This window comes from Crinia signifera, chromosome 2 (assembly GCF_055691185.1).
Source record: "Crinia signifera chromosome 2, ASM5569118v1, whole genome shotgun sequence".
Lineage (NCBI taxonomy): Eukaryota > Metazoa > Chordata > Amphibia > Anura > Myobatrachidae > Crinia > Crinia signifera.
In genome coordinates, this window is record NC_139218.1 from 47,074,179 (window position 1) to 47,362,536 (window position 288,358).

At 43.9% G+C, this 288,358-nt stretch overlaps 2 protein-coding genes and 1 pseudogene across 7 annotated transcripts; 1 reads left to right on the forward strand and 2 right to left on the reverse strand.

The window, feature by feature from the left end:
• Window positions 1–2,143: 2,143 nt before the first annotated feature.
• On the forward strand, window positions 2,144–96,170 carry COL8A1 (collagen type VIII alpha 1 chain). 2 transcript variants are annotated; one of them, XM_083171966.1, is made up of 5 exons: window positions 2,144–2,307; window positions 51,147–51,285; window positions 52,999–53,076; window positions 86,363–86,660; window positions 92,315–96,170. In XM_083171966.1, the coding sequence occupies exons 4-5, from the start codon at window positions 86,366–86,368 to the stop codon at window positions 94,225–94,227; spliced, it is 2,208 nt and encodes a 735-aa protein (XP_083028092.1). In that variant the 5' UTR covers window positions 2,144–2,307; window positions 51,147–51,285; window positions 52,999–53,076; window positions 86,363–86,365; the 3' UTR covers window positions 94,228–96,170. The 2 variants fall into 2 exon arrangements, with proteins under 2 accessions (XP_083028092.1, XP_083028093.1); XM_083171967.1 differs by having other exon boundaries at window positions 51,178–51,285.
• On the reverse strand, window positions 47,802–47,937 carry LOC146060851 (U2 spliceosomal RNA; annotated as a pseudogene).
• Window positions 96,171–107,820: 11,650 nt separating the features above from the next.
• Window positions 107,821–228,253, reverse strand: ST3GAL6 (ST3 beta-galactoside alpha-2,3-sialyltransferase 6). 5 transcript variants are annotated; one of them, XM_083171971.1, is made up of 12 exons: window positions 228,092–228,253; window positions 191,705–191,828; window positions 175,741–175,840; window positions 173,915–173,989; window positions 170,458–170,523; window positions 158,977–159,077; window positions 131,786–131,849; window positions 129,602–129,697; window positions 125,851–126,037; window positions 114,464–114,601; window positions 111,963–112,115; window positions 107,821–108,798 (listed from the first exon to the last, which is right to left on the reverse strand). In XM_083171971.1, exons 2-12 carry the CDS (start codon window positions 191,712–191,714, stop codon window positions 108,718–108,720), a joined length of 1,071 nt encoding a protein of 356 aa, XP_083028097.1. In that variant the 5' UTR covers window positions 191,715–191,828; window positions 228,092–228,253; the 3' UTR covers window positions 107,821–108,717. The 5 variants fall into 5 exon arrangements, with proteins under 5 accessions (XP_083028097.1, XP_083028098.1, XP_083028099.1 ...); XM_083171972.1 differs by lacking the exon at window positions 228,092–228,253 and adding an exon at window positions 227,955–228,089; XM_083171973.1 differs by lacking the exon at window positions 228,092–228,253 and adding an exon at window positions 197,585–197,668.
• Between the last annotated feature and the right edge of the window lie 60,105 nt (window positions 228,254–288,358).

Sequence of the window (288,358 nt, forward strand, 5' to 3'; positions counted from 1 at the left end):
CACTGTTAAATGGGTGCCGGATGACTGACAGACAGTCGGGATTCCGATAATAATTACACAGACGTCGGATTCCAGACTTTTAAAACCCTGACACTCAGGATCCCGACGGCCACCGGCTACTCTCCCTTGTGGGGGTCCACGACCACCATAGAGAGAGAATAGAATAGGTGGCGAGCGTAGCAAGCCACTGTGCCCGTAGCGAGCCCGCAAGGGGCTTCGTTGTACCCCCCCGCCAGAGGCGTAACTCTGGGAGACAATGGAGTCATCTGCCGCCGGGCTCCTGCTCCCAAGGGGGCACCTCTCCTCTCCTTTCAGTTTGAATCAGTTCATTGAAAGCCATCAATATCACTTCTGTGGCTGACTCATCCACATAATGGCCCTTATTCTGGTCTGTGCGGCCGGAGCCGCATACGTTGCTCCGGCCGCACAAACCAAACCCCGCCTACAAGACGGATCGCCACGGCCGTCCGTACGCGGACGGCTGGCGATCCGCATGAAAATGGTGGGGCGTACGCCTCCACCATGGTGGGAGCTGCCCCCTGCATTCGATGGTCGACGACCATCGAAGGCAGGGCCGCACGCTCCCCCCGCTCACGCAAGCTTAGACCACACGGACAATCGTCCGTGTGAAAGCTTGTATTTGGGCGGAGAGCTGACATCCGGCGATGTCAGCTTTCCGCCCCCATCACTGGCGTCATAGCCTCATTACCATGCATACGCCCCGCGTTTGCATGGGAACGCCCATGAAACGCGGGGCGTATACATAGGTAAATGAGGCTATCAAGCCCCTCACGCCCCTATACGCCCCCTTTGCGGCGTATAATTTTTGTGTGCGGCGAATTCGCCTGCACATGCGCAGAGTGACCTCAGCGCATGTGCAGAGTGAAAACATCGGCGGTACGGCCGCACGCGATTAGAATAAGGGCCAATATCATTTTTGCAAGTGTCACAACCTGTATTCCTGTATTAGAACCCATGACCTGTCTTACTGGAGACAGACACCTTACTGATTGAGCTTTATGGGGGGCACAAATATTTATCTTGCCTCCGGGCAATTGGGGCGAACTTACGCCACTGCCCCCCGCTGTCTGAGTCCGGGCAGTTGGGGTTCCAACATCGGGCTAATGACTGTCGGAAGAACTCGGCAGTGACTTTCTCCGGCTCCAGGGCTGATTAAACTTGGATAAGCCCTATTTGGCAAAACCAGATATTTTTCCCCCGTGTTTTTTCCCCCGTGATGTATCTATAATGTGAGGAGTATATGCAGTTCACATGGTTTCTCAAGCTGCAGAATCCGCACCCTCGAGAGATTCTCTATCTGTGGCACTCTCTTCTTCCACCCAGTGCCACCATGTTTCCAGCAGTGTGTTCGGAAAGATGGCGCACACAGTGGCTTCACTGCTTCCTGCCAATGCCCCGACATTCTGAATGCATAGCCCAAAATCCGGCCCCATGGGGTTGGGGTGTGGCATCGCCTTACAGACACAACTACTACTGGCATAAGCATGGGGGGGGGAGCCCTGCGACACGGTGACGGGGGCCTACTGCACTCTTGCCACCTCAGACCGTATTATATTACTCCCATGCCCCCAATTAAACGTGCAGTGGTTTCCGCAGCAGACCATTCAGTCCTACTACGTTTATTCACCTAATGTCAGCAAATCGTCCACAAAAACTCATATTTCTTGCAACACCTAATTTAGGCCATCACTCTGCCAATTAAATGTTTAATTTCACTAAATGTGACAATAACATGTAGAAGGTAATGTGCTAAAAACCTGTGCCCTATTATTACTATCCCTTATACAGCGCCAAACTCCTATTACTCAGCACTGCACAGAGACTATGTAATCACTAACACCGGTCCCTGCCCCTAATGCTGCCAGCAGTAGCCCTACAGAACTGTATACTGTACAGGCAGCTACTGTTCTTTCCTGAGCTAGGTCCATTCAGTCCAAGAAGTCTGTCCATTTGGTCATCATAAGTATTTGCTGACTGTTGGGATGGCAGAATGTTCCACAGAGCTTGGATGCATATTACATACACTCTGTTCCAGTTGCACATTCTTTCACATATAACTTTCCCTTCTCAATCTGCTCCCTGGTAAACACAGACTGCAGAGAGCAGGGTGCACAGACTGAGCAGTGCATTCCCAGCCCACCTACTACAGGGGGAACACTCCTCCCACCGGCAGATAAAAAGCCTGGTGAATGGTAACTGCTGCTGGTCAGAGCACTTCCAATCCCAGTCCCTCACTGTCACATGTCTGCATTACACCTTTCCCTGGGAGCTGGCATAATAACCAAGGTAAGAGCATGGCATGTTTTACTTTATAACAAGTATGCCACCTGCTGCACACATAAGTCTGGTCAGTTTGGGGAGTGGGGCAATAATACCCACCTATGATATAGATAGATAGATAGATAGATAGATAGATAGATAGATAGATAGATAGATAGATAATCAGCTCATAGTAATTGTGTGTTATATTGCTTTCCTGCCATCATCAGTACCAGTGCCCAGCCTGAGATATGGATGTATGTGGTTTGCTGGTGAAGGTGGATGTGGCACACTAGCTCTGGCTCTGCAGTGAGGTGATGCCAGGTCCTACAGTTGCAGCAGCAGCCAGTGCCACTCTCTACAGGGACTGGCAGCAGGTGCACCTTGTAGATCCTGGACACTGGGCAGTAGTAATGCCGGTGGATGTGCAGCTACAGTCACTGTGGCTCGGAGCAGGTGGACAGTTTATTCAGATTTTTAATCCATTTACAGGCTAGTTTAGCAACTAATCTGCCATACAAAATGTGCGGCACTGGGTTGTACAGGAAAGCAGTATATTTCAATTTAAAAAATCAGTGTATGTGTGGCTGTAGATGTTAATTAAAATAATTAGTAGAATTAAGTTTGCAAACACTGGAAGGTAACAAGCGTAATATGGAATTAAAGGACATGAGTCGTTTACATAATGCTTGTTATTGCTATTTTATAAAAATTCGTTATTTTGTAATTTCATATAATTATTTTATGATCACTTATATCAGGGCAATAGCTGCAATGTTTGTATATATGCTTGTAATTACGATAAATACATGTATCTCTCCCAATTCTATATTGTGAGGCAATACGAATGTGTAATACAGAACCTCACTAGAACAGGTGTATACAATGCACATACTCCTGAGAGTTCTTGCAGAGAGTGATTTCCTATTTAAAATGAAAAGCCCTTTAGGAAATGGGAATTCTATTCTCATCACACTTAGAGAATTATTTTCAATAGTTGATAAATGTGTTATTAATTACCCTAATATGTATTTTATTTTAATGGTATCTAACAAGTGTTGGAGTGTTCTGCAACTAGACCATGTTTAGTTTATATGCTCGGATACATCTATTGGTTGTAGAGGCTGGTGTCACATGTTGCTGTGGAGCGAATGATAATCCTGTATGACTGCTTTGAATGATGATGTGGCCCAACGCACTGGTTCATACATTATTATAGGATGTACCATGAACATGTAAATAATTTCAAAGAATCTGTGGTAATAATCTGTCCTCATTGGTCTATATTTTCCCCACCTATTGGCTACCATACCTGTAACTTACTCCTTAATGGTGCAGATGTATTAAGCCTTAACAAGAGATAAATGCAAGGGTGATAAAGAGAGATAAACGTCCAGCCAATCACCTGCTAACTGCCATGTTACAGGCTGTGTTTGAAAAAAGTCAGTAAGGAGCTGATTGGCTGGACATTTATCTCTCCTTATCACACTTGAATTTATCTCTTGTTAAGGCCCCAATGTGCGCTACCGTAATCCTTGTACAGCTAAGGTAGCCATCAGAATGTGGCTGTTGTAGACCACGACAGTTTTCAGGCCCTGGAAATGAATCAAAGCAAAAGGGCAATGGTTCCCAAACTTTCTTGTATCAGTATAGCATCAGCATTTTTTTTTTTGCAGGATCTCGAGAATAAAGTTTTTTTTTGTAAATTTTGAAAAAAATATTAAGTCATTTGTGCCTAGCTCTCATCCTTAGGGTCAGTTATGTGGTGGTGTACAGTTGTTGTTGTTATTATTATTATTAACAACAGTTATTTATGTTGCGCACACATGTCCTGCAGAACTGTATAGAGAATATTTAAACATTCATTCAGACCCTGCGCCAGTGGAGTTTACAATCAAAATTCAATACCACATGTAATCGCGCACAAATTCTAGAATGAATGTTGGGAGTTAATTTTGTTGGGAGCCAATTAACCTACCAGTATATTTTTGGATTGTGGGAGGAAACCAGAGTAAACCCATGCAAGCACAGTGAGAATATACAAACTCCACACAGATAGGGCCATGATGTGTATCAAACCCATGACCTCAGTGTTGTGAGGCAGTAATGCTAACCATTACACCATCCGTGCAGCACCTAATTGCCCACGTGTTTTATGATTGGCAGCCACTAGCACTGGTTTTGCCTAAACCTGATTTGCTCCTCGACCACCAACTCGAGGCACTCCTGGAAGAGCATCCTGGCACCCCAGGGTGCATAGGCATATAGTTTGGGAACCACTGCAGAAGGGTAATTTATCATTGACCAAGCAAAATAATGGGCACCATGTAAATGTGGTGGATTCTATGGGTCGGATGTAACAAAGTCCAAACTCGGCGGCCGTGTGGGAGATCGGCCAAATTCGGATGTATTTTTTAAAAGGGACAATTATTTAAAATGCATGAAAATAATTGCCCCTTAAAAAAAACCATGTCTTCGTCTGTCCAGCATACCGCATGGACGAATTACATCCGGTATCATGTTCCAGCCCATTTCTTATGGCTTACCTGCTCTGTCCCACATATATAGTGGGCGTTATTCTTTTTTTCCTCTCTGTATTCAAAACTTCTTTACATTACGGTAAAAGTATTCAAAACAGGAGCTTAAAATGTACGTCATAAGTTTTTTGTACTTGTACATTTTTATACACCAGCCGCCTTCATAGCACGTTGACAATTCTAATTAATGTCATAAATGTTCAAAACGGTTTCTGAGTGCATTAGAACTTCCAGGACCCTTAATCTTCTGCTTTACATATTGCAAACACTACAGTGTATTACATAGTAAGATTTAAGTATTTGTGGTCGGTTTTCTCTTTGCAGGTGCATTTGGTTAATTAACTAACTGGTTTACTTTTTCCTTCTTACGTTTGCTCAAAAATATTTGCCCCACTCAAAGTGATCACAAAGTTGTAGATTGTTTTTCATATATATGCTCATGAAGGTAAAATATACTGTGAAAAACCACATCCTCTCTAACAAACCTTATCTAAACCTAATGTGGGGTACACACCAGGACGACCTGCTCACGATGCACATTGTGAGCTGGTCGTCAGTGTTTCTTCCAACCCGCTCACCATGACGCGGGGGGCACGACCCGCTCGCGATGTGCACCGTGAGTGGGTCCGATCCTATGGCGACCCGCACCCGGGTGTATGGTCGTGTCCAGATCCTACCTGCTGCAGGTAGGATCTGAATAACGACCGACCCGCGGGACCGCGCATCGGAACGGTATCGGTCCACACCAGGACAGAAAAGGGCCCAATCACCGCACAATCTACATCCAATCAGTCGTAATTGGATCTAGATTGATGGGATCGGACCCTTGTCGTCCTGGTGTGTACCCAGCATAACTACCATTGTAACACCCTCTGCGGGATCTTATGCTACTTTGTGAAACTCTGGCATGCTGTACATTATTATTGTACAGTATGATTACTTAACAATGTCAAATGAAAGGATCTTACAAAAAAAAAATAATAATTTTGAAATGAAAGGAAGAAAAATGTGGTTTTTTTTTGTTTCTTTTGATGTTATCAGATTGCGCTTTAATTTCTTATATAAACACTCATGTTTTTCTTACCAGTCTCTGGAGTTCTGGCAGTACGTTTGGTCATACCTCTGGTTTTTATTACTTCTTTACATTTCTATAGAGCTTTTTAATATATAATAACCAGGCTCTTGACATAAAAGCAAAATCCATAACAACATTTAGCTTTGGGGCTCCGCCGCATTAAATATATCCCACAAAAGAATAATACATAGGAAATTTGCTACAATATCTGTTCTACAGAACTCCTGAATTGCACTGGATGGTAAATGAGGCTTCAGCTGCTAGAACAAATCCCTGTCTACCATCGCATCTGTTATTGATGTTCTGCTGAATTGAAATATTGCCACTTAAATAGGGAACAGACGACTTTCACTGTTAAACTTTTTTAGTTGTTAGGTACAAAACAAAAAGTTTATAGGAGCAAATGTTTTTCTAGGTGCTCAGCATGTCCCCCCCCCCCCCCCCCCCCATTGGTAATAAAATAGTAAATTATCTTCTCAGTGTATTTGCAATATTATAATGTGGATGTTACATTTTATTGGGCTATGCCACCGAGTTTATATTCTACGCGCAAGTAATAAATTAATATGTGATCTTAATCCCACATACAAGGTTTTTTTTAAAATAGCAACTATTGTAGCTTTTAAGCATGTATTAGAATGGTAGCTATGCTATTATAAATTCTGGAGGGAAAACTGATATGGCTGCCAGACACATACACTCAAGCTCTCAACAGGTCATTTCAGACTGAGCTCAGAGGAGTGTTCCAAAGTGTCACTGAACATTACATCATGCAAACCTTCCAACAATCTGTAATGTGACGTAGGCAGCCGCGTACACCTGAATAGTTGGCATGGTCTCATTAGGAGGGGTTGGACCTGTTGACCCCGGGAGTTTCCATCAGTCTGAGGGGCATGCCCAGCAATACCAGAGACGCTGAGTTGCCCCCAGTCCCTTGCTACTATGCAGAGCAGTGGTGAGTGTTCTATCCTTAATTTTACCTCTCCACAGGGTATGCAGGTGGAACAGTACCCAAAATCTATCCTTGACAGTATTAGCCCTGCTCTAGTAATACCTATTTTCCTCTGAAACAAAAATAAAATAAATAAGAAATAAATAAGTTTAGTGATTACAAATCAAGTTATTCAGTGTTGGGGCAGTTTAGTAGAAACATAGCAACTACTTTCCCTTTTTAACTCTAGAATCTGTCTTGGACATACTGTTCTAGAGCATGTTCTCTAATCTAGGTTTCCTCATCCCTTAATATAGCAATAGAATTTAAATTAAAATATCCTTCCTAAGACGGTATTCATATGTTATATTGTTACTAGTTAAAAGCCTGTCAAAACGTATGTACTTTCACTTTTGAGCTGTGACAGTTTTTATCACACAAATTCTCCACTCCACCCCTAGTCCCTATTTGCTCCTACTTCCAATCTATGTCTTCGCAGCTCCCTCTTTCCATATACAGCAAGTTTGAAACAGGTCAGTGTCCCTGCAAAAATTGCTTTTACTTTCTGTTATGACATCTTTTAGCACACAAAGGAGTAATTTGGTCCGTCTAGTGGCCTCTGGCGGTACTTAGCTTAATAGAGATGAGGAATAGTTATTCATGTTGTACAGAGAGCAAGAACATTACTCATTAACAAAATCATTCAGTGTGTGGTCTGGATGTATTTGACCATTGGACTAGATGACGATGATTATGATTAGTTATATTGGGGTGTATTCTAGTTCATTCTTTCTGACAAAATCCTTCTTAGATGGACAAAACCATGTGCACTGCAGGGGGGCAGATTTAACATGTGCAGAGAGAATTAGATTTGGGTGAGTTATTTTGTTTCTGTGCAGGGAAAATACTGACTGCATGATTTTACACTTCAATATAGATCTCACTTTGAAGAAAAACCCCACCCAAATCTAATTCTCTCTGCACAAGTTACATCTGCCCCACCCGCAGTGCACATGGTTTTGTCCATCTAAGAAGGATTTTGTCAGAAAGAATGAACTAGAATAAACCCCATTGTTATATATTGTAGAGGGGATAATATATAGGACCTTATTAATTCTTAGATAAATGATTTGAAACTTGGCTTTTTCCTGCATCTCTGACTTATCTGTTTGTCTTTATCATTTGCATTTAAAAGCCCATTGATATTTCAGAGACATGTACTGTAGGTTGTTGTTTTTTTGTTATAGTAATGCTTATATCAGTGCAAACATCATTGTCTCTAATGGTTTTACATATCATTTTCCACTTTGAGAATGCTGCTTGCTAAGTTGTACTGTTACGGCCGCTGTACATGGGCCAACAATAGCACATTTTTGATACTGTGCACTACAGAACGCTTGACTCCTGTTTTAGCCATTTTAAGCCAAAAATCTGTAGCACATATCAGACCACTTCAGAAGTAGCACTATGTGCTGCCAGGGAGAAGGAACACGTTCTGACTGTAGTCAGGCCCAGATTTGTGGAAAGGCCATATAGGCCTAGAGTGGCAGAAATGCAAGGGTGTCAAACTGCCATTAGGAAAATACATTTTAGACATGGATCTGATCGTAGGGATCTGTGGGATTGCTTAATCAGTATGTTGTTTCATTATGATGACCGGAAAAAAAATCCGTTCTGCTACTGAGCAGGGGTGGGGCTGTAATGGCATGGATTACATCACTACGGGGAGGATGTACCAAGCACCGGCGGTGCATCCCACCGCCCATCGTCACAATGCTCATCCCATATGTAATGGCATATGCGATGAACAACACAATGGGCAGCTCTCCCGATAAGAGCTGTCCTTTGCGGTCCCCGCGGCTGCCTGTACTTCCTGGTTTCTTACCTGGAAGTCCTTCTTTGCATGCACAGAGACTCTGAAGGCCGTGGAGCATGCTGGGAGGGATCCCTCACATAGCAGCGCTGCGGAGAGGAGCCCATAGGCTTCTCTTCTAGTTGGCTTAACCCATTGCAGTTAAGCCCTGCTGGAAGGGGCTTTAGTTCTTTCGAAAATTAGGTAAAAACCCAGAAAACAGGGTTTTTAGCACATTTTCTTTCTTTAGTACATCCCACCCAATATATATCTCTACTTCCCAGATGATTCCAAAGAGTTTGTGGAGAGGAGGCAGATGTTTAATATGGATTCATTCTGTGGGTATGCAAGCTTTACAGGAGTGCGGGCCGAGGGGTCCCACACCACACGCTGTACACCCATGCAAATCACTTACCTCTCTCTGTCAGCACTACAGGTATAACCGAGAACATGGTGCAAGCATGCGCATGTGCACTGACAATCCCCGGAGATCCTATGGAGATCGGTATATATGCAGTGAGAGAAGGGGGACCCTCACAGAAGCTGCACTCTGGCTCTCTCCTCTCTTTATCCGCAGCTGTCCCTCATAGATCCTATGAGCTAATTTATAATGATTGTGCATGAGCATGCCATTGCCCACAATATATGGGGAGTTCTGCATGATGTGGGAGGGTCTTAGTGATAAGTGAGGTAGTCTATGACTATTAGGGAGGTCTTAGGATATCGAAGGGTCTTACTAAAATGTAATGACAATGGGGAGGTTTAAGCGGTATATGGGGGTGATTGGAGCTAGAGAGGAGCACGTACAGACAGTATGGGATGAGTGATGGGGGGGGGGGGGCAAGGTGTTATTGGATATCTAAAAAAAAATGCATATGCACTAGGTCAAAACTAACATAGTAAAACATGTATGCATATCTGTGCCTACTTACATGCATTATTTTTTGCAGGTAATGCAAAATAATTCTGGTTGTCTCTACATTATTGCTAGCTATTAGAGGTGGTCCATAGAGGTTGCCATCAAGATACAGAATAGTCAAACAATATATTATTATAATTGATCGACTGATTTTAATTAATCAGATGTCACAAAGGGTCCACATCGCTGACGCTGTACAGTGATGCCACGGCACATAGAACTTCACTTAAGCCTACAGTAATTATTTATTTGCTGGGTATTTCCTGAAAACAACCATTTCCAGGGGGGGGGGGGAGGGGGCAGAAGATCCAGTTCTGTGAATGAGCAATGACATCCAAAGCTGTTGAAAGCAATAGCTGCAGGTGCGGGACCAATCAGTACAACGGACCGTTCATACATTGCCCTGCATATCAGCATTGTCTCTTGTAGATAGCAGTGCCGATAATGTCAGTGGTGCAAAGTGCCAGTCATATAGTGGGTACATCTAAAATATTAGGCAGGAGCTCCATAGTGTGTTTATCAAAGGTGTAAAAGGTTTATTCAATAAAAACCGTAGTGATTTTAGCATAAACCTCTGTGTATCCTACACAGGTCGAAGGAACAGTTACACTCTCTCCAGGTGTCTCCGAGGGGAGCTGCCAGTCTGACCTAAGTGCTGACAACGATCCAAACATTGGGACTATCAGTTCCTAATTGAGGACACTCTTAAGGACTTGCGCACATTTTTCTTTGTTTACATATAGATATATATATATATTTATATATATTTGTGCTGTTTGAAGAGCTTCACACATCTCAATAGGATAGCATATGTCCACACCCCCCTTCCCCCCCCCCCACGGGAAGGCTGGGGGTCAAGTCGGAGGTTGCGAACAGGCAGCACGTCCAACCTCGGGATTGGGTAAAATCGGCCCAAATCAGACTAGGGTGTGGGGTCCTTTATGCTTTTCGGTGAAACTTTGGAACTTTAGTAAGGTGGACTGTCCTGCATGACCACAGCCATGAAGGTCTTCTGTGCTCACACGACTGCTCTGTCACTAGCACACTGTGAGAACATAAAAGAGAGCGAGCGTCGACTAGACGCGAGAGAAAATAAACTACTAGGATGGGCTCCATTACCATTGTAATCCCATAGGCAGTGGGGAACAGTAGGGAAAGTGGGAAGATAACAAAGGGGGAGGGCAGGAGAAGAAATAGGTAAAGTGACCCCTCCCCAGGGCGTATCACCATACTTAAGGAAGGCCAGGTATAGGGGGAGGGTCATTAGGAGCAGAATACCTGAGAAGTGTTTGTGTGAAGAGTGAAGCGCCAGAGAAGAGAAAAGAAAGCCATGGACCGTCCAAAGAGATCCAAGGAGACCCCAGCGCGGTACCGGGGACCAATACAGCAGCAGAAAGGGAGAAAGAAGGCACCTGCAGGAGGTCGGAGATCGGTGACCAGAGGACCAGAACCAGCAATGGAGGAGGCCGGCCGAGTGAGGGAGGAAGGACACATCCAGCGACAGGAGGAGGACTGCTTACTACAGCGGGGTGAGCCAGCGATGATCGGGACCCTAACTCAGGATCCGGTAATCAGCCACCCAGGGCTGCACTCACAGCCAGAGCGCAGCCCGCCCCCCCTCTTTCCGACGCCCAGTAGCAGCATCCAGGATAGCGGCTTCTCCGCATCCAATGCGCCCGTCGGTCCCCGGCTCCCGCCTACCTCCTCACAGCCGCAGCCCGGACACCGCCGCCAATACACGGCGCTAGGCACTCACGCCGAGGCAGCGCCGCCCGGTCACGGACAGTTCTCACCAGCGCCGCCCAGCCAACCCCAGCACCAGGCGCTTCACTCCCGCGACGGGGCAGCATCACCCGCCCACATCCACCCGCCGGCACCGGAACCCTCGTGCGGGTCAGCCCCGGCCCGCCAAACCCAGTTCTCTGCGCTCAACCCCAGCGACGGGTCAGCGCCACCTGCCCGCAGCACACAATCCCCCAACCTCTTCTCCTCATGGGACCCCACACCCGCTAGTATCCTCACCACGCAGGCCCCCCAAAATGGCACCCAGCCGCCCCCCATGCAATTTCAATACCTCAACCAGGGCGGACACGCAGCAGCAGGCCAGAAGGGAGGGGGTGGGGGAAGGAGCCAGCACTTCCCCTCTACTACAGAGCCCACCCCTCCCCCCAGCAGAGAACCCCTGCCAAGCAGCTTCATTAACCAAGTGCAGCAAGGGTCGCTGCAGACATCTGTTGCCCCCAGCAATTACCCTCAGTTAGGCACCCCACCACCTAATGCACAGCAGAGGTCACTGCAGCCAGATTCTGCCCAGTTCAGGCAGCCCACACCCAATCAGACCACCCAGCCAGAGCACAGCAACATGGCGGGGCCCATGCATAGCGCCCCAGTGCAAGCAGCCCCCGCAGCACCCAGCCAATATGCCACTTACGGTCATCCACCCCAACCTGCCCACATACCTCAGCACGCACCTGCAGTAGGGCACTTGCCAAACACTGCCACACACGAATGGCCAAGGCCGGCTCCGCAGGCACAACCTGGGCACATGGCATCCGGGCATAACCAATATATGCAGCCCACACCAGCAACACAAACGCATGCACCCCAGGAAGCTCACAGTCACAGCGCTGCAAGTGGCTGGCCCCAGCATGCACCATCTCAATTTGCGCAAAGGTACACACCATATCCAATTCCTGCCATAACATCCTACACACAGCAGGGGCCAATGCACTTTACCCAGCACGTGCCACAGCAGTACCCTTTTCCTACCAACCAGGGAGCATATACACCAATGGCAACCCACCACGAACCACGCTCCAGCTACCCCCATCAGCCCCACAGTGCGCACCCGGGACAATGGCAATATCCTCAACCATGGCAACCTTACCAGGCGAGGCAACCCCCACCGCTACAACAGTGGACGCAGCAGGCAGCTGTACCCAGTGAATACCCACATCAGAGGGACAAAACAACCGAAAATGTCCCACCACAGGGTCTTCCAAGCAATACAACAAGCACGCCCCCGGCAGACGGACAAGAAGGTTCGGGAGCAATAGTGCAGCAAAGGGAGGAGGAGCCACAAGCGAGCAATCAGGACGGCAATGCAAGCGGGACAGACGAGAGCAGTGGTGAGTCAAACATAGGGTCTGCGGACTCTGACTCTGACGCAGGGGACAGTGATAGTGATGCTGACAAAGCTAACCCGGGCCAGGCAAAACTTTTTAGAATGCTTAGGCAGTTTAAGAAAGGGGAAAAGGGCAACCAGAAGAAGAGCAAGAAGAGGAAGAGCAAGGAGCTGGAGAAAGTGGAATCACTGACATGCGCATCCACAACTATTGACAGGGGTGTGCGTAGTGCGGTGGAAAAGGATATAAAGACTGGGAAATACGTGGATATCTTTGCCATGACGAAAGAAGCTAGAAAAGCAAGCGGGCGGGCAGCTAGCAAAGGCCCAGGGGCGGAGGCAGAATATAGAACATACAACAAATGGTTAAGCGGGATGTATAAATTTGCAGCATGTTACCTTAAGACCAGGCCTGGAGAAAGCATGAATGTGTTAAAATACATGAACATGATACACGACATGGTGGAGAACAGTAAAGCAAACATCTGGCGGGAGTATGATGAAGCTTTTCGTAGGAAACACAGCGGGCGGAAAGTGCTAACGTTAGGGGCAAAGGATGTGGAAATATGGCTGGATGTAACGCAGCCCAAAGAAGAACAGCCCAGTGGGCAGGGGAGTGGGGCGGGGAGGCCTAGCTCACAGGGAAGGCTGGGAGGAAAGTGCTTCGCATACAACAGCACACAGTGCACCAGAGGTGAGGAATGCAGATTCAGACACGCATGCACACATTGCAGCAAAGGACACCCAGCAATGGAGTGCAACAAAAAAACATGGGGATTCACAGGAGCCAAGACAGAGGGAGGTCAACAGGATAAGTAGGGCCGCGGCTCCAATACAATTGGGAGAATGCAATATGGTCTAAGGGGTAACACAATAAGGGAAGCTTTCAGGGAGGCGGCACCACAGGCACAACTGCTAGGAACCAGTCCACCTCATCCAGGGCAGATTATCACCAAGTCACTTCACAGGCATGCACCTCGGCATAACCGGGTTGTAACCTAGCAGGCAGAGGGGGGAAGTTTTAACCAGACAACCTTAAAACTAGGTAACCGGGAACATAACCATTAGATAGAACAAGCGGAGTACAAATGGCGGAGTAGAGCCAGGAGGTTGGCGTAGGGTCACGGGAATGTGGCGGGCTGCGGTTCTAGGAACCTAGCATTGGCGGAAGTACTGCGGGCCAGCCAAAATGGCGCCAGGAAGCGGAGGCACCCCCCAGCTAAGGGGGTGAAGAGCTCCAAGGCCTGGCGTCGGGGGGCAACGTGAAGGGTGACCCCGGGCGGTTACAGGTTTTAAGTTGCGAGAAGGGGTCCCTGGCCCCCCAGGCGGCTTGATTCAGTTACGATACAGGGCTGGTGGACCGCAGTGCTTAGCTTCGCCACAGAAGCAAGTAACAGTATATATTTGTAAGCAAATTAATAAATGTGACCACTAATTCGCCAAAAGTACATGACTCCGTTTGTTTATTTCAGGTACCAGGGGAGGGGGAGAAGGGGGGATTTCATTTGTTAGGGGTAAAATGGTGGGAGCATCAGACGATCAGAGGTTTAAAGAGAGCGAGCGTCGACTAGACGCGAGAGAAAATAAACTACTAGGATGGGCTCCATTACCATTGTAATCCCATAGGCAGTGGGGAACAGTAGGGAAAGTGGGAAGATAACAAAGGGGGAGGGCAGGAGAAGAAATAGGTAAAGTGACCCCTCCCCAGGGCGTATCACCATACTTAAGGAAGGCCAGGTATAGGGGGAGGGTCATTAGGAGCAGAATACCTGAGAAGTGTTTGTCCCACCCGCCCACCCCAAGAGGAAGGAAGAACGAACAACAAGCAGAATTATGATGCAATGGAACATATATTAACAGAGGCGGAAGTACTGCGGGCCAGCCAAAATGGCGCCAGGAAGCGGAGGCACCCCCCAGCTAAGGGGGTGAAGAGCTCCAAGGCCTGGCGTCGGGGGGCAACGTGAAGGGTGACCCCGGGCGGTTACAGGTTTTAAGTTGCGAGAAGGGGTCCCTGGCCCCCCGGGCGGCTTGATTCAGTTACGATACAGGGCTGGTGGACCGCAGTGCTTAGCTTCGCCACAGAAGCAAGTAACAGTATATATTTGTAAGCAAATTAATAAATGTGACCACTAATTCGCCAAAAGTACATGACTCCGTTTGTTTATTTCAGGTACCAGGGGAGGGGGAGAAGGGGGGATTTCATTTGTTAGGGGTAAAATGGTGGGAGCATCAGACGATCAGAGGTTTACTCCTCTGTGTGCTCACTCTCCAGTGTGTGTACATTCTATCTCCAATCTGCTACCTGAACCTGTGCTTCTGTTTCTTGGAACTGTGTATCGCCTTCTAGCCAGATACCTGCCACTCTCTCCCATTCTTATTGCTATTGCCAGCATTATGCATACCCAGCCTGTGCTCAACTTACTGTCCCTAGTTTCTGCTCAGCTGTCTATCTCTGCTATATTCCTCTGGCTCCAGTCTGGTTCGTCTATTGTTTACTTTGGTTTTAGTTGGTTCCAGCCTACTGTTTCCTGTGGTTAGTCCGGTTCAAGTTTGCTGTCTCTTCTGGTTCCAGTCCGGTTCAATTTTGTTCCTTACTCCAGTTCCAGTCCGGTTTAAGTTTGCTGTCTCTTCTGGTTCCAGTCCAGTTCAAGTTTGCTGTCTTTTCTGGGTCCATTTGCTCTTTCCTCCAGTTCCAGTCCGGTTCAAGTTTGCTGTCTCTTCTGGTTCTAGTCCAGTTCAAGTTTGTTCCTTCCTCCAGTTCCAGTCTGGTTCAAGTTTGCTACCTCCTCTGGTATAAGCTCAGTTCAAGCTTGCCATCTGCTCCAGTCCCAGTTTGGTCCCAGTTTGGTTAAAGCCTACTATCTCCTTCAGTTCTAGTCGGGTTCCAGTCCCATCAAGGTCTGCTAGTCTTAATTCTAGTTCCACTTTGCTTTTCTTCAAGTTTGTGTTGTTTATTCCAGTATTTCATCCTGAGTCCTCAGTTTAATTCTGGGTTACTGGGTACTGGATCTACTGTATGTCCCAGGGATGAGGGCTCCAGGCACCCAGCTCAAGTATTTGGGTTGTGCTATTATCAGTGGATTCTAAGCAGGCTATTGATTATGTTTTACACCCTGTTTTGCTCCAGAAGCATTGATTCCAGCTTAAGGTACTGGCTGGGGCTGAGTTGTTCTCAATTGGTTCCAGGAGCAGGATCGGGGTATTCCAGTGGTCATCGACCTCTCCAATAAGAGTAGGTGGCTTCCCATACTTATTGATCATTAATGAATTAACATCTAATATGTTCAGCACACTTCCAGTATCACTCGTCGGTCCAGTCTACGGGTCCTGACTCGGATCATAATAATTCCAGGTCCATGACAGCATATACATCAATATTGCACCAGGATAGAACAGTGGTACAGTATATGCATCTGGTGTACGCAAGGAAATGTGGCTTGGCAGTGTTAGTCATTTGCCAAAGTTACAGTACACAATTCACATACAATAAAATGAGGTATTATATACTGTCTGTGTCTGAACCGTGTTACTAACGAATACAAATGTGCAGTGTAAAATACAATTATATACAAAAGGAAATATAGCATCAAAGTACTAATTAAAATATGTAAATAGGCTCTGTCTTCCCCTTTAAACAAACCCTAAATGGTATCCTGATTATCTGCCACAGAACAATGTGCAAATGCCATATAAATAAAGTGAATAGATTGCAGCAGTCCCACTCATAAAAGAATAGTAATAGTTTCTGTGGGAGGGATCAGGATTCACTTAACCAATCAGCCGATCATTATCATCCGTGTATAATTTGCACCAGAAGTCGAGCACCCCTCCCGCATCTTTCTTGTGGTCGGCGTGAAATGCATTTTGTCATAATCAAGGCCTTCCTGTACCTGCCAAATCCTGCACACCCACTCCCTCCCCCATTTTTGGGTCTGATTCGGCGGCGCACGCATTGCTGATACTGATCTACATATTCAAATTCTATCAGATATACTGCACATTGGTAAATGACTGCTTTGTTTTCATTGTTTACAATTACCGTTTGATGCTCTTTTTAACGGAATATTTAAAAAAATCCTTTGATACTGTACTTTTTTTTTTTGCCTGTTAACCACATGTTAAATTGGATTCAAAACTCGTATTGTATGTTATTTTTAGAACTGTCCCCATAGACTGTTTAAAAAAACACACAGCATACAGTACAACAAGCAGACCGGAGCAAAAAATGGGGAAAAGGCTTCATTAAAGCCGTGTGCGTCTAGTTTGTGCATGTTGTAGCCCTACAAGACAGTATTGTCTTCTTTTTCTGTGGTCCTTTTAGGGAAAAAGATGCCGAAAGCCCTTCCTTGTGCACAGACTATTGTATAAGCTGGTATAAAAAAAACTTAATTTGTTTTATTTAAAGTAGTTATAGTTGGAGTTATGAATCATTTCTCCAATATATCTGCAGGATTTGATCTGAGAAAAGTTAAACATCTCTGATCCCTGATAAACCTGTTCTGGACGAAGGATATATAACACAGTGCTCCCAAATATGGGAGTCTACATATTTCTGCAATTTTCATACGGCACAGCAACATTCTTTGGAACTATCCCAAAAATGATTTCATATTTATTTTTCAGTTCCGGTTGTTAAATGTGATGTAGATTCTTTATTTCCTCACAGACTCAAAAAAGTTCAATATATATATATATTGGGGGGCGGCACTCAAAATAACTCAGTCAAAGTAGTCAAAGAGTCAAGTCATGAAGAAAACAAGTGTGTTAGCTGGAATCTGGAATCTGTATTGTAATCTTGGGAAGGCACCTATCTTTGCTACTATACCGGAGTGCCAGCATATTGGAATACTATATATATATATATATATATATATATATATATATATATATATATATATATATATATATATATATATATATATATAGTGCTTGCAAGGAAAGCAGCACTCCAGGACTTGTGCAAAAGTGAAAAGTTTATTGCGTCAACGGCGTTTCGGGCCTCAGCCCGTCATCAGGGCTGAGGCCGAAACGCCGTTGACGCAATAAACTTTCCACTTTTGCACAAATCCTGGAGTGACGCTTTCCATGCAAGCACTACATTCGGTATACCTCAGTATACAGGAGCAGGCACCCAGGCAAGCTGACGTACCCTACAATTGGAAACAGTGAGTGCCGGCCCACCGCAACGTGTGTGTGTGTATATATATATATATATATATATATATATATATATGTATATATATTTATATATATATGTGTATATATATATATATATATATATATATATATATATATATATATATATATACAGTATATATATATAGAAACAGGTGAGTCCTGGCACTCTTAAAATCCCTCAGTCTGTAGTGTTGAGCTCTGGTGCCATCAGTGGGTTAAACAACCCCATGTAATGTAGCAAAGAAACCGCAGCACTCTCCAGACTTGTGTAGCAGTAAAAGCCAACTTTATTCCATTCCATATATATATACATGGAGATAGAAGTGGCACTCTCAGACACTTAATTCAGTGTGAATTGCTACGTTTCGGCACGTCACGGTTTAGTCCAATAAACCAAAATGTAGAATTCACACTGAATTAAGTGTCTTTCTTTATACAAATCCTGAGAGTGCCACTTCTATCTCCATGTATATCCATTTCAGCGTTGAAAGTATTGGGCAAGGAAATATACGTTACTAAGGCAAGAGTGCCAGTCCACTGGAGTTGATGTATATATTACTAGTAAGACCGCTCCAAGCAAATGCTTCGAAAGCTAGTTTGTTACCTTGTGATTCCCTTGTGTTTGTGCATGTGTGAGAGAGAAAAATATGTAGTTTCACTCACTGCCAAAAGATGGCAGTGTTTCGGAGACACACAGACACTAGACCTATATATAGATGATTAGCACATTTTTTTGTTGTTGTCATGTTTCCATACTAATGGTGGGAATTCAATTGTTTCTCTCCGCAGCTGACAGCAGATGGCGCTTGATGGAGCAGTTCAATTGTTAAAGACACATTTCAGCTTGCAGACCCTGTTCTGGCAAGCGGAAATGTACAAAAAGTGACCTGTTTGGGTGTCCAAACCGCACTTTATGGGTCATGCCCACTCTGCACCTTTAAGTTGGTAAACCGGGCCAGTTTGGACAGGACATGCTGAAAAATCCCCAACAATTAAATATCCCGCCCCCCCCCCCCGAACTCTAAGCACTTCAGACTATAGATCGGGGTGCGATAAACTATTGAAACTCCCCCTTTAAATCACCTGCATAGGTGAGAGAACATCTCTGTGAAACAGTGGCGTAAGTTTGTCCCAGTTGCCCGGAGGCAGGATAAATATTGGTGCCCCCAAATACCTCAATCAGTACGGTGTCTGTCACCTGTAAGACAGGTGACGGGTCTAAAAGAGGGTGTGACACTTGCAAAAATGATGTTTGGAGGGGGAGTCAGCCACAGAAGTGATATCAATAGCTTTCAATTAACTAATTCAGACTTTCAGGTCATGGGAGGTGCCCCCTTGGGAGCAGGAGCCCGGTGGCAGATGACTCCATTGCCTCCCAGAGTTACACCTCTGCTGTGAAACATGAAGTGTACTTTCACTAAAAGACATACAAAAAGAAGGACAGGAAATGAATAATGCACTTGATAATAGCATAGTACAGTAAAAGCCATTAAGTTGTGCAAATGTTAACATCGCATTCAGTATTGCTTGGCAAGCACATTTTTTACATTACAATTATACTTTTTTATTACATTCTCTTCTTCTTCCTTTCTTTTTTTACTTTAATTTTCCATATTTCTAAATTGCCAAAATTATGTACTTAACTATTTACATAAGGTGCCAGTGAACACAAGGTACAGGAGAAATAGTTCTAGTTTATGGCTCTGGAGAAGAGTTTGCCAACCATGAAATTCCATCTTGGAATTTGTACAAGTTGTGAAGCCCCGTCCATGTAAAATTCAGGAAAGTAGATTGTAGTAGAATTTAATACGAGTGAATTGAAAGAACAAAAATGTACTCTTTAACCCGCTTGGAAGTTGTTACTTGCATTACTATTCTGTGCCATGGTAATATTCGGCGGGGGTCAAGTTGATTAAATCGATGAAATGTTAAATTGCATTGTTCCATCGTAGTTTACGGCTGATGCGCAATGCACATGTCTATAGAAATAGTAGCTTCAATTTGCACATTTTAGTGGAACTGCCAACTGAAATGGGTAGATGTAGGGTCAATGTAGAGACAAAGTAGGGTGCCATTGCCAGCTTTTTAACACTGTCACATTACAGAATCACCCTTACGTGACTCAACCTCTTGGTGTCACATGTTAGATCCAAGTCAGACTGTCCCTTTACAGACCTAGGACATGGTACTTCTTGTTCTTCTTGGTTCCTTATCCGGTGAGCTGAAAACTCATGACATAGACCCTCCTGTTTCACATCAGGCTTGCATATCTAAGCTGTACTCTGTTATTTGCACCAGAGTATTGAGTAACAATTGGGCAGATGTATTAAGCCCGGCAAAGTGATAAATGTATGATAAAGAGGTGATAAAGTGGAAGGGGATAACGTACCAGCCAATCAACTCCTAACAGCTGGCTGGTGGGTTATCACCTTCCCCTTTATCAGGCTTAATACATCTGCCCCTATAAACTTTCTGTCTCATTTTCCAACACTAGGCTTAAGGTGCCCATACACTAGTAAGATTTATCTTCAGATCTGGCTGGTTGGAACAAAAACATGGTTATGGATGAGTGACAGTTTGGCAGTTTTCCAGCATTTCCAAGCAAACAGTCAACTGTCATTTGCTCTCATCCATAACCATGTTTTTGTTCCAACCAGACAGATCTGCAGATAAATCTGCGTGTGTATGGGCACCTTTAGTGATAGTGCTTGGGATAGCAAGAGTAACCCAAAGTACTCTTTGGGGTACTCCTTGATTGCATTTTACACCTTTACTGTAATCTTTCTTAGAATTGTTAATCTCTCAACTACATCAATTTACTTTTGGAGTCTCATTGTTCTTATTTAAAATTGTAAATTAGTAATCATGAAGTTAATAGTATTTAAACCTGATTTTAGGTGACATTCCCCATTATAAGGACTGTTTTGCATATTTGGGGACAGTTGGGGAATATGTCCCACTGAGTGATTCCCAATGGTATTGAAGGGAAGTTTTTATGGGCGGGAAGCCCCATCTAGCACGGCCACGCCCCCATCTTATGCATAAGCTCGGTGCACAGTGTTTGTCCCATAGTAAAGATCAGTATTGTTGTTACTAGTAATCATTATATCACTGCATACAATTGTGTCCTTTTGATTAACACACCTGACAATGGAGGTTATTCTGATCGTAGCGGCCAAACGTGCGTACGTTCGCTATTAACGTACGCTCTCCGTACGCGGCCGTTGGGGTTAAGTCCACCCACAACTCAGCCGCATACGTACGGCCAGAAACATCGGCAAAGGGGAGTGGCGTACAATTGAGCGTACGCCAACGTACACGGACGGGCCAGCCCTTACACTCCGACAACTGGCGTACAATTGAGCGTACACCACCATTTACGGACGTCTCTCGGCCGTCTTCCCACCGACTTCTTGCGGCTATCTGAGCGTACGCCAGCTTGCACGGACGGGTCCCTATTGTTTTCAATAGAAAAGTCAGCTTATGTCACCGCTCGTGAGAGTGAGCGTACGTCCGTGTACGCTGACATACCCTTCACATATATGGACCTGCAAATCTTGCCTTTCAACTCTAATTATGAAAATTAATTAATTGATTGAATTAATTAATGTGCAAAATAGTGGCCATGGGCTTAAAACATTGCTGAAACATCCTTTGTAGGTGTTAGATGTGGTTTATGTTATTGTATCATAAATACAAAACCTATGTTTGTATTAGAGTGAACACGTTGACACATGTCGACTTGTGTCGATTGAGTGTGCTACTGTGTAAAGTCTATGAAAGCACGTAGTGAATGTGTCTAACTGTTTAACAAATACCTACCTTAGCATATATAAGCAGGTCTTACAAAGATTCTTACCTTAAATTAAACAAACCTTTAAATGTAGAGAAGTATAGAAAGATAAGCTTCCAATGTGTTTGAGTGCTGTGTGTGGCTTGCAGGTAGTGAAATCATGGTTTGGACTTAATAGACTGCAGCATTGCTTATTACATTCAGGTGTATGTGTTTAAATAGTAATCAGCGTAAATTAGCAAACCCAGGCGCACGCTGGCATGCGGTATCTGTAGGGGTGGTTTGAGATGGCGGTTGGCGGCCGCCTGTTTTGTGTCCGAAATGAACGGTGCTTTAGTCGATCGTGCGGTAGTAGCACCGCTCATTTTTGGTGCACACCCCCGTGTACGCCCATATTTACGCCCATTTTCCCTCATTATTTCGGCCGCTCCCCTCATCACGCCCCTATGCCGCCCCCAATGCCCGTACACTCGCGTATAGGTTTTTTCGCACGTAGAGACCCGTCCGTAAGCATTGTGGAGTGTTCGCGCCTGCGCATTAGCGAATGTACGCATGCGCAGATCATAAAAAATCCCGGGACGTACGCGTACGGCCCGGCCGCACCAACCAGAATAAGGCCCAATATGACAACACAAGGGTGAAACCTTTCATCTAGGTGTATGCCAGTTTCTCTACCATGCTTGAAACACATTAGTGGTATCTTCAGACTTTTCCCAGACTGGCCAGGCTTTTCTCTCCATTACCTTCTATAATATTTAAATGCGATTGCAGCATCAAGCCTTGGAAAGTGGGACAGAGTAATTCTGTGTATGTGTGTGCCATTCCCCTCCATTACTCTGTATATCAGTGCTCTTCACAGTGTAGGAGGGCCTGAGTGGTTATGTGGATGTGCGTCATTCCCCTTCATTACTCTGTAAAGCAGTGCTCCTCTCAGTATGGGTGGGATGTATTAATATACATCGCCGCCCTTCGCCTGACAGCCGCCGCGATGCTGCCGCATATGTACTAACATATGCGGCCAGCATCGGGTTGCGGTGACGGAGACCCCCGCGATACCTGTGATGTGTTCTGCGCGGGTCTCCGTCACATTGCGGCAGCTGCCAGTGTCCCCCTGCGTCTCCTCCTCCCCCCTGCAACCGGATGTCCTCCCGGCTGTGACACCTGCTGGGGGAGGAGGAGATCAAAGGAGGACGGGAGGGGGGGGGGGGGGGCGCGCGGACGGCAGGCAGCGATAGAAGCCCATAGGCCAGGCGGAGACGGGGCGGATGGCTAATGGTACATAGGAAAATGTGGTAAAACCCCCAATTTACAGCATTTTCCCTTTAGTACATCCTGCCGTGAGGGAGGTGGGACTGAGTTATTTTGTGTATCATGTGTCATTCCCCTCCATTACTCTGTATATCAGTGCTCCTCACAGTGTACGTAGAAGGGCCTGAGTGATTATGTGTATGTGCAACATTCCCCTCCATTATGTTTTATAGCAGTGCTCTTCATAGTGTAGGTAGGGTGGACTGAGTTATTATGTGTATGTATGTGTCATTCCCCTCCATTACTCTGTATAGCCATGCTCCTCACAGTGTAGGTAGGGGGGACTGAGTAATTATGTGTGTGTGTCATTCTCCTCCATTACTCTGTATAGCCATGCTCCTCACTGTGTAGGTAGGGGGACTGAGTGATTATGTGTATGTGCATCATTCCCCTCCATTACGTTGTATAGCAGTGCTCTTCATAGTGTAGGTAGGGTGGACTGTGTTATTATGTGTATGCCCCTCACAGTGTAGGTAGGGTGGGGGGGACTGAGTGATTATGTGTATGTGTGTGTCATTCCCCTCCATTACTCTGTATAGCCATGCTCCTCATAGAGTAGGTAGGGGGGACGACGACTGAGCGATTATGTGTATGTGTGTGTCATTCTCCTCCATTACTCTGTATAGCCATGCTCCTCATAGAGTAGGTAGGGGGGGGGGACGACTGAGTGATTATGTGTATGTGTGTGTCATTCCCCTCCATTACTCTGTATAGCCATGCTCCTCATAGAGTAGGTAGGGGGGACGACGACTGAGCGATTATGTGTATGTGTGTGTCATTCTCCTCCATTACTCTGTATAGCCATGCATAGGGGGGGACTGAGTGATCAAGAGAGATATTCAATTATTAGGTGGCATTTTCTTTTTCAATTTTCACAGCCTGTTCTAACCACTTGGATGGGTGCCTGTTTTTGGTGATAGATTATTTAAGTGACTGGTGCTATTGACCAAAGCCTCTTTGTTTCCAGTCTTCCCACCATCTCTTCCCTTTGAGCATGTTTGGTTTGGTGGTATAGTGTTGGCTATTTTGTGGCAGGAAAGAAAAGCAGGTCACGAGTCCAGGTGCATTATTTAGTTTAGGTATGCTCCCTTTGTTGACTGGTAGATGGCTGTACCCAGAAATGGTCATTACTTTGCCTCTCTAGTTCTGGCTGCAGTGATAAAGTACGCCACAGCCCCTGTGCGAGTACACTCAGGGTATTGCATTCATTGTAGTGGTTTCCAGAATATATTGGACAAGTGCAGTAATAAATAATTGCTCAACAAAGACTCTGTGTGTGGTTTGTGTGCAATTCGGGACCATTGTGTCCAGTTTCTCTCCTTTACATGAACACATTACAGGTATAATATTGCATCCAGAAGGCTTCATATCATGTCTGGGAGGTACAGTATACGCATTAGAACTACTGTCACATCTTGGGAAGCTGTTCAACTCTAAATCGTTATTGTTTAACTCTGCTTTGAAGCAAACTAATAAATTAATATAATGCATGACTTGTGTTGAAGACTTTTGGAATAGTTACTAACCTCCCTGACCTTAGTAAATAACATATGTAACCTTAAGGCCAATCCTCATAAAAGTTTCACTTGATAACGCCCTCGTCAAAGCCCCATTTTCAGAGGTGCAGAATTTGAAACTCTGGTGTGGTCTTCCAGCAGATGTACTGTCTGGGGAGTCAATTTCCTCTGGAATTTTGCAGCTAAGCTTCTACATCTGCCGTGTGTGAATTTGGAACCTATTTGACCACAAGTCTACAGATACTAGTATGTGAGAAATGAAAGTATTGTCCTAGAGCACGACTCAGATGCCAAGCTCGAACTGCTCTTTTCCTTACGCTAAAAAAAAAAAAGAATTTGACTGTCTGTCTAGGATTGTGTTTGCTTAACATTAAAAATAGGTTATTATATGGTCCTCTAGTAATTGCTAAAGTTTGCATTAACATCATGTAAAAATCATTACTACTTCTCTACATTCCATTATAATAAACCAATTTCAATTTAAAAATAAACATGCAAAACCTACAATTATTGGTATATAATAGTAGTCCAGTGACAAGATGGGTTGGGCAGATTTTGTTGACATGCGAATGTTGACATGATCGTAATGTTGATGAGTAGCATGTGGACAACCAGCATTTCAATATTGATGACATGTTCGAATGATTACAATTTCCACAAAATGTTTCAACAATGTTGCCATCATAACTGTTGACTTTATGGTGTCAACGTAACTGTCAACATTTTGAATGCCATTTGCATTGTGTAAGAAGATTCCCTTTGCTGGCACAAGTTCAGTTATTACTGGTGCATCCAAATAAATTAATTTTCCTGTCTATGACTATAGAATTCCTCAAAATATGACCTACTGTATTCCGGCCGCAATTTCTGGATTTCTTTATTATTTTAAAAAAAATGTAGCCAAGTATTTTTCCAGAAGTTTGATCTATGATTGAGTGTTTACTCATTATGGGGGTTATTTTGGTTCACTCCTAAAAAAATCATTCTTAGATGGACAAAACCATGTGCACTGCAGGGGGGGCATATGTAAAATGGGATGCAGTTAAGATCCCGGCGGTCGGGATCCCGGCGTTCAGAATCCCGATGCCGGAATCCCGACCGCCGAAATGCCGACACTTTCTCCCTCCTGGGGTGTCCACGACACCCCTGGAGGGAGAATAAAATAGCGCGCCGAGCGTAGCGAGGCACCGGGCCCGCTGCGTGGCGAGCGCAGCGAGCCCGCAAGGGGGGGCGATCCACGTCCCCCCCTTGTCGGCATTTCGGCTGTCGGGATTCCGGCGTCGGGATTCTGAACGCCGGGATCCCGACCGCCGGGATTACATATCGGATCCATGTAAAATGTGCAGAGAGAATTAGATTTGGGTGAGTTATTTTGATATTGTGCAGGGAAAATACTGACTGCTTTATTTTTACACTGAAATATAGATTTCACTTTGAAGTAAAACCCCACCCAAATCTAATTCTTTCTGCACAAGTTACATCTGCCCCACTTGCACTACACATGGTTTTGTCCATCTCAGAAGGATTTTGTCAGAAAGAGTGAACCAAAATAACCCCCTATGTGAGGGAGACGTATATGTTTGTCACTTCAAAAAGTGTTCCTTAGCCAGTCAGTCATGTGATGACAGAGGAACGAAGTCTGTTTGAGTTTATGTTATGATTGTTCTATGCTCTCTATGTTATGTCATGTGACTTTGATTGGTCCAATAATCTTATGGCGGCAAATCATTAATGGCAACCAGAATCAAGACAAAAGGGCACAATTATTTTTTTTTTTACAGGAAGCTAAAGCGATTTAAATAAAAGTAAAAACAAACAATTCAAATATTCAAATCATTTTAGTGAGAATCGCCGCTTTCATTTGCCATACAGTGTTATTTAGTCTTCATCTATGACAGGATTTGTAAAATCTTACAACACAATTTTTTTTTCTTTTCATGTCGTTGATCCAACATTTGTTGCTTTTATTGGACACAAATAAGTTAACCTCTGAAGCTGGGCAAATATGTTAAAATCCAATGCTAAACTTTTTTAATTTTTAATTGACCAAAATCAATCAATTAATAATATGTCCAGGAATTGTGGAGAATTTTAATCTGTAAAGCGCAGCTCCATTCGTAAAGCGCAACGGAATATGCTGTGCTATATAAGAAACTGTAAATAAATAATTCTGCCCTATAAATCTGCCCTAGTGTATACTAGGGCAGATTTATTTAGCTGCGAGGTTCAGACTTTGAATATGTGGCTGAAACATATTGGGTGTGATATGTCGACATTCATCATGTGTAGACACTGGTGATATTTTCCCTGGTTGCCCAGTGACAATTCAGTTGACCTGACAGCTGCAGGGGCTCCACAGCGACTATCAGGTCCCAGTGGTCATGTGACAGTCACGTCTGGGTAGTGCCTCCGATACTCCAGCATTCCAGTGAGTATTCTTCCCCTAAACCTCCCGCCAGTGCCTACCCACTAGTAATCCACTAGGGTTAGGGACTCAAGTACCCTAAACGTATCCCTCAAACATTGTCGACTGCTATTATGTTGACACTGTTAAAATGGCTGCATCCCAACACACTGAATTTTTATGGGAGGGAAACTTTCCTTGTATTTTGCTCCCACCTCTATGTAAAAATATATAACGTATACTATATATGCAACTGACCTTAAATACAGGTGAATTTCCATTCAGGAAAGGATGTTTGAGTGCTAGTGCGGATCAGGCCCTTGTGTGTGTGTGTGTGTGTGTTTGTGTGTGCGTGTTTGTGTGTGTGTGTGTTTGTGTGTGTGTGTATCCATTCACTAACATCATGCAACTTTTTCTAGTTTATAATTATATACAGTATGTCCGGGGCACAATTGCAGCCTTCATCACAACTCTCGAAACCATAGCCACTTCTCCAAGTGCGAGGGGCCACAGGTGAGTGGCCATTGGAGTGCAACCCAATCCCTGTAATCCTAGATTACCCTGTGGAAGCATAGGTTACCCTGTGGAAGTGCTTTGTTAATGCGTTATTACAGTCATACTTGCCAACTTTTGGAGTCTTCCGACCGACTGATTGAGGGGGAGGTTCAGACGCAGTGGCGAGTATCTGTAATGAGTGAATACTGTGCCATTTCAACAAGCCCCTAAGCCCAGAAGAACTCAATCTCTGCCACAGGAAATGGTGCAGCAGCCATTTTCCCAGTGATTTGTGCTTGAGCAGTTAAAAAGATGTCAGGAAATTGGACAACACGCCATCGCACTACAAACCTGCACATGTACAGTGCACTCACTGTCTGCTCACTACTGTCTAAAGAGGAGAATGGACAGGTGGAGATGCACACTGGTCCCCTCCTCTTTTAATATGCCCCTGTACTGATTGGAGGGGTGTGGGCAAGATGCTACTATTTGCGCCATTAAAACCACACTGCTCCGCGCATAATGCTGTGATTCAGCTGAAGCCTAACTGGACTGTAACAGGTCATTCTCCCGTCAGCAAAGTTCAGTGAAGATGTTTCCTTGTGACTATGGGCTATCCAAAGTTGGACATATGTGTGACTCTGCCAGGTGTATTATTTGCACCAAGTATAAATTGTGTACATGTACCCAGATGATTATAATGATGACTAGCAAACCAAGCCTGCACATAGGGGTAGGCATAATACAGTGATGCATTATGAGCGGCGAAACGCGTGTATTTTGGTGCACCGATTGTGGAAACATACATGTCTGAAATGCATTTAGCTCTGCATCAGGGACAATGGGCGGGATGTACTATACTGAAAATACGGTAAAAACCCTGTTATTTGGATTTTTACCGCATTTTCATATGCATTAAAGCCCCACCGCCGGATCTTCGCCGCAGGCGGTTATGCCTCTATCTGGCATAACCCCATAGAAGTCAATAGGCCTCTTCGCTTCCCTCGCCGCCCCGCGTGACCCCCTCACCTGTGTCCGGGCAGTCTCCTGCTGTGCTGCCTGGACCAGTGTCCTCCTCTCCCTTGCACCTCTTCCGGGTGCAGGGAGGAGGAGGCGGAGCCATCTGAGCAGGAGGCTGCCGGGCACAGCAGGAGGGGGAGAGCCTCGTGACCCGCTCACCCCACCGCCTGCAGCTTTGCAAAGGGCAGATCTTATCACCAGATCTGCCCTTTGCGATACTAATCCCATATCTTAGTACATATGCGTTTAGTAGGATTTGCGATGTGTGGCGGGATGTATGTGAGGAGAAAAGATGCTTTTTTCTCCTGATGATCGCAGTTAAGATAATGTTCTCCTAAGCCAGTTATTGCAGGAGTAAGGCTGAGAGATCTGTAACCTCAGAATGCACTGAGACTAAACGGTTGTCTCGTGTTAAAAGGGTTGTGTTCTGCAGCACTTTGGCAATGTACAAGAGAATAAAATCACACGTATTCCCCAAGTTTGGCAGGTTCTAAAGACATTGTAGCCCCACGTTCCAAAGGGTGGGTCCTGTTTCAGTGAAAGGTCTTTGCTAAATCTTATTAACAAAATAGATGTACTTGGTTGTGGTTTTGGCACATCCTACTTAAAAGCTGACATTAAAAGCAGGATTAAGGAAGAAATGTAAACCATTTTTGTATGAACATAGATGACTGTGGAATGTAGAACTGAGCCAGTTATAATACGGACACTTACTATGTTTTAAAATGACCAGTTTCAATGGATGACTTTGATAAAGCCTTGTATTTGAGGAATGCATAATGATAAAAGATATTGTTACATTAAGAAACTCAAAAACTATAATTACTAACTGCTTACAGCATATTTTGATTCAGAATGACATTGTAAAATATAAATATATTTCTTAATGGTTTTTCTTAAAAAAGGTTTGGTGCTCTGGACTTCTTCATATGTGTGTGCTGACATAATGGAAAGTATGCCACAAATATAGCATTTACTTTTGACTCATATGTAACTAATCATGTAGACGTAACAGCAATAAGGAGTGACATACAAACTATAAGCCCTGTATCCTTGTCATCCATGAAGGCTTGCATTGTATTAGCAGCCTGCACAATTGTATACAAAACGCAGTACCACATAAGCAACCATTCACACCTACAGTATAGATCACTTTTTCCTCTAGTGTCACATCAGTAGCTTCAAAAAACTTTATGTATAACTAAACCCATTACATTAACTCAGTCAATTAAACTGCTTTTCAAATTGAGTTGTATGCATAGTTAACTTCTTTCTGACTGGGCAACAAGGTGGGTAAGTACGGAAGACATGGCACAGTGTGTAGTGCAAGGGGTGTGGTGGCTATTGCATGGTAAAGTAATGGCAGGCCATGATGATGCCATGCAGCCTGAATTGCATCATAGAGCTGTCCATTTAGCAAGTGGGCGGCACTAGTTTGCCATGAGGGGGCTCTAGGAGACTTGGCCCACTGTTCCTAGCATCGGGCATGCGGATTTGGGAGACTCCCGGACAACCAATATCATACCTCCCAACATGACCCTCTCCATGAGGGAGAACATGCTCTGTTCCTGGCCTTCCCTGGTAATGTATGAATGCCATCACCTGTGGGGAGCTAGGTAATTGATAAGAAAGGTGTTTCACCACAGGTGATGGCAATCATACATTAAGAGAGAAGTCCAGAAACAGAGCAATGTGTCCCTCCTGGATAGGGTCATGTTGGGAGGTATGCAATATGATAATACACTCCCAGTGGAACCAGAGATGTAATTAGGCCAATATGATTATGAATTAACACCCCTAAAGAAAAACAATTAGCAAGCATGCGTATCAACAGGTTGTACAAAACTAGTGACAGATGGAAATTGCATACTGTAGCTTTTGACAATGTCTCATTTTATGTTATGTAAACCAAGCATCGATAAATGTAAATAATACAGAGTTCAGGATCCAACAAGATCTGAATTTCACTAGAAACAGACGGTTGCATGCTGTCAAATTTCACACTTAAATATGATGTATATTTGTATATTATGTATACAGAATGTATTTTTGTAAAATTAGAAAGTTTATTTGTAACAAAAAAAACACTAGCTTTTATTTAAAAAATGCAATTCTGATAGTTTTCATCAACTTGTAAATGTGCACCATTAAACTACCAATTGTGGCTCAACTATTATTCATTACAATGGGCAGGATCGTATTTTGCCATCCGTATCGTATCCGGCCACTCACCGTCTGCAATGTCCTTTGCAATACTTGGACTTCCGGGTATAGGACCCGGAGTTCTATCAATGTTGATGTTGCCTATTAATCCACTGGAAACTATTGGCAGTATATAGACACTAGGGGATTTATGAGAATTGGATGAGAGAAGATACACCCTGTAAAGGGTGCATTGTTCGTAGAAGAGCAGAGCACACCAATGGTAGCATACAGTATGCACTGCCTTGCTCCAGCAGACATGGGCCCTTATTCTGGTTGGTGCGGATATGTCCGCGTGCGTTCGTTCCGCCGATGTTTTGTGTTTGCGCATGTGCAGAGGCATATTTGCGCATGTGCGAAAGGGACATACGTCCAAATTCCGCATGAATTGTTTACACTACGAACAGGGGGAGGAGAGGGGCGTGAAGGGCTGTTTGGCCTCATTAACATATGCATACGCCCCGCGATTCATGGGCGTTCCCATGAAAACGCTGGGCGTACGTATGGTAATGCGGCCGTGACGCACGTGTAGGGGGCGGACATATGACATTGCCGGATGTTAGCTGCCCGCCCAGATCCCTGCTTTTGCACGGAGAAATGCCCGAGTGGTCTGAGCTAGCGGGAGCTGCCTGACCACTCGGTCCTGCATTCGATGGTCTGCGACCATCGAATGATGGGGGAGGTTCCCAGAGATGGAGGAGGTGTATACATGAGAAATCCACTCGTGCTCTGTGCGGTCAGCGGCTTACCGCATTCGGACGGAGTGAGCGATCCGTACAGAAGGCAGGGTTTAGGACGCACGGTCCTGGCCGCATATTCGGCTCCGGTCGCACAGACCAGAATAAGGCCCATGGTGATGAGGATCAGTGGTTGTTAAGGCCAAACACTAGAATTGGGAAGAAACACAATCTAGGCGACTGTCAAAGTGGCAGGATTGCTGGTGTTAGTTGAAGTGGTTAGAAGACCAGAAACTGCTAATCTCCACCCACAACAGTTTCTAGGGTATGAAGATAATGTTAGGAAACAAGAAGCTCAGTAATCTGGGGGATTGCTTTGTTTCCCTGCATAACATTCACACTTGTTCTAGGAACAGATTTCATTCTAAACATTTGTTGTCAACTTTTAAGGCCCCCATACACTAATCCGAGGTATTACATGCAGCCTCGCATGCGATACCTCGGCAACTGCCTGCTGGGGATCCACCGGGCTCTCTGGCAGCTAGACCAAATTGTATGTGGTCCTTTACCATACGATGTATCATATGCGACCCCCAGCAAGTGCTGCCGGATCCAACAAATGTTATGTGAAACACAAGCAATCTCCGCATCTTAACGGGATACGGTCATTAGGTCTACACCAACTAGGCGGTATTTCATGCCATACCATCCACTATGGCATGGTGGGAGAATAAAATAGTGTGCCCGAAGCATGGTGAGCGAAGCAAGCGATGCGAAGGAATGCTGTGTACTTCAAACTGTGTCCATGTCGACTGTGTTGACATTCAGGTAAAAAAACAGCGAAAACCCCCATGTCGACCTTTTGACTGTCAACATTGCCCATGTCGACCTAATGCTTGTGTCGACCCTAGACTCATGTCGACTTAGACACATGTTGACCTTTCTGCCTGTCGACCTAGTGGTGTCGACCCAATGTTTGTCGACCTAGTTGGTGTAGACCTAACAACCCACACCCATCTTAACCAATGAATCAGGTTAAAAGGGCACACATTATATAACTGTATGGCCAACTTGAGCCTTTTTCTGCAAAATATAATGAACTTTATATTTTTTGCATTCTTAACTTGCATTTTTGTCATTTTGTCAGTATTGAAACAGTACTGTGTAAAGGTGGCCATGCCCTACTGTGAGAAGCCATCCGATTCTCCTTGAGCCACCGGGGACCTTCCCGAGTGGCAGATACCACTGCCAGGAAAGGGTCGGAGTCGAAGATCGGATGCGCAGGCATCTGACAAATTGTATGTGGCCCTTTATATGATACGATGTATCATATGCAACCCCCAGCAAGCGCTGCCGTATCCAACAACTCTTATATGCAGCACAAGCGATCTCCGTATCTTATCCAATGTGCACAGGACCGCACATTGGGATGGGATGGGATGTGAAACACTTGGAAGTGCCGCACAAATACACAGACTGGCCCGGCCGTTGGGAGGGAGGGCCGTTGATGTTACCAGCGGCCCCGATATCCCTAAGGCCCTTTCAGCGTAAGTATTGACTTACGCTGTGCTGCACAATGGGTGGGGAACAGGGGCGGATTGGAAACAAAATCCGGCCGGGGAAAGGTCCTTAAGCAGCCCACGGGGAGGGGGGGGGGGGGGGTTTCACGGTAATGAGCGCGGGGGTCATGGTAATGAGCGAGTGGTAATAAACGGGGGGTGTTACGTAATGAGCGGGGGTGGGCGGTGGTCATGGTAATGAGTGGGGGGAGGCTTGGTCACGGTAATTAGCCAGCCGGGAGGGGGGCTCACTTACTTGCTATGGTGAGACGCTGCTTGAGGCCACACACGCCGAAGCCGCTCAGTTCGGCCGCAGGCACTAACCGCTGTGGTAGTCCGAGGCCCGTGGCCCAGCCAGGGGAAAGTGGCGGCCCATACAAGGAAAAAGCTGCCAAATCAGTACCGGCCCACCGGGAAATGGCCCGGTCTCCCGGTGGGCCAATCCGCCCCTGGTGGGGAATCCATTCAATGGTGAGTGGAGTTCTTAATCTTTGCACCGATGTGAAAGGGGGGGGGGGGGAACTGATCACAGGGCTGCAAAACGTTGCAGCAATGCAATCAGGTCTGAATCAGCCCAATGTTAACAATATCTATGCTTAGGCACAGGCTGCATAAATAAACTGACTGATGTGAAAATTACCGTTAATGACCTGTGCTCAAGCATGGATATGCATAAAATCTGGTATGTTAGGGTGCTTGAGGACTGAGTTTGGGACACACAGTCTCTTAAGATAGTCTATGTTTTATTAATCTAGAGGACAATATTAATATTTGCAGTTATTTTCTTCTGTTTCACATCTGTAAAGTTCTGTAATGGTGCCAACATTGTCATCACATACTTTGTGCATTAGGATGGGAATGCATAAATTGGAAGGGCAAAATCACTATAGCTATACAGTGGCGGCTACTGCCTCCGGCCGCAGCACCGACCAAAGATTGCAGGTGAGAGCCAGCCAGCACATATCAACATACATGTAAAGTTTTATGTATGATATGTGTTTCCTGCCTTACACAGGGATTATCAGCCACCACCACAGCACTAAACACCGGCTTACAGCGCTCAGCCTGTCTATAGCCAATAAGCCTGCACACTGACTCCCATTGGCTAGTTTCACAGGAAGTGGCACTACAGACCATGGGCAGCAGCCGCCGCTGTAGCCATACAAATTTGTGACTATTGTCTGACACCCTGTAACACACAGTAGGTTTATTCTGATCTGAAACCAAAGCAAAAATTGCAAGGAACTTTGAATCTGGAATAATTAATGTTGCATTGCAAGGGTTGCATATACATTTATATTTTTCTGTGTTGGGTAAATACCATCTGATTTTGCATATAGTTTGGGCAAATGGGCAATTCTCCCGCACTATAATTCAGCTGCTCAGACCATTATGGCTGCCCACTTAAAGAGAGACGGGCTGTCTCATAGGGGTCCAATGTGAATTATGCTTTTTGTGCTGAATCATGTAATTATGGCATTGTCCCCACTATTAAATGCATGATGCCTGCTTTCTCCATGCTGCCACAAGACCCGCACAGCCACCACGCCCCCTGTGTGCGGACTGTACCGCCCCTTCCCGATAGAGAGAGCAGCACAGTCAGTATATATGGTTATAAGATGTAGCAATTACCTTGATGATTAGCAGTGAAGCAAAATCATAAAATGTAATTCGTATTATGCATTGTTATACCTTTCTCCTTTTATACTGAAGCGATATATTGGAATATGTACAAGATGAAAGTCTCTGTCTGTGATCCCTGACACATGGGTTTTATCAGTATTCTTACATAATCCTCCTTAATTCATGTATGTCACAGTTGTCCCTGTTTTATTTCACTGTCTATGTTTCATATATAGTAAACCTTTCCATCTGTAACAATGTACTTTGTATTAATACCCTGTAACTGTTCTTTTATGTATTCGCTGTACCTAGAAATGAATTACTCAATGTCTGTGTTAAAAAACATGTCTGCACAAAGGACCTGATTCTGTTTCACATGCAAAAGCAAATCCTCTCTCTAATGGGCAAAACCATGTGCACTGCAAGGGGTGGGGGGCAGATGCAACATGTGCACAGAGAGAGTTTGATTTAAAAATAAAGCAGCCAGTATTTACCCTGCACAGAAACAAAATAACACCCAAATCTATCTCTCTCTCTCTGCACGTGTTACATCTGCGCCACCTGCAGTGCACATGGTTTTGTCCATTAGAGAATTTGCTTTTGCGAGTGAACCAGAATCAGCCCCAAAATGTTTTCTATTCATGTCCACAATTGGCAATGAGATTTTTCGGGAACGTTGAGGCAGATGCAGAGTTGGACGCTATGGGGAATTTCTTCCAGTTGGCCAATGTTTGCAGAAGCCGCACTGCGCATGTTCAGATCTGTGTGTGTTTCGGATCCGCAGTGCGCTTGTTCTGATCTGTGTGTGTGTTTTGGATCTACAGTGCTCATGTACAGATCTGTGTGTTTAGGATCCACAGTTCGCATGTACAGATCTGTGTGTGTTGAGGATCTGCAGTGCGCATGTTCAGCTCTGTGTGTGTTTATGATCCAAAGATTGCATGTACAGATCTGTGTGTGTTTAGGATTTACAATTCGCATGTACAGATCTGTGTGTGTTTAGGATCCACGGTTCGCATGTACAGATCTGTGTGTGTTTATGATCCAAAGATTGCATGTACAGATCTGTGTGTGTTTAGGATCTGCAGTGCGCATGTTCAGCTCTGTGTGTGTTTATGATCCAAAGATTGCATGTACAGATATGTGTGTGTTTAGGATTCACAATTCGCATGTACAGATTTGTGTGTGTTTAGGATCCACAGTTCGCATGTACAGATCTGTGTGTGTAGGATCTGCAGTGTGCATGTTCAGATCTGTGTGTGTTTTGGATCAGCAATGCGCATGTTCAGATCTGTGTGTGTTTAGGATCCGCAGTGCGCATGTACAGATCTGTGTGTGTGTTTAGGAACTGCAGTGCGCATGTTCAGATCTGTGTGTTTTGGATCCACAGTGTGCATATACAGTTCTCTGTGTGATTTTAGGATCTGCAGTGCGCATGTTCAGCTCTGTGTGTGTTTTGGATCTGCAGTGCGCATGTACAGATCTGTGTGTGTGTTTAGGATCTGTAGTGCGCATGTACAGATCTGTGTGTGTTTAGAATCCACAGTTTGCATATACAGATATGTGTGTGTTTAGGATCTGTAGTGCGCATGCACAGATCTGTGTGTGTGTTTAGGATCTGCAGTGCGCATGTACAGATCTGTATGTGTTTACGATCCACATTGCGCATGTACAGATCTTTTTGGTGTGTTTAGGATTCACAGTGCGCATCTGTGTGTGCTTAGGATCCACAGTGCACATGTACAGATCTGTGTGTGTTTAGGATCCACAGTGAGCATGTTCAGATCTGTGTGTGTTGAGGATCCACAGTGCACATGTACAAATCTGGGTTTACAATTGCACTCGCAGTTCCCCTAAAGCAACAGCATGTGTCATGATGCTGGCATTTGGTAGCGGGGACCAGCAGCATTCCAGAAAATGGGGGTTTTCTGGACCTGCCGAAACCAGTGCCTTTACTGGCACTGACAGGGTGTATTCAGTATACATCATGAGTAACATCAAGGTTGTTCAGATGTCTAATGGTCACGCAGAGAGATCCGATGCTGCAGTGGTATCTCTTGATGCAGTAGTGGATCACACAAGCCGAAACTAGACACCTGTACAAAATACCCTTTGTGTATTTAGTACAGGCACATCTTGCAAAGGGTGCAGAGGCTATAGTGTCCATCCTTGAATCAGCCCTAATATTTAACCTCATCAGCTTCTCTACTCCACTTGAAATTTTTATCAATTGGCATAAACTTTAATTTATTAGTTTGTTTATTAGTTCATTAGTTAACATAATTACGTAACCTGCGCTGGTTATCAGGGATTTTCCTTTGACCTGCTGAGGCAGGGGAAAAATTTATCCCCAAGAACTCCTGGCTTCTAGGCCAATTGGATAGCCCCGAAGTATCATTTACCTTGCGGTACTCTACTGTAGCTAACTGAATTCTGGTCTTTTTGTTTAAACTTAACTGGCTAATGTTATCTGAAATATTCTGATCATAAATAAATGGTATAAAATAGTTTAAATAGTTTCCACTGGAAGGACTTATGTGGGGTACACACCATGAAGATATGGCCCAAAATGAGCCAATTTAGATACAATCTCGACTGATTGTATGTAAATCGGCCATGTTTTGGGCCATTTCGCTGCCCTTTTGATGCTATCCCGTTCCGATGCGCGGCCCCATGGGTCGTTAGGTCTTTTCTTGCTTCTTAATCTGGCCATCTGTGGTGATGGGTTGCAAGTGGTGATCTATATACTAATTTCCTATGGTCTGTCCAATTTTTAACACGTGCAATGGCTCCCACTGCAGCAATAGGCAGACCTTAGAACAGGGATGGGAAACCTTCGGCCCTCCAGTTTTTGTTGAACTACACATCCCAGCATGCTCTGCAACAGTTTTAGCATGGCCAAATAGCAAAAATGTAGCAGTGCATGGTATGGGATTTGTAGTTCATTAACAGCTGGAGGGCTGAAGGTTCCCCATCCCTGCCTTAGAAGATGGAGGAGGACCACTCTGAGCAGGTACAGGGAAAAGGGTTGGGACAGGGTGGACCGGGATGCACTGGTCTGTTTTAATGGCCTATAGAATAAAAGTCCATCCATCAGCTGTACCGTAGCTAAGATGACACAATTTAGAGCATATCACGTCATTGGCCACTGGGACCACCCAGTGACCAGCTCCAGGACTCTTGCCCTCTTTTCCGGAAGGGTGGGAGAGCAACACTTTTTTGAGGAACCTCCTTCTGGACAGTAGGCTAGTATGAGTGAGAGTATCCATATATGGAGATTGACTTTCATATATTAGGGCCATGAGTTAGCTGGTCACTCATAGGGATTACATCTGTTCTGCTAAGTAGTGCGAGATCATTAAATGAGGCAATAAAACACAACTGTTGCTCTCTAGAACCATTGTCTGCACAGATAGCCTCTATGTGAATACTAAACGGGACAGTCTGAAACCTTTAATAATAACAGGAAAAATGTCAAACATTCTCTATTTCCTCTTACATTTGAGTTTTTCAGAAACTTAGGTATTGCCATTGGAATGCTGGTAGCTTGCAGAAATAATGCTACCTTCTTATTCTGGCAGCTCATCATTGCTAGATTTGTTTTCATGAGAAACATAATACTAAGGGGATTTTGTCAAGTTTTTCCTGGCATATGGTCAGCATGAAGCCTCTACGTGCCCAGATCAGTCTCCGAACAATACCCCAGAAATGCAATAACGACTGTACTAGAAGGAGACTTCACGCCACTTATAAGTCCGAAATGAGGCATATTACAAAACATTCCTCACTTTACATTTATGATGCTTGAGCCATAAAACTTCATAACATGGAGAAACAAAAAGACTTGGCTTGTAGAGAGTCTAGCGGCGATTTATTGCATTTTACCGCTTAAAACAAGTTTTGGTACGCTTGCATTGTGGTACAATGTTGCTGGTGGTTGAAAGACGCATTGGGGGAATTTACTAAAATGTGTATTCTACTTCACATGTGGTGTTGCTATGGGCAACCAATGAGAATCTACTTATTTATTTAGCACCCTCTTGAAGATAGTAGACAGGATTGGTTACCCATAGCAACATAACATGTGAAGTAGAATACACATCTTAGTAAATTTCCCCCATTACCTTTTATGCAGTGACCAGATGCATCTAGCTCAGTGCTTCCAAAACTGTGTTTTCAGGCACCCTGGTGTGCCGGGGTGCCTCGGGTTGATGGTCCAGGACCAATTAAAATTATTTAGGGTTCAAGTGATAGGCAAAACCAGTGCCAGTGGCTGCCACCGCATAACTAAACCTAAGGATTATAGTAAAGACACCATTGTATTTCATGTCACAGAAATGCGCATGGGCAAACTTGACCATTGCGGCAGGGGCCGAATTCGGTTCACTATGTGTGAAGCAGAATCGGCCCCAATGTGCGGCTACCTGGATGAACTACTGTCATGGAGTTATCTGGGCAGCTTTAGGACATGTTCAAAGGTTGTCAACCCTTTGAGGGCCAACGTCTCTGTAAGAGATGTTCAAAATATCTGGTAAATATGCCAGCGTCGCTCACATTCGTTATATAAATTCAAATAAAAATCACTACAATCACTTTCTAAGCTCTGGACCCCCAATGCCATGACCCATGTCCCCCCCCCCCCCAACTATCCAGCAGTAGTCCAAGGTACCACTATACATTCCCTTTAGCCTAGTAGGCACCAGATTCCACATGTAATAGATGTTTTCGGTGGTGTCCTTCACCAAAGATGCGAAAGAAACTTTTGAGATCCTTACTCACAGGGTAGATCAAATGACCTCCTCTGTACGGCTCCCCAACCCACACCCAACTGAAACTCATAAGAGCATAGTTAAAGGATTTCATTACATACACAATGTATCGGGTATTGAATATTAATACAGTCTGACATTTTATTCGGTGTAAATCTGAACTAGCACCACCACCGCATACAACTACGTTTGTGACTGTGTGTTCTGCACAGACATTAGGTTGGAAGCATGGAATGTGGATGCACACGCATGATTGTTCCAGTTCATAGCACTGTTCTCCAATAAGCAGAGTTGTCATAATAAAGTCTTACTTATGCTGGTGGAATGTTGGTAGATGACGTTTTGCTCCTCCAGGTGCATGACTTGGCCAACTAGGACAATGTCTCCCAGGCTTAGTTAATTTTCGGTTCAAGGCTTCCCATTAAAAAATAAATAAAAAAAAAGATTACTTCATTTATGTCAGTATGCTTCATTATTGGATCCTTATCCCCATTTTTTTTTTGTGTTTAAGTAATCCCAATTATTCATTTTTGTGGCTTAATCCCATTTAATCCCCTGGTTGGACAATCTGTGTTTCCATGCTAGAATGGAAATTGGAAGAGAATATTTTTGTTTGGAATACAAGAGGTTTGAACCACTCCAGTTATTGGAAGTACAGCCCAGTGTATACTGGAAAGCCCCGTGCCAACTCCGTAGAGCTTAGACCCAAATGTCGTATTACAAAGCAGGATAATAGCAGCACCCATATCTGCATAGAACAGACTGTTGACATTTTAGAAGTGGAGATGCTAGATAAATGTTAGGTAGAAACTCATTGGTTGCTATAGGCAACATCTCCAATTAACAAACTGGACACTTTAGTAAATGTACTCCTGTGCATATTAAGTGCGGACTTTGCTGTAGGTGTTGGCAGCCTGATAGAGGGCATGGCAACTGCAAAGGCCACAATCATGTCACTGTTCTATTGAGTGTACAATTCAGAAGAAATTGCATGATAGGGCCCCTTGGACCACTCACTTGTGGTCTGAAAAAGGACAGGGGGGGGGTCAAGTGGCTGGCGGGGGATGCAAACTACTGGGTACTGGTACAGTGGACATTTCCACTTTTCTGAAGGGCCAGGGGCACCACACGATTTTCCGGCCATTCCGGTAGAGTAGGCAAGCATGCTGTGTATCAGTACCAGAAGGGATAGGTGCCTGCGGCTGTGCTTTATTATGTAGACTGTATTTTATTCTGTTTTTGACAAATTCATTTCTATCCCTTGCTAACAAAATCCTGGGCATTCCTTTGCCTGGAACCTTCGTGTTTTTGGAGACATTAATTCCTGGCAGCGCCAAGACCTGACACTTCCCCAAGCTGCGTTGCCAATCTTCCAGGGGGAAGACTGGCTCAGAACCGGCCTGCCACTTGTTTTGTCTGGGAGGATTACAAAGATATTTCTGTTTTAACTCACAGTCAAATAGACAAATGGTTCCTTGACGTTTTAATTAGAGGGAGTAAAGTAAATTTATGTGGAGATGACAGTTGTACTGGAAGTCTCCTGATAGATCACATTGTACTAACTGAAAAGATATTCATCATACTTGCTGGTTATAGTTACAATCTCTGTGTAATGATATATCTAAAGATGCACAAACTGCTGAGTGGAAGTTGGGATTTTTTTGAATGCAAAGCAATGAAGTTATTTGTTTCTTACTATACTTTTACTGTGATTCCATTCATTCTGCCTTGAAGTCATTCGGTATTAATCATTTTTAAGTGAAATAAAGTTCTGCTACATTTTATTTCTATGTGCAGTCAATGACGACACAGGTGAGTTATTATAGGCGGTGATACTGATTGACCCGCAAAGCTGTGAAATGTTCTACTTTGTGGGTCCTCTAAACGCTGCCCGGGGCCACGCTTCCCTGGGGCAAAATCTTCTCTCTGGTGTCTGGTGGACGTGGAGGGCAGCTAACACCCGCTGACATCAGCTGCCTGCCCCCCGCACCCGCATCATAGGCAAATGTCCATGGGAACGCACATGACATGTTGGGTGTTCCCATGGGCGCGACCAAGGCCCGCCACCCCAAGAGTCCCACCCGTACTGCTGTGCGCGATCGGTCGACGAATAATCAATTTGTCGTGGCTGTTTGTACAATGCATCTGTGCATGCGCAAAAATGTTTTTGCGCAAAACATCACTCCCCTGTGCGAACATGCAGGGGAGCCATCAGACCAGAATGAGGGCCATAATGTGGGGGCAGTTGTGTGGTATGTTTATATGCTGGTTCAATCTGATTTAAGCATTAGGTGATCCCTTATGACACTATCAAATCAATGACCAACAACTGCATTCATATACTATAACTGTTACCTTATTTACTAACACTCCATTTAGGAACAAGATTGTTCTCTGAGCCAAGACAGCCAATCAGCAACTAGATTGCAACTGCATACCTTCCAACATGACCCATTGCATTCGGTACACCATGCTCTGCTCCTGGACTTCCCTGGTAATGTAGGATTGCCAGCACCTGTGTGGAACTAGGTAATTGACGAGAAGGGTGTTTCAACGGGTTGGGATCATTTGGTCTATTGCATTATGGTCGAAAGTCATTAGGTCGAATCCATTAGGTCGACATGCTAAAAGGTCGACATGACTCTAGGTCGACATGGGAAAAGGTCAACATGATTCTAGGTCGAAAGGTCATTAGTTCGACAGGTCATTAGTTCGACAATGTCATTAGTTCGACATTGTCTATGTCGACATTCACAAGGTCGACATGGGGTTTTTCACTGTTTTTTTACCTGAATGTCAACACAGTCGACATGGACACAGTTTAAAGTGCACTGCATCCCCTCGCATCGCTCGCTGCGCTCGCTATGCGTCTGGCACGGTGCCTCGCTACGCTCGGCACACTATTTTATTCTCCCACCACGCCCTAGTGGATGGTAGGGCATGAAATACCGCCTGTCGGCAAATGTTGGCTCAAAAAACAGTGAAAAACTCCATGTCGACCTTGTGAAAGTCGACATAGACAATGTCGAACTAATGACCTTGTCGAACTAATGACCTGTCGAACTAATGACCTTTCGAACTAGAATCATGTCGACCTTTTCCCATGTCGACCTAGAGTCATGTCGACCTTTTAGCATGTCGACCTAATGGATTCGACCTAATGACTGTCGACCATAATGCAGTAGACCAAATGACAGCATCCCGTTTCAACACAGGTGATGACAATCATACATTACCAGGGACGTCCAGGAACAGAGCATTGTGCACCGAATGCAATGGGTCATGTTGGAGGGTATGCGACTGTCTGGATAGTGAAATCAGTAGTCTTATTGGTTGCTATTGTTTAGTGAAAAAAAATTGGCATACAGTTGTAGTTGGTGTAGAAATCACATTTGGTCCTTTCACATGCGATGTATCACATGTGATCCGTTTACCACTGCCGGGAGGGGGGTCCAACCTCCAGATCCCATCCAATGCGCGCATTGGATCGGATGTCAAACACCTCCAATTTGGGCCAATTTCTTGGGTCGATCTGTAAGAATCAAGTCAAATCGGCCCAAATCGGACTAGTGTGTGGTTGCCTTTAGAATGTAAATCACTGGCGGTCTGATGCTACCTTGCTTCCATCGTCGCAGATCTGTGCTGCACAAGTGTCTGTGAAAAGTATGGACGCAACTACTTCGTGCTAGGCATCGCTGGTCCATGGAGCCCTGAATAAGGCCCTAAATGTAATGTTAGTATGGGCTGGAATAAAGTTTACTTCTGGGGGAAGTGACCAGTGGGGCCCCTACCAATAAAATTGCAATATAATATGCTGGTGCACGCAATGTCGATGCAGGTGACTGGACCAAGTTAAGTAATTTCTGCAATGTACTCGTCCTGTGGTTTTTAATCTACCCTATATTCACAGTAAGGAGTATTGAGAAGCTTCTGCTACACATATGTTCCTGAAGTGCGCCGGAAATATACCTCTCCCCCCCACCCTACACTACAAAGTCAGCCTAAACAGTGGTGCGTCACCCCTGCCAATAGAATCGGGTTATTTATTAGAGCTTTAACGAGGCAAAATACACCTGGGGAGCTCTCCGACAAGGATTACACTTGTGGACTTTACTAGCTGGCAGACTGAGTCAACAGAAGTACTGTAAATGAGATAAGGGTGTCATTGTCTTCTGCTGCCCACTGCTGTAGTGTCTACGTTCCTAAGGTCCAACGAAACCCATTATAAAAACATTTCTGGGGAAAAAATCTAGACCTGGATCAGGCATGTTTTTCCCATCTTCAGCAGGCTAAGCCTCTGGCCAAATTGCCTACCTCATTACTGGTGAAAACACCATTTATTTTTGAAAGCCGAAAATTGCTTTTCTCTTCTCCCAAACACTTTAATCTGTTTTCTTACATCCACTTCAAACCTTGTTTATGAACATGTAAAATCAAGACAAGTCAGATTTGGATTAATGGTCGGAACAGCCAGAGAGAAATCTAGCCTGGTAATTAGAGACAGAATCTAACTGATTAGCTTGTCTCGGATTATTGTCGCTTGCTTTTCTGCATTTTTATTCTTCCGCGGTCTTCAAGTATTTGGTGATATTCCTGAACATCTGCAAACCTGATGTCAGCTGTCAGTGCCAAGTTGGTTTTCAGCCAGTCTGGTCCCAGTCTTTGCCAAAATAAATTAAAGTCCAATATTACTTCAGAGCTTACATGGCCGATAGATAACTAAATGACTCACTTATTTTTCAGGTATTTTTTGTCTAGATCTTCAGGGGAAATAAACACTGGAGGATCTACAGCATTCAGGCATCTGAGTGGATCATGTGCACATTCCTGACTTAAAATAAAAACTCTGAGTGATATAACTAGGACATTTGGTAGGCAATCTGTGACTCCCTAGCAGTTGTTCACCTCTAGCTCCCAGAAGCCTTTGCTCAGGACCAGAATCCAGTGAAGTTGTCCCTGTTCATAAATTGTCAGGTTTGGGGTCTTTTGGGAGTCAGTAATGAATGAGTGAATTATTGAGCTAGCAAAGTGAAATTATTATAGTCTTCTGACAAAACACATTACTGCTCATTCAGCTGCTCTTTTGTAAAATGTTAGGAGGAAAATGTAATGGAGATTATAGACTTGATTTGTACATTTTCTGCTGATCCTGACAATCTCTTTCCCTGGTTCTGTTTTTCTTCTCTACTACCTCTCTTTAACCACTAATTCTACATTTACTCATTAAGGGGTCCATTTACTAAGCCTTGGAGAGAGATAAAGTAAATGGAAATAAAGTACCAGTCAATCAGCTGCCATGTTACAGTCTGTGTTTGAAAAATAACAGTTAGGAGCTGGTTGGCTGGTACTTTATCGTCATCCTCTTTATCTCCAGCTAAGGCATACCTCCTAACTTTCACAACTTGTAAGTCGGGAACTGCTGCGCCAAAAGTGTGGCCGACTTGAAAAAGGGATGGGGCTTTAGGCAGAGAGGCGTGGCCTCTCGGCACAACTCCCGTTTTTGACAATTTGGGGTATGCCCAGGCCGACCTGAAAAAGGGATGAGGTTTCGAGATGGGTGGGCAGGGGTTTGGGCAAAGGGGCGTGGCCTCTTGGCATGACTCCTGTTTTTGACAATTTGGGGTATGCCTAGCGCTCCCTGAGGTTCTGGGCAGCCTCCGCACCTCCCTCCCTGCATGTGCAGATACTGCGCGAGTGCACACAGCATCTGTTTAGCTGACAACGATTGCTCTGCAGTAATTGCTGCTCTCCCTAACTGTTCCACTACCCCCCCCCCCCCCCCCAGCGGGACACTGTGACCCATGGGTGGTACAGCGGGACAGTCTGCAATTAGTGGGACCTGGCCCGCTGTAATCGGGCAGTTGGGAGGTATGAGCTAAGGCTTAGTATATACACCACTTTAACCTTTTTCTTTTACACAATTGTGCACTTTACTGTAGACTAAAGGCGCGTACACACGGGGCAACTTCAAGGCTATTTCTAAGCAATCTGACTACATCTCTTCGAAATTAAGCACACATCTTGTGTGTGCTGAGAGATCTGTGCTTGAGCACATGGCTCAGCATGGGGAACCCTTCGCCCCGTGTATGCGGGCCTTAACCATTCCAATACATTTGTCGTGTGTACCTGCTCACCAGTCAATGAAATCAAATAATAAATAAATTAAATAAATGGAGGTGGGGTTCTAACAATTGATCTAACAATATAATTATAATGTTATTTTTTTTATTCTAGAATATATGCTCAGCAGCATTTGATGAATTGATGAGATGTATCTATCAATGGAAGAAAATCTATGGAATAGATAGTTATATCCTGTAGGCCATATTGACAAAGTAAAGGGGTGTACACACAGAGACCCTTATTCTGATTGAGTCAGATGGCTCCGAATGCGGCCGGCCGGCCGATGGTTGGTGTTTGCGCATGTGCAGAGGCGTATCTGCGCATGTGCGAACGCCTCACACGTTCGAACACGGCGCGAGGTACGGAACCATCCGAGCAGGGGGTGGAGAGGGACGTGAAGGGTTGATTTTGCTCATTGCCATATGCATTTCATGGGCGTTCCCATGAGAAAGCTGGGCGTACGTATGGTAATCCGGCCGTGAGTCACGTGTGGGGGGCGGACATATGACATAGCCGGATGCCAGCTGCCCGCCCATATCCCTGCTTTAGCACGGAGAAATGCCTGAGTGGTCTGGAGCACTCGGTGCTGCCTGACCACTCGGTCCAGCATTCGATGGTCGGCGACTATCGACTGATGGGGGAGGTTCCCACAGATGGAGGAGGTGTTCACATGAAAAATTCACTCGCGGTCCGTTCGGTCAGTGTCTTACTGCATTCGAACGGTGTGAGCAATCCGTACGGAAGGCGGAGTTAAGAACACTTGGTTCCTCTCCAAAAATACGCATCCGTGCGATTCAACTAGAATAAGGGCCAGAGCGATCCTTTGAAGCGATTTTGACTACATAGACAACATCGCTTAGAAGGTTAGTAAAAATCGCTGACAAGGTTAGACAAATTGCCCTATGGGCGATAGCAATGCGCGGCCCCGCATAAGTGAATATCGTTTAGTAAATATAGTTGTCATGCTAGGAAATTTTGGCTAGATCGCTGGCTGTCTAGTCAAAATCACTGATGTTCACTGCTGGGGGCGATATTCACTAAGCAATCTGCAAGTATCAACCCAGAATGTTAATTCTAGTATAGTATAGACAAAATCGCTTAGTCAAAAATTGCTGGTACATATAGTCAAATTCGCTTAAGGTGCCCATACACGGTGAGCTGATCGGCCCGTTGTGGGCTGAATCGCATCCCATTGTAACACATGCGATTTGCGTGCAATGCGATGTATGGGCACCATTAGTCACAATCGCTCACCAGCAAAAATCTCACCCCTGAGTTTGAAGAAACTCAGGAGCCCGAGGTGTGCTCCCTACCACCAGTGCTGTGCCTAAACACGTGCAAAGGGGGCCGTGCAATCGAATTGGGCCATCTCCCGAAGGAGACGGGGCCCCGTTTTTCCCCTAACCCCTCTCAACCATAAGGCCGAAGAGGGGAAAATAGGGAACGGTGGGTCCTCTTCGCCGAAGCTTAGAGAGACCCTCATTCCTCAACCCCCGGAAGGGTTAGGACGTTGGGTCCTCCGCACCCGAAGGTTTGGAGAGACCCTCAGTAGACTTCCCTCCGCCTTGCGGCTCGGGGTCGTCCTCGGGGGGCACGAAGCTCTCCCCAAAAGGCGAGAGTTTCGGCACATTGGGGAAATGGAAGGCCCGAAAGGGTCGACCACACTACCCAAAAAAACGTGACAAACTACAAAAAAACAAGGAACGTGAAAAGTGACAAACGTGAGAGGGGAAGAGAAATAAATAATAAAGATACCTCATCCAGAAGGCCGGGGTGGGGGTGTGAAAAATTGTCCTACCTCATCCAAAAGGACGAGGTAAGGACGTGATGCGTCGCCTGAAGGGGAAGTGCGCAGTGCAAGTGCTTACTAGTGCATGGTGATTTTGGGATCACCCGTGCATGTTCGGCACCCCCAAGTTTCCGTGGGGGCACAGTGCAGCCTCGGACTCCAAGCAACCGACCGATCAGCGTCCGACCAAGGTTTCTCCGTTCCCATCGTAGGGCATTTTCCAGCCCCCGGCATGGGAATGGGTACTCCAATGGGCTTTTCGACTGACTCCCTTAGGGGCTGCGACCCCCTCGGAAGAGCAATCTACTCAGTCTCAGTGTTTCTCCGATCCAAAGGTTAAGGTACTAAGCTGGGCCTTTCGCGGTCTCCCCATCAGAGGCTACGAACCTCTGGAACAGGAGCCATCTACTCAGTCCCAGCCTTTCTCCGCTCCTTGGGAATGGATACTAGACTGAGCCTTTCGCTGTCTCATCCTTCGGGGGCTACGAACCCCGTCAAGAGAGTCAAACTACTAGGCCCAGTGTTTCTCCCCCCCTCTTACCAGTGGATTTACGGAAACAACACCTCCTACCAAAGGCAGAGGTGAAGGTACTCAGCCAGACTTTTCACCACTCCCAGGCAAAAAAGAGGGGTCCCACACCCTCTGCCCATCAGAGCAGCTACTCAGTCCAGCCTTTCTCTATTCTCTGCCAGAGGCCAGTCCATATCCACTGATAAGAACAGATACTACACTTGATCTTAGCCAAAAGGCAGAGAAGCGATAATTCGGCCTGGTAATCTCACCCCTGCTCTATAGTAACTATATATATATATATGGAAGAACTGATATATGTGAGAAAAAAATCAGAATAAACCACCCTAAATGTACTCTCTTTTGTCATGAAGCGATCCTATAGGTCGTTTCCTAATTGGGATGTAAAGGGAACACTGTCAGGTTCTGTAGATTCAAACTTACTTGCTAACAAAGAGAAAATGTGCAGTATCCTATGGTAACTTAGAGAAAACAATAAACAGTCAATTGTTTACATGCAAATTAGGCAATGAAAGTAAATGTTTGATTGGCATTTGCTCCTTTTATTTAGTGAATAACCCTCCAAGGGCATTCTTCAGTTTGCTTGGGAAACATTCACATTTCACCTGGAGAACCAGCTTCTAATTCCCGACGTTTACAGTGTCAGATTTAAGCACTCTATCGGGCTGCTGAGGTAAATAATTACCTAATTCCCTGGGAAATAAAAGGCGTTATTGTTTCATAAGCAGCTACTGTGATAGATTTACAGATATTTTAAGAGCATTAGTTTATGTGGAAGTGGATTTCAAGAAAGTGGGTAGAGGCAATAATTCAACACAGGCTTTAAAGTGGAACGATCTTGCAAGTAAAGATTGCAGGCGGCGTGTCTCCTCGCTCGTATACAGTAGTTTTGGTTTCTATTGTCAGAGTTTGGAATGGGTGGTTTCAGTTACATTGAATTGTTGCTATTTATTTTATGTACATAATATAAAATATTTTTTTCTGTGTTATGTTCGCATATATGTCTGTATATACACGTATGTGAAGGTGCATTTGTTATCTCTGTATCTTTCATTCCGTAATGAGCTGACTGTGGGGGTGATTTAGTAATGGGCAGGTGGGCTGAATTCTGGCCTGTTTCGATGGTGGGGGGGGTCGATGCCTGCTGAGTGGGCGGATGACGTCACATGACAACAGCGCCCGCCCCCTCTTCGGCGGACTCCAATGGAAATAAAAGTCAGTTTAGACTTAAGCTGGCCATACTTTAGAAAGATCGATCTTAAGATCGATTGCGCTCATGATTGTGTACAATTTCCCTTGAAATCCCCGGCAGTCCTTGGTGGTTTTTGGACACACAATCTACACACAATCCATCATACAATCAGTCATACAATCCATCTGCTGCATGATTGTGCACACAAGATGTGCACACAATCTGCATACAATCCATCATACAATCAGTCATACAATCCATCTTATGATTGATTGTATGATTTGTGTACACAAGATGTGCACACAATCTGCATACAATCCATCTTACAATCAATTGAGATTCTATGATTGGGTACAATATCTTTCTGATGTATGGCCACCTTTAACTTTTATTTCCGATGGAGAGATAAATCATTCGATGGTCGGCGGCCGTCACATTTATCCCATGCTACCGAGGGGATACGGTGGCTGGGGGGGAGGCGGTCATTCGGCCAGGCAGCGTTAAGCCGCTTGCTCAGCGGAGAATGAACGCTGCCTAGCGAGCGGTACTGAATCAGGCCCAGTGTGTCGTTAAATTCTCTTTTCCTTTTGTCCTTTAGGTCTGAGGTTTTCCAAGGGTGAGAATAGGGCGACTTCCAATCGGATGCATTTAGTAAACTGAGTGGAATATAATTTTTTCCTAATTTGCATAATCATCCATCACGTTCTGCACACCCCAATATTTATATGTGTGGATTTGTTTATATGGTTAAACTAAATAGACATTTTACATATGCTGCATTTGTGGGCCAAAGTCTCTTTATTTCCTACCTTCCCAGCGTCCACATCCTTTTTGTTTTGGCCCTGGTTTGGTTGGTGTTTTATCGTTCGCTATATAGTGATATGAAAGAAAGGACGGTCATTAGTCTGGGTGAAACAGTTTAAACTATCTAGTTGACAGGGGGCATGATATTCAACCTACATTCTGGGTACATTCTGGGTAATCAAGGTAGAGAGCTGAAAGGGTACCTCTGTGTTCTGATTTCTGTTTGACCACCTTAGGCGGTAACTGTCTACAATAGCAATGTTGTTAGTTTTTATTGTGCATTATTGGATAGTTCTAAAGCTGGCCATTCTTTTTTGCTGCTGTGCCCTTCTACCTAATTATCTATTGAAACAGTTCTCATTCATTTGTGTTTTTGTGGCTTTCATTATTAGTATGATGCTGTGTATTTTAAGTGCACAGAAAGGACGCCCCAAAGCTGATAGAAGTTACTGAAGGTCAGCTAACTGGATAGAGCGGGATCTACCACTAGATAAGTCCTGACTGCAATGCATCATGGGCTATCATTATATACTATCCCAGAACAATGGCGCCAACAATATTAGCTTGACAATATTATTTGTGTGATATTCATTATTATGCTTGTTAGTTGATTTCATGGTGGTTTATTGATTACAGGACACTGATATAATGGACTGAAATATATCCATCTAAGAAATATTTATATGAATTTCCCCTGTAATCCACTACGTTTGTATCCTTATTGGCAGTGGGTTTCTGAAAAAATTATAAGGAATGCAAATGCAAAAACCTGTACTTCCTTTACTGTTCGCATTGGCCACATTTACATTGCCAGGTTCTATCTCAGGAGTGTTCCTCGGGATACCAGTCCTTAGATTATATATGTGCACAGAAAGACTCAGCAGGAATGAGGAAACCTGGAGCCCACTGTACTCCAATAGCTCTTTCTATGGAACATCACAGACGGTGTAGTGGTTAGCGCTGAGGTCATGGGTTTGATTCCCACCATGGCCCTAACTATGCGGAGTTTGTATATTATCCCCGTGCTTGCGTGGGTTTCCTCCGGTTTCCTCCCACAATCCAAAATTATACTGGTAGGTCAATTGCTTCCAACAAAAATTAACCCTTGAATGTCTGTGTGTGTGTATATGTGGTAGGGAATATAGATTGTAAGCTCCACTGGGGCAGGGCCTGATGTGAATGTTCAAATATTCTCTGTAATGTGCTACGGAATATGTGTGCGCTATATAAGAAACTGTTAATAAATAAATAAAGAGCCTGGTTCTACCATCAGAAGATGGCTTTAGCAATCAGAGACAAGCTCCAAAAACTCTAGGCTTTTGTGGCATGATTTATACAGTAGACTGGTCTTGATGTCCCTTTGTAAATCCTTCCCCTTAGTGTATAACATGTAAGGTAAAATATTGTATTATTATTAATCTGCCCTTTTCCCTTTTATTGCAGCATAAACATTGGTCTTCTGTACGTCTTACAGGTCTGCATCATAAGGATACAAGGCTATCTGCTACACAAACTTGAACCATCGCTGTGTACTGTGGACAATGAGCAGCTGTGATTAGGCACCTGAAGGCCAAATGAAAAGGTAATATATGTACAATGCATATGGAGCTGTGGAGTAACACAGTCTGTGGGACAGATGTCCATCAGGGAATGATTGTATCTGACAACACTTGGATCGAGCACCAGACTACTGACTGGGGCCAGCCCAGAGTGTAGCTTCAATGTGTTTCCCATTATTTTAATAATTGTTTGAGGTCGTAAGCAAACCTGGGTCATCTGTTACTAGACGGCACTATGCAAGGACGGGGATTTTTGCAGCCCTGGATCAATTGGTCAATTATTGTTAATCAACATGCACTGGGTCGACATGGATAATATGTCAACACAAGCAAAACATCGACATGAGTTTTTTCAATTTTTTTTTTACTTTCCAAATCATAGTACCATCGAGGTGGACTATGATTTGGAAAGTAACTAAGCACAGTGGTACACAAATTGGGGGTCCATTTACTAAAATTTACAAATTGACACAAAACAAAAATTGGAAAAATTCAGTAGACCTTTCCATGTATTTAACATTTCCGAATCGACCTTTTTTGTCATGTTGACCTTTTGATGTCGACCTAGATACTGTCAACCTAATTACTGTAGACCCTATGATTGACACCTCTTCAGCCCACATTGATACAATGAACCATAGGTGCTGATTCTGTGGGTGCTCAATGGCCCGAGCACCCACGGAAATTGATGAGCACCCACGGGTCCTAGTCCTGCTGCTGGGCTGCCATATTAACTTGCTAATTTGCAGCTGCAGTACCCGCATCGCCGGACCTGCCACCTGGCAATAGTATGCCAGGATGGCGGGAAGAGTGTCTTCCATCCACGGAGTAATATGCGGTTGTGGGCCGGCCAGCATGTGCATGCTCTGGGCATGCTGTGCGGCTGAGTAGGGCGTGCTGTGCGACTAAGTAGCATTTATGTACCTGCACTGGGGGGGGGGGGGGGCATTTATGTATTTGGCACTGTGGGAGCATTTATGTATTTGGCATTGTGGGGGCATTTGTGTACTTGGCACTGTGGGGGCATTTATGTATGTGGCCGTAATGTGTAAAAAGGGGGACTCTGCTGCTGTAATGTGTAAAAAAGGGAACTCTGCTGCCGCAATTTGAATATTGGAGAATATAACTGTGGTGTGTAATATAAATTGGTATTATTTTGAGACCCCGCCCCTTCCCCATGAAGCCACTTCCCTATATTTTTGGCTTGAGCACCCACCAGCAAAAACATAAATCGGCACCTATGCACTGAACATCATTTTACTGGGCGAGACAGTTCTACCAGGCAATTTGTTCAGTGTGAAAGGGTTGACCCAGGTCTTAACTCCTGGGTCACCAACCCTGCTTTTAAACAGGGTCAGCAACCAGGATTTGCAACCCGGGTTGACCCTTTCACACTGAGGAAATGCCCGTGTAATTCAGCAAATTACCGGGTTGACATTTTTAATCTAGTAATTTGCTGCTCTTTGTGAAAGGGGATCAGACTGCACCTGCCAAAATGACCCGGGTAATTGCCGGGTCACAGGTCTGAAAGGGGTATAAGGTGTGTTGACTGGTGCGCATAAAACAGCTGTTACACTATAAAGGGAGGGTATGGAGACATCTAGAGAGTGGAGAAATTGCCCTTTCATTTTATTGACTGTACTTGCTTGTCTACTTGTCCGCTCTTTAGAAGGTTTGATACATCTCCATATGCACAGTATTAGTGATGGCCTACATTAACATCTTCTTTATTGCAGGTGCTGACTGGAAAACAGCGAAATCTACATTTATATGAACAGTAAAAACCACGTGATTCAGCATCAACAAGCTTTAATGTAAGTCGTGGAACTGTCTTTATAATGACACTAGTTGTCAGCTCATATGGGACACTGCAGTGACATTAATCTTCTAGGGCCCAGGTTCTCAAACTCGGTCCTCAGGACACAGTGCATGTTTTCCATGTCTCAACACAGATTCAAGTAAAATAATTAGTTCCACCTATGGATATTTTAAAATGTGTCAGTGAGTAATGAATGCACCTGGGCACCTGCCGGGTGACCTGGAAACATGAACGTCCTTCATTACATTGTTCTAATGTGTACTGCAGCAATGATATGTTGGACCATCAGCCACCATTTTGTGTGGAAAGGGACAATGGCGTAACTAGATATGTGTAGGCCCCATAGCAAAAGTTTGTAAGAGCCCCTTTGTGCCACCCAATGGTGAAAAATATATATGACACTTTTAACTTTGACAGGGAAGTTGGGCCCCTTTCATTTCTGGGCCCCATAGCAGAACATCCATTCGCATGCGTGTGGGGAAAATCGGCGTGCGGGCGGCGTTTAGTTGGTTTGCAAAGCTGCGAAATTCCCCATTTCTCTGCAGAAAATATACTAAGAATTGAAAAAACTATTAGGGGGTATTCAATCTGGAATTCCGACTTAAGGAACATCCTGACAGTTTCATCCGATACAACAGTAACTCGACAGCTAGAATTCAATGTTCCGGCTGTCGAGTGTCGGAAAGCCCGTGGATCGCCGAAAACTGCCGGAAATTGGTGATTTCCACCATTTCCAACAAAACAGATACGACTTTTTAAAAAGTCAGATCTGACACCCTTCAATGCTGTCGTTAACTGCAGCACTGAATAGGTGAGTGAGATATTTTCCCTGTCGATAAATACCTGCAGATTGAGTACCCCCCTAAGTTTAAGAAACGTAATATTACACATTATAAGATGAGCTGTTGGTTAGTTTTAAAATAGAGTAACACTGGCAGAAAGTTTATGGGGCAGATTTATTAAGCTTGGAGAAGAGATAAACTGGAGATAAAGTGGAGAAAAGGTAAAAGGAGATAAAACACCAGCCAATCAGCTGTGTTTGAAAAAGACAGTTGGGAGTTGATTTGGCTGGTGCTTTATCTCCTTTTACCTTTTCTCCACTTTATCACCAGTTTATCTCTTCTCTAAGCTTAATAAATCTGCCCCATATATCTGCCTGTACAGCTGGGGACAGTTATTAGTCTGGGCTATGAGCTCAGCACAGGAAAAAGACAAATAAACATGCCCAGAAAACTGGACATGTGATAGTAGATCAGGCTGCAGAGTCAGAAAACCACAGAGATGTTGAATGTTTCTTGTTTTTTTTTTCCTTTGGCTATTTAGCTGGACATGCAGTATATGCCTCAACCTATCAACTCTGTTAATGAGCAATAACAGATACTTAAACACTAATTATATCATTATATTCTAAGAAGAAGAAAAGCTATTGTGTACACGTTCTTCACTTTTCGTGAATGAATTATGAGAATGTAGAAAACTAATGCACAAATATGGTTTGCCACCAGGGGGAGACTTTGAGTCAGTACATTGTCTACTCTGCAAAAGGATGCAATGATAATAATGCTAGTAATATTACTACTACTACTCTACTACTACTACTACTACTACTACTACTACTACTACTACTAATAATAATAATAATAATAAAAATAATAAATAATAATGTTCATTTATATAGTGCTTTCCTCCCAAAGGGAGTCAAAGCGCTGCACATTTGCAGGAAGTAAATCATAGTACAAAAAAGTTAATCTTCTTTGATGCTCAACAGTATTGATTTATGGGGGGGAACACAAAACATGAAGGGAATATACAGATACAAGATACTACAGACTGTTTTTTCACTCATGGAAGTACCAGGCAAGATACTTTTATGAAGTACTTTTGTAATAAACACGGATATGTAATATGTTGTCCATATTAAAATGCAACGTCCAAATGATTTATTTTTTGGAATGTATCTATAGGCGACCCTTCGAAAGATGGGAGAGGTTCCCACTGGCATGCGAATGGTTGTTACATCCATTCGGCGCCGGAGGAAAGAACCCATCGTGCGAATGGGTGGGCGTACCACCATTCACCGGGCGGGTGGTGGGTGACTCGCAAGGGTGCGTATTCACGCCCGAGTAAGTCAACCAGAATAAAGCCCCTAATGCAACAATGTAAAGTGAGGACGCACATCCTTCCCTACGAGGCCACACCTACTTTCCAGACGCGTGCTTTTAGTGCCTGCACACAATCCCTATTTCATATTCCCATATGTCATGAGGTATGCCTTAAGGCATGTCATTAATTTTTTATACAGTTAATACATATGTTAATAAATATGTGTTCTTGAGACATAAGTTAGTACTGCGGGATCTGTAGATGTTTGGTCATCCAGCCATTCCCAACACAACCTTTCCTCTATGATCAAAGCCATCTGCCCTTGCTGATCTGCCTCAGCACGTCCAGCCATAACAGTCACATCAATATCTCTGAGGAACAAAATTATAAACAGTTACTGCTACAAATTCCTGTATACATTTGTGGCAACATTCCTGGAATGTAAAACAAATATCAAAAGAGCAATAATCATTCTGTTTTTATTGACTGCCCGCAGAATATATTCCATCTGCCATAAACCTCAGGGTATATAAACACGTTATATGCGCACTTGTTCTTTAGCATTCTTAAACTATTAGCAAGCATAGCTAGTTCCCAACTTTGAAACCTAGAAAATAGACCATTAATGTCTCCTCCAAGTGAGTGACGGAGATGGTGTTTCTGTGATTATGTCTGCAGACGATGGTGTAAACTCCAGGAATTTGCACAGTCCCTCCAGTCTTTCAACACACTCTGCAAAGTTTGCTTTTCAAGGGCAAGGTAAATGTTACATTCCTAAATCCTAGACCCATTCCTTCGTTTATTGCTGCGCTTATTTGGGAGTTTTCCCCATGAACAATGGTCCCAATTCTTCAGTGACAAACAGAGAGGTGGGAAGAATAGAAGGGAAAGAAATAAATCCATGAGGCAATATTGCAGATACTTTTATCTATGAAACCTCCTAAATAGGGCTAGTGGGGGTGTTGTCCATATTAACCAATGAGAAACTAGCTATCATTTTATAGTACTAGGTAAATGATAGGTTGAATGTGAGAGGTTGCTATGGGTAACCCCTGTCCTTATTAAATGGTTTGATACATCTCTATAGAGATGTATTGTATTTGATAACATGGGGCACAGCCGGGGCAGAGGCGGAACTACTATTGGTGCAGCAGGTGCATCAGGGCCTAAGGGGCCCACTGCTTTCCTTGTCACCTTCTTCCTGTCACCTATGGTTTTTCCTGTAACACTCTGCCTCTCCCTGTCACCCACTGCCGTGTTGCATATTGTGAACTTATGTTGGGGTGGAGGAGGGGCACCCAAATTATATTTTTGCACCTGGGCTCACCACCCACAAGTTTCAACACTGGCATGGGGCCTAATTATGCTGTATCCAATAACAACCAAGAACAGATTACTTTTTATTTTAATGTAGTTTAAAAAGTGAATGGAAACCTCTGGTTGCAGTGGGTTACAGCATAATCTAGAGTGGTGTCAATTCATTTAGCACAAGGATTGCTTGAGTTATATCGTATATTCATTCAGAAAATAAATACACAGGAAAATGAATAGGACTTTCAGGGGATACCTGCAAATATTTAGGGTGAAACTTAATAGGATGAGATTCAGAAAGTTTAAGAAATATTTGTTAAGAAATCTTCCAGTTTTTTTTTAAAGCGGCAATCATTTACACTTCAAAATCAAACTGGTTTTGTAGTGTAAATGATTGCCGCTTTAAAAAAAAATTAAAAAATCAATATTATAACCTTTGTATAGATTTGAATATATTACATGTTTTATTTTGTTCCTAAGGTACTCTCATTTAGGGGGGTATTTATTATATATCTTCCGGTGGAAATAGTGGCACTCGCCTATTCAATGCTGCCGTTTCCGACAGCACTGAAGGCTTTCAGATTCGTTAGTCGAATCTAAATTGTCGGAAACGGCTGCTAATTGTCGAATTCGTGGCTGATTCCGATAATTTAGCAGCCATTCCCGGCCATTCCCGACAAACCCCGGCCGTTCCGACACTCGACAGTTAAAACATTGAATACCGTCTGTCGAGTTACAGCCATAACAAATCGAAATGGGCAGGAATCCGACTGAAGGGAACATCCCGACAGCCGGATTCGGGATTGAATACCCCACTTAGTATGTTGCATACATAATACTTATATACATAATGCTTTACTAAAATGATTATCAAATACCAAGGCAAGCTGGATATATGTTGAGTGCTTGATTTAAAGACTTCAAAGCCAACAAATTTGTGCATGTAACATTTACTAGTTAAAAGCCCATCAAAATGACGGATTAGTCACTATCAGCTCCTACCGCCAATCTTTGTCTTCACTGCTCTATCTGTCCATATCAAGGAAGTTTGAAACCGATCATTTTGGTTTCACTTTTTGTGAAGGAGTAATTTTGAGTGGCATCTAGTGGTCACTGGCGGTATTTCACCTCAAAAAGTTAATATAGTATATCAAAAGTAGAATACCCTGCAAAGATCTATCTCTTGATAACATTAGCGGCATCATACTCGCCACATACCAAATTTGATAACCAAAAGCACGGAGGGTGAGGGGTTAAAAAGTAGCCAGCGAAGGGCTTCTGAGGAAGCGCAATTGGGCACCTAAGATGACATTACCCCTCCTTCCTTCAGCCGGAAGACAGAGGCCCTTATTCTAGTTCACTCGCAAAGGCAAATTCCTTCTCTAATGGACAAAACCATGTGCACTGCAGGGGGGGGGGGGGCAGATGTAACGTGCAGAGAGAGTTAGATTTGGGTATTATTTTGTTTCTGTGCAGGGAAAATACTGACTGCTTTATTTTTACACTGCAATATAGATCTTACTTTGTAGTAAAACCCCACCCAAATCTAACTCTCTCTGCACATGTAACAGCTGCCCCCCCCCCCCCCCTGCAGTGCACATGGTTTTGTCCATTTAAGAAGGAATTTGCCTTTGCGAGTGAACTAAAATAAGGGCCAGAGAGTGTAGAGAGGAACGATAGAACTCCCAGTCGCCCTGTATGTACCTTATGAACATGTGGCCAAAAACTAGCTCAGCACTAATTTATATACCCAAAAGTATATTGACCCCATTTATTTCTGCGGTTGCAGGAAAATGAACTGTACATTAGCTGAAGCTTGTTACAGACATTTAATAGACTTTCCTTAACCACATTTCTCATTATTTACTGCATCTCTAGAATGTCGGAGAGCCAGAAGAAACATTCTGCTAGCGCGGGGCTAATACAGCTAGATCAGCACTCTAGGCCGGTTCCTGCTGTAATGTTTGCACTTGTTATACATTCCTCTCCCAGGTTTCCGCCTCTATTCGCTGAAGCTGATCAGGAAACCGCTAGTGTCATTTACTTCCACTAACGAGCTGGGTTTGTGCACAGTGGAGAACTGGAATGTTTAGGGAGTGTTTAGGGACTTTCATTTGCGTACATGAATACTTCATTACTGTGATTATAGATCAGATTGATGGGGTTGGCGTGACTGCTCGACAGCTCTGATCTGGGTACCTAATGCGGGCTTGCAGTATAGTGAAACATGAAGATCATTAAGGCCATTTGTAACATTGCTGTGAATTGGTCATTGTAAACATATACCTTCAGGCCCTCGTCTATCCTAGGCCTCACTGAAACTATTGGATTGATAAAGGCCAAGAGGCTTGGAGAAAAACAAAAGTATAAAATCACTTTGAACTATTTTTTGGTGCTGCTCCTGAAGAAGTAGGGCCGGCGCCACCACTAGGCAGCTCTAGGCACTGGAGGGCGGTAGTTCGCCGTTCGCCCCCCGCATGGAGGTGAGCGTAGGTTCTGGAGCGGGCAGCGGTGTCCATGCCGCGAGGGTACCTGTGGCGCTGTGTATAAAGCTGGCGGCGGCGGGGTCCCTGCAGTGAATAGGAAATAACTAGCGTTATGCGGCGGCGCGGGAAGCGCTGCTGGGTTTGAAAACACTTGCCGCATGTGATTAGCTGAGATAGCAGGTAACCCCCCCCCCCCGCATCAGGGTGCCCCCACCCCGACTCGCCTGGGTCGCTCCGGTGCCTTGCACCGGCTCGACGAAGAAGGTGCATAGTGGAATGAGCGGGTCCCCATCAGCACATGAATATCGGAGACGGGAGCCTATCAAACTGGTGTCGGGAGAATGTGGTTTAAAACAAAACTGTATAAGATTCCGGTTAGCTCGGTAAGCTGAGAAGATCGCAGTTTATGGAGCGCCAGAGAGGCCGCACCACCCCACCATCGCCGTTACCCCCCGCATGCCGCTACTGCAGGAGAAGCAGCCGTGAACCATTCAATGGTTGGCGATGTCAGTCTCATGCGACATCAGACGCCCACCCCCAGCAGGTATCGGCCCGCCCGTGTACTCATGCGAACACCCAGCATTTCTATGGGGACGCCCATAAAATGCTGGGCGTTCCCATGACCAGGTGCCGCCCCGTCCTTCCCTCCCCACTGCGACCGGCCCAGCAACTGTGTATCCCGCTGCGGCCGTTCGCAGTTGGGGTTTGCACATGTGCACACCCCAACCATCGGGGCAGCGTCAGAATTTGGATCACTGCGTGTGATCCAGAATTGGCCCAAAGTCCAAATATCTTGCTCACCTATATATATGCACAACAACCTTATAGAGCGGAATTCAGTTCAAAGTGATGTGCCGCCACTGTTGCCCATGTATCAAGCACTTACAGTACTGCCGACATCACAAGCTTTCCCGCACCACTACAGAGGGTGAGATGTGCCAATCCGGATCTACAGATTTCCAGAGTTTGTGAATCGAATTGCTGTAAACTAACCTGTTATACAGTTTTTGAATGGGTGGTCATGTTACGCTTTTGTAGGCGCCTGGCAATTTATTGTATTTAGGGCCTGATTCAGGCAAATTCGGTACTTGTGTAGTTTCACGGCGCCAGACTCTGTGTATAACTGTGCGCGTGCCGCTCTAGCTGTTCTCAGCGCAGCGCATGCCTGCTTTACATATGCCTGCTTTACATATGTAATCTACGTAATCTACGTTATCAGCGTAGCGCCGGGCAGCAGCAGCGCACGCTGCCCAGCACTGACAGGTCACTGTGGTACTTGTAGTTCCACAGTGAAATAGACAGTCCTGCACACCGCTGACAACGGGGGCATGTAAACTGGACACCCCGGCACACTGCTAACGTACGGGGCTTCTAAACTAGACACCCCGGCACACGCTAAAATTTAGACGCTAAAGCGTCTAAATCCAGACTCCCTGGAAACCGATAAGAAGGGGGCATCTAAATTTAGACGCTAAAGCGTCTGAATTTAGTTGGATCTAGGGGTACATAAGGGTGCACTGTGCAAAACACTGTTAAACCTGTTCACAATGACACTAGTCGACGTAACAGCTGTCGACCTTGTTAATTTCACTGTCCACGCCACGAGGGGACGCAGATTACTTCACAGGTATACGCGTCCCCTTGCGGGGCTCGCTGCGCTCGCCATGCTTCGGGCTCGGTGGCTCGCTGCGCTCGCCACACTTTATAAAATCAACTCCACGCCGACGTGGATAGTGGGGGTATGAAAAGTTCGGTCGGACGCGTACCGCGTACCGCGTCCCCTCGCCACGCTTCGGGGTGGCGTGGATAGTGGAAAGTTACATCTGCCCCACCTGCAGTGCACATGGTTTTGTCCATCTAAGAAGGATTTTGTCAGAAAGAGTGAACTAGAATAAGGCCTATAGTGGGATCCAACTCAGTTATATAATGGCCAATAATGGAAAACTTGGCTGACATTACAGCAGGTGAGACCAAAAATGAATAATTGCAAACCCAAAATAACTACACTCTTGGCAACATGTACAAAGAAAATAATTAGGCATGGCGGGAGATGCGATCTAAGGGTGACTGGTGCTAACTGCTACAGCCACAACGAGGACTAAATGCTAAATTGCCAAAACTTCCGTAACCTACGGGAGACTCCCTTCCGCATCTCATCCTGGTGAAGTGTATATATGGAATTGACTGACCTCCGGGAGGGGGCGGTGTAATTTTGTCCGGCCTGCTCCTGTGCAAATATGCAAAAATTTAACTATGAGCGCCTCAAGCCACTACTAACGCGGCCTCACCCTGGTTACTGATCACCTGCAAGGTCACTTGGTGCCTCTCTGGCGATAATCATGCCATCATGGGGATGGACCTATTTTATGTGGATGCCTGTTGCTGCCAATTTTACAACGGCCATTTTGGACTTAACACAAGTTTACATTTTCCCTGAGATTTGGGGTGGAGACAAGACAAGAGCAGTAACTGACACCAGGGAGCCCAGGTGAGTAGCCTGTGTCCTGGGAGAGGGGGAAGCGGTAATCTATGTTCTGTGTGCGACAATGGTCTACGGTACAGAGATAAAGGCTGCACACCACTTGCACATGCCAATGTCATGTATATAATGATTTTACACCACGATGGTAAAATAGAAAATATAATGGAATTACCGTAAGCGTTTGTCCCTCATATCAGCGTCTGACTGACAATATGCAGGTACATTATTAGAAAGTTATTTAATATCGTGTAGGAAGTAGCCAAACACCCTCCCTGCTCTGAGAAGGGTCATATCGGGTTTTGCACAGTTACATTTTTGTCTGAATGGTGTCATGAATAACTTTGTAGTAAAACACACAAACTACACACATGTGACAGAAGTGGCAGCTGCATGAGACAACTCACAAGTCTCTATTTCCCCTCTACATCTATCTATAACCCTTCTGCCACTTCACGTATCCTAATGGTGTTCCACACCCCATCGTCAGGTGCTTCTTCATAGACAGCCTTTAATAAATTCAAAATCCAGTTTGAACTCAATGTTTCCAACACATACTGTTTGACGTTATTTACTACCAAGTAAGGTTCTCATGATACTGACAGAACTTAAGGCTACTACTTCCAGGCTCGGTAACAAATGAGTCCTTTTAACAATTTAGAAGCAGACATGTCCACTTACATCTATCATCCTAGCATGTTAAACAGCCCTTCCACTCATGCCATGTCATGGATTTGGTAGCCCAAGCATTATTCATGTGACTTTTTTCCCATGGAAATGCATTTTGTAAAATCTATGCACAAGTAGCTTTTTCTGATTAAAATGATATGCAGCATGCCTATATTTTGTGTGCAACCTTGGCTGTTTTCCTAGAAAATAAAATGCCACGCTACAGTGTTTTCCTAGAAAATAAAATGCCATGCTACAGTGTTTTCCTAGAAAATAAAATGCCATGCTACAGTGTTCTCCTAGAAAATAAAATGACATGCTACAGTGTTCTCCTAGAAAATAAAATGCCATGCTTTTCCTAGAAAACACTAACATTCAATTTAGTATGCAGAAACAGGCACTGTTGCTCACAGAATATATGCATGCGAATAAGATGCATTTTCCGAAAAAAAAGACACTAAATGGTTATGAAGTTGAATGGGACTTGTCAGCTCACTCACGCCAGGCATCCCCAACTGCATGACTTTGGATGCATGACTGCATTATTGAGGTTAGAGGTATGAGTACACATCTGTATGTACAAAGAATGCAATTTTTTGGAGTTGATAAGGCACACATATAACATAGGCCCTTATTCTGGTTGGTGCGGTAATATCCGCGTGCGTTCGTGCCGCCGATGTTTTGTGTCTGCGCATGTGCAGAGGCGTCTCTGCGCATGTGCGAGCGGGGCGTACGGCCAAATCCCGCATGAAATGTGAACACTCCGACCAGGGGGTGGAGAGGGGTGTGAAAGGCTATTTGGGCTCATTACCATATGCGTACGCCCCGCGTTTCATGGGTGTTCCCATGCATAGCTGGGCGTACGTATGTTAATGCGGCCGTGACGCACGTGTAGGGGGCGGACATATGACATCGCCGGATGTCAGCTGCCCGCCCAGATCCCTGCTTTTGCACGGAAAAATGTCTGTGTGGTCTGAGGTTGCGGGAGCTGGTGGAACACTCGGTCCTGCATTCAATGAAAGATGGGGGAGGTTCCCTGAGATGGAGGAGGCGTATTCCATGAAAAATACACGTGCGGTCCGTTCGGCCAGCTTCTTGCCGCGTACGGATGGAGTTGGCGATCCGTATGGAAGGCGGGGTTTTGCACGCACGGTCCTGGCCGCATATTCGGATCCGGCCGCACCGATCAGAATTAGGGCCATAGTGTTAGGAACAGTCTATAAAAGTTATCCAATGCTAAGAGGCTCATTTTTCATTCAATATCCCCCCCCCCAAAAAAAAAAAAACAATTTTTTTTGAGGGGTAACCACAAATATTTAGTATTACCTTTATGTATGACAAATGGACCTTCATTTCCACCAGCAGCCGTATTTCCCATGGAGTCGTTTTCTAAGAAGAATGCGATGCTGCCAGATTTACCAAGCTCCCGAAGCTGACACCATTGGAAGATGGCTTTAACCCACTGTAAGTGCAGCACAGGATCACCCACTGTTTGTGCTGCGCAGGAACACCCGCAGTATGTGCGGCGCAGGATCACCCACTGTATGTGTGGTGCAGGATCACCCACTGTTTGTGGGGCACAGGAACACCCACAGTATGTGCGGCGCAGGAGCACCCACAGTATGTACGGCGCAGGAGCACCCACAGTATGTGCGGCGCAGGATCACCCACAGTATGTGCAGCGCTGGAACACCCACAGTATGTGCAGCGCAGGAGCACCCACAGTATGTGCGGCGCAGCAGCACCCACTGTATGTGCAGCACAGGAGCACACCCATTGTATGTGTGTTGCACACATACAATGGGTGTGCTCCACACCCACTGGCTTAATTTTACCTTATGTGTTAGAAGCCAAAACAACCATCTTTCTATCTATACTGATAGACTATAAATTCAACAAGATGCAAATACACAAATTGGGTGCGTAACATTGAAACAAAAAGCAGAGCTCAGAGAAGCATAAAATATCCATTAAAAATGCCGGCGTCGCTCACATTTGTTATATAAATTCAAACGAAAAATGTGTAAAAAAAGATTATATTTCCTATATAAGGTTAACATTACAGGTCATTATGATGAATACAAATGTTTGCTTGCCAATTGTCACACCTATTTTGACAAATTCACTTGGCACTCAGAGGGTTAATCACCAAACATCATTGTCTGCCGATCGGTCGATTCCAATGTGAGAGTGGATTAGTTCATCTCCTGTAATTGAATATTGCAGATCTTTATTAACATTATTATTGACTTCAATTCACATTGCAGCATCATGCTCAATTCTCATGTGTTTGTTGGTTTCAGCAATATGTTATTGGAAATGCAATGTGTCCTTATGGAACTTTGTACCAATTAGTTTGAAAAGCCTCTTTTTCTTCTCAGTGCTTTTACAGGACCCAAAGCGTATTTATCGCGCAAGTCAGAAGTATGAAGTCCTCTATGTAACAGCAATGGTCATCTCTTTGGAATGCTGCATCAATGTCTGTTCTTTAACAGGATTCTTCAGTATAAAGTAGAATTTTATTATGATCATGTCACCTGTGCCAAGACAAGATATTCTGGTGCATTAGGCACAGGGCAGGCGACAGGGGGGGTCAAGGGGGACACTTGTACCGGGCCCCAAGCTTGTTCTGATGGGCTGTAAGCATAGCTGCGGCAGTGCAGTGCCTAGAAATGGTTTAAAAAGGCACCCACCTGGATTCCTGTAAGGGTACTTACCCAGACACCCTCCAGTATTAGTGAATATTAATTGTGTCTTTTGTGATAATAAAAAAACATATTCAATAAGCGGTATACTAAAATTGTTCTGCTCAAGGGGGCGTGGTTAGGGCCCCCCAGAAATATCAGTGTACCGGGCCCCAAGATTTCTGTTGGCGGCCCTGCTTAGGCAAGCATGCTAAGCTCCACCAGTCGCCTTCCCTTCCCTGGCCACACGTTACTGCATAAAGATACTGTGCTGCTTTTCCATTGTCAGGTGCTTAGAAGCCAATAAAGCAATAAAAAGCATGAATTTTGTCTTTGGCCGAGGGAGAGCTACAGCAATCCTGTAGTCACAGTTCTCCTGTAGCTGCAAGATAGAAATGTAGATTTGTGCTGTGCCACCATGTCTCTTATCTGTCATAGGTTCCCTCTTGTCGCAAATTTTATGCAAAAAAAAGTACGTTTTCCGAAAATTGCACATTTAATAGGATGCAAATTGAGGTAAAGATCACACATTTTGACCTGTCGTTGTTTTTCTCACACTTCAATCCGCATCCAGATGTTTTCCCATTATAAAGTATACAACTCGCAAATATAAAATAGGGTGCTATTTTTGGTAAACATTACCAAAAATCACCCAAAAAATAGACCAGGTTATGACAGTCGAATTTTACAAAACCGATCTGTGCATGGTTCTGTCCTAAAAAATGCGTAAAAGTCAAATAAAAAAAAATGGCGTGCAGCCTCCCCCCTGAGCATAACCAGCCCCGGCTCATTGAGCCGGACCTGTTTCCAAAAATACGGGGGACAAAAAGTGTAGGGGTCCCCCATATTTCTAAAACCAGCCCTGGACTTTTGGACCGGTCCTGATTCCAAAAATACAGGGGACAAAAAAACTGGGGTCCCCCTTATTTTGGAACCAGCACCGGGCTCCAGCAGCCCGCGGTGCCATGCCACAGCTGGGGGACACTTTCGACTTTTTTACTTTTTGCTTAGCTGTACCATGCGCGCTGTGGTTGGTCAGCCCTGAATGGGGTACCTGGGGGAGTGGGGACCCCCTCAATAAAGGGGTCCCCACCAGGCTTCACTCTTCCAGGGCCCTTTATTGAGGGGGTCGCCACTCCCCCAGGTACCCCGTCCAGGGCTGACCAACCACAGTGCGCATGGTAAAAAGTGTCTCCCAGCTGTGGCATGACACCACGGGCTGTTGGAGCACGGTGCTGGTTCCAAAATAATGGGGACAGGGTACAACCGGGGGACCTAACGTAAAAAGTGTCCCCCTGGTGCTGGTTCCAAAATACAGGGGACCCCCAAGAGTCTGGGGCTGGTTGCAGAAAAAAGGGGGACCCCTACGCTCTTTGTCCCCTGTATTTTTTGAACCAGGTCCAGCTCAATGAGCCCAGGGCTGGATATGCTCAGGGGGGGACTTTTTTTTACAAAATACCGCACACTTTCATGTATAAAAATTGCACATGTTCAAAAATCACACATTTTTTTTACTAAAAATCACACTTTTTTCTTACTAAAAATTGCACTAAATTGCATGCGAATTACGTCTTTGTCTAAAAAATCGCACCCTATTACATTTGAGTTTATTTTAAAAAAAATGTGAGATTTTTTTCGCATGCGATTTAGTGCGATATTAAAACATGACTAAATATCGTGCCCTATTAGGAGCCCAGTATGTCTTGTCATCTGAAAATATTTTAACTTAAATTTACATGAAAGGAATAGGCGGAGGCTTGGCTTGGAATATGTTGTACTATGTTGCCACCTAGTGTCAATTAAGTAAGTTGCAGTATACTTTTCTTATCGTCTGTTTCATCACTGCCAGTTATACAAAGGTATATATATCTTATTGCTTATTTGAAAAAATATATATATTATATATTTTTTTAATAGCAGTATTTTGATGTTTATTTCAAGATTACATAGGGTTTTTTTTAACTATTCTGATCTGGCCCTGATTACAATTTTTACATATACTAAAAGCCAGCAACAATATAGGCTACTAGTTACTAGCTTGTCAAAATAATGGCGCTTCAGGGAGCACATATAATGCCCCCTGTAGTGCCACTTACACATAATACCCCCCTGTTGTGCCACTTACACACATAATGCTCCCTACAAGTGCCACTTACACATAAATTGCCCCTGTAGTGCCACTTTCACATATAATGCCCCCTGTAGTGCCACTTACACATAATACCCCCCTGTTGTGCCACTTACACACATAATGCTCCCTACAAGTGCCACTTACACATAAATTGCCCCTGTAGTGCCACTTTCACATAAAATGCCCCCTGTAGTGCCACTTACACATAATTCCCCCTGAAGGAGCTGTGCACCTAAGGCCCTGGCTGAAGCCCTTGCACCCCTGGGTAGTGGCTGCCGAGTTGATAGCAATCTGTGTAAAATTTGAAGTCGGTTTGTCTTTTACAGGAGGACTACAGGTCCCAGCAAGCCTCCTCCACATTTAGGTCCTACTGTTTAGTCCCCCTTTAAAATAAATATTTTTTAAAAGGACACAAATCCACAGACACTGCTTAATGGCATTTCATATCCAGATTCAGAGTGTTGCAAGCATACAATTTATCAGCGCTGTCTCCTGGTGCATTCTATGCACATTGTGTTGTGACTAGAATGCACCAGGAGACTGTGCTGATTCATTGGGTCCAAAGATGCAAAAAAAGACACCACCTTAATAGCCTCCGCAGGGGGGAAAACAATGTCCGCACTGAAAAAAAAGCAATATGTTAAATTCTAAGCATTATTTGATTTCACCTTGTGCAGTGCTCATCTTATCTGCCAGCTGGTGCCCACAACGCAGTGCTATTCTGTAGAGGTAGGTGGATGGATACAGAAGTAAGCAAGCTTCCTTTGCCGTAGTGCCTGGGCTAAGGATGCTGGACAGCACAAGGGGCAACACTGCAGGGGGATGCCAGCAGTCAGAATACCAATGCCAGCATTTGGCCTGGGAACCGATGGGGAGCACTATCGGTTAGGGAAAGAATGGTTATGACTATCGGTCTGGGAACTGATGATGGGATTCTTCGGCCTGGGAGCCAGGAGTGATGTTAGTGGTCTTGAAAGCATTGATGTTTTACCGGACTGGATCCGGTAAAATAGGATAAAGGAATCTTCACAGGAGCCTCCTCCTTTCTTAAAATGCCCCGACACCCTATAATAACCAATCAAGCAATGAGCGAAAGGCTGCAGAGAATCAGTACTACAAAGCTAATAGCAATTTTGAAATAAGGACAGATGGCATTTTAGTGTATGTATCTGGGGAAATTTAAACTACTGGGCTGTGTCATAGTACATTTATGAGCAAGGATTATATATGCTCTCTTTTTATGATCCGATACTGTATGTGTAGTCCTGTTACAGTTAAGAGGTGAGTTTTGGGGCTGAATTACTGGTTAATAATAGTGGTTTTCAGATTGAGAGTGGTCTCTTGTCTCTTTGGAAGTTCCCACCTCCTCACTCCGTTATTGTTATTGTAGGCTTAATTGTTTTGCAGGAAAGAGTAGAAACAGTAACTGTCTTGCTATAGGTACATGGGTTTAGGCAGATTCTACCCTATTGGAGTAAGCTACAACACTACCACACTGATTCCAGTAGGCCTATGTGTGTGTCATTGGGAGGGGAGTTTAGACACATGAAGTAGTTGGTGATAGGCTGATAGGTGGCCTCCATTTAGGCACTGAGTTGTTGGTAATGGGCTGGCAGTTGGCTTCCCTTTAGGCCCTGAGTTTTGGAGAAGGGCTGGCAGTTGGCATTAATTTAGACACTGAGCTTTGGTGATGGACTGCCAATTGGCTTCCATTTAGGCACTGAGTTGTTGATAATGGGCTGGCAGTTGGCTTCCATTTAGGCACTTAGTTGTTGATAATGGGCTGGCAGTTGGCTTCCATTTAGGCACAGAGTTGTTGGTGATGGGCTGGCAGTTGGCTTCCACTTAGGCACTGAGTTGCTGGTGATGGGCTGGCAGTTGGCTTCCATTTAGGCATTGAGTTGCTGGTGATGGGCTGGCAGTTGGCTTCCATTTAGGCACTGAGTTGTTGGTGAAGGGCTGGCAGTTGGCATTTATTTTGGCACTGAGTAGTTGAGGATGGGCTGGCAGTTAAGTTGGCTTCCATTTAGGCACTGAGTTGTTGATGATGATGTGGCAGTTAAGTTGGCTTCCATTTAGGCACTGAGTTGTTGGTGATGGGCTGGCAGTTGGCTTCCATTTAGGCACTGAGTTGTTGATGATGGGCTGGCAGTTGGCTTCCATTTAGGCACTGAGTTGTTGATGATGGGCTTGCAGTTGACTTCCATTTACGCACTAAGTTGTTAGTGATGGGCTAGCAGTTGGCTTCCATTTAGGCACTGAGTTGTTGGTGAAGGGCTGGCAGTTGGCATTTATTTTGGCACTGAGTTGTTGAGGATGGGCTGGCAGTTAAGTTGGCTTCCATTTAGGCACTGAGTTGTTGATGATGATGTGGCAGTTGGCTTCCATTTAGGCACTGAGTTGTTGATGATGGGCTGGCAGTTGGCTTCCATTTAGGCACTGAGTTGTTGATGATGGGCTTGCAGTTGACTTCCATTTACGCACTGAGTTGTTGGTGATGGGCTGACAGTTGGCTTCCATTTAGCCACTGAGTTGTTGGTAATGAGCTTGCAGTTGGCTTCCATTTAGGCACTGAGTTGTTGATGAAGGGCTGGAAGTTGGCTTCCATTTAGGCACTGAGTTGTTGATGATGCGCTGGCAGTTGGCATCAATTTAGGCACTGAGTTGTTGGTGATGGGCTGGCAGTTGGCTTCCATTTAGGCACTAAGTTGTTGATTGGCTGGTAGTTGGCTTTCATTTAGGCACTGAGTTGTTGCTGATGGGCTGGCAGTTAAGTTGGCTTCCATTTAGGCACTGAGTTGTTGGTGAAGGGCTGGCAGTTAAATTGGCTTCCATTTAGGCACTGAGTTGTTGGTGATGGGTTGGCAGTTGGCTTCGGTACTCTTTACCTAGAAGGGCGCCCATCGCGGGCATCGCAAGCACTAAAAAATCGGGTGCGATGCGACCGACGCGATGCCCGCGATTTCCCATAGGGAACAATGTTAAATGTCTCACTTGACCCGATTTTCCTGTTCAATGCCTCAATTGACCCGATTTTTCCATAGGAAACAATGTTAAATGGGCCACAGAGGCCAAATAGGCACCCTGAAGTGTGAAATGGCCCCCACAATTGTTAACGCCACCCCACGATCAACGTGAACCCGAAGCGTGGCGAGCGCAGCGGTACGCGTCCTACGACCTTTTCATACCCCCACTATCCACGTCGGCGTGGAGTTGAGAATAGAAAGTGTGGCGAGCACAGCGAGCCACCGAGCCCGAAGCGTGACGAGCGCAGCGAGCCCCGCGAGGGGACGCGGATACCTTCACAGGTATCCGCGTCCCCTCGCGGGCTTCACAGCTGTCCGCGTCCCCTCGCCACGCTTCGGGCTCGGTGGCTCGCTGCGCTCGCCACACTTTCTATTCTCAACTCCACGCCGACGTGGATAGTGGGGGTATGAAAAGGTCGTAGGACGCGTACCGCCGCCCCTCGTGGGATCGCTGCGCTCGCCACGCTTCGGGTTCACGTTGATCGTGGGGTGGCGTTAACAATTGTGGGGGCCATTTCACACTTCAGGGTGCCTATTTGGCCTCTGTGGCCTATTTAACATTGTTTCCTATGGAAAAATCGGGTCAATTGGGACATTTAACATTGTTCCCTATGGGAAATCGCGGGCATCGCGTCGGTCGCATCGCACCCAATTTTTTAGTGCATGCGATGCCCGCGATTTTTTACTAACGATGCCCACGATCAAAATCGTGGGCGCCGTTCTAGGTAAAGAGTACCTTGGCTTCCATTTAGCCACTGAGTTGTTGGTGATGAGCTTGCAGTTGGCTTCCATTTAGGCACTGAGTTGTTGATGAAGGGCTGGAAGTTGGCTTCCATTTAGGCATTGAATTGTTGCTGATGGACAGGCAGTTAAATTGGCTTCCATTTAGGCACTGAGTTTTTGATGATGGGCTGGCAGTTGGCTTACATTTAGGCACTGAGTTGTTGATGATGGACTGGCAGTTGGCTTCCATTTAGGCACTGAGTTGTTGAAGAGGGTGTGGTACGGGACTCCGACAGTTGGGATCCCGACAGTCATTATCCTGACTACCCGGAGTCAGACAGCATGGCGAGCGCAAAAAAGCCCCTTGCGGGCACGGTGGCTCGCTACACGAGCCACCTATTCTATTCTCCCTCTATAGGGTTCGTGGACCCCCACAAGGGAAAATAGCGGGAGGCCGTCGGGCACCCGGCTGTCGGCGTTTTGACAGTCGGGATCCCGACGTCGGGTAAACGACTGTCTGGATCCTGACTGTCGGGAACCCGTCCAGCACCCGTTGATGATGGGCTAGCAGTTGGCTTCCATTTAGGCCCTGAGTTGTTGGTGATGGGCTGGCAGTTGGCTTCAATTTAGGCACTGAGTTGTTGGTGAGGGGCTGACAGTTGGCTTCCATTTAGCCACTGAGTTGTTGGTGATGGGCTTGCAGTTGGCTTCCATTTAGGCACTGAGTTGTTGATGATGGACTGGCAGTTGGCTTCCATTTAGGCACTGAGTTGTTGATGATGGGCTGGAAGTTGGCTTCCATTTAGGCACTGAGTTATTGATGATGGACTGGCAGTTGGCTTTCATTTAGGCACTGAGTTGTTGATGATGGGCTGGAAGTTGGCTTCCATTTAGGCACTGAGTTGTTGATGATGGGCTGGCAGTTGGCTTCCATTTAGGCACTGAGTTGTTGATGGGCTGGTAGTTGGCTTCCATTTAGGCACTGAGTTGTTGCTGATGGGCTGGCAGTTGGCATTAATTTAGGCACTGAGTTGTTGGTGATGGGCTGACAGTTGGCTTCCATTTAGGCACTGAGTTGTTGATGGGCTGGTAGTTGGCTTCCATTTAGGCACAGAGTTGTTGGTGATGAGCTGGCAGTTGGCTTCCATATAGGCACTGAGTTGTTGGTAAAGGGCTGGCAGTTGGCTTCCATTTAGGCACTGAGTTGTTGGTGATGGGCTTGCAGTTGGCTTCCATTCAGGCACTGAGTTGTTGGTGATGGGCTGGCAGTTGGCTTCTATTTAGGCACTGAGTTGTTGGTGATGGGCTGGAAGTTGGCTTCCATTTAGGCACTGAGTTGTTGGTGATGGGCTGGCAGTTGGCTTCCATTTAGGCACTGAGTTGTTGGTGATGGGCTGACAGTTGGCTTCCATTTAGGCACTGAGTTGTTGGTGATGGGCTGGCAGTTGGCTTCCATTTAGGCACTGAGTTGTTGATGATGGGCTGGCAGTTAAGTTGGCTTCCATTTAGGCACTGAGTTGTTGGTGATGGGCTGACAGTTGGCTTCCATTTAGGCACTGAGTTGTTGGTGATGGGTTGGTAGTTGGCTTCCATTTAGTTACTGAGTTGTTGGTGATGGGTTGACAGTTGGCTTCCATTTAGGCACTGAGATGTTAGTTATTGGCTGGCAGTTGATAGTTTTAGTAGGATAGCAATACTGAGGGTATGGATGTTCTTTCTTCACCATCATACCTTTCTTCTCTTTTTCAATAAATAAAATAGTGCTGACCCATTTCCCTGGCAGTATATCTCCATGTCTTTGTTGTAGATACCTGTTATAGAACAGTAGGCCGACATCAGACGATGAGAAGCTTAATAAAGTGTCAACACAAGAAACAAAGAGTGACAGAAACAGCTGCTCCTCTTTCATGGAATCCTCAGCTAGCAAAGGATTCAGAATTGTAAAACTGCAGAATTGTATATAAGAAGAGCGTCGATCATTTTACAGTAGTTAGAGGTATTTTAATCACGTTTAGATTAATCTTAGTAAATGTGTGTTTTAGCCCAGGAAGCCCAACATCAATTAACATTCAAAACTTAAAATAAAATAAAAAATGTTAGTAAAAGTATGTTTTCTCCTGGACGCCAGGAGAATTAAGATTGATTTGAATTTGAAATCAATTAAAATTGAACTTTAGTAAATATACCCCTTAGAATGATTGGGAGGGAACAGGGAAATGCACACTGTGTACTTAGAAAGAAGCTAATCTTACAAGCTTCTTGGCTATCAGTTATAAAATATATATGTGTGTTTGTATTGTATATTAATAATTTTCTGCATCTTGTTAACCAAAAGAAAAAGGAGAATGATGGATCATTAATATTTGTAGTTATTAGCAATAATAATAAGCTATCAAATATGGATGGCATCCTTTGGTTTCCTTCAATTATATACATATTTCCAGATAAAAGGAAGAAATAGAGACCAGGGAACCTCAGGACAAGGTGTCATCTTTGGACATGGACATGGTGTCTCAGGACTGGATGTCATCTGTGGTATCTCATGACAGGCTGTCATCTCAGCAGGATCATTGGGAAAGTCTGTCATTTCTGGGACCTCGGGACAGTAATCTGAGAATTATTCTTACAAAGAAATCATCTGAGACTTTAGACCTAACATCTGGTAGTGCAGTCATCTCTGGGACCTCAAGTAAGACTGGTACTCGGCTTACAATATTTGTCTCCAAAACCATGAGCAAGGCAGTGACCAGCAGTGGCTGGATCAATGTCATCACTTGACCTCAAGCTCATTTACTAGCAACAAAATGCTCAGAAGCCAAGGTGAAAAGATTATGGTCAGGCCCATGGACCTGAACTCAAAGGTTACTTACAGTAAGTCCTGGAAGTCAGGAAAGAAAGTTTATCCTTAAGGCCAGACTCTTCAGACTGAGCAGACTTCTTAGGCCAGAGGTTCCCAATCTTTTTCGAATCACGGCACCTAGAGTATCAGAATTTTTTCACAGAACCCCTACAGCAATTTTTTTATTTTTTTTAGATTGGGTTTATATGCGATTCTTAGGGTCAATTATGTGGTTACGGGCAGGATTTGCTTCTGGTTGTACACATTTTGTGATTTGCAGCCACCAGCACTGGTTTTGCTCATAAATAATTAACTATTAATAATGTGAGTTGGTCCTGGACCACCAACCCAGGGCACCCCTAAATGTGTCCCGAGGCACCCCAGGGAGCCCCGGCACACAGTTTGGGAATCACTGCCTTAGGCTATTGGATTGAATAGTCATCAAAGACATTTAAGAGCAAAGCATTGCAGGACCCACAAGACAGGAAACAATGACCTCATCCTCAGGACAGTCAGCAGCGAGGCACCTACAAGACAAGAAGCAGTGGCACACCAACAGGTCAGGAAGCAGTGACCACATCTTCAGACCAGGAAGTAGTGATGTCACCCTCAGGACAGGAAGCAGTCATGCACCAACAGGACAGGAAGTCGTGACCGCACCTTCAGGACAGGAAGCAGTTATGCACAACAAGACAGGAAGCCATGAATGCATCTTCAGGACAGGAAGCAGTTATGCACCAACAGGACAGAAAGTCGTGAACACACATTCAGCACAGTAAGCATTCATGCACCAACTGGACTGGAAGCAGTGACAGCACCTACAGGACAGGAAATAGTTATGCATGACAGGACACCATCAAGAGGAACTAACCCCACTATAATACCAAGTGGCAGTGACCGGACCTTGATGAGAGGTATGGACCTACAGATGTGTCCACATACAAGTTGCATTATACATAACTCATGAGCTGCGTGTGTTTCTGTAGTGTGAGGAGTATTTTATAGGCCTTTTTCCATTAAGTAACATTTCATTTGCTTTTGAAGCTTATGAAGATTAAAATGATATGCAGCATGTCTATATTCGGTGTATGATTGCCGCTGTAGCTGCATAAAGAATTAAACGTTATAGTGTTTTCCTGGAAAACGTAGAAGGGATGCTTAACATGAAAGAAAGCTAGTTGGACTTGGACACATCTGTATGAAAAGGATTCAGCAAATGTACCCAGATGGCAGGAGGCATCACTTCTGTGCCAACTAAGGTAGGTTACATTGAATAACCAAAAATAGAGCGAGCGCACTGAGAGCTGGAGATTGCCATTGGTTTCTAACCCCTATCATGTGGTTTAAATCACTGCAGTTTCCTAGGATCAGTGCAGGCTTCTATATTTTCTTTACAGGTGCCAACTTGCTCTGTCTGCCAGTACACGCTGGCATTTATTTGTCTTAAAGTGCAAGCATGCTAAACATTGGGCATGGCAGGGCTTGCTGCACCCTATAGCCTGCCAGCAAAGGACAATATTTCTATTACATCTGGTGTGTGGGAAATATCCCTATTGCTATACATCCCAAAATTTCCATAGCCAGCAAAGGCATTTATTGTGTGTGCTAAAGGGGTTGTGGCCATTTGCACTCTACACCAACCCTGGCCCACCACCCACTGCTCAAGGGGTGTGTGGAATATCCATGGTGCTGGTTATTCATAGGGGGTCCCCCACTTCCCTAGAGACACCATCCCTATGTAACCCTGCCTAGGGCTGGTTGGCACTATGGCAGTGGAGACCCCCCCCCCTCTCTTACTGTATTGCTACCAGCCCAACTGCAACTGCTGAAGCTTACTTCTGTCTATGGGAATACCAAGGGGACCCCACTAGATTAGGCTTAAAGATCAAAGGTTGCTTAATATTATTATTTTTAATTGCTCAAAATGACACAACCAATGTTCTGCTTTTATGTGAGGTACATGTGGGGGGAAAATCTCATCTCAGCCCCTAATCAAAATATCACTATGAAATGTTTACTTTTTATCATTAAAAATATGGAGATTCCAGAAAAAAAGTGTATTAGCAATCTTGCCTGACTCTGACAGTCATTATACATTCCTGAACTTCATACTTATTTTTTGGTAAAAAAAAGGTGAATTTTTAAATTGAACTTAAAGTATAGTTTAAAAAGCTATGAAAGACAAATAATGGGATTTTGATTGCCTGTATGAGTGTTTAAATGTTTAGCTATCATTATCTCTTTACAAACTAAAATTACCATTAGGTGCAATTTTTCCCACCACGTGTACCCCTTGTGCAATTTTAAACCTAACCAGAAAATTCCTTATAAAAATACCCCCTATAAAACACACTTGCCCCACTAGATTGGTCACTTCTACCCCAGTCAGTCTGTCCCTCCCCTTTAGAATGTAAGCTTTCACGAGCAGGGCCCTCTCTCCTCATGTGCTTTTCTTAGAACATGCAGTATATATGATTAAAACAGGTCTGTGTTTTCCTTCTTCCAAGTAGCCTACACACACACACACACACACACACACACACACACATATATATAAAACACAGAAAAAAAGCACTTACCCTCTCTGTGTAGAAGGAATTGAAGCCAGCACTCAGCGATGTAAGTGAAAAAAACAAAAGAACTTTTATTGCAAACACATCATTGCAAAAAATGACAGCTGTAGAGACCTGACAGCTGTTTCAACTGCTCCCAGGCAGTTTTCATAAGAGGTCATAGATATAAAACGCAAATATTATTGGAGTGCGCACAGGCCATATACATATGGTACCACCCAGAGCCCAATAATTATTACAAACTGAATTAATTCTATAACAATTTTCATGCGTCCATCGCAGAATAACTTCATCGGGGATAAAGCCATTCATGGATCTTTATAATTATAATCCAGACATCAGAACATGCTCTTATAGATGCATACACATTCAAATAGCCTAAAAAGAATCTATCGTATTGAGATGGAAAGTGTATAAACTCAGTTTTTATAAGGATTTGATTGTATATAATAAAGAGAGCTCTTCTATGTTGAGAAAAATATCCCACTATGACCAGAATACTGTGAATAGCAGCCTTCTCATCCACTTGCAGAGAGTGCTCCTGATAAAGTCGTTCCGATGAAACGCGTTGGTTATTTCTGTAAATAAAAGGATTCATATTTTAACGGATTGTGCATTTTATTATGAAAACGTGCTGCGATGGACACATGAAGATTGTTATAGAATTCAGTTTGTAATTAGTTATTTAGCTTTATGAGAAGGTAAATCCAAATTTCCGTAATACTGATGAGATTTCAAACCAACCACTTAGAAATTGTTCCTCTACAGAAAAATACCACAAAACAGTCTAGCATGCATTTCCTCCGGCATAAGGCATAATTAAGGGAAGAATATAATTGTAGTTAGGCCCGGTGTCTTTAAGGCATCCTTACATTGTTTAATGAACGATTAGGACAGAGGGAGTGGAAAGCTTGGAAATAATGTAAGTTTCCGGAATCTGCCTTGGACTACTTGGCCAGGTTTATGGTTCAGTAATGGGGTCAGGCAGATAATGAAACACTTGGAAGCAGATTTCATGTATTTGCAAACCACCCCATCCCAACATCCAGAGCTTTACTGTAACTGAGTACAGGGCTGTGAGCTAATTGTGTTCTGGTTGCTAGAGCTCAGTTATTTGATCAAGGACATCAAGATCTGCGTAAGGAATCCTGAACAAGATGCTGTCAATTATCTTAACTTTGATTTCCAATGCAGAATAGATTTTGCAGAGCTTACTTATAATAATATTTAACCCACATCTTTAAAAAAGTCATTTTTTTCCCCAATTAATGTTCTTTCATTTACACTGATTGAAAATGAAATCCAGGAACCTTATGTTAGAAATGTGATTCTTCTACATACTTTGTCCTCTGTATAGTTCCCTGGATACATGTTGGGGAAATATTATTCCTGGAAAATATTCTGCTTGTATGTTTCATTAATCACACTGTTCGCTACAGCTGCTTCCGAGCAAAGGGATTATTTGGAAGGACCTTTCGGTGAATGTACATTCTTCGCCTTTTAGATCAACCTAATCGCCGGAACTCATTTAGCTTAAAATGCAAACAAATGTCTTGTAGACTATTTTCTAGAAAAAGACATAATGACACGAAGTCTATAAAAACTCTCAATATATAAACCGCATGGCCTTTGAAATTCAGCGTTGTTATCGTTTGTAAGTTCTTATGCGTTGGGGTGAGAACTAATACTGGGCGGCTCGGTTCATTAGTGTAAGACACGACTGAGGCAGAACACATGGCCGTATCTGAATCCTACTCCGAATCAGGCCCTTGAAGTCATTATTATAATTTAGATAAAAATGATTTCATGTAGATTGTGCAGACATTTTGTATTTTATCTTACATTTTGCTACCCACATACATTTTTTTGGGCACACTTCTGTAGTTAATATTTATGGATAGTGTGGGATGTATACAGATGACCAGCAGTGGGGATGCCAGTGGTCAGAATACCGACATCGGCAACCCCATGGAGGGGATCCCAACAAGGGTCAGGTCAGTATACTTATCTTCCGCCCTGCCCCCCCTAAGCCTCTCTCCCCACAGCCTATACCTAACCCTCGCCCCTGCAACCTAACCCTCTCCGATAGTGTCCAGACCTAACCCTCTCTGTTAGTGTCCAACCCTAACCCTCTCTGCTAGTGTCCAACCCTAACCCTCTCTGCTAGTGTCCAACCCTAACCCTCTCTGCTAGTGTCCAACCCTTACCCTCTCCGTTAGTGTCCAACCCTAACCCTCTCCGTTAGTGTCCAACCCTAGCCCTCTCTGCTAGTCTCCAGCCCTAACCCTCTCAGCTAGTGTCCAACCCTAACCCTCTCTGCTAGTGTTCAACATTAACCCTCTCCGCTATTGTCCAACCCTAACCCTCTCCGCTAGTGTCCAACCCTAACCCTCTCCGCTAGTGTCCAACCCTAACCCTCTCCGCTAGTGTCCATCCCTAACCCTCTCCACTAGTGTACAACCCTAACCCTCTCCGCTAGTGTCCAACTGTCCACTAGTGTCCATCCTTAACCCTCTCCGCTAGTGTCCAACCCTAACCCTCTCTGCTAGTGTCCAACACTAACCCTCTCTGCTAGTGTCCTAACCTAACCCTCTCTGCTAGTGTCCTAACCTAACACTCTCTGCTAGTGTCCAACCCTAACCCTCTCCACTAGTGTCCAACCCTAACCCTCTCCGCTAGTGTACAACCCTAACCCTCTCCGCTAGTGTCCAACCCTAACCCTCTCCGCTAGTGTCCAACTGTCCACTAGTGTCCATCCCTAACCCTCTCCGCTAGTGTCCATCCCTAACCCTCTCCGCTAGTGTCCAACCCTAACCCTCTCTTCTAGTGTCCTAACCTAACCCTCTCTGCTAGTGTCCATCCCTAACCCTCTCTGCTAGTGTCCATCCCTAACCCTCTCCGCTAGTGTCCATCCCTAACCCTCTCCACTAGTGTACAACCCTAACCCTCTCCGCTAGTGTACAACCCTAACCCTCTCTGCTAGTGTTCATCCCTAACCCTCTCCGCTAGTGTCCATCCCTAACCCTCTCCGCTAGTGTCCATCCCTAACCCTCTCCGCTAGTGTCCATCCCTAACCCTCTCCGCTAGTGTCCATCCCTAACCCTCTCTGCTAGTGTTCATCCCTAACCCTCTCCACTAGTGTCCATCCCTAACCCTCTCTGCTAGTGTTCATCCCTAACCCTCTCCACTAGTGTCCATCCCTAACCCTCTCCGCTAGTGTCCAACTGTCCACTAGTGTCCATCCCTAACCCTCTCCTCTAGTGTCCAACTGTCTACTAGTGTCCATCCCTAACCCTCTCCACTAGTGTCCATCCCTAACCCTCTCTGCTAGTGTTCATCCCTAACCCTCTCCGCTAGTGTCCATCCCTAACTCTCTCCGCTAGTGTCCATCCCTAACTCTCTCCGCTAGTGTCCATCCCTAACCCTCTCCGCTTGTGTCCATCCCTAACCATCTCTGCTAGTGTCCATCCCTAACCCTCTCCGCTAGTGCTTAACCCTAACCCTCTCTGCTAGTGTCCAACCCTAACCCTCTCTGCTAGTGTCCAACCCTAACCCTCTCCACTATCGTCCAACCCTAACCCTCTCCGCTAGTGTACAACCCTAACCCTCTCCGCTAGTGTCCAACCCTAACCCTCTCCGCTAGTGTCCAACTGTCCACTAGTGTCCATCCCTAACCCTCTCCGCTAGTGTCCATCCCTAACCCTCTCCGCTAGTGTCCAACCCTAACCCTCTCCGCTAGTGTCCAACCCTAACCCTCTCTGCTAGTGTCCAACCCTAACCCTCTCTGCTAGTGTCCAACCCTAACCCTCTCTGCTAGTGTCCATCCCTAACCCTCTCTGCTAGTGTCCATCCCTAACCCTCTCCGCTAGTGTCCATCCCTAACCCTCTCCGCTAGTGTCCATCCCTAACTCTCTCCGCTAGTGTCCATCCCTAACCCTCTCCGCTAGTGTCCATCCCTAACCCTCTCCGCTAGTGTCCATCCCTAAACATCTCCGCTAGTGTCCATCCCTAACCCTCTCCGCTAGTGTCCATCCCTAACCCTCTCCGCTAGTGTCCATCCCTAACCCTCTCCGCTAGTGTCCATCCCTAACCCTCTCCGCTAGTGTCCATCCCTAACCCTCTCCGCTAGTGTCCATCCCTAACCCTCTCCGCTAGTGTCCATCCCTAACCCTCTCCGCTAGTGTCCATACCTAACTCTCTCCGCTAGTGTCCATCCCTAACCCTCTCCGCTAGTGTCCATCCCTAACCCTCTCCGCTAGTGTCCATCCCTAACCCTCTCCGCTAGTGTCCATCCCTAACCCTCTCCGCTAGTGTCCATCCCTAACCCTCTCCGCTAGTGTCCATCCCTAACCCTCTCCGCTAGTGTCCATCCCTAACCCTCTCCGCTAGTGTCCATCCCTAACCCTCTCCGCTTGTGTCCATCCCTAACCCTCTCCGCTAGTGTCCAACTGTCCACTAGTGTCCAACCCTAACCCTCTTCGCTAGTGTCCAACCGTAACCCTCTCTGCTAGTGTCCATCCCCAACCCTCTCCGCTAGTGTCCATCCCTAACCCTCTCCGCTAGTGTCCATCCCTAACCCTCTCCGCTAGTGTCCATTCCTAACCCTCTCCTCTAGTGTCCAACTGTCCACTAGTGTCCAACCCTAACCCTCTTCGCTAGTGTCCAACCGTAACCCTCTCTGCTAGTGTCCATCCCCAACCCTCTCCGCTAGTGTCCACCCCTAACCCTCTCCGCTAGTGTCCATCCCTAACCCTCTCTGCTAGTGTCCATCCCTAACCCTCTCTGCTAGTGTCCATCCCTAACCCTCTCCTCTAGTGTCCAACTGTCCACTAGTGTCCAACCCTAAACCTCTTCGCTAGTGTCCAACCGTAACCCTCTCAACCTGCTGCTTAAACCTAACTCCTCCTTCTGAGTTCCTAACCCCCCGTATGAGGGCCTAACCCCTGCTTCCCCCAGCCTAACTCTACCCCCCCCCCCAGCATAACCTAACACCCCCTAGTGCCTAAACTCCCCCCCCCCCCCACCACCACTTAACGCTACCACTCCCTGCATACTCTCAGGATGCCTGAGGTTGGGGTTCCGGTATTCAGGATGCCGGTGTCGGTAATATGACTGTCAGCATCCCATCCACACCCAGATAATGTTGTACTTATTGTTTATTACAAGCTTTTAAAAACCTATGATAAAATTAAACAATCATTTTCCTACTAATTTGTATATTAATCTCCTATATATTTGGCTACATCTGTCACTCAAAGTGGGTGTCTGTGTCTATAACGCTCTGTTCCTGGACTTTCCTCTTAATGTGTGATTGCCTTCATCTGTGCTGAACACCTTTCTGAGAAATTAACCTGTTTAAAACAGGTGATGGCAATCATACATTAAGGGGAAGTTTAAAACAGGTGATGGCAATCATACATTAAGGGGAAGTCTAGAAACAGAGCATTGTGTCCCTCCTGGAGAGGGTCATGTTGGGAGGTATGTGACAGAGAACCAGCCCAGTGAGCCCACAGACAGTGCCAGACACCCACTGACTTCCCATGTTGCCCAGCACTGCTACTCCACAGCCACCAGGTGAGCGCCCCCCTCCCGCGATTTGCGGCAAAACCTCCCCCCCGCGCGCCCCCCCCCTCCCGCGATTCGCGGCAAAAATACCCGCTCCCCCGCGACCCCCCCTACCGCGATTCGCAGCAAAAACACCCCCGCGACCCCCCCTCCCGCGATTCGCTGCAAAAAGAACCCCCCCACGACCCCTACCGCAATTCGCGGCATAACCACCACCCCGCGACCCCCCCCTTCCGCGAATCGCGGCAAACCCTCCCCGTGACCCCCCCCCCCCCGATTCGCGGAAAAAACACCCGCCCCGCGACCTCCCTCCCGCGATTCGCGGCAAAAAGAACCCCCCCGCGACCCCCCCTTGCACGATTGGCGGCACCCCCCCTGCGACCCCCCTCCCGCGATTCGCGGCACCCCCCCCCCCCGCAATTCGCAGCAGCCCCAGGATTAAATGGCACATGCAAAACACTGACATGGCTATGGTCGACAATGAAAAAGGTTGACATGAGTTTTTGAAGATTTATTTTTAATTTTTTTATTTTTTTCATATTCATTGTCATGTGTCGACATGGACACCAATGAAGTGGCACACTTATGTCAACATTTACATGTGTTGACCTTTCTGTGTTGATTTTTTCTTGTGGCGATTCGCGTCACACCCCCCGCAACCCCCCCTCCCGCGATTCGCGGCACCCCCCGTGACCCCCCACCTCCCGCAATTCGCGGCAACCCCCCACCGGAACCCCTGTGAACCCCGCCCTCCCGCGATTCGCGGCACCCACCCCCGCGACCCCCCCTCCCGCAATTCGCGGCACCCCCCCGTGATTCGCGGCAGCTCCAGAATTAAATTGCACATGGAAAACACTGACATGGCTATGGTCGACAATGAAAAAGGTTGACATGAGTTTTTGAAGTTTTTTTGTCATTTTTTGAATATTTTCATATTCATTCTCATGTGTCGACATGGACACCAATGAAGTGCCACACTTATGTCAATATTTACATGTGTTGACCTTTCTGTGTTGATTTTTTTCTTGTGGCGATTCGCGTCACACCCCCCGCAACCCCCCCTCCGGCGATTCGCGGCACCCCGGCACCCCCCCGCGCCCCCCCCCCTCCCGCAATTCGCGGCAGCCCCCCACCGGAACCCCCATGAACCCCGCTCTCCCGCGATTTGCGGCACCCACCCCCCGCAACCCCCCCCTCCCTCCCGCAAATCGCGGCACCCCCCGGATTCGCGGCAGCCCCAGGATTAAATGGCACATGCAAAACACTGGCACGGCTATGGTCGACAATGAAAAAGGTTGACATGAGTTTTTGAAGATTTATTTCATTTTTTGAATGTTTTCATATTCATTGTCATGTGTCAACATGGACACCAATGAAGTGGCACACTTATGTCAACATTTACGTGTGTTGACCTTTCTGTGTTGATTTTTTCTTGTGGCGATTCGCGTCACACCCCCCCGCAACCCCCCCTCCCGCGATTCGCGGCACCCCCCGTGACCCCCCACCTCCCGCAATTCGCGGCAACCCCCCACCTGAACCCATGTGAACCCCGCCCTCCCGCGATTCGCGGCACCCAACCCCGCGACCCCCCTCCTCCCGCAATTCGCGGCACCCCCCGTGATTCGCGGCAGCTCCAGAATTAAATCGCACATGGAAAACAATGACATGGCTATGGTCGACAATGAAAAAGGTTGACATGAGTTTTTGAATTTTTTTTTTTCATTTTTTGAATATTTTCATATTCATTCTCATGTGTCGACATGGACACCAATGAAGTGCCACACTTATGTCAACATTTACATGTGTTGATCTTTCTGTGTTGATTTTTTCTTGTGGCGATTTGCGTCACACCCCCCCACCCCCCACAACCCCCACTCCCGCGATTCACGGCACACACACACACACCTCCCCCGCGATTCTCGGCACCCCACCCCGTGACCCCCCCTCCCGTGATTCACGGCACACCCCCGCGACCCCCCCTCCCATGATTCGCCGCAACCCCCGCCCCGTAACCCCCCCTCCCGCGATTCGCGGCACCCACCCCCGCGACCCCCCTCCCGCAATTCGCGGCACCCCCCCGCGATTCGCGGCAGCTCCAGAATTAAATTGCACATGGAAAACACTGACATGGCTATGGTCGACAATGAAAAAGGTTGACATGAGTTTTTGAAGGTTTTTTTTCATATTTTTTGAATGTTTTCCTATTCATTCTCATGTGTCGACATGGACACCAATGAAGTGCCACACTTATGTCAACATTTACATGTGTTGACCTTTCTGTGTTGATTTTTTCTTGTGGCGATTCGCGTCACACCCCCCCCCCACCCCGCAACCCCCACTCCCGCGATTCACGGCACACACACACACACCTCCCCCGCGATTCTCGGCACCCCACCCCATGACCCCCCCTCCCGTGATTCACGGCACACCCCCCGCGACCCCCCCTACCATGATTCGCCGCAACCCCCGCCCCCGTAACCCCCCTCCCGCGATTTGCGGCAACCCACCCCGCGACCCCCCTCCCGCGATTCTCTGCAATCCCTCCCCTCCCGCGATTCGCAGCATCCACCCCCCCACAACCCCCCCTCCTGCAATTCGCGGCACCCCCGCGACCCCCCCTCCCGCGATTCGCGGACACCTAAGTTGCAATACAGGGCATCTTTCATACAATTCTAACCATATTTCTCATATACAAACGTTCACAAATTAAGGGGGCGCAGACCCTTACGACGGTGTGAAGAGCGCCCGTAGGGCGCGATGAATCACCTAGTAAAACAATATTTGCTCATAATAAAATGACTGCATCATTGTAATCTGACATTCTGAAAGTAAAATAAACCATGTACATGCTAAACTGGGTACACACTTGCTGGGGGACATTTACTAATATGGGAGTTCTATTTCACATGGGATGTAGCTATGGGCAACCAATCAGAATCTACTTATTTATTTAGCACCTTCTATCTGATTGGTTGCCCATAGCAACATCCTATTTGAAATCCTGTAAAACTCCCATCTTAGTAAATGGACATGTGCCCAGCAAATAACAACAGCTAATATTACAAGGGTGAGAACTGCACTATTACAGATTATAATCTCCGACCAGCGACCAATCGGGAGCCCGCACCCAGCGATTTATCGCTGGTGAACCCTCCAATCGCTGGCAATATGGTCGCTCAGCGACCATATTGCCAGTGATTTTTACCCGTGTGTACACATCTTTAGTGATATCAGATCACTATTGGGAGCAACCATTTAACTTCTTAAGCAGTGTGTGCATTAAATATATATATTTGATATCTAAGTTTTTACGCCTGATCAGCTTTTTGCTTTAGGTGTTTTTTCTGCCTGTGTTTGCAGCCTAGCGAACAGGTAAACGCTGCCCGACTGAATGCGTCCCCCCACCACAGGAATACCTGCATTTGCATGTGAGGTGATGTGTACACTTACACATCCCCTCTCATACACACAGGTGAAAAATCTTTCTTGGCCGGAGATGGATGAATTCGGGTGGTCGGTGACGTCATGTTACGTCAGCTGCCCGCCCCGAGCAGACATTGCTCCAGCCCCTGCCCTCCCCTGACAGAAGGAATACCTCTGCAAGTGGCAGGGCAGTACAGATGGTGTAATGGTTAGCATTACTACCTCACAGCACTGAAGTCATGGGTTCGATTCCTACCATGGCTCTAACTGTGCGGAGTTTGTATATTCTCCCCGTACTTGCGTGAGTTTCCTCCGGTTTCCTTCCACATTCCAAAAATATACTGGTAGGCTAATTGTCTCCCAAAAAAAACAAAACAAAATTAACCCTAGCATGTCTGTGTGTGCGTGTACATGTGGTAGGGAATATAGATTGTAAGCTCCACTGGGGCAGAGACTGATGTGAATGTTCAAATATCCTCTGTAAAGCGCTGCGGAATATGTATGCGCTATATAAAAACCTGTTAATAAATAAATAAGTGTAATACCCGCCAAAGACGTTTGCACAGGGCATTTGCACATGAGCATATTCAAACATGTGCAAACCCCGACCTTCCGGGACGGGAACGAATTCGGACATAAGCGATCAGGTATGAATCGCCCCCAAGTGTGCAAAAACTGCATACAAACTATACCTAATTTATACAGTTGCATTAATATAATGCAGGAACACTTACTGTTCACTTCAATTCTGCACCAGGCCCACAGTGTACAGTACCACCAGGAACCACAGAGGGATAATAGGGCATCAGCACCACTGAGCCACCGGGTGAAGTTAGGGTGCGCATACACTAATGTGATTGGGGCCCTCTTCATCTGATTTCAATGCATTGGGCTGAGAAATCAGATGAAAAGTGCCAAATCACATGTGTTTTATTTTCCAATCGAATGCGCTGCCCAATGCGTAACGGATCAGAGACAGAGATCGCAAGTGGTGCACTGTAGATTTATCAGATCCTGGAGCCTCCGGCAGCCTGGTCTGGGATCGCATATGGTACATTGTATGCAATAGGACCATATACGTTGTGATCCTGGCACCCAGGATACTGCCAGGAGTTCGAGGGAGATTGTATGCAACTTCTTCCCTCTGAGAAGTCACATATAAGTGTATAAGAGCCCTTAGCCTCTCATTTTACTTACCTGCCAAAAATTGTTACAAATAATAGATAGTGTTGTCCTGCTTGCATTATATGCTGTTATCTGTCATTATAGGTTATGGCACTACCACTGGGTCCTGCACAGAAGCTCCCATTATTATCTGTCATCCTCCTTGGTCTGCTGAGTTTTGGCAATGGAGGAGCCTATTATGGCATGAAACAGTTACCTCCGCAGATTCCGCAATACCAGCACATGGGCCAGCAAATGCATCACATGCCAATTGGAAAAGATGGCATGCCTATGGGGCACATAGGAAAGGAGAAAGCGCACATGCCGCATTATGGAAAGGACATCCCACAGATGCCGATGTTTGGCAAGGACATGATTCAAAGAAAAGATGGCAAAGGTAAAGGTAAGTTCTGTCGAGTGAAGAGACAAAGCCGTATGTTAATCGTAGTGTTATTATGATGCCCATACATTGGCTGTAGGATCATATATGATATATTCCATGCAGTCCTTTTACGTGTGGTCTATCGCATGCGATCCCATTCCCCACTGCCGGGAGGCTGTCCGAGTCAGAGGTCGGACATGCAGGCAGGTCCGGTCTGTGAGCAGATGCGCACGAGACCGCACATTGGTTTAGATGTCAAACACCACCGATTTGGCCACTTTTCACCCGGTTCCTCTGCCTGATCCGAATCGGAATCGGGTAAAAAGTGGCCAAATCTGTGTATGACCAGCTTTAGAAGCAGATGTATTTTATTATATCTACAAGTCATGTGTCCACTTTTATCATATGATAACAGATACATCATAGTGACACTACATTGAACCACTAAGTAAACCGAGGAGTTCAAGCTATTCTTCACCTTGGGCAATTATCTATAGCCTTCACGTATTGGGTGGAAACATGGCCAGGAACAGCAACAAATTAGGAATCCAGAATAAAAAGTAATAAAACTTATGGGGCCTACACATGTAGCAATTTAAGGGCATTTTCTATACAATCTCACTAGGACGGATCCGTGCAGGCTTTAAACTAGCCCTGGACTCGAAGAGTCAGTGCTGGTTTTAAAACATGAAGGTGTTCCCTTAATTTTCTGAAACCAGCACCAGGCTCAAGGCCTGGTCCTGGTTCCCAAAATACAAGAGACAAATGACTGGGGTCCCCTGTGTTTTGAGACCCAGCATCGGGCCCAGCAGGGTAATGTCACAGCTGGGGGAAACTACTTATAAAATATTTATATTATCAGGCCAGGCAGGGTTAACTCTGGAGGGGGGGGCCCACTCTAGTGTTCCCGCTAGGCTGTTTTATCGGGGCGCTGTGCCTGCCCGATTTTTATAGGGCAAAATGCGCCCTGCCCCTCTAGTAGCGGCCTGCTAAAACAGCCTGGTGTCGGCCCGACACACTGCACGGGGAAGCCCAGCACCGCCGTAGACGGCAATGCCCGGCACTTCCCCGGCAGCACAGCGACTCCGGCGGGGCTGGGCCCGCCCCCTTTGGTGACGGCTGTGGCTGGGCCCGCTCCCTTTGATGACGGCGGTGGCCGGGCCCACCCCCTTTGATGATGTCGCGGCCTGGGCACGCCCCTTTTCTGACGTCGGCGCCCTGCCCTTACAAAATCCTAGAGGGAACACTACACTCAACAAGGGTCCCTGTCCGGACTGACTGGCCACAGGGATGAATGCTTTGGCCAGGGGAACTAAAAAAAATTATATATATATATATATATATATATATATATATATATAGTTTTCCCTGGCTGTAGCATTACCCTCCTGGCCCAGTGCTGGTCCACAAAATAGGGGGGACTCCTAGTCATTTTGTCCCCCATATTTTGGGAACCAGGAGCAGCCCTTGAGCCTGGTGCTGGTTTTAGAAATCCAGGGGAACCCCAATATTTTAGGCCCCTCAATTTCTGAAACCAGCGCCAGCTTTTTGAGACCGAGGCTGGTTCTAGCTGGGGGGAAGGTCCCATGCCAAATTTTTTTAAATTATTTATTTATTCAGATATTTTACACTGCAGCCTGCACGGATCAGTCAGCATACAGACGCCTGCATACAGACGTATATGGCCGTATATACGGTCACCAAATACGAATACAGCAGCATACAGACGCCTATGCCATCGGGCTAATACGAATCCATAAATACGGCAGATTAGTACATCTGCCCTATTTACGAATCGTATTTTCCTAAAAATACGGCCGATGCCAGTCGTATGGATTCCTACCAGATATCGGCCATATTTTCAAATGTTAGTAAATTTCCCCCAGAATGTCAGAAAGCGTAGATGAACCAGGTGGGGAGGCTGGGTTCCAAATAAAAGGAGGACATTTTAGATAAATAAAGGATAATGCATTATCGATCACACAGCTTGGAGAACATGAAGGTGGAAGTAATAAGAAGGTGCAATGGCAAGCCAGGACAGATAAAATGTCGTGAGAGGAAGAGATTCTTCCTCCATTTTCATCCATTGCTTTAGATCCACAGCCCTAGTCCACTCCAGAATCCTAGTAAGCAAAGGGCCTGATTCACTGTATATGTGCAAAGGTAGATAACAAGTTATCAGGGTGGGTGCACTTGAAGCAGAGCGGTGTAGCCAAGCAGCAGTTACAAAAATAAGGACATTACTCCCTAACAAGGTAAAGAAACAATATAAAAAAAACTGCGCTAAATAGGTGCTAGGACACTCTTATCTGTTCATATAATAAATTTAATGAAATGATAAAAAGTGCAATTAATACATGAAATGCATAAATATAAATGCAATTTAAAAACAGTACTGTGAATACAGAAAAAAATTGATTAAAGAAATGGGTGGCAACAACAGCTGGCATCCATACGGTACTTGTATGAAGTGCCGAATAGCGAGCAGGTGTCCGTTCCTATTTTGCCTCACATCAGTTAACACTGGCGCGCTGTCTGCTTCTCCCCGGCCGGCTGGACAGCACATGCACGGGATCTCGCTACTCACGCGAGATCCCCAGCGCAGCTCAGAGCCAGCAGCAGGGACAGCGCTGTCCCTGCTGTGGGCATAGGGCATCGCCGCCTGCAGCTGTCGAAGTCTAAAGCTGCAGGCGGCGGAACGGTCCGTTCATAAATCAGGCAGGAGGCAGGCGCGCAATACAAAATATTGTGGCTGCGCTATTCCTCCTGCCCCACACCGCAGCACGTAAGACACCCGCTCAGCGGGTGTCATAGATCAGGGGAAGCGCTATCCCCTGCCATAAGGCACGGGGATAGCGTATATTCCCCTGATTGTCAGTTAATAAATCTACCCCTCAGGGCCTTATTCTAGTTCACTCTTTCTGACAAATTCCTTCTTAGATGGACAAAACCATGCACACTGCAGGTGGGGCAGATGTTACTTGTGCAGAGAGAGTTAGATTTGCAGTAAATCAATAAATAAAGCAGTCAGTATTTACCCTGCACAGAAACAAAATAACTCACCCAAATCTAATTCTCTCTGCACATTTTACATCTGCCCCACCTGCAGTGCACATGGTTTTGTACATCTAAGAAGGATTTTGTCAGAAAGAGTGAACTAGAATAAGGCCCACTGTGTGGTTCACTGACTGGGTCCAATTGTGACCCACAGAGTCTCTTTATAGCGGTTTCATGGAGGATGCTTACCTCCTGCTCTTTGTAGCCTAACTTGTATAGTGAGGGTCCACTGATGGAAACCTTATGTCCCCAAATTCTAAGTGGTAGAGGTTGGTTAACACCAGTGTTTGGAGCCCAGCAAGCAGGTTAACTCCCCAATGGCAAAGCACACCCCTTCCCCTGCTGGCCGAGCCCATGTGCAGGGCTGCAGACGGATATGTACGCTTACACATCTGTTCACCATCGGCCTCACAGAGGGGAAATCAGTTAATGGTTACTTACCATCGAAGGATTTCTCCTCCTCTGCCCAGCACTTGCAGCCACCGCGGGACCACTTGGTGGCTGCTCGTATGGACACGATTTCGGGGCGGGAGCTGACATCATGTGCCTGCCCCCGAACAGGCAGGCATATTCCAGCATTTCTATCAGTTTGCCCACCATTTTTGCGGGCACGCCCATGAAACGCCAGGGGTCCACTCACGCCTGTCATTCACTCGGCGTACAGCGAGAAAGGGCTACAGGATACCGTGTGCATGCATAGTTTTTCAGTGTTCGGGCGGGCTGCCAATTTGCAACCCTCTGAACGGATCTGAATTGGGCCCATGATTAGTAAGTAAGTAAGGAAAGTAAGTAAGTAAGGAAGTGTGGAATATGCAGTTTATTGCCTGCAAATACCAAGTCTCTCACTTCTCATTGCAAATGATAAAACCATGGGCCTGATTCAAATGTGCTTGGAGGGAGCATGGACAGCAGTGGCGTATATCTATAATGGGTGCGCAGTGCACACCAGCCCCTTAATCCCAGGAATTTCTGTAATACTTAGCTTCCGGAGTTCAGCAGCGGTGGCAGGACCGCTGCCGAAATCGCCAGAAAAATGGCGCGTCAGACATTTTTCTGGCAATCTGCGAATGCACCGTAGAGTCTGAGCACACTAATAGAGTCCACAATGCTGATCTGCTGCCGGAAAACTACTAGAAAAATTTCCTCCTTTTTCCGGAGGTTCGCGCATGCACAGTAGGGTCTGAGCGCTCTAGTGTTAGACCCTACTGCTCCCGGCAGAGAGTAGGGGGCCCCTGATGCTCATATATGGCAATGCCGAGTAAAGGACACCTGCATGCATTTGCAACACCATCGGAAGACTGACATGTAGTCATGTCATGCAAGCCGGCTGTAGCAGCTCCTTCCAAGAGGCCAGGAAATCTTGGCCTTGGCACTCCTGCAACACAAAGAAGGAATGATTTCAATGATGAATAAAGGCGGTTTTGACCCCCAAACTGCCTCATTTACTAGGGAGGGAGTCTCAAAACCCTCCTTTCAAATAGAAAGACCACTAATAGATTCATAGGGCTCAATCCAACTACCTTTGAAGGGGGCAAGCTTCCGGCGCAGTGGCGGGTAATTGCTGGCAACACAAGTCGCCTTATCTCACACAGCCTCATAGACCGAACATACTTTCTTCTGCTGTTAATTACAGTAGATGGATCCCATAAAACCTGTAGTTGACGTGTCACACATAAGAAATTGCTTGTGTTTGGCCGGCAATCTGTTGTATAGACGGACACTTGGCCTGTAACTATTTCTACGTTAGGACAGCCGAGACATGAAGGTATGGGGGTTCCGTTTGTTTATAAAATGCCAATGGATTACGCATTAAGAAAAATAAAATGGAATTGTATGTAGTTTAGGGATAACAATACACCACAGATAATTTTGAGAGCAATTCTAGGAAAAAAGGCATTATTTTATGAATTTCATAAAAACATATATATATATATATATATATATATAATTTGCTGTGCCACAATACAAGTCCCGGAGCCTGCGACATTTGAGCATCTCTGCACTATAGCTGCGTACATAGGTGCAGCTCCGGCACAGTTAGAGAACAGATTTGAATCAGTACCTTACCAAATATGGCAATTGCAAATTTGCCGGGAAAAAGCTGGAAAAACACTGTAGCGGAAAGCTGTTTAGTAACTTGGGTGATGCAGCCAGCAACCACTAAGGGTGTGAATCAATGGATGGACAATGTTAGGGTCGGCCTGCATTAGATCTACAAGTACAGAAGGTTGACAATGTTAAAGGTCAACAGGTACATAAGGTCAAAAAGGACAAAAGGTTGACATGACAGCGGTCAACGCCGAAATGTTTTGCTGCAAGATTAACCAATTTCCAGTATGCAAAGCATTCCGTCGATTTCCCTCACAGCTACCACTAGCTGAAGCCTGCAGTAGTCTATGGGATACACAGAACTGGCACTTTATATTTATATTGGTGCATTAGTTTTGGTAAAAGACAAATTAAGTTTTGAATTTGTATGGTAATAATTAAAAACAGTATTTGAAAATTCATTTTGCTCAGAGGATGTGTGTTCAATTACAAAGATTGTGAAAATTAGGAGTAAAATGTTGGTTTCAAGGTTTTTTGTGGCTAGCTAATTTTCTTTTTCTTTTAACCAGAGCTTCCATTATCTGGCCGAAGAGGTGATCAAGGCCCATCTGGTGAACCTGGACCTAGAGGACCACCAGGACCTCCTGGACAACCAGGGCAAGGACTGCCAGGGCCAAAGGGAAACCCTGGCCCACCAGGTCCACAAGGATATCCTGGTATTGGCAAGCCAGGAATGCCAGGCATGCCAGGAAAACCAGGAGGAAGTGGAATTCCAGGCACAAAAGGAGAGCATGGACCTAAAGGAGAGTGTGGACAAAATGGTCAGCCAGGACTTCAGGGAGCACCTGGTCCTGCTGGTCTATCTGCTATTGGAAAACCAGGTGAACCAGGTTTACCAGGACTTCCAGGACCGAAAGGTGAACCAGGATTTAAAGGACCACAAGGATATCCTGGAATTGGAGGCCCAAAAGGAGATAAGGGAATTGGAATACCGGGATTACCTGGACTCAAAGGTCCTCCAGGGCTACAGGGACCCCCAGGCCCATCTGGATTACCTGGTATTGGTAAACCTGGTATGAATGGTTTCCCAGGACCAAAAGGACACTTTGGTAATCCTGGGTTACAGGGACAACCAGGGCTAGAAGGACCTGTTGGACCACCTGGGCTACAAGGTCCACCAGGAATTCCAGGTGTTGGAAAACCGGGCCTTGATGGTCTTCCAGGTGAAATTGGAGTACCTGGTGGCAAAGGTGACCAAGGCCTTCCAGGTTTACCTGGAGCTCCTGGGCTTCCAGGAATAGGTAAACCAGGTTTTCCTGGTCTAAAAGGTGATCGAGGCTTTGGTGGCGCACCAGGTCCCATGGGGCCAAAAGGTGAGAAAGGTCACTTAGGTGAACCAGGTATAGGAGGCCAGCCAGGTGAGCCTGGTCCTGCTGGATTGCCTGGTGCTATGGGACCACCAGGTGTTGCAGGATTTCCTGGATCCAAAGGAGATCATGGTATTGCAGGTCCTGAGGGTCCAGCAGGACCCAAAGGTGAACCAGGAATTCAAGGACTTCCAGGTAAACAGGGATTTCCAGGGGAAGTGGGGCCGCAAGGTCTCAGAGGATTACCAGGTCCAATTGGCCCAAAAGGAGAAGGCGGACATAAAGGTTTAACAGGGCCACCAGGTACACCTGGTTTGCCTGGACCTAAAGGAGAGCCTGGAATTCCTGGTGAACTAGGGTTGCAAGGGGTATCTGGAATTCCTGGACTTGCTGGACCAAGTGGTCCTATTGGTCCTCCAGGAATGCCCGGACCAAAGGGGGATCTAGGGTTACCAGGAGAACCTGGCCTACCCGGTGTTGGAAAAAATGGTTTGCCAGGACCACAAGGTCCTCAAGGACAACCTGGAGCAATAGGACCCCCTGGACAGCGTGGCTTGCCAGGTCCTCCTGGGCAACCAGGTGCACCTGGACTTCCTGCAGAAATCCCTCCTACACCACCTGGAATGGGTCAGTATTTACCAAACATAGGACCTGCTATTGATGGAGTGAAAAATCCACATGGTTACACAGGCAAGAAGGGAGGCACAGTTCCCAATCATGAAATGCCAGCATTTACAGCCGAACTCACCACTGCTTATCCACCAGTAGGAGAACCTATAAAGTTTGAAAGATTGCTATATAATGGCAGACAAGGCTACAACCCACTCACTGGCTTATTCACTTGTGAAATTCCTGGAATCTACTACTTTTCCTACCATATCCATTGTAAGGGTGCAAATGTTTGGGTAGCGCTGTACAAGAACAATGAACCATTAATGTACACATATGATGAATATAAAAAAGGCTACCTGGACCAAGCTTCGGGGAGTGCAGTAGTCCCACTGATGTATGGAGATAAAGTATACATTCAGATGCCTTCAGACCAAGCATCTGGACTGTACGCTGGCCAATATGTCCACTCATCATTCTCTGGTTATTTATTATATCCAATGTGAACAGCACTAGTGACAAAAACTTTTAAATTAAATGTTGCTTCTACTTTTTTTTACTATATCAGTAATAACTGCCTTAAAGTCTCTGCTACCAGTGGCACAAGTGATATGTTCCTCACCCAAAGGCAGCCACTAACGTTGAATAGCAGTTGGATCATGGTCCTTTACTACCGCTACATCTTCAATTGTTCTATGCACAGTATATCCAATGGAGAGAACAATCTACTTCCATTGAATTATGGGCTGGTGCTGTCCGCTTTAGTGTCTTGGCACATATTGCACACACCGATTACAGTAATTATAAGTTCGCTACGACACTGTTTCATATACATTACCATTAGAACTACTATATTTTGACTACATAGATTACAGGGAAAGTAACATTTAAGAAACGTAAAAATAAATATAAAACATGTACAAACTCAAAAAATAATAGACCATAGAGGGACCTACAATGACACAAATATATTGCCCACACTTAACATATTTTTAAAGGGCATACCAAACACTTCTATTAATGTAAAACATTTTCACTTGAAATTTGAGCTATCCCTTTATTTTTTCACCAGTAATTGAATAAAGAGTTGGGAAGTAGTGGTTTTGAAAAATAAGCAAACAATTGTCCACAATATATTATCATATGTATCAGTACTGTATGTGTGCTCTGGAATTTTTATTATTTTAGATAATACACACACACGCAACTCCAAACATGTATTACCGATCACTTTCTTGACATGGCTTCTCAGCACTAAACTGGACTTACTGTAGTGTTCAACTGAATCATCACAATAAAAAAAAATCCTTTTTGCTTTCCCTTTGTTTGAATCCACAAAAATATAATTTCTAGGGTATTTCATCATGCCCCAACACTGCTATCTATCACATTCCCCATGAGCGTGCCTTGATTTGACTGTGACCTGCAATGTATGTTTGTACAGAATTTATTTGTACAGATCCGGTATTAGTCTTACTTGTGCAATGAATTTTTAATTATTATTTGATTTAAATTTAAGCTCACATTTTAAACATATTAAAACATATGATAAATTAGATTTAAAATGCACTGCTCAGGAGTTTAGTTTATATATGGCGTGTGTGATATTTTTATGTACTACTTTGTCGCTGCAAATTTCCAAATTTGTTCTGGAAAGATTTACACATTTGCTGTAGAAATGCTGCTAGCAAAGATCACTAACTTGATGCGGACAATGAGTATTCTATGATGTTTTTATACTGCAGTAACCCACCCACCCACCCATCATAATATGCAATAGACATGAACGGAGATTATCTTTGTTTAAACATGGTGTCAGAACTCCTATCTATGCTTCAATAGACAGCTCTATATTTGGATGATATTATGTGAAAGATAAAAAATAAAATTAAAAAAAGGTAAAAAAGCAAAACACAAAAAATTGTGATGCAAATGTTTTTACTTAAGCTTTCATATATAAAAACAATAATTTTTCCAACTATTGATATGATGCTCTAATTTTACAACTCATAGGGTAGTTTTTATTTTATATATAAATATATACATACATACACGAAGTTGGTTTCATGGTATTACTATATCCAATCAATTCTTTCAGTAAATTATTTTTGTTTAAAAAAAAAATAAAAAAAAAAATTGCAATACTTCACAAAGCCTCAACAGACTTCCTAAATAAATGCACAGAACAAATATTAGATACTGTATGTTTAAAATGGTGCTAAACGTATAAAGTGAATTATGTTTAATTTAAACTTAATGTAAAAAATAAAGATGATTTTTTTTTCTTCATGAAATTAAGCTTTCCCTGGCGTGATCAGAGGCAATGAAATAAAATAGTCAATTATAATGTGAGTAAAGCACAAATGGATTTTGAAATGTGGCATAAACATGGGAAGGGAATGCTGTTTTGAATGTAGAACTGAAAATGAATATAGAAAAATGCTCAACATGTTGGCAAACAATAAAGTTTTTTCCCCCAAGCATTTGCCACTGTTTATTCATTTACCAAATCTATTTTCGTTATACCACCTTTTCTGGGAATTTTCATTACTGAAACTCTGCTCAAGAAGAAATATTTATGTTATTTTGTCTTTATGGCCGTATGTAAGTTAAGTTTGGCAATACAGGTTGAGTATCCCGTATCCAAAATGCTCGGGACCAGGAGAATTTTGGATAACGGATTATTCCGTATTTCGGAATATTTTAATATTTCAATTATCTCAGATATTAAATTTGAAAGCCAAGCAATCATTTTCTTGCACATATATAGTGCCAGTTACATATCATGTCACCAGTAGTGCCATTACAAATGTCCCCAGTGAGTTTTTAGCAAAAATTTTTTTTTTTTTTTCACTTTCTGGAATGTATGGTTTTCGGAATAATTCGGATAACGGATACTCGGATACGGGATACTCAACCTGTACCATTAAGTTAACAGCTGAAATGTCAGCAAAATATTGCAAAAGAAAGAGGGAAGAATGAAATACAGTATGATTTTATAAAAGTGCGGATTTTTCAACAAATTTGCAGCAAAATGTAAAGTGTTATTTCTTATTTAAAAAAAAAAAAAGCAGAATCAGTGGGCTTGGCCTTTAAATAAATCTTTATGGCGAAATTGCATTAAAATCCATCTTTTTTTTTCAGCATCCTACCATATTACATTCCCCTATTTTAATTAGAAACCTTAAGCGGAAAAAAAAACAATCACATCTGGAGGAAACCCAGTGGTGATAGTACCCTGCGTTTAAAGGTTACCATACACTACTGCAATTTCTCACAGTGTATGTCCATCCAATCGCATGTGGTCCTTCTGCATGTGATGTATCCCATGAGACCCTGTTTCCCACCACCGGGAGGGGGTCTGAGTCAGAGGTTGAACATGCAGGTGGATCTAACCTCTGATTCCGATGCGCAACGCATTGGATGCAATGTGAAATCGGTCGGAATCGGGTGAAATTGGTCCAAATCTGAGAAGTATATGGGGGCCTTTAAACTTTGTACATTGGAGTGAACATGGATGATTTATGACAGGCTGTGAATCTGTGCACATATGGCACTACAGAAACGCTTGTGGTGCTTATTACATCAGGACATTGCTTGTGCACCACCAGCTCTGTTATGTCACTGGAGTAATAAAATGAATCCAATGTAGCAACAGAATGATAATGACTGTATAATAAATCCTTTTTCCACTCCTATAGTATGTGCATGGCTGTATTTTAACAATTAACAGGTGTATTATCTCCTGATACAATAACAGAAATACAGTAAGTGACTTACTTGTGTATTTTACAGTTTCCAATCTAATATAAAGTGACCTAGAAAGTAGGCGGGGGAGGGCCGTAGGGAGCAGGGTTAGGCGAGAACTAAAGGGGTATAGCTTCAGGGTTGGAATTGACAGGGGCAGTTACATCAAGGTTCACACAATATTTAATCCATCTTAATCGTGGAGGCTTGACCACAAAAACTGTAAAACAGTATGTGCGGCAACGCATACTGTCCAGGTATTGATTAGATGACCTCAGGGCTGTGGGGTAGCAATGCTAAACATTGCACAGCCATGATAGTCTCATAAATGTAGGTGTATTTGATAGGAGAAAGACTCCTTGGGGGAAATTTACTAAAGGAAATTTGTAAAAAATAGGTGTATTTATATCCAGAAATACTTATTTTTGACATTTACTATCCCGAAAATACGGCTATTTGTATTCGTATTGATAGCACATCAATATGACTATGAATTGCCGTATTTTCGGGATAGTTAATGTCAAAAATAAGTGTATTTCTGGATATAAATACACCTATTTTTTTTACAAATTTCCTTTAGTAAATTTCCCTCCTTGTGTTGCCCTCATATACATGTGTTTTTAGGGATGTGAAGAACACCTCGTGTTTTACACATGTTGTATGGATGCTGTGATTTTGATGGACATGTATGGCACTTTAGATCGAATTGGTCCTACTGTATATTGCAATTTACTGTCAGGCTGTAACCAGAAAATTGTGGGATCCATAATGACATTTGTAAGGGGCCCCATGTCCCAATGCTTCTACAGTCACCTTTTTGCAGCAGTTGTTAAAACACAGTGCCTCCACTTCAAATTGTTACATTATGGCCATTATTCAGATCCGATCGTAGTACAAATTTGTTCTCAAAATAGGCAAAATCAGGCTGCACTGCAGATGGGGCAGATGTAACATGTGCAGGAAGAGTTACATTTGGGTGGGGTGTGTTAAAACTGAAATCTAAATTGCAGTGTAAAAATAATGCAGCCAGTATTTACCCTGCACAGAAACAAAATAACTCACACAAATGTAACTCTCTCTGTAGATGTTGCATCTGCCCCACCTGCAGTGCACACGGTTACGCACATTTTGAGAAGAAATTTGTATTGCGATCAGATCTGAATAAGGCCCCATATGCGATCCCTTTTCATCTCCAGGCTGCACTCCCTGCACCTGTAACTATGGTACCTACACTCCTGTATGTATGTAAGACATGTAACTGTGACAGGAAAGGTAAGACCCTCTCAGCTCTGGGCCCCAGGGCAGCTGCAACCCCGGCACCTTTGGTAGAACTGCCTGGACCTGTTATTTATGCCCTTGCAGTGTGGTATGTATGAGCCTGAAGACCTTTTTGTACAATGTAAGGTAAAGGGGTTCTTCCAAATAATCGCATCATCAAGTATTCAGACTAGACTTTATGGTATCTTATACATAAAGTGTTGACTCCAAACTTTTTCCCAATTATCTGTGAAGAAAGCAGAAGCCTGACAACAAGAATGCCAACATCATGTCTACTGACCAGCGTCTACATCCTAAGAGATGGATTCAAAGTTATGTAGAATTCCAAAGAATAATAGGACACCACCTCTCGAGTGTCTCAGCCTGGTTATGGTATAAAGGGTCGACAGTTAATAGTTTGCCAATAGAAAAGAAGAGTACAGGCGCTTGTGGGGTGGGTTGTTGAGCTAGCTGGTCACACTCGGGGAGGGACAGTCCCCGAAAAGGTTTAGGAGATATAGAGTGGTGGTGGAGCGCTTAAATATATCAGATCAATTGAATATCACATAAAATAATTTACTTTAATCTAACATATAATAAGCATATAGTAATTGCAATTTTAAAGTATAATTTAGAAAAAGTATTAAAAATAGTAAAGATAAAAAAATGCACTCAATTATACAATATTGTTGGAAGGACAATGGAAATTATACTTAGGATATGTCCCGCTTGTTCCTAGTGATACTCCCCTCCAGTTGTTATACTTGATCTTCCACGTTAGAGTCCATGTGTGAACTGGTATGGGGGGCATCCATATACCTGGCTGGATGCCTTGTATCTTGCTTCCACTCGTGTGGGATAGGGTAGTCCTGATTCACAGTCAGGATAGGCTCCAAGAATATGCAGGTGGTTGTGTCCCAGAAGGAAATGTTCAGTTAAATGGTATGCAACAAGATGGAAGTTGGTGGAGGGGAGTTGGTCCAAGTGTTGCAGCAAACAGGAGATCCAATGTCCAACAAGAGAGTGTGGCCTGACACGTTTCATCGTCCTCAGACAACTTTATCAAAGGTATATGGACACCCACCATACCATTTAGCACATGAATGTGGGAGATCACGTATAACAACTGGAGAGGAGTATCAATAGGAACAAGCGGGACATATCCAAATTATAATTTCCATTGTCCTTCCAACAATATCGTATAATTGAGTGCATTTTTATTTTTACTATTTTTATTACTTTTTATAAACTATACTTTAAAATTGCAATTACTATATGCTTATTATATGTTAGATTAAAATAAATTATTTTATGTGATACCCAATTGATCAATTTGTTTTTACACTGCAGTTTGCCACTAAATGGCTGACCAGGACAAGGTTGACCTAGAAAAAAGGTAGACATGTGCAAAACGTTGACACAAAAAATACTTGGGTATTTAACTTTCTTGTGTTCAGTTGTAGATTTCAGCATGTGGATCCCAAATTAGTGTACTGCTTTACACGGAAAACTACATTTGGAAGTACAACTCAACCTTAAAAACAATTTTATTAATCTGGGTCACAAATTTAAGGCAAGGACATCCAGGGGTAATATTTTCAGAAATATTACCAGTCCCCTGAGCTGTCCAGGGAGGCAGAGGGGATTAGGAAGGTAAATGCCCGGCTATTAGATTGGTGTAAGAAGGAAGTTTGGGGATTTTTAGAGCATTGGGCAACTTTTTCGGTCAGAGGCCATCTATATAGCCGCAATGGATCACACCTGAACAAGAAGGGGGCTGCTGTGCTGGTTGACAGAATGGTTAGAAGGTTGGAGGAGATTTTAAACTAGGAGCCAGTGGGGAGGGAAAAGCAAGAAACTATGGAAAAGATAGAGAACAGTAAGGTGGGGCAGATGAAGTGTAAAGGGGTGGAGATGGGGGATGGTAAAGAGATTGATTGGAGTAATGAGACATGTGGTACCAATAGGGGCAACAGATGTCTGAGCATATTAAAAGACCATTACATGTCCCAAATAGTCGAGGAACCATCTAGAAGCAAGGCTATACTGGACCTAGTTATAACAAATAATGTAGAGATAATAATCAAAAACTAAAGTAAGGGAACACCTGGGTAACAATTAACATAATATGGTCTCATTTGAAGTAAGCTCCCAAAAGCAACAATGTAAGGGATTAAGTAGGACACTAAACTTTCATTTACTATGCTTAAGCAGTCTCTACAGGACACAGATTGAGATACAATGTTACAAGGAAAAAACACTGAAGAATAGTGGGAGGCCTTTAAAGTGTTGCTGTTAAATATACACAAACTCATTTCCATGGGAAATAAAGGCAAGAGCAGTCATGTTAAACCGATGTGGCTAAATAAGAAGGTAACGGAATAAATGAAAAGGTGCATATAAATTGTATAAGTATGACGGGAAGGAGGATTCATTCTGCTTATACATCGAATGTAAAAAAAATACATGCAAAAAGGCAATCAGAGCTTCTAAAATGGAAAATGAGGGTACTTGTTTCTTAGCACGGCCACACCGATTTCCATCGGGGTGGTCGTGTCGGAAAAATCGCGTTGGTCGCATCGCATGCAATTTGGACGCATGCGATGCAACTGACCCGATTTTTTTATTGAATCAAATGTGAATAGGGTCCCTGGGACCAATTTTACATTGGATTCAATGTAAAATATTCCCTAGACCCCCAATTTTACACCATAAACCCCACCCCACGATTGATGCCAACCGGAAGCGTGGCGAGCGCAGCGAGCCCGCGAGGGGCGGCAGTGCGCGTCCTCCGACCTTTTCATTCCCCTACTATCCACGTCGGCGTGGAGTTGAGAATATAAAGTGTGGCGAGCACAGCGAGCCACCGAGCCCCGCGAGGGGACGCGTATAACTTCACAGGTATACGCTGCGCTCGCCACGCTTCGGGCTCGGTGGCTCGCTGCGCTTGCCACACTTTATATTCTCAACTCCACGCCGACGTGGATAGTAGGGGAATGAAAAGGTCGGAGGACGCGCACCGCCGCCCCTCGCGGGCTTGCTGCGCTCGCCACACTTCGGGTTCACGTCAATTGTGGGGTGACGACGGGGCCATATATAATGTGAAATGGGTCATATTGGCCCATTTCACATTTTTTACTATGTGAGATGGACTTAATCAAGTCCATCTCATGTTGTGCCATTATAATGGCACAAGACCGACGCGATGCTCCCGATTTCAATGTTAAAAAATATTTTAACATTGAAGCCTATGGGGAAATCGTGGGCATTGCGTCGGCCAATGTTAATGGTCGCAACCGACGCGATGCCCGCGATTTTCCCTTTGCCGGCAAAATGGACCTGATTTCAAAGTAAATCGGGTCCATCGCGGGCATCGTGTACCTTAACTTAAAGGTACACGATGCCCGCGATTGTGGCCGTGCTAGGAAACAAGTACCAAAATGAGAAGCAAATTACAAGGGAAAGCAAGACAAACGCGAACGTTTTTTAAGTAGGTCAATGGTAAAAGGATAAAAAAAAAAAACAATTTTAAATGATAGGACCCCTTCAAATGTAGGGTAGGCAGATTAATTATTAATGTTTAGAAAAAAGCTGACAAATTCAATGCCTTCTTTTCTTCGGTATTTACTAGAGGATCAAATGTTGGCATCATTACAAAACAATAGTATTGATAACATCCCGTTACTTAATCCTTGTTTAACTGAGGAAGAAGTCCGTAAAGGTCTATGCAAAATCAAGAAGTATAAATCCCCAGGGCCAAATCGCTTACACCAGGAGTAGCCAACTAAAGTCCTTGAGAGCTACCAACAGTTAACGTTTTCCATCTCTCTTCACAGAATCACAAGTGAAGTAATTAGCTCCACCTGTGGATCTATTAAAATGTGTCAGTCAGTAATGAGTTCACCTGTGTACATGTGAGGTGAGCTGGAAAACGTGAACTGTGGGTAGCTCTCGAGGACTGGAGTTGGCTACCCCTGGATTATACCCTAGGGTTCTAAAGGAGCTGAGCTCAGAAATAGCTAGGCCATTCTACTTAATTTTCACAGATTCAATTTCATCAGGCTGGGTACCAAGGGACTAACGAATAGCACATGTAGTGCCTCTATACATATATATATATATATATATATATATATATATATAGCGTCTCGTGCACGCATGCCCCTGGCAAGAGCCGGCCACTGCAAGGATGGCAGCGGCTCCATCTGTGTGTGTGTGTGTGTGTATATATATATATATATATAAATATTTATTACTGGAGGGTATTTTAAGGCACAGCATTCAGGAGTGCTTGATGTACAATTAAATTATCAGAGGGCACCAGGGGTAGGTCATGCAAACAGAGCTGTGGTCAATTAGGGCTAAAATTTTAAGTGGTGTTCCTCAAGAGTCTGTGCTGGGGACACTTCTTTTTAACACAATTATTAATGACCTAGGCCAGTGGTTCCCAACCTGGGGTACTTTGCAGACCTGTTGGGAGTACTTGAAAATAATATTGATAATGGCGGAAACATAAAAAGAAGTTTCCCGATGGTGGAAAAAATCTCCCATTGCCATTAAGACAAACCACGTTGAGTCATATTTGGTTCCAACGGCAGCATCATTTGCATCTCCTCCTGCTTTGCCTGACCAGCAATCCACTGGGAGCTACCCCGGCTGCCCTCAGACATCAGCGATCTGACACGGGTGGAGGAAACAGTGGCTTTAATTCTACAGGCGTTAGTGGTAACCCCGGACACAGCCAGTGGCCAGACACAGAGGGAACGGATTCCTGACCGTACACTACTCCTCCGTTACTCCTTAACATAAGTACACACATACCACTCACTTCCACTTCACTGAGAAGTTCTGTGGATATTTCAAATTGAGAGGAGGGGGTACTCATAAATGAAAAGCCTAATCAAGGGGTACGGAAGAGAAAAAAGGTTGGGAACCACTGACCTAGGCGATGGCCTTAGTTAGCAAAGTGTCCATTTTTTGCACTAAACTGTGTAAGGTAATTCAATTGGATCAGGATGTAGCCTCTCCAGAAGGACTTAAATATACTGGAGAATTTGGCAGCTAATGGAAGATTAGCTTTAAATTGATAAATGTAAGGTTATTCATTTTGGGAGCAGAAATAAGCGAGCGTTCTATAAATTAAATGAGAAAATATAGGGGAATCATCAATGGAGGAGGATTCGGGGTTACTCATTAACAGTACAGTTAGTGGTACTACCCAATATCAAGGAGCAACAGCAAAGGCAACAAAGGTATTAGTATGCAGAATAGCCATAGAGGCTGGGGAAGACCGTGTAATTTTGCCACTTTATAAAGCAATGGTACAGCCTCATCTAGAATACATTGTACAGTTATGGTCACTACTCCGTAAAAAAGACATTGGGACTTGAAAAGAGAAGAGTAACAAAAGTGATTAAGGGTTTCAAGTCATTGGGTTATGTGGAAAGGCCAGCCAGGTAAGGTGTCTACAAGAGGCGTGTAAGAGGGGATATGATTAATATATACAAATACATAAAGGGTCAATACAGCCAACTTGCTGGAGATCTGTTTAAAAAAGGACCGTGCACAGGACACATGGTCACCCCCTTTTAGAGGAGAGGTAGTTTCTCACCCAACAAAGGAAGTGTTTCTCGACAGTAAGAGCATTCGGTACTTATGTATTATCTGGGCTCCCATGTTAAATGCACCCCATTTTTTCATACCCCTACTATCCAACTAAGCATGGAGTTGATTTTATATAGTGTGGTGAGGGCAGCGAGCCACCGTGCCCGAAGCGTGGCGAGCGGACGCGGTCTCATAAGAAAAACGGGAGCCCAGATATTACATAAGTACCGAGCAGTTAATGCTGCTTTCGCACCACAAAAACCTGCTTAGACCCGGTATTTAAAACGGGTCTTAAAACCGTTCAAAGCAGACTTAATGCCCCTTTCAGACTGCACATAAACCCGGTCTTAAACCGGGTCTAAACCGTTTTACTGGTGTGAAAGCAGAAGGCATCCTTCTCCTCCACCACCACCCCTCCCCCTCCCCCCCCCCCAACCCCCTCCTACCTGGGCAGCGCAGCCAGTTGCGTAAGTTCATGTATGGCTCCCGGACACAAGGTGATTGCTGTGCCCACCCTCACTCCCTCCCCCTCTCCTCCGGGGGCCATGCCATCCTGCCCCGCCTCCTGTCTAGTGACAGGAGCAGCGGGAGGGCGATCGCTTTTTTACAGTTTCCAAATACCGTTTTTTTGGAAACTGTAAAATCACTCTGGACCTTTCAGATCGCACATATTACCCTTTTGAAACTGTAAAAAAACTGCAAAATACCCGGTAATATGTGCGGTCTGAAAGAGGCATAAGATATAGAATACTCTGTCAGAGAAGGTTGTGATGGCAGATTCAATTGATACATTTACAAATGTGTTAGACTATTTTTTTTACAGAAAATAGTATCCAGGAATATAACGATTAATTATTATGTACTATAGTGGACTCAGATTGGACAGCCACCTTGGGTTATCGGGGACTCTATAGTTTATAATGAATAGACGGTAACCTCATCTGGGTCATTTACACCGCAGGAGATCAGTTATAGGTAGAACTTGATGGACTAATGTCTCGTTTCAACCTGACACAGTGCCATTTTTAGTTCCCAACAGGTCAGCAATTTTGCACCAGCTGACTCTTGTGGGGTTTCTCCTTATATTCTTAATGGGGGCCTATTTTGTGCCTCCCATTTTCCACTTCTAGGCATAGTCTAGTCCAGGCATTCCCAACCACGGTCCTCAAGGCACACCAACAGTGAAGGTTTTAGTGATATCCAGGCTTCAGCACAGATGGTTTAATCAGAATCCCTCAGATACTAATTAAGTCACCTGTGCTCAAGCCTGGATATCTACAAAACCTGCACTGTTGGTGTGCCTTGAGGACCGTGGTTGGGAATGCCTGGTCTAGTCCCTTGATGGCTAACCTTGACACTCCAGATGTTGTTGAACTACACATCCCAGCATGCTCTTCATCAGATTAAGCATGGCCAAAATAACAAAACTGAAGCACAGCATGCTGGGATGTGTAGTTGTAAAACATCTGGAGTGTCAGGGTTAGCCATTAAGGGTCTAGTCTAAGCTATACCATAAAAGTCCTAACCGACATACATTTGACTCAAAGCCACCTTATTCTCATGCGTAAATGAAAATATACATAAGTCAAAATCAATGAACCTTTTAATCGAAAGAAAAAAAAGAGCATGTTTTATTTGAAAGGGATGGCACTCAATTGAAATATGATGTAACAGTGTTGCATAATGTGCCATGGAAGACTTCCCCATCTTTGACCACAACCACAGCAGGTTGCATAGACATCTTCTAAGAACAGAGAGTTGGCGGGATCTCCACACCGTCAAGCTGCACGGATCCATTTCCATAGGGTCTTGTTGTGTGTTTCATGAATGACCTCCGGTGAGTTTATGGAGTTGGTTGGAATGGGAGATCCACGAATACTTTTTGATATGGACTTAGTAAAGGCTGCTGTTAGTAAGTGTACATGCAATAATGTTAGAAGGGTAATTAAAACCAAACTTTTGTACGTTTGTAATAAATAGCAAAAAAAAAAAAGGGTACTTATGTAGTATCTGGGCTGCCGATTTCTAAATCGGGTCGGATCGGGAGATCGCATCGCATCGCATGCGACCATGCGATGCGATGCGATGCGATGCGATGACCCGATTTTTCCATAGGAATCAATGTTAAAATGGACTGAGTCCATTTTAACATGGAATTCAATGGGAAAAATGGGTCCTTTTCATACCCCTACTATCCAAGTGGGCATGGAGTTGGATATAAACCTGTGGCGAGCGTAGCGAGCCACCGAGCCCGAAGCGTGGCGAGCGAAGCGAGCCCCGCGAGGGGACGAATACCGTCCCCTCGCGGGGCTCGCTTCGCTCGCCACGCTTCGGGCTCGGTGGCTCGCTACGCTCGCCACAGGTTTATATCCAACTCCATGCCCACTTGGATAGTAGGGGTATGAAAAGGACCCATTTTTCCATAGGAATCATTTTAACATTGATTCCTATGGAAAAATCGGGTCATCGCATCCGATATCGGATGCGATGCCATGCGATGCGATATCGCATCGCATCGCATCTGATTGTATGCCTTAACTTAAGGCATACAATCAAAAAATCGGCAGCCCAGATACTACATAAGTACCAAAAAAAGAAAAAACATGATAAATTACAACATAAAAATTCTGTACAAGCATGAGATATGTAGTAGTTAAAGAGGAAGATGATTGTTAAAAAATAACTCTCCTAATGCAAAGATAAGGTTATTATCACTACAGAAAATGAAAGCCACATCTAACAGAAACACATTACTTAATGTTGTGCGAACAGAGTTGTCTATTCAGTTTAGAAGTCATGCGTGGTTTCAAGTAGGATTCATATTTTTAGAGATAATGGCCGTGAACTCCCACCGATGCATACACATGGGTTGTAGTCAAAATACCAGAACAGAAGACCAACAGTGGGATCTTGATGGTCAGAATTCAGACACATCCCAAGGTAATTACCTGGGGTTTTATTAGGGTTAGACACTAGGAGAGTTAGGCTGTAGGAGGGGGAGGTTAGGATTAGGCTATAAGAGGTGGGCTAGGGTAAAAGCACTTAACAGAGATGCATTGGGATTCTGGCCATCAGGATTCTGATATGTTGGGATTCTGACTATTGAGATCCTGGCTGACGGGATTTTATAACGAACCCAAACACACTCTATAGAAGCAGTTATGTTGTTTGCTACACCAACATAGATGAAAGTAAAGTCTGCCCAATAACTAGAAGTAAGTGACCTCACTGAGGGACTCCTGCCAGAACGAATATGTTCTCACAAAATGTCTGCCTCCGGGGTGTGTGATGGAACAGGTAGCTTTACGTACATGTAGATACCAAGTAAGCTTTTCAGAGGGGAACACAACACTTGTTTTAGCTAGTACATCTAATGTAGATGTCTAGCTATGAACGTGCTCTTAAATCACTGAAGATTTACTACAACATTTTGGGCTGAGATATGGCTTTATTCCTTATTGCCAATTGTGTCAGCAATAAACACACATTCATTTGTTTTTTTATTTTTGAATTTTATTTCAAAAGGGAACCTCAACTCTGAACAATTTAACCTCACTCATTGGCCGTTAGGGCTAATTGGATTGCTGTGGCATCATTATCAAATGCATTGAGTTTTCATTCAAACTTCTCCTTACAATCAACCAAGGTGAAAATCCATTACAGGAGTGACCGTGTTCGATATCCACCGGATCACATGGGTCCTGAGGTACAAAAGCGATCTAGTGGCTCCTAAAGGCTTTGGAGCAGAGATCTCTTTTAAGTACTTAAACCCAATGAAAGTATGGCAGCTATAAAACCACATTCATTGCAGCAGTGTGAAGACCATGTATGCCTACTGGACACATGAATATCAGGCCACAGATCTACCTTATGAACAGAAGACCATATGTCTTCAACAACTCCAGCTTTCAGCTGCATATATTCAGGAAAAATTGTGGTATATAAGAGCATTTAAAATTGACCTATACAACACAAAGAGTTAACCAAATATTATATTAGTCTTTATAACGTAAAAACAGAACATTCGTCACAAACTCCATTCAGACAGAATAATTAACAATTGAACATAAAAAGGAAAAAAAAAATGTCACTCTAGTACAAACTGGTTTTTGAAAGCAGGACAACTCCTATACAAAAAAAAAGAATACATTGTCTTTGTGCTTCATAGTCCAGGACAAAAAGAATCATGGGATCCTTGCACTTTTCCCAGAAAGAGTTTCGGTAGTTCGTTTTTTTAAAGGAGTAATACTCGCCAATGCCATTGGACAAACTTCGTCCTGGACTTGAGTTCTCCCTCAAAAAATATTTCTATATTTCAAAAATTCTTAATACCGTTCACTAAGAAGTGTTTATTGTTGGCGGGATAACATCCCAGTATACAAATTTAATTACGTCAAATTTATGATCGTTTTGTGTTCAACGAGGTCCTTAAGAAACATCTGCTCAGCCGATATATTATGATATTCATTCTGCCAAGAGAAAGAGGAAACAAAAGTTGTAAAACACTAATGGGCGCGTGTGTGTGCCTTATCGCTCCATCAATAATAACACATGCTCTAAAACAATGGTCAATGCGGGATCGCCGGACATGATTTCATTCCTCAGTGGCCAGTTTCTAAAACCATACAAGCTCTGAAATGCAATCAACTGAGTCTCTGAAAGTCCTCATTTGCAAGCAACAGAGGGTGAAATTTAATAGGAGAGATTCAGAAAGTGAGAGATTTGGTAAGAAATCTCCAGGTTTTTTTTTTAAAGCGGCAATCATTTCCACTGCAAAATAAAACTGGTTTTGCAGTGTAAATGATTGCCGCTTTAAAAAAACTGCTGATTTCTTACCAGATCTCTCACTTTCTGGCCAGTATTCACTGCTCCCGATTCACTGTTTTTTTTCGGCGAGTCGGCTGTTTTCACTCCTTGCAGTGAATCTTTTTCACTGAAAATGTGATTCACCCTATTCAATGTTCACTGGTTGCCGAAAGCGAACAGTGAATGCCGGCCAGTTCTCCGTTTCATGCTCGCTGCAATTCGCTGGTTTATTTCAATGGGGTTTTCACTGGGATTCGCCGAGAGTATTGAATGCTAGGATGGCAAAATTGCTTTCTCCCTTTTTGCCATGATTCATCGTTTTGCATCAGACATCTTTTTAAGGTGAACTGGAAAGTGATCTTTTAAAATAAGTTTTTTTTTTTTGGTGTAAAAAAAAAAAAAATCTGAATTTTTTTTCTGTGAAGGAGCATGCTATTTGTATTCATGTGCTTGAAGAACATTAATATATATTTAATTAAAAAAAAAAATACATTTTTATTTTTTTTACACATTCGCCAGCAGGGGGCCGGGAACCGCTCATTAGATATTCCTATTTTCACTGCACACTGGTCCCAGCTTCTTACGAGCGGGACAAGTGGAGCGGCTCCCTACCAATGTTCCCTCTAATTTTACAAAGGCTGTGTGCGGCAAAAGATTTTGGCTGTGCAACTTTGGAAGGGAATTTAAATTTTTGTGCGTCACTTATATATAACTGGAAAATGACGTTCAGCATTTTTGTTAACTTTACTTCAAAATGATATTAAAACATTCAAAACACAGAACACCATGTAGTTAATGGGTGAAACACACATTAATTGAGTCCACAACTGCAAAAAGGGACCACTGCTGCTTTGTGCGCTCTGTTGTAATGTCTGTGCGCACGCTCGTCGAGTTGTGTGTGCGCGCACATGCGCACAGCTTAGAGGGAACACTGCTCCCTACCCCTGTCAGCTATCGGGGGGGGGGGGGGCAGCGTCTGCTGCGTGTGGCAACTTAAGCCCTCCTTCTCCACCACAAAAATTCTGGGGCAGGCAGGGAGGCTTACATCTCCCTGCCTGCCACCGTCCCCCTGCGGCATTCGCTGCAGAGGTTAAAATTTGCCGTCAGCGGCAGCGAGCCCTTGTGTGTGAATAGTGTGACAGGGAGAGCTGGCAGCGAATGCTGCAGCCCTCCAGAACCCTGCGAAGAGGATTTCAAAGAGGATTTGATGCACATGGAGAAAAAAAAAAATCACTGAATACTCCCCATTGTCTCTGATAGTTCTCATTTGCAAGCTACAGAGTCTCTGATAGCTCTCATTGCTGAGATGAGATGTAATGCTTTCCTAACCGACCCTGTGGCTTCATAACAATCTACCCAAGTTACTACCTGCATAGAGTAGGAGGTTGTCACTATTGCCAAGTTGATTGTTCTAACATTTGATTATGTTACTACTCATATAAGCTACAGAGATTTAGAAGTCAAGTAAATTATATTTACTTCCAATTAAGGGGGGTATGCAATGTGCCGCCGCTATTTCCGTCATGGGAAATAGCGGCGGTTCCCTATTCAATGCTGTCATTAACGACAGCATTGATGTGGGATCACAGCAGAACGGGCCCGACTTCAGAAGCTGTCGGGTCCGTTCTGCCGATAACGGCCGTGGATTGTAGTTATCCGGGCCGCAGATCGACAATCCACGGCCGTTTTCGTGGTCACGCCCACTTTGTGCCCATCGGCAGGCGGGACATTGAATCCCGTCTGTCGTTATGCGGTCGATCTGACCGCAAACGTGCCTGGTTCACGGCTGTCTGCGGGGATCGACAGCCGTGATCCCACATTGCATACCCCCCTTAATTTAAAAAGAGTTTCTGCCTACTTTACAGTACATCTCCCCACCTAGAACATTCTGGTAGATTCCCAAATTAATGTGTTATGGTTAAAATCTTTAATAACAGAGTATGGGTTACAGTATTTCAAGAACTAGAACCAATTCTAAAATTATAATATATATATATATATATATATATATATATATATATATATATATATATATACACAGGTTGAGTATCCCGTATCCATTTTGGATAACGGATTCTTCCGTATTTCGGAATATTTTAATATTTCAATGATGTATTTTGAAGTATCTTGCATTTATGCTGTATAAACACATAAAATAAACACATATATATCCTATTACCACATAAAATACACATAAATATATTTTATTTGTTCAAAAAACAAGGTTTCAAAACATGAAACAAAATTTGTGTACTATCTCAGATACTGAATTTGAATGCCAAGCAATCATTGTCAGCACATATTTAGTGCCAGTTACATATGTCCCCAGTGAGTTTTTAGCAAAAAAAAATATTTTTTTCCAATTTCTGAAAAGTATGGTTTTCGGAATAATTCGGATACGGGATACTCAACCTGTATATATATATATATATATATATATATATATATATATATATATATATATATATATATATATATATATATATATATATATATATATATATACATATACACACACACACACACACACATACACACACAACTTTTATATTGCTCTGTTATACTTGTAATGCCTCAAATCAGATGCCAATTAGTGCTGTTCCTGTTAAAACCTCATCTAAAATGATTACATAAATGAGTATTATGGGGGGTATTTAATGTGTGCCGATATGTCGGCAAAATTTATGCTGGATTGGCGATTCTGTGTCAGAGTATTGAATGCAGAAGGTCGACAGTCGGAATCAAACATTGAATACCCTAATAGGGTATAGAGCCAGCCACTGGGCAAACATACCCATTTCATACAGGCAGAACTGCAATCTTTTACCTGTGCCATTACAGACATCGTTTCATTTCCATAATAGTGAAGTGAACTATTCAAGGATGTCAAGTTGTACTTGAATCCCGCTATATGAACTTCATTGCATATGTGAAATGCCAATGCGATGGCAATAATTCCAGTTGTTGGGTGCTTTGGCTTCTGGGGAAAAAAAAGGGAAATAGGCATAAATTAGAAGCAACCCAGATTTCCACAAAATATACAGAATGCAAACTTTTCTCTAGTTGCAATAAAAAATGATCCAGCAGATGGCAGCATTAGTGTGTGCTTAATGTTTTTTTGCAAAAACAAAGGACTAGCCGTTACTCCCAAGTAGTATTTCATTTACTTTAAAAAAGTTACTATCTATAAAAATATTGACATCCAATAACACACAGAGCCAATATTGTGTTTCTATTGATAACCTATAACCTAACTTAAGGCCCCCATGGTATTTCTTGATCCCCCGATGCCTTCGGTCAGGAAATTGTTTTTGTTCGGGATCGGAGAGTAAGGATTTTTAACCTTCAACATTTACAGTCAGGAAAGGTAAAGCAAGGATTTATAACATGAAGAATTTTCAAGGCAGATCACCAATCATCAGAGGTGGTTCCGGCTGGAAAAAGTATTTTCAAAAGTAAAAAAAAAATTACAACTGCAAACAAAAAATTTCAAATAGAAATTCAGACTGTTGGGTAATTATGAAGATTGGATGTTGCCTATAGCAACCACTCAGATTTTACATATTATCTACCAGAAGGTGCTAAATAAATAAGTCGTAGAATCTGAATGGTTGCTATTCTTTAACAGCACTCCCACCTTAGAAATGTATCCCTGTGAGTGGTCAGTAACTTTAATTCTTAGAACTCTAACTCTTCCACCAATATCCTGGATCTGACCCAGGATTTGGAACACAGGAGCAGATCTATTAAGCTTGGTGAAGTGATAAAGTGCTGGTGTGTTGGGCGTCTTTTTTGTGACTTTTTTTATGTGGCTACATTGTGTTTTATTTGCAAAACAGAGCGAAGAGGTTACACACAGCTTCTGCTGATTAAAATGATAGGTGGCGTGTCTATATATTCAGTAACATTTCCCTGTAACATTCCATTTCTTATTCAGATACAGCGGCAGTCACACACTGAATAAAGGCATGTTGCATATCTTTTTAATAAGAAGCTGCTTGTGCATCCTATTGGCTAATAGGACACTAGGTTAATATAAATAAAAAAGGATAGGGATGCTTATGTATATTTGTGTTAACGAAAATTATGCTGGCCAATTCACGGATGATATTGGTCAATTACGGATTATCCAGTATGCAATCATGAAAACAGAAGCTATATTTAATAGTAACCAGACTGCAATTGATCACATTACCAGGCATGTCTGTAAATAAGAGGACGGACAGCTGTGTATATGGTCATCTACTGACCATGGTAAGACTTTGTATTCATGACAGCATCAAGGGGCCAAGCGGTTAAGGGTCATAGGGTCGAGACAGACCTTAGGTCGACAGTCAATAGGTTGAACATTATACTACACTACATGAAATAGTTCAACGTGCATTATGTGAACATGGTCATTAGGTTGACACAAACATAAGGTCGACATTAGGTTTTCATATTTTTTTGTGTCCATGTCGACTTAATTTAAGTTGACTTGGACACTGTATAAATGTACCCGATAGCTTGCCACGGTTGGGGCACATTGCCTCCCTATGCTCGGCACACTTTTTCTCAGTCTATGCCACTTGGATAGTAAAGTATGAAAAACCACGTAAAAAACTCAGGTTGACCTTTCCCATGTGTCAACCTAGTGACTATTGACCTAAAGTGGTCGACCTAATGGCTGTGTACCTACTGCATGTAGACCTAGTGAGCGCATCCCGGGCCAAACAGATGCATTTTCACTAAACTGTACATTGCGAAGTTCCGGGAAAGTTAGTAGCAGCCTATAGAACAGGCATGTCCAACCTGCGGCCCTCCAGCTGTTGTGAAACTACACATCCCGGAAGGCCTTGCCACAGTTTTGATATTAGGGAATGCTAAAACTACGGCAAGGCATGCTGGGATGTGAAGTTTCACAACAGCTGGAGGGCCGCAGGTTGGACATGCCTGCTATAGAACATGAGTGGTCCCCAGATGAAGAGGCCCCACCCTGGTCCATAGTGGAACCTATTTAGGAAGCTCTTAACTCCAGTGCCAACATCTGTGAGAGATGTGCAAAATATCCGCTAAATATGCCAGCGTCGCTCACACTTGTTATATAAATTCAAATAAAAAATGCTGCGTAAAAAATATAATATTTCCTATATAAAAAGGGAAACATTACAGGTCATTATAATGAATAAAAATGTTTGCTTGGCAATTTTCACAACAATGTGGACAAATTCGCTCGGCACTCAAAGGGTTAATATCCAACTTTGAGATTTTTTTTTTCCTTTTCTGGGAAGTGTCCAAAGCCCAAAGATCTTATTTAAAGAAGAAGGACAAGAACGTGAGTGAACTTACTTCTGTCTTTGGAAAGTTTGATGGAAAATTCAATAGATTTTGAGACACTCTGCGAAGGATGACCGGGTTGAGTACTCTCAACTGATGAGGTTCGTAGATTAATTTCAAGGCAGGTTTTCGCCAAAATCCATAAGTGCTCTGCAATGATAGGAAGGTATGAGTGCAAGGAGTACGTGCATTTAGGATGACCTAGAGCAGGAGTGGCCGAACAGGTCCTCGAGATCTACCAACGGTCCACTTTTCCCAAATACCCTAGCTGGTACACAGCTGTAGTCATTACGAACTGTCATATTTTCAAACATGCTGCATTCATTCCTACTATAGATCCACAAGTTGCCTGAAAAACATGAACTGTTGGTAGATCTTGAGAACAGATTTGGCCACCCCTGACCTAGAGGTACAGGTGGTAAACACAAGTAAGGCTTATTTACTAAATAAATGTGAAGTTAGTTGCTGTAAACACATATGAGAGGTAATTGCTGATGGGTTCCAGTCATTTAGCACATATTTTGCACCTAAAATGTTAATTGCTGAGCACTAGATGAGACTTTTAAAGAAATAAACAAAGATCTTACACACAGGTGTTCTGCACATTACATATAAAAGTCTGGACATGCATACAGTCTAGTAGGGCTGTGGGCTGTAATGACCATGGAGGGTATTGAGCAATTATATTTTACTGCACATATACTGTAAGTACCAGTATGGAAATCTGACAACTCTCCAATACAATATAAAAACCTTAGTGTCATAGCCATGGGACCAACTGTGATTTGGCGGTGAGCTGCGTGCTGTGGCGAGATTTTGGTGGTGTCCTCAAATGTTAAAGCGGAAATTATTTAACAGACAAAACCCCAAAATCTTGTCACTGCCTGCTAGGATATTACATTTGGGCCATGGTGTTTTGCATCTGAATCCTGTTGATCGATCTACAGTGTCTCGATCGACATGAAAAAAGTAGACACACAAAAATGTCAACATGAGTTTCTTTACTGTATTTTTGGACTTTTGCATACTTCCACGGGAACTATAATTAAGAAGGCTAAAGTGTGCAAAGCAAGCAAGGTACAAGACCCAAAGCATGGGGAGGGTAAGTGTTACACTAATTGGGGGTTTATGTTGATCGGGTTGATATTGACACCTGACCTTTTGACCATACAACACCTAAATAGTGTCACACAGAGGTGATACCAGAAAAAATACACATCCACCTTATTGTAGGAAGAATGGAAAAAGTTCTACATGAAGGAGATACGGCACCTCCACCTGTGTATTGTGCTTTGTGAATGAAAGGAAGGCGGATATCCTTTCCTTCAGGGGATTGGTTTTCCAGTGATAACACATCTGGATCTGGGTGATTAAAAGCGGTTTTTATTACATATTATGTGAGCGCAATTGTAGAATAAAATACTGCACAGAAGAAACCCTGTATTTCTGGAGAGCAGCTGCTCCTGTACCTGTGAAAACCTTCTTGATATGCTGTTTTTAGTCATTACTCCGTGGGAGTGCAAATCAAGTAAATAAAGCTGTTTCGTTACTAACAAGTCTGCACTATAGTTGCATCTTTTTACGGTTTATAGAAAGGATCCAGAAAACCATCATCTATTAATAGGACATTTAAAGAACAGTTTTTCTTCATGTAAAAACTTTTTCCATTACACGAGGACAAGTCGGACCTGATTTTCCCGGCAGTTCCCTGGGAGGGCTCACACATGATTAGGCACTTGATGTGCCAGTTTTTGCATGCGATTTATAACATGCAACTCCCTGGGAGCTGCAAGCGGAAGGACCGGGAGCTGGGCAGGAGGAGCCGGGAGCCAAGCTAAAAAACAACCACCAATTTGAGTGGCCACAGATTGGCTGAGAGCTGAAAATCAGTGGCTGACTATTCATTTGTATAGGTTTTTTTTTCTGTTTTCAATTCGCCCACCACCCCCACCCTCCTCTCTTTGTCCTCTCGTCAGCTTGCGGTGTTCCCCTACCCGGGTCCAGGCTGCACATAAGAATTATCTTATGTGCAGCCCGTACACCCTCCCGACTCGTGCATCAGGTCAAACACATGAGATTTGGTCCGATATATTGGCCCGATCCGACGGAATCGGGTCAAATCTTCCTAGTGTATGGGGGGGCCTGGAGTGTTTTTTTGTGGTATAGCGACTGTGTGACACAATTCAGGTGTTTTGGGGAGTTTGGTAAAGGCTCCATATTGTGTCAGCACAGGCTGAAAACATCAAAGTTGCGCAGTATTCGATCGATTTGTCTATATTTGACCTTTTGACCCCATCGACCTAAAGTGTGTTGACCTTTTGGAGTTGACCTATTGAATGTTTATCTAGATACGGTCTATCTAATAATCCACACCCGGGCTGCACTCACTGGACAATGACTATAACCTATAAAACAGTGTGGTATGGAAGATCTACAGTAATTATATAGTCATTCGGGCAACCCAACATGGCCAACACATATTAGATTGACATGGTCAAAATGGTCAATATGGAAAAGGTTGTATATCCTCGCTTTTGCTCACCACGCTTCGGACAAAGTTGGTACAGTATTCCCAATTGTGGTCCACGTGGATTGTAAATCAAGCAAATGTTGAAAACTCCCAAAAAACTTGTGTTGCCCATAATTAATTCAACTTATTGATCCTGTCTTCCTTTTGTAATGGTCAGCCGTAAGCACTGTCTACCTTTTATATGACCTTTCACCCATGTTGACCATATGGAATGGGCCTATTGACTGCCTTTCTAAAGATGCCTACACAGTATACAAGATATTTTTAATGACATTTGTGACAATAATATCGCTAATGATATTACCATTGTCTAGTATGCAGGAACATTTTGACTAGCTCATCAGCGACAGCATGCTCCTGGATGCGGGTGCTGAACGATATAGTTCTCAATATCGTACAATGTGTATACACTTTAGCGTTTGTCCAGCAGCATAACCAGTGCTAGGGCAGATTCGTTAATGATATCCTACTGCGTGTACGCAACTTAAGACATTATTTATGATCTGGAACCCCCTGAAAACTGATTTCAATGATTACATTTACGCAAAAGAATGGAATCCACAGCTCTGAATAAAATAGGTATTATTTGTTAGTGTTACTTTTTCTGACCATCACTAAAATACACCATAAAACCAATATAAAGGTGTGTGGGGGGGGGGGGGGGGGGGCTGTGTTGCACTGACACCCCTGGAATACAATACATTACAGAGCCTAGGACTCGCTTTCTGTCGCACCATCGGCTTTCCATTTGAGGAGTCTGATAGTCACCAGCAGGATATACCGTATATACTCGAGTATAAGTCGACCCGAATATAAGCCGAGGCACCTAATTTTACAACAAAAAAACCTGGAAAACGTATTGACTTAAGTGGGACCATCACTCGATAAGCCGAGGGGGGCTTTTTCAGCATAAAAAATGTTCTAAAAAAGTAGGCTTATACTCGAGTATATATGGTAATTAATAAATAACTAGCAATTTAATTGTTATGACCGTGTTTATACAATTAGGTTTTACATTTATAGACAACAATCTCTTGCAATTAAATCTCCAGTAATTGTTATGACCACATTTTATACAATGTCCCATGGCATTAATGTGCAAAGATTATAGGAGGTTCTGTAGCGTGAAGTCACACTAAATATTCTGCTTGTTTGTTCTGTGAGAAATAGTTCCGGCTGATTAAGTGAGATAAGGCAGAGCTGTATGACTGTTTAGTTAATGAGACCATGTTTTGCATACACAAATATACATGATCTTCATGTTAGCAAATGCAAACATATTAATATTTAAACACATTCCTGTCCTGCTTAAGTAAAGGCTATGCGATTTGGGCACGATTTCTCCATATTCCGATGAATCTTGCTGTGAAATCTGCCCGAATCGCATGTGTAGATATCGCGTCCGACCTGATACGCGGTTCCATGCACATCGGATCTGAGTTGGGAGGTTTGCTAAATCTTATGTGTAGACCGGAGCCGGACAGGGGATGCCAGCGACCAGAGAGCCGGGTGGAGGGAGCAAGGGGTGTGGCGGATTCCAGCGAGAGGACCAGGGAACTGGTCAGTAGGAACACACACACACACAAAAACCCCATAAAAATGAATGGGAAGCCACTGATTGGCTGAGACCTCTTTTAGCCAATCAGTGATTTTTTTTTTATGTGCACCCGCTGCTTTGCTTCCCCTGCCAGGCTCCCTGTTCCCTCTGCCGCCTCCCCTACCCGGCCCTCTGGTCACCCGCAACCACCGCATGCTACTGCCCCCTGCTTCCTGGTCCCCTCGCAGTCATCCCCCCCCCCCCCCCCCCCCACTGATGGGACAATCGGGACAGACTTATCCTTAGGACAAGTCGAACTAATGTATGGGGGCCTTAAGAATAGCTACAACATATGATCTGAATGCTTGACCCATTTTTAGGTCGAGTTTATTGATAGTAAGTTACACTATCAAAATAAGCAATCACTGCTAAGATTAGCTCTGGGACATGTAGTTCTCAGCAGGTGACAATGAGTGACCAATCATTTTACTGTATAAACTGCATGTATGCGACTGGTGGGGAAACAAATACAACTACAGACAAGTGGGCATTTAGCTGTGCCACAATAGAGATTGTGCCTAAAAGTCACACTGTGACTAGTAGCAGCCCTGATCACCCATCACAGATTTACTCCTTATATTTAATTTATAAGTCATTACAAGGATTTCATAGAGCTGAACAAAGGGATAAGATGCAGACATACAGTATATCCATCTATAAAAGACTTTCATTGGCTCCAAATGTCCTCAAAATCCCATTCGCCCAAAATACACCCATATGCCTTTCACATGGCCATGTATGCCCTTTACATTCCCATCAGGCTATTCCATATGCCCATCATACCTCCACCTATGCCCCTTACATGCCCATTCCATCATCCCATGAACATTAGACCATAACATGTCCAGCCCAACAAAACTCCCCCACATGCCACAATCACTTACAGCTACTTCTACCCGTTGCTCTTCATAGGGCCTGCAGAGAAAGAGGCCCTGCATTAGCTCCTCCTCTGTGGTGCAGCGTGACCTAACTGCATTCTACTGAGGTCACATGGCACAGAATTCGGCAGCTTCCTACCCATATTATTCACGGCTTCATTAAGAATAAGGAAAACTGGGAGCGGCTACATATGAAACCCAGGTGAAGGCGCACCAGGCGTTGTTGCTCACCACTGGCATTGATTTATCAGAAGCAAAGTTTAGGAGGATCCACCCTTAGATATTTTATTTAGGTGTTACAGTAAATGTAATTTATGTTTTTAAGGAAACATGTGTGCTCAAAGAGCGCTTTAGATTTTTGTGAGACCGCTTTCATTGTGATTGCTGCACTTATGTAAGGCATCTTTACCATACCTCCCAACTGTCACGATTACAGCGGGACAGTCCCGATTTTCGGGTCCTGTCCCGCTGTCCCACCCGCGGCAGGCATTGTCCTGCTGCGGGGGGTGGCCGTTGGGAGACCCCCCAATCTAATAGAATAGACGCTGTGCGCACGCGCACAGCATCTATTCTCGTATGAAAATTAGGTCGCGGCTAATTAGCATAAGCCGCTCCCTCATTTGCATACGTCCCGTCCCCTTTTCGGGCGATCGTGCGGCAAAGCCGCGCGAGTGTCCCTATTTCATCATCACAGAAGTTGGGAGGTATGTCTTTACAACAGGCACCTTTTTATGAGGGTAAAAGTTTAAAATTATTGAAATACCCTCGTCCACAGTGCCAGATGGTCCTCTTTTTCCTGATAAAAATGTTGTGGCTGAAAAACTGACCTCATAAACAACAGAGAGAACTTTAAACCATAAACAAAAAATGAGATTAAGCAAATACATAGAGGCAACACATACAAGTTCATTCTACCCTGAAGAGGTAATGTCAGCATTGATTAGATCGCCAGACGTTTAAAGTCCACACCACAGGGGGTATGCCAACATTAACCATGATGCAGCTGCACAGTGCTAAAAGCTGGATCAGAATTGGATGTGAAAGGATTAAGGACTAGATGCACTAAGTTAAAAAAACAAACAAACCGCTGATGCATGACATTTTTCACACATTTTTCTGTGACATGGCAGTTAGGAGCTGATTGGCTGGTTGTTTATCACTCTCCATTTTATCACTTCTTGAAGCTTAGTGCATCTGGCCCCAATGGGCCCTACACACACAGCAATATTCAACCACTTTGAGTGATTTTACATAATTTCAACAAATCTCTCCTAAAATTGTTGTATATCGCTGTGTGTGTAGAACACACAGCGGTTAAAAAGCGCAGCCCTGAGGGTCTGTATCTGGCAGCAATTAAGAATAGCCCAGTCGGATAATTTCCGAGAAGCCGTGCCGAAGCCACTGGATGCCTCCCTAAATCCGTGCTGATGCCACCCTGAACCTGCCCCACCGCTCCCTTCACTCAGAGGAAGCAGCGGGAGTGAGAGGACGTGCCGCTGAAGACTCCGGACTTGATAAGTAAATTTTTTTTTTTTACCACCAAAGTCATGGTTATTTAAATGTGATGACTTTTTTTGTGATGACTTTTTTTATTCGCCTGAAGTCGCCAAAACACTTTCTGGGAGAGATTTTAAATCTCTCACGCTGAATCTCTTGTACAAATCTCTCTGTGTGTGGGGCCCATAAGTGATGAGCACAGGTGATCCTTAGATGTCCTTTATTTCCATAAAGACTGATGCATTCCAGTCAATCGCTGGGTAAACGTAACAATTAAGAAAATAATAGAACAAATAGAAAAGGCAAAAATGTCTGCGCTAAACACTTTTATAAATGCTCCTGAATCAGCAGTGACAATATGTCTGACTCCGCCTACTACACACCAATAAGCTAAGCTCCCTACTTGCTTGCCATTTCAGGTGCAAGCTGTGACTTTAAATATCCCCAAAGAATACATATCACATGCGTTACATAGATAATTGCTAACACTTTGCAGATTTGTATCCATTTCCCCCAACCCCATCTAGAACTTTCTTTTTAGTTTAGTTAATGTGTTCATACTTCAAATGTTTAGCACCACAAACAAAAATATGCCAATGGCTTTATCGTGATCCTTTATATTTGTTTAGCAAACAATTTGCTTGAAGAGACTGTAAGGTTTGCAGACTGTGATGTAATGACATTCAACCCTTTGCGTGCCAACGTTTATGTGAGCGAAATATCTGCTAAAAATGGCAGCATCGCTGAGTGACTGTTCTTTTAATATAAATAAATACAAATACAGGCAAGCCAATTAATTGAGGTTTATACTGCTTTCACATTGCAGAAACGGGTATTGACCCTGTATTCATAAATGGGACTTTAAAACGGGTCTGAACCTTAAGACCTTTCACATTGCAGGTGAAAACCGTTTTAAAAAGCATTAAATACCATTCACACATTCAACCCGTTTAACCCCCAAGGGACACTTTCAAGCCATAGAAATAGAGCCATTCACACTGCCTAAAAAATGGCATTGAAACGTGTTGAAATACCAGTTAACTTTAACCAGTAAATCAACTCTGGCACTTTCACACTGCAGCCTTAAACGTTTTAAAATGGAAAAAAAACGGCAATATACCGTTTTAAAAGTGCAGTGTGAAAGGGGTATGTTAAATACTCTGGCATGTATTCAATGCTCCTATGTCGCCGTAAATAACGGTGAGTGTGCATGTTTTTTGGAGAATAGTGAACTTTTCTCTCATATTTTGTGCTTCCCTGTATTCAACTCTGTTGCTTCTCCAAAAATATTTTGCGAAGCCCTCAGTTCACCCTGCACTTCTCCTCATGTCTGTTCAATGGGGATTTTAGTGTCTCTCTCAAAAAGTGTATTCAATGCACACATTGCGAGTCCTGCTGGTTTCTTTTTTTTAGAGATGTTCTTCATTTTTCCCTCGGCATCTTTTTTAGGTGAACTGTAGGGTTATCTTTGTTAAATTTTTTTTTGTTTTTTTATGGCTTATAAATTAAAAAAAATGTACTCTAATGTATTTATTGCAAGTGCCATAATGCTGTACTTCTATATTAATTTATTTGGAATTTAATAAGTTATTTCAATGGTAACCAATAAGAAATCATTTTGGAATGCTCCTAGTAATTTCCCATGCTTCCTCTCTTCTTCCTCACCTAACCCCCAAACAGGCTTTTAAACACGCTAACAATTATAAAATAAATTAAATAAAAACACAGGGCAAAGAAACAATGCCAAAAGCACAACACAAGGATAAAGGCCAAACAGAACAAAATACACCCGTCTGCACAAACCCAATTAAAATAGTCACACAGCCATTTGTTGTAAAATAAATACTGAACAAAACATTAACCTTTCTAAACCTTTGTAAAAAAATACAAGTCCACAAATACGAGGAACACGCTGCTGAGATAAACACCCTGCTCAGAAATATCCCAGTCTGACCAGCTCACGTGGAGAGCAGGAGAAAACAGATGTCTCCAGTTACAGCTCTCCCATTTGAACTCGCATAATTATGCTAAGTTCGCAAAAGGGGCCGGCGAGCTGGCCACACGTTGAATACTGAGGAAGTCAGAAATGAGGCGATAAGAAAAAGTGCCGAGCGCTTCAGCGAGATCACAGGGACACAGAACAGTGAGCCAGACTCAAAAAACATTGAATACGCCTAATTGGGTTGAACCTCTCCCTTTACCAGGCAAGATTTTGGAAAACACATAACAGATGGGTATAGACAAGGGGCTGCAGGAACTCCGATGACAAGGCCACAGCATGTGTTCCTATACTTGAAATATCCAGAAACCTGGAGCCTCTTCATACTGAAAATGTAACATCCTCTTGCCAGAAACTCTGTAGTCGGAAAAACCTGCTTACTTCAGAATGAATGTCTGGACCACATTAGTGACCCGCTCATTGTGGACTCTGGTCATATATCGATTCAGCCTCTGTGTCGAGTCAATTGAGTGTAACGCATTAGATTTACAAGAACAAAGCTCCCTGTGAAATATTAACTGCTGTATAATTTTCCCTATACAGCGCTACAGCGTAGAAGTACACAACAGAGCACTTAGTGTCAGGTGACAGATGTGCGCTCACTAATCACCATCCCAAAGGCGGTCTGTGTACTGCAATTGGCACAGCTGCACCACCTCCCTTCATACGTGGACACAAATAACCAACTGACTCATGCAAAGCACCTCATTGTTGCTGGACTTATTTGCTAATGCACTGTGTAAACGACATAAAGAACCTGGCCCGGCTACATGAATAGAAGCTAATTAATGGCAATGAATAATTAGACAACAATTTTTATATATAATATTGATTGGATATTGTCCAAGTGTTTCTTTTGATGCACCCAGTCTGACATCACGACTCACAAAATATGTCCTGACACCAATTTGACTGTACTGCTTTGGGACACGGATGCAGCTAACTGATACTATCATGAACAAGGGAATGGGGAAAATGGGAGGATACCGATGCACTAGTCAGGTGGCACAATAGTAATTAACTGTAATCACTTATAGTATGTTTTTCCACAATATAAACAATAGTAAGCTAAATTGCTGTGCACAGTATTGAGGTGGAGGTGCTCCCCTGAGAGTAAACTAGAACAGTACAAGGACAGACAGAACAGTATTCTCTGGTTTTGGGGCCACAACTTATTCAGAATTTCTTTAAAATTTTACTTTTAATTATATCTTAGATAAAGAATAAAATTAACTTACAGCACATATACAGTGACATACAAATACATGAAACAAAAATTATAATCGCCACTCTTTATAAATATTGGGCGGTTTTGGAGCAACTGACAGATAAATTAACTTTTTGAGTTTTGCGAAAAATATATACTTTTTGGTTAATGTATTACTCCAATATTGCAAATATCCTCCTGTGACTCAATTTCCTTGACTGTGTGTAAAATCAATAATCAGGTTAGTCACAGACAGAATATTGGTGCATACCCTGTGAGTTAGAGCACAGTGGGAGATAGCAGAATATCTCTCCCTGTGTTCAGTGACACTTTTCTATAAACTTTTGTCTCTGACTGCATATACTGTATATTAAAAAGTCAGGTTTGCAAAGGATGAATAGATATTAGTGCATGCACTTTATATTAGAGCACAGTGGGAGATAGCGGAATATCTTCCCCTGTGCTTAGTGACACCCTATAACAGATATTTCTAAACACTGTTTGATTGCAGTGTTAATTGGATAACAATATGGGTTGATTGCAGTGTTAATTGGATAACAATATGGGTAATAGATTAATTATATTGAAAACCTGACACCGACACAAGAATATTGATATATTCAAATTGCTTTCTGGTTATTACCAGTGTATAAGAAAAATGCCGCTGGTATGTCTGCGGTGCCTCTCAGAAAAGTGATAAATGGTGGGAAAACAGCCCCCACCGGTTTTTAGGGACTGCTGCTTCTTGTCTGGGATAACCGTGGTTTTTACAAGTGAGCGAGTACCTGAATAATAGGGTAGAAATTAAGGTATTACTTCTGTCCCTTTCCTAAAAAGGAAATATGCCCTGTTGATACAAGTTCAGTGCAGGGTATTCACCTTGAGCACTTGGGATGAGTGCGTACCAGTGAGAAAAATAATTAGGTGTATAGAATTAATATAGAGAAAATAGCCAAGCCTCTTAAGAGATAAGAGGCTTGGCTATTTTCTCTATATTAATTCTATACACCTAATTATTTTTCTGATTATTGATTTTACATCATGGGTCCTCAAACTGCGGCCCTCCGGATGTTGTGAAACTACAAATCCCAGCATGCCTTCCCACAGTTTTAACACTCCCTTATAGCAAAACTGTGGCAAGGCATGCTGGGATTTGTAGTTTCACAACATCTGGAGGGCCGCAGTTTGAGGACCCGTGCTCTACATTAATACAAAGCCGCAGACATACTATAAATATGGACATCATGCAATTATTAAATGTACCTCCAACACTGTAATGCCTACAATCTTTCCCACCCAACCAGGACAAAAATACTATCGCCACCATGCCAGAACATGATTTCTACATTCAAACAGGACAGATGTACGAAGCTTGAAAAGTGATAAACCACCAGCAGAAATGCACTTAACGCTGGTTAGTACATCTGCCCCTCTATTTTATCACTTTTCAAGGGTTAGTACATCTCCACCATGAACAGAGGTGATTTTATGAATCTACTGCTGGCAGGTAATCCTTGTCATAACTGCATGTGGTACACGTATTAAAGTAGCTCCAAAGCAGATTGTGGGGTAGATGTGATAAGCAGCGATAAGGGAGAAGTGAGCCAGAGGAGAAGTGGTCCATGGCAACCAATCAGAAGTAACTACGCTGGATAAACCCGAATTGTTATTCAGCTTATTAAATCACTTACCACTCTTCTGTGTAAGAGTAGTTCTGACAGCCATTTTACGTCATGTGGCTTGAACATCATAAGCACCACCGTTGTGTTGGGATCATAGTGCAAACTGTCTGAAAAGATGGACTCTGGGTAACAAAGGCGGAAAGTAGTCTTTTGCCCGACGTCCTCTTCATAACCTAGTACAGGACCATCATTCATCCTTATAAAAGAGGGGGAGAAAGCGTAATCTAATTAAAACATAAACCTTTATATCATCGCAATCAAGTCACTTTGCTGTTGCAATTTAAAGCTGCCTTGTAATTTTTGTGTGAGTTTTAAATTGACCACTTACCTGGCACAGGTGCATGGGATGCGACTGCCGCCAGCTGGGCTTTAGCTGACACCCGATGCGACTGCGCCACCCTGCAGTATCCCTCGTCTGTTGTGGACGAGGTCCGGTCTGCTACTACTGTTATTATGGCTCCATGGCAGTGACTGACACATGGTGGTGGCAGCAGCCTTGGTTAGGGCATAAGGTCACTGTGGACATAGTGATGCTAGGGGTTGGGAGGTGCTATTACAATGGTGGTCTATAGAGATGGAGGGTTTTGAGAAAATAGTTAGGTAAGATTTTAAAGTGCATATATTCCCAGCAGGAGAAACAGCACAAAAAAAACCTGATAAACTCATGTCGACATTTTGACTGTCGACCTTGCCATTGTCGACCTAATGCTTGTGTCAACCCTCCAACCATGTCGGCCTTATGCCAAACAAATATGTCTTAGATGAGATCTGAAAACAGGCATACGCTTAAATCTACACCAGTGCTGGTCTGTATATTAGCACTGATATGCAAACCAGACCTGTGCTAGAATCACCACAGCAGACAGCGACACCCCAGGCAGGGAACAGGAACTGCATGAGATTTCAAAGATGGCGGGTGCTAGAATGAACACGGCACTACAATGTTTAGCATTTTATTTGTTGTGCAGTTATTGTTCCCAGTCGATATCCGGTCTAGGTACTGTGTGATAACAGGCTGCGATAACTTCCAAGAGCAGAAATGTCCAAAATCACAATGAAAACCATTTAAAAAAAGGATAAATGAGGACGCCTGGGCCCCACACAGGCCATGCTGACCCAGCAACTGCTGAGAACCGGCACCTGTTCCTAGATCTACATAGAACATTGACAGACTGATAACAGATGGAGACTTCCTAAGTCTGCTAATGCTGGAGAAATCGCTTTAACCTGTTATACAGTACATTCCGAGTAAGTGAAAAGTGTACATTTTACTGAGGTTTCCCATAATTAGCTACTAACTACGATGTCCTCAAATAACACTGAGCGGCGGCAGCCACTACGGTGCATCACATTTGCATTTCAGCTTGTTTGCAGAAGGGTCACTTGATCTCCAAATCAGGCGCCCATTCCATGTACCTGTGAGTCTGTGGTGTAGCAGTAACACGACACGTCTCTGAGAATCTATGCTGTAACTTTGTATCATTGCTATATAGCAGTACAGCTGCTATCTGTAGGAGTAAATACCATTTTAAGTGTTTATTTCCTCTCTCTTTAGCTGCTGTCTCTTTGTAAAAAAGCTACAGTCATTCATATATTTGAAAGGATAAAAAAGGTTGCATTATAAATAGATGCAAAGCTGGAAATGACACAACGTAGAACAATGTTGTGCCCTGCCAACAGCAACAGCCCTGAAAGGGTGACGTACCGTAGGCAGCAGCAAATCCCAAAACGCTTACATTTTAAAGCATTATAAACAAGGCCAACTAGAGGCACAGACAGAGAGAAAAAAAAACTCAGAATATAAATAGAATATCAAAATAACAAAAGTAATGCATTTCATAGAAGCCTAGAATGTAGGTTTTACTTTTTTGGGGGGTAAAGAAAGGAAAAATATTAATATCTTCAAAATCTTGGCAACTTGTTTTCCAGCGGGAACTGGGACTATTCTAGTTTTGTATATTCCCTATGGCTCCCTTTCAGTCATCTCCGTGTCCGTTTCAGAGCATGTAACCATGGTCACAGAATCCTTATTGTTACAAATACTGGCTCATCTTGACCGCTATAAATATAATATGTAAAAGTTCCCTTTATTTTACCGCTCGCCCCCGGCATTGAATACACCCCAGTGTCTGACAGCTATAGTAGTGATTGGGATGAAAGACACCTCCACCTCACCAAAACCTCCTTCCATACGTCTTGGAGGAGAATGGGTCGAACTTCTGTCTCATGCAAAGAGGACTGACTACCCCCCTTCTGGCCATTGGCAACAATGCTTAAATGTGTGATACCTCTCCTGGTAAATGCCCTGGCACCTTCAACTGGGAATCTTTTACTGAAGTGAATAAACAACTGCTGGCTTTCAAGGTGCCTGCATGTTCTTGTACTCTATGGCTACAATATAAGTATTTAATGCTTATCCATTTTCTGACTGTGCTGAGTTGCCCTTTGGCAGGTGCGCCCTGATCACATCATTGCCACCTTGGATACTGAAAGTCGATTTAAAACAGGCAACAATATTCGTTTTACTGTTAATGTGATACGGGCCTATAGTCTTAGCATTCTTCCCTGCTGCCTTTTTGTATAGCAATTGTCTTTCGCCAGCCTTCTGGAAGCAGGCCAATCAGCATTTGGGTTAAGTTATGTTATTGGTCCTGCGAATGCTAATGGTAAATACAGAACACAAAATACAGTGTTTCCTCATCTTTGCTGCCGCAGCTTACGCTACGGAACTTACATAGAGTAACCCGCACCACCCTGGGTCCACGCCACCATCTATTACCTTTAGTAAAGTTGTGGCGAGCGAAGCGAGACACCGAGCCCAAAGCGTGGCGAGCCGCAAGGGGACAATGGTTCTATTCTGGAAGCGGCTAATGTAACTGGCATAAACTGTAGTGGCAAAGATGAGGAAGTACCCAATATACTTATGCAGCCAGTCTATGATTTCCTTATCCTGCTCACATCAGCAGGTTTTAGTGTATGTTTACCTTTAGAACATATCTGGCACACACACACATCGTTTGCAATAAATGATGCATTGTTGTGGTTTATGCCACTGTGCCAGCATGTAATCTCTCCTCCCACCCCCTGAGAGGTTCTCCTGTGAATAAAGGCACCTTTTGTCAAATTGAACACCTTTGTCTAAATGCCGTTCCGTTTTATTGCTGCATGTGCATAAAGCCGCACTGACCAGAGGTCCTGGACCACATCATCCCTCCTACAGCCACACCTGATACTACCCACAACTATTAAAGTGTAAATCTAGCATTGGTTCCCCAATCAGCTGCTTGGGAGACTTCACACAAGATTACCCATTTACCTTCATGCTGTGGTGAGATACTGGGCTGAGCTAGTGACCTATAGTGCTGTCATACTATGCAGTGCTGTACTGAGATACTTCATTAATTCCCATCAGTGCCTAAATCTTTCCCTGATGGACTGGTCACATGTCAGGATAAACCAGAGTGAACTTAAGTGGCACTTTGCTTATTTATTACTAGAGAATGTAAGCTCTCACAAGCAGGGCCCTCTTTCCTCATGTGCTCTTCTTAGAATATATACATCTCTGCCACCCTAATGATTGCTTCAGTGTCCGGTCCCCTGATGCAACTATCCATATTTACCATGGAAGTTGTCTTTTACTGTCATTCGTTATGTGTTTTTGCTCATTTATGTATTGTTAGGCGCGGCAGAACCTTTGTGGCGCCATGTAAATAAATGATACTAATAATATACAAATATAAAAACTAAGCGGTTACTGTACCTGATTACTACATCATATCTATCGATGGTCTTCCCTAAAGTGCTGTTTCGCAGGATGCCTCCATTTCCAACCACCACGCATTTCTTACAGGAAATGCTGCAAAAGGAGTAGACAATTAGTGTTTGCTCTACTGTAATTACATACTTCAGGAGGTACAGGCTCATCCCTCCCTATAGAAGGTACCCTTCACTTATTGCGGGCCATAATCAATAAGCGGTCATCTCTCTAGTGCAGGGGTGGCCAACCGGTCAGAGGTAAAGAGCGAAAAATATCAGTCGTCAAGCCAAAGAGCCAACATCATGCGCGCGCCGAAGGCGCGCGCGCCAAAAAGGGGCGTGATTGGGGGAGTGGTCAGGGGCGTGGTCATATGACACAAGGAGAGTGGCCACATGACAAAACTTTATGCCCCCAGTGCCAGATATGCCCACCACAGTGCCAAACATCATATGCCCCCCACAGTGCCAAACATTACATGCCCCCCACAGTGCCAAACATTACATGCCCCCCACAGTGCCAAACATCACATGCCCCCCACAGTGCCAAACATCACATGCCCCCCCCCAGTGCCAAACATCACATGCCCCCCCCCAGTGCCAAACATCACATGCCCCCCACAGTGCCAAACATCACATGCCCCCCACAGTGCCAAACATCACATGCCCCTCAAAGTGCCAAACATCATATGCCCCCCACAGTGCCAAACATATGCCCCCCACAGTGCCAAACATATGCCCCCCACAGTGCCAAACATATGCCCCCCACAGTGCCAAACATATGCCCCCCACAGTGCCAAACGTCATATGACCCCACAGTTAGGAAGCTGGGCCCTCCAGCACAGGTGTTGCCCACAGTGCAACACCTATGCTGGAGGGCCCAGCTTCCTAACTAAAGGGCCCACCTAGAGGGCCAGGAGGGCCCAACAAACAAATGAGCCACGGGCCAAGAGGGCCCGACTAATGCACACACAGGCCAGAAGGGCCTGAATTTGCCCACGGGCCTAGTGCCCGACACCCGGTGGTCTAGGGTGGATGGAGGGTAGGAGGCCAAAGGCCCCTACCTGGTGTTGGGAGAGGCCGCTGGGGGGAGCTTCGTCAGCTCTTTTGCTTCCCACCCCCGCTGGCCTCTCCGGAAGCCATCTTCTTTTTATCTTGCAGAAGGCGCCGGAGATCTTCTGTCTTGATCCCGGCGTCTTCTGCGGCGCCGGAACTCTTCTCCCCGCCGCCGTCTTCTGCGCCATCCTCCGGCGGCTTCTCGCGTCTTCAGGAGTGCTCCTGCGCTCCGCCGGCGTGGAGAAGACTTTTCGCCCTCCCGCTGGCGTCTGATGTCAGACGCCGGGGGCAGGGCGGAAACGGCGCGGCGAGCGCTGATTGGCTCGCCGCGGTCGTTTCCCAATGGCCGCCGATGCGGCGTTTTGAATTTGGCAGCCGAATTGGCGCCAAATTCAAAACCCCGCTTTGCAGACGGGAGGCTGGAGCCGCAATTTACAGAGCGGCGAGCCGCATGCGGCTCGCGAGCCGCGGGTTGGCCACCGCTGCTCTAGTGCAAGCTAGAGGGCCTTATTTATGTTAGGAGCAAATCAGAAAAAAAGATCAATTAGATCTTGGAGCAAAGCATGCATGTTACGCATGAAGGGAAAATACTGGCTGCTTCTGCATGTAAGAACAAATGATGGGCCTGCCATGCTTAACTGCTATGAGGAATTATGGGCCAGCTTGCTCATCCTTTTGAAAATAACCTGGACTGCAGTGTATCCAGCATAGACACAGGAATAACCCTGGTGATGGCAAGGGTGCAGACAAGAGTACAATTTACTCGGGATCACATAACACGCGTTTAGCTGGCAATCTGCCAGATCAAAATGTTTTGTGTGATAGGGGTGTCAGGTATTAATCATTACAACTATGCTTTCTAAATTGATGAGGGATAGACAAGATGTGGCACTACAGAAACTGCTTCTGTGAGAAGGTAATACATAAACACATAGTAATTAGAGGGTACAAGTATAAAGAAGTGATGAGTAAAGAAACGGACCAGCTGCCTAACCGAACAGTTTTGAGGTAGCATATATAAAATGATCAGTAGAAGCCGCTTGGTTGCCATAGGCAACCCCTCCACTATTTTCACAGCTTTACACATTAACACGATTGGAGAGCTTGCATTTCTCCAGAGACTTGTGGAACTTACTTCTTGATGTCATCTGGGAGGTCACATTTTGGAAGTTTCTTTAGCGCCATATCAAAATACCTGTCTGGTAAAAACACAGATAAAACCATGTGAAACTCCAACACCCAGCAAATAATACAACGTGCAACATTTAGTTTTGTATTTACAACATGTTGAGGGAAAAAAATGACTTATATAGACAATGTGCGGCAGCACTCTGAGATAATCAACAGTATCACATACCTCCCAACAAGACCCTCTCCAGGAGGGACAATGTGTATCAGACGAAGCTATTTCTTCAAAAATGTTTGACCACTTATCTACATGTTCGTTTGTTGACCCTCAGTAATGGGTAATTATATACTAGTAGCGAAGTGCCTCCACCTAAACTTGTTTATAGTGTAGCTTAGGAAATCACTGTTAACTTATTTTAGTAATCAGACTGACTACCCTACCTCTCTCTTCTTTTACAGCTTTATAGGACTTAGATTCCACGGATACGGATGCAGTGTGAAAGTAAGTATGCTGACAAGGTTTAATCATTTAAATTCATATACACATATTCTATAGTCCCTATACACAACATCATATATTCTACAAACACATTAATAGCATTTCAAGGATTCTGATAACATTAGTTTCATATACAATACAATCACCTTCTTACACTCTAATTATACCCTAACTATTCACCTTCCTATTGCAGACACCTAAAGTCCTCTTCCCTTCCTAGTCATTATAACTATAATACCCAATTCCCCATAACATAGCCTTATTCAAGTAAGCTAATATCTTATTCTCTATACCTTATATCTGGCCAGATATATAACACTCTGATACATATATCATTCTGATACACAGTCTTAAGTGTGAGCTCATATGTTGGCGCGCGTTGGGGCCCGTGTCCAGTATTTATAGTGAGCGATTACTCTGATCCAGTTAAATTGTCAATGTAGATAGCTTGGATAGTCCCAGAGTGATCGCCTCTACAGTAAATGGTGTATAGGAGTCTATCCGTGTGGGCGTATAAAATAGTAGGATGTAAAGTTATGCACTACATTAGCTCTCACCGGTTAGTTGTCCAGTCTCTATCCGGGCTGTCTCTATCCGGGCTGTGAGGGGTTAACGGTTAGCTATGCTATCCAGCAGGGTTTCTCAATGCTGCCTCGTGATTGGTACACTCATGTCCGCTAGTAACAGTCACAGTGGCAGAGCAGCGTCTGAGTTACTTTCCTCGCGGCTTGGGCTCAGGGACCACACTCTGGCTTCTAGCTTACAGGTGCACTGTCGGGTCTTTACAGTGGCAGAGCAGCGTCTGAGTTACTTTCCTCCGGCGGCTTGGGCTCTGGGACCACACTCTGGCTTCTAGCTTACAGCTGTCGGGTCTTTATCTGGCTCTGGGGCACGTGAGGTGGCGGCGAAGCTGGACTCCGCTTCCCCCACGATGGGAGGGTAAGCTACCAGCCTCAGGTCTAAGAGGCTCCCAGTCCCTCGCCTATAGGGAAGTTCCGCTAGAGACCTGGCTGCTATCGCCGCTGCCGCTGCTGCAGGTCACTCTCTCCGTGCCACCGCTGCGTTGCCTCTCGTCACTCCCGCTATCACCGCTACCCCGCTGTCCGCTGTCGCTGCTCCAAAAACCCGGTGAGGTGTGTCCAACCACCAACCCTTCTCAGCTGTGTCCAGTATCTTCCCGTGCGACCTTAACGGCATCCTCTCAGCCAGTATCAGCATCATCCCTGACTCGTGCATTAATACACTGTGCAACTAGCTCCAATGTCTATCATCTCGCCCATAAGCACGTTACATATTACATTACATGGCCAACATAATCATACAACACTTTATCTCTATGTAACAATGAGCATATGGTTACATTCTTGGATATAAGGTTACATTCTCTTCCCCTGGTGATTAGGAGAGAGCTTGCTTCCAAATCACCATCTTCATTTATTTATTCTATGCAGATAGGAAAAAAGGCCATGCATAAATGGCTAAAGGGTATATTACGGCGGGTATCACACTAGGTTCTCCCAATTTATCATATGTTAGAATTGAGGGCGGCATGCGCATCCTCTGTGGTCTCATATTTATGGTGGCACTAGCAGGACTACCTTGTTCACCCATATCATCTCTAAATCGTTGTTCTCTGACCACATCGCTACCACCCTCTTCCAAATCTGCATATCCCGAGGTATTCTCCCAGGACTTGTTGACGTTACTGTCAGTATCAGAACTAACCTCGTCTTTATAATAATGTCCAGGACAACATTCATCAAACATTTCTTCCTCTCTTTCCCCATCAACAGCATGAGTCGAATTATTATAATCAGTTAGATGTCTGTCTTGCTTTTCCTGGGTATTCCTCCCCAGGTGAAGCCCTTCCATTCTAACTTCTTTACCAATAGGTAACAGGTGCTGTCTATGGTAAGTTAACATTTTTTCTCCCCCCTCCTCAGGTTTTATCTTATATACTGGCAGATCATATAACTTTTCGACTATTATAAACGGATCTTCTCTCCATCTATTGGAGATTTTCACACCTCTGGGGGTCCCAAATTTCCTCAGCAACACCCTGTCTCCAGGGCTAAGCTCCTGTTCCCTTACTTTACTATCATACATCCTCTTATTTTTTAACCCCAATTTTCTTGCAGTTTCTGAGGCCAATTGGTACGCCTCCTGCAATTCTTCCCTTAACCTCTCTATATACTTGCTGTGTGGTAACGCTGAGCTATTCTTACTTTCTGGTTTTACATTCAGGCTAACATCTATAGGGAGCTTAGCTTCCCTTCCAAACATGAGAAAGTAGGGGGAATATCTAGTCGATTCATTCATAGTGCAATTGTAAGCATGTACTAATCGCTCTACATGTCTCTTCCAATGTTTCTTATCTAGCGGGTTGAGTGTCCCCAGCATATTCAACAAAGTCCTATTAAACCGTTCTGGTTGTGGGTCCCCTTGAGGGTGATATGGGGTAGTCTTGGATTTCACAATCCCACACAATAAACAGATTTCTCTAATCAGTCGGCTTTCGAATTCCCTACCTCGGTCTGAATGTAGTCTATTGGGTCTAAATCTTTCTGGTAAGACCAATTGGTAGCTAGTTTCTCCATTGGTCCTCTCTATCTTTTTATAAAGTACCCCGTCTCTTATCTCTAGCCACTTCTCTTGTCTCTTCAAGAGTTTGGCCTTTTCTAAGAGTGATAGCGAGGTTGTTCTTCCAGGTGAGCGTTTTTTTTCTAGTATTAGATAATATACGTCTCTAATGTTACGGTCAGCCAGTTGCGCCCTCTTCATTTGCACTGGCCGAATCATGGGCAACCCCTCCATCTCTAACCGTCCCAACCAACAATAGGACAGGGGTAAAGCCTTTGGGGTGGCACCTAGGGAGCCTATAGCACCAGTACCACTCAAGTACTCACTCACGAGTAATGTATCCTTTTGATTTCTTATTTGCCGACACATTCCTTTTATATCTCCCATTGGAATCTCCACCCAGTCTTCATCCTCACTTGTCGGCTCTGGACGCCCTGGTATTCTAGACAGTGCATCGGCATCAATATTACTCACTCCCGGTCTGTATTTAATAGAAAAGTTGTACAGTGCTAATGCTGCCAGCCACCTATGTCCGGTCGCGTCTAACTTTGCAGTGGTGAGGATATATGTTAGGGGGTTGTTGTCAGTGTGAATTTCAAATTGCACCCCATATAAATACTCATGGAACTTCTCTACCACACACCATTTTAAAGCTAGAAATTCCAATTTGTGGGTTGGGTAATTCTTTTCACTGCTGGTTAACCCCCTACTGGCGAAAGAAACAGGTCTATTCTTTTTACTGGTTGGGCAAGCCTGGTATAATACTCCCCCTATTCCTTCTTGAGAAGCATCAACATGAAGTATATATGGGTCATTAGGGTTCGCATAAGCGAGCACGGGGGTGTGGGTGAGTTCCTCTTTCAGCCGAATAAAGGATACCTCGCACGGCGGGGTCCACCTTTCCCCAAATAACTCCTCAGGCCTATACAACTTCTGTTCTTTATTGTTATTGTTCCGATTAGGGTTCTTTTTTTTGTTAGGAGGTGGATATCCCTTAGTTAATTCAGTAAGGGGCTTCGCTATTTGCGAATAATTTGGGACGAATCGCCGGTAGTATCCGCAAAACCCCAGAAAAGACCTCAGCTCTTTGAGCTTAGTGGGTCTTGGCCAGGCTCTAACAGCCTCCACCTTTTCCGGATCGGTGGCTATCCCTTCCCGACTCACCACATGACCTAGGTATTTTACCGATGCTTGACACAGAATACATTTATCTATTGATAATTTCAGGCCCCCCTCAATAAGCCGGTCAATCACTTTCAAAAGACGGTCATTGTGCTCTGTTAATGTTTTCCCAAAAACAATTATATCGTCAAGATACACTAGTACCTCCCGATAGTTCATGTCGCCTATAGCCTTCTCCATAGTCCTTTGGAACGTGGCTGGTGCCCCTTTAATCCCCTGAGGCATCTTCAAAAATTCGAAAAAACCCAAAGGACATATGAACGCCGTTTTTTCTTGATCCTCCTTCCTCATAGGGATCTGATAAAACCCATTCCTTAAATCTAGAACAGAAAACCAACCACTCCCTTGCAAACAGTCTAAGGCTTCATCAATCCGAGGCACGGTGTATTGGTCAGGTACGGTGCGAGAATTTAAGGTTCTATAATCTACGCACATCCTTATCTTTCCCGTCTTTTTTCTGGCTACCACTATGGGAGAGGCGTACGGACTTCTGGACTCAACAATCATTTGATTTTCTAATAACCCTTTAAGGTGTAACCTAACGTCTTCGAAATCGGCTGGGGCTATTCTGCGAGAGCGTTCCCTAAATGGACTATCGTTGGTGAGATTTATTTGATGCTCCACCCCTACGGCTACCCCCAGGTCCCACTCCCCTTTTGAGAAACCAGACTCCTTTTCTTTTAATGCTTCTATGAGTTCTTTCTTTTCTTCCCCAGTAATGTCACTTCCGGTGAAGCACGACTCGAATTGGCTTTGCCCTACAGTCACATTGAGTGACCTACCATATTCATAACTATCGTCTCTACAAGTCTGTGTCTCATTACCCTCCTCTGCTAAACACCACTTAGACAATTCCCTATACAATCTGGTATTGGTACCTATAATAATAGGCAGTTCGTTGGCATCTCTTCCCATCTCGGGACATATAAGGGCGACAACAGGGACTGTTAAACCACTCTCTCCGTCTCCTCCCAGCCTTATCTCCACCTCCACATATCCTAAGTATGGGTATTTTTCTACACTTAGTCCCCATATAACTAATCCATTTAAGGGTCTTATAGGAACCTCGGGTATGTACTTCTGATACCATGGCTCAAATATAATGGATACCTGCGATCCACTATCCAACAGTACCATACATCTCACTCCATTTATTTCTGCGGTTACCGATGGTATGGGTCCTAAAAGTCCTTCCGGGATCGAACCATTTCCATTCCACCAAATTTTCCCCATTACCTCTACTTCATTCCTGGGGGGAACTGAGAGGGGCTCACAGTTCTCCCCTACTCGTTTCCCTGATCAGATTCAGGGCTGGCCTGGCCGCCATTATCGTAGTCTGTGGGAGTTGGAAGATTATTCCTGTTCCTGTTAAACTGACCATTGATACACTCAAATGCCCGATGCCCTAGTCTGCCACATTCAAAACATCTCCTATTCACACCTCTATAACCTCTCCCCATGCCTCGGACGGTCAATTCAGAGTCCCGCTTAGCATGGTTATTTTGTACAGTCAATACTTGTTCTATCTTTTTGTTTTGTTCTTCTATTAACTTCAATATTCTATCCTCAAAAGCATCTTTCTCAATGATGGGCTTTACCACTTTCACCTTCTTAACCGTCCTGTCTCTCATTTCTATCAATACTTCTTCCTGTTTAATTTCTTTGAGCAATTCGTTGAACGTGGGTGGAGTATCTCTCAATACTGAACACCTTAATTTCTGTGCTACAAAGTCAGTTGTCTGAGCCCCTCGAAGCAGTTGTCTTATTCTGCTCTTATCTACGTCTCCTCTCTCTATCCCACTCTTTTCAACTATCTTATATAACAGCTTATCTAACCGTATTACATAAGTACTGAGTTTTTCCCCCACTTCTTGAAAAGTATGTTGGAACCTAGCCAGTAGTTCCCCCACGTCTTCTAGTGTCCCATATGCGTAATCTAGAGCCTCTAAATATGTCTCAAGTGTGGCTTGTGGGTTGCTTCTCCTAGCGGCTTGTACTACCCCCATCGCTGGTCCCCTTAGACTTTCGACTATTCTCTGCCGTTTAATCTTATCGGGGCACTGCCATTCTTCTGCCTGCTGTACTGCGGCCTCCTTTCAAGCCTCGTATGTTTCTTCCCCAATAGGAACAGGGCTTATACCAGAGAATAACCTCAGTCTCCTATAACTCCCCTCATAATGCCATCTCTCCAACTGGGAAACTACTCTATCTATGATGGTCTCGAACTGAGCTCCCTTTGTACTAGCTTCAGCGTCTTCAGCGGCATCACCGTCTCTATCTCCCTTATCATTACTGTCTTCTGTAAATACAGGGAAACTTGCCGTCTCTCCGTCATTTATCGGCCATATGACCTGCCATCGTCTCCCTGTCTCCTCATCAGCTACCACCATGGACGGGAGCAAACAGCTATCAAGGTCTTTTTCATTCTCAATGAGGAAAGCGACCACCTTCCCCATGTCTCCTCTCCATCTATCTATAATCTTAGGTCGCACTATCCCATACAACTTATCGATGCACGTGATGACATCTCGATCTGAGAATTCTGTGAAGTTTCCCCCTACAGCTAAACACCTCTTCACGCTCCTCCCCTTCCTGATGCACCATTCATATATATCCTTTTCCGACAAAATACCCCTATGCTCCATCTCGGCAGTGCCTCCACTTGTAACCCTCAGTAATGGGTAATTATATACTAGTAGCGAAGTGCCTCCACCTAAACTTGTTTATAGTGTAGCTTAGGAAATCACTGTTAACTTATTTTAGTAATCAGACTGACTACCCTACCTCTCTCTTCTTTTACAGCTTTATAGGACTTAGATTCCACGGATACGGATGCAGTGTGAAAGTAAGTATGCTGACAAGGTTTAATCATTTAAATTCATATACACATATTCTATAGTCCCTATACACAACATCATATATTCTACAAACACATTAATAGCATTTCAAGGATTCTGATAACATTAGTTTCATATACAATACAATCACCTTCTTACACTCTAATTATACCCTAACTATTCACCTTCCTATTGCAGACACCTAAAGTCCTCTTCCCTTCCTAGTCATTATAACTATAATACCCAATTCCCCATAACATAGCCTTATTCAAGTAAGCTAATATCTTATTCTCTATACCTTATATCTGGCCAGATATATAACACTCTGATACATATATCATTCTGATACACAGTCTTAAGTGTGAGCTCATATGTTGGCGCGCGTTGGGGCCCGTGTCCAGTATTTATAGTGAGCGATTACTCTGATCCAGTTAAATTGTCAATGTAGATAGCTTGGATAGTCCCAGAGTGATCACCTCTACAGTAAATGGTGTATAGGAGTCTATCCGTGTGGGCGTATAAAATAGTAGGATGTAAAGTTATGCACTACATTAGCTCTCACCGGTTAGTTGTCCAGTCTCTATCCGGGCTGTCTCTATCCGGGCTGTGAGGGGTTAACGGTTAGCTATGCTATCCAGCAGGGTTTCTCAATGCTGCCTCGTGATTGGTACACTCATGTCCGCTAGTAACAGTCACAGTGGCAGAGCAGCGTCTGAGTTACTTTCCTCGCGGCTTGGGCTCAGGGACCACACTCTGGCTTCTAGCTTACAGGTGCACTGTCGGGTCTTTACAGTGGCAGAGCAGCGTCTGAGTTACTTTCCTCCGGCGGCTTGGGCTCTGGGACCACACTCTGGCTTCTAGCTTACAGCTGTCGGGTCTTTATCTGGCTCTGGGGCACGTGAGGTGGCGGCGAAGCTGGACTCCGCTTCCCCCACGATGGGAGGGTAAGCTACCAGCCTCAGGTCTAAGCGGCTCCCAGTCCCTCGCCTATAGGGAAGTTCCGCTAGAGACCTGGCTGCTATCGCCGCTGCCGCTGCTGCAGGTCACTCTCTCCGTGCCACCGCTGCGTTGCCTCTCGTCACTCCCGCTATCACCGCTACCCCGCTGTCCGCTGTCGCTGCTCCAAAAACCCGGTGAGGTGTGTCCAACCACCAACCCTTCTCAGCTGTGTCCAGTATCTTCCCGTGCGACCTTAACGGCATCCTCTCAGCCAGTATCAGCATCATCCCTGACTCGTGCATTAATACACTGTGCAACTAGCTCCAATGTCTATCATCTCGCCCATAAGCACGTTACATATTACATTACATGGCCAACATAATCATACAACACTTAATCTCTATGTAACAATGAGCATATGGTTACATTCTTGGATATAAGGTTACACCACCTCACATAGGGCCAGCTGTATCAAACTTCAAAAAGTAAAAAAGTGGAGAATGATAAACAGCCAGCCAATGAGCTCCTGTCATTTTTTAAACCCAGCCTGTAACATGACAGGTAGGAGCTGATTGGCTGGCTACTTATCACTTTCCATTTTATCACTTTTTGAAGCTTGATACATCTGGCCCATTGTCTATACTCAGCCCCAGGGTAGGATTTAAAGAGGGCACCAGAGTAACTTTAACTACTATAGGCTGTGTTGCCTACACTGATATACATACATACATACACATATATATATTTATACTGTATATAGATAAATAGATAGATAGATAGATAGATAGAAAATGCAGGGACCCACCCGGAAATACGACCCAGATATCATGCCAGGGCATTCCTGGTTTGGTCCCTTTCACACCAGAAAAGTCTCTGCATTTTCTAGTGTGGGAAGGAGGCGGAGGCGGGCTGGCGGCAGCGAGTACTCACCCCAGGTTGCTGGCCTACGGTGCAGGACGGGGATCCACAAAGGCGGTGGGGCGCAGATTACAGGTCAGACAGCGGGCGCAGATGATGCAGCTCTCCGGCAGCAATGAGGGCGCCAGAGAGCTGCGTCATCTTCATCCACCGCCTGCCTGGTCATCTGAACCCGCCGCTTGTGTGGATCGGGCAACCTGGGTGAGTACCCCTACCCCTTTCACACTGGCCAGGACCCCGGGGGTTCAATCTGAGAACAACCCTGCTCAATAGCAGGGTTGAAATCCCAGCAAATTTTTCTTTGACAGGATTTTGGCCCAGGAACCTTACACACCAGCGCTAGTCGTGGGTTGTTCCCGGGCCCAACCCGGGAATTTAGGCTGGTGAGAAAGGGGTATAAGTAAGTTTCTAAGATCAATCTTATTCGTTGATAATATGTTGGACATTAGTAGTGACAGGGGTTAGACAGAGATCTGACCCGTGTGTGATAGCTGTTATGTTGCGGAGGGAGACTATTACACCAAACTGCATTTGGCTGAATTTTATCTTATGCAAAGTTTACACTATATTGTTTACATTACTCGTGTGCACTTGGGCTGTAGGTCATAAGCAAATCCCATGACCTGCAACAGCTTTCAACAGAGTGTATATGATCTAACAGAGACAGACAATACGGTTAGGAACACCAATATACGTCAGGTGCGATCTTCACTTTACGGTCAGTGAGTCCCCACCACAGATACGGGTTTACAATTCTGTAAGAAACTGTTTACACCAGCTGACTAGAAAAATGGGATTTCTATACATAGTAAAAGAACTAAGGGCCTTATTCTAGTTCACTCTTTCTGACAAAATCCTTCTTAGATGGACAAAACCATGTGCACTGCAGGTGGGGCAGATGTTACTTGTGCAGAGTTCAGTCCATATTGTGCAAGCCTGGTAAGTGACCACTTCTCTGTATTTCATATGAACCACCCCAAGAACAAGTACAGCTACTTTTAATCACTTGAACCGACTTTAGAAGAGAACAAGATGTAATGTGAAATACTGTATAGGTCCATTTTACTGCTCAGTGTACACAAAGAACACACGCAAGTGTTCCACAATAGTCTCTATTTTCTTAACAGTTTCTTATGTAGCGCACACATATACCGCAGTGCTTTACAGAGAATATTTGAACATTCACATCAGTCCCTGCCCCAGTGGAGCTTACAATCTATGTTCCCTACCACATGTACACACACACACACACACACACACACACACACACACACACACAGATATGCTAGGGTTAATTTGTTGGGAGCCAATTGACCTACCAGTATATCTTTGGATTGTGGGAGGAAACCGGAGTACTCGGAGGAAACCCACGCAAGCACGGCGAGAATATACAAACTCCACACAGTTAGGGCCATGGTGGGAATCAACCCCATGACCTCTGCGCTGTGAAGCAGTAATGCTAACCATTACACCATCCGTACTGCTCTATACCCTTAAGGAATTATCACACTTTTTACATAGATAAGATGAAAGCTACGAGTTAATATTCCTCAGCCACATGCTGCATAATTACTATATTAATGTTTTGTGCTGTATTTTCTGTAGAGCAGTAACATCGGGTATGGATAATAGGACAGTCAATGTCTAGGTCAACATTGACAAAAAGACAACACAAGCAATCAAAATAAAATTGTTCACTTATTTTATTTAAATGTCGACACCAGAGCATGTTGGACCCACAATTATTGTAGCACGTACCCTGGCATGGATTGCTTCCTGTGCCATGCTTCAGGCCTTTACTGTTATTCACTCAAAGGGCTAAAATATAAAAACGTCCCAAAAAAAAATCATGCTGACCTTTTCATGTGTCGACCATTGACATTTCGACATTACGTCAAAGTCGACATAATGCATTTAGACCTTTTGGTGTTGACCCATCATCCAGATCCAGTAAACACTGACTAGGCCAGCGTTGCTGGATGTAAACCCTACAGCTCCGGAACCTCATAGAAATACTACAAGCTCTTTAGTAGTGTGTTATAATCATAGATCTGCGGCTGTTGCATCCTTTTCTTGTGCTTGTTTGAATCATAACAATAAGCCATTGATGTATTTCATCTACTTATGGTTCAATAAGAATGCTCCTGGGTAGGGTAAGCATTAAGCATTGGCGTAGGTTTAGAGGGGCATGTCACTAAGAAAGATAACTGATACCAAACATAATCCGACAACCAAACAGTCCTATCAGTTGACATTTAGAAAAAGCCCTTTCACGTCAGATCTGCTTCATTTTACATTTTAGCGGCTTTTCAGATGACTGGTGTCTCACTCATCAAGTAAATGCATGCACCGCTAGAGGTTTTCCATAAACATCTTCCCGTTTCCCGAGAAGTGCCCGCTGTCTTATTCCGAGCTAAACCCCTGTCAAATAGTTTCTACTAAACATGGCCATATCAAGACATCTAGCCGGGCAACCTCGGAAACTGAATGGATTACGGTGTCCTTTGACCCTAGATTATTCACTGAACCGGTCATATGGTGATCATAGGGCTCTGAAAGAAAGGGAGTTATGCAACAAAGTAGAAAAATGGCTTCCCATGATAGAGTAGGCTGCAGAATTTACATAAATGGGCAAACCTCATGACTAGCCATTACAATGAAATATTACAATATAGGGGCAGGGCCGGATTTCAGGGTCCGGCCTCCCCTAGGCACTCCATATTGCGCCCCCCCCCCCCCCCCCAAAAAAAGAGGCATCTTCCTACCTAAGGATGGGTGGCAGCCTTTGAGCTCTTTTGCATGCCTGCTGCTGCTACACCCCCCCCGGACATGCAGGTGTTTTCTGGAACACGTCAATGCTTTTTCTCTGCCGATGGGCCGCACTTTCCGCCTTGTGCTGGCTATTATTAGCCAATGTAAGGGGGAACTGCGATCATGCGACAAGCTGTGATTGGTGCACCACAGTCCCATCTTTTTCAAAGATGACCCAATCACTGCAAACCACATCATCACCCAGCCCCGTTTGAATCGGCTAATAGCCAGTGCAAGGCTGGAGATGCAGACAGTTGGTGGAGGAGGAGCGATTAACTAATGAAGACATAAAATGCTTGGAAGTCCCAGGAAAGGCTGTGGCTATGTAATAGAACTCAATGGCCACTGCCCACCAGGTGAAGAAAGATGCCGTGGAAGCCCCAGATGGGTGGAGGTAACGCAAAAGAGCTTAAAAGGATGCTGCAAGACAATGCCATGGGGGCAGCGGCCATGCAGGAGTTGTAGCTGCTGTGCCACCATCAATGGATGCCTCGCGCAGTCCCATTTCTCATGGGCCTATTAGTAAATCTGGTAACGAGTAGTGGGAAATCTCAGTGGTGTCACTACAGGTGTGCAGGGATGTGGCCGGCACCCAGGTGTCACCCTTTGGTAGGGTGACACCAAACAGAGCTGCACTCGTGACTACCGGTGGCAGAGGGGACATAGCTACACATGCAGAAGGAGAGCCGCAGAAGCAGAGGTGGTGAATATTACCAAGGGCATTACGTATACGGCACTATGGGGGGCATTATGTATATGGCACTACAGGGAGAATTATGCAATTGGCACTATGGGGGGGGATTGCATATAAGGCACTACAGGAAACAGTACATATTTGGCACTACAGGGGGACAGTATGTATATTTGGCACCACAGGGGGGGAAGTACGTATATGTAACTACGGGGGGAAGTACGTATATGTAACTACGGGGGCAAGTACGTTAATGGCGCTATGGGGGTCAGTGCGCAAATGGCACTACAGGGGAAAGTACGTAAATGCCACTATTAGGGACAGTACATAAATGGCATTATGGGAAGAATGAAGTATATGGCACTATAGGTGGGCATTCTATATTGCACTATGGCTGGGCATTATGTATATTGCACTACGGTGGGCACTGCATAAAATGGCACTACTGGGGGCATTAAGTAAATAGTACTATGGGGGGCATTATGTATACAGCAATACATGGGGCATTGTGTGTGTAGCGCCAGCTGGCATTGCAAGCCAATTGGAGTTTGCCGTTCTGGAGCCAATCAGAAGCGGCAGTGTTAGCTCGGCTTCTGATTGGCTGTCGGACTGGGCTCCGAATGAATGGCAATCTGGAGCGAGTTTTGAAATAGCTGCGCCAGACCAACGAGCAAGTTAGCTCCTGGCTCAGCTTCCCCGCGGTGTTGGCCAAGGGTTCAGCAGTGCCCAGTTTTCCTGGTTTTCTACACAATGGTCATGGATTACCCACTACCTCCGGAGCCGTTGTCGGGCCGGCCGTTTGGAACCGCTCACTGGAGAGGGCCCTAGCGGAAGCTGTGGTCACCAGTTTGCTGAATTTGAGCAGCAGGAAACCACAGTGGCATGAAGGTGAGAGGGCCGGGGCAGAGGGGAGTGATCGGGATATCGGCTGCAGTGGCTCTGATGGTGGGCAGAGGCGGGTGACAGGGCGGGCTGAGCTAGTAACATGCATAAAAACATCCAGGGGTACTAAAAGCAACCACAATCTGTCTTTAATGTCCAAAGTCAGGCCCGGGGGCCAAATGTGGCCCGTGCTCTCATTTCAAGCGGCCCACAGCCTCCAGCTGGAAGCTGGCAGAGCATCAGATGTGAGAAGCACAGCACAGGACACTAAAGGTGGGGCCCGGGAGCGTGCCTTTACCTTGCTGTCTGCTGCGGGGGAGTGGGGGACATACAGTGAAGGAGGGTGAGGCTGGGGGACATACAGTGAATGGAGGCAGTGATGGTCATTCAGAGAAGGGGGAGCAGGGGCAGGCTGGGGGACATACAGTGAATGGGGGCAGAGTGGGGTACATAGTGAATGGGGGTCATACAGTGAATGGGAGTCATACAGTGAAGGAGGGGCAGGCTGGGGAAAATACAGTGAAGGGGCAGGCTGGGGGACATAGAGTGAATGGGGGCAGAGTGGGGGACCATTCTGATGTGATTAATGATTCAAAGAATGTCAGGCTGAATGGTCGGCCCCCACACATTTACACTTAACCAAATCTGGCCCTCGTCGCAAAAAGTTTGGACACCCCTGAACTAGATGGACGCAAGTCTTTGTTCAGCCTCACCTACTATGTAACTATGTATGTAAGGCATGTCATTGCACTGGTGATGCTACTGTGCCGCTGACAGGTGAGCTCATTTTCTTCTCAGTCATTTTAAGCTTTTTATGTTTTGTGCAGTCTGTGAAGAATCCTATTACACATTTCTTTTTCTACTACTGTGTATATTGAGTCTTTTGCTCCAGCAGGGCTATGTCATAGATTGTGAGCTAGCTAGCAGGTCCTTCTTACCGCTTTGCTAGTACCCAGTCTTGTTTTATCACTGGTTTGGTCCCAGTTGTAATTGAATACAGAATAATCATTCACCCCACATCCTGGACAGTAATGTGTACTATTACCTGCAGCTGCCTGATGCACAGGATCATTTGCATTTTTCTGTTTGGTTGCTTAGCTTATAACGTGTAGTAAAGGATCAGTAGCCATTTACGAAGACCGTGGGCAAAACACTTTGAAGGCGCGCCCCAAAACACTGTCCCTATTATTAGTTTATCTGGCTCCTACATTTTCAGCCTGGCTCCTAGATTTTAAAGAAATTTGTCGAGCCCTGATATAAGTGCATTTGCTTTAATGGCATGGTGACATGCAGTGCCCCGGGCATAAAATTATTTGCTTTTTCGCATTACTGAATCTGGCACTATGACTGGATGTGTTAACATTGGCTTTCTAGTCCAATTAATAATACATTAACATTTTAGTTCATGTACTTAACACATTTTACAAGCTGGAACTGCTACCAATTGCCTTTTATCATTTTTCGTTAGTTTGCATGTCACTCCGTTTTCAATTTCCCCCTCATTTTATACCAGTTTTCCGGAAAGACAAATTCTTGACTTTAGTTCCATCTGATATACTGTAGTTTCGGCTACTGGATTGCCTTCGATTACTCTCTATAATGCTGTCATCAACAGACTTTAGATTACACTGGGCTGATTAAACCAACTCATCTCAATTACAAATTACATAACACTACAACCATTGTGCAAGGATGAGGGAACATTCAGTAAAGGAATATCCATGAGAAGTGCCCGCACAATGCAGAATGTTATTTAAAGCGCCCATACACGGTGTGTGTTGCCCGTGCGATGCGCGCAAATCACATTGCACAAACAGTATGTGCAGCGCCTACTTTTTGTATTAGAACGCATCCCATCGAGTACAAAACGTACACTGCTGTAGCACATTGCATGTGTTTTGAACTAGATACGATGCAATCTAGTTCAATACGCACAGAGCACATCGTTCCATATATGGGCGTCATAAGACATGTTCAAAAACTTGATTCACTAGTATAGAGTTGGTCACCAGATTCTAGTTTCCAAACGTTTAAAATATTTCTCGATGCACACTGCTGTAAGCTGTTGCATAAAGATAAGTCATGCATTATATGGTTTTGGGAATTGACAAAGTTATTATTTAATGTGTGCTTACGCAGCAAGACTACCGGAGCACGAGGCCTAGACTCAAAAATAAATTTTTCCACTAACAGCGTGTCTTGAAACCTTGGCCACAGACAAGACCTGGGTTTGTGGCTTCCCTCTGCCGGTGCTTATAGATCTAGGGTAGCCAACCCTAGTCCTCGAGAGCTACCAACAGTGCATGTTTTGCAGGTCTCCTCACAGAATTCCATCTGTGTATCTTTTAAATTGTGTCAGTAATTAATGAGTGCAGCTGTGCAGCAGCTAGGTTGTCTGGAAAATGTGAACTGTTGGTAGCTCTCGAAGGCTAGGGTTGGCTACCACTGTTATAGATCAATGGTTCTCAACCTCGGCCCTCAAGTACCCCAAACAGTTCACGTTTTCTAGGTCACCCAGCAGGTGCACAGGTGCACTCATTACTCACTGACACATTTTAAAAGATCCACAGGTGGAGCTAATTACTTCACTTGTGATTCTGTGTGGAGACCTGGAAACCCTGCACTGTTGGGGGGACTTGAGGACAGAGGTTGAGAACTACTGTGTAGACGACATCAGCTCCAAATGCCACTGAGCTGACTCTCCTTCAAATAAGCCAATGAAAAGACCATCGCTCAGTGTATGATCATGAACAATATCATTTAAAAATGGATATCAATCATTGTCTGTAAATGGCAGAATAATAGTCTGGGCAATAGACAAATGGTCCCCACTGACATACAGTCACTGCTGGGTTCCCGCTGGGTGAAGGAGTGACAGTATGTGCATGACATAGCAGCGGAGGACGGTGCAAAGGAGGGCGACAACTAGACCCCACTGGAGAGGTAAATTGTGTTAAATACCAACAACATATACCGCTGGTATTGAGGCATGTAATTTAATGGGGCCCATATAGTCTTAACCCCTTCACGACATTTGACGTATATATACGTCATGGCCGGGAAGTACTTCCCGACACATGACGTATATATACGTCATGACTTTAAACTGTCACTGCGTCTCGAGACGCAGTGACAGAGGGACGATGTCTGCTGTCCCTGACAGCAGACATGTCCCTGCATGCCCAGGGGGGGCTGCGATGCCGCCCCCCCGTCGGCGATCGCTGTGATTGGCTGTTCAGTGTGAACAGCCATTCACAGCGTTTTCCTGTGTTACCAGCGAATCAGACGCTTGGTAACACAGGTGTCAATCACCGCCGGGCGTCAGGGGGCATGAGGGGGTCATCGGTGACGATGACACCTCACCCCACCCTCACCCCACCTGCCCCCAAGGCTGTGATTGGTCCGTGGGACCCACGGACCAATCACAGCCAAGGCGCGACATTTAAACTACCGGTGACTGCGCTGCAGACGCCATTCCGGTCTGGAGTAGCGTGCAGAGCGGTCACCGTGCCTATCTGCCGTGATACTGACCTGATCCTTGCTCATACTTACCTGATCCTTGCAAATACCTTACCTGATCACTTGATCACTGCTTGTAGCGTGCTGGACGCTTCCTGGATCTGACTTCCTGAGACTTCCTGCTGCTGCTGCAGTGTGATAGAGAGATAGAGAGATAGAGAGAGAGAGATAGAGAGAGATAGAGAGATAGTGACAGAGAGAGCTATATTTTGTGTCTGCTACCCCCCCTTTTTGGGGGTGCAGGGGTTTTTTATATATAAATAACTGTCGCTGCTGCTGCAGTGTCATAGTGATAGATAGTGAGAGATAGTGATAGATAGTGATAGATAGTGAGAGATAGAGAGATTTGTGTCTGCTACCCCCCCTTTTTGGGGGTGCAGGTTTTTTTTCTATATATATAACTGTCAGTGCTGCTGCTGCAGTGTCATAGTGATAGATAGTGATAGATAGTGAGAGATAGAGAGATAGAGAGATAGAGAGAGATAGTGACAGAGAGTGATAGAGAGTGTATATTTTGAGTCTGCTACCCCCCCTTTTTGGGGGTGCAGGTTTTTTTTTATACATATAACTGTCAGTGCTGCTGCTGCAGTGTGATAGATAGTGATAGATAGTGATAGATAGTAAGAGATAGAGAGAGATAGTGACAGAGAGTGTATATTTTGTGTCTGCTACCCCCGCCTTTTGTGCTGATCACTATATCTGAGGTGATCAGCAACTTTTTGGGGGCGCAGAGGTTTTTTTTTTTTATATATACCTGTCAGTTGCTGCCAGTTGCACCAAAGGTTGTGCACCTGCTGCCCCTCACTGGTAATCAGTGTCGCATCACTGATCACCTTTTTTTTTTTTTTGTGGGTGCTGTGTGGTCTTTTTTTAATTTTTTTTTTACACACACTGTGATTTTGTGGGTGTCCTGTGGCCACTGTGCGCTGATCAGTGACGTACATCACTGATCAGCTTTTTCGGCACAGGGTTGATCTATTTTTTTTTTTTTTTATCAAATTCCTGTTGCCTTTGAGCGCTGTTCAGTGACAGACGTTACTGACCAACATCTGTGCTCAATTTTTGGCGCAGGACCTTTTTTTTTGTTTTTTTAACCCCTTCAATTTTTTTTTTTTTAACCCCTTCAATTTTTTTTTTTTTGTATAAAGTATTTTTTTTTTCTGCACTACATACACACAACACACTACATACCCCCCGGGTTGAAATAAAGTTTGTACCCCCCCCCTACACTATACACGTGTTGAAACATTTCACTACCAGTAACACAAAAATAAAAATGTCATCCCAAATGTCATCCCAAATGTCATCCCAGTCATCCAGAAGAATGTATTCAGTGGAGGAGGCATATGCCATGCTTGCTTCTGATTCTGACACAGCCAGTGAGGCAAGCGGGGAATTTGAAGGATTCGTCTTAAGCTCCTCTTCCTCCTCTGGTGATGAGGGACCCCCTCAAAGACGCCCCCGTAGAGCAGCTGAGACCCCCCCCCCCAATAATTGATCTCGTATGGACCCCACCACCAGACAATTTTGAGCCCCAGGTTCCTGAGTTTTTGGCCATGCCAGGAATCCAATTTGATTCCACAGGTCTCAGAGAAATTGACTTTTTCAAATTATTTTTCTCTGATGATTTTATAAATTTAATGGTGGACCAAACTAATTTATATGCCCAGCAGTTTATTGCTCAAAACCCCACGTCATCATTTGCTAGGTGGACCCCTGTAGATGCAGTAGAGATGATGACGTTTTGGGGTCTGGTGTTTCATATGGGCATAGTAAAAAAGCCACAAATTAGGCAATATTGGAGTACAGATGTTCTGTACAGCACCCCATTTTACCGTATGGCCATGACTCGGACTCGTTTTGAGGCAATCCATAAATTTATACATTACACCGATAATGCACAGTGCCCACCCAGAGATGATCCCACCTTTGACAGGCTATTCAAAGTCAGGCCGGTCATTGATCATTTCAGTGCCAAATTTGCAGAGCTGTACATCCCTGATAAATGTATTAGCATCGACGAGTCCCTTATACATTTTAAAGGAAGGGTTAAATTCCGCCAGTACCTTCCCAGTAAGAGGGCAAGGTATGGCATAAAAATGTATAAGCTGTGTGAAAGCACCACAGGGTACACCCACAAGTTTAGGGTATATGAAGGGAAGGATTCAAGAATTGAACCGCCAGAATGCCCCCCCTCCCTCGTAGGTGTTAGTGGCAAAATTGTCTGGGATTTAATGCACCCCTTCCTGGATAAGGGTTATCACCTCTATGTGGATAACTTTTACACCAGCATCCCCCTGTTTAAGGCCCTTGGTTCAAGAGGTACAGCAGCTTGCGGTACTGTGCGCAAGAACCAAAGAGGCCTCCCCAAAACGCACATTGCCCAAGTAATGAGAAGGGGTGAAAGCAGGGGAATATGCACCGAAAATATGTTGTTGGTCAAATATAAGGACAAGAGGGATGTCCTTATACTGACAACAATTCATGGAGACAGTACCACCTCCATCCCTGTACGAGGTACCAGTACCCACACCTCAAAACCAAATTGTATCCTAGATTACAATAAGTACATGGGCGGAGTGGATCTTTCAGATCAGGTACTGAAGCCGTACAGTGCCCTGCAGAAAACAAATATCTGGTACAAGAAGCTGGCTGTGTATATCATCCAGATGGCACTGTATAACGCTTACGTGCTATTCCGTTCTACCGGCCAGAGGGGGACATTTATGCACTTTCAAGAGGAAGTCATAAAGGGCCTAATATTTGGGAACCAGCAGGCAGAGGGCCCCAGTACTTCTAGTACTGGCCCCCGTATTGTACCAGGGCAGCATTTTCCCAACGAAATCCCCTCCACTGCAAGAAAGGGCAGGACACAAAAAAGGTGCAAAGTTTGCTATAAAAAGGGAATAAGAAAGGAAACTATTTTCCACTGTGAAACTTGCCCCGACAAACCCGGCCTATGTATAAAGGAGTGTTTCAAAATATACCACACATCGATGGATTATTAGGTTCATCATTTCACCGTCCATCGGGGGTCTTGCTAATGCCACATAGCACCCACCATTCATTCCACCAGAATCTGAGCTGCAAAATCCAAAAATTACTCCTTCCCTTCTGAGTCCTGCCATGCACCCAACTGGTATTTTTTGTTCTCATGTGAGGCATTGCCGTACTCTGGAGAAATGGGGGCACATATTTTGGGGTGCTTTATCTCCTTCATTCCTTGTGAAAATGAAAAATTTTGAGCCAGAACTGCATTTTTGTGTAAAAAAATGTAATTTTTCATTTTCACAGCCCAGTTGTACCAAAATTGGTGAAACCCCTGGGGGTTTGAAATGTACACTATACCCCTAGATGAATTCCCTGAGGGGTGTACTTTGCAAAATGGGGTCACTTGTGGGGGGGTTCCACTGTATTGGCAATGCAACATAGCACCCACCATTCATTCCACCAAAATCTGTGCTGCCAAATCCAAAAATCACTCCTTCCCTTCTGAGTCCTGCTATGCGCCCCACTGGTATTTTTTGGTCACATGTGAGGCATTGCCGTACTCGGGAGAAATGGGGGCACAGATTTTGGGGTGCTTTGTCTCCTTCATTCCTTGTGAAAATGAAAAATTTTGAGCCAGAAGTACATTTTTGTGTAAAAAAATGTAATTTTTCATTTTCACAGCCCAGTTGTACCAAAATTGGTAAAACCCCTGGGGGTTTGAAATGTACACTATACCCCTAGATGAATTCCCTGAGGGGTGTACTTTGCAAAATGGGGTGACTTGTGGGGGGGTTCCACTGTATTGGTGCAACATAGCACCCACCATTTATTCCACCAAAATCTGTGCTGCAAAATCCAAAAATCACTCCTTCCCTTCTGAGTCCTGCCATGCGCCCAACTGGTATTTTTTGGTCACATGTGAGGCATTGCCGTACTCGGGAGAAATTGGGGCACAGATTTTGGGGTGCTTTGTCTCCTTCATTCCTTGTGAAAATGAAAAATTTTGAGCCAGAACTGCATTTTTGTGTAAAAAAATGTAATTTTTCATTTTCACTGCCCAGTTGTACCAAAATTGGTGAAACCCCTGGGGGTTTGAAATGTACACTATACCCCTAGATGAATTCCCTGAGGGGTGTACTTTGCAAAATGGGGTGACTTGTGGGGGGGTTCCACTGTATTGGTGCTTTGGGAGTCTTGCTAATGCAACATGGCACCCACTATTCATTCCACCAAAATCTGTGCTGCCAAATCCAAAAATCACTCCTTCCCTTCTGAGTCCTGCCATGCGCCCAACTGGTATTTTTTGGTCACATGTGAGGCATTGCCGTACTCGGGAGAAATTGGGGCACAGATTTTGGGGTGCTTTGTCTCCTTCATTCCTTGTGAAAATGAAAAATTTTGAGCCAGAACTGCATTTTTGTGTAAAAAAATGTAATTTTTCATTTTCACTGCCCAGTTGTATCAAAATTGGTGAAACCCCTGGGGGTTTGAAATGTACACTATACCCCTAGATGAATTCCCTGAGGGGTGTACTTTGCAAAATGGGGTGACTTGTGGGGGGGTTCCACTGTATTGGTGCTTTGGGAGTCTTGCTAATGCAACATGGCACCCACCATTCATTCCACCAAAATCTGTGCTGCCAAATCCAAAAATCACTCCTTCCCTTCTGAGTCCTGCCATGCGCCCAACTGGTATTTTTTGGTCACATGTGAGGCATTGCCGTACTCGGGAGAAATTGGGGCACAGATTTTGGGGTGCTTTGTCTCCTTCATTCCTTGTGAAAATGAAAAATTTTGAGCCAGAACTGCATGTTTGTGTAAAAAAATGTAATTTTCCATTTTCACATCCCAGTTGTACCAAAATTGGTGAAACCCCTGGGGGTTTGAAATGTACACTATACCCCTAGATGAATTCCCTGAGGGGTGTAGATTGCAAAATGGGGTGACTTGTGGGGGAGGTTCCTAACTTTTAGCACTTATGGTGCCTAGAAACCTACATGGTGCCTAAAAAAAAATCTCATAAAAAGGAGGCTCCAAAATCAAGTAGGTGCTCCTTCTATTATGAAGCCTGTGGTTTGGTCAACGTGCACACTAGGGCCACATATAGGATATTTTTGAAAACAAAAGAATTGGGGGAATCAATTTTTAGTCACATTTCTCTAGTAAAATCTACTGTATTCGTTAGAAAAATGTATTAAAATTGAAACTCTGCAAAAAAAAAGAAATTTTGAAATTTCACCTACACTTTGTTTTAATTCCTGTGAAACACCTAAAGGGTTAACAAACTTCCAAACTGCTGTTTTGAATACTGTGAGGGGTGCAGTTTTTGAAATGGCATCATTTATGGGGGTGTCTCACATACAAGTCCCTCAAAGTCACATCAGAACTGAACTGGTCCCTAAAAAAATCAGTGTTTGAAATTTTCTTGAAAATTTGAGAATTTGCTAGTCATATTTGAAGCCTCCTAGTGTCCAAAAAAATGAAAAGGAAGTTGAAATAATGATTGCTACATAAAGTAGACATATGGTCTTTGTTAGTTATTAACTATTTTGAGTGGTATGATTATTTGTCTCACAAGCAGAAAATGTGACATTTTGCATATTGCTAAATTTTCCATTTTTTCACGATATTTTGGTATTTTTCACAAAAAAACACAGACTGTATCGACCAAAATTTACCACTAACTTGAAGTACAATGTGTCACGAAAAAACAATCTCAAAATCACTGGGATAAGTAAAAGCAAAAAAAAGTTATCCCCACTTAAGTGAGACATGTCAGATTTGAAAAAAAGGGCTCTGTCATGAAGGCACAAACTGGCTCTGTCATGAAGGGGTTAATATTCAATATACAGGTTGAGTATCCCGTATCCGAATTATTCCAAAAACCGTGGTTTTTTTTGTAACAATTCAAATTTTTATTTTTTATTTTTTCCCCCGTCCATGGCAGGCCTTCAGCTTACCAAGTCCCCCCACGTCCATGGCAGGCCTTCAGCACCGTCTCCGGAGTCTCCAGTGGTCCCAGGAGTGCTTTGCGCTAATTCCCAGGTGCACCTGGGAACTCGCGGACCACTGGAGACTCCGGAGACGGTGCTGAAGGCCTGCCATGGACGCCGGGGGACTTGGTAAGTATAAAAAAGGGTAAGGGGAAAAAAATAATAATTTTTTTTTAATTGTTCCAAAAAAACACGGTTTTTGGAATAATTCGGATACGGGATACTCAACCTGTAATTGCCATGTAAATAGAAGTAAAAACTGTTGCTTGCTAATGAAATGAACCTTACACCGGCTCCTGATATCATCACAACATATCGGCCAGGTAATTTATTTAGAGGCCTCTCGCACTATATGTCCTGCCATCAATTTAGGTCACATGAGGTAAAACATGCACAAACATATCCTCATGCATCGGGCCGCCCTACCACTTACTGACGAGTTACATCACAGCAATACAACAGATTTGTGTTTAAACAAAGGAAATGTTGAAATGATCTGCACAGATTAGTATCTAGGCAATAAATCTCTTACCACTGAGCACTAAAGTATGCAAAACTTTCATAACAAAGCTACATATGCATGCAATACCATCAGCTGTGTAAGAAAGGAGACCGTACGTGGAATAACACATCTAGGAATGAGGAAGGCATGCCGCAACACAAAGCTTACAGTACAGTATGTTTACAAATGTGTAACTTTGCTGTACACAAAGTGCAGATGAGCTCATTCAGCAACTATTGCGTTACTTAACTATGATTCGTTAACATAAGTCACCTGACTTCTGGTAGAATTTTGAAACATTCCCAAATGTTTAGATAAGATTTGCAGTTATGGGACCATATTTCAAATGTTTGAAATGCGACATATCAGATGTATGAAATCTTTTACGCCGCAAAGAGGTGTTGTGGACAAGTGAAGAAGGTTCCAATAGCAACCAATCAGCTTTTATCTAGTTGCATTCATTCTTATTGAGTATTTAGATGTCTAATTGTAGGCATATTATAATGTTATGTATATTTCTGAATATTTACTAATTTTAATAAGGGCTGGGAATACGTATTTCCTACAAGTGTAGATACCAGGGACAGACCGGGGCAGTTACTCAGCCTTGATATACAATTGTACGTGTTCTCGAAAAGGGGACATGGCTACTGCTTACATGGGAGCATAACGAGCATTGGTACTTGTTTCCTAGCACGGCGCACGTCGGGTCCCATTACATATCATAACTTAAGGTATGCGATGGGACCCGACCGACCCGATTTTCGGGCTTTAAAGAAGACGTTTCCCGTACAATTAAAAAAAACGGCCGCATCACATGCCATTATAATGGCATGCGATGCGACGCACCCAATTTTACATTGGACCCAATGTTAAATGCCCCCCAGACCCGATTCTGATGGTTATTTATTATGTCAAATCCCCCCCATTGTTAACGCAACGCAACGGTCAACGTCAACCCGAAGCGCGGCGAGCGGCGGCGTTGCGTGTCCTCCGACCATTTCATACCCCCACTATCCACGTCGGCGTGGAGTTGATTATATATATATATATATATATATTGTGGCGAGCGCAGCGAGCCTGAAGTGTGGCGAGCGCAGCAAGCCCGAAGTGTGGCGAGTGCAGCGAGCCCCGCGCGGGAAGCGTAATACGTGTGAAGTAATGCGCGTCCGCTCGCCACACTTCGGGCTCGCCGCACTATATAAAAATCAACTCCACGCCAACATGGATAGTGGGGGTATGAAAAGGTCGGAGGACGCGTATCGCTTTGGGTTGGCGTTGATCGTGGTGTGGCGTTAACAATGGGGGGGCATTACACATAGTAATTACCCATCGGGGTGGGTATACAATTAAAAATCGGGTCTGTGGGGGCATTTAACATTGTAATCAGCCATGAGGGTGGCTGTACAATGAAAAATAGTGTCGATTTGGTCGCATCGCATGCGATGGACCCGATTTTTCCGTCCCGATAAAATCGGTAGCGCCCTGCTAGGAAACAAGTACCCGAGCATTTATTACTATTTATTTACAGTTTTTTTATATAGCGCACACATATTCCGCAGCGCTTTACAGAGAATATTTGAACAGTCACATCAGTCCCTGCCCCAGTGGAGTTTACAATCTATATTCCCTACCACATATACACACACAGACATTCTAGGGTTAAATTGTTAGGAGCCAATAAGCCTACCAGTACATTTTTGGATTGTGGGAGGAAAATGGAGTACCCGGAGGAAACCCACGCAAGTACGGGGAGAATATAAAAACTCCGCACAGTTACAGCCATGGTGGGAAACTACCCATAACCTCAGTGCTGTGAGGCAGTAATGCTAACCATTACACCGTCCGTAATGCCTGAAGTATATACTATAATATGATGGATAGAAGCTGATTAATGGTTCATGGTATGCTACCGACATAATACAGGTTGAGTATCCCTTATCCGAATCTCCGTTATCTGAATTATTCCGAAAACCATACATTCCAGAAAATGGGGGAAAAAATGTTTTTTTTTTTGATAAAAACTTACTGGGGACATCTGTAACAGCACTACTGGGGACAGGATATGTAACAGCACTACTGGGGACAGGATATGTAACAGCACTACTGGGGACAGGATATGTAACAGCACTACTGGGGACAGGATATGTAACAGCACTACTGGGGACATCTCTACCCATTGTGGGTGCCCATCTCTACCCACTGCGGGCGCCCATCTCTAGCCACTGCAATAACTGCTAAAGAGACAGGAGTGGATGCTATCTGGAGGTGTATTAATGTCTGGGGTGTTTCCGTGTTCCATTGGGGAGGGGTGGGGACAGGGCCGGACTGGGACCAGAAATCGGCCCTGGCATTTTGAGCACACAGGCCCACCCGCAGTAGGCGGGACCCTTTCGCGGTGAAGCCGCGCACCGAAAAGGGGGCGTGGCCTCATGGAAATGAGGCGTGGCATCACAAAAAGGAGGCATTACACATTGTGGAACACACCCTAGTGCCCATTACACAGTATGGAACACACCATGATGTTCATTACAGACTACGACACAATCCATTATGCATATTACACATTATGACACACACAGGGAACTCCTGTCATGAATGGATTGGTTTGCAGCGGTCACATATAAACTTGAAGTAGTTCAATCCACCCTGGAGTAAACTTATTAATGCTTTATGGAGACCACAAGGCTGCTGAACTGGCCTGACACCTTCCTTTCTGAGGACAGATGCACACTGCATTACACAATGTTCAACTTCAAACACCGTCCCACTGTCACACACAGTACGCAAACACTGTACACACAACATGCACCCACTGTAACACACAGCACGCACACACAGTCTGTCACACACACACACTGTTACACATAGTAGTCACACACACACGCACACATTGCTCTCACTGGTCCTGGAGTTGTTTCCCGATACCTCTCCCCATCCATTTCCCCTGTCTAACCTGCAGGCACCTGTAAACTGTCGGGCGGCCGCGGACTGTGAGTGCAGCTCCTCCATCATGTGTGCGGCTCCCGGTGGCTGTCAGGCTCCCAGGTCCGTCACTGCAACAACGAGGGGGGGATGTCGCCTGGCGGGGGATGTCGCGGCCAGGTCATAGTGCGGCACTGCCGCTACAGTGCTTTAAGTGGGGAGAGGGCCCTCCCAGCTCCCCCCACCCACGCTGGCTGCAGACTGTCACTGGATGGCCAGGTACGGCCGCGTATGCAAATGACGCGGTCAGCGGCGCACAGTGAGTGAAGCCAGGACTGGGCTCGATGCTGCTGCAGAAAGTTCTCACTTTCTGCACAAAATCGGCCCACAAGGCCATCGGCCCTTCTGGCATTTGCCAGAAGTGCCAGATAGCCAGTCCGGCCCTGGGTGGGGATTTTTGTTATATTAATCAAATTATGGTAATGAGTTGCTTGTCTGCTTGATTGCAGATTTTTTGAAATGTGGGAGGTTTGTGACTTGTACCAGCATCTTAAAAGTTCTGGGGGCCTATCTGGTGTTGATTATGTGCAGCCACTTCTAGAAATTTTTCCAGGGCCACTTCTAGCTCCCAATCCGCCCCTGCCACTCAGTGAATAAATGTTCTCAGACTGTAGTCTGCTCTAATGGCATGGCATTTGCACATGTAAAAGAGTCTTGCCTGGACTATGCTAACACAGACTGAAGACGGAAGTGTTGGGGAGCAGCAACGTAACTGTAAGCCTGCAAATGGAACTCTGGAAAAAAAATAAACCAGCGAAAGCTCCTAGTTTTAAATTATATCGATAAATACTAAAAATAGATCATGGAAATACCTGTTCGTAAATTACAAAAAAAAATATGAATATACGGTAAAGCAAACTGAGAACATACCTCCTCTTCGGGTTCCATAAGGTAGGTCAACTTTATTAAACCCATGAATTGCAGAATGCTTCAAGTAGTCGTCACACAGAAAAGGTGTGATGTCAGATATGCTGTGGAGAAAGCAGACATATTAATGGGATTGTTAAAGCAAGGCAACTGGTTACACGCATACACAGAAAACTGCAGGATTTGGTGCCAACAAAGATGGTTTAAGTGATAGAAGGAAAAGCACACGAGGGAATAGGTCCCTGCTCAAGAAAGCTTACATTCTAAAATATATATAGGGCCTTATTCAGATCTGAGCTCAGTACAAATTTTTTCGGAAAATGGGCAAAACCATGTGCACTGCAGGTGGGGCAGATGTAACATGTATAGAGAGAGTTAGATTTGTACATTACAGTGTAATTGTAGATTACACTGCAATTTAGATTTCAGTTTCAGCACACCCCACCCATATTTAACTCTCTTTACACAGGTTACATCTGCCCCACCTGCAGTGCACATGGTTTTTCCCATTTTCCGAACAAATTTGTACGGAGCTCAGATCTGAATAAAGGCCCATAGTGTAGAGCTGTGGTCACCAACTGCACCTATCCATGACCTTGCGTAGTGCCTGTGGTGACCAACTGCCTACATCCATGAGTTGGCGTACTGACTGTGGTCACCAACTGCCCCTATCCATGACCTAGCTTAGTTCCTGTGGTCAAGTCTTCAGGGACTTCAGAAGTTGGGGGTATGCTTATGCCCTATTCTCTGCTGCATGCAAAAGTAGCAGCAGGGGTTTCAATTACATGCAGCAAAACAGGTTTAGATTTCCAGGAAGTCCCCAAACAAGGGATGTTATACTCCAATATGAAGCAGTCAAGAACTCAGCACCCTGCAGCCTGGTCCCCTGTGCCAGTTCCCTCTCTACCAATTTTAGATGGTTGCCAATATGATGCACCAGAGGCGTGTCCATGGCCAAAAAAGGGGTGGAGCTGCATGTGAAGAGGTGAAGCCTCGGGTGTAGGGGTGTAGCCACAAGGGCCCTGACCCCTGTTTGCATCATTGCGGGGACTTGCCCCATGCAGCCCGACTCCCTCCCCGCACTAATTAGATGCTGAGCATATGTGCATGGCATCTATTTTGTGATTACCGGCTGCTCTGGCGAGCAGAGTGGTGGTGATCACCGGATCTCCTAACTGTCCCCTGCAACCAGCTGAAAGGACAGAAAGACTGCGACCCACAGGAAGGAAAGCAAGACAGACCCTCTGTATTCAGGACAGTTCAGCTGTATGCATACATGTATGTATCAAAGATTGGAAAGAGACCGTTCAGTGTGTATGCCGTATGTTGGTCCTGCAGGAGCACTGCTAATGTTGTTAATGATATCGGCAGTGCAGGGAACTTAAGTGCGTACCCAGTTTAAGTAATAACACAAAACAAGCATAGTGGTGTACGTATTAAGGTTTAGCAGGACTTAACATATTAATGTAGTAATGGTCCATTCGACAGAGTTAAGACTCTTCAATCTGTCAGACGAGCCATTATTACACCAATATCTATGGAAAGTTGGTTTGGATATATAGTGGGTAGGGTGAGAAGCACTCTGCCACAGCAGGATCCAATGTAGTTCTCCATGCAATGATGCATGGTGAAAGATGGGTAAAGGAGTAAATACTTGATTACAGATTGGGTAGAGGTAATTTCGGTACTTGTTTCCTAGCACGGCCACAATCACGGCCATCGGGTGTAATTTTTAGTGGCCTGCGACGCGACCGACGCAATGCCCCCGATTTTTCCATTGAAATGCATTGAAAACAGTGAAAATCGCGTCGGTCGGGTCGTATGCGGCCAAAAATGCTTAAATGGTCCACACGCGATGGCCGCGATTTCCCCATAGGGAACAATGTTAAATGGGTCAATTTACCCAAATCATCATAGGGAACAATGGTAAATGTGCCAGAAACCCCAAAAAACACCCCTGAACATTGACATGTCCCCCCAAAAGTATTTCACGCCACCCCGCGATCAACGTGAACCCGAAGCGTGGCGAGCGCAGCGAGCCCGCGAGGGGCGGCGGTACGCGTCCTCCGACCTTTTCATACCCCCACTATCCACGTCGGCGTGGAGTTGAGAATAGAATAGTGTGGCGAGCGCAGCGAGCCACCAAGCCCGAAGCGTGGCGAGCGCAGCGTGCCCCGCGAGGGGACGCGGATACCTTCACAGGTAAACGCGTCCCTTCGCGGGCTTCACAGGTATCCGCGTCCGCTCGCCACGCTTCGGGCTCGGTGGCTCAATGCGCTCGCCACACTATTCTATTCTCAACTCCACGCCGACGTGGATAGTGGGGGTATGAAAAGGTCGGAGGACGCGTACCGCCACCCCTCGCGGGCTCGCTGCGCTCGCCACACTTCGGGTTCACGTTGATCGCGGGGTGGCGTAAACTACTTTTGGGGGGACATTTAAATGTTCAGGGGTGTTTTTGGGCCATTTACCATTGTTCCTATGATAATTTGGTCAAATTGAGCCATTTCACATGGTTTCCTATGGGAAATCGTGGTCATCGCGGGTAAATTGAGGCATTTAACATTGTTCTCTATGGGGTAATCGCGTCTGGCCCATCGCACCCGATTTTTTAGAGCATGCGATGGCCGCGATGCCCACGATTTTACACCCGATGACCACGATTATGATCGTTGTGGCCGTGCTAGGAAACAAGTACCGTAATTTCTTGCTGGGCGCAGGTGTATTAAGGGTCACATGGACCCAGGATGGGGAAATCGGCTAACCGTGAGAATAAAGAGTAGCTGACAATGAAAGTGTTAAATTGCCAAGCTCAGTAGAGTCCTGTTGGTAGTCTGTGATCCATTGAGAGTTGATAGATGATAGTATAGCATTAATAGAAATGCAAATATCAACCAGCTTGCTATTTATCCAGGCTTTCTGATATGATAGAGATCAAAGGATCCATAGCAGGAGCAGGATAGTAAACACAGGAGCATTGCAATATTAAACACAGTGTCCAACACAGGTATTGGAGTAAAGGCTACTATCTGATAGACAGTAGGCAAATAAGCAGTGCAAAGAATAGGTACATAGAAAAGGTCAACACATCCGCCTAAAAATACAGAACTATAGGATACCATGAGTAATAGGATGTATGAGAACACAGGCCAACATTTAAGGTGCGTACAAACTGAATGTTATATTGAATAATATCACTCATTTTTGCCCATCTGAGCTATATCATTCCTTATATCGCAAAGTGTGTAGGCAACGAACGACGAGCGCATCCCACAGGTCAGTAGTGAGTATACTGGCAGCCAAACACTGCCAAGCATGCAGTGATCAGTCAGATCTGTGCAGCGCTTTTGTGTTTTATAGTAAAATAAAGGGTTAGAAATAATAATTTAAAAAATAGCGTAGGGTCCCCCCTTCCTAAGCATAACCAGCCCTGGGCTCTTTAAACGAGATGCAGTCAAAATCCCGACGGTCAAAATCCCGAATGGGTCATAGTACCGAAAAGGACAAAATCCCGACATTTAAAATCCTGACAAGGTCAAAATACCGACATATAGAATGTACAGGTGAAACGGTCAACGTGACTTTGGGTCGTCAGGTCACGAGGTCGACATGGGTATTTTCACTGTTTTTTGACCCGACATGTGCCATCAGGCGGTATTTCATGCCCTAGCATCCACTAGGGCATGGTGGGAGAATAAAATAGTGTGCCGAGCACAGTGAGGCACCGTGCCCGAAGCATTGCGAGTGATGCAAGGGGCTGCGGTTCACCTCCAACTGTGTCCATGTCGACTGTGTCGACATTCGGGTAAAAAAAACTGTGAAAAAGACCATGTCGACCTCGCGACCTGTCGACCCAAACCCATGTTGACAGTTTCACCTGCACATTCTATATGTCGGTATTTTGACCATGTCGGGATTTTGTCCTTGTCGGTATTATGACCGTCGGGATTTCATACCAAATCCCTATAAACTGATGCTTGTTCTAAAAATACAGGAAATAAAGGACATAGGGTCCCCCTCTATAAAAAGAACCAGCACCCATGGCCTTAACCCTCCAACTAGCCAGCCATGGATAGGATAGATTAGGACCAGGGCTGAAGCCTGGTGCTATTCCCGGCACTCCTGGGCAGTGGGTGTTGAGTTCACTGCATTAAGTGTAAATGTCAGAATTAATTGTTTTACTTTTGAAACTACAGATCCCAGCAAGCCTCCCCCTATGCTTGTTCTTTGAGAACAGCAAATACCAGCATGCAGGGCATTAAATCCCTGGTGGCACCTGTAGTTCCACCTGTAAAACAATTATTACAATAAAGACAGAACACACACAAGTTTCATTACACATATATATCACCCTTACAAACTCACACATACTTACCTACATCCCACGAAGCCCATCGGTCCTCCTCTTCAGTAGTAATTCATAGGGCACCTTATTGGCTAATGGACCTACAAGTTAAAGATGTCACATAGATGCCCTCCAGTCGTGTAGAAGAGTGTATATATTATTATTAACCCATGGAATGCCTACATGTACCAAACAGTGAGGCAGATGTATTAGCCTAGAGAAGAGATGTGGAGATAAGTAAAAGGAGATAAAGCACCAGCTAATCAACTCACAACTGTCATATTTCAAACACAGTTCATTGACTGGTGCTTTATCTCCTTTCGCTTTATCTCCCGTTTATCTCTTCTCCAGGATTACTACATCGGCCCCAGTATGAGACCTACACTGGATTAGGTGAGTATTCTTTTTTTTTTTTACAGGCACCCTATGGATTACTACTGGAGACGAGGGCGGAAGGGCTACATAGGATGTAGCTAAGTATGTGTGAGTGCGTAAGTGGGCACATTTATAGTGGTTCCTGCTGCTGTGGCCTTAACGCCCTTTGTTTGGGGGGTCCCCATTCCCCATGGACCCCAGCCTCACTGATCTGTGCCTGCTTCTGCAAAAATCCCAGTCAAAAGCACTGCTATTTGAAAAGTGCTCAATGATATATTGATTCGCACGTGTGTGTTCTGTGATTTTCATTCGTATTGAAGTGTAAATATGACATGCACAATTAGAATTCCACTGCCTCTTTGAATGTGTTTAAATCAACATCTTATGAATTTAGACAGGTTCTGTGAATTCGTTTGGTATAAAGAAGAAACCACATACATGCGTTCCCCTACAAGACTATACATGCAGAGTACAGCAGATGCAGAGTACAGCACATGCAGAATGAGATTCAGGTATAGAACATGAAAGTGGCAGTGGCCTCTGTATTGCACAAAGGGCAGGGCAGGAGTTTGCAGCAGAGACCGAAGATACGCAAGTATCTGTGGTCAGCCTCTAAATCTGGTTAGTGGCCAAAACCCATGCAGTTCATCTTTCCTGCCTGGGGTGTCGCTGTCTGCTGTGGTGTTTCTAGCACAAGTCTGGTGTAAATATCAGTGCTGATCTACAACCCACACTGTGCTATAAGCGTTACAGCGACACCCCAGGCAGGGAAGAGGAACTGCATGGATTTTCAAAGATGGCGAGTGCTAAAATGAACACGAAGATCACTATTTATCAGAGGTGAACATTTATGAAGCCAGTACCAAAGTAAAGTATTCCCTAAGCAACCAATTTTTTCCTGTATGACAAACATTGGCTGCATACTGTGCCCTAATTTTCAGAAACTGAGAACACATCTGCACACAAAGGCCCAACCTTTATACATATTAGGCTTGTGTTAGGTGGGCCAAGTGATCTTGAGCAGACAAACAACGGCATAGTTTGAAAATGACTCTACTATAAGCCTGTTAATATAAAGCCAATAAGACAGTTTGGGATACCATCATATTCAGTCTCCACCCAACAAGCCAAACATCAAGTTAATTAAGAAAAAACATAATGAGAAACAATTTGATGTGGGCAAACCCAAGGTGTAATCATTCATAGAATCCACCTGCTTAACATACAGAATCTTGGCAGACGTACTAATGTAAGAAGATTAGTTTGTGAGTACACTGAGTACACGTTGTACGCATCTAGTACTATCATAGCTACAACATTTTACATACCATTCCACCTAAACACAATGTAAAGCATTACGCAATGGAAATTGTTTATAGGTGGAGATATCTTAGTCGATTGGCCTGTCTGACAGAGCAGAGCAGTACAATAACTGAGCAGGATGAAACAAATACACTATTACAGGCACCACGGACACGTGGCACACACACAAGTATCATGTTTATTGTTTTTTTACTTTTACATTATTTTTATTTATGATTTAGGTACCCAATATCACACCTACCCAGATACTATATGCTAGTTATGTCCTGAAGCATTCACCTACCCACCCTCCAAGATACACTACTGACCAAAAGTTAGCATATTTCGACTTTTGCCGTTTTAGATTTCCAGGGAACAAGAAGTGGGACAGCTGTTGTACAGAAATGAGAAAGAAGGTTGTCTGGCCTATGAATCATCCCAGTGGACTACTTATCCCTATATGATCCCTTGTCCATTTAAATAGGCATTATTTGCATAGACTGTGTTGTGATGACGGTGGCCATTCAATTCTCAATGTCCATGTAAATTAAAGAAAATACTGAGCATTTTTCGGCAGATGCTAAAGTATCAAAATATTGAATTAGAACAAATTGCAATATTTTGGTGTACAAGCTTAACTGAAAATGTGCAGACAATATTTTCGGAGGGTTAGTTAGCTCAGAATTCATCTATTTTAACAGGGTCAGCTCTGCGATACACCAGACACATGTAATGGGTCATAAAGTCAACACAGAACTCTGAACCGAAATTTGAAATCTCTGCTTTAGAATTTCGTTTTTTGTATGCCATTGAGCAGCCCAAAGGATGATTACTCTGTGCGCAGAGTTAATTTATTAAGCAGATGCTTCTAAAGGGTGTATTTAATGCGGCCGACGAGGGGGTTAAACGGCGGGGATTGCCAAAACCAGAGATCCCCGCTGTTTAACCCCCGCGCCGGCCGCTCACCCTATTCAATGTTCTGGGGGAATCCTTGCTGTCAGATGACGGCGAGGATTCCCCCAAACAGGGAGGCTCGCGGCTAATGCAGGGAGCCCGCTGTTTTAGCAGTTGTATACGCCGTTTCCTTTACTCTCCATTGCCTTTATTAGTTTTGTTGCTCTTTGGATTCTTTCCAGTCCGATGATGTCCTTTTTATAGTGCGGGGCCCAGAACTGTACTCCATATTCAAGATGTGGTCTAACCAATGCTTTGTACAGTGGCGTAACTTAGTTTTACACAATACCTGAAATGTTTACATACATATCTGAATAAATGTATTAATGCTTTCTAATTACATCTTCTACCCTTTAAATAGACCGGAGATGTACACAGAAAATCTGTGGGCACCGGCTGCCACCCTATGGGTAACTGCATTGCCAAGCGAACAGTTAAGCGCCGCCCGGTGCACCACCGAACCCTCCCATCCCCCTGCTAATCGAATCCCACAGTAACACATCCCCTCACATGTATTTGCTATGAGAGGGTCTGTTTCAGCCCTTGTGTCAGAGAGCTGCTGAGTAGACTACTATGTCCGATAAGAAGTCATTTTAAAATCTATTCATTCCAAGAAATCAGTAGGTTTTTGCAAACCGTGCCGCCCTTTTTGTTTCCCTCAGAAACGCATTGTGAATTTCAACTTTCAGACCCTGGCTTCATCTGATAAGCCCATCTGCTGCAAGGTCTGCTTGTTCTTTTCTCACACAAATCCCTCCAAGCTTAAGCAGACTCCTCTCAGGAAAAGAAAAACCCACAACCCAGGTGGTTTACTTCAGGCTGCATAGTACAACATGACACCTTATAAGGAGTAATCCAAAATCTGTGGCAGAGGTCTACAGCTGACTGATGCATTGGATCATTATTCGGTTTTCACATGCTCTCTCTACTTGCAGCTCTATCCATTGCCATACACATACTCATTGCTTCATGTGCCTGACATGGCGACACAAATAGGATGTAATTCCCCGATCAACGATTTAACTGAAAACTAAAAAGTCTAAAAGTCTCATATTATAATGCTGTATTACTTTGTAACTATTCGGCAGCCTTTCTGATGTAAAACTGCTGTTGTTGGATTATACCAGCTGACTAATAAATAATGGCTGTACATCACAAATATGAATCATGCCGAGCCTCTCAATGAGGTCATTGGGACTTCGCACACTGAAGAGGACTCCAGTGAATCTTGGATAGCCCCAGATAATGACCACATGAGTATAGGCACTTGGTTTAAAAACAGTCAACATTAGTGCACACTTGCACTAGTCCTATACATGGGGTAACAGATGCATGTGAGGACGTGTGTATTAACACTTCTGGAGTAACCTGCAATTCTCCGGACACAATCTCTCTGAATTTTGCATGCGAGAGAACTTAGGTTCCCATTACAGCCCTGCAGAAGCACAAACACACGACTGTGTATTCTTGATTTCAAAACATGTGCAGTGCAAAAAAATGACATTTCGGTCAGCGGATGTTACTATATTGTTTGTTTCCTGTGGAGATTACATTTTACATGAACGAACATAAGTGAAAAAAAAAGTGTCTTTCTGTGCAGAAAAATTGCTCTAATGTATTTATATTTAATGCAAGAAAAATGATACTTATGAAACAGAGCGTATACTCAGTTTTACCACCTAGGTCATTATAGCGGTTTGTCATAAACAACTGTGTTAATCATTCAACACTCGTTATCTCGTCAGTTGTGTTTAAAAATGCTGATCCTGTTTTCAATTTCCGTTTCCTCAAAAATAACAAAAAAAAAAACACAGAATGCCAGGAAATGAGCACAAGGCTACATTACCACTCACAGTGTCGGAAACATTATTAAAAGGCCAACGTTATTTTGCTAACTGATAGGAATGTCCAAGTGGTGCTGTATTGGAGTAAGATTTGGTTATAGTGAAGGCCACTAGAGTACACCAATCTCATGGTCATGCCCATAGCACCAGCTTGAGGTGGAACATGCCGCATTATCCTGCTGGACATAGCTATCAGAAGATTGGTAGACTGCACCCATCTTGGGCAGCACGGACGGTGTAATGGTTAGCATTACTGCCTCACAGCACTGAGGTCATGGGTTCGATTCCCACCTTGAACCTAACTGTGCAGAGTTTTTATATTCTCCCCGTGCTTGCGTGGGTTTCCTCCGGGTGCTCTGGTTTCCTCCCACAATCCAAAAATATACTGGTAGGTTAATTGGCTCCAAACACTAATTAACCCTAGAATGTCTGTGTGTGCGCGTGTACATGTTGTAGGGAATATTGATTGTAAGCTCCACTGGGGCAGGGACTGATGTGAGTGTTCAAAATATTCTCTGTAAAGCGCTGCGGAATATGTGTGCGCTATTTAAGAAACTATTAATAAATAAATAATAATAAAGACACACTGTCGGCAACAATGCTTCAGCACGTTCCTATTGTTACAATACTTTAGTTAGCTATCCTTGTTGTGAAACGTTCCTGTTTTCTCAGCTCCCATTACCATTGGTGGGGTTCTTACTCTTTAACCTTTTGAGTGCCAACATCTCTGTGAGAGATGTGCAAAATATCTGCTAAAAATGTCAGCGTTTCATACATTTGTACTATAAATACAAATAAATATTGTGTAAAAAAAAAAAAAAAAAGATTATGGGCGGTATTCAATATACGGTGCGGTTTCTGACAGCATTGAAGGCGGATTACGACAAAACAGATCAGACTTTAAAGCAAGTCGGATCTTTTTTGTCGGAAATGGCTGTGGATTGTCTAATTTGCCGTTTCTCGAAATCCCACGTCCGTTTTCACCAACATGCCCACTTTTTGACACTCGACAGGCGGAACATTGAATTCTGCCCGTCGACTTGCATGTGAGCTGGCCAAAAACCAGGCCAGGAATTCCAACTGTTGGGACGTGCCGCCAGTCGAAATTCCACATTCTTCCTATACAAGGTAAACATTACAGGTCATAATGATAAATAAATAGGTTTGCTTTCACACTTTTCACACCTATTTTGACAAATTCACGTGGCACTCAAAAGGGTTAAGAATGTCCCACTAAATTTAGTTTAAAAAACTAATAACAGGCTGTGGCATTTATACGATGCTTGATTGGTACTAAAGGGTTTAAAGAGTGCCAAGAAAACAATCCCCTAATGCCGTTATGCCACCAGTCTGAGCCTTCAACACAGTCCATGTTTCTTACACCATATCCTGACCGTACCATCTACGTGACACCGCAGAACTGACAAAGCGGAACTAGAGATTGGGCAGGTGTTGTGAGCCGGAGCAAACGAGTTTCCTGTTTTTAGCAAATAAGAGTTTAACCCATAGTGGTCTGCTGCCATAGCAAATCACTTTTACATGTTGTGCATACTATTATACTTCTGCATAACACTGTTGTAACGCATGGTTATTTCTATAGCTGCGCACTTCCTCTCAGCTCGACCACGCGCTGACCTCTCATTAGCAAGCCATTCTCACTTTCACTGCATGCATTTGATTTGTGCAATATTCTCTGCAGACTGTTATACACCAGGGAAAAAACAAAGGAGATCAGCAATTCCTTAAATCGCCCTGCCTGGTACCAACAGTTCCATGATCAAAGTATCTAGATTACATATTGTAATCATTCTGTTGTTTGATAAAAATAGCTGAGGCTCTTGATCACTTAATGCATTAAGACACCACTTTATCAGCCCATTAACTAGAAGGCGGATATCAAGTTTATCTGTCCTAAAGCACACAGAGTGCAGAACCAGCAGCAGGGTCCGGGTGGCGTGGATGCAGATGATACAATATTATTTTCTGGAAACACTTCGGTATATATTCAATTGATGCTGCATCCTTTACGAAATTGTATTGACGGAATGGATCCGGCATCCATTATTCAATGCAGCGGTCAAATCCGCTGATTGATGCTCACCCGGCCGGCGTGGGGACCGGGGGAGCACAGCGGCGGGAGGTGGCATGATTGCCCGGGAGGCAGCGGGAGCCAGGACAGGACCGGTGAGCTGCTCTTACCCAGTGCGACGGGTCAGTACAGGAGGCGGCTGACACGAGTATGGCGCCGTGAAAGCTGCTGCTGCTCACCCAGCACCGTCCTTCCTGCTTCAATCCAACATCTTTTCAGGTCCGATTTAGATTGACGGAAACATGGCCAAATTGTGTTTACGTCAAAAGCAGGTGGATTAACAGCTATTCCGTCAATCCACCTGGTTTTTGGCAGGTCGGATCATTTTGACCTGCTGGAAAAAAACAAACAAACAAAAAAAAACAGCTAGCATTGAATAGATCGGATCCCCTTCCGATTTTTTTAATGACAAAAACTGCAGTCTTTTCGGCAAGACGGCAGTTTCATCATCAATTGAATATACCCCTAAAACTGGATATGCCTTTGGTATATAATAATAAGTTCAAAATGAGAATGATAAATTCAGATAAGTAGAGTCAGTTCACATTTGCATCTACACTGGAATGCTTACTCACTTCAGTATTAGCCGGAACCTTTCATTGTAACAAGACTTATAGTCTTTAACTGGGTCTGTTGGTGACCTGGAAAAGAAAATAAGACAAATAAGTAAATGTACATTAAAGCTTTAGATCTGATCAAATCATCCTGTAACTCTGTATCTGGCAGTACTGACCACTCTGTACACAGTAACGTATCATCACTATTACCCAGTCACGCACAGCGCTCTTTCATGTAACACTTTTACAAGATAAATACAGACACAAGGCACTCATTTGGAGACTTAGCAAATCTTCGAGGAAAAGTAAAGGTGGTCCCAGAGCAGCCAATCAGATTTCAGTTATTTTATTGAATGGATTAGATAATGGATAGGTAGAATGTACTGTAAACTTGTCCTCTAGAACGTGAAATACAATGGAGACTAGTCAAAATATCAAACCAATAATGTCATGCCCCCAGTAGTGCCAGTTACATGTCATGTCCCCAGTAGTGTCAGTTACATATCATGTCCCCAGTAGTGCCAGTTACATGTCATGTCCCCAGTAGTGCCAGTTACATATCATGTCCCCAGTAGTGACAGTTACATATCATATCATATCCATAATATGGTGTAGGTATTGACTGTCGTCATTAGTGGTAACACCCATACTACTGATAACATGATTCTAGCAACATGGTTCAACAAAAGGATATCATGCATTTCCTTCTGAGAGGCAGTAAACAGAGATAACCTGACAGAATAAATTTGCTGCATAAATATGTGATGTTCCTCAAGATAACTTAGGGGGGAAAAGCACGCAAGGGGACTTCGTATACAGTCTGGGAAACCCAACATTGACCACAGACTTGCCTTCTTTTGAACATAGTTAAAATCCTATCAAGCGTACCAAAATTGGCTACTGTATAATAAGATTGGCTTGCAAACAGAATTTTACTTAAAGCTGTTGATTGTAATGAATTCTGAACCTAAAACCAAATTCATGATTTGGTAGGTAAAAAGGGTTCTGCCACCTACATGAGACAGCAAGTGACCCAGATGTGTGTGTGTGGGGGGGGTTTGTGGGGCGTTGGGGACTTGGACATCATACAGCAGAGTTCTACCATGAACACTAAAAGTGAGTGGAAGTACTATTGTTAGGAGTCTTCACCAGGTAGCTATTACCTGTCCAGGTAAGAGACACAGTCCAGCTACACTTCTCAATCACTGTGTAATGGGGCCAACAAACGGGGAGATTTTGCTGAGCGATCTGAGCAAAAAGGGATCACCCAGCACACAGCTTGGCACATCACTGTGTGCAGTGATCTGTCAGGACCAGTGTTCTCCGGTGAGAACATTGGCTTGGTCCGGCAATCTAACTAGATTTATCCAGCATGCAGGATCATAATCGCTGGGCAATATCTATGAGCGGGGTCAGGCATAGATAGTAAGCTTACGAGCAGGGCCTTCCAAACTCTATGCCTGTCTGTAATCACTCAGTTTGTCTTAGCAGTGTTGATTCCAATTGTAAAGTATAACGGAATATGTTGCACTATATAAGAAACTGTAAATAAATAAATGAATAATAGCTATGGCCATTGCCCCTACACACGGAGCGATGTACAGTAGGGGCATTTTCTAGCGATCTAGTCTGATTGCTTAGAAAATGCCCTGAAATCACCCCGTGTGTAGGCCCCGTTAGGATTTAGTGGTAGAGACACAGCCTTATTAGGAGTTATTGCCAAGTGCTCCAGCTCAAAGCATTTTTCTGAATTGGCTCACACAATTCCTTGGAACATTTCATAGCTTCTGCTATCTTTAGCATTCTGATACCACTATGCCACATATACCCATTACACAGCAGTCTGAATTATCTGAAGACATACCGATGAACTGGCAACAACACTTTAGTTACCCATTAATGCTCTAGCTTATAGGCTATGGGGGTGAAATAGTTATGGTAACTTACCACAGGCTAAATGATCTCCTAAAGCTATTCAATTAGCCCCAAACGCAGCCTTCATTTAACAGAGATTTCTATTCTGGGCTGAGCAGACTCTAAAGGTAATTTATCTGTTTTCCAGTGTTGAGAAATTCCTAGGTCCGGTAACGTATCCACTATGTGTTAATGCCAGAAAACAGGTGAGAAAAAGGGTCTCTAATTGAATAGCCCTGGATGTTATTGCTCAGGACTATCCCCCTTTATCACCCTTGTTAAATTTACTGGGCTAACTGAATTCCCCCTATACTAGTGGTTCCCAAACTGTGTGCCGAGGCACCCTGGGGTGCCCCAGGGACACTTGCAGGGGTGCCGTGAGTTGGTGACCCAGGACCAATTAATATTATTTATTATACATATAACATGTAAAACCAGTGCTGTCAATGATAACATGTGGACAAACAGTATCAAAGCCTGTCCCTTACAATGTAACGGACTTGAAGGACGACATATAAACACAACTTTCTTAATTTAATATTTTTTTTTTTTATGTATCCATAATTAACAATCTGCCTAGGGGTGCCTGGAAAAAATGTTGATGCTCAAGGGCACGGTGATCCAATAAAGTTTGGGAACCACTGCCCTATATATATTTTTTTTTATAGAAGACACAATCATCAAAACCACAAAACATTGAATTTCTTGTTAAACAATTAAGAACTTGATTCTATATAGAATTGATGTTTTATCATCAGATATAATGTTCTACTTACCATTTCACCCATTTTGTACAGAAGATCAGCAGCTATTGTGCATACGTATACATTTGCTAAACAATATCTCGGCTTTGAGATTCACTGAATTATTCTTTGGAACAGAACACAGCTAACCGAAGTTCCATTTGCATTTGTATCATATTATATTTTTTAATATAATAATAGTTAATACTGTGGTATCATTATGTTAACTGGATTTATGGAGACATTGACTTTTTGCAGTAAACAACATCGGTGAATCGAAAACAAAGAATCATTATAGACAGACACACACACACACTAGACAAGAATTTAAAAGATACCGGTCAGAATGACCCGCTAGTGTGTAAATTTAACATCATTAATGATGCAAGCTCCAACAAGCCCCATGTCTGCTGAACATGCAGGTCAATTTTGGCTCTATAGCCACTGGCCTGCATGCTCAGCAGGTCCTGGTGATGTTACGAAGGATATCATTTACCGATATCGTTTAGTGTGTACACTCAATATATTCTGACCAGCGGCACCGCCGATATAGTTAACTGTATCGATGATGCCCTTAGTCCTCTAGTGTGTATGGGGATTTAGACGACATTTGGAAATTAGTCCACAGATAACAGAATGACTGATTAGACTAAAGACAACATATAATGATTTATTTTCCCCTTTATATAGCTCTGCATGATGAAACGAATGTGCATGCGTGATTAATGCGTTAGTTATAAGTTACTTGTTGTGAAGAATGAGAGCGGGCATTTGTTTTGATAATAGTAGCATTTTGATGAAAGGGTCTTTTAATATACCTTAACGCACTGTTCAGAGAGTCTGCAGTCGATGGTTTGAGTGTTGTGAAAGGATCTTGTTGAGGCAAATTGGACCTGTACATGCAAAATTTCATATCAGTCATATAAAATGGAGGGAAAAAAACAGCAAAAAAAAAAACAGCAAAAAAAAAATTAGAAATTTGTTTTGGGAAAAAGAAAAAATCTGTATCGGCTAAGCTTCCGGCGTCACTTCTCTGGATTACGCCCAGCAGTTCCCAGAGTTCCCCGCTCTGACTGTCTGTTTCATGTTCTTTCTGACAGATCATGTCGCTATTTAAACGTTACATGGGAGTCTATGTTCACTCGTAGCTTCTTTTTTTTTTGCTGCTGCCAACATAATAAAATGCCATATTTTTTTATTTTCTTTTTTTAAATTCATCAGTCAAAGGGGAGATCAAAAACTTGCTGACACCTACTGATAACGTTGGCTGCCTTCCCATAGACTTTCATTATCTTTGGATTGCAGAGAATTTACTGAAACCGGCTCTTGTGCAAAGAAAACACTTCAAGTTTCAACGGACACTTAGGCAAACCACTGAGCCTTTAATGGAACAGAGAATGGTAAATCTCAAGGACAGGCTTCCTTGTGCACGTGGGGAGGCCTAGCACCATTTATACCACAGACTACCCCGGGACGGTGCTGGGTTCAACCAGGTCCAAATTACCAGTTAACAAAACCTGGGTGGACCCTTTGACACAAAGCAAGGACCAGGGTATTGCTGACAATAACCCAGGACAGGAAGGTGAAAGGGGTATTAGACACAAGAGGTATGAAAGGACAGAGTTTCTGGTCTAGCTCCAGACACATTTCCATCTGTGGATATTGTACGGAATATAGCTGCATTTACTAGCAACTAGGAGTATGTCACGTTTAGCTGAATTGACCCCTTTGTGTTTTAGCAGCTTCCATAATACATACCATTGGCTGGGACAAATCAAACAAGTAATTTGCTCAGGACTGAGAGAGTAAAGGTGCCTACACACTGTACAATTTTATTGACCAACTTTTTTGACTAATTTTGTATATTTCGGCCATTTTGAACGAAATTGGTCAAAATATCTTTCAGTGCGTTTGCGACGAAAGATGATACGCATACCGCCAGTTGTTCATCAAGATTGTTCGTCAAGTGTGCATGCAGCTCAATTTGGATATCTTTCAAAAAGAGCATATAAACTGTAGCTAGATCTTTCGACTTTCGTCCAGGGAAAGGTCTTCCAACGAACTTAGTCAAAAACAAATAATTGTTCAGTGTGTATGAACCTTAATTGTATATTTCAGTGGTTCTAAACCTCGGTCCTCAAGTACTCCCACCTTTTTTTTTCCAGGTCTCACAGACTAGGTCTTTAGACAGAGCTAAAAATTAGCTCCACCTGTGGATCTGTTAATATGTGTTAGGGAGTAATGCACCATGCATTGTTGGGGGTACTTTAAGACCGAGATTGGAAACCACTTCTCTAATTTAAAAGACGAATGGTACAATAAGCTATCTAACTTGTCTGTGCTGTCATCAGGGCTCCCTCTGATACGGTCGTTCTGCCTGACCCACCAGTTGTGCACTCAATTTATTCAATCAAGCTTTATATGTTGTCCATTAGCCTAATCAACCAAATCAGCCTACATATTATTCATTACTGATCTAACAATATGTTGTTTTTCTTTCAAAGAGGCATGGAGACAAAGGAAGATGAGAGGGAACAGGGCGGACTGTTGGGTGGCCTCTGAGTCGAGTAATATCCAAAAGATAATTAAACACTATTAATGTTACATGCACAGAAATAAATATATATACATAGTTTGCACTTACGTAGAAATGGTTTTCTTTTGAACAAATATATGGAGCATGAAATGAAGTAAAGCCGCAAAAACTATTCCAACCAACAGGAACTTTCTCATGACTAAAAGACCTAAAAGGACAAAAAAAAAAAAAACCCATGAATGAAAACTATCATTTTTAAGAAGAAAATGTGCATGTGTTTGATGATGGCAAGTATTGCTTTCTGATATACCTTTACTAGATGTACAAAATGTGATCATACTGAGATCTATGGTGAAAGTAGTTTGTGAAGTTGCACATACTTTCCTCCTTTAGGTAGCTTTCTGATTAACCCAAAAAGTGCCAACTTCTGTGAGAGATGAGCAAAATATCAGTTGAAAAAGGCCAGCGTCACTCACACTTGTTATATAAATTCAAATAAAAAAATGTTGTGTAAAAAAATGGTTATATTTCAAATCTAAGTTAAACATTACAGGTCATTATGATGAATAAAAAGGTTTGCTTGCCAATTTTCACACCCATTTTGACAAACTCACTCGGGTTAAGGAACGGCTTTTACACAATCTTTTCAAATCCCTGTGCAACCTCCTGATAAGCATACAGAGTATTTCCTTCCATAACCAGCCTTATGATTGGCTATGAGAATAAAAGGATTTCCTTTACGTGGCATCATAACTGGCTTTAGGAATACATTAAGTTTGCATTTTATATAAAGCACTCGACAGCTGATAGTCAGAAGATTTGTTGCTATGGGCAACTTCTGTACTGGGCATCATCTTCATTCTTTAAACAGCATTAAATAGTTTTACTGTGGAACTACAAGTGACAGCAGGCCCTTTAATGCCCCTCATGCTGGGACTTGTGGTTCTCCAAGTTCCAGCATGTGGGGGAGGCTTGCTGGGAATCATAGTTCCACAGTGTAAGACAATAGTTTATTCAAATTTTTTTCACCATTTAATCAGCCCGGTGACTACCGCTCCAGGGTCACCGGGGACAGCACCAGGCCAGGTAAGTCCTGGAGGGGGGGGGGACCCCTTTATTGGGGGGTCCCCACTTTACCAGGACCACTGACCAGGCTCACCGGTCACAGGGCTGAATGCTTTGGCCGGGGGGACTTGTATAAAAAGTCTCCACCCCCGGCTGTGGCATTACCCTATTGGCTGGTTGGGCCTGGGGCTGGTTCTTAAAACATGGGGGACCCCTAGTCATTTCTCCCCCGTATTTTGGGAACCAGCCTTGGCCCTGGAGACGGGGGCTGGTATAAAAAAAATAACAATTTTAAAATCAGCGGAGCCCCTATTTGACGGGTTTCCTGATTTTTTTATACTAACCCCGGCTCTTTCAGCCTGGTGCTGGTTACGGCAGAAGGGGAGACCCCATGCCGTTTTTAAAACCCCCCCCCCCCCCCGCGCTTTACTATGGTTTAAAAGGGTTTTTAAACGATTAAGTGAATGTGACAAAAACGGCTTTTAACCGGTAATTTACAGTTTAAAAGCTGTGGTGGGAAAGGGTCTTTATGGCTCTTACCCGTTTAAAAATAACGGGTCATTACCCATTTAGGCAGTGGGAAAGCAGCATTATTTAGGTACAAACCAACAATATATACATATAATGGCAGGGGGTGCAGTTAATCCTGAAAATCCTCATTAGTCGAATAGGATACCACCAATAAAATCAGATAAAAAAAATTACACACACAATATATAATTTTGAACCAAACATTTTCCCATAAACATCATGCAATATCTGCATACAACACTTCATTAGTCCCTCAGCCTCATTTAGCTAATATTAGTACAGTGACAAGAGAATTCATATGACAGTGGGCAGAAAAAAAAAATTGGTTCTTCCTGTAGCTGTAGAGTTTTGCTATTCAGATAGGGGGAAAAAATAGGATGCTAAATGGCTGAGGAGTCCCTGGCAAGTACCAGAGTCAGATTTGCACACAATATATGAGCCACGGGGTACATGCCGACATTAGACACATGTGCAGCAGTATACACTGCTGGAGATTCACTGAGTTTTAATTAGAGATGTGCAGAAAAGGGATTCGGTATGAAATACAGACTGTCAAAATCCAGAAAAGGTCAAAATCCCGACACATAGAATGTAGACAGGTGAAAGTCAACATGACTCGGTCGACATGGTTTTTTCTGTTTTTTTTTACCTGAATGTCGACATGGACACAGTTGGAAATCAACCGCAGCCCCTCACTATGCTTCCGGCACGCTATTTTATTCTGCCCACCATGCCCTAGTGGATGGTAGGGCATGAAATACCGCCTGTCGGCACATGTCGGGTCAAAAAAAACGTGAAAAAACCCATGTCAACCTCGCGACCTGTCGACCGAAAGTCATGTTGACTTTTTCACCTGTCTAAATTCTATAGGTCGGTATTTTGACCTTGCCGGGATTTTAAATGTCGGTATTTTGACCTTGTCGGAATTTTAAATGTCGGTATTTTGACTGTGTCGAGATTTTGCCCGCCGGTCAATGGTTGTCGGGATTTTGACTGCATCCCCAGAAAAGATCTGTCATAGGACTTTTTACTCCAGAGTTTTGAGTATAAAAATTATTAGAATAATAAAAATAAGATTTTTTATATATATTATTTGTATTTTTGACATAGTTTATAAACTCAAAACTCCAGCATATACGTTAATATGACAGGAAACTCTGTGCCTCACCCCTCCACACGCCACTGTAATTAAGGAATTAGAAGTTTCCAATTAGCTTAATTAGTCTATTATTAATCATCTTCCACATATGTCTACTGCATTCAGTGTCGGTAGCCGGCCCTTTTGCAGTAGCGGCGTGTATAGTATGTGTGTTTGTATCTATAATTGAGCCTGATTCAGACCTGTAGCAAGGCTGCAATTTTTGCAGATGGACAAAACCATGCTGCACTGAAGGTGGGGCAGATGTATCACGTGCAGAGAGAGTTAGATATGGGGGATTTATTGTGTTTCTTTGCATGGTAAAAACTGGCTGCTTTATTGTTACACTGCGGTTTAGATTTCAGTTTGAACACACCCCACCCAAATTGAATTTTTTTAACCTAATGCTTGCCTAATGACCGGTCGACCTAAACCCATGTCGACCTAATGGTGTTGACTCAATGCTGGTCGACCTTCTTGTTGGGAGACCTAATGATCCATAGCCACTGTAAGTTATGAAGGTAGCTATTTTATACTAGAAATGAGCAGGTTCATTTATACTTGGATCTCAAGGCGGATCTTATTAGCTAAACAAAACACGTGACAGTTGATAGCCAATCATAAAGATCTGAAATTGCAATAAAAAACGAGTAAATTCAAACCCGCTCATCTCCAGTTTATACACTCTGGGCGAAATTTACTTTTGTTTTATTTGTGCAAAACCACTGGATTTTGCTTAATTTTGTAAATTCCAGATTTACGAAGACAAAAAGCTAGGAAAACCACCAGTTTACAAACTAAAAAAACTTTGACATCCAGTTTGGTGGGTTTTTTGTTTTTTACTAGAGGAAAATTGAGAGAAAATATAAATAAAATAAGCCCCACTGAATCACCGCAAAATGGGAAATTTAGTTTTGCCCATGAAAGAGAAAATCCAGTAGCTTTCTGGTTGCGGACCACACTTCTACTGCAATCTAATTCTATGTAAGAATACAGTTCTCATGTCACAAAATACAGTAGTTCAGAACATCTGAGGAACACCAAATCCCGTATCATCAAAACATAAGCCAGATATGGCCAGTAAGGAAGTGAGAGAGGAAGTCATATTTCTGGTGGATTGTAATGGTCATAGCTCTCATGAGTCTCCATAACAGAGCTGATCAGCTGTAAAGCCAACACTGAATTACACAAAAGAGATCCTGCTAATTGCTTCTGAGACGGCAGTTAGTTTATAAGCAGTTAAGTAAATGAAGCTTTATAGCACAGTGGTTCTCCACTCCATAAAAGGGAATGAATTGTGTTCTCAGCACAAATAATTGAACATCTATTTGTGTTATTTCAACCAAGTCAACAGTACTAAAAATAACAAAAAAATAAGTTCATGTATACTAGAAATGTGATTCTGGTGTCAAATGGTTCTTTTTGTCTTTGCAGCATATTTACCAACTGTCCATCTCTGTTTTTCATTTTGACCTGGTCAGTGAATAGAAGTCTTGTCGCAATTCTTATAACAAAGGTTCCACTATACATTGTTACTCTATTATAGGGTAAGATACGTGGTGTGTTTATTTACGAAGATGGGCAACCAATCATCAGAATCTACTTCTTATCTAGTTAGACTAACCCTGAAAATTATAGACCGGTCAGCCTTACATCCATTGTAGGGAAAATATTAGAAGATATAATAAGAGATAATATCCAAAATTTCTTAGAACAGGAGAAAGTGATAAGTAAGGCTCAGCATGGGTTCGTCAAAAATAGATCATGTCAGACTAATTTAATTAGCTTCTATGAGGAATTCAGTAAGGGACTGGATTTAGGGAAATCTGTTGATGTAATACTGCTTGATTTTGCTAAAGCTTTTGACACGGTGCCTCATTAAAGGTTATTAATGAAACTAGGTAATCTAGGGTTAGGAGATAAAATTTGTAATTGGATTAAAAACTGGTTGCACAATCAGAGACAGAGTGGTTGTAAATGGCATACATTCCAGCTGGAGAAAGGTCCAAAGTGGAGTCCCGCAAGGTTCAATATTGGGACCCCCCTTGTTTTATATATTCATTAATGATATTGGAAGCGACATAGTGAGTAAAATTGCAATATTTGCAGACGACATGAAAGGTGAAAAAAGCAGTTTAACATTGAAAATGTAAAGTAATTCATTATGAGAACAAAAATGAACAAGCTACTTATAGGCTAAATAGAGTTATTATAGGGAATTCTGCTGTGGAGAAGGACTTGCGGGTCCTCATAGATGAAAAATTGGGTAATAGTGCACACTGCTCAAGTGCAGCACCAAAAGCAAACCGGACACTGGCATTCATTAAAAGGGGTATGAATTCAAGGGATACCAATGTGATAGTGAATTTTTGCAAGGCATTGGTGAGAGCACACTTGGAATATTGTGTTCTAGGCACCGCACCTTAAAAAAGGACATAAATGAATTGGGACCGGTACAGAGAAGGGCGACTAAGCCAGTAAAAGGTATTGAATCACTAGAATACAAAGATAGGCTAACCAGGCTGAATATGTTTTCACTGGAGAAACGGTGGTTTAGAGGTGATATGATTAGAATGTTTAAACACAGGATTGGGAATCATAAGGAACTGGGAGATGATTTGTTCACCAACAGGCCTATACTTAGGACACGCGGGCATGTACTGAGGCTCGAGGAAAAGAAAATTCCATACTGAATTAAGAAGAGGATTCTATAATAGGTAACGTGGTACTAGAATAGAAATAGTGCGCAGTTAGCAACCAAATTAGTCCAACTCCCAAAGGTCTCCTTAAACCCTTCACCAAAATATAGTGCAAGAAAAATGGAGTATATGACCTATCCTGCGCTCTATTACAGGTCCATGCGCTGCACCGGTTTCATCCAGCAAATATTCATCATATGAAAAACATATATAAAAATATCATGGGGTTGTACAACACATTTAATAGGCATAAAAAACATGACATTTAGAAACATATAAACACCTTGATAAAGTCCCTGGACGGGGAAGAAACGCGTTGGTGAAGCCTGCGTCTACTTGTTTCAGCTGACTGAGTGGGGAGCCTGACAGACCGAGGGAGCATAGCAGCGTGCAGAGGAAGAAAGGAATACCGGGATCCCTACTCCCTTCATTAACTGCAAAACACAGTTCAACAAGTGCATGTGTTTCTCTCCATTTGGTAATTACCCGCTTTATATGCTGATACCGCTGAACATTACCTATGTTTTATATGTTTCTGAATGTCATTTTTTTTATGCCTATTAAATATCTGTGTTGTACTACCCCATGATATTTTTATATAAATTTTTCATATGATGAATATTTGCTGGATGAAACAAGTGCAGCGCATGGACCTGTAATAGAGCGCCGGATAGGTCATATACTCCATTTTTCTTGCACTGTAAGAAGAGGATTAGTCACCATTAGAGCAGTAACATTCTGGAACTCATTGCCTGTGGGGGTGATTACAGCAACTGTTAATGAATTTAAATCAAAACTGGATGCATTTTTGGCCACTAAGGAAATCCTATAGATATGACTTACTCAAGTCAGTAGTTTCAAGTTCGATAAGTTGAACTCGATGGACTAACGTCTTTTTTCAGCCTTAATTATTTTAGTACCTCCTAGTGGATAACAGAATCTGATCCGATCTCCAATACAACTCCCATCTTAATAATTAAACCCCATGGTCTCTAATGGTTGTCCAAGCCTCTGAAATGGCAACATGGCAAGTCTCACCCCGTAGTAAGAGCCTGGTGGTGGTAGCGCATTGACTGCCCATTAAGCAATGGGAGGAGACAATGACAGGAAGTTACTGCTAATGTTTCGTTGAGGTTGTTCATGGAAGAGTAATCTCTATGTAATTCTTGACCATTAAGCAAAATGAGGTCCTTCGATCATAATCTCATTTAACATCTAATACTGAAGGCAGTAACCAAGTACCTGCAATCACTGATCGTGGGAAATTGCCTCACCCTGGGCTATCCAATTAGACCTTCTAAGCTTCAGGCGGACCGAAGACACACATTTTTACTAAACCTGTGTGTTTTCAGGAGAAAAAAAAAAACATGAAAAACATCTCTCTCAGAGTACCAACATCAACCTTCCATATACACACACGAGGGGTAGGCAGTCATAATACTTAATTTTTCAACATAACATAGTCAAACATGGTCAGTCAAGCCACCAAAATGGGAAAACACAATGGGTGAGATTTAATAGGATGATAGATTCAGAGAGTGAGAGATTTGGTAAGAAATCTCCAGTTTTTTTAAAACGACAATCATTTACACTGCAAAATCAAACTGGTTTTAAAGTGTAAATGATTGCCTCTAAAAAAATCTCTCACTTTCTGAATTTCTCATCCTATTAAATCTCACCCCAGACTTCTACACAAGACATAGTTTAATTAAAATTCAGGCCAGGACACCAGGCATTGAGAAGAAGTGGTAAGGTTAAGGATAGCAAAACAAAGTATCATCTGCCTAACTTTCTGTAAACTGGGCAAAAGAAAATTAATCTGCTCTTCATTTAACGGTGGTGGTTACTTACATGAAAATTGCACAATTCCTCTGGTCATGCAGAAGAATGAGAATATCTTTTTAAATACTACGCAAAAAATGTTGGCTTATATTTAATGAACGGATAACAAAGACAGGATATCATGATGAACACTCTTTGCTGACCTTACTAAAATTTCAGCTGACTTAGAAACCAAGAAATTTTATAATCTCCTTGCTGAACAAGCATCCTCCCTTTCTGAAACTGTTTACATAGAATTAAAGAAGAGGAGAACATCTGTCGGAAAAACAATCAGGAGGACAACCCGTAGGCAGCATCCACCTGTCACAAGTATAGCCAATGTACGGCTTTACTTCCCACAACTCCAGACAACTGCATATTTACAAACTAAAACATTACCGGAACTGGTTTCTTTAGCAGTATAATTGTCTAACTCTCGGGTTTTTTTTATTGTACCCTTTTACCCATAATGCAAGACATAAAGCCAATGAACACGGCGCGATTCCTGGGCTATTTGTAAGCGATCTGACTAGATTGCTTAGAAATTAAGTATGGATTGCTCCGTGTGCATACCCCCCCAGTGACAGCGATGCGCAGTCTTGTGCGTCACCATCGCCTGACTACATTTTTACTGCATGCTGTCAAGAACTAGTCATATCGCCAGTGTTTTTCACCAGAGAACACGGATCCGCACTTCGCTGGTGCATTGCATGTGTGCCAGCGAGGTGTCCTGAGCGATTTGTGCTTAAATCACGTAGCTCAGCATGGGGCACCCATCGCCCCGTGTAGGTTCAGGTGTGCTTAACCCTTAAGAGAGATAAAGTGGATTAAGATAAAGTGCCAATCAGACCTAAAGAAGGGAGGGCTACCAATATGTCACTCACAGAAGAGCCACGAAAGGAAAGATTCAATGCTATATTTATATATAGCGAAAATAAATCATCCGCTAAACAGTATTTCCCCAGTTTCAAAAAATAAAAATAAAAAATGCAGCGCGTTATAAAAGGAATGGGTGTGGGAAGAATGGAGAGAATACACAGACCTATTCTGAGCAGATATTTGCTTGCCAAGGTACAGTACATACGTTATTCCATCAGTAAAACTGTTTAGTTAAGGTGTTATTTGTTCTTTAATGGAGGTATTTTCTTAATGGAAATTCAAAACAGTGAGAAGATGAATGTCCATTTAGATTACAATCTAGAAATGATCTGACTCGTTTGAATTAATGCAAAAGCAACATTTTTTGCACTTACATCAGTGGAGAAGGGGGAAATAAACCACAAGGTACTTGTAGGATTCAATAAACCAATGCAAGGAAGGGTCAGGGGCTATGATGACTGAATATATATATATATATATATATATATATATATATATATATATATATATATATATATTTTACAGGTTGCTCAATCTCATCCACGTACTGCAAAGAGATACAACAAAATACGAGAAAGGGAAAAAAAAAACAAAAGTGATTTTTACCTTTATCCCATAATTGTGGGATATTTAATCACAGCCAATATTTCTGATCCTTGGAAATATCAGCTGTTTGTGCGCAGAATACATCAAATTAGTATTCGATCTCTCAATCGGTTTTTTTTCACGACTTTCGGAAACAAATCCACGTATAATTCGCAAATTTAGGGCCATTTCAGCTAATGCAGATTCGGCTTATCAAAGAGCCGAAACTGCAGCGGCGAGTCCCGGACGATATTTTCCAGTATCGGAAATATTGGCCAACACTGAATACCCCCTTTATTCACAAGTTGAAACGCTCTACCAGTCACTGGAGAAGAAGTTTACTTGGAATTTTTCCAAAGACCCACCAGCCACTTTTTCCTTATATGCCTTACAAGACCAGGAATATGATAGGAGAATTTATACCCCCATCTCTCTGAGTATATTTGCAATGCTATTTATTATGTGTTTTATGTAAGTGCACTATCAATATGTATTACAGGTTGAGTCTCCCTTATCCGAAATGCTCGGGACCACGAGCATTCCGGATAAGGGAATATTCCGGTTTTTGGAATATTTTTTTTTTTAGTCATACTTACCTGCCCCTGGTAGGTCCCCGATGGTCCCTCGGTGTCCATGGAGTCCTTCGGCGTCCACAGCAGGCCACCAGCACCGTCTTCCGGCGTCTCCAGCGGTCCCAGGAGTGCTTTGCGCAACTTCCCAGGCGCGCCGGTGACGTCACCGGCGCGCACTCGCGCAAAGCACTCCTGGGACCGCTGGAGACGCCGGAGAGGATGCTGAAGGCCTGCCGTGGATGCCGGAGGACTTGGTAAGTATTAAAAGAGGGTTAGGGGGGAAAAATAAAAATAAAAAATTATTCCAAAAAACCACGGTTTTTGGAATAATTCGGATACGGGATGCCCGGATACGGGATACCCGACCTGTACCAGTTATTTATATAGGGCATATATATATATATATATATATATATATATATATATATATATATATATATATATATATATATATATATATATATATATATATTTTACCACACACACACGGGTTAGGTTATTTTTTGGTCGGGATGATCTGTATATTTTTAGAGTGTGGGAGGAAACTGGAGAACCTGGAGGATGCCCACGCAAGCTCAGGAGAATATTAAAAATACAACGTTAATGAACTTGTTTAATTTTTAACAAATTTACACACACATGAATGGACTTTGAAATGTTTCAAAAGGAGGCGATATGTTGAATATACAACATTTGATCTTTCAATGCCACATTTAAAAAAAACTAAAAAAATAACTCTAAGCATGTATCCTGCAGGAAATTAAGCCTGCACATGCAAGAGTTGTATGGAAGTGTGGTCAACTTCTATTAGAAACGCCCAAATCCCTTTGGCGATGTGACACCTGAATAGTTCCACTCTTCTAAACTGCAGCAAGAAGTATTGTTCACTTGCAGTTGTCGTTTGAAGCAAGCGAATTAGCACTTGCCACAAAAATGAATAATAACGATTTCTGCGCAAAACTACACAAACGGCGCTTCTAATTGATTCCCCTTCCACCCTATTTCTCCAGGGGCGACTTCTTCCGGTGTTAAAATGTGAAAATCTGGCTGCGTGGGAAGAAATTCCGTAGAATGAGGAAGTCATCAGTCTTTAATGAGTTGGGATACCCTACACCTTTCCGATGTTATGGATTCTAGAGCTACATCAGAAAAGTGGGGTGTCCCAACTTATTAACGACGGTGAAACTCGGTTGAGTAAGTGTATCAACCTTGAGAAATAAAAGGGTACCCCCCCTCCAAAAAAAATGTGTTTTACTTGCCTTTTTACCACACTTTTCAAACGACCCTCGTCAGTATTTGGGATCAGGTTTGGTGATCTTGCCTCCCTCGCTCCATTGGTGGATAGGAGTGTGAAGGGTACTTGTGTAGTTTCACGGCGCCACTTCCGGGTTCTACGCTCGCCACAAACTATGTTAAAAAAAAGTAACTTAACTCCATGCCAACATGGATAGTTCATACCTCCACTCTCCATGTTGGCATGGAGTTGATTTTAAATAGCGTGGCGAGCATAGCGAGCCCCGCAAGGGGACTCAGACGCACGGCGCCATGAAACTACACAAGTACCGTGTGAAGTACCACTTATACATATGTATGCTTGCTATGCTATGATTATTTACCATGTTTTGATTTACTGAGAACGAGAATATGTGCTACCGTCATCTGAAAAACCGACAAAGCGCCCTATAACTACATATTTTTTTGTTTGTTTTTGAGAGGCTAAATAAGCACCTGGGATGTAGATAGGGCACTGGGAGTGCTCTTTCAAACATATTGAAAAGCGAGTTACCCATTACACATATCTAGACATTGTCATTTGTTTTTGTATCCACCCTTTCAAGTGTAAGGAGTGCATTATTTAGTTATCATACTATTTACAATTCCCTATTTCTTAGGCAAAATTTGTTTTAAATGTTCCTTTGTTCTGAATTAATACCTTTTTACTGCAGATGGCCCTGGAACTCAAAAGATCCTCTTAAGGTAGCTATTAGTTTTGTTAGCCGCGTTTTGTTGAAACGATAGGCACCGGATGGCATCTATTCAATTGTTTGCCAATTGGGCGTGGTATCCATATGGCTGACAGACAAATTTTAGGTCAACACCAAAAGGCTAACATGCATAAAATTGATACTGGCAAAAGGTCAACACAAGCAAAAGGTTAACGATTCAAAGCCTGACACATGAAAAGGTCGACATGCGTTTTTGGGGGATTTGTTTAATTTTCTTGACTTGTTTATCATCCACGTAGGCTCCGATTGTGAATCACGTGCTCAGGGATTGATATTGCCGCCGCCCTCCCCCTCCCCCCAAAAGAAAAGGGAAAACCTTTTCATTAGTCTACCTTTTGCTGTCAATCTAATGACCGTCAATCTAGACATGGTCTGAGAGCCGTTCCTCACCCATCAGGTCCGACTGCATGATGTCTGCTTGGAGCCTCCTGAGGTGGGGAGCAGATCAGCAAAATGTCTGCTGGGCTATTCACAACTTTGCACAGGGTTGGCGCCTCTTCAGTGCATTTTGGTGTGACATACACGATGAATCATTTGATAACTGAATTGTTTTATTACTTTTATTGTGTCTATAGTCATTATGACACGTGCCACTGTGGGTTAACACACTTGGCACTGAAGCAACTGGGAGCAACAGAACTGCGCTGCCATCACAAATAAAAAAAGCTATGTGTGAATAAGTATGTGATGAGATTTATTTTACACTTATTTCAAGCACTAAATCTGGGGAAACTAGGACACAGCTTCTCCGTTCAAGTGCTCAGCCGACTACCAAGCGGAGCAATGGTCCACAGAAAATGGCCAGTGGGGAATTGACCAACACCAATCAGATGATATGAAAATACTGTGGACCACACATACTCAGACGAAACAGTTCCAGGTGTCAGTGGCATGAGTCTGGGTGAACAACTGGTTCCAGAAGCAGATGGATGAGCCTGGTGGTGGTATAGTGAGTTACCGGCCTACTAAACAATAGGAGGAGTCAATGAGAGGAAGTCAATGATGACGAAATGTAAGCAAGTCCATACAGGTTGCTCATGGAAGAGTAAACTATGTAAATCTTGACCATTTGTCAAAATGATGTAATCCATTTGCAATCACAAAAATATAATCTAATATTTCAGGCGTTATCAAATTACCTGTGATCACTAATTATGGGTAATTCCCTTATTCAGGACTATCCAATTAGACCTAAAAAGCTTTACGCAGATCAAAGACACAGCTTTTTAATAAACTTTTTTGTTTTCGGGAGAAAGGGTGTTTTTGGGGGGCGATCTAATTGGATTGCACCCCAAAAAAGAAAACAATGGAGAAAAAAAACACATCAGTTATTCACGCTCAATGTTTCTTCAGGATTAATTGGATACTTCCTTTATTGTCTATTCTGTACCCGGTGCATACGATATTTGGTACTTGTTTCCTAGCACGGCCACAATCTCGGGCATCGTGTACCTTTAAGTTAAAGTCGCGGGCATCGCGTCGGTCGCGACCATTAACATTGGCCCCGACGCGACCGACGCCCGCAATTTTGCCATAGGCTTCAATGTTAAAATATTTTTTTACATTGAAATCGGGAGCATCGCGTCGGTCTTGTGCCACTATAATGGCACAAGATGAGATGGACTTGATTAAGTCCATCTCACATAGTAAAAAATGTGAAATGGGCCAATATGACCCATTTCACATTATATATGTCCCCGTCATCACCCCACAATTGACGTGAACCCGAAGCGCAGCGAGCCACCGAGCCCGAAGCGTTGCGAGCGCAGCGAGCCCCGCGAGGGGACGCGTATACCTGTGAAGTTATACGCGTACGCTCGCCACGCTTCGGGCTCGGTGGCTCGCTGCGCTCGCCACACTTTATATTCTCAACTCCACGCCGACGTGGATAGTAGGGGAATGAAAAGGTCGGAGGACGCGCACCACCGCCGCTCGCCACGCTTCGGGTTGGCGTCAATCGTGGGGTGGGGCTTACGGTGTAAAATTGGGGGTCTAGGGAATATTTTACATTGAATCCAATGTAAAATCGTGTCCCAGAGACCCTATTCACATTTGATTCAATTAAAAAATCGGGTCGGTCGCATCGCATGCGACCAAATCGCATGCAATGCGACCGACGAGATTTTTACGACACGACCACCCCGATGGAAATCGGTGTGGCCGTGCTAGGAAACAAGTACCCAATATTTACATGTACTACATCAGACACCGTCTTTCTGCGAACAATGACTTGATATTTAAGACACAGAGAGACAAGGTGACTCATCGGGTGGATTAAATGATTTGATAAGAACCGGTTCTTCACGATACAAACTGTTACCAGAGGAATAAAGTGTGTATGATAAAATCAACAATATTTCGTAAGCAAATTAAATACATGTAGAACATGCTTCCAGCACAAGCGGTATGCTTACTTTCTGTACATTAAGATTGAATAATGAATAACCTGCCCTTTCTGGAATGTCCTTATCTTGAATATAGCAAAACAAAAAAGGTTTACCACTTTAAAAATGACTCTGGAAATCAACAGCACCAAGCAGAATACATGATGCAAGATACTGCAGGTTGGTATTGGTCCATTACACTCACATTCCTCCACAATGTCACATAGATCAAGGTAAAATAACTGCCCAGTTTTCTAATATTTAAGATTCGGTGTAATTAAATACAACAAAAGTTATACAAACTGATATAGATAATGAACTGCTGCTATAATTAGTGGTTAACAACCCATGTCATGTCAATCAGAAGTGCAACTATTATTAACTCCTTACACACCTAGCCATGTAGTCTCCATTTGCAAACATTTGTGATACAAAATGAGTCGTTCTGAGGAACTCAGTGACTTTAAGCACGATATTTTGATAGGTTGCAACCTTAGCAATATGATGATTTGTGATATTTGTTCCCTGCTGGATATTCCATTGTCAACTGTAAGTGATCATTAGAATGCAGAAGCATTAAGGAACAGCAGCAACTCCGCCACAAAGAAGTGGAAGACCACGTAAGATCACAGATCAGGGTAAATGACTGCTAAGGCACATGGTGCATAAAACATCATCAACTCTCTGCTAATTCCATAACTTCTCTGATTGGCATTTAGATGGGTGATTCTGTGTTTGGGGGATGCCAGGAGAATGTTACCTGCCTGGTTGCCTTATGGCAACTGTAAAGTTTGAAGGAGAAGGGATAACGGTATGGGGCTGTTTTTCGGGGTTTAGGCTAGGTCCCTTATCTCCAGTGAAGGGAAATACTAATGCTTCCGCACACCAAGACATTTTGTACAATGCTATGCTTCCAACTTTGTGGCAACAGTTTGGGGAACATGACTGTGCCCCAGTGCACAAAGCAAGAACTATAAAAGACAAGGCTTGAAGAGTTTGGTGTGGAGGAACTTGACTGGCCCACGCAGAGCCCTGACCTCACCATCATCAAGCACCGCTGGGATGAACTGGAACGGAGACTGTGAACCAGACTATCTCGTCCAACATCAGTGCCTGACCTCATAATTGTTCTATGGAATGAATGGGTACAAATTCTGATAAACACTTCAAAACGTTGTTCAAAACCTTCCAAGAAGAGAATAGCTTGAATAACTGCAAAGGGGAATGCAACTCCATATTAAAGTATACGTATTGGAATACAACGTTATTACAGTTCTTGTTGGTATAATTTATATTAGATAGACAGAGACAGATAGATACACACACACACACACACTACTTTTTCACTTTAAAAAATATTTTGATACGAGATACTAGAAAAAAGAACAGACTGGCTCAAGGATCTCTGTTAACAATTAACAAATCAAGCAAACAAACCCTGAAACCTGCCACCAATTTCACAAGTCTGAGCTCCCAACATGCCAAGTTTATACATTTAGCTTAACTATGTGTTTTATGCATGTAGAAATAAAGTCTACACAAGTAATTTGTGCTGAAAGAACCAGTTAGTTAATGCAGAAGCCCTGTATACAATGGGATGCGGTCATCTAATTAGAATGAACTTAGGTCTACAGTCATTAGGTCGACCCCACTAGGTCGACTGGCAGGAAGGTCGACCTGACTTAAGGTCGACATGGGCCAAGGTCGACATGACTTAAGGTCGAATTTGCATAAAGGTTGTCATGAGGAAGGTCGGCTGGTCATAAGGTCGACATGGGGTTTTTCACTGTTTTTTGAGCCGACAGGCAGTATTTCATGCCCTACCATCCACTAGGGCGTGGAGGAGGTTATTAAAGCTGCCCGAAGCATTGCGAGCGTCCGATTCTCATTGCCAACTGTGTCCATGTCGACTGTGTCGACATTCGGATCAAAAAACAGTGAAAAGCCCATGTCGACCTTATGACCAGTCGACCTTCCTCATGTCGACCTTTATGCACATTCGACCTTAAGTCATGTCGTCCTTGGCCCATGTCGACCTTAAGTCAGGTTGATCTTCCTGCCAGTCGACCTAGTGGGGTCCTAATGACTGTAGACCTAAGTTCATTCTGACAGATGTACCGATTCCAATACAATAATGACTTAACTTTCAGAGACATGGTAGATCTGCTAAAACGGAATAAAGCTGAGGAAACATTGTGCCCCAATAGAGGGATTCCTTCACCTGAGCTACACAACCTACTACAGTAATGTAGCACAGCAAATGTGAGCAGTGATGACAACAGACATTCTGCTTCTAGATTAGCGAGTTCTACAATATAAATTAATTGTACTTTAAGATGAGTACCTTTTTGCATAGTGATACATGCGTACAAATAAATGTATATGTACATACCTTGATACATGGTACAAATCCCTCGACCGGAACGGCTAATTTGAGGCGGTCAAACCCTCATAGCAAGATTTGGGCCTGTCCTTGGGCACAGAAAAAGTCCACATTGAATCGCGATTTTGAGATCCTACAACAATAACGGGGAGAAAAGAGAACATTATATGGAGCGATTTTAGGTGAGCTTTTAGGTATTGAAGGAAATAAACACATTTCTTCTGTCAACACCTTTTTTTTCCACCCCTATATTTCTTGTAGCAGTACTTATCGCTATGGTGACTGCCTGCATCCAGCTAGACGCTCTTTATGTGCGAGTTTGCTTGCAGTAAAATTGCATCTGTAGAAAGGGGCTGCTGAGTATGCTGTTGGCTCTATATAAATAAATGTTAATAAATAATCTCACTCACACTCCCTTGCTGGCTACAAATACCGTTTATTGTTTACAAACCTTAAAGCCAGAGAGTTTGTGTAACTCAAAATGCATTACCTAACATGAATAGGACAAAATGAGGACAAATACAACATAAATATGGTTTCCACATGTTAATTATTTTCCAAATGTAATCAACGAGCATGATAAATAGCAGAGTTTCATATTACCATCTTACCTAACTTAAGGCCAGATGCACTAAGCATCAAAAGTGATAAAATGGAGAGTGATAAACAGCCAGCCAATCAGCTCCTACCTGTCATGTCACATGGACCCTGAAAAATGTCAGGCAGGAGCCGATTGGCTGGCTTTTTATCACAATCTCCATTGTATCACTTTTGAAGCTTAGTGCATCTGGGCCTCAGACTTTGACTTATGGGGTTAAATTTATAGATTCTGCAAACTTTAGGTCACATGGGGTGGACCATGGGAACACCCAGTGATTTATGGGCGTCCCCATGAAAACGCTGTATGTTCCCATGGGTACACAGGCAGGCCAATGCCTGTCAGGGGCGGGCAGCTAATGTCACAGAATGCCAGCACCTGCCCAGTCTTCGGCAATTTGCGGAGGAAATACAAGTCTGTTCGGACTGAAGAATTCTCAGAAGGCAGGAGAAATTTCTCCTGCCTGTGAGGGGATGTGTTAGCGAACACATCCACTTGCATGGTACATAGGGGATTTGGAGGGGAGGCATTCGGCCAGGCGGCGTCTCACGCTCAGTAACTAGTGATTTTCACTGCTTTCCGAGCCAACCAGAATTACGCCCCAAGTCCTGTGTGAGTGTGACTCTCCGGAGCTTGGACCTGGTAGGCACAGCCATCTGTAGCCACTGGTACTGCTGTCCTCTAACAGCCATCTGTATTATTTCGGTAAAAACAGATCAGTGTCTCCTGCAGCAGCCATACAGGCTGCTTATTGCTCGCCCCTGCTGTATATAGCATCACAGCGCAACTGCCTCTTCCAAATTTCAGTATCGGATGTGAAAAAGGTTCAAGATCCCCACACAAAACCTTTAGGGGGGGTATTTCCAATTGTTGGAATGTTCCCGGCAATCGAAATTACAGACAATCTGACATGAATTCGACAGTTGGTAGTCAATGTTCCGACATTTAGAATCGACGCATATTTGGTCGAAAAACGGCCACCTAGGATGAGAAGGCTGCTAATAGTTACACACAGTGGGAACCAAGCTTCAAAAAAAATAAAAAATAAAAATTGGAAAGTGATAAACAATCAGCTCCTAACTGCCATGTTACAGGCTGGGTTTGAAAAATGACAAGAGCTGATTTGATGGTCCAATTTAACACTTTTTGAATCTCTGTGCATCTGGCCCATTGCGTCAGTAAGTCAATGCTATACAGGGTAGAAGTTACACTTAAGGCCCCTATACAATTGTCCGACTACTCCTTAGGACAAAATGGGCCCAATTTCCCCTGACCTCGCCCGGCAGCGCCCCGGGAGGCTCACATATGAGCTGGGGCGATATGTCATAAATCGTAATACTGCCGGGAAGCTGGAGCCAGGAGAATTTAGAAAGAAAAAACATTCATACTTAAAATTAAGACATTTGAGCTATTAAAAGGGGTCACCAGCCTTATAACTGATCGCAAATTCTGAGAACCTAGAACCAATTACATACCCCACATGGTGTGCTTTCATATAATTACATCTTTGTGTTGTCAGACTTTACCAGGTCTCATTTGGGATCTACAAGTATAGCTACCACCCAAAAAAATGGATAATGTTTTCAGGAACGTTGAAGGTTGAAGACCATAAAATGTTTGACAATACTCAAGTTGCTGCCCTGAACCAAAAACGTTTCTATCTTTCTGGAAAAGAAAACCGCGTTAAACTGCTTTGTATGACTCACTTTACATTAAATATGAAAGGTGTCATTTTACTGTGGACCAATTCATCCCAAGTAATGTAGGGTACAAACTGTTCATTTAGCACAGTCTTATACTGCTCATTTTACCCTGGCCGCCAAGGAACAAATCCTGCAGGGGCAAAGTCTATATTTTCCCATTATATGTGAGAACCACAGAGTAGTAAATGAATGGGGTAAGGAAGTATATGCTTCTTTGGGTCTGCTGGGTCTGCATGTTATGGACCACAAGTAATGTAATTAAATCATGAGATCACAACATTGATCATTTGAGTATTACTGTATGTGGCACAGGTCAAATATGAATTTATATGGACTGGATTAACAACACCCTAAACATATGAATGATTTAAGTGTTTTGAACAAATGAGAAGCGGACACTTTATTGTATAATATTGCAGATGATCAGGCCAGAACTGTTCAAGAAAAAGAGAATTGCAGGTGCTAAGCGCCAAGAATATTGATAGTCAATCTTATCAAATATAGGGGCAGATGTATTAAGCCTTAACAAGAGATACAGTAAATGCAGGGGTGATAAAGATAGATAAACACCCAGCCAATCACCTCCTAACTGCCATGTTACAGGCTGTGGGGGAGATTCTCTAAAGCAGAAATGCGGTAAAAACCCCGTTACGCCTATGGGCTTCTTGCCGCAGTGCTGTTTGATGGATCCATCGCGGATCCCTCCCAGCATGCCCTGCGGCCGGCACAGTCACAGACCCGGAAGTCCAGCACCGGCACCGCATCGCAAGGGACAGCTCTTATCGCAAGAGCTGTCCCTTGCGTTAATAACCGCATATGTTAGAACATATGCCGTTATTAATAATGCGATGCCTGGCGATACAGGGCTGTGGATGTTACAACATCCCGCCCTGTGTTTGAAAAAAGTCAGTAAGGAGCTGATTGGCTGGACGTTTATCTCTCTTTATCACCCTTGCATTTATCTCTTGTTAAGGCTTAATACATCTGCCCCATATTGTGTTATTGCATGAAAACAGGTTACATTAGGCAACAGCCAAGAAGGATCCTACGTAAAAACAACCAATTCTTACTGATTTCAATGTGCTGAGCACGGATATGATGTTTAAATAACTAAATTGTAGATCAATGCTGTGGTCAGGCAGTGCAGACATTTTCCCATTATTAAAATTTACTTACTGACATATCTCATTTCAATTATGTAAATGGGTGATCATTGTTTAACTTTCTGGTTAATGTATTTTCACAAAGTCAAATTGGTATGATTTGTAGCTACACAATTGATACAATTACCTTGTTACACATTTACTAGCCACTGCCATCACTCTGCCTGTCAACTAATTACTTCCTGAACAGACTTTTTCCTTGTTTTCAGACATTCACATCCTGTAAATAAGTTTGCCCGAATTGTGGCTCGATATCTCACAAGTGTGTCAACAATCCCGATAGCGTTTGCTATAGTTGTGGTGAAGTGACTGTTGCAACAAAGAAACGACCAATCTATGCAATTGTCAAGAAATCGCATCATCGAGACATTTATCCTATTCCAGAACCTCCTGAAACACAAGCCTGATCCTGATTTCATACTCCGTGCTACAAACCAACCACATACGATCACCCTAGCAGAAGTAAATGATCTTGTGAGAACCTAGATCTTCCAAAAAGTAAGGCAGGACTACTGTATTAGCATCACGATCACAGCAATGGAATCTTTTGTATACCAGGGGAAGCGGAATGGTTCAATGCTAGCAGACTATTGTTGGAGACTTGACAGAGATGCCCCGGAAATAGTGTACAAGCGACTTGCAAAAGGAAAGTGGCATTAAAAGCAATGATTTGTATTATTGCTGATGTTGTGTATCTATATTAAGCTATTTGTTTGGGAAAACAACAAATGTGAATAACTAGAAAACGGCAACAAATCTTTCAATTTTATTGACATTTTACTTTTGAGCACCCTAAATTTTATTACTAAACATGTAAATTTTAGGATCCCCAAAAAATTTTAAAAAATTGTTGTTCAGTGTTATTTACTAAAACGGTACTTATATATTAGCCGGACGTCCGGCTACGCCACGCTGACAACGTAGCTTTGGCTACGTTGTCAGCGTAGGCCGGCTAATATGTGACGGGCGGCGGGGATTGTGCGGCAGCCGGGCGGGGGGGGGGGGGTTTAAATACAGACGGATGTGCAGCAATGGCCACCATTCAGCGTAGTCACCGTACATTGCTGGCACCGGGGACGAGTGTCATGGCGGCTATCATGCGGGGAGCAGAGTGCCGGATGCGGGGACATCGTGGATGGTAAGTATAATGCACACCACACACACACACACACACACACACACACAACACCCACTAACACAGTCATATCCCCACTATCCACGTCATACCCCCCAGTGTCCACGTGGGCGTGGAGTTAATTATAGAAAGCGCGGCAAGCGCAGCGAGCCCGAAGCGTGGTGAGCGTAGCGTGCCCCGTGAGGGGATGCATATCCGCTGCGTTTGCCATGCTTCAGGCTTGGTGGCTCACTGCGCTCGCCACACTTTCTAAAATTAACTCCACACCCACGTGGACACTGGGGGTATGACGTTGGATAGTGGGGATATGATCCTTCATGTGTTAGCAAAGCTCTAGTTATGTAAGTTATGCAATTTGTGTAACTTACGTAATTTGCCAATACACCACTATGCAAACTACGCAATGGGCGTCCTGCTAATACATAAGTACCACTAAAACAGTAAAAAGGAGCTCAATTTAATAATTGGACAGCGTGATAATACGACTGGGCTAAAATTGCTAAATTAGCCGTAGAAAATTGCCGCCACTAACAGGATACCGGTACAAGTATTATTTTAAACACTTTTCAACAAAATAAAAAAAAATATTGATACCTCCTGTAGTATCCTTAATAACTGTCCGCTGCAAGGGGGCAGCCATTTTGTGAGGGGCATTTTTCAATGGCAGCAGAAGGAGCACCGGTACCACAGAAAAGTAGATCTGCAGGTCCTGGCAGCAGAGCAGCAAAGGCTCTCGCAGTCCCCAGGTGCCCACATTTACTCAGTGCCACCGTGGGGGCGGAGGGGGCTATTGTTACGCTAAACACTTTCCAAATTCAGCTAGTACCAAAATAAAAAAAAAGAACATCCTTGGGATATACGGTTTGTGAACGAATATGATTTTATAAATGGAGGGTTAATAAGTAATTGCAGGAAAGATATTCATGCCAAGGTTAAGTATCAGCACAGACTAAAGACACAATAAATTAGTGCATGTTAATGACAGTACGGGTTCACTGTAGTGGGTTGATATAGAATTAAAGTTATAGTATGCCTATAACCTACACAAAGGGGTAAGCTGGATCAGTAATGAAGCAAAAAATGGTTATAATTGCAAGTGGTTTGTTATTAATTGGAGAGGACTGTGGGCAGGTGCAAGATCCCACTCCCTCATGCAACCAGTGTACAGGTAGAACAGAGATACTTGCCACATATAGTATATCTGAGAGTGCAGCTCTAGTTATACCTGACTTACTTTTATTTCTTATTTATTTCTCTTAGCCAATAGGAAATGCCATAGACATTACTTACCGCTCCGACTTGAGAAAAGCACTGTACAAACCGTTTGGTTTAGTCTTCGTGCTGCACCATAAAGGACAGGTGGGGGTTTGAGTGTAAAGTAAACAAAGTTTTACACTGGAAAGGAATAATCACCCTACAGACAAAGCAAGGATTGATAACGCCTACCGTCTCTTTCCACAGAATCTTGGCAACTTGCTTACCATACTAAGCCACTGGATTCATGCCATTAAATAAAATCAATAATGTAATAGCAATAATGCTAGCTGTGAACAAAAACAAATCAAGATTTGATGGTCATTGCCTCCTATGTGCACTTTGTCAATAGGTTTATAGTCCAGTCAGAAATATGAGGGGCCCTCACAACTACTTGCCGGTGTGTACTTGTGGCATCCAGGCATAAATTAATCAACTGTCATTTAACGGTTACTCACTTCATTAGCACCTAACTACAGATTTAAAGAGAAGGAGTTAAGATGGGAAGATAAAGGAGAGGAGATCCCGGGAAAGTGAAGTTCAATGAAATACGGATGGTCTATAAATCTTGCAGAGGAGTCGTCTTAGGGGATATTCAGACCGGTGTCACGACTGTCGGGCTGGCCCAAAAGCCATGACCCAGTCCCGATCTCGGCCGGCTGGATTTAACGTCTCACCTGCCGAGCACCGAAAAGGGGGCGTGGCTGTGAGATACGGCCGTAAATTGTTGAGCTGTGGCTCGACAATTCACGGCAGAACAGGCCCGACTGCTTGTAAAGTCAGGCCTGTTCTGCCAAGATCCCTGCTCAATGCTGTCAGGGAAGACAGCATTGAATAGGACCCTTTCACTATTTCCACCCGTCGGGAATAGCAGCGGGGGATTGAATACCCCCTCTATGAGGCCGACAGCTCTACAGAAGGTGGATATACAACATGCAGACGCTTCTACCTAAAGGCTTCATAATGGAATCTGACTTACTGTATGCTGCTTTTAAAACAGCCATAAATATTCTGAATGCCCAGCAACCCAGGATATTGTACGTTGTAAACGCAGCCAGTTAAAATTACCCGGTCGAGTGACCAGTCATTTCAACCCGGGTAACGAGTATGGTTGAACATGTATTCAATCCCTCTCGCAGTACAGTGTGAACGGGCAACCTGGGTCAATGCCTGTGTCTATTGCACAGGCTGAGTAAATCCGACTGCAAAACGGCATTTGATGGTGAGCGGCTTGCCTATGGATTTGCTGCTAACCGCAGGGCTGCAATATTTGAACAGCAATTTGCAGGCCTCCCCAGGGTGGGATTGGGCGGCAACAACCTGATTGCAGGGCTCTGCAAATTAACACCCCAGCGATCAGGTCTGAATATCCCCCTCTATGTCCTTTTCTTACAACCAGTGTCAACAGATGTCTGTGTACATTTCACTCAGTACTGAATCAGACAGATCTTTTATAGTCCCATAAAGAAACATAATACAAACAGTACATGACGGAACGTATCAGACACTTTTAATGAAGTGTATAAAGTCAGACGTTTGGCACGCTTGGAACACCATAAAAAGCTGAACAAAATTCTCCTTCAAAGCTGTCTGCAAATCTGCACCTTTAACAAACACGCTATACTGCATTGTTTCCAACAAAGCTTGCGGATACATTTACTGAATAAGCAAGTCATGAACAGACATGATTGGTCATGATCAATTTACAAAGTTAAAAGGATCATTTAAAGAATAGTATATATAAAAAAAAAATTGTTATATATTATATATATATATATATATATATATATATATATATATATATATATATATATATATATATATATATATATATATATATATATATATATATATATATATATATCTGGAAGATTGGCGGCACTCGGACGAGTATTATTATTATTATATATATATATATATATAATTATTTTTTGCAGGCATGTCCAAACTATGGCCCTCCAACTGTTGTTAAACTACAAGTCCCATCATGCCTTGCCACAGTTTTGCTATTAGGGAATGCTAAAACTATGGCAAGGCATGCTGGGATGTGTGGTTTCACAACAGCTGGAGGGCCACAGTTTGGATATGCCTGATATATTGCCATGTTCCTTCTAGATAACTTTAAAGCCTATAATCTACCTTAAAAAGAGTAAATATTGTCCGAAATGATAACAAGTACAATGTGTAATAAGGAAACCATGTCAAACACAAAAGGAACCTGCAGGCACACAATGGTACAAAATGGCAATTAGCACAACTGGATTATCATATTATGTACTCAATATATATATATATATATATATATATATATATATACACATACATATACACACACACACACACACACACATACACACATATATATATATATATATATATATATATATATATAAATAATATTACACATAAGAGATAACTATTTTCACAGCTTAACAAATGAAATTGTACTTAACGAAAGCTAATAGCAGATAACTTTACGTTATCTGCTCATGCACAATAATATTTACTGTAGACAACACATTCAATGCAAACAGAAAAAAAAAAAAAAATTTAAAAAAGGAAGAATTTCGGTACATTATATGAAATAAATTATTCCATCACTCATGCATCCGTCTTACCAAGCCTGTGATCCTTAGAGCGACATTAAATGAATGCACGAAAAAAAAAAGGTTTCATTAGCTGTCCCGTTTCCTGGGGAAAAAGGAAGTCCGCTTTCCATAAGAGGGCTATCACTTGGAAAACATGTATCTTTAGGCTGCAAGTTATTTATAAAAATCTCACAGGAAGGTCAACTGATCCAAGATAAGCAGTCTGCGGCAATTCGAGTAAAATAAATAAAAGAATTCTAGCACCCGTGGAAATTCTATGAATAATCTTACTGATTCAGCACACAATAATAGCTGATTAGCAGACAATTACACAGCAAACAAAGTATTAAAAGTCATATATACAGAGGCTGTACGAGCCGAGAGAACCGTGAGTGCACCGAACGGGCCCCTCACATTTGCTGCTGTGTTGCCAGCGTGGATAACTTTTTATATCAAGTGGTATACAGTTCACCACTGAGGATTTTAATGGTACGCATGTCGTGCATTGGAGCTTTTTAATTTATTAAAGTGTAACTGATGATACTGCACTATTGGGCGACCCTTTCTTCATTGTTTGTTGTAGAAAGTTATTTGTGATCCCGGGGAAATCGGGGTTGAAAAAAGGGAGCAGCGATCCAGGAACGAAAGGACAAGTGCTATGGTTCATACAAAGGACTGTTGGACTTACTGTGGCCTGAGCGCCATTATTAATTGCAGGTGTCAGCGCAAATTTAGCGGTGAGGCTCATTCAAATCCATAGCATCAGTTGGGGAGCTAAGGGAGGAACGAGCCAACTAAAATAGGAATGAAACTACAATTTCCACTCTTCTTAAAAAAAAAAAAAAATATATATATATATATATATATATATATATATATATATATATATATATATATATATATATATATATATATATATATATATATATATATATATATATATATATATATATATATATATATATATACATACACACACACACACACACACATATATATATATACACACACACATACATACAGGTTGAGTATCCCTTATCCAAAATGCTCGGGACCAGGAGAATTTTGGATAACGGATTATTCCGTATTTCGGAATATTTTAATATTTCAATGATGTATTTTGAAGTATCTTGCATTTATGCTGTATAAACACATAATATACACACAAATATATTTTATTACCACATAAAATACACACAAATATATTTTAATTGTTCAAAAAACAAGGTTTCAAAACGTGAAACAAAATGTGTGTACTATCTCAGCACTGAATTTGAATGCCAAGCAATCATTGTCTTGCACATATATAGTGCCAGTTACATATCATGTCCCCAGCGAGTTTTTAGCAAAAAAAAAAAATTTTTTCACTTTCTGGAATGTCCGTATTTCGGAATAATTCGGATACGGGATACTTATATATATATATATATATATATATATATATATATATATATATATATATATATATATATATATATATATATATATATAATTTCCCTAATATCTCACACAAACACAATGATGACCCCTCCAAACATCAGGCGAGAAGCTAAAGCCCATGACTTGTTTCTGAATATTATACAGGCATGCAGACAATACATTTATACACTTAACACATTACAAAAACAAAACAAAACAAATCCTGAATTAAAAGTACACAATATATAAAAAAAAAAAAAAAATCTTCCTCTGGAATTTTTAACAAGGGGTTATTGGGCCTCAGCCGCAACTTCCAAATGCAACCAATAACTGCAGTAGGTGCTGTCTTGCAGATGAAATACATGTCACATTGTAGGGCATTAAAAAAAAAAAAAGCAAGGTACTTTTTCCTTTTAAAGAATAGAATGCCCTGTTACCCAGGAAAAAACAAAAAAAAACTATGGGGGGGCCAGACACAACCACAACCAAAAATAAATAAATAATCATTCTATGAAACGCAGTAATATTGAAACTTTAGGAACAGCAGTAATCTTCTTACCCACTAGAAAACATTTCAAGTAGCAGTGAAGACTAATTATACTCCTGCAGTCAGCGTTGCAAGGAAAAGGGCGTAAGTCAAGCTCTACATATTTCATAAGATTCTGTGCTGACTCAAACGTAACATTATAATAACCATAATGTGCTCAAAGAAAAAAAAAAAAAAAGAGTCATGCAAGTCCAAACATAGCAAACACAGAGCCAGGGTTGTGGGAAAAAAAATAAAAGACAGGTTGAGAGGGGTTTTTTGGGAATTTTTTTTAACCAGTTTGGTTTTTAAACCAGCTTTTTTTTTTTAAATTAATAAATATTCATTGTCATTTGGCTGTAATTGACTTTAGATCTTTCCATAAAATTTTTTTTACAGCATATTATTCTAATTACATCAGAATATATGTAAATTAAATACAAACACACAGATATATATATATATATATATATATACATACACACACACACACACACACACACAAAGTACACTCAGAAACAGATTGAATTGAACATAAGTTGTTATTAAGCATTAGGCCCTACCTAATAATAATAATATTATTATAATTGAATAAAATTAGTATACCCCTTTCACATCGCACTTTTAAAACGGTATATTGCCGTTTTTTTTCCCATTTTAAAACGTTTAAGGCTGTAATGTGAAAGTGCCAGAGTTGATTTACCGGTTAAAGTTAACTGGTATTTCAACACGGTTAAAAAGCAGAGTCCTACACGGTTCAAAGCCGTTTTTTAGGCAGTGTGAATGGCTCTATTTCAATGGCTTGAAACGTGTCCCTTGGGGGTTAAACGGGTTGAATGTTTGAATGGTATTAAATGATTTTTAAAACGGTTTTCCCCTGCAATGTGAAAGGTCTCAAGGCTCAGACCCGTTTTAAAGTCCCATTTAAGAATACCGTGTCATTACCCATTTCTGCAATGTGAAAGCAGTATAAAAGATATGTAAGATATGTCCATTGGATTGGAGCGACACATGGGGCACATTGTCTAGTGTGTTCACGCCAAGTCGAGGACGATATGCATGCCAACAGAAAACATCGCTAGGGACGGCCATGCAGATGAAGTGAATGCTGGCTTCGTCACTGATGCCGCACTGAATATTCAGTTGTAGCATGGCCACATAGCAAACCTGTAACACGGCATGCTTGGATGTGTAGTTCCACAACAACTGGATGGCCGAAGGTTCCCCATCCCTGCTCTATATCGTCAAAGTCAGCATGCTTCAGAATGTGAAAACTGGCCGTTCTAGTTAACGATATCATTTGATGTGTATGCACTATATTGTTTGACCAGGAGTTCAAGGGAAATAGTTAGCAATATCGTATAATTTGCACTGTTGGCTTATGTGTACCCAGCTTAACACAGCTCTATCATCATGTGTAGTTTTATCAGAGATAAGTTGCTTTAAAAGGTGCGTACACACTGGGAGTTTTTGCCCATTATCAATGCTATGAAAATCGCTGGCTGATATATCGCTCAGCGCATACACACTGAGCGATTTTCACCCGGCCCAGCGATTTTCACAGGGGGTGGAACCACTTAACCACTCTCCAATGTAAGAGACTAAGTAAAGTGGTTCACTCATCCTGTTAAACAGAGCAACAGGAGGTAGGGCCAGCAACTATGTGGAAACGCATCAGCGCTCACAGTCCACCAATACACATAGGGAGATTTTAAGCTCAAAGCAACAAAAAAAGCTATTTATTCCAAGTTCACAGATTTGTGATTTTGTAAACCATAGTTTATTTTAGTATTTCATATTTGCAACATGAGCTTGTAAATGCAGAAATAAGATTGTAAAACTTATTAATGGGCCGTTAACCGCAAGATTTATAGCTGCCGTTAAATTAAAATATAACTTCAATTAGCCTTGTAATTAACTTTTGTTTTACTTCCGTGTATATTTATCTAAACAAATTGCTATTCCATATCACAGTGTGACTCATTTTCCACTTAAATGTCTGGACGTGAGAACATATTTTTGTTTTAATGCCAAGTGGTCACTAAAACTAATTACACCAAAGAAATGACAGTGACGACAGTGACTGTGACCTCTGGTAACACTGGATGTTATTGTTAACTATATATAATCATACATTAAAAATTGCTGTGTTTTTGTTAGAAATGAAAAGGTCCATATACGCTGGGCATAATCATCTGTCATCTGGGCTGTCATCGCTGGGGGGGGGGGGGGGGAGCCGCTCAGTGCATACACACTGAGCGGCTTTCAGCTCAAAGTCGCCCAGTGTGTATGGGCATTTAGATTAAGGAACATAGGTCTCATTCAAATCTCTATTTCCAACACATACGAAAATGGAATGGCAAAAGAGGCATGTTATAAACATTATGGGGAATTCAATTGTTTTTGGGCACCTATTGGGCAATATTCAATTGTTGTACCAATGGGCTTGAGTACAATGGATGCCTTTATTGATCATGCATATCAAGCCCAAATTGAAAGTGGCCAAACCTGTGCAAACAACTGATCGTGTGGCATTTGGGTGCCCAAATCAGATTCCAGTTCACCACGAGTGGGAGGGAGCAAAAATGTTGTCCCCATGCCCTTCAGCGAAACAATTGAATACCGCCTGTTGGGACTCCATTGAATCACACACACACCATGGATTCATTTTAATTTAAAAACATACTAATAAACACTATTTAGGGCAAGCGTGTTACAGAAATGCTGCGTGTGCAGACACGAGAACTGCTGTAGCATCTCCGGCTAATATCAAATAGGAAGGAAAAGTTGGAAAGGGTGTAACTGTCATTTCCTTCCAGCAAGTGACTGATAACCAAGCAGAAGACGCAGCATTAATTATTCATTAGCTATATATTATGTATACACACACTGAAGACAAACAAATAACATTGTAGGAAATTTCCGCAGTTTCTCACTTCACAGGAGCAAAGGGAGAAACTCCATAGCAAAGCAAATTTGGAAAATGACAACAATTTTCTTTACATAGAACATAACTATGAGCGATTAATTTCCAATTTATAAATAATACCTCTTTCACACATGCAGTTAAATCCCAGGTGACTCTTAAGGGGTGTACTCACACTTTGATTTTGACTGGTTTTCGATTCGATATTGCGAAATTTTATCCAAATCGAACGGTTTTTAAGAAGCTTTCGGTTTGCATTCGATTAGTTTGCTCTATATCAAAACAGGAAAATAGATTGCGCAGGCAAAAAAAAAAATATCTAATTCGATCCAGTAAATAGAATGTGTACACTGTGCCTTAAATGCAGATCGAAATAAAAATTGATATCGAATGCAAAAATACAGATCGAATGTGAAAGCAAAGGCCAAATCGAAAGGGGGTGGAATTGGGGAAATCAAAGCAAATCGAAAGTAAATTGATGCGTGTGTACAACCTTAATATAGGAGTTCCAGTTCCAACACCCTAGTTCTGCACAATCACAGTGAGCAGTCCGTCATACCCACAGTCACCTACCACAATCCAGGCAAAATCATTTTAAGGCAGCAGACATGTGATACTTGACTTCTTTATAATCATGAATTCAGAGTTACCAGCATTCAACAGGTCCACAAAGGAAAGGTGTTGGGTTTGTTTTTTTAACCATTTTATATACATAAAACGGAGCACAATTTGTTCAGGGCAGTAACCTGTTTAAGCTTTAAGTAGATCTATTTGTATAACATCGCCTGTAAAAAATTAGCCAGTATCATTCAAATACACTACAATAGTACACAAACATCTAGGTCGCAGGCATTTTATTCAGAACCAATCTTGCAACATACTTGCTAGCATCTTTCTGTAGCATTGCTACATTGTCACCATACTGTATGCATGGCCGACGGTGCCTTTAATGCATTTACATAGTTCTATTTATACTACATGTAACCGTGAGCAACCTCCCTAAGAACATTGATCTTGCTAAACTATTCACATGCCTTATCGGCCTATTTAGTAAACATATAGGACCAGATCAAAATTTTTGCACTGGCAGCCACTAGAGGGCGCCCAAATGTAGCTCCATACGGCCGCATATAGCTGCCGGCGCTGTCGTTTCAGGTCACATTACCAAGGGGTGGCGAGCTGAAATGCGTGAAATGTCAATCCTTTGTAGGTGAAAATGGGACTTTTTGTGTTGCACCCATTAGTTTGGTCTTAATGGGCACGATATGTGCGATAAAGAACATGAATTGAATAGCGGCCCGCAATCTCCAGTCATTTGAGACAGGAGTTTGGGTACCATTAAACATTTGAACCCATATACATACCCATACTGGGAATTGTGGGAAATGAGCACTCACCCCCCCAAAAAAAAAAAAAAATCAACATCTAAATTTAATTATTTATTTACAGTTTCTTATATATCGCAGCATATTCCGTTGTGCTTTACAATTAGAAACAACAGTGATTAAACAAACTGGGTAGATACAAACCGACATGGAGGTAGGAGGGCCCTGCTCGCAAGCTTACAATCTATAGGATAAAGGCACATCCCAAGTGGGGGGAAAAGGTTCCAATGTTTCGGTCCTGAATAATGGACGTTTATCAAGGAAATAATTAGTGTCAGCAAGAGTCCATCAGAATGTATCCAACAACACAGCCAAATGACCTTGGCTGGACTTTCCCATTAGCGCACATAAGAATGTTCTTGTGTGTATTTGCATGGAACTCCTGAACAAACACTATAGTGCCTACACATCAAACAATATTGCTAACAATATTGTTCAGTGGCCACATTCAGGAGCATGCAGTCGTTGAGGAAATAGTCAGAATTTTACTTCATGTACGTACAGATGGCAGAGGGCGTCAATAATGACTTATGACATTGCGCATAGTTAACAAACTAGTGCTTACTCACTAGACCAGTGTTTTTCAACCACTGTTCCATGGCGCACTAGTGTGCCTTGAGCTGTTCTCAAGTGTGCCCCCAGATCTAGAGATGCCCAAACCAGTTTACAGCTACCACCAGCACAACTGTTATTTACTGGTCTCTTCTTTTCATGTAAAGGGCCAATGTGTTTTATTTTTGTTACCTGTGGGAACCAGTGTGATTGTTTTTTTGGTACTCTTTACTTAGCACGGCACCCATCGCGGGCATTGAATGCACTAAAAAAAAATCGGGTGCGACGCGACCGACGCGATGCCCGCGATTTCCCATAGGGAACAATGTTAAATGTCTCAATTGACCCGATTTTCCTGTCTAATGCCTCAATTGACCCGATTTTTCCATAGGAAACAATGTTAAATGGCCCACAGAGGCCAAATAGGCACCCTGAAGTGTGAAATGGCCCCCACAATTGTTAACGCCACCCCATGATCAACGTCAACCCGAAGCGTGGCGAGCGCAGCGAGCCCGCGAGGGGCGGCGGTACGCGTCCTACGACCTTTTCATACCCCCACTATCCACGTCGGCGTGGAGTTGAAAATAGAATAGTGTGGCGAGCGCAGCGAGCCCGAAGCGTGGCGAGCGCAGCGAGCCCCGCGAGGGGACGCGGATACCTGTGAAGCCCGCGAAGGGACGCGTTTACCTGTGAAGGTATCCGTGTCCGCTCGCCACACTATTCTATTCTCAACTCCACGCCGACGTGGATAGTGGGGGTATGAAAAGATCGTATGACGCGTACCGCCGCCGCTCGCCACGCTTCGGGTTGACGTTGATCGTGGGGTGGCGTTAACAATTGTGGGGGCCATTTCACACTTCAGGATGGCTATTTGGCCTCTGTGGGCCATTTAACATGGTTTCCTATGGAAAAATCGGGTCAATTGAGGCATTGGACAGGAAAATCCGGTCAATTGAGACATTTAACATTGTTCCCTATGGGAAATCGCGGGCATTGTGTCGCACCCGATTTTTAGTGCATTCAATGCCCGCGATTTTTTTACCTGCGATGCCCACGATCAAAATCGTGGGCGCCGTGCTAGGTAAAGAGTACCGTTTTTTTATATGGGGGCCAATAGGTTTGGGTTTTTTTTTCCTGTGGGGGCCAATGTGTTTTGCCCTGTGGGGAACCCATGGTGTGCCTTGGCAATTTTAAGATTTTATTTAGTGTGCCGCAAGGTTAAAAAGTTGAAAATCACTGCACTAGACGATATGCACAAAAATATTGTAAACCATATGGTTATTGTGCATATTTTTAAGGATAACTGGCTAATAATGTACATACCCAGCTTTAGATTTCCTTTTAACAAGCGATTTTTATCACTAAGCAGTAAATACGATACTGACAACCTACATGTTTACTTCCATTAATTATAGAAGAACGTTGAAGTATAATTGTGTTTGTTTGGTGAATAAGAAGTTAGCTGATAATATCATTAGGATTTAGATTTCCTATAACATTAGCAATCCCATCTATTATACAAGAGGGTGTTGGAAACTCTGCTGAAACTCGATGGCTTACATGCAGCGACAAACCCAGCTGTCTGTGCAATACATTTTGAATGTGATGCCCTTCTTAATCATGACATTAAAAAGGAACATGTACTAAACGTTTGAGAGTGCTACAGTGGAGAAATACAGAAGCAGATGTACTAAGACAGTGATAAAGTGGAAAGAGATAAACTACAAAGCGTCAAAACCCGAACTTTGAAAACCCAATAAAGTTCTTTAGACAAGGGCTGTAATGGGTGTCTATACTTGTTTCTTCAATCAGGGGGTGGAAGCAACAATTGAATTGATCCCATTGTATTCCAGTTATTGTTCAAACAATAACTTAAACACTCATCACTGCTTTGTAGAAGGACAATACTAAAACGGATAATAAAACTATTCAATTGGAAAATCCAAATGTTTGTAACTACAGTGCAGGAATAAAAATGCCATTTCATTATAAATAGGATCACGATTGCTACAAACTTTTTACGTTGATCAGGTTACTGCCCAAATTACATTTTACCCAAAGATGGTCAGTACTTTACCCCCCTCTTAAAGTGGGGGTGCATCTGTGGTCAGGATTCATTCCTCTTAAGCAACTCCATGTTCATCTATTCTGGGGGGTTTTCAAAACAAAAAAAAACTATTGAGAACTAAAAAAGGTACCCATACACCAGGGGTGTCCAAACTTTTTGCGACGAGGGCCAGATTTGGTGAAGTGTAAATGTGTGGGGGCCGACCATTCAGCCTGACATTCTTTGAATCAGTAATCACATCAGAATGGTCCCCCACTCTGCCCCTTCACTGTATTTCCCCCAGCATGCCCCCATTCACTGTATGTCCCCCAACCTGCCCTCCTTCACTGTATGTTCCCCACTCTGCACCCATTCACTCTGTCCCCCAGCCTGCCCCCTTCTCCCCAAGCCTGACCCTCCTTCACCCTCCTTCACTGTATGACTCCCATTCACTATGGTCTGCCCCCATTCACTGTATGTCCCCCAGCCTGCCCCTGTTCCCCCTTCTCTGAATGGCCATCACTACCTCCATTCACTGTATGTGCCCCAGCCTGTCCCCCACTCATTTCCCAGCCCCTTGTGTGAGCCAGAGGAAGGAGAGGCAAAGCAGGCACTGCAAGGACAGGAGATGCTTGGGCTCCCGCTGCTGCCCTGGCTCCACTCTGCATGTTAAGGGAGCAAGCTTCCCCTTGCTGCCCCCCTCCCCAAACACTGCTGTCACTGTGATTGTGGAGTAGGGTGATATACGATTGCAGCAGCAGGGGTAGGACGCCAAACACATCTGACTGTGGCGGCCGGCACCTCCTCACTGCAGCAGACAGCAAGGTAAAGGTAATGTCCTGTGCAGTGCTTCCCACATCTGATGCTCTGCCCGCTTCCAGCTGGTGGCTGCAGGCCGCAATTGGCCCCCGGGCCTGACTTTGGACATGCCTGCTATACACGGTGCGATAATTAGATGCGTTTTGGACTACATCGCATCGCATGCGACTTGCGTGCGATCCGAAGCTAGTTCAAAAAGTATGTGCACCACATACTTTATGAACTGTGCGATGGGATTTGAGCATCTTATCGCACCTGCAAAACGCACCATGTACGGGCACCTTAAGTTTGCAAAGTGGACTCCCTCTAAACATTATGAAAGACCACAACATTATTAAGCTTGGCCAATAAATTGTTGGATCCTGCGCATATGTCAATTCTTTAAATTCAATGCTAATGATGCATGTGCTCTTTTCTTACCAAAATACACAGCGACAGTAAGTAACTAAAAATTTAAAAGGGCATCGAAAAGACAACACAATATCCCCTTCCCCCCAAAACTTGGGCTTCATCAGTAGTAAAACGAGCTGGAAAGTGCAATTTGTCAGATGGTCAAAATGTCCTAGAAGGTTAGCTACTGTATAGATACCGACGCTAAAGGTGCGTACACACTGGCCGATATATTGGCCGTTCCATTTAATGGACGATATATTGATGCAACATCAGCCAGTGTGCACGAGCGATATATCTGAAAGGCGTCATTCACAGAGATATCGCGTCGGCTGTGCAACACAGACAATGCCCAACATAGCTAAAGATATATTGGTGCATCGTGCGGTGTATATAGTCGATCTGCCAACCGCCCAGACAGCTCCAGCTAGAGCCGCCAGTGATTGACAGCTCAGTCAACAGATCGGGCAGCATGTCTAGAGAATACGCTGCCCGATCGGTAGATACAGTCAAGTCCATAAATATTGGGACACTGACAATTCTCATATTTTGGGCTCTATACAACACCACAATGGATTTCAAATGAACCAAACAAGATGTGATTTAACTGCAGACGTTCAGCTTTAAGTTGAGGGTATTTACATCCAAATCAGGTAAACGGTGTAGGAATTACAATGGTTCTATATGTGCCTCCCTCTTTTTAAGGGCCCAAAAGTAACGGGACAATTGACTAGAAAGCTATTTCATGGACAGGTGTGGGCTATTCCCTCGTTATATCATCAATTAAGCAGGTAAAAGGTCTGGAGTTGATTCCAGGTGTGACATTTGCATTTGGAATCTGTTAATGTCGACTCTCAATATGAGATCCGAAGGAGCTGTCACTCTCAGTGAAGCAAGCCATCATTAGGCTGAAAAAAATCCAAACAAACCCATCATATAGATATCAAAAACATTAGGTGTGGCCAAACTAACGTTTTGGAACATTCTTTTAAAAAAGAACGCACCAGAGAGCTCAGCAACACCAAAAGACCCGGAAGACCTCAGAAAACAACTGTGGTGGATGAAAGAATTACTTCCCTGGGGAAGAAAAACCCCTTCACAACAGTTGGCCAGATCAAGAACACTCTTCGGGCGGGATGTACGAAGCCGAAAATGCGGTAAAACCACTGTTTTACCACATTTTCATGTACTAAAACCCAGCCGCCGCGTCACCACAGGGCGCAGTATTGTCACCTTTCGGTGGCGATACCCTATAGAAGCCTATGAGTTCTATCGCCGCTCGCCATCCCCCGCAGACTCCCTACCCTCCCTCCCAGGCTTCCGTGCGGCTCCTCCTCCAGCAGCATATCACAGCCAGCCGGGGATGTCCTTCCGGATGCAGGCAGGAGGAGACACCGCATAGCCAAGGAGGTGACAGAGACCCCCCACAAACCACACACAGGTATCGCGGGGGCCTCCGTCACTGCACCACGATGTCAGCTGCATATGTTAGAACATATGCGCTAGCATCGTGGCGGCTGGGCGGCGATGTATATTAATACATCCCGCCCTCCAGGAGATAGGTGTATATGTGTCAACAATCAAGAGAAAACGGCACAATAGTAAAATATAGAGGGTTCATTGGTGAGCCTCAGAAACAGGAAGACCAGATTAGAGTTTGCCAACCAACATCCAAAAAAGCCTTTACAGTTCTGGAACAACATCCTATGGACAGATGAGACAAAGATAAACTTGTACCAGAGTGGGAAGAGAAGAGTATCAAGAAGGAAAGGTACTGCTCATGATCCAAAAATTAACCACCTCATCAGTGAAGCATGGTGGTGGTAGTGTCATGGCGTGGGCATGTATGGCCGCCAATGGAACTGGTTCCCTTGTATTTATTGACAAAAATGCCTGCCATGTTATAGGCTGGGTTTGAATAATGACAAGTATTAGCTAATTAGGTGGAGAGTAATAAACAACCAGCCAATTACTTTTTGAAGCTTGATACATATGGCCCCATATATTATAAAAAATAATGCTGCACAGTGTCTGTGGCTACCTGCAAAGGGCATCATCCCTAAACGCAAACGTAATTGGATTTGGCTACTTTGTATCACAACTGAATTTGTCTTGATACTATTTGTAGCACATACGGTAGTTGAATTTGACCTTAACTCTTAACAGAGACCATCATTTTAGGCTTGCATCGAAGCTATTGGCGAGCACAGGATTGCTTCTTCTGTCTCATTGCCTGTTCAGTCATATTTTCACTCCTTTCTGTATGTCATATATATCCATTATTAAGTATGACAAATCTTCATTAAACATTAATAGGATAGGATTATCACAACTAAGCCTGTGATATAGGCACCTGTTACTTGGCAGCTGGCACTCTATTACAGCAGGTGAATTGCTGTAATAGTTTATTTTAGATTATTAACATTTAAATACATTTTATAATTGCTGGATATATTGCCAAAATGAAGTCAAAAAATGACCACAATCTGTACGCATAAAGAGACAGCACTTCCTCTAGCCACCGGTGACACAAGTAAACTGTCAGATAAGCTGTGTGCCAGGCGCAATACCGACCACATGTGCCAAGCATAACACTTAAGCAGAGGATAAGAGGAAGAAATGGCAACTATGCTGAATGGTTAGCTTTGGCAAAAGACTTAACACCAGTACATAAATAGAATAAATTAGTTCTTTATTTTATTCCAAATGCTTATAAAACCACCTATATTATGGGAGGGGTTTGTTCGATCCTCAGAAATAGTGTCAGTTTTCGTGTAGAATAGATCAAATTTGCATTTGATCCATTTGATGTCCTCTTTTTCCAACTTTTGGAAACATTCCGAAATTCGGAAAAGATATGGATTAGGGAATCCACATATTTTTCCGCGGAAACAGCTGCCAGTTTCAAAATTTAGCAGCAGTTTCAGTGAATGCACATTCTGAGTTAAATCGGCGAGGTCCGGTTGAATAGGTCATGGCCGTTATTTCCGAATATCGGAAATAGTAGCCAGCATTGAATACCCCCTACTGTATATCTTTCATTAGCTGTGTACACACGGAGCAATATGATCGCTGGCAATATATTGCTCAGTGTCCCATTTTCATCAGTGACCAGAGATGGTCGCTGATGAAAATGTCACACTGCCGGGAGAAGAGGCAGGGGAAGTCGCTGGTCGGAGGACCATGCTCCTCCGACCAGCGACCATTAGGGGACTGAAAACGGGAGCACGCACCCAGCGATTTATCGCTGGTGCACACTCCAATCGCTGGCAATATGGTCGCTCAGTGTACGCAGCTATGAAAACATTGCTTATTGCACAAATTCACTTTCTTTTGATATATACCATTAAACTTCTGATATCGCCAACATTTTTATGTACATATTATATAACTAATGAGCATTTAGGGGGTGATTCAGTTGATTTTGAGCATCCGATCTCCTATCTAAAGTGGCAGGATATCATACTCCTATAAATGGAGTCAGCCGCAATAGGGACTAATCTAATCTAAGATACCAGTAAATACCAATGCCTAAACCACAGATTTAACACATTTTTTTCTCGCACCTCAGGAGGCTGTGAGAAGAATCCTCTCCCCTTTGGCTAATGGCATCTAAACACTGCAACAATTGAATTGCTTAATTTTGCGCCCCCTAGTGGGAGCCACAGAGAACAATTGAACTTCCTGTTGGTGTTCTTAACTCCAAATAGTACTATTGTTTACCTTTTGTGTTGATCTTTCACATGACAATGCACGAATACAATCTAGGATAACTGTTTGTTTCATTATCCATGGTTAGAATGGTTTCCATTCATACTAAAAAAGCTTCCTGCTCTGACTGCAGTGTATAAATACAAGTAAAAAGGTTATGCTGCTCTGCCTTCTTATTTTGGTGGAACTAGCAGATCTAATTAAAGGTGCATACACATTGTACATTTTTTTTTTACCATTTTCCTTCATTTTGGCCCTTCTGAACAATATTGGTCAAAATATCTTTCAGTGTGTACACTGAAAGACACGGAAGACCAATTTCCCTTGAACCTAGTGTCCTGGACGAAAGATCTACTGTAGCTACAGTCTATAGCAGGCATTCCCAACCACGGTCCTCAAGGCACACTAACAGTGCAGGTTTTGTAGATATCCAGGCTTGAGCACAGGTGACTTAATTAGTATCTGAGGGATTCTGTTTAAACCATCTGTGCTGAAGCCTGGATATCACCAAAACCTGCACTGTTGGTGTGCCTTGAGGACCGTGGTTGGGAATGCCTGGTCTATAGGCTTTGTTTGAAAGATATCCAAATTGAGCTGCATGCATAGTTGATGAACAACTGGCGGGTATGCGCATCATCATTCGTCGCATACACACTGAAAGATATTTTGACCAATATCGATTGATCTGCATTTATCTAATAGTGTGCACCCAGTCCGTATCTCCTATCATAGATAGACTGTGAAGGCAAGGCAATTTTGTCTAGATCAGCGGTTCTCAAACTGTGGGTCCTGACCTTCTCAGCATGGGGTCCCGACTGCATATTGCTGCCCGTCAGGCTGACCACTTTTCTAATCAGTCAGTGAATCTGGAAAATTTTTGAATTGTCTGTTTATTTAGACTCCTCCCATCATTTTGTGCCTCCACGATGCTGCTATGTATGTGTGGTCTGCTGACTACACATGTGATGAGACTTCTGCAGTAACTTGCTGAGGTCCTGTAATTATTTTTATTGTCTGATGAGGTCCCAGAGCAAAATAGTTTGAGGAACCCTGGTTTATAGCATGCAAATCATATTTATAGCTTAAGTTTATGACCAAACTTCTTCTTGGTTTTAAAAACAAAATGCAAGATTCATTGTGACACATGGCATTTCACCATTATCCTGTGTGAAATATGGTAGAAGATAGAAATTCATGAGAAACTTATGCAGTTCAAAATGTAATTTCAAATACTCTGGGACTGATGAGAATGATTATACATTCTATGTAGTGTTCCCTCTATAAATGAGGGCGGGCAGGGCGCCGCTGCACGGAGGCAGTGCAAGGGGGGCGGACCGGGCCCGCCGACGTCACAATTGTGGGCGGTCCCGGGCCGCGACGTCGCGAAAAGGGGCCGAAGTTACCGTGCTGCCGGGGAAGCGCTGGGAATCGCCGTCTAAGGCGGCGCTGCGCTTCCCCGTGCACACAACCAGGGCAGGCACCACGCTGTTTTAGTGGGGCGCTGCTAGCAGGGCAGGGCGCATTTTGCCCTGTAAAAATCGGGCAGGGCGCAGCGCCCCGCTAAAACAGCCTAGCGGGAACACTACTATGTACAGGGCTAATGCAGCCCATACAATTGTGAGATATAACGTACAAAGAGGGTGATTCCGGTTTAACTCGCTAAGCAGCGAAAGGTACTTTTTTAGTTTCACGGCGGCAGCTACTTCCGGGTTCGGCGCTCGGAAAACTATCTAAAATACAGTCCATGCCAACGTGAATTGGTTCATACCCTCACTATCCATGTTGGCATGGAGTTGATTTTAGATAGCGTGGCGAGCCACAGAGCCTGTAGCGTGGGCGAGCGAAGCAAGCCCCGCAAGGGGACACAGACACTGCTGTGACTGAGACGCTGCTGCCGTGAAACAAAACAAGTCCCCATCGAAAATTAGCGAGCTATCTAACACCGCCCGTGGTTTTTAAACATGTGCGATTTATCGCAATGCAATGTGCGATCTGTCAGTTTATATACCCCCAGATAACCCGATTTCAGGTTGCAAGGGGGCATATGATTTATCGCATGATTGTACACAAATCAAATGCAAAAAACAGCACCTGGGATGATATTTATTGCATGGCAAGCTTCAACGGAAATCACAGTGCGATATCTCATCACATACCATCGCATAAGTGTATGGGCACATTAGTGATATGATGGCACTATATAAGCTAAGGTTATATCTGTTAGACGGGAAAAAAATAATATTTCTATTAAGAAATAGAAGCATAAAATAACAAGTTTAGCATCGGCGGTTCGAAGCGAAAGGACACAGGACCTTGTAGATAAAATGACATAACAAAACAAAAACAACAACATTCCCATAAACTGGGAAGGGCACTGAATCATCAGAGAACATGGACTATAAAAATAAAGAATAAAAGACAGACAAAAGCGCTTATCTAATCTTTAGAAATTATACTTCTGTTTAGCCTGGTCATAACCACTAAACAAGAATTTATTAAAATAATATGCGTCATTATCACTGACTAACAACAGGCCACAATCAGTTCCCAAAGGATCTGTGGCACATACCACCAAGTAGCATTGTTCAGCACTGTGTGCATGAGCCCGGATCTGTGCAGTACAGGTCTGCAATGGTTGACGTGGGATGGCATCAGAATATCCGTAATTGACAGTGTGATGCCATAAGGTGCAGGGAAAGCAACGGAGGCATGTCGCCGGCGTTGGGGGGGGGGGGGGGGGGTTGGCGCAGAATCTCTGTCAGCGGAGGGAGATCTTGTGGCCTATAAATAGCAAATATGGCAGCCAGCTTGCATGACCCTTTGATTCACGCAACAGACAGTGTCGGAGATGATCTTATACTGCATATTAGTGCTATGACTGCTGCTTCTATGTAAGCAACAGTGACAACTCCAACCACGATTTGATACTTTACAAAAGGAGGGATGTATCAAAGGCAAAAATTAGCTCAAATTCCCAAAAATTGGCTTTTCTCTACAACAATCCAAGAGAGGGACCCACTACGATCCCTCCCAGTGTACCCCTAGAGCAGGCATGTCCAAACCATGGCCCTCCAGCTGTTGTGAAACTACAAGTCCCATCATGCCTTGCCACAGTTTTGCTATTAGGGAATGCTAAAACTGTGGCAAGGCATGCTGGGATGTGTAGTTTCACAACAGCTGGAGGGCCACAGTTTGAACATGCCTGCCCTAGAGGCTCACACCTGCATTGATCAGCGGCCATCCATGTGCAGAAGGACTCACAGGTCATAATCCTCAAATCTCCACACCTCAAAAGGACAGCTCTTTTATATAGGAAAAGCTGTTCTTTATTGAAATCTACAAGCATACCGCGTTAATATATGCTGCAATGCATGTAAATCAGTGGCGGGATGCATTTTGCCCAGGATTACTATCTGGTGATAAACATGAAGGATTTATTTGCACCAAGGGCCCAATTTAATACACATACTTACTGCCAGTGTTACATTTTGTATTTCGCTGGTATATGAACTAACATGTCAGCGAACTTTGGGAAAGCTCCGCTCTCTGGTGAAAGCAACGCCGACATCCGCTTTGCTGCTGCCAGATACCGCTACTTAGCATTGTGCTGCTACGTATTGCAGGACCAGTGCACTTCCACCCAATGGTAACTTAGCAACGCTTGCTTTCAAAATGCTGCAGCAAACTGAGAAGTCAATATTCTGGAAGGGGAGACCTTGTACTTCACTGATATCCACTGGTTATAGCTAGTGTAACACCATATTCACTTGCGATAACCATCTGGTCTATAAATGATTTGGTACCGCCCCAACATGTTTTAAAACCATCCAGCCTATGTAGCCTATATAGTCCTGTGGTAACAGGACTATAGGCTACATCTTCTAAAGGGAATAGTAAAACACTACAAACAAATACTTGCTTTAGAAACAGAGGATCAAACCACTTGCTAAAACATGTTCAAAAGAGTCTCAAGAAAGTAGCTACGTTGCATATATTTGTCAACATGTATTAAAAACCTGAAGGAGACAGCAGAAGGTTTGCATTCAGTGCTATTTTGCAGCAGGAACTAGCAGGAACTCAGTTCCCGAACCTGTGAGTGCCTTTGTTTCTAAAAACAATATATACATCTCTCTATCTATTTTTATTTAAATCGATCCACCTCCCCGATCCACCTCCCAGACCCAGAGTTCCTAGACCTATTTTTTTTTTTTTTTTTTCAGAAAAACTGGTTGCATTCATCAATGTACTGTATTGTAAGCAGTAGCAAATTTACATTTTATTGTACATCCTGGTCAGTTGTTTTGAGTGAACAATTGAACCAACCCTTTAATTTTGACGATGGTCCCTTTCTCACACAGGCTGCTTTTCTGGTGCTAAGAATGCTGTAGTTACACAAAACCAGCCCCCAAGCCCTATTTATGAGGATTACTGCAGATATCTCAGGGCGAGAACAGAAATCTGCAGTAAGTGCAGCCTTAGGGCTGGTCCTGTAAAGTACTTTAGATGAGAGACACAATACAAACAATTGAATAGCCCTCTTCCTATTTATATTTGTCAGATTGCCATTTTTCACCTTTCATTTTGTTTAAGGTGGTGGTTGCAAAAATGCAAAAAAAGACAGAGGGAGCGATCAAATTATATGTGAATGGTCTTGAGCAAGCTGTGCTTATGGCATACTTGTTCCCAGAATTATATTTGAAATCCAATTTTAAAATTTGTAATCTATCCTCCCTGAAAATTTACAGAACCCCTTGCCCTTTCCCCAAAGAGGTGAAAAGGGTGGGAAAATATTTATTTTATGGTTTAAATGTTGGGACAGTGTAGAGCACGGGTGTCAAACACAAGGCCCGCGGGCCAAATCCGGCCCGCCAGACCTCGTCATGTGGCCCACGCGAGGAGATAGCACGCAGGGGCAGTGTGTCTAAAACAGGAGTGCTGCGGCCGCGTCCACGTCCGCGGCTGCCTTACCTGTTCCTCCACTGTCGGCGGCCATGTTCCAGTAGGCACATATGTATGCGGCTACAGAAACATGGCCGCCGACCTCCACGGCTACGTGGAGGAGGGCCAGCCGCCTGTTCCCTCTGATGCCTGGCAGTGACAGACACTGGGTGGGGATGTCATGACGATGACGCCGCCCGAACATGCGTCTGTAGAAAAGTAGGAGCAGGCAGGGAAGCTGGACCGGGAGTCAGGGACAGTGTGGCCACAGCAAGCAGTGAAGAAAAGCTGGAAGCCGCAGCAGCTGCAGGACAGACGGAGAAACAGTAAGTGAGGATGAGGATCACACTCACAATAAAAAATATATATATATCTGCTGTTTCCTGAGGTGTCCCCGTGTATAATAATAATAATGCCATGACCCCACAGGCTGCTCCTCCTGTATAATCATTTATGTGTCATCGCATTACTTTTATTATATTATACAGGGGGAGCAGTCTGTGGTGTCATGGCATTATTATTATACAGGGGGAGCAGCCTGTGGTGTCATGGCATTCATTTTATATTATACAGGGGGAGCAGCCTGTGGTGTCATGGCATTATAATTATACAGGGGGACCTATAGATACAACCGGCCCTTTGAGGGTGACAAAACTGCTGATGCGGCCCCCGAAGAATTTGAGTTTGACACTGTAGAGCCTCTCTCTAAGAATAATTATGCATTTGGAGGGGTTTAAATACTATAAGTTGATCAATGAAGACATTTTTTCAGGTGAATTCAACCAAAAAAAAGCTGAAAAATAGGTTGAATGACGAAAGACAGGTATGTGGAGGTCTTGTGTTGATGGGAGAAGGGGTTTCTGAGCTTCTAGATGGGAAGTAAAACTTTTTACAAGCATTTTTCAAACTTATATAAAAACGCTGGAAAAGGAGGAGTTTTACACTTTAAGAACCTGATACACGACGGTGAACATGTAACCGGGGCAGTACTATGCATGTCCACTGCAGTGAGAGGAAACCACTTCAAAATGATTCTACAGAGCCACAAAGTTCTTGTTACGCCCATGCATATGGGCATGTTATAAGACTGAGAGGAAACCCACACCAACATATAGAAAAGCAAGGCACCGTTCAGGACCACTGACTAAACTGGCATGGGTCATTGGGTCGACCATTCACATTTTTTGTCTCGAATGTCGACATAGTCGACATGGACACTGCCTAAGTGTACCGCACCCCCTCACATGTCGCACGGTGCATCGCTGCGCACGGCACACTATTTTATTCTCCCACCACGACGTGGTGGATAGTATGGCATGAAATATTGCCTGTTCGCTCAAAAAAATATAAAAAAAGTGAAAAACTCATGTGGACCTTCCCATTTTCAACATAATGATTGTGTCGACCGTCCAACCCTGTCAACCTATTTCAGCTGTCGACCCAATATATGACAAAACCAGGTTAACTAAGGATAGGAGCAATAGATATCAGCAAATAGCACCAGACGCCAATGACCTGCACATATATACATAGTAAGTCAGTGAGTCAGCGATAAGAGTTCACTTTGTAAAAGTTTGCTTAATACACACAGTCGGACACCGCACATATTATGTAGAATTTTCACTAACTCATTATTATCGTGGTGATATACGTCACATAAATGCAGCTACATTTCAGTTCATTGAAAGAGTGAAAGACATTCTATATATACAGTAAGTACAGGTCTGACAACATATGCCTGCCTTCACTCCGGTCAGATACCACTTTAGAAGGGAGAGCTGCCATATACTGTAGCCCTTCATGTAGGCTAAAATCCTCACAGATTCCAATGAGACGGGCCACTAAGTAAAAGTAAAACAGTAAAAGTATGAAAAAGTCCAAATATACATAAAAATTTTGAAAAACACTTTTAATATTGACCTTTTGCATGTCATTTTATCAATTAATCTTTTTGCATGTCAGCATTTTGTCAGTGCCAACCTTTTGCACATTGTCCTGGACCAGGGGTGGCCAAACCGGTCCTCTAGAAATACTAACAGTTCGCATTTTCTAAACCGCCTAGTTGGTGCACAGGTGCAGTCATTAATAACAGTCACATTTTCAAATATGTGCTGCATTTATTCCTAACTGACACATTCTACAGATCCACAGGTGGCCTGGAGAACATGGACCTTTGGTAGATTTCGAGGACCAATTTGGCCACCCCTGTCCTAGACCCTGTAGACCTATCAATCGGATACTATTTTGCAGGTTAATGCATAGCAGCCCCTGTGCAGTGTGAAAGCACACAGTTGAAATAAGCCGGTTCAAGAAACCTGGCATTTCCACCCGGGTATCGAGCACAGTTGAACACTCGGTTCAAAGTGCATTGTGAATGGGTAAACTGGGTCGATGCAAACCCATTCAGAGAATAAGAAGAGACGTCACTTAGAGATGATCCTATGTGCAAGCACCAGCCCAGGATCTCCAAGCGCCGGCACAGGACAGGTCATGGTTGATGTCAGCACCCCCACAATAAGGTGTATTGGACCACCAATCTAGAAGGGATATCAGCCAAGTTGCACCCAGGATGGACTCATGCACAACATCCCAGGCATTTCTACCTGGATAGCGATCAGGGTTAAACAAGCCAAATTGCACTGCAGTGTGAACTGTGAAAGGGTAACCCGGGTTGAGGGGACACATTCACAACATTGTGAGACAAATACAAAGATATACCAATAAAGTTAAAATAACAAATTAATGGATTATTTAGAATATCCTAGGTCAGAGCACAAAAAAAAAAAAAAAGTGTAATAATGATCACGTAAGAGGCGTAACTGAAATACATTAACTAGTGTTAATATAATAACTATGATCACATGATAGGAAAGAGGCGCTTTGCTCTATAAGTCTTTGCTTTATACGAGCAAAGACTTGCTGTACAAAAACACTGTTCATGGTTTGATGCACACACGTGCTGCACTAATAACTCAAGTCCCATACCTCATCAAAACATGAATGGTGTGGAGAATGTCACGTCCACAGTCCACAATGACAGCACTTATTGTTATAACAGCACAGTCTGAAAGATGCCAGTTCAATCAAATTAAGGGGAGATTTATCGTCTAAAGTACTAAACAATCAGCTTCTCTAATTTAGGAGTATTTTATATGGTAGGAGAACACCAACACACGCGGTATCCGGTCCATGGATTGGCAATGTCTAGGCCAGTGATGACTAACCTTGACACTCCAGCTGTTGTTGAACTACACATCCCAGCATGCCCTGCATCAGTTTTAGCATGGCCAAACTGATGCAGGGCATGCTGGGGTGTGTAGTTCAACAACAGCTGGAGTGTCAAGGTTAGCCATCACTGGTCTAGGCCGTCACTAGGTCAACCACTAATGTTCGACAGTGACAAGGTCAACACCTATAAATGGTCGACATATCCTAGGCCTACATTGACAGAATGTCTACACAAGCAAAACGACATTGACATGGTCAACACCTTTTTGTCAACCCGCTATCCCAGAACCAACACACACACACACACACACACACACACTGGGGATGCACAATTAGTGAAGAAAACAAATATAAATTAGCAGCAATTAAGTTATAGCTGGAAAAAGCAGAATGAGAAGTTATGCCGTTAAACCACACATTGGATCACCCACCACTCTTTTAGCTGGTAATCCAATATTCATGGGCAAAGCACATAATAATAATAATAATATCCAAACAAAAACTAGTTCAAAAAAAAAATTGTAAAAACCGTGTTTAATGTTTCAGCAAAGGAAAAACAATCTATATATCATCTCTTTCTCACACGCACAAACACAAAAGGTAGCAGACTAGCTTATATTTATTATACACCAGTGGTCTCCAACCTTTTTTTGGGGCTTCAGTCACAGAGTGAGAGGAAGGAGAAGCACATGATGCGCTCTCTCCACCTCAGAAGGGAAGCGGGCAGCAGCGGCGGGCAATGAATGGAGAGAAGGAGGAACGGTCGGGGGGAAGGGCAGTGGTCGAGCCACCCGGATCGCTGCCGCGAGCTACTGGTAGCTCGCTAGCGATGGGTTGGCGACCACTGTTATACACTATCCTCGGCTTTAAAACGTGTAGGACTCTGCTTTTTAACTGTGTTGAAATACCGGTTAACTTTAACCGGTAAATCAACTCTGGCACTTTCACATTGCAGCCTTAAACGTTTTAAAATGGAAAAAAAAAACAAAAAAAACGGCAATATACCGTTTTATAAGTGCGATGTGAAAGGGGTATTAGTGTGATAAATACAGATGAATTCAACTTAATGGGCCCGCATTGTAAACACAAGGAAATGCTTTTTAAAAGCATTTATTATGTATATCCACAAGCTGTCCACTTGAAGATAACCATTTTATTGTTTTTCTTTTATAGATATGTGTTAAAATAATGTTTAAACACATGTCAAAGCTATACAAACTACAATGGTTTATATAGTTTTTACATCGACTTTAACAAGCATCAATAAATGCCTCACAAACACAACTGTGTACATAGATTAAATTAGTTATGTACAAAGTATATTTAAAAGTCAGCTGTAAACCATAGACAGAGCTCTACTCTAGTCTTGTTCATTTTAGATCTCTATTGTAATTGCTAGCATTGTTTTAGGCATCATTATTACTTCATACAGTGTTTTTTGCAAAACATTATAGTGGAATACAGCAATACATGTTTATTGATCCATTCCTTCCCATTACCGGCACCCTGGGAAACTATATTAACCATATTCCCATAACTGCTACATTTCTGCGGTGTGGCACATATAAAACATTTATGCACCACTGTAAAACGGTTACTCAGATGGGTGTGAGAGAACCGGTAGAAAACTGCTATCTTTCTAGGCAGCCACACAGCCCACACAGATCCATATTTTAGCTGAGCACAAGATGTCTATTACGGAAACATTTTTTTTGTTTAATGCACAGCAGACTTCCTGTTTCTGACGCAGATCGTTATAGTTAAATAGGCTTAAATTACTCTATCATAAAGATACCAGTTAAAAGCCCAGCAAAATGTTGGTTTCTGCAATGCACTTTCACCTGTGACAGTGTTAAGCCAATAAACTCTCCACCCCCTGTTCCTACCTCCAATCTCTGTCTTTCACAGCTCTCGCTCCCATACCCAGCAAGTTTGAAACAGATCAGTGTCCCTACTATGACATCTTTTAGCACACAAAGGAGTAAGTTGGCCCTTCAAGTGGCCTCTATGGGTCAACGGCGGTACTTCACCTCGTAGCAATCAATTGTGACAAGGCTGAACTGATTAATTTGATATGCACCACTCTGTTTGTGACGGAGTCTGTATATGAAGAAGTACAATGTCACAGCTTTTCTTTCACACAAAATTCCGTTGTGCTTCGTACACAGGTTTAGGCCCAGTCGCACACAGATATACAAGCGCTGCATGTCGAATTAATCAGTGCGTTTTCATCGCATCTGATAGCAACTAAGATGCACACTCGAGTAAAAAACGTGATAAATCACTGGTCCCACATGGTGCATTGAGGTAAGGTGTAAGAAGACACAATCTGTACAAGTTCTCAACATCCGTGTAATTGCACATGCCCACTTTCAGAGATTGGACCCAAAGCCAACCAGAGTAGAGCTTTTTACTCTGAACCCGGGTCACCCATTTATACAAACTGCAACCTGGCTTATTCACTTTGCTGCTTTCACATTGCACCTCGACCTGCCAATAACCCAATAAGCAAGTGGTACAGGTTGAGTATCCCGTATCCAAAATGCTCGGGACCAGGAGAATTTTGGATAACGGATTATTCCGTATTTTGGAATATTTTAATATTTCAATGATGTATTTTGAAGTATCTTGCATTTATGCTGTATAAACACATAAAATAAACACAAATATATTTTATTTGTTTAAAAAATAAGGTTTCAAAACATGAAACAAAATTTGTGTATTATCTCAGATATTGAATTTGAATGCCAAGCAATCATTTTCTTGTACATATATAGTGCCAGTTACATATCCTGTCCTCAGTAGTTCTGTTACATATGTCCCCAGTGAGTTTTTAGCTAAACAAATTTTTTTTTCCACTTTCTGGAATGTCTGGTTTTCGGAATAATTCGGATAACGGATATTCGGATACGGGATACTCAACCTGTATTATATTCTTTATGGGAGAAATGACGCCCCACCACCACCCCTGACCAAACACAAGCTTTGACACTACAATAATGCGTGTTTATCCAAGTTCATGTTCTGTGTATGGACATACAGTATGAACTACATGTTATGCTTGGTACACACTAGGCCAATAGATATACTAATCGTCAGATGGCCGTGCATACACACTTAACTGATCGTTAAATTACGTGCCCAAAGTCACACTGGCAGCATTCACATGTTCCCCCCCCCCCAATTGTGGTGTCCATCACAAGCAGCCCTGCAGCAAGTGTATGGGCAGTCTGCACTCATACATAGCTTGATGCACCAATACATCTGCAGTCAGTTATATATACAGACATATTGGAGTACACAACCACTTGCGTGCCCATGATATATTGGCCAGTGTGTACCCAGCTCTACTTCTGACCCTAGCCACAGGATCTGATCCGTGGGTAATGGTTGCACACACACTCACTGTACCAATCTGCCCAAATCAAGTCACTCAGCAGTCTGACATCACAAGGGCACGTCTAGTGTTGGCAGAAGACTAAAGGCCACCACCCACTAGTGCGATATGGGCACTTTTTGTACGATTCTGACACTTTGTTGCAATGAATCGCACTAAAATAAAAATAAAAAAAGTGTCATATTGTAGGTCCAATTCCTGCAATTGCGATGGGAGGCACATTCCTGCGTGCCTCGCATCGCAAATCAAACGGGCTGCCATGAGTATTTATCAGAGCCCTCAGCCCTTGCTGGGATCGCATACGATAAATCATATGCAAAAGGACTGCATACGATGTATTGTACGCGATCCAGACGCCCGGGAGCCGTCAGGTGGCGGGGTATCGCATGCAATAACTCCCGCTAGTGGATGGGGGCCTTAAGCCTATAAACATACAAGGTGGGAGACTGAGGGTTAATTTTAGTTAATACTTATTTTAGTAGTGATTTTGGACTCAATCGCAATAAAACAACCAGGTTGGAAGTTGTACATTATACAATTTAGGACCAATTTCACCCGATTACGGCGGATCAGGCAGAGAAATCGGATTAAATCGGCCCAAATCGCATGTGTATTTCATCCGTTCCGAGACAGAGATCTTACGTGCTGGAACATTGCCGGTGCTGGGGGATGCCGAAAGCCGAGGAAGGGGGGGGGTGGATTTAAAAAAAATCTGACACAAATGAATAGGCGGCCACTGATTGGATGAGACAGCTCTCTCAGCCAGTGGCTGCCCATTCCTTTGTATGGGTTTATTTGTATTTTCCTGCACCCCATGCCTGCAGCATCCCAGGATTTGCATGCAATATGGCACATCAAGTGAGCCCTCCCGGGGGGCTGCCAGGGGAACCAGGTCCGACTTGTCCTTAGAACAAGTCAACCTAATGTATGGGGCCTGAAGTCTAAAACCACTATTAACATAAAACAAAAGCTTGCAGAGCTCAGCAGAGGTAAATGTCTAACATACCCACTCCTGTGGTGCACAGATAAAACTCACACATATACCCGCCCAGCAACACAACCCACACACACAACTTTACTTTTATCTTCAAGACAGCAGCTGAAACTTTATGGCCCACACTTCCCAGCTTTAAAAACAAAACAGTTTAACTCCTGTAACTTTACAACATGTTGTATTCAAGTGCTGCCGCTACTGTACCAAAAACTTTACTCACTGCAATTAATCACATACAGGACGACTCTGGGCCTCGTCAAAATGAAAGTCACAATTCAGCAATACTTCTCTAAACACTACCCAGCTACTAGCCTGGGCTGGCACAGTACAAGGAGCCCTTTAAGAAAGCTCACAGGAGAGTCCCACAGTTCACCCAGACAGACCATAGGAACCGTTTCAGTGTCCTATAACACAGGATGCTATTCTGTGTATGTCCCCTGGGTCCAACACATGGACAAAAAAAGATGTAACAAAAGCTCCATTTGTTTTGTATGGTACCTTAGTGTGGAAGCGCAAACAAAGGAACACAACTTTCCTCAAGCAGATGAAGGACCCGATAGCAGCCACTCATACAGAAAGAAAACCCACCTAGTGCTACACTACAAATTAATTGTGAGCATATCGCTATTCGCTATCCTGTCGCACATCCATATGCAATTCACTCACCATCAAATGATTTTCTCAGTCTGCGCAAGAGTGCGTAACCCTGGCCATTCCACAACTCTGCGACAGATACTGAACGAGGCCGGCGCTGATATCACGCACCCTCCCTGAATTTGCTTGGGCATGATTGCGTTTTTTTTTCTAACAATCCCAGAAAGCGGACAGTTACCACCACCAAATGCCGACTTCCTGTCCGTTAAATTGCATGTGGATTGGGATTAGACGTTTTTGCTGTTTGTGTCCCTGTTTTTGCTCCCGAACACGCGCCACAATCCGTACGCGTTCAATAATCGAACGGATTGCGAATTCGCACAATAGCAACTCTGAAACGGGCCCAAAAGCCACAAACCCATATCCCCTACAGATTGCAAGCTTATGTGACAAGGGTCTCATTGTCTCTGCATACTTCGGCTACATGCTCACTGTATATATATGCATCTATGAGAGGTTATTATAGACTGTATGTACATATGTATCCTGTGGTCTGGTTTGTCCTTTGCATATCAGTACAGAACCCGTGTAACACCCTATATGTAAAACAATAATAAATATGACTCAGGTCTGCAGGGCACACAGCAGTCAGGGGGCTTGCAAGGAAGAGGAATATTTTTAAGCAAAGGAACTACGCCATGTCAGGGGAAGGAGGGGGTTTCATAGGACCCTGCCTCCAACTACTCATAAAACTATTGCACACACAGACAAAACAAAAGACGAAGTATTGCACAGGGGCTCCGGGGACACCAGCCCACCACACGCAGGGGACAATAGTACTGTACATTCTATCTTAGAAGGCTGCCTGAACAGGGACAAAAGTAACTGTCACCTTAGAACGTGGACCTGGTCTGGCTACGAACCCCTTCAGTGCCAGGCTGCAGGGCGGGCAGAGCACTCCTCAGCCCTAAGTAGCGTGCTACAGGGGCTTGGCTCTTTGTCTCCCACTGGTTACCACAGGTCACTTACTTGCGTTGCAGATGGCTGTCCGTGGGAGCCAGGCAGGGTCCGCTAGCGGGCAGCTGCTCGGTGCGCTATGAGGGGAGGAGGAGGGAGGTGTTCCTACAGTCCGGGGCCGGGCCGCTGCTGCAGCCGCACGCCGGAGCCCAGACAGGGAGGAGGAGGAGGCGCCTGCACTGGGGGCTGGCTGAGGCTCACTCACACACAGGGGGGAGACTAGAGAGCATCGATTCATAAAACTAGGAGGACAAAGGGTGGATATCCTGTGCAAGGAAGGGAAGGAGGATGCGGTACTGGAGTCACGGAGAGGTGTGCGGGCTTCTGGGCATTGGCCTGACCTGTGCTCATGCTATGCATGGGCAGGGTGGACATGATAAGCTGCCAGGTGACAAGTTAGGAGATGTGCCTATTACTGCTTCTTCTGTTATACCAATGTCTGTTATATGAGGCTCTGTCTGACCTTGGCACGGGTGCCGGTCCGGATGACCTCCGACAGTCGGAATACGATTGATATGGGCTGTTCTGCATCGTGGGGGTCCACAACCCCCATACAGTGAGAATAGAACCGTGGCGAGCCACTGAGCCCGCAGTGTAGCGAGCAACGGGCTTCTTTGTGTTCACCCCACTTTCAGAGTACCGGCAGTCGGAATCCCGACATCAAACTAATGACCGCAGGAATCCCGACGTGGTGCATTTTGACGGTGTCCATGACGACTATGTCAACATGTGGGACAAAAAAAAACATGAAAAATTGTTGCCCTCGACCTTTTGACTCGACCTTCCCATTGTCAAACTAATGCTTGTGTTGACCTTCCAACCCTGTCGCTGTCGACCTATGTCATGTGTCAACATAAGCCATGTTGACCGGTGCATGTCCATCTAATATGCGTCGACCCAATAACCGTACCCAGTTTTACTTCTTTTGTACTTTAGTTTTGCATATTTACAAATTGTTTGCTTCCAGTGCTTTAATGGATATTGTGGGTGGGATGCATGAAGCATTGCATTCTGGGATGTGATGCTTCCCGCCATGAAAAGAAGCCCTTAAAGTGCCCATACACGTACAGATTCTGCCGATGCGATGTGTGCTATGAGATGCATGCTCCCGCGGCATCTCATCGCACAGTACAAAAAGTATGCACCCGTAGGCATCGGGGGTGGAAACCGGCTGTTTAGTGGAAGTGCTAAGAAAAATGCAGGAGTGCCGGAAAAGAACGATGGTAGTGTCAGGGAAAAACGCTAGGCGTCCCTGAGCATTTTAGGGAGGGTGTGTGACATCACCTTCAGGCCGGATATGCCTTTTTCCATCGCACCACCGAGGAGTCTCTGACTACTCTGCGCCTCCGGTGACTTGTGCCCAGTGTAAAAATCATTTGATGGTGACCCTGTTACCATGGGTTTTGGACATATTTGCTTGGCTGCGAATGGATGTGTAGCATACAGAGGCTTAACTTAACACTAGCCACTGCAAATTTGCGGCCGCGTGATCAGCTCTGAATTAGCCCCGAAGTTTGCTCAAATTACACTCAGATGGGAATTAATTCTCGCCATGGAATTAAACTGCCGGGCTAATGAGCAATACAAATAATTTCCACTACTGGTCCTAAGACTGCATTTGTCACACATTTCTGCTTGCACCCTTCTGAGTAGTGCTACAGGGCAGGCCTTCAGTGTCATGTGCACCATAACGGCATCACACAGCATGCTTGGCAGTTATGGGACACACGTTCCCAGGCAATTAGTCCAAAAGCAAAATTCCCAGGCACCAAAAGTGGATACATTGAATATTTATTGGGACCATTGCAAGCCATTCTGTTTTTTAAGACCTTTACCTATCCAATGATGCTGTGGGTCATTGTGCTCTAAATAACATGTTTACTCACCATTCTATATAGGTTTGTTTATCCATCATTATTTACGTTCACAATTTGGAAGTGACAATATTACACTACACACGGTGAGATATGCACTATTTTTCTATTCAATTTTTCTTATAGATGCAAAATCGAATAGAAAACAAATGGTTTTTCTACATTCGATGCAGATTTGATCCCAATGCTCGCTCCCGTGTAGTGTAAATCGAATAGAAATATAGTCTTGGCAGCCAAAACTATATAGTGGAAATCTAATGTATATAGTGCAAATCTAATGTGTTCTCTGCAGTATTCGATTCGATATCCATCTCCTGCCTGAAGCCACTGTTGATCTAATAGTAAATCTGATGCACATCGAATGAAAAATCGAATAGAAAATAGTGGAAATCGAAAAGGAGTAGAAAAAACTTCAGAGCAGGTCGGATAGTCCATATCTTATAGAAATCTAATCGAAAACGGAATCGAACCGTGTGTACGCACCTTAAGGTGCAATGTGTTTTATGAACTCGGGGATAGAAGGGCGATTAGACAAAGATGTAAGAATGCCGATATTTACACAGTTGGGCCATTATTGGCCAATTGTGCATGTTTTGTAATCGCACAGCGCATGTGCCAAGGTACCATAGCAGCATTTCTCACATTGATGTTTTATTTGCAAATTGATTGACAAGGACCATGTGGGGAGGATCTGGAAGTGGCAGTAAAAACCACACTGAGGTCATGGGTTCGTTTCCCACCATTTCCCTAACGGGATACAGTCATTGGGTCAACACCAAGTAGGTCGACATGCAGGTAGGTTGACATGTCTTTAGGTCGACATGCTGGAAGGTTGACATGACTTTAGGTCAACATGGGGAAGGTCGACAGTCAAAAGGTCTACATGGTTGTTGTTTTATTTTTGAGCCGACATATGCTGACAGGCAGTACTTCATGCCCCACCATCCACTAGGGCAGGGCTTGGCAACACCGGCCCTCCAGATGTTAGTGAACTACACATCCCAGGATGCTTTGCATTAGTTTTGCTATGTGGCCATGCTGAAACTGATGCAAGGCATGCTGGGATGTGTAGTTCACTAACATCTGGAGGGCCGGTGTTGCCCAGCCCTGCACTAGGGTGTGGTGGGAGAATAAAATAGTGTGCAGAGCGTAGAGTAGAGAAAACCCATGCAAGTCCCTGTACTCGCGTGGGTTTTCTCCCACAATCTAAAAATATACCGGTAGGTTAATTGCCGTCCCCCCACCCCCCCTTCAAACAAAATAACCTAGAATGTGTGTGTGTGTGTGTGTACATGTGGTAGGGAATATAGAGTGTAAGCTCCACTGTGGCAGGGACTGATGTGAGTGTTCAAATAACCTCTGTAAAGCGCTGCAGAATATGTGTGCGCTATATAAATAATGTGTACAAAATAAATAACCCAGCCTACTCACTGAAGCCTGCTCACTGAAGCCTGCTAAAGCAATGCTTTCACAAGGGAGTTGGCGAAGGTCAGTTAGCTGGCATAGAGGGAAGGTACACTCCCGCTACCTGTAGCTTTTTGATTGTACATGCACCCCCATTACTGGTAACTAAACAATGGGGAGGCTGCTGGAGACAGTGGCAACGTGGCATACAGCGATGCAGGGGGCAGCGCCAGGGTAAACATTAACAATATAAAAGGACAAAGCTTTATATTAAGAAAAATAAATGTTTGAATACGTGCTTTCACAATGGCCTAAGGGGGGTATTCAATCTCACTTTTTTCCCCACGTGTAGTCGAGTTGTTTAAGGTTACGTTTTGCTCGACAGAAATTTTTTTTTTAACAAATCGTGATCTCCCCAATTCAAAGTGTCAATCTTTGAAGTCTCCTGACGATGTTTGTAAGGCCCATAACTCGCAACATTGTATAAACTCGCCTTCGCGCCATCTCCTCGCCTATAAATAGGCTTGTAACTCGCGGTCCGTCGCCTATTCCCGGTATGACTGGCTTTTGGTTAGATGCGGAGTCTTGTTCCTGTGGCATCTTTTCATATTTCTTCATGCGCAGCGTGCATAACCCAGCGTCCTTAACAGCTCTGCCTTTGCAGGTAATTAATATATATATATATATATATATATATATATATATATATATATATATATATATATATATATTTTGCTATGAAAACCATCAATAGTTTCCTCTATATACAAGAACATCCATTTACAAAAAATGTATGTCCTGCTCAAAAAACCATGTCGACACTTGCTGACGGGGGCGGAGCAATGCTCTGTGATCACGTGAACAAGCAAATGACAAAGGATACAAAAGCATTTCAAGAATATTCGTAAAAATGAAGGAGAACATCCAAAGGGGAAAAAAGTTTTCACTGTGAGCAAAGAACCAATAAATACAAAATAAACGATAGTTGAAGGGCATCCTGAACCCTAGTACACATACAGTCCACAATTGTAATCGAAATCGAGTAGAGAAGTATTAGAGAATATACATAATGATTTATCATTCACAAAATCATATAAAAAAAAAAACAAGTTAAATGTAATCACGTACTAGACAGAACAAACACATGTACTTCAATATGCAAACAAAGCGGTTCTCATAAAGATAACAGCATTTGATACATTGGATGTGTAGGGGGGAGGAACATTAGACACCTTCAAAAAAGAGGAAGCTAAGTGATAAATGCAATACATTATTCTGCTCAAAAAGTCTCTCCATGCTGAAATTGCTGTTAGCAAATATGCTCGCAGCATTCGTAATAGACATGCTGACAACACCGCTGCTGATATGTCCTTCGCAAAACAAGTTATAATAATGAACATAGTAGAAAAAAATGTATGACGAGTAACAGATGGAAATCTCAAACTATTTCTCAATAAAATACAAACATCACGCCTCAAGATGGAGGCGAGCAAAACAAGTAGAAGAAATGCCTAAACTGTGTCAAGTCGAGTAAAAAAAAGTGTCCGGATAGCTCGGCTACTCGAGATCACATAATCTCGACAGGCGAGCAAAACGAAATGAGAAAAAAAAAAAAAACGACGCGGAATAAAACCCAAGGATTGAATATCCGAGATGCAAAAAAAAACTAATTTCTCAGGTGAACTCCATGTGACGCTCGACGGCGAACGAGCTTGACAGACATTGAATACCCCCCTAAGTGTATACATTATTACACTATGGTTCTTTTATGTGTGAGAGAGAAAAGAGGACGGTTTACAGATACCCTTAAGCTACTTAAACAATGTAAAAGATTACAATGTGGCTACAGTATCCTCCATATGTTATGGATAAAGACATCTTTTAATACTCTATTGACACCTTTTTTAATAATGAATGCAATTAAAGTGAGATACATATTGCGTAATTATGGACAATATTACACTATGGTTCTTTTGTTATTAAACAGGTGTCCTCATTCATCTTTCTTGTATATGCAATGCAGCGTGACATACAGTGGGGTTAGTTCGTTCCAGTTGCCCGGAGGCAAGATATATATTGGTGCCCCCCATATGGCTCAATCAGTAAGGTGTCTTTCTCTAATAAGACAGGTCATGGGTTCCAATACAGGATGTGACACTTGCAAAAAATGATGTTAGGAGGGGGAGACAGCCACCGAAGTGATATCAACGGCTTTCAATTAACTGATTCAAACTGGCAGGGGAGGAGAGGTGCCCCCTTAGGAGCAGGAGCCCAGCGGCAGATAACTCCATTGTCTCCAAGAGTTCCGCCTCTGGCGATATGTCTTGTGTCAGTGAGCTGACATGCAACTCAGTAAGCATTGGGCCTTTTTTTGGTACTTCTTTATTTTCACGGTCGGCCGATATATCGGATGTGATATCGGCCAATATATCGGATGCGATCCGATGCGATTTTTTTACCTGTTCATAACCCCACTATCCACTACGCATGGAGTTGATTTTATATAGTGTGGCGAGTGCAGCGAGCCACCGAGCCCGAAGCGTGGTGAGCGGACGCGTATTACTGTGGTCGCCACACTCTATAAAATCAACTCCATGCGTAGTGAATAGTGTGGTTATGAACAGGTAAAAAATCGCATCCGATATATCGGCCATGAAACTAAACAAGTACCCTTTTTTTTTTAATGAAAATACATTCTAGGTGCAATGCAACTAATGCTGCCCATACATATGTGAGATATTGCATGCAATCATTTGATTTCGGCCACATCGAATGATTGCATGCATTTTGAAGGGGACATTCGACGCAATGCGTAGGCACACCCTCGACTGTCTCATTGATAGATAGTATGTGCTGCACATAATATTTATCAAATTGTATGAGCAATCGCATGTGGTTTTTAACCACATGCGATTGCTCAAATGTAATCAGCGTGGGGACCGGAGCTGGTGGAGGGGGAGGAGCTGGCAGCGGCGGTGGAGCAGGACAGGAGCGGTGGCGGAGGAGGAGCGGGACAGGAGCGCTGGTGGGGAGCGGGGTGCATACCTGGCTGGGGACCAGAGCTGTCAGGCGGCGGGACTCAGCAGTGGCAGCATATGACTTTGAAATACTGGATGGCCCTCTGCTTGTCTGAGGCCGCTGAGAGAGAGCTCTCTCAGCCAATCAGCGGCCGCCTGAATGTGAGGCCGCTGATTGGCTGAGAAAGCTCTTAGCGGCCTCGGCCAATTAGAGGGCCGTCCAGTGTTTCAAAGTCCTGCTGAGTCCCGCCGCCTCCTGCCTGATAGCTCCACCGCTCTGGTCCCCAGCCAGGTACGTACCCCGCTCCCCGCCAGCACTCCACACAGCCACTTCCGGCACCCAATGTCTGTCATGCGTCACCAGGTGCTGCACCGGGCACCACTTGATGCGGATGCATGCAATGGGGTCTGGCGTTTCTGAAAAAGGCAATAAGTATGTATACGGAACAGAACTTGTATTGGAAGTTGTTACTCACTTTATGTTCAGATTTAGAGACTCAGTCACGCACACTTATACAAGTTTCATTTATCAAATGAATCAGCACAGTCTCTTTGTGGGTCCTAGTCGCATTGACTAAGATGCATTTCAACAAAAAAAGGTAAAAATAAAAAACACCAAATGCTAGAAGATTCTTATTTGGAATGTGCCAAGGGGGGCATCATCGGGTCTACTGACAAGTTTGGTGGGTTGTAATGCCCCCCGATTTTGGCGGCCTGTGCGGGACATGGCATGGTCAGAGATCGTCCGGCATGCCACATGGACGCCGTACCAGGATGGCATTACCCCTTCCCTGGTGAGCATTCTATATTTATCTCCGTACACACACAAAAAGCCTTGGCTTAGTGAAAAACCCTAATTCATCACTCTGGGGGCATGTCCAGCATCCACGGAGACTGGGTTGGCTGTATTATCCTCCTCTGGAGCCAATTGCTGCAGTAGAATATAACACTTCACCCCCCTAGCTCCTGTCATTGTAGTATTTTGGTGTCATCCCCTCCATGGGTGGCACTCACTTGTGGCCCACAACCCCTCCTCTGACTCCACTGGCATGACTGTAGTAAGAATGTATGAGGACATATATGTACAGTATGTGAGAGAGAAAGGAGAACTACTTCCATGTACTCTTGAACTACTCACACAATGTAGAAGATCCATATATTACAACATTATTTACTTTTAAGCATACACAATATTGTGAACAATTTTGTTAAAATTCCCTGGAGCTACAGAATGAATGAATGATATAGATAGAGTATACACTCTGAACAATTTCAAGAAATAAAGATATAGCTAAAGTTACATTGTTTGCTTTACCACTAACCATCTCTTTTATGAGAAATGTATCTTTATCATTTGTAAACACCCCTCCTTATACATGTTTCCTTCTTATAGTGATGCCCCTTACACATTATGCAACACACCACATTATGCCATGAAACATAATGCCCATTACACATTATGCCACACAAACTGTAATCCCCATTACACATTACAGTATGTCACACACTGTAATTTCTATTGCATATTATGCCACACACCGTAATTCCTATTACATATTATGCCACACACAGTTATGCCACTGACACCATTTTATTGCCCACATAAGGCTTCTACCCCATACAGAATTTTTTACCTACATGCTCCTTGCCGGGGTTTGTTTTGCTCGTTGCCATGGTTTATTTGCTCATTGCCACTGGTTTCATGCTTGTTGCTAGGGGGAAATGACATGCTCATTGCCAGGGGGAGTTACATGCTCCTTGCTAGGGGGGGTTTGCCTGCTTGTTGCCAGGGGGAGTTACATCATCTTTGCCAAGGGGACTTACATTCCAAGGGGGTTTACATGCTCGTTGCCCAGGGGGTTTCAGGAAAAAAGTTACATGCTTATTGCTAGGGGGGAGTTATGCTCATTGCCAGGGGGATTGCATGCTCGTTACCAGGGAGAGTTACATGCTCGTTGCTAGTGGGGTTTGCATGCTTGTTGCCAGGAGGAGTTATATCTTCATTGCCAAGGGGTCTTACATGCTCCTTGCCAAGGGGGGTTTACATGCTCGTTGTCCAGGGGGTTTCAGAGGAAAAGTTACATGCTCATTGCTAGGGAGTAGTAGTAGTAGTTCGGCACACAGTCAGGAAAGGATGTGTGCTCAACCTCCCTACTTGGGAAATATTGAAATTACTAGCTTTAGTGTTGGAGTAAGGGGACCGATATGTGACAGAGGCTTAGGTGGCACGTGTGATCCTTTACACACACACACCTGCGTAAGACGTACTCAATAATAGTTCGTCTTTCATCTCCTTGATCCAAGTGCCACTGTCTACAAAGGGGAGGGGGCAGCAGAACCCAAAAATTCCAAGCCTGGCACAACTACACAGTAACTTTGTGTTTTTGGACCCCAATAGAGGAAGCACACACAAACAATTGCCAAACATAAAGGGCGGGATGTAATAAAAAAATAACACAAAGTTTTCTGGCATTTTTAAATGTATTAAAGCCACTCCCGATGGGGCTTCGCTGCAGAGGGTTCAGCATTGCTACGATGGACGGTGGAATGTGTGGCGACTGGTTCGTACATCCCCTCCATAAACATAAAAGTGAGGCACACTGCTCTGTGGTGGCAATATTAACCTCTGTGTCAACATGCTTCCCAACTATAACATACATGCTTAAGATTAAAGGTGCCCACACACGCACCGATCCCGGCGTGCGTTGTGGGCTTAACTAGCACACATAGCATCGCATCGTATGCCTTGTGCATACGATGTGCATGTGATGCTATGCTAGAAAAAGCTAGTACAAAAAGTATGTGCAGCACATACTTTTTGTACTGTGCGATGAGGTGCCGCGGGAGCGCGCACCCCATCGTATAGCATTGCACCTCCGGGATCGGTGCGTGTGTGGGCACCTTTAGACATGAAAGAGACTAAACTCTAAAGTATAATAGGGGAAGGTCTTACCCTGTGCTTCCAAACCCCCTCCCCCTTCCTTGCAGCCTAGCACCGGCAGCCAACTGCAACGGAGTCTGAATTAGGCCCATTGTAGTGTTTTTGTATTCTGTGATATGTTGAAGTCTGTGAATAACCCTGAATGCATTTATTCTTATCCCTGGATCGTTCCATTGGGCATGCAGTACACCCAGCACCGATAGGATAACCCAGGGGGATCTATTCTTATCCACATCTGATATATCATCAACGAATCACCTAGTGCAGTCCTGGCCAACCTGTGACTCTCCAGATGTTGTGAAACTCAACCCAGCATGCTTTGCTACAGTTCTAGCATTCCATAATAGCAAAACTGTGACAGTGCATGCTGGGACTTGTGATTTCACAACAGCTTAAGAGCCACAGATTGGCCAGGTCTGACCTAGTGTGTACCCAGCTTAAAAATTCATCCTACAATCCCTAAACCACGCAATTCTCATAAACCGGGTACCATTTTTAGTATTACATAGCAGGGTAAAATGTTTAAATTGACTTATTATTGTGTCCAAGCTGAGACTAAGGGGTCAATCCTATTAGTGCCATTCGGGTGCAATTTAATCGTCTAAAATGGCACCCAAATTAAGCCAATCTCGTACCCTTCACTGGGCTGAATTCGCTTAAAATAGCTTGCACCCCTATGGAGGTGCAAGCACTTTTAAGTGAATTCAGTCTGCCATAAAGTGTGCCTGGTGCTGTGATGGGTGCGAATCATTGACACCTAATAGGATCGACCCCCTAGAGGTCCATACATACTGGGTAGTTCTGGACAGCGATGGTGGGGAAAATCGCTGGGCTGGAAACCGCTCCGTGCATACTTGCCAACCTCCTGCAAATTCTCAGCAGCTGAATTTCCCAGCCATGCATATTACCACTTATGTCGGGCAGCTGTTGCCAAAGGAAGCCGACATTATCTCACAGTCTTGTTACCAAGTTTTAAATCTATTTGACCGTTAAATAACATATTACTGTATGGTAATTATAGGGGGTGTACTGTATATTGCCACTAAGACGATTCTGCTTCAAGCCTAGAGCCTAACATACCATTACCTGGCTCTGCCTGAGGGAATATGTAATTAAATAGAACTGGGATGTGTGTCTGCAAGGAGTGCCTATAACAAGGACTGCATTATTACCCCGCAACACCAGCTGTTTCTAATTGGATTGCAACAAACGGGCATCGGATCCTTTCATCTTAAACTAAGGATTTGTACATTATCACTCTGTATTTCTTCTTTAGGTAACAGCAACCTTTGTAAACATCTATATTTTATTCATATTCTTTCCATCATATGATATTTGAAGACTTGACTAAAGTCACATTTATGTCCATTATAGAAATCAACAAGCAAGCAATGGAGGTGGCCGTGCTTTTTATTCATTGTTACATTTAATGAGAATGGCTCCTGTCACTGCCAGGAACTCATACTTAAGGCAAAAAAAATTATTAAGGTCCCCAGCATTGGTGCGACCTAAACTAAAGACCTCAGTGCTGTGAGGCAGCAAGCTAGCCATTAAAAAGGACGCCCACGCATTTAATGCTGAGATCTGTCCTTGAGCTGCAATTGGGTCTTTGTGTACAGTAATGTGTCATGTGATTGCAAGATGATTTGCCGGATGCACTAAGCTTCAAGTGGAAAGTGATAAACAGACAGCCAATTAGCTCCAACCTGCCATGTTACAGGCTGGGTTTGAAATATGTCAGTTAGGAGCTGATTGGCAGGTTTTTATCATCTTTTGAAGCTTTTTGCATTTGGCCCGATATCATTTATGGCAGAGATTTTCAAACGCGGTCCTCGTGGTACCCTAACCATCCAAGTTTTAAGTATATCCATGGCACAGATGGTTAAATCAAATTGAGGTACTGATTAAATCACCTGAGGCCAAACATGGAGAAGCTTAAAACATGGACCATTAAGGAGCCTTGAGGATGGCGTTTGGAAACATCTATATTAGGGGCTTATTTTTCAAAGAGTAAACTATATTGCTGATGCAATATGCCTTTTTTCTGTATGTCTTAAGCCGTGTACACACGGCTGCGATAGGGGCTGAAATCGCTGGGAATATGGTCACATAATGCCACACGGATTGAGCCAAAATTCACATAATGCCAAACGGAAAAAGCCAGAATTCACATAATGCCACACAGATTAAGCCAAAATACACTTCATAAACAGGGACATTGGGGTTTATTCAGGTTGATTCGCAAGGCTCCATTACCATATGGTAATGGAGCGAATGCACGCAGTACCGATTGGATCTGAATCAGGCCCATTGTCTGCCAAAGGCGCGCATTAAACATTTACACCATAATGTCCATTACACGTTAAGTTACACGCCATTATGTCCATTATGTATTATGCCAAACACCATAATGCCTATTAAAAATTATGCTACATAAGTGCTGCTTATCTACATGCTCATTGCCAAGGGTTCCATGCTCATTGCCAGAGGTTCCATGCTCATTGCCATGTGGGATTACATGCTCATTGCCAAGGGGGAATACATGCTCGCGGTAAATGGGGGACAGCTGCCGCCAGGCAGAAGTGATAGCCACTGACAGTGGCAGATCCTGGCTGTATTCAGGTCCTGGCTATTTGAAATAATACCCCTTTCACACCAGAAAATGCATTCCCAGGTTGGCCCCTTTTAAACCAGCCTAGTCCCTGCACTTTCTGGTGTGAGGGGGAGAGAAACCCCCCCCCGGTTATATCTTCGGAACCAACTGACCCATTTACATGAGACAAGTATCATATTCAGTGACGTGCGGTGAGGTCAGTGGTTGGTGAGGCACTGGCTATTGGGAGCAGCTCTGCTGTGCCCGCTGATAACTGTCATTTTCCAGATGTGTGCATTCCCCATGCAGGGGAGGTTTGTACTGCCATGCTGTGAGCTGTGAGGTGACAGAATGATGGGGTGAGGTGGAGGGGGAGAAAAGAGGTTGGAAAGAGGAAGCAGGTCTTACTAGTGTCGTCGGGCGTCCTGTTCACTGATGCCGGGACCCTGCGGTCTGCTCCCCATCTCCCGGATGCCGCTGTGCAGCTCCTGGTCTCCCAGCGCTGGCTGCCGTTGCTGCCGCCTCCTGTCTCTGGCTGCCGCTGCTACAGCCTTTAGTCTCCCGATGCTGGCTAACACAGCAGCTCCACATCTCCCGGCTGCTTTCACTCACCATCTCACCTGCCACTTCCGCTCCCCGTCTCCCAGCAGCTGCAGCTCCTTCTCTCCCGGCCGCTTCAGCTCCTCGTCTCCCATAACGTGTCCAGTACAGCGCATCCCGGGGACCCACTCATTTTATAACCTGGGTCCCCGGTGCACAATGTAGTATAAAATGCAGCGCTATAGCGCCTCAGTGACAGGGGTGTATTTTCATATAGGCAGAAAGCGCATCCCTGTCACCGAGGCACTTCTGTAAGTGCCGCCTATACTGCATTTTCTAATGGGAATTTACAGCCTGCAGCTTGGGACCTCCCCCTGTCCACCCCGTTTCAGGAACTTTAACACTGACAGCCGGAGGCATTGCTCTCAGTGCCTCCGAAAACCAATATAAAGAAAATTAGCAGGTAAAAACTAGAAGAATAATATAAAGCATATACTTATGACACATATTATGTGTCATAACTATTTTCTTTATAATATTTATTATGTAAATCATTAATGACAGAGGAGGCACTGCCTCCCCTGACTGCACGTCCCTGATCATATTGAAGAACTTTTGAGTGGGCTTTGAAAGATTTTGGTCCAGTGAAACTGGAACGTTTGGTTCCAGAGTAATCTGCCCTCAAAGTAATCAGCCATGAAATTACATTTAAAAAATAAAAAAATCGGTTTATCCACAATATCTCTGGAACCGATTTACCGATATGGTATCATGTTGAAGGCCCAGCGATTTGGAATTGAATGAGATCAACCAAAAGCTTCTGTGATGCCAAGGGAGGAACTGGCAGCCATCAGAACCGGGTGGGGGTCGGAATTAACGGGTCCCATATTATCCTATGGGGAAAAACGTTACAGCTTTGCCAGGCGATATCTCCTGTTCCCAGGGGGCTAGAAACACGGGGCTGGGATCGTTGGAAAGCCCTGGTCCTCAGCTATGTGCCCAGATGCCCCCCCCCCCTAAATCCGCCAATGCACACACATTCTCACTAAGAAGAAGACAGCAGCTCCTTGTCCTAGTCTGGAGGGGTGGAGCTTCTATGTGCTTGCCAGGCTCAGCAGATGAGGGTGCAGTAAAGGACTGAGGAGAGGGAAGGGGTGGCCTGCATGGTCCATATCACTGAATGCAGATACCTGACAGCCAGGAAGGTTCTTTTGACAATCCTCTTCTCGTCCCCCAACACCACATTGCACTCCACTCTCATGGAACATGCAGTAAGTGGGGTGACCACCCTTTCCCTCTCTTCAAGTCCTCTCCTCCTACGCTGAGTCCCGACTCCCGGCCTATTCCAGAGAGAGACAGCGCATTCTGTCCCTGCCGATGACTGGAGCTCAAGCTCCACTCGCTGTGCCCATGATTTTGTGGTCCAGTAAGAGGACACCTCTTATCGGTAAAGCTGCCTTTGCATTACTAATCGAATATGTTAGTCATATAGTGTTATTGGTATAGTTGTGGTAAGTGACGGGTTGTACCGTTTCGCTCAAGCAATGCATAGTACATCCTTCCCTAAAAGACTCTGCATTGTTGCCATTGAGATTTCAGAAATGTTGGCACTCAAAGGGTTACGCCAACCTGGAAGCCGTAACACACCACCGTCTGGGGCTGATTCAGACCCGTTTGTTCAGTTCCGAATTTGTCCCATACCTGATGTTCGGGATCTGCACATGCGCAATCCCCAAGAGAAGTTTGCTCGAGGAGGGAAGGGGGCAGCAGCAGGGGAACACCTAGCGTTTTATGGGTGTCCACATAAAAACGCTGGGCATTCCCCTACACACGCAGGCACAGCGGTGTCGACCTGACATCAGTGCCCGCCCCCTTTTCAGCAATCTTTGAGCATAATAATTCAGTCTAAACTGACTTTTCATAGGTGAACGGCAGAAAAATCATTTGATGATGAGCGACCATCGGATGATAGGGGATGTGTTTGCGTGCAGCATGCTGACGAGGGGATTTGGGTAGCAGTTACCTGTTCGCTAGGCCGCGAGTAGCGTAGTGTTGACAAAAAACTTGAAATAGAAATGTCAACCTTTTTCTGTTAAACATTTCCATTTTGACCTATTGCTTGTGTTGACCTTTTGTCAGTCAGCCTAGTACATGTAAACCTTTTCATGTGTCAACCTTTTTACTGTTGACCATTCATGGTCGTCCTAATGACTGACCAAGCGCCAGATGCACTAAGCTTCAAAAGTGATAAATGGAGAGTGATAAACCACCAGCCAATCAGCTCCTACCTGCCATGTCACAGACTGTGTTTAAAAAATGTCAGGCAGGAGCTGATTGGCTGGCTGCTTATCACTCTCCATTTTATCACTTTTGAAGCTTAGCACATCTGGCCCCAAGACACTGTCAACCTAATAATCTACACCTGGGGGGTTATTCTTATTCCTTCGGTCCTCCATGCGAATCTGCGCAAGCGTGTTTCTGTGCATGTACAGATGTAGGGTGCGTGCACCCATGGCGAACTTTCGGTTCGCCCGGTGCACGCACCCTAGGCGGCATGAGGGGGAGCCGGGCTGCCCCATTACCATATTGGAAAGGCCAAGTGTTCCATGGGCGTTCTCATGGTAATGAGGCGGTGATGCGGGTGCGGGGGGCTGGCAGCTGACATCACCGGATGTCAGCTGCCTGCCCATATCTGACCCAGTGTGCACACATATGGAAGTGATTTGAAAGTGTACCTTCCACAACTTTCGATGATCGACAACCATTTGAAAATTGTGGGGAGTTACCCGCGGCATACGAATGGATGTTTATGCTAAACATCCATTCGCAGCCTGTGCAGGCGAACCCGCGCTGCGAAAGGGGTGGCGTGTGGGCAGACATTCGCCGGGTGGGGTTTGGTGGATTTGCAAGGCTGCGAATTCTCAGTCTTGCGAACTAACCAGAATAACTCCCCTGATCCAATCAGCATCCATCCGACTCATAATTGGCCAGCGATGTGCTAGAATAGAGTGGTGGCAAGAGCCACATTGACTTATGTCTGTCAAATTGTCCTGCTCTTTTCCTGGGTTTTTAAAAAGTATTTCTCTTTTATTTAGAAGATGCCACATGGGGATAAAAGATGTGAATGCCACAAACGAGCAGATTGATAAAAAGGAGGTCAACAAGGGATAATTGTTGACCAATAAAACAGTTTATTATTCTTTTATGTCTTACTGTATTTACTGTGTTGTTACGCTGACAGGACACATCTCTACCCTTTTTGTTCTGATAGCTATCACACAGTTTCTCACAGTTAACAACAGTGCCTCGGAGCCAGATGTTTTAAACTTTGTGTTACATGAAGACAACAATACTTCCCTGCATGCACACATTCCATGCATACTTTATTTAACTCGTGGGAGCTTAGCTGCCAGAATTATTTTCACCTTGGATAGGCCATTTACGTTCAGCTAGCTAACATGGTAAGTGACAGTGGCAGATGTGTAGTAGAAAAATACTCTACAGCAGCCGCATATTCTTAAAGGGTGATTTCAAGGTCATTTATTATACAGTGGAAAAGCCGTTAGTAGGTAATGCCCCTTACACGCGGTTCAATTTGGTCTAATTTTCTATTTGATTTTGCTCATATAAGCAATGGACATCGAATTGTTTTCAGATGCATTCAATGCCGATTCGATCCCGATGCGCTGCCCCGCGGTATCGAAATTAAATAGAAAAATAGGCTGTGCATGCAAGACTGTATATTACATTATATGTAGGTCTAGGTAAAACACTGGTAAAACACTGAACATCTCCTCTGTACTGCAGAGCATTACATCTATTGTGTGGGATTGATTTGTATATCTAGGTAAAACACTGAACATCTACTCTGTGTAATTCACAACAGTACCTAGCCTGTGTGTAGGGAGGAATTCATTTTTATTCTAAGTGACATATAGTATCCTGGAATGCTATTTTGTTTTTCTAAGCCACTTTTATTGTATCAATGTCGATTTATTACGATCAAAGAACAATAAGTGAAAAGCGTAGGTTACGTATTATGTCCGTAACCTGCGTACCCTTTATTCCTAGTTACGTGCGGACAAAACGTAGCGCAGCGTAGCGTACCTTTATCGTGTGTTATACACGGTAGAACCAGTGCATTAATAGGAGATCCCTTCGCAGTACTTTGTCTCTAATCTGCGAATACACCTTTAAGGACAATGTCCGTAATATACCTTATCGCTATATGCGAATAACAGACGAGACCACAGTATAAAGGTGAGGAGATAGAAACTCCGTAAATAATGTATTTAGTCCCTAATGGACAAAAGGGGATTACAGAAATAGGAAAAACAAGTATAACACGTAATACAATCGTCTAACAATGAATATAATAATCAAGCTCTACTAGGGGAAAGAAAACAGACACAGGATACAATCAGCCAACAATACAATAAAAGTAAATACAGTGAATGCAACCGTTTACCGTCTCATCAAATATGCGCAGCACAGTCCGGTCGGAGCTCGCTATGTTCAGGTTTGAACTATAGCCCGGTCAATGGTCAGGGAAAAGAAGCTGTGCCGAAGTGACCGAGGCCGCCCTGGGTCACCTATCTTATAGGGTCAGAAGGGGGAGGTCAAAGGCCATTCCTATTGGTCAGGGTTCATATGTCAAGTCCTCTGTGATTGGGGCAAAATAATGCACCTGGTTTGGATAGGTGCAGGGGGAGTGAACTTTGGAGTCATTTGTCTGTTGGCATCGTCGTCAGGGGTCGTAAACAGCAGTAAGAACCGGTTACAACTAGATTCTTTTGTAATACACATTTTAACAGAAACAGTCTTGGGAATATGGATTTTGTCCGTAGTTATCGGACCGTATGAATTGCGATTTATTCGCAATGACCGGAATACTGCGCATGAGAAACGTAACGGTACTAAACACTATACAGACGGAAGTATGTAATGCTGACTAAACTATGTGTGGTGCTCTAAACCTTTAACTATATTTTATTTGGTGTAAGTATGGTGTTATGAATTTATGTGTAATAGTATGGTTGCTCTTCTGGTCCACTTTGTCACACAGACTCGGGTAAGTATACTTTATTTGCGCAACTCTGCGAACCAAAATGGCGGCCATTCTATCCTAAAATGGCGTGTGTGCAACTCGACTTTAACAATTGCTATGTGTTGTAGGGGGTGGGGACTGAGTGAGTGGATTCCAATTATTGGGAATTGGGAACTCATGCATTGTTAGAGTACTTTAGTAGTCATTGCATACGGCTGTGGCCAGAGTTTATCTGTGGGCCTAGATTGAAGTGGGCCATTATTAAAGTGGGAAAACTGATTCATAACTACAGCGTTATACCAAAGTGAAACTGAAGGACAAAACAACAACTGAGAAAACCAAAGTCTGCTTTGAGTGAGTTAAATTTATTCACACAACATACTACTCCTGGCTGCTTAATCTGGCAATTCAACCATAATATCATCTTTTTACATCTGCAAAAACTTTTACTATCACTGTTAATGCTTGTATTTGCACTGTCAGTTTTGAAAATGACCAGCTGTACCTCTAATGACCTCACCTCTCCTGCTCTTCCATTGGTAGTCGGTGTCCCCGAACATTTTATTTCTTGGCAGTCTTCTCTTTCTCTATATGTCCTCTCTAGGGCCCTTATTCTGATTCGCGCGGTACGGCCCGCGTGCGGCCGTACCGCCGATGTTTTCCGTCTGCACATGCGCAGAGGTCAATCTGCGCATGTGCAGGCGAATTCGCCGCACATAACGTTACTACGCCGCAAAGGGGGCGTATAGGGGAGTGAGGGGCTTCATGCCCTCATTTCCCTATGTATACGCCCCGCGTTTCATGGGCGTTCCCATGCAAACGCGGGGCGTACGCATGCTAATGAGGGCATGACGCAACTCATGGGGGCGGAAAGCTGACGTCGCCGGATGTCAGCTTTCAGCCCCCATACAAGCTACCACACGGACGATTGTCCGTGTGGTCTCAGCTTGCGGGAGCTGCCGCGGCGTGCGGACCTGCCTTCGATGGTCGACGACCATCGAATGCAGGGGGCAGCTCCCACCATGGTGGAGGCGTAGCCTCCACCATTTTTATGCGGATCGCCAGCCGTCCGTGTACGGACGGCCGTGGCGATCCGTAGGGTGGGCGGGGATTCGTCTGGTGCGGTCGGAGCCGCATATGCGGCTCGACCGCACCAACCAGAATAAGGGCCTAGGTGAGCTTATGTGCTCACTCGACTTCCACTATTACATCTATGCTGATAACACTGAAATCTACCTCTCCTCTCCTGATCGCTCTCCCTCTATCCTCACTCATATCTCCAACTGTCTCTCTGCTGTCTACTCTTGGATGACCCAGCGCTTTTTTAGACTTTAAAATATCAAAGACTAAGCTCCCCCCTCTGTCTATCTCTTCACTGGCTCCCCATTCCTTTCCGAGTTCTCTTTAAACTCCTCACCACCACCTACAAGGCTCTCTCCTCCTCCACCGCTCCTTACCTCTCTTCACTGATCTCTATCCACACTCCCTCCCGTCCTCTTCGCTCCATCGCTGACCGCCGACTGACCTCTCACCTAATCACCTCCTCCCACTCCCGTGTCCAAGACTTCTCTCGCGCTGCCCCCCTGCACTGGAACAACCTCCCGCCACCCATCAGGCTATCTGATTCCCTTACCTCCTTCAAGCGCTCCCTCAAAACCCACTTTTTTCGACTAGCCTATCCCTCCTAACCTCTTTTGATCCTCCTATCCTGCCTCCGTTCCCCTCCGTTCCTACTTATCCTGTTGTTTTTCATTCGTCCACCCACCTATTTTTAGTATGTTAACTCTTATGAGTAGGGTCCTCCTGCCTCACGTACTCACCGTACCTCTTTACCTCACCTGTCCTCCTGTCCTGTTCTTCCCTTCCTCTACTTCATCTTCAGTCTCCTCGACAATTTTGACACCTACTTCTGAACTGATGCTGATTTTATTTCTACCAGCTATACCCCTATGTATACTGTATTTTTCAACACACCCTGTACGTTACCTTGTCATTTGTTTTTTGTTTGCTATGTACAGCGCTGCGGACACTTTGCGGCGCCTTATAAATAAACGTACTACTACCCTTTCCCACCCTCCTGCATAAAACCTGACCATCTCTCATCCTAACCTACTGTTTTTGCCCACTTCTGTGTCACCCCAGTCTGTCTAACCCTCCCCTTTAGAATGTAAGCTCTCACGAGCAGGGCCCTCTCTCCTCATGTGCCTTTCTTAGAATATATAAACCTCTGCCACCCTGATGATTGCTTCAGTGTCCTGTCCCCTGATGCAACTATCCATATTAACCATGTGCTTGTCCTAAACTGTCTTGTACTGTAATTTGTAATGTGTTTGTGGTTATAACTATGCTCTGTAAAGCGCTGCGGAATCTGTGTGCGCTATATAAGAAACTGTTAATAATAATAATAATAATAATAATAATATGTTATATTATTATATAGTGTAAATCACAATTTTTCTTGTTTTGTTCTTTTGCGCATCTATGTATCGTCAGGCGCTTCAGAACCCTTGTGGTGCCACATAAATTAATGCTAATAATAATATTACAGATCTGTACTATATAGTCCCAATTGAATGTTTTTTACTTGCTGTTCAATTCGATCCCCATTTGATCCCAATCAAATTGCACCGTGTGAACAGCCCTTAAGACTCATCTAGGTTCCAGCGACCCTCAAGAAGTATGGTTTAATACAGTGGTAGCCAACCCTAGCCCTCGAGAGCTACCAACAGTGCACATTTTCCAGACAACCTAGCTGCTGCACAGCTGCACTCATTAATCACTGACACATTTTAAAAGATACACAGATGGAGCTAATTAGCTCACTTGTGATTCTGTGAGGAGACCTGCAAAACATGCACTGTTGGTAGCTCTCGAGGACTAGGGTTGGCTTCCCCAGGTTTAATATGAAGACAGGGTCAAACTCCTGTCACACAAAAAAAACCAAAGTGTAGGATTTTAGGCTGACCTTGTTCAGATGGGGGAAATGTGTAAGCAATTCACCGATAGCTTGGAGTGCAGAGAAGTTGGGAAAAACAGAGACCGAACTCCAAGAGGTGTCCTGTCTAAAGATGGGGAGGGAGAGATTAAAGCCTCTCTGTTTGGTCTGGGGATGTAGAAAAAACTGGAACAGTTTGGAACATATGGGGAGCCTGTAATCTCTACTTCCCCATTTCCCAGGTGACAGTTGTCAACCACTGGATGGGGGAGTAGTAGCAGGTATCAGCCCACAGGCTGTTTCCTCTCCTGCATCCACCATACCTAGGGCTAGGCAGCCCCAGCGTGATCGCGCGCTGTCACTGCTGTTAGCGCGATGGAGTAGCCTGTCTGTCCAGCGTCATTAGAGTGAGTGTCCCCACGCTATTGACATACCTCCAACATTTTTAGGGCAGAAATCGGTACACATGCGGAAAGTGGGCATGGTTATGGATAAAGGGTGTGGTCACGCCCCCTTTCCGAATGTATACTGGGCATTTTCTTAGATATATGTATTTAAATATGTAACATTCAGCAGTGTCCGGTACAGCCTCTTAGTGCTAGTACTGGCGTGGATGCCCGTGTCGTTTTCATACAAGCAATATCCAGGAATCACGGCACTCCACGTCTCAATGCAACAATATACTTTATTTGCAACGTTTCAATACCGAAGTATCGTCATCAATGCTGCCTGATGACGATACTTCGGTATTTAAACGTTGCAAATAAAGTATATTGTTGCATTGAGACGTGGAGTGCCGTGATCCCTGGATATTGCTTGTATGAAAACGACACGGGCATCCACGCCAGTACTAGCGCTAAGAGGCTGTGCTGGACACTGAGACGTGGAGTGCCGTGATTCCTGGATATTGCTTATTTAAATATGTATGCAGGAGAAGAGGGGGGGGGGGGGGGAATCAAGCCATGTTGGAGGGTATGTAATTAAGTAGAGACAAGTCACTGTGGAGATTAATTATTTAGTACAGCCTAAGCCACTTACAGTTAGAATCAGTGTATGCTGAAGTGGCAGACCGGGCCAGGCTCCTCCGATGCGAAGATGTCTGATCATCCCCAGTGTCACGTGTGCCGGGGCTGGCCACCACTGCACCCCTCTCAGCCTTTACGCTGATTTGTTCCAAAAGACTGAGGGCTGAGTCGTTGCCCTTCCAGTGTGCGCGGAGCCGGCGCATGACGTCATGACGCACGGCACCGACCCGCGTAATGCACATTTGGGAACGGGTAGAGGAGAGGGAGAGCCGGCGGTGCACCGGCACAGGCAGCACACGGAGCCAGGGCCCAGGAGCCAGGACGGAAGAGAAACATTTAGCCAGGACGGAGGAGGAACATTTAAGTGAGTGACTGACGCCGGCTGAAATTAAAAAATTTGGTACATTCGGTACTATTTATATTTGCCGGTACAGACTGTTAAAAAACGGTACTGTACCGGCAAATTCAGTACAGTTAGAGGGTATGTATTGAGAGTTAACCCAGCGCCCACAGTGCGTGCCTGCCTGCACATCCTGAAGTGCCTATCAGCAAATCCCCGCTGTGTGTCCCGCCACTGAGAGGAGACGTAGCCTGGCGCTGTGTTAGTGTGCCAGAGCTGTCAATCACCGCCCTGCTCAGCCGGACTTTCCCTATAAACAGGGCCTGCAACACTATAGCCCCGCTGCCCTTCTAGAACCCTCCAGCTCAAGTCTGCATGCTATACAGCCATCAAGCCTGCACACAGAGAGAGAGACCTCCATTGCGTTGCATAAAGCTGCAGGAGCAGATATGTAATTGCGCCAATACACCTGCTGAATATATATACTGTTATACAGTTCATCTGCTATTCGACAAAGGTTAACCCTTTCAGCACTACTGTACATTCTGTGCACACCTTTTTGATATAAACCTGAACTCCTGGTTAAGTCTTCAAATGTGTGTAGTCTAATAACACCACTTAGCACCGCCATATCCTCGGCCAACAGGTTATGGGCTCAGTACGCTGCGCGCTTGGAAGATTAACCCCCTAAAGTCAAGAGGTAGCGCAGTACATAAAAGGAGTTAACAAGAGTTAACGAAATGTACAACACAGGGCATAGCATGAGCTTTCCTAAACGGTAAGGCTCAGAGAACTACACTACGTGGAACTACACTGGAATCAAATGAAACCAAGCTTACAACCGAAGTTGAGGGTTCTGCCTTGGTAGCAAAGAGTGAAAAACCCAAGAAGTACAAATTCAAGTGTTTCGTATGTCACAAAGTAGAGCACAAGGCTACGGAATGCAGGATGAAGAACCATGTTAACTGACCTTCAGCCAGTGCCCTATGTGCACATCAAGGTATATTTAGATCGTCTGCTTCCTCCTTAAAAGGTGAATACTGTAACAATAGCCTGGTCTCCTTAGCGGGTTACCTAATAGAAAAGGACTTACCAAGGGCTGATGCCCTATGTTCATCAAAAGGTTTCTTTGGCCAGAAGATTTCCCTCCAGGTCACTGAAATGATGGACTCCAGGTCTCCTGGAGAGGGTCATGTTGGGAGACAGCTGAATCGAATTAATGGACTTTTGGAAATAAAACCAATTTTTTTATTCGTGACCTGGATTCCATCATTTGAGTGGCCTGGAGGGGAATCTTCTGGCCAAAGAAACCTTTTGATGAACATAGGGCATCAGCCCTTGGTAAGTCCTTTTCTATTAGGTCCCCCGCTGAGACCAGGCTATTGTTACAGTATTCACCTGTTAAGGAGGAAGCAGACGATCTAAAGATACCTTGATGTGCACATAGGGCACTGGCTGAAGGTCAGTTAACAGGGTCCCATCATAAATTACTAGACAAGGGGACATCACACAGAGAACTTGGTGTACTTGACCAATTATCAAAAAAGATACAGCCCCTATGATTCCCCAATTTTTTGCATTGTATTTGTTTTGAGATTGAAGGAGTCTTCTGGATAATCAAGGGCTGCAGTATTCAGGCGCAGTGATTATTCTTTAATTGTATTTCCAGGGGTGTGTTCTTGCTGGAAAGGGGCATGGCCACACAATAGTACCCCAATTCAAAATATGCCACACAGTAGTGCAACTTTATTCACATTATATCATGTGATGGTGTCCCTTATTCACGTTACATCACACAGTAGTACCACTTTACCTTATATACATTACTCCTCACATTATTCAAATTATGGGCGGGATGTACTAAAGGGAAAATCCAGTAAAACGGGGGGTTTTACAACATTTTACTATGTCCCATCTCCGCCGGGCAGGGTATCGCCACTTCTGGGTGGTGCATAATAAGAGAAGGACCAAAAATGCTTCAGCAACCCGATGCAACCAACTATATGTCATAGACACAGAGGAATGCACAGCCTTGGCAGCCTCTGATGAAAGCAAGACGATGGAACTGCGGCACAGACGTTAGGGCAGTGGCAGTTTTTACCTATGGGCTGCAGGGCTGCAGCCCCCCAGGTAAAATCCGCCACTGTCTCTGCCTCAAGTGAATCCAGATGCAGTCTGTGAGACTGCTCTGGCTTCATTGTGACTGGCAGTGACTTCCTGCCAGTCCGTCCTGCCAGTTACTCAAGGCAGTCCCATTGGGAGGTGTTCCCTCCCTCCGGGATGCCACTCTCTGCGCATGCACCCCAAAACGGGTTCTGCGCATGCACAGTATCGCAGACCATACTGCGCATTCGCCGGAACCCGGGAACCCGATCAAGCCTCCGGGGCTGCTGCAAAGGAAGCCCCCGGAGGCTTGGGCCAGCGCATGCACAGTATGTATGAAGTTATTGCGCATGCGCTGGCCCTGTGCAGAGGACCAGTGGCAGTGGAGCGTGGCGGTGAGAGCGGCAGCGGAGCACATTGCAGCTCATTGCAGCTCATCCAAAGAGAGCCGCTACTGCGTTCGGGACACTTAGGATACGACAACATCCAGAAATTAGTAGATGGAATGGTTACAGGGATCACAGTGAACATAGTGTGCGAGAGTTGCACAGTCAGCAAGTAGTGCGGAATCACCGCTAGCTCTAGTGCATACGGATGTGTGCGGAACAATGGAAGAATAATTAGTGGTCACAAGTACTTCATGACTCTCATTGATGACGCCACATGGATGACAAATGTATGCTTTATCAAGAAGAATAGTGAAGTGGTCAAGAAAATTGTGGAGTACAAAGTCCTATTGGAAACCCAGATAGGCCTAAAGCTGAAAGTCCCGAGATCCAACAACGGGGGAGAGTACGCGAATGAAGCACAAACCACGTTCCTCAGAAAACATGGCATATAGCACCAGTTGACAATGGCCTACACGCCAGAACAAAACATTGTGAGTGAGATGGCAAACCGAACGCTCGTCGAAAGAGCCGAACAATGGTAAATGACGCTGACCTGAAGAAGAGTTTTTGGGCAGAAGCAGTATCCACTGCAGTGTACATAAATAAAAGAACACCCATGGTGGCCTTAAAGGGAAAAATTCCCCTAGAGGCCTGGTCCGGGAAGAAGACAGACGTCAGTCACCTCTGCGTCTTTTAAGCAGAGCTTATGTGCATGTACCAAAAGAAAAGAGGAAGAAACTAGATCCGAAATCTAAACAGTGCATAATGCTAGGCTATTGTGAGGAGAGCAAAGGGTACAGACTCTGGAATGAAGAGAACAGACATCTCCTGAAATCCAGAGATGTGGGGTTACATTTAATAGGATGCGATTTTTTCGCACTTTTAAAATCGCCCATCATCGCTTTTTTTTTAAATAAAATTTTTTGCCACGAATTCACATATTTAATATGGTTTGTATTCCAAGAAAAAAAGGGCGATAATGTGCGAATTTTAAGCATGAAAATGTGCGATTTTTAGGCATGAAAATGTGCAAATTTGACGTAATGTGCAAATTTGTGTTTATATATATTAAAAAAAAAAACGGTGTGCGGTCCCCCCTCCTGAGCATAACCAGCCCCGGGCTCATTGAGCCGGACCTGGTTCCAAAAATACGGGGGACGAAAACATAGGGGTCCATTGTATTTCTGAAACCAGCCCCTGACTCTTGGACCGGTCCTGGTTCCAAAAATACAGGGGACAAAAGATCTGAGGGTCCCCCGTACTTTGAAACCAGCACCGGGCTCCAACAGCCCGCAGTGTCATGCCACAGTCGGGGGACACTTTTTATATAAGGTCCCCCGGCCAAAACATGAACACAGTGACTGGTCAGCTTTGGACAGGGTACAGTATAACTTTATTTCACACACACCTCACTTTTACACCAATATACTTACCAATTCAGGGACCAGCGCTGGTCTCCTCCAGAGCCAGCTCACCCCGCACTGATAGCGGGGTGAGCTGGCTTTCTCCGGTGCAGATCACAGCTTCTGTAGCGCTGTCCCATGGAGATGCATAGCTCAGCCAATCAGGGCTGAGCTACATCGGCCAATCACGCTATCAGCCTCTGTATCTGTGTTGGAGAAAGCTGGCTCACCCCACTGTCAGTGCGGGGTGAGTTGGCTCTGGTGGAGACAGACCAGCGCTGGACCCTGAATTGGTAAGTATATTGGTGTAAAAGTGAGATGTGTGTGAAATAAAGTTATATTTTCTGTGTGTGTGTGTTTTATGTTAACATTCTTTTTACAGGTGGACTACAAGTCCCAGCGGGCCCATTAATGCCCCACATGCTGAGACTTGTGGTTCTCCAAGTCCCAGCATGCGGGGGAGGTCTGCTGGCACTTGTAGTTCTCCTGCATAAAGCAATGTTAGGTATGTGAGATTTACCCCTATCAAGCCGGCAGCCACTGGCCACGGAAGCCGGAAACGGGACCAGTCCAAGAGTCCGCGGCTGGTTTCAGAAATATGGGGGACCCCTATGCTTTTTGAAACCCGTATTTTTGGTACCAGGTCCGGCTCAATGAGCCCGCGGCTGGTTATGCTCAGGAGGGGGGACCCCACGCCACTTAAAAAAAAAAAACACTTTCACACATTTTTTTACACAGGACCATGCACAGATCTCAATGATCTGTGCAGGGTTCTGGCCAATTCCCATATCAGCACCTGGTCTACATTGATCTATTTTTTTCTACCACCTGGTCTACTATTTTTAGCCACATTTTCCCAAATTCGCATCTCATTAAATATGCAAATTGTATACTTTTCAATGGGGAAAACATCTGGATGCGAGTTTCGGCGCAACTAAAAATCACACTTTCAGAATGTGCGATTTTGCTGCAAAATCTGTTTTTTTTTTGCCATTTTTCACATCTCATTAAATATGCGAATTCGGGAAAAAGTGCGATTTCGACTGTTTTTGACGGAAAAAAAAATTGCAAAACAATCACATTTTTGCATCTCATTAAATGTCACCCCTGATATTTCAAGACACAATACCACCCACAAAATATGTAGAGCAAAAGAACAAAGCACTTGTAGATGCATGCGCAACAGAAAGCGTACCTGAGACAGAGAATGCCAAAGAGGGAAGTGAATCAGGAAACAGAGGGGGAAATTTACTAAGCTGTGTATTCTACTTCACATGTGATGTTGCTAAGGGCAACCAATCAGATCCTGTCTAGAGCAGTGATTTTCAACCAGGTGTGCCACGGGACAGCAGGTCACGGCGATTCACTGGGACAGGAGAGAGAGGGACGCCTCTGTGAGAAAGGTGAGAAGGCGTGTAAGGAGAGGTGGTGTGGTTGTGAGCAGGCTGCGGGAAGACGCTGAGACACAGAGGGGATGCGGCGTGTGTGGCGCCTGTGTGAGAGGGGATGTGAGAAGAGAGGCAGTGCCGTGAGGCGGCGCTGTGAAACCCGGGTTAAGTTAAAGCAGGGACCGGCAGCCGGCGAGTGAGCGGGAGCGAGGTGCAGCAGGGACAGCTGACGCTGGGACTGCACACCTGACAAGAACCAAAGCTAAGTAAAGGGTAGGGTCGAGAGTGTAGTGAGTGAGGGCGCTGGGGTAAAATTGTGAGGGCAGGACAGATAAAAAAAAAGGGGGCTGTAGACTTTGTGGTACATTGTGGGTGAGTGTGTGTACTAGCTAATAAACAATAAACAGGGGCTAAGAGGGAGTGTGTGTGCATTGTAGGGGCTCTGTAGGGCAGCAGCGTAGCTACGTTTTGGGCGCCCCCCACCGTTAGGGGGGCGCCCCCCGCCGCCCATGCAAACCCCCCCAACCCCCCGCAGCCTTACCTTTCGCTCTGGTCCCGGCTGCTCCGTTCTTCTGCTGAGGACCACCACAAAATGGCCGCCCCCATACAGCAGACAGTTTCTGTCTGCTGTATTAGGGCGGCCATTTTGTGGTGGTCCTCAGCAGAAGAACGGAGCCGCCGGGACCAGCTAAATAGGTAAGCCTGCGGGGGATTGGGGGAGGTGTAACTATAGCACTGCAGCCCCCGGCGCCCCCATATGCACAGCGCCCCCCCCCCCGCGGTGGCGGGGGCTGCGGTGCTATAGTTACGCCACTGCTGTAGGGTCCAGACTGCTCCGAAAGGCAGTGGTACACAGCATTGTGGGCATACCAGCAAATAGTTTTTCTCTTGAGCCCATTGGTGTGCCTTGGCAATTTTAAATTCTTGTCCGGTGTGCTGCGACCTGAAAAAGGTTGAAAATCACTGTTCTAGAGGGTGCTAAATAAATAAGAAGTAGATTGTGAGTGGTTGCCCATAGCAATATCACATGTGAAGTAGAATACACATTTTAGTAAATTTCCCCCAGAGTTTCTACAAGAAGCAACATGGGCATACCCGCCAAAAGATATAGCGAAGAGTGCTGGGGAGGGGGGGTGGCTTCGCTCCACTGTGCAAGCGCTCGGACTGATCGAGTTCAAAATTATTCGCTTGGTAAAAGTAAGTCTCACGCCTCGCAGGCCAGTCGCTTTTCGGCCCAACATTCACACGGGCAATCAACAAGCACGATTGCTAAAATACATGCACCTGCAATACACACCCATGCAGCATACAATTTTTCTCTCATTAACCAAATAACTAACTACATCCCAGCCACACGGGAAGCACACTTTTGCAGTTTACACATTTACACTTCTCTGCATTCATATCTGTTATATCTTTCATTGTTTTTACCCACAATTGCACTAGTATTATTTGCTGCTTTTATGTGCCATTTTAAAATCTCAAACCTTAACACACAGTTGCACCTGTCATGTTTCCCCAATAGTAAACATAATTACAACAAGTCGACATGTGTCAACGCTCACACAAACATGCAAACGTTCCAGGATCAGCATCAGGGTTTAGCCACAACAATTAATCAAAAATATTAACAATTATGAGAGTGACACATTCATACCCCTTTCACACTGCAGCTATAACATGGTAAATTGCAGATTTTTAACCGTTTCAAAACGGTTATAGATGCAGTGCGAAAGTGCCAGTTTTAAATTACCGGTTCAAGTGAACTGGTAATTTAAAACGGTTAAAAAGACGGTCCTACTGTACATGGTTCAGACCCGTTATTTCTGCAGTGTGAATGGGTCTGAACCGGTATTTTGTACCCTACACTGGACCCCCTTCCCTGGTACCTGGCCAATGGGATCTCGACCCCCCACTCCCCCCCTCAAACCAAGCAGGGTCCCCCATCCTTGGACAAAAAAACAAGAAGAAAAGATGACTCTCTTTTTGGGGCACTCTTTAAATATTTTATATATGATCTATTGATAAAATGTATTATGACATGATAATTGACAGTTTAATTACAGCTGGGTGTATTCATATTGCCAGCTCAACACTTGACCACATGAAAAAAGTGTATAAATGTATCAGCTGGGATATTTGATGTTCCTCAGATTGCGGGTTAACACAACCCTATGAGACATTCGTAATCCCCAGCTGAATTTAATGTGCAAGTGATACAAATCAAGAGAATTAAATCATAAAAATAAAAATAAGACGATTTTTTTATATTTTTCTAATGCAATTAAAAAAAAATCACAAGAAAACATCAACATGGGACTCGATGTCTTTGATATTCAAGATCTAGAAGCCATAAATATTTTGGAGGAACTTGACTCAGAGAATAATACAAGTGAAGTGACTGGTACTATAGGAAGACCTCTTTGTCGTAAGAAATCTAATTTCTTCCCTCAGGACTATAACTGCCCACAAGTCAGAATTTTTCAAGAGCTAGTCTCCAGGGACTTGGACCAATTACAAGGAGCAATCAAGAAAAAGAAGATGTACGGATGTAGTAACCTTTTGAAGGATGAACAAAATGCTCTCAAAGAAATCAGAGAGTGGGACGGAACACAAATAAAACCATCTGATAAGGGTGGGAATGTTGTATTTGAAGGAAGCCAACAGACAGTTAGAAGATGTTAGGTGTTATAAACGACTGTTATTCAATCCAACTGAGAATTACAATACAATTCTGAACAGAATTCTTGAAAAAGCTCTAAGAACTGGAGTGATAATAAAACAAGAATATGAATATTTAAAAATTGAACATCCTAAAACACCGACCTTCTACCTTCTGCCGAAGGTCCACAAGAATCTTTCGGAGCCACCCGGACGACCAATTGTCTCCGGGATAGGAGGAATATCAGAACATCCAAGTATCTTTGTGGACCTACACTTGCGGCATCATGTATTGGGGCTACCTTCCTACATCCAGGATACCTCTGATGTGCTCCGTAAGCTTAATGATATCAAATTAGAGGAACACCACATACTAGTCACACTAGATGTGGAGTCCTTATACACCAGCATAGAGCACATACTCGGTCTAAGAGCTGTAAAATATTTCCTACAAATGGAAGGACACACAGATTCCCATTCCTTTTTAGTTGAACTCCTGGAATTCATCTTATCCCGAAATTACTTCACCTTCGGAGACAAGTATTATTTGCAGACTAGGGGCACTGCAATGGGGGCGGCATGTGCCCCTACGTATGCGAATATCTTCTTAGGGTGGTGGGAGAAGGAGACAGTCTTTAATGATGAAAATAGTCTATATACGGACCATGTAATAGCATGGTGGAGGTATATAGACGACGTCATGCTAATCTGGGAAGGGGACCAAGAGAAACTTCTACTCTTCATTGATAAACTCAATCACAATGACTTGAACATCAAGCTTACCCACCACATTAGCAAGGAATCGGTACCTTTCTTGGATCTGAAGATTTATAAACATCAAGATGGCAATCTTCATACACAACTGTATAGAAAGGAGACCGCAACTAATTCCATCCTCCATCAAACTAGTGCCCACTTCCCACCAACCGTGCAAAACCTCCCTAGGGGAGAATTCCTCAGGTTGAGGAGAAATTGTTCGGATAGGAAGATATTTGAGATACAGGCACAGGAATTAGCAGAAAGACTTGTGGAAAGAGGCTACAGCAAAAGATCGATTAAAAGAGCCCGAAAAGAAGTAGCAGGTACCAGGAGAGAAACACTGATCTTCAATAAGAAGAAGAAGGAAAATGCGATAGAGAAAATTCGCTTTGTTGGCAAATATTGCAATGAATGGAGACAAATTCAATCAATAATCCAGAAACACTGGCCGGTCCTCCTCCTTGATGAAGACCTGAACAAACTCTTAGATCCCAAAGTCGCAATGAGTTGGCGACGATCACCGAATTTAAGGGATCAATTAGTACACAGTCACTTCCTTGCAAAACCATTAAAAACGGAGAAAACAGTAGGATCTTTCCCATGTGGAAAGTGTAAAGCCTGCCAATTCATGTGTAAAAAAGATCAAATACAGGACAGGTATGGCAACACTATAAAAATCCGGAACTTCATCAATTGTAACTCAACAGGAGTCATATATTGCATTGAATGCCAATGTAACAAAAGATATGTTGGGATGACCACCAGGGCCCTAAAACAGAGAGTTCTCGAACATGTGGGTACGGTGAGAAACGCAACATCAGATCTCACTAAATTCAAAAAATTGACATCAGTGGCACGCCATTTCCACCATGTACATAACAACTCATTCACAGGCACAAGAGTATTCGGCCTGGAGAAGGTGAAGCTAGGCATCAGAGGCGGGGACCTACAGAAAACCCTACTACAGAGAGAAAGCGAATGGACATTCAGATTGAATGCATTGACCCCACAAGGCCTAAATGAGTACATAAACTATCAGGTTTTCATCTGAGGCCAGAATTACATGTAGAGAGACCATCTTCCGGATCATTAGAACATCAGACGACCGAGTTTTTCAAAAAAACATACAAACAATAATTTCTTTCTCTCAAACTCTAGACCAATTCCCCTTTACTATCATTGGCAGGATCATCATCTCCCTCACCCTTTGCTTCCCTATCTGGTCCCCTCTCCTCTTGGTCTTCCTGCTGGCATAAACCATACTTATTCCAGCAAAGTACAATCCAAGCTAGGATTGATGCTAACTAATGTAACCACTAGAGCTAGGACTTCCATACCCTCTTTATCTATTTGTAAGGAATCCCCTGCATGTCACTTAAAGAAATAAACATGCATAAACCATTTGGCGGTAGAACCATATTACTATATATACCATTAGGAATACATGGCCATGAGATATAATTCTCCCTCTTCTAAATTTGATATACACATTTTTCTTCACTTATTTTTCACGTTTTTTTCAGTATGTTAAGTTTTTAGCACATTTAATTTTACATATATATTTTTTGTATGTATAGCACTTACTCTTTCAATTCATCTATATGATCACAAATGGGGATATATAAATCACATTTAGGTAAAAACTTATATGTATTCACCTATATGAATACACAAGAGTTAACACTCCCTCCTAGTCATTAATTTCACATATTCCAATATAATAATATTTTTATATCACAATTATGGGTGCAATTTTTTGTCTCCTTTATTCAATATTCACGGACACTAAACACATATACAATTTCACCAGAGTATTTACTTATTAAAAAATACATATATAATTTTTCTATAGTTTTTTGCTCATATCTCACAACTACAATTAATATTAATTTAATTCTATTTCTTTATATTTATCGGTATTATTCACATATCTCATAAAATCCCCTTAAATAAACCTTAATCTCTTATCCTTGTAAATTGTAACCATCTATGTTAAGGGGAACAACTGAAATATCTTCAGAATGAGCATAGAATTATCTCATGGTCACACACCTATATGAAACAAGCCAAAAACGCAATATAGCAAGAACATATGCTAATACTGATTCAGAGTAAAGCAAATAACAGCGAACACCTAGATTGGTGGGGACAACGCGTTTTTCTTAAAATCGGCAGAGATTACTAAATCACAATCATTTGTGTGGAGGTAACTAAGCAACGTCTTATGCGCAAGCACGGGGGTGACGGAGGGAAGCTTAGAGAGAGAACGTCATCACGTTCCTCAGATATAGTTATACATACAGGAAGCGGGGAAACAGCTAGTCGGTCCCACGTGGGGCAGTCAGAGAGTAACTATCCTATCAGGAGGAACGCGACCTCCTGCGTCACAGATGAAGCGCTAACATAGCGCTATAAAACACAGCCCAGCAGCAACACACACCACGTGGGTGAACAAGCCTTAGTATTCAAGGCGAAACGCGCGTCCATCACGCAAATGCCTAAATTCTGATGGGATCCTACACATGAATTGGGACGGAGGAGACCTCGTAACAGGGTCACGGAAAGGCTAAGTGATTCTCCTTATGTATAGAATGTTGAAAGTATCTCACTGAATTTGGCAACATTGTTTTTGGATAGAGTGTACCCGTGTCTGGATATCTCAGGCTAGTATAATTTAGCCGCTTACATCCAGCTTGTATGTAAAAATGTTTCTCTAATTCTCATATTGCATTGATACATTTTTTGGTGGTATCTTACTATCTATTTGGTAACATTTGTTCCAATTGGATGGAATGTCTATTTATGTATCTTGGGTCTGCGTTCCCAAGCAACCTAAGTGTGGCACATATTTGTGATTTTGTCAATAGAGCTGCCTAAATTTTTTCTGGCATAAGCAGTATACCTCTGCCGACTAGGCAACAGAGTCTCCCATATATGTATATAGACAAGAGCCTGTGTATTTTAGGCCTGCATACACACTGAGCAATTTTTACACTACATGTGGAACTTTGTAAATCTATTAGACCAGCTGAATGGGCAGCACACTCTTGACGACTTGGCAAACTTCTCCTTTTTATATATGTAAATATTGTCAGTGCACTCCAGGCTTGTATGACCTACTCGCCAATACCTGGCGTACACACTGAGCAATTTCTGAGGAGATTGCCTGGTTGAAAAACACACATACTATATAAGAGAACCCTCTTTTCAAATTGTTGCCAGTTCAATTATTGTGTAATATTAGGTAGATACTACCAATACTATCCAAAAGCCTAAAGTTTGTCACATATATGACATTGTTGAAACTTTCACATCCTTATCAGAGATTACCAGATTAGCTAGCCTTTATAGAGAATATTTGCTAACGAGATTTAAAGGGAACAATTCCGGTGTATCCATGGAAATTATCCGATAAATTTAGTATATTTACACTGTCCTCTTTTCTCTCGTCAAACTAGGGGACTCTCATTGCTGCCAGTCCCAGATCAAGTACCCTTGCACTGGGTTAACTAACAGGGGTGCCCCTGGGTTCTGTCAGCAACAGCAGATCCCCATATCTTCCTTCACTCATCCAATAGAGATCCCGGTAATTGGAGGAAAACCTCTCAGTTCCGTTCACTGTTCTTTGGACACACGGCTGAGTATAAAAGGTCCACCAAAGGAAATCTATTGGTGAGCTGCATTTATCTCTATTCTTACTTCATCTCAATCCCTAAGCATGACTATATGAATGTCTCTATTTAACCCCTTCATGACAGAGCCAGTTTGTGCCTTCATGACAGAGCCCTTTTTTTCAAATCTGACATGTCTCACTTAAGTGGGGATAACTTTTTTTTGCTTTTACTTATCCCAGTGATTTTGAGATTGTTTTCTCGTGACACATTGTACTTCAAGTTAGTGGTAAATTTTGGTCGATACAGTCTGTGTTTTTTTGTGAAAAATACCAAAATATCGTGAAAAAATGGAAAATTTAGCAATATGCAAAATGTCACATTTTCTGCTTGTGAGACAAATAATCATACCACTCAAAATAGTTAATAACTAACAAAGACCATATGTCTACTTTATGTTGCAATCATTATTTCAACCTCCTTTTCATTTTTTTGGACACTAGGAGGCTTCAAATATGACTAGCAAATTCTCAAATTTTCAAGAAAATTTCAAACACTGAGTTTTTTAGGGACCAGTTCAGTTCTGATGTGACTTTGAGGGACTTGTATGTGAGACACCCCCATAAATGATGCCATTTCAAAAACTGCACCCCTCACAGTATTCAAAACAGCATTTTGGAAGTTTGTTAACCCTTTAGGTGTTTCATAGGAATTAAAACAAAGTGTAGGTGAAATTTCAAAATTTCTTTTTTTTTGCAGAGTTTCAATTTTAATACATTTTTCTAACGAATACAGTAGATTTTACTAGAGAAATGTGACTAAAAATTGATTCCCCCAATTCTTTTGTTTTCAAAAATATCCTATATGTGGCCCTAGTGTGCACGTTGACCAAACCACAGGCTTCATAATAGAAGGAGCACCTACTTGATTTTGGAGCCTCCTTTTTATGAGATTTTTTTTTAGGCACCATGTAGGTTTCTAGGCACCATAAGTGCTAAAAGTTAGGAACCTCCCCCACAAGTCACCCCATTTTGCAATCTAAACCCCTCAGGGAATTCATCTAGGGGTATAGTGTACATTTCAAACCCCCAGGGGTTTCACCAATTTTGGTACAACTGGGATGTGAAAATGGAAAATTACATTTTTTTACACAAACATGCAGTTCTGGCTCAAGATTTTTTATTTTCACAAGGAATGAAGGAGACAAAGCACCCCAAAATCTGTGCCCCAATTTCTCCCGAGTACGGCAATGCCTCACATGTGACCAAAAAATACCAGTTGGGTGCATGGCAGGACTCAGAAGGGAAGGAGTGATTTTTGGATTTTGCAGCACAGATTTTGGTGGAATGAATGGTGGGTGCTATGTTGCACCAATACAGTGGAACCCCCCCACAAGTCACCCCATTTTGCAAAGTACACCCCTCAGGGAATTCATCTAGGGGTATAGTGTACATTTCAAACCCCCAGGGGTTTCACCAATTTTGATACAACTGGGCAGTGAAAATGAAAAATTACATTTTTTTACACAAAAATGCAGTTCTGGCTCAAAATTTTTCATTTTCACAAGGAATGAAGGAGACAAAGCACCCCAAAATCTGTGCCCCAATTTCTCCCGAGTACGGCAATGCCTCACATGTGACCAAAAAATACCAGTTGGGCGCATGGCAGGACTCAGAAGGGAAGGAGTGATTTTTGGATTTGGCAGCACAGATTTTGGTGGAATGAATGGTGGGTGCCATGTTGCATTAGCAAGACTCCCAAAGCACCAATACAGTGGAACCCCCCCACAAGTCACCCCATTTTGCAAAGTACACCCCTCAGGGAATTCATCTAGGGGTATAGTGTACATTTCAAACCCCCAGGGGTTTCACCAATTTTGATACAACTGGGCAGTGAAAATGAAAAATTACATTTTTTTACACAAAAATGCAGTTCTGGCTCAAAATTTTTCATTTTCACAAGGAATGAAGGAGACAAAGCACCCCAAAATCTGTGCCCCAATTTCTCCCGAGTACGGCAATGCCTCACATGTGACCAAAAAATACCAGTTGGGTGCATGGCAGGACTCAGAAGGGAAGGAGTGATTTTTGGATTTTGCAGCACAGATTTTGGTGGAATGAATGGTGGGTGCTATGTTGCATTAGCAAGACTCCCAAAGCACCAATACAGTGGAACCCCCCCACAAGTCACCCCATTTTGCAAAGTACACCCCTCAGGGAATTCATCTAGGGGTATAGTGTACATTTTAAACCCCCAGGGGTTTCACCAATTTTGGTACAACTGGGCTGTGAAAATGAAAAATTACATTTTTTTACACAAAAATGTACTTCTGGCTCAAAATTTTTCATTTTCACAAGGAATGAAGGAGACAAAGCACCCCAAAGTCTGTGCCCCAATTTCTCCCGAGTACGGCAATGCCTCACATGTGACCAAAAAATACCAGTTGGGCGCATGGCAGGACTCAGAAGGGAAGGAGTGATTTTTGGATTTTGCAGCACAGATTTTGGTGGAATGAATGGTGGGTGCTATGTTGCATTAGCAAGACTCCCAAAGCACCAATACAGTGGAACCCCCCCACAAGTCACCCCATTTTGCAAAGTACACCCCTCAGGGAATTCATCTAGGGGTATAGTGTACATTTCAAACCCCCAGGGGTTTCACCAATTTTGGTACAACTGGGCTGTGAAAATGAAAAATTAAATTTTTGTACACAAAAATGTACTTCTGGCTCAAAATTTTTTATTTTCACAAGGAATGAAGGAGACAAAGCACCCCAAAGTCTGTGCCCCAATTTCACCCGAGTACGGCAATGCCTCACATGTGACCAAAAAATACCAGTTGGGCGCATGGCAGGACTCAGAAGGGAAGGAGTGATTTTGGGATTTTGCAGCACAGATTTTGGTGGAATGAATGGTGGGTGCTATGTTGCATTAGCAAGACTCCCAAAGCACCAATACAGTGGAACCCCCCCACAAGTCACCCCATTTTGCAAAGTACACCCCTCAGGGAATTCATCTAGGGGTATAGTGTACATTTTAAACCCCCAGGGGTTTCACCAATTTTGGTACAACTGGGCTGTGAAAATGAAAAATTACATTTTTTTACACAAAAATGTACTTCTGGCTCAAAATTTTTCATTTTCACAAGGAATGAAGGAGACAAAGCACCCCAAAGTCTGTGCCCCAATTTCTCCCGAGTACGGCAATGCCTCACATGTGACCAAAAAATACCAGTTGGGCGCATGGCAGGACTCAGAAGGGAAGGAGTGATTTTTGGATTTTGCAGCACAGATTTTGGTGGAATAAATGGTGGGTGCTATGTTGCATTCGCAAGACTCCCAAAGCACCAATACAGTGGAACCCCCCCACAAGTCACCCCATTTTGCAAAGTACACCCCTCAGGGAATTCATCTAGGGGTATAGTGTACATTTCAAACCCCCAGGGGTTTCACCAATTTTGGTACAACTGGGCTGTGAAAATGAAAAATTACATTTTTTTACACAAAAATGTACTTCTGGCTCAAAATTTTTCATTTTCACAAGGAATGAAGGAGACAAAGCACCCCAAAATCTGTGCCCCAATTTCTCCCGAGTACGGCAATGCCTCACATGTGACCAAAAAATACCAGTTGGGCGCATGGCAGGACTCAGAAGGGAAGGAGTGATTTTTGGATTTTGGAGCACAGATTTTGGTGGAATGAATGGTGGGTGCTATGTTGCATTACCAATACAGTGGAACCCCCCCCACAAGTCACCCCATTTTGCAAAGTACACCCCTCAGGGAATTCATCTAGGGGTATAGTGTACATTTCAAACCCCCAGGGGTTTCACCAATTTTGGTACAACTGGGCTGTGAAAATGAAAAATTACATTTTTTTACACAAAAATGTACTTCTGGCTCAAAATTTTTTATTTTCACAAGGAATGAAGGAGACAAAGCACCCCAAAATCTGTGCCCCCATTTCTCCAGAGTACGGCAATGCCTCACATGTGACCAAAAAATACCAGTTGGGTGCATGGCAGGACTCAGAAGGGAAGGAGTGATTTTTGGATTTTGCAGCTCAGATTCTGCTGGAATGAATGGTGGGTGCTATGTGGCATTAGCAAGACCCCCGAAGCACGGTGAAATGATGAACCTAATAATCCATAGATGTGTGGTATATTTTGAAACACTCCTTTATACATAGGCCGGGTTTGTCTGGGCAAGTTTCACAGTGGAAAATAGTTTCCTTTCTTATTCCCTTTTTATAGCAAACTTTGCACCTTTTTTGTGTCCTGCCCTTTCTTGCAGTGGAGGGGATTTCGTTGGGAAAATGCTGCCCTGGTACAATACGGGGGCCAGTACTAGAAGTACTGGGGCCCTCTGCCTGCTGGTTCCCAAATATTAGGCCCTTTATGACTTCCTCTTGAAAGTGCATAAATGTCCCCCTCTGGCCGGTAGAACGGAATAGCACGTAAGCGTTATACAGTGCCATCTGGATGATATACACGGCCAGCTTCTTGTACCAGATATTTGTTTTCCGCAGGGCACTGTACGGCTTCAGTACCTGATCTGAAAGATCCACTCCGCCCATGTACTTATTGTAATCTAGGATACAATTTGGTTTTGAGGTGTGGGTACTGGTACCTCGTACAGGGATGGAGGTGGTACTGTCTCCATGAATTGTTGTCAGTATAAGGACATCCCTCTTGTCCTTATATTTGACCAACAACATATTTTCGGTGCATATTCCCCTGCTTTCACCCCTTCTTAGTACTTGGGCAATGTGCGTTTTGGGGAGGCCTCTTTGGTTCTTGCGCACAGTACCGCAAGCTGCTGTACCTCTTGAACCAAGGGCCTTAAACAGGGGGATGCTGGTGTAAAAGTTATCCACATAGAGGTGATAACCCTTATCCAGGAAGGGGTGCATTAAATCCCAGACAATTTTTCCACTAACACCTACGAGGGAGGGGGGGCATTCTGGCGGTTTAATTCTTGAATCCTTCCCTTCATATACCCTAAACTTGTGGGTGTACCCTGTGGTGCTTTCACACAGCTTATACATTTTTATGCCATACCTTGCCCTCTTACTGGGAAGGTACTGGCGGAATTTAACCCTTCCTTTAAAATGTATAAGGGACTCGTCGATACTAATACATTTATCAGGGATGTATAGCTCTGCAAATTTGGCACTGAAATGATCAATGACCGGCCTGACTTTGAATAGCCTGTCAAAGGTGGGATCATCTCTGGGTGGGCACTGTGCATTATCGGTGTAATGTATAAATTTATGGATTGCCTCAAAACGAGCCCGAGTCATGGCCATACGGTAAAATGGGGTGCTGTACAGAACATCTGTACTCCAATATTGCCTAATTTGTGGCTTTTTTACTATGCCCATATGAAACACCAGACCCCAAAACGTCATCATCTCTACTGCATCTACAGGGGTCCACCTAGCAAATGATGACGTGGGGTTTTGAGCAATAAACTGCTGGGCATATAAATTAGTTTGGTCCACCATTAAATTTATAAAATCATCAGAGAAAAATAATTTGAAAAAGTCAATTTCTCTGAGACCTGTGGAATCAAATTGGATTCCTGGCATGGCCAAAAACTCAGGAACCTGGGGCTCAAAATTGTCTGGTGGTGGGGTCCATACGAGATCAATTATTGGGGGGGGGTCTCAGCTGCTCTACGGGGGCGTCTTTGAGGGGGTCCCTCATCACCAGAGGAGGAAGAGGAGCTTAAGACGAATCCTTCAAATTCCCCGCTTGCCTCACTGGCTGTGTCAGAGTCAGAGGCAAGCATGGCATATGCCTCCTCCACTGAATACATTCTTCTGGATGACTGGGATGACATTTGGGATGACATTTGGGATGCCATTTTTATTTTTGTGTTACTGGTAGTGAAATGTTTCAACACGTGTATAGTGTAGGGGGGGTACAAACTTTATTTCAACCCGGGGGTATGTAGTGTGTAGTGTGTATGTAGTGCATAAAAAAAAATACTTTATACCAAAAAAAAAAAAATTGAAGGGGTTAAAAAAAAAAAAAAATGATGGGGTTAAAAAAAAAAAAAAAAGGTCCTGCGCCAAAAATTGAGCACAGATGTTGGTCAGTAACGTCCGTCACTGAACAGCGCTCAAAGGCAACAGGAATTTGATAAAAAAATAAATAAAAAATAGATCAACCCTGTGCCGAAAAAGCTGATCAGTGATGTACGTCACTGATCAGCGCACAGTGGCCACAGGACACCCACAAAATCACAGTGTGTGTAAAAAAAAAATTAAAAAAAGACCCCACAGCACCCACAAAAAAAAAAAAGGTGATCAGTGATGCGACACTGATTACCAGTGAGGGGCAGCAGGTGCACAACCTTTGGTGCAACTGACAGTGCAACTGGCAGCAACTGACAGGTATATATATAAAAAAAAAACCTCTGCACCCCCAAAAAGTTGCTGATCACCTCAGATATAGTGATCAGCACAAAAGGCGGGGGCAGCAGACACAAAATTTAGCACTCTCTATCACTCTCTGTCACTATCTCTCTCTATCTCTCTATGTCTCACTATCTATCACTCTATGACACTGCAGCAGCAGCACTGACAGTTATATATATGAAAAATAACCCCTGCACCCCCAAAAAGTTGCTGGGGGTGCACAAAAGGGGGGCAGCAGACACAAAATATAGCAGTCTCTATCACTCTCTGTCACTATCTCTCTCTATCTCTCTCTATCTCTCTATCTCTCTATCTCTCACTATCTATCACTCTATGACACTGCAGCAGCAGCACTGACAGGTATATATGTATATAAAAAAAAACCTGCGCCCCCAAAAAGTTGCTGATCAGTTAATTTATACTGATCAGCACAAAAGGGGGGGCAGCAGTCAGTTATATAAAAAATATATAGCACAATCTGTCACTATCTCTCTATCTCTCTCTCTCTATCTCTCTCTATCTCTCTCTATCTCTCTATCTATAACTCTATTACACTGCAGCAGCACAAAATATAGCACTCTCTGTCACTAGGCCTCTCTATCTCTCTCTCTCTATCTCTCTCTCTCTAACTCGATGACACTGCAGCAGCACAACACAGCACAACACAGCACAGGATGTCACAAGATGAAGCAAGATCCCAAGCAGTGATCAGGTAAGTATTGAGCAAGGTTCTGGTCAGTGTATGGCGGCAGCTGGGCACGGTGACCGCACTGCACGCTATTCCAGACCGGAATGGCGTCTGCAGTGCAGTCACCGTTAGTTTAAACCCCCCTCCATGGCTGTGATTGGTCCGTCGGTCCGACGAACCAATCACGGCCTTTGGGGGCGGGCGGGGTGAGGTGGGGTGACACCAGTGTCACCCTTACACCCCGCGGTGATTGGTGCTGTACTTTACAGCACCAATCACCTCCGATCCCGTGTCACCGGCGAACGTTATTCGCCGGTGACACAGAAAACGCTGTGAATGGCTGTTCACACTGAACAGCCAATCACAGCGATCGCCGACGGGGGGGCGGCATCGCAGCCCCCCCTGGGCATGCAGGGACATGTCTGCTGTCAGGGACAGCAGACATCGTCCCTCTGTCACTGCGTCTCTAGACGCAGTGACAGTTTGAAGTCATGACGTATATATACGTCATGTGTCGGGAAGTACTTCCCGGCCATGACGTATATATACGTCAAATGTCGTGAAGGGGTTAAGAGGGTCATGAACATGGGCATCCCATCAGAAAAAAGCATAAGCATGTTAAGATTTCGCTGAGTTTTTAATTGCATTAGAAAAATATAAAAAAATCGTCTTATTTTAATTTTTATGATTTAATTCTCTTGATTTGTATCACTTGCACATTAAATTCAGCTGGGGATTACGAATGTCTCATAGGGTTGTGTTAACCCGCAATCTGAGGAACATCAAATATCCCAGCTGATACATTTATACACTTTTTTCATGTGGTCAAGTGTTGAGCTGGCAATATGAATACACCCAGCTGTAATTAAACTGTCAATTATCATGTCATAATACATTTTATCAATAGATCATATATAAAATATTTAAAGAGTGCCCCAAAAAGAGAGTCATCTTTTCTTCTTGTTTTTTTGTACAGTATACCTATGACTCTGGGAGCACCACCAATCAACAATATATACATTTGCGTATGATACTAAATTTATACATTGGTTCTAATTGTTACAGTAATAATTGTAGTCAGTGCGAGAATTTTCCTTCCCTTTCCCCCTTTCCCCCTCTCTTTCCCTTGTGAAGATCCCCCATCCTTGGAACCAGGCAAGCGGGGTCCCCCATCCCCTGGAACCAGGCAAGCGGGGTCTCCACCACCCCCCTTCCACCAGAGACGTGGGGTCTCTGTCTCCCACACCCTTCCCAGGTACCTGGCAAGTGCGGTCCATTGCTGGGGAGGCAGCGTGACATGTAATGCTGGGGAGGCAGCGGGTCCCTTGAATGGGCTGTGTGCAGGCCCTGCTGTGGCAGGCAGACACGCGAGAGCGGGTGCTCCTGGTGACCCGGCGAGCCGCTGCTCCTGCTGTGATTCCACTGTGTGCTGCTGCCGGTGCTGGGGATGCTGCTGCAGGCGCATGAGCGGGGCTGCTGCCCGGGGAAGGGGAGGCAGGCCAGGTACCAGGGGAGGGGGGGGGGGGGTATATTACTGCTTAATTACCTCTTTGTACCTTTCACAACGGGTGCAATGTGAGAGGTACAAAAACGGTATTTAACCAGTAATATACCGTTTACAACATGCAATGTGAAAGGGGTTAAACAGGGGCGTAACTGGATATTTGTAGGCCCCATAGCAAAAGTTTGTAAGGGCCCCCTGTTTAGCAACTGATGGTGATATATGTATGTAAAACATATTACTTAGACAGTAGAGATGGGCCCCCTTCAGCTCTAGGCCCCATAGCAGCTGCACCCCTTGCACCTATGGTAGTTACGCCTTTGGGGTTAAACTTAAACCCAGTTAAAGAAATGTTTAAAAAACCGGGTCAGAGCAGGTTTTGCAGTGTGAAAGAGTTGTATTTTTCAACACATTTGTGGGACACATACTGTACATCATAGTTGCCTACCCTCCTGCATTCTGCAGGAGACTCCCTGAAATAGCAGCAATCTCCCTTTCTCCCTCATTAGTCTACCAATCTCCCTCATTTCACCTAGCACACATTACACTTACATTTTTGGGGAAAAAAGGAATGAGAGAAAGATACATTTACATTGAATCATCAGCACCATTTCCCAGCACTTTACCAAGTATAGTAGCTCTTACTAACTGCTTTGGGGCTCATCTACATGTGGATATAAGTCATTTTAAAAGATTCCTCTCAGATGTAGCAGTACACACCCACGCTTCTAGGTGCCACGTTCACAAACTCTTTTCACAATCGATCCATATATGGAACTAGACACGCCCTTTGGGTGGAGCATGACACGCCACCTCAATGGAGTGCTTTGCAAAATTCTATTACCAACTATAATCTCCATGGAATTAGTTTTCAAAAGTAGGCAAGTATGCTGTACATTGCCATTTAGGAGGTTATTCTGATCGGAGCGGCCAAACGTGCGTACGTTCACTATTAACGTACGCTATCCGTACGCGGCCGTTGGGGTTAAGTCCACCCACAAATCAGCCGCATACGTACGGGCAGAAACAACGTCGAAGGGGAGTGGCGTACAATTGAGCGTACGCCAACGTACACGGACGGACCAGCCCTTACACTCCGGCAACTGGCGTACAACAGAGCGTACGCCACCGTTTACGGACGTCTCTCGTCCGTCTTCCCACCGACTTCTTGCGGCTATCTGAGCGTACGCAAGCTTGCACGGACGGGTCCCTATTGTTTTCAATAGAAAACTCAGCTTATGTCACCGCTCGTGAGAGTGAGCGTACGTCCGTGCACGCTGGCATACCCTTCACATATATGGACCTGCAAATCTTGCCTTTCAACTAGAATTCTGACAATTAATTAATTATTCTTATTGTTATTCAATTATTGTTTTCTATTAACTCAATTGAAGATTGTGTGCAAAATAGTGGGCATGGGCTTAAAACATTGCTGAAACATCCTTTGTAGGTGTTAGATGTGGTTTATTTTATTGTATCATAAATACCAAACCTATGTTTGTATTAGAGTGAACACGTTGACACATGTCGACTTGTGTAGATTGAGTGTGCTACTGTGTAAAGTCTATGAAAGCACGTAGTGAATGTGTATAACTTTAACAAATACCTACCTTAGCATATATAAGCAGGTCTTTAAAAGATTCTTACCTTAAATTAAACAAACCTTTAAATGTCGAGAAGTATAGAAAGATAAGCTTCCAATGTGTTTGAGTGCTGTGTGTGGCTTGCAGGTAGTGAAATCATGGTTTTGACTTAATAGACTGCAGCATTGCTTATTACATTCAGGTGTATGTGTTTGAGTAGTAATCAGCGTAAATTAGCAAACCCAGGCGCACGCTGGCATGCGGTATCTGTAGGGGTGGTCTGAGGTGGCGGTTGGCGGCCGCCTGTTTTGTGTCCGAAATGAACGGTGCTTTAGGCGATCGTGCGGTAGGAGCACCGTTCATTTTTGGTGCACACCCCCGTGTACGCCCATATTTACGCCCATTTTCCCTCATTATTTCGGCCGCTCCCCTCAACACGCCCCTATGCCGCCCCCAATGCCCGTACTCTCGCGTACAGGTTTTTTCGCACGGAGAGACCCGTCCGTAAGCGTTGTGGAGTGTTCGCGCCTGCGCATTGGCGATTGTACGCATGCGCAGATCATGAAAAACCCCGGAACGTACGCGTATGGCCCGGCCGCACCAACCAGAATAAGGCCCTTAGTTTGGGAAGTGAAACATTAACAACAATAGAAACAGACAGGTAATAACTGTTAATTACTAGTTCAATTTGGGGAGGCTATTAATTCATTGAAACCAAATAACACCATGAAATGAGGGTAATTGGTTAATGGGTTGTAAAATACTTACGAGCGCATACACTTTGGCCGCCCACTGGATGTCCCAGCGAAGAGGCTGAGTTACGTGCGAACACTTTAGCGTACGTGTAGCATAACACCACTCCCCTTTGTCTTTGGATGCGAACAAACGGGTTTGCGATGTTTTGAGGCGTGCCTTCGCTGGCCGTGTGTGAGTGGGTGCCGTTCTTTTGGCTGTGTGTCTGAACGAATGATCCTGAATAAGGCCCCAAGTTCGTTAGTGTCGACTACAAAGCAAGTGAAGAAAATGTCACAGATATGCTTACTAAAGGACTGTCGACTGTGGACTTGTTTAAATCTGATTTGATGTTTTGTTTTTATTGTGTCTCTATTCTAACCATGTTTTCGGTTACAAAATGTCATGTTCTTTTATGTAGCCAGAGACAGTTTTGAGCAAAGGGGAGTGTTGAAATGGTGCGCTCTTAGGGTGACCAACTCATCCCTTTAATCCGGGACACATATTAATTACACAGGTTCTGTGGCTAGCTTTCACCTGGTTTTAAACTGCCACACCTCAAGAATCCATTTCACCTGGTTTTAAACTGCCACAGAACCTGTGTAATCAATATGTGTCCCGGATTAAACGGATGAGTTGGTAACCCTATGCACTCTGCACCTTATCCCCATGGCAACAGTAGTAGCAGGTATCAGCCCGCAGGCTGTTTTCCCCCCTGCAGCCTCCGTTCCTAGGGATAGGCAGCCCCAGCGTGATTGTGCACTGTCACTACTCTGAGTGATAGTGCACCTAGCCTATTAACAGCTAGCACGCCAAGTGTCACCCTGTCAGTGCGCTGCTTACTGAGTAGTAGGGCTGGAGTAGCCTGTGTGTTCAGCGCCATTAGAGTGAGTGTCCCCGTGCTAGTGAGAGTGTTCCCAGCGCCCATAGTGTGTGCCTGCCAGCACGTCCAGAAGTACCTGTCAGCGAGTCCCTGCTGTGTGTCCCGCCGCTGAGACGCTGAGTTAGTGTGCCAGAGGGAGCTGTCAATCACTGCCCTGCTCAGCCAGACTATCTCTGTAAACACATTCCTCCCATCAATAGTTGTTGGGGCAGGTATCATGTGAATGAAAAACTTAATATAGTGAAGTACAGTTAGACAACACTTTAATGCATTAAATCACTGATGATCCACAATATAGAATTCCAGTGAAAACAAGTATGATATACATTTGGACCTTGATAAAGACTCAGAGTGAAGTCGAAACGCGTTGGTCATCAGTGTGAGCGGACAGACAGATCGTGAGTGACGGTGCCGGACGGTAGAAGCTGACTGGGAGTGAGTTGCCCCGGGACAATTTATCCTGCGCATTTAAGAACTGCTGACACCAGTTCTACCAATTCCGGTAATTGTGACACTGACTGTCTTATGCACACTTTGGAAAAAATCATTTTATCTGTGTATCGCAGGGAATGCCCTGTGGAAAATTTCTGTATATCATACTTGTTTTCACTGGAATTCTATATTGTGGATCATCAGTGATTTTATGCATTAAAGTGTTGTCTAACTGTACTTCACTATATTAAGTTTTTCATTCACATGATACCTGCCCCAACAACTATTGATGGGTGAATGAGTGAACTAAGCAGCGCCTGAACCTAAGTTATGTATAAATTTTTGTTGTGCACCATATTCTTGTAAAGGGTTAAAGGGAATACCCTTTATACATCACTGGTAAGGCTGCTCAGCGCACTGGTGGAGGAACACATCCTTTTGTTTTATACGTATCCCTGTACACAGCACCTGCAGCGTTAGAGCCCCGCTGCCCTAATAGAACCCTCTATATCAAGTCTTCACACTGGGCAGCCCTCAAGCCTGCACACACCTCCATTGCATTCCATAAAGCTGCAGGAGCAGATAAGTAATTGCGCCAATACACCTGCTGAATATATATTTATATATATATATATATACTATTATACACCTGCCTGTTATACAGTTCATCGGCTATTCTACAAAGGATAACCCTTTCAGCACTACAGTACATTCTGTGCATACCTTATTGAAATAAACCTGAACTCCTGGTTAAGCCTTCAAACGTGTGTAGTCTAACGACACCACTTAGCACTGCCATATCCTCGGCCAACAGGTTATGGGCCCAGCCCGCTGCATGCTTGGAAGATTAACCCCCTAAAGTCAAGCGGTAGCACAGTACATAAAAGGAGTTAACAAGAGTTAACTAAATGTACAACACAGGGCATAGCATGAGCTTTCCTAAACTGAAAGGCTCAGAGAACTACACTAAATGGAAGTTCGCTATGGAAATGCAGCTTAAAAGAGAAAAGTTATGGAAGGTCACAATAAACCCAAGTGCAAGTCCGGACCCAGAGGAGGTAGACAAAGCCTTCGGCACGATAGGCTTAGCTGTAGAGCAGCATGTCTATTCATTAATAAGTGGGAAGGAGTCTGCTAAGGACATGTGGAAAGCTCTGGAAAATGCTAATGAGGACAAAGGTCCAATGAGGAGGATTAGCTTAAGATGCACACTATACAAAACAAAGTTAAATGCCTGCAAAGACATGAATGATCACATCGATAAAATCCTATCGATAGCTCAGTAATTGGCATCTGTGGGAGCACAGGTGGACAAGGAAGAAGTGGCAATAGTAATGCTACAGAACTTAACGGCAGAATTTGACTTCCTAGTTGTCACACTGGAATCAAATGAAACCAAGCTTACAACCGAAGTTGTGAAGACCAAGTTACTGCAGGTCCAGGAAAGAAATTATGTCAACACCATAGCTAAGGGTTCTGCCTCGGTAGCAAAGGGTGAAAAACCCAAGAAGTACAAATTCAAGTGTTTCGTATGTCACAAAGTAGAGCACAAGGCTACGAAATGCAGGACGAAGAACACAGAAGCGAAACGAAAAGCAAAACAAGTCAGCATTGAGTGTAGCAGACAAGCACAGAAAAGATTGCTGGTACATGGCTCGGGAGCCACTAGACACTTCAGTGGCAACCGACAGTAGTTCAACTCTTTGACACAGTGTACACCCACGACAGTTACAGGGATCGGAGACAAGATCCTTACTGCGTCACAAGTTGGAACAGTCACAGTGAGAATAAGAATTGAGGAACAGACAGTCGTTATGGATATCCAAGACGTCTGGTACTTGGCAGAATAAGGAAGTAACCTCATCGCACTCAGCGTACTTGAGGCGAAAGAGTACAGAGTCCAGTTTGCAAAGGGCAGGTGTATGGTGCATAATAAGAGAAGGACCAAAATTGCTTCAGCAACCCGATGCAACCAACGATATGTCATAGACACAGAGGAATGCACAGCCTCGGCAGCCTCTGATGAAAGCAAGATGATGGAACTGTGGCACAGACGTTTGGGACACTTAGGATCAACAACATCCAGAAATTAGTAGATGGAATGGTTACAGGGATCACAGTGAACATAGTGTGCGAGAGTTGCACAGTCAGCAAGTAGTGCGGAATCACCGCTAGCTCGAGTGCATACGGATGTGTGTGGAACAATGGAAGAAGAGTCAATTAGTGGTTATAAGTACTTCATGACTCTCATTGATGACGCCACATGGATGACAAATGTATGCTTTTTCAAGAAGAATAGTGAAGTGGTCAAGAAAATTGTGGAGTACAAATACCTAGTGGAAAACCAGACAGGCCTAAAGCTGAAAGTCCTGAGATCCAACAACGGGGGAGAGTACGAGAATGAAGCACTAACCGTGTTCCTCATAAAACATGGCATAAAGCACCAGTTGACAATGGCCTACACGCTGGAACAAAACATGAGTGAGAGGGCAAACCGAATGATCGTCGAAAGAGCCAAACAATGGTAAATGACGCTGGCCCGAAGAAGAGTTTTTGGGCAGAAGCAGTATCCACTGCAGTGTACATAAAGAACAGAACACCATGGTGGCCTTAAAGGGAAAAACTCCCCTAGAGGCCTGGTCTGGGAAGAAGCCAGACGTCAGTCACCTCCGCGTCTTTCAAGCAGAGTTAATGGGCATGTACCAAAAGAAAAGAGGAAGAAACTAGATCCAACATCTAAACAGTGCATAATGCTAGGCTACTGTGAGGAGAGCAAAGGGTACAGACTCTGGGATGAAGAGAACAGACATCTCCTGAAATCCAGAGATGTGATATTTCAAGACACAATACAAAAAAGAACAAAGCACTGGTAGATGCATGCGCAACAGAAAGTTTGCCTGAGACAGAGAATGCCAAAGAGGGAAGTGAATCCCACTGGTCGCTCCTGTGTATGGTCCTGAGTCACCTTGGGCCTAGGCTGCAGTGGTGTGTGTGGCATACCAAAATTTCTGCCGGTGCCCTGACATGGGCACAGCCATCTTGCCTTGACTCACATGATGTTCTACAACCAATCCTTTCTGCCCATTGCTGACATCACTATATAAGTATGCTGGGAGAATGCTCAGACCCTGTCAGTGCAATGGTGTCTACAGCCTAGCAGCATCTAAGGATCTGTTCTGTGATATCCAGTCTCCAGACCAAGGACCTTATTCTGATTGACTCGCAAAGCTGCAAATTTTGCAGCCTTGCGAGACCATCAGACACCCCCCCCCCCTCGCACGCAGGACCCGCTGCATGCCTGCGAATGGATGATTTACATAATCATCCATTCGCAGGCGGGGAGAAATCATTCGATGGTCGCCGACCATCAAATTATTTCTCCAGCACTCGCAGTTCAGAGACACCTATATAGTGACTCTAAACTGCGGGCGCCCTGTGCGAGGACAGGGCGGGCACCTGACATCTGGTGATGTCAGCTGCCCACCCCCCACGTGTCCGTCAAGGACTGCACAGCCTGACTCCTAGCAGTTCCACTGCGTTAACCCCTGCTGTTCCAGTCAGCTTCCACTCCTGCTGTTCCAGTCAGCTTCCACTCCTGCTGTTCCCAGTCAGCTTCTACTCCTGCTGATCCAGACAGCCTCCAACCCTGCCATTGCTACAACGATTATCTGGTTCACCATTGGTTCACCATCGTATCACTATTGTTGTCTACAACCTCTACTCCATCCACTGCTACAGCCCTGCTACCTGACACTACCCGCTTCTACCAGACACCTCTCAGAAAGTCACCATTGATACAGCTACCATCGGTGACCCAACATCGACTAACTATCATCATCGTTGTACTTTCCTTGTGTGCCTGTGTTAACGGTATTCCAGTGAGCTACCTCTACTTACCTACAGTTATTATTGTCTCCCTCACACTATCGATGGTTTACATCACATCATGCAAGTGAACATTTCTTAACCAGTTATCATTGTCTATGTCCTACCAGCGATGGGTTACATCACATCAAGCAAATTAGCATTCGTCTCCAGTTGTTGTTATCTCAGATGCTCCATCGATGGTTCACATCAAATCATACAAATGAACATTCTTTCTTCAGTTATCATTGTATTCTATCCACCGTTGATGGTTAACATCGAATCATTCAGTTGAACATTCTTTCTTCAGTTACAAATATCCATTTGTCTTTAAATTATTCTTCATAGAATACTCATTATACTTACCTATTGTTGCTAGCTATTATTGTACCATCCATGTGTACGAACTGCATTAAAGAACCCAGTTTTCATTTTACTCCTGCCTCAGAGTCAAGTCAGTCCTCAAGTGTGACAGCATGGGTGAGATGGATGAGAGATTCAGAAAGTGAGGGATTTGGTAAGAAATCTCCAGGTTTTTTTAAAGCGGCAATCATTTACACTGCAAAATCGAACTGGTTTTACAGTAGAAATGATGGCCGCTTTAAAAAAAACGGGATATTTCTTACCAGATTTCTATTAAATCTCACCCAATGTGTGCAATGCATTTTTACCTCATGAGCAGCCTGGGCATCTTATATTTCATTCGACTTTAATCAGGTCAACTTTTAGGTTTGTGTCTATATCATACTTGCCTACTTTTCTATTCTCCTCTACGGGTAGAAGCCCAGAGAGGAGACCATATCGTGCCTGTCAGGGGGGCGGGTCGAGGATAACATCACCAAGACCCGCCCCCTTGGCAGTCAAACTCGGCCATTTGCGTGTCCGCGGATTGGGGAGGGGCTAAAATGATGCGAAATGGCACGATTTGTGTCATTTAGCCCTTCCCCCAATCCACAGACCAGCAAATCCCATTATTTGATGCAGCGGTGAAGGAGGCTGCAGGGCAATACGGGAGAATTGCCCTCCTTCCCGGGGGGCTGGGAGGGGGACCCGATTTTCGGGAGACTCCCGGATATTCCAGCAGGATAGGTAAAGTATGGTCTATATTATATTACTATATTGCAATACTGCAATGAATGGGTTATAGGAAAGCCCCGGAAATTTCCAGGCATTTCAACTGCACATCAAACAATTTATCCATTAATTTTCTGTGTGAACTTTTATTTTACTCATCCCCCCCTAAAAAAAAAAAAAAATCTAACAAGTCTTGATCAATGGTCTTAATTTATGCAGCACACTGCAGTGAGAATGTGACCCTGTCTTCAACAGTTCAGCCTTTGAAATCCATGTCTTGTGACAGGAGACTGATCCTGTGTTCTGTCATGTGAGGTACAGCATGGCATGATACACACTTTCTGAAGCCATTCATTCTGAGCCACATTCACAGCAATGTGACTATACAGTATACTCAAAAGACACTGCGCCTGACTTAACCCCTTCAGTGGTGGTTTTTTCTTTTGGGAGCGCTCCCCACTGGGCGAGTTTTTTATGGGGAGCGCTCCCTTAAAAAAAAAAACACCACTGCCCTGTCCCTGGCAGCCGGCTTGTCATAAGCCGGCACCGGGGACTTCAATACAAAACCCGGAGGGGAGGGGGGAGGAGGAGGCGCCGCAGAGGGGAGGGAGCCGGGCAGCGCAGAAGCTGCTTGAGTTCAGTGATTGAACTCAGCAGCGCTGCCCGGCTGTAAACAGTGGCAATCCCGAGAATTTTCCGGGCTTGCCAGACTGGACACTGAGGCACAGCCCGGAAAATTCTCGGTATTGCCACTGAAGGGGTTAAGGTCCATACACACTGGGCAATATCATCGCTGGCCCGGCCATTCATTTGCTATTCCCAGCAGATGAGCAAAGGGGGTGGACGGCTTTCCATAGCGTCCTGCTAAGGAAAGTCGTCCACACCTAGGAAAATGGCTAAAACGGGCGAAAAACATGTGTATGTGTGAGGGGTGTAGGGGCACCTTCAGGCCGTGACAAACCATGGTCCTGGAAAACTCTGACACTCGGACACGAACACCAAGGAGGAAGGAGAGGTGATGACTACGGTTCTTCCTGGACACAGACTGATGCGCACTACGACCCGCAACGTATCTACAGAAGCGATCTTCGGGCTCCAGGAAACGTCATCATCGGCGCGCGGCCTCAGAGCCCAGAGTGTCACCTATTGACACTCACGCACCTAGGTGAGGCCTTGACCCTACACAGGAGTGCAAGGTCCACGTATGCCCTTAACCCCTTCACGACATTTGACGTATATATACGTCATGGCCGGGAAGTACTTCCCGACACATGACGTATATATACGTCATGACTTCAAACTGTCACTGCGTCTAGAGACGCAGTGACAGAGGGACGATGTCTGCTGTCCCTGACAGCAGACATGTCCCTGCATGCCTAGGGGGGCTGCGATGCCGCCCCCCCGTCGGCGATCGCTGTGATTGGCTGTTCAGTGTGAACAGCCATTCACAGCGTTTTCTGTGTCACCGGCGAATAACGTTCGCCGGTGACACGGGATCGGAGGTGATTGGTGCTGTAAAGTACAGCACCAATCACCGCGGGGTGTAAGGGTGACACTGGTGTCACCCCACCTCACCCCGCCCGCCCCCAAAGGCCGTGATTGGTTCGTCGGACCGACGGACCAATCACAGCCATGGAGGGGGGTTTAAACTAACGGTGACTGCACTGCAGACGCCATTCCGGTCTGGAATAGCGTGCAGTGCGGTCACCGTGCCCAGCTGCCGCCATACACTGACCAGAACCTTGCTCAATACTTACCTGATCACTGCTTGGGATCTTGCTTCATCTTGTGACATCCTGTGCTGTGTTGTGCTGTGTTGTGCTGCTGCAGTGTCATCGAGTTAGAGAGAGAGAGATAGAGAGAGAGAGATAGAGAGGCCTAGTGACAGAGAGTGCTATAGTTTGTGCTGCTGCAGTGTAATAGAGTTATAGATAGAGAGATAGAGAGAGATAGAGAGAGATAGAGAGAGAGAGATAGAGAGATAGTGACAGATTGTGCTATATATTTTTTATATAACTGACTGCTGCCCCCCCTTTTGTGCTGATCAGTATAAATTAACTGATCAGCAACTTTTTGGGGGCGCAGGTTTTTTTTTATATATATATATACCTGTCAGTGCTGCTGCTGCAGTGTCATAGAGTGATAGATAGTGAGAGATAGAGAGATAGAGAGATAGAGAGAGATAGTGACAGAGAGTGATAGAGACTGCTATATTTTGTGTCTGCTGCCCCCCTTTTGTGCACCCCCAGCAACTTTTTGGGGGTGCAGGGGTTATTTTTCATATATATAACTGTCAGTGCTGCTGCTGCAGTGTCATAGAGTGATAGATAGTGAGAGATAGTGAGAGATAGAGAGAGATAGTGACAGAGAGTGATAGAGAGTGCTAAATTTTGTGTCTGCTGCCCCCGCCTTTTGTGCTGATCACTATATCTGAGGTGATCAGCAACTTTTTGGGGGTGCAGAGGTTTTTTTTTTTTATATATACCTGTCAGTTGCTGCCAGTTGCACTGTCAGTTGCACCAAAGGTTGTGCACCTGCTGCCCCTCACTGGTAATCAGTGTCGCATTACTGATCACCTTTTTTTTTTTTGTGGGTGCTGTGGGGTCTTTTTTGAAATTTTTTTTTACACACACTGTGATTTTGTGGGTGTCCTGTGGCCACTGTGCGCTGATCAGTGACGTACATCACTGATCAGCTTTTTCGGCACAGGGTTGATCTATTTTTTATTTTTTTTTTTATCAAATTCCTGTTGCCTTTGAGCGCTGTTCAGTGACGGACGTTACTGACCAACATCTGTGCTCAATTTTTGGCGCAGGACCTTTTTTTTTTTTTTTTAACCCCTTCAATTTTTTTTTTTTTAACCCCTTCAATTTTTTTTTTTTTGTATAAAGTATTTTTTTTTTCTGCACTACATACACACTACACACTACTTCCCCCCCGGGTTGAAATAAAGTTTGTACCCCCCCCTACACTATACACGTGTTGAAACATTTCACTACCAGTAACACAAAAATAAAAATGGCATCCCAAATGTCATCCCAAATGTCATCCCAGTCATCCAGAAGAATGTATTCAGTGGAGGAGGCATATGCCATGCTTGCCTCTGACTCTGACACAGCCAGTGAGGCAAGCGGGGAATTTGAAGGATTCGTCTTAAGCTCCTCTTCCTCCTCTGGTGATGAGGGACCCCCTCAAAGACGCCCCCGTAGAGAAGCTGAGACCCCCCCCCCCAATAATTGATCTCGTATGGACCCCACCACCAGACAATTTTGAGCCCCAGGTTCCTGAGTTTTTGGCCATGCCAGGAATCCAATTTGATTCCACAGGTCTCAGAGAAATTGACTTTTTTCAAATTATTTTTCTCTGATGATTTTATAAATTTAATGGTGGACCAAACTAATTTATATGCCCAGCAGTTTATTGCTCAAAACCCCACGTCATCATTTGCTAGGTGGACCCCTGTAGATGCAGTAGAGATGATGACGTTTTGGGGTCTGGTGTTTCATATGGGCATAGTAAAAAAGCCACAACTTAGGCAATATTGGAGTACAGATGTTCTGTACAGCACCCCATTTTACCGTATGGCCATGACTCGGGCTCGTTTTGAGGCAATCCATAAATTTATACATTACACCGATAATGCACAGTGCCCACCCAGAGATGATCCCACCTTTGACAGGCTATTCAAAGTCAGGCCGGTCATTGATCATTTCAGTGCCAAATTTGCAGAGCTATACATCCCTGATAAATGTATTAGTATCGACGAGTCCCTTATACATTTTAAAGGAAGGGTTAAATTCCGCCAGTACCTTCCCAGTAAGAGGGCAAGGTATGGCATAAAAATGTATAAGCTGTGTGAAAGCACCACAGGGTACACCCACAAGTTTAGGGTATATGAAGGGAAGGATTCAAGAATTGAACCGCCAGAATGCCCCCCCTCCCTCGTAGGTGTTAGTGGAAAAATTGTCTGGGATTTAGTGCACCCCTTCCTGGATAAGGGTTATCACCTCTATGTGGATAACTTTTACACCAGCATCCCCCTGTTTAAGGCCCTTGGTTCAAGAGGTACAGCAGCTTGCGGTACTGTACGCAAGAACCAAAGAGGCCTCCCCAAAACGCACATTGCCCAAGTACTAAGAAGGGGTGAAAGCAGGGGAATATGCACCGAAAATATGTTGTTGGTCAAATATAAGGACAAGAGGGATGTCCTTATACTGACAACAATTCATGGAGACAGTACCACCTCCATCCCTGTACGAGGTACCAGTACCCACACCTCAAAACCAAATTGTAACCTAGATTACAATAAGTACATGGGCGGAGTGGATCTTTCAGATCAGGTACTGAAGCCGTACAGTGCCCTGCGGAAAACAAATATCTGGTACAAGAAGCTGGCCGTGTATATCATCCAGATGGCACTGTATAACGCTTACGTGCTATTCCGTTCTACCGGCCAGAGGGGGACATTTATGCACTTTCAAGAGGAAGTCATAAAGGGCCTAATATTTGGGAACCAGCAGGCAGAGGGCCCCAGTACTTCTAGTACTGGCCCCCGTATTGTACCAGGGCAGCATTTTCCCAACGAAATCCCCTCCACTGCAAGAAAGGGCAGGACACAAAAAAGGTGCAAAGTTTGCTATAAAAAGGGAATAAGAAAGGAAACTATTTTCCACTGTGAAACTTGCCCCGACAAACCCGGCCTATGTATAAAGGAGTGTTTCAAAATATACCACACATCTATGGATTATTAGGTTCATCATTTCACCGTGCTTCGGGGGTCTTGCTAATGCCACATAGCACCCACCATTCATTCCACCAGAATCTGAGCTGCAAAATCCAAAAATCACTCCTTCCCTTCTGAGTCCTGCCATGCACCCAACTGGTATTTTTTGGTCACATGTGAGGCATTGCCGTACTCTGGAGAAATGGGGGCACAGATTTTGGGGTGCTTTGTCTCCTTCATTCCTTGTGAAAATGAAAAATTTTGAGCCAGAAGTACATTTTTGTGTAAAAAAATGTAATTTTTCATTTTCACAGCCCAGTTGTACCAAAATTGGTGAAACCCCTGGGGGTTTGAAATGTACACTATACCCCTAGATGAATTCCCTGAGGGGTGTAGTTTGCAAAATGGGGTCACTTGTGGGGGGGTTCCACTGTATTGGTAATGCAACATAGCACCCACCATTCATTCCACCAAAATCTGTGCTCCAAAATCCAAAAATCACTCCTTCCCTTCTGAGTCCTGCCATGCACCCAACTGGTATTTTTTGGTCACATGTGAGGCATTGCCGTACTCTGGAGAAATGGGGGCACAGATTTTGGGGTGCTTTGTCTCCTTCATTCCTTGTGAAAATGAAAAATTTTGAGCCAGAAGTACATTTTTGTGTAAAAAAATGTAATTTTTCATTTTCACAGCCCAGTTGTACCAAAATTGGTGAAACCCCTGGGGGTTTGAAATGTACACTATACCCCTAGATGAATTCCCTGAGGGGTGTACTTTGCAAAATGGGGTGACTTGTGGGGGGGTTCCACTGTATTGGTGCTTTGGGAGTCTTGCTAATGCAACATGGCACCCACCATTCATTCCACCAAAATCTGTGCTGCCAAATCCAAAAATCACTCCTTCCCTTCTGAGTCCTGCCATGCACCCAACTGGTATTTTTTGGTCACATGTGAGGCATTGCCGTACTCGGGAGAAATTGGGGCACAGATTTTGGGGTGCTTTGTCTCCTTCATTCCTTGTGAAAATGAAAAATTATGAGCCAGAACTGCATTTTTGTGTAAAAAAATGTAATTTTTCATTTTCACTGCCCAGTTGTATCAAAATTGGTGAAACCCCTGGGGGTTTGAAATGTACACTATACCCCTAGATGAATTCCCTGAGGGGTGTACTTTGCAAAATGGGGTGACTTGTGGGGTGGTTCCACTGTATTGGTGCTTTGGGAGTCTTGCTAATGCAACATGGCACCCACCATTCATTCCACCAAAATCTGTGCTGCCAAATCCAAAAATCACTCCTTCCCTTCTGAGTCCTGCCATGCACCCAACTGGTATTTTTTGGTCACATGTTAGGCATTGCCGTACTCGGGAGAAATTGGGGCACAGATTTTGGGGTGCTTTGTTTCCTTCATTCCTTGTGAAAATGAAAAATTTTGAGCCAGAACTGCATTTTTGTGTAAAAAAATGTAATTTTTCATTTTCACTGCCCAGTTGTATCAAAATTGGTGAAACCCCTGGGGGTTTGAAATGTACACTATACCCCTAGATGAATTCCCTGAGGGGTGTACTTTGCAAAATGGGGTGACTTGTGGGGGGGTTTCACTGTATTGGTGCAACATAGCACCCACCATTCATTCCACCAAAATCTGTGCTGCCAAATCCAAAAATCACTCCTTCCCTTCTGAGTCCTGCCATGCGCCCAACTGGTATTTTTTGGTCACATGTGAGGCATTGCCGTACTCGGGAGAAATTGGGGCACAGATTTTGGGGTGCTTTGTCTCCTTCATTCCTTGTGAAAATGAAAAATTTTGAGCCAGAACTGCATTTTTGTGTAAAAAAATGTAATTTTTCATTTTCACTGCCCAGTTGTATCAAAATTGGTGAAACCCCTGGGGGTTTGAAATGTACACTATACCCCTAGATGAATTCCCTGAGGGGTGTACTTTGCAAAATGGGGTGACTTGTGGGGGGTTCCACTGTATTGGTGCTTTGGGAGTCTTGCTAATGCAACATAGCACCCACCATTCATTCCACCAAAATCTGTGCTGCAAAATCCAAAAATCACTCCTTCCCTTCTGAGTCCTGCCATGCGCCCAACTGGTATTTTTTGGTCACATGTGAGGCATTGCCGTACTCGGGAGAAATTGGGGCACAGATTTTGGGGTGCTTTGTCTCCTTCATTCCTTGTGAAAATGAAAAATTTTGAGCCAGAACTGCATGTTTGTGTAAAAAAATGTAATTTTCCATTTTCACATCCCAGTTGTACCAAAATTGGTGAAACCCCTGGGGGTTTGAAATGTACACTATACCCCTAGATGAATTCCCTGAGGGGTGTAGATTGCAAAATGGGGTGACTTGTGGGGGAGGTTCCTAACTTTTAGCACTTATGGTGCCTAGAAACCTACATGGTGCCTAAAAAAAAATCTCATAAAAAGGAGGCTCCAAAATCAAGTAGGTGCTCCTTCTATTATGAAGCCTGTGGTTTGGTCAACGTGCACACTAGGGCCACATATAGGATATTTTTGAAAACAAAAGAATTGGGGGAATCAATTTTTAGTCACATTTCTCTAGTAAAATCTACTGTATTCGTTAGAAAAATGTATTAAAATTGAAACTCTGCAAAAAAAAAGAAATTTTGAAATTTCACCTACACTTTGTTTTAATTCCTGTGAAACACCTAAAGGGTTAACAAACTTCCAAAATGCTGTTTTGAATACTGTGAGGGGTGCAGTTTTTGAAATGGCATCATTTATGGGGGTGTCTCACATACAAGTCCCTCAAAGTCACATCAGAACTGAACTGGTCCCTAAAAAAATCAGTGTTTGAAATTTTCTTGAAAATTTGAGAATTTGCTAGTCATATTTGAAGCCTCCTAGTGTCCAAAAAAATGAAAAGGAGGTTGAAATAATGATTGCAACATAAAGTAGACATATGGTCTTTGTTAGTTATTAACTATTTTGAGTGGTATGATTATTTTTCTCACAAGCAGAAAATGTGACATTTTGCATATTGCTAAATTTGGTACTTATGAGTTATCTGGGCGCCCGATTTTTTGATTGTATGCCTTAACTTAAGGCATACAATCAGATACGATGCGATGCGATATCGCATCGCATCGCATCGCATGCGACCATCGGATGCGATGACCCGATTTTTCCATAGGAATCAATGTTAAAATGGACAGAGTCCATTTTAACATGGAATTCAATGGGAAAAAGGGGTCCTCTTCATACCCCTACTATCCAAGTGGGCATGGAGTTGGATATAAACCTGTGGCGAGCGTAGCGAGCCACCGAGCCCGAAGCGTGGCGAGCGAAGCGAGCCCCGCGAGGGGACGTATTCTATGTCCCCTCGCGGGGCTCGCTACGCTCGCCACGCTTCGGGCTCGGTGGCTCGCTACGCTCGCCACAGGTTTATATCCAACTCCATGCCCACTTGGATAGTAGGGGTATGAAGAGGACCCCTTTTTCCCATTGAATTCCATGTTAAAATGGACTCTGTCCATTTTAACATTGATTCCTATGGAAAAATCGGGTCATCGCATCGCATCGCATCCGATGGTCGCATGCGATGCGATGCGATGTGCCCGATCCAACCCGATTTAGAAATCGGGCGCCCGGATAACTCATAAGTACCCTAAATTTTCCATTTTTTCACGATATTTTGGTATTTTTCACAAAAAAACACAGACTGTATCGACCAAAATTTACCACTAACTTGAAGTACAATGTGTCACGAGAAAACAATCTAAAAATCACTGGGATAAGTAAAAGCAAAAAAAAGTTATCCCCACTTAAGTGAGACATGTCAGATTTGAAAAAAAGGGCTCTGTCATGAAGGCACAAACTGGCTCTGTCATGAAGGGGTTAAGAAAGGAAGGTAGATAGGCAGAGACAAAATGTACAAAGGTAGACAGACAAGGTGACACTCATTGTCACTAAACTTGCACCATCTCCAAAACGACCCTTACAGGTCCCTGTAAGGAAGCAAAGACACAAAAACAATGCCGTGCAGGGCCTAACACTTACTAGTGTATCATGTAACTGGATAACTACATCACATAGCTCTCAAACTGACTATGTGGTGCGACACAAACGAACAGTACTACCATAAAAGATGCCCTGCACGGAAAACAACATACACAATTGTAAGTGCAAGAAACAGTGATGGAACCCTTTTATCTGCTGCCTATTACACCTCCCTACCTCGTGCTAGCCAGCTTGTACACACCCTTAATGTTCCTGTTACCTCCTGGGGGACTAGCGAGGGGACTGCCGCACAGCCCGTCCTCCTCTTAACCCCACACACACATGGGAAAACACACGCTCTGAGGGGAATCACAATATGGGGCC

Excerpts from the sequence above, each read along its gene's own strand:
- COL8A1 (XM_083171966.1), top strand. The coding sequence starts at position 86,366 with ATGGCACTACCACTGGGTCCTGCACAGAAGCTCCCATTATTATCTGTC. Across the intron at positions 86,661-92,314 it reads AAAAGATGGCAAAGGTAAAG|AGCTTCCATTATCTGGCCGA; the intron begins GTAAGTTCTGTC and ends TCTTTTAACCAG.
- ST3GAL6 (XM_083171971.1), bottom strand. Across the intron at positions 114,602-125,850 it reads TACTCTTACACAGAAGAGTG|AGCACTTATGGATTTTGGCG; the intron begins GTAAGTGATTTA and ends CTATCATTGCAG. Across the intron at positions 112,116-114,463 it reads CAAACTTTCCAAAGACAGAA|AAGCCAAAGCACCCAACAAC; the intron begins GTAAGTTCACTC and ends TTTTTTCCCCAG.